The 251,329-nt window shown below is 47.1% G+C and overlaps 1 protein-coding gene across 2 annotated transcripts; it reads right to left on the bottom strand.

Moving 5' to 3' along the window:
* Positions 1-51,667: 51,667 nt before the first annotated feature.
* CRB1 (crumbs cell polarity complex component 1) lies at positions 51,668-197,673 on the bottom strand. 2 transcript variants are annotated; one of them, XM_075322187.1, is made up of 12 exons: positions 197,418-197,673; positions 157,479-158,012; positions 153,071-153,266; positions 152,848-152,987; positions 151,928-152,095; positions 131,896-132,819; positions 119,755-120,299; positions 103,493-103,628; positions 99,009-99,909; positions 93,571-93,699; positions 89,051-89,177; positions 51,668-54,724 (listed from the first exon to the last, which is right to left on the bottom strand). In XM_075322187.1, the coding sequence occupies exons 1-12, from the start codon at positions 197,488-197,490 to the stop codon at positions 54,509-54,511; spliced, it is 4,089 nt and encodes a 1,362-aa protein (XP_075178302.1). In that variant the 5' UTR covers positions 197,491-197,673; the 3' UTR covers positions 51,668-54,508. The 2 variants fall into 2 exon arrangements, with proteins under 2 accessions (XP_075178302.1, XP_075178303.1); XM_075322188.1 differs by lacking the exon at positions 51,668-54,724 and adding an exon at positions 87,433-87,771.
* Between the last annotated feature and the right edge of the window lie 53,656 nt (positions 197,674-251,329).

Consider the following 251,329-nt stretch of genomic DNA (forward strand, 5'->3'; position numbering starts at 1 on the left):
TGAGTTCATCTGCCAAGGGGACAACAAGGGGACGCCACCGGTTTTAATGACAGCGAGGACTCAACCTGCCCCGTGGTAGTCCCTTCCTGCGACAGTCCAGTCCCAACGTCCCGGATCCCAACAACCCCCCACCCAAACAACCTGTTCCTTCTGGAAACCTAAGGTGGGTCCTTGACCGGGTTAAGGTCCCGGGATGTTTCAGACGACTCTTGTGGGCACAGGGGGTGCAATTATGTACAAGACACAAGCTTGTATTGGTCACACCAGTCATGTGACCGTGGTCCATTTTTACTTAACCATTAAAACAACGAAGTCCTTGTACCGGTTGTACACTTGTAGAAAATCTAGAGGAAAATCAGGTTACTTTTCCGTTCAAATTAAAACTGTTTCATTAAAGCACTCATTTTCTAGCAATTTCTGTATGAAAAATAACAAACTGTGAAAAACAACAAAAGAAAGCACCGATACCTAACAATTCTATGGCATCGTTAACTTTACCCTGAGCAGCCTATCAGCCGTTGCCCTTTGCACCGTCCCCCACCGGGGCCTCCTGGTGACATCTGCCAGCATGCACCTCTCAAGGCCCTGATGACCTCTTCCCTAAAACAAAGAGCGGGAAAGAAGTTCAACAAGGAGGGCGCAGTCTACTTGCAGGAAATTCGGTTGCCACCTTCCATCAGGGCCCCTGTTGTTGGCCCCCGACAGCCTCCTCATTTGAACACTGAGGACGTTCAACAAAAGTGGCAGTCCATGTAACTTTATGCATACAGGTTCCGGCCCCTTTAATGCTGGGCAACTCCTGGACACATCCTTGCATAGTGCCCCGATAAACCACAGCGACGGCAGACTGGTGACACTTCAACTTCCATGTCGCCAGCGGAGATCTCTTCATCTGAAGTGGACTCTACTTCCATTTCCAGGATCTCTAACGCCATCTGGGCTCGTGACGACAACCTCATTCTGCGGCCATTTCCTCCATAACGGGGCACCCATGCCGCTTCTGGGGTACTGGAACCTGAATCTCCTTCAATTATCTCTTCCGGTTCTGAGTCCACGGCAACCGGGTCAATCTGGTCAGCAATCTCGGACTGGTCATCCCATTCAGTGGCCACAGGATCCGCTGCCGGTGGCATAGGTAGCGTCCCAGGTCAGCCAGGGTAGGGGGCAGAGGTGGAGGCAGACTAGTGCTTGCCATGAGCGGGGCCGGCCCGGATCCCTCAGCCGCATCTGCCGGATCAGTGAAATCAGCAGGGACTGGGTGACCGCTTACCCACTCCACATGTGGGTCTTCAGTCTCACGGGTTCGCACTGTCGCGGCCACTCAGTGCATCCCTCTCCGCTTAGCTACCATGGGCGCTGGATCCTCTATTGCGCAGTTACGCTTCTCCGCCATCTTGCCTCTGCGTTGTCCAGGAACAGTATCACAGAGTCCTGGCGTCCCTGCTTCTCTTCCGCTTTCTCTGCATTCAGGCACGCCCCCTCGGTTTTCTCCCAGCACTCTTTCGCGCGCTGTGGCCCTCTGCGAACTTCCGGTTCCTGTTTCAGGCTGAGGACGAAGGGAGGGGCTTCGGCTTAGCGCTTTCCAAGGAAGATGGTGTTTTGGCGCGAAAACAGCGGAAAAATGGCGGACATCGCGGGAAAAAGGACTTGGACTCCCGGACTTCACTTTTCAAGGCACACGTCACCCAGGTAAGTGGGTCCTGCTTGCATCCTGTTCGTGACGCCAAGATTTTTGAGGTGTGCCGCCCCCGCGACAGCAGACGGGCTGCTCGGATCCGGATCCGCAGTGGCTCGAGGGGTCTCCGGACCCGAGGCGGGGTCGCGCGGCCACTCGAAATGAAAAAGGGGGAAAATATTTACAAAGGGGGTGGAAAAATTGAGTACTATTCGTGACGTCACCCACGGGTCGTGGTAAAAGGGGATACCACCGCTGCTGCGTATGGGAGAGAGCCCCTGGGAGCGATGGGATGGAAGCTTGTGATGTTAACCCCTTCATGAGCAGGGGGAAGGTGTCCCGGGGCTCGGTGTTGGAAGGCTGGGGACCCGTCGGGAGTAAAGGGTCACAACGTACTCACACAGTCCAGAGATGCTGACACTGACAACGGGTAAACCAAAGTCCTGAATGCCCTGTAGCCTTTGTTTGAACACGCTGGGTCCCTGCACTTTTGGCGTTGCTGGTTGGTCTGAAGCCTTGTCCCTTGGCACTGTGTTTACTCTTTGTGGATCCCTTTCACCTGAAACTACTTGGGTCCCGCTCACCCGCATGGCTAGCGGAGTGAGCTTGTTCTCAGGGTTTACGCTTGGGATTTTCTGGACGGTTTTGGGAAGTCCTATCCCCCTCGTTGTGCTAGTACCCCTATTTTGGAGCGGGTGGAGAATGGCTCGTGAAGACTCCGTCCTCATCGGGTGAATTACTGGGCTGCATAAAGCTACTTCCCAGCCTAGGGTCTGCGTACCCCATCATGCCCTGGCCCCTGCCCGGTTGTAGCACAAGGCAGCCGAACTGCCCTCTGTGGCAGTACCGTGCCTCCTGTCACTACCCCCTTCGACTGGGGTTCCAGCTCCTTCCAGGCCAGGCCAACGTCTGGCACCTGGGACGGGTACAGAAGCCCGGCTCCGCAGCGTGACCGTTTCCTGTCACTGCTGCACTCAAACTGACTACTCTCCAACTACTCCTTGACACTTCTGGCCCTCCTTCTACCATCCTCCTTAGCTTCCTCCAACCATAACTCGGTATTTATACCTGTTGATAAAAAACCGGCCATACCTTCCAAAAATTAACAATTACCAGCAGTATAGAAACAGGTGATGTACCTCCTTAGCTTCCTCCATCATCTGTTTCTATACTGCTGGTAATTGTTCCCTCCTTCTACCATCCCTCCATCTGGGCGGCCCTATTCCCCTCAGGCTGCCCAATGGGTGTCTGGTGGGTGTGGTGCAGAGTGTTCCTCACAATTTGTGTATACCTGTTCTTAGCAACACCAAAGGGACAGGACCCATAACCAAGGAGAAGCGGGTACCATGCAGAAGGGCAGATTGCACGGCACCCTTGTGACGACCTGATAGGCCAGGGCGTCACATTCCCCCTTGGTTAAACATAGCTCATCTGCGAGCTACAGGACACCAAGCATTTATTATACTTGAAAGAGAAAAAGGGTTAAAATTAATAACATTTATTAACAGGTTCATCCCACATTAGGGAGGCACTTTTGCTTGAATGTTACAAAATTTTTGAGTTCATGTGCCAACAGGGGGACGCCACCGGTTTTAATGACAGCGAGGACTCAACCTGCCCTGTGGTAGCAACACCAAAGAGACAGGACCCGTAACCAAGGAGGAGCGTGTACCATGCAGAAGGGCAGATTGCACGGCACCCTTGTGACGATCTGATAGGCCAGGGCGTCACACTAGTAAAAACAAGGAAAAGTGTGCAAAAAAAATAAAAAAATAATAAAAAATTAACAAAAAAACCCCTGTAAAAGTTAAAATCACCCCCCTTTTGTCTCATTGAAAATAAAACAATTAGAAAAATAAAATTATAAACATATGTATCGCCGAGTTCAGAAATGGCCGATGAATCAAAATATAAAATAAATTAATTTGATCAGTAAAGGGAATAACAAGAAAAAAACTCAAAACACAAGAATTACGTATTTTTGGTCACCACAACATTGCAATAAAATGCAGTAAGAGGCGATCAAAACCTTGCATCTACTCAAAAATTGTATAATTAAAAACATCAGCTCAGAGCATAAAAAACAAGCCGTCACTGAGCCTCAGATCCTGAAAAATAAGAATGTTACTGGTCTTGGAAAATGGAGACAAAAGGGCAATTCTTTTTTTTACAAACTTCTGAATTTGTTTTCACCACTTAAATAAAAATAAAACAATCCATGTTTGGTAACTGAGAACACACACTGAGCTAGGTAGGGAATTGTAATGGCAGTTTAGTTTTACCATACAGTGAAAATAGTTAAAGAAGTTGTCCAGTTACCAAAACTGATTTTTTTTTTTCTGATAAATCTTGCTAATATGTGCCCCTCAACACATCTATTATGTTTTTTTCAGCAAAATTACCTTTTATTGTGCTCTAGCAGCACATCCTCATTGCTGGCTCCAGCTCTGATGGGGTTAATCTCTCTTCTGACTTCCTGGGTTCAGTTCCTACAAGTCCCAGAATTCTTTGTGGCTCTAGGGCGGTGTCTAGCTTATCTAACACACCCACTGTGTCTAACACCCCCACTCTCCTCTCCACCCAAAGCCTCCTCCCTGCCTCTTCCCTGTGTGGATGCACTGAGAGAAATCACACAGAGACAGCAGCAGCAGCTCCCAGCTCTGCACAACCAGGGGAAGAAAGTGTGTGTCTGTGTGTGTACAGAAATTATGATTATTAGCAGGCATAACATGTGAAAAAAATAATTGGGGAAAAAAATAGTGAATGGGTCATTAGATTGCTTTTTTTCCCCTCTTGCCTAGTCTGTGTGTCGTCCGTATCATCCGCAAACCGCATATGACCGGATCCTGTGGATTAAATGTGCAGCGCATGCAACCGTTATTTTACCGGATCCTTCTGCAGCGGGACACAGAATTTATCGGCCGGCGCTGGAGTCAGCTGACTCCTGATCTCACAGCCCGCACACGCTGCAATGGCTGCAGGTGGGCTCATTCACATGACCGTTCCGTTTGTCCTGGTCAGTTCCTGTTTTTTTGCGACCCCACAGACAGGACCATCTTTTCAATGTCTTTTCTGTAGGATCGGATGGCACACGGTAGCACTTCCATGTGCATCCAACCCTACAAAAAAAAACCACATTGGATGCCGTATGTCCGCTCCGTTATTATGGAACATGTCCTATTCTGTTCCATAATAACGAACCGTGACTCAATACAAGTCAATGGGTCCGCAAAATTCCCGGAAGCAACACGGAAGCACTTCCGTGTGACTTCCGTCGGGTGCTCGTGCAGTCAGTGCCCCGCTCCAGCCCCAGCCCCGCGGCTGCCCGCTCAGCAGTGTCAGCAGCCGCGGGGATGACAAGCGCTACTGTCAGGAGGTTAGTAAGTTCATTACCTACGGTGATGAAGTCCTGCCCTCCTGACGTCAGCAGTCGTCACTGCCTTCTCTGCCCGCCGCTTGTCACATCACCTCTCGCTGACGACCCGAGACTGTGACTAGTGTTGACGTCACGGGCCGCTCGCGATACTTGGTTTGTGAAGGCGGCGGTTATTGAACTCGGTGACAGCGCTGCTGTCAGGAGTTCAGCGATCATCGCAGGTAATATACCTCGCTAACCTCCTGATAGCAGCACTCGTCATGCCCTGCAGTGACCTAGGCTGACCTATTGATGTTAGCTCAGGTCACTGCACGGCTCTCCTAGCAAATAGGGAACATTCTGTTCTTCATTGACTGGGACATTGACTATGGTATGGATTGTCGTGGGACCCCCTTGTATTACACCAGACCTGGATTTGTTTTTCTTTCTAATAAATTGGTGAAAGAGGGAATGTGTTGGGGAGTGTTTTTCCAAATAAAAATGTGTTTGTTGTCTTTTTTTTTTTTATTACTGCCTGGGTTGGTGATGTCGGGTATCTGATACACGCCTGACATCACTAACCCCAGGGCTTGATGCCAGGTGACATTACACATCTGGTATTAACCCCATATATTACCCCGTTTGCCACCGCACCAGGGCGAAGGGATGAGCTGGGAAAAAGCACCAGGACTGGCACATCTAATGGATGCGCTACTTCTGGGGCGGCTGCAGCCTGCTATTTTTAGGCTGGGGAGAGTCCAATACCGGTGAACCTCCCTCGTCTGAGAATACCAGACCACAGCTGTCCGCTTTACCTTGTCTGGTGATCCAATTTCGGGGGACCCCGTGTTTTTTGTTTTAAATTATTTATTTAAAATAACAGAGTGGGGTGCCCTCTGTTTTGGATTACCAGCCAAGGTGAAGCTGCCAGCTGTGGTTTGCAGGCTGCAGCCGTTTGCTTTACCCTAGCTGGCTACAAAAGATAGGGGGACCGCATGTCTTTTTTTATTATTTATTTATTTTTTGGCTAAATACAAGACTAAGCAGCTTATTGCCACATGAAAGTCACAAAAGGGTGCCAGCTTAGAATATGCAGGGAGGTGGGACATGATATATGTCTTTCTCATCTATCTATTTATCTATCTATCTATCTATCTATCCATCCCTCCATTCATTCATTCATTCATTCATTCATCCCTCTATCTCTCTATCTCTATATCTATCTATCTATACATCTCTATATCTACTCATCTATTTATCTTTCTTGCTGCATCCATTTTTTGCGGTCCGCAAAAAAAACGTAAGCCACGCAGATGTCACACGGATGCCACACGGATGCATCCGTGAAAAAAAAGGACCGTTTTTTGCGGCCCGCAAAAACGGAACGGTCATGTGAATGTAGCCTTAACAGCAGTCACTGCCTGCTGCCGATCACATGTGACTGTGTGCGGGCTGTGTGTGCGGGCTGTGTGTACAGGAGTTCAGCTGAGTTCAGATCAGCTGACTCAAGTGTCGGCCGATCAGGCTGGGGCCACACGGAGATTACTGCGATCCCCTCGCATTACACTCGGCTCACGCTCAGTACAGCAGAGCTGAGTGTCATGCGTGTGTCCCTGCGACTGAGGTCCGACTGTGCGAGCAGACCTCAGCTGTGGGGGGCGGTCCGGCACTCCAGGGGTGGGCCAGCACTGAGGAGGGGTGGGAGGGATTTCTCTCCCTCTCTCCTCCGTAATCCACCGATGTACCGCAAGTGCAGTGCGATTTTTCTCTCACCCCATACACTTGAATGGGTAAAAGAGAGAGTCTTGCATTACAATTGCAGCATGCTGCGATTGTTTTCTCGGACCAATTAGGGCTGAGAAAATAATCGCTCATGTGTGCTGACACACAGGCTAATATTGGCCCGAGTGGAATGCGATGTTTTATCGCACTGCACTTGCACTGTTTTTCTCGCCGTGTGGCTTAGACCTTATTTGTTTTGTGTCCCCCTGCATCCATCACAGCGTGTGCGGGCTGGAGTTCAGCTGAGTTCAGATCAGCTGACTCCAGTGCTGGACTGAACTCCGCTGACCTCACAGCCTGTACACGCTGCAATGGATGCAGGGGGACACAGAACAAGTAATCGGCCGACACTGGAGTCATCTGATTACTTGGGATGAATGAGCAGTAAAATGCTCTGGTGCTCGATGGGCGAAGCCCATGTCGATTTTTTTTTTAAAAAAATTCATTAAAAATAAAAAAAAACAAAAAATCACATGGTTTGTGGGCTCCCACTGCATTTTCTATTGCTAAGGGTAACCCAAGCAGCTACTGGCTGCTAACCCCCGCTGCTTGGCGTTACTTTCACTGGCAATAGAAATCCAGGGAAGCATTTTTTTTTTATAAAGGTTTTTGCCTGAAAACGTTTTTAAAAAAATTACGTGGGCTTCACCATATTTTTTGTACACTAGCCAGGTACAGCAGGCAGGTATGGCTGCCCCCAACCGCCAGCAGCCTATTTGTACCCGGCTGGGAACCAAAAATATAGGGAAGCCCTTTTTTTTTATTTCATGAATTTCATGAAATAATTAAAAAAAAAATGACGTGGGCTTTGCTGAATTTTTGAGTCCAGCCAGGTACAACTAGGCAGCTGGGGATTGGAATCCGCAGTGCAGGGTGCCCAAACTTTCTGGGGCCCCCGCTGTGAATTGCAGTCCACAGCCACCTCAGAAAATGGAGCTTTCATAGAAGCACCATCTTCTGGCGCTGTATCCAACTCTTCCAGTGGCCCTGGTGGCAGGTAGCTTGCTGGGTAATAAGGGGTTAATACCAGCTATGTTTTACCAGCTGGTATAAAGCCCGAGATTCTTAATGTCAGGCCAAGTTTGACCTGGCCAATAAGAAGCTCCAATAAAGGGTTTAAATAAAAAAAAGACACCACACAGAGAAAAATACTTTATTAGAAATAAATACACAGACACAGTAGTGACTCCATGTTTATTACTCCCTCTCACCCCTCCACAATGGAGAGATTTCTGTACTGACCATGCCAGGAGAGAGCGAGGGGGGGGAGGAAAGGAGAGCGAGGGGGGGGAGGAAAAGAGAGCGAGGGGGGAAAGAGAGCGAGGGGGGGGAGAAGAGAGAGAGGGGGGGAGGAAAAGAGAGCGAGGGGGGGAGGAAAAGAGAGCGAGGGGGGGAGGAAAAGAGAGTGAGGGGGGGAGGAAAGAGAGCGAGGGGGGAGGAAAGAGAGCGAGGGGGGGAGGAAAGAGAGCGAGGGGGGAGGAAAAGAGAGCGAGGGGGGGAGGAAAAGAGAGCGAGGGGGGAGGAAAAGAGAGCGAGGGGGGAGGAAAAGAGAGCGAGGGGGGGAAGAGAGCGAGGGGGGAGGAAAAGAGAGCGAGGGGGGAAAAGAGAGGGAGGGGGGAAAGAGAGCGAGGGGGGGAAAGAGAGCGAGGGGGGAAAGAGAGCGAGAAGGGGGAAAAGAGAGCGAGGGGGGGAAGAGAGCGAGGGGGGGAAGAGAGCGAGGGGGGAAAGAGAGCGAGGGGGGGATGAAAGGAGAGCGAGGGGGGGCAGGAAAAGAGAGCGAGGGGGGAGGAAAAGAGAGCGAGGGGGGAGGAAAAGAGAGCGAGGGGGGGAGGAAAAGAGCGAGGGGGGGAGGAAAAGAGAGCGGGGGGAAGAGAGCGAGGGGGGGAAGAGCGAGGGGGGGAAAGAGCGAGGGGGGGAAAGAGCGAGGGGGGAAAGAGCGAGGGGGGGAAAGAGCGAGGGGGGGAGAGCGAGGGGGGAGAGAGCAAGGGGGGGAAAGAGCGAGGTGGGGGGAGCGAGGGGGGGAGAGCGAGGGGGGGGAGCGAGGGGGGGAGAGCGAGGGGGGAGGAGAGAGCGAGGGGGGGAGAAGAGAGGGGGTAAAGAGAGCGGGAAAAGAGGGGGTAAAGAGAGGGAAAAGAGAGCGAGAGGGAAGAGAGAGCGAGAGGGAAGAGAGAGCGAGAGGGAAGAGCGATTGAGAGGGAAAAGAGGAGGAAGAGGAGAGAGGGATAAGAGGGGGGGCAGAGAAGAGGGGGAAGAGGGGAGGGGGAGAAGAGTGGGGGGGGAGAAGAGAGTGGGGAAAGAAGAGAAGGGGGGCAGAGGTGCTCTGTCTCCACTCTGTGACTTGTGGTGCAGGTGACAGAGTGCAGACAGTTGGTCCCATGCAGCAGGACAGGTGGCAGAGCACAGCGGTGACATGCCTGTCAGTGTCTTGCTGCGTCCTGTAGTGCTGCTGGGAGGAGCACATGATCACACTGCCCGACACCGGCCGCTCTCCTGACATCGCAGCAGAGCGGGCGGGTGGAGAGTGTGATCAGATACTTGCGTGCAGGGAGGGATTTCAGCTGCAGAACCCCCCTGTATTCCACCCTGGCGCCCCGTGCCTCACCATCTGCAGGACGCTAGCCGGCTCCACACTGACGTCCTCCAGCTCCTCCCCTCGATGCTGGGCTGTGACGTGCGGTAGTCATTGCCCACAGCCCTGTCACTCAACCTGAGTGGTGCCAGCCTCCTCTGACGTACCCGTCAAGTTTGAGAGCCCGGAACTTGCCGGGACGTCAGAGGATACCGGCGGCCACAGCTCCAGGGGGTCATGTGACAGGCACTGAGCGTGCAGGATAGCACCGCTCAGTGCCAGAGATGGAAACAGAAGCCAATGGAGAAAACGCCTAGAATGGTAAGTAGAACTCATACAGAAAATAAAAAAAATGGGTGAACCACCCCTTTAATAAAAACAAACAAAAAACAATTGTGGAATTGCACTTTTTTCCAATATCACTACACTTGGATTTTTTTCCCATTTTTCAATACAATATGTGGCAGAAAGAATGGTGTCATTCAAATATATAACTCATCCTGCAAAAGCCCTCATATAGCTATATTAACAGAAAAATAAAAAAGTTATTGCTCTAGGAAGAATGGGAGGAAAAAACAAAAAAACGGAAAATTGCCGGATATTGAAGCGGTTAAAATGTGCAAAGCGTGCGGTAAGTGAGGGGAAAGCGGCCATCCCACAGATGGGGGTGCACACAGAGGCCATGGCAAACTGGGCCTGCTGTGGGAGCAGACAAAACACATGCATCATGCAAACCTAGCTTCCAGTCCCACTATTGAAGCCGACAGTTGAAGCATCGGTGTGAGCAGGTTGTGGGTTGGATGGCAGATAATGCTTACATTCTATTTATCAGCACAACCTTGTCTTCCACACAGTCCAGTCCCACTAGACAAGAGTCTGGAACACATAATCCTCAACCTGATCCTCCTTCCTCTCACCATGGCGAGTTCCAGGAGACAAGTGGCCCACACTTGGACACTCCAAGGAGGTCTTTACCTTTTAATTTATGGCTTCTTCTGGCCATGTACCATGTACGTTTCAAGAGACACATGAGGAGATTCTATGTGGTGATGCCCAAATATTTAGCACCCATGGTCAGAAGAAGCCAGTGGTGGGGAACAGCAATTACTCTCTCAATAGGTGGCTGATGATGAGACATGTGACGCCCCTGACTCTATCAGGGTGTCACAGGGAACTGCACTCCTTTCTCTTATGGTGCAGAACTCATCCTCCATGGTTCTGAGATCCTAGCTCTGGTATTGCTTCCATCAGCACTCAAATCCTAACCACACCTCACACCACACCCTGTCAGGTGGGTGGTCTAGCTGGAAAAGGGACACTCACCTAGGGGTCAGGCAGACTGGTGGGAGGGACATAGTGAGTCTTAGAGTAGCCCTTAGAGAGTGAGGAGCTGAGGGAATTGTAGCTCCCTGTGTGACCTTAGTTAGGTTGCAGATGGTAGTCGGGGACCGGAGAAGTCGGAGACCCGGTCGCAGGGTATTGGAGAAGGGTTCTCAGACTTAGTTTTGGAGAACAGTCGGCACTGGAAAGTCCAGTAACTGGACCGGTACCGAGCACGGCGGGGTGCAGGTCCCTAGATCAGGGAGTAGCTTCACGCAACCTGGTAATTCACCTGTGGAGGACAGTCTCTTTATGAACTTTGCCCAAGAACTCAGAGATCAAAGGCACCAACAGAACAAGGGGGATAGGGCTTTCCAACTTATGCGGCCCACTGAAATCTTAAGTGTCAGCCATCGAGAGCACAGCTTCCCTGTTTAAATATAGGGAGTGGGACCCTGACAGCTTCAGGTCGAGGGGTCACTCAGAAACATCTATCCACATGTGCATGGAGGCAGGCTCCGGACCACTAAGCAATACCAACGGGGACGGATTCCCGGACAAGCTCCCCAGAGTGGAAGCGGCACCCAGAGACTTGGTTTACTTCTGTGTCAGAATCTACTTAATGGTTGCACCAACATCCACACAGTCTGAGTGAGTACACTGCTCTCCCTGCGTCCTGCCTGCCCACACAGCCTGCACCACGCTTTGCTTCACCTATTCTCTAGAGTCCGGGGGTCTCCCCTACCCGTGAAGGGAACATCATCTGGCTGCCCCGCTCTGTCGTGAATACATTTTCCAGTTTGGGGCTCCCTCTTGTGGTCAGTGCTGGCAGTGCAGTTGATTTGTGGAATGAAAGCCACACACCTGTGGACAACTGGCAATCTGGGTCAGATTGGGCTAATTAACTAAGTAGTTTTCTCTTGTTACTTGCTAGTGCTCAATGGTCTCCTGTGTGTTAAGGACATTCTGTAACCAGCTCTGCTCACTACCAGAACTCCTCTCAGATAAGTGGTCTTTGTACCTCTTCTGTTTGTTTTCCACTTTCTTGTTGTTTTTTTCTGCTTTGATACTAATGCTTGATTCCTATTTTGTCTGTGTGGAGTTCTTGGTGGAATGGAATCATTCCCTCCTGGGAGTGTCTGAATACTTAGCTCCATGATTCTGCAAGGTATTGTGTTTGTCATGCTTGGTATTAATTCAATCCCTTATCAATATTAGTGTTTTTGGATCCCAGTGACATCAGAGTGCTGATACCGTGGGGGAGAGGTTGTGTGACCTCAGGATTTTTCCATATCAGAAGTGCTGGTATACATTAGGGTTTTTTATGGTTGCAGATAGTGCTCCTTCCTATCCTTGCCTATAAAGATAGTTTGGGCCTCCCCTTTGCTGAATCTGTCTTTTCTACCTTTGAATTGTGTTTGTCTATATCACCGTAGCCTTTACATGTGGGGGGCTATCTATCTATATTTGGGGACTTCTCCAAGACAGATTATCTTTCTTATATCTCTATCTGTGAGAATATTTAGTTCTCTGGCTATGTCGAGACGACTAGGTCATTGTAGGCTCATCCCACGGCTACTTCTAGTTGTGTGTCAGGATTAGGTCTGCAATCCGTTAAGGTTCCAGCCACTCCGTAACCATTTGGGATTCTGCATTTTTTGATTCTCCTCGGTCCCTGAATCATAACTGTAGCACGGGCCTCACCTAAATTCCAAGGTACTCAAAAGAAGGAAAAAAAAATGTCAGAATTTTGCTTTTTCTTGTGTGTTTTTTCCTCTTTATCTCTGGGTGCTGTGAAGGATCTTGTGCTGTTATGGATGTCACACAATTAGCTGGGTGATTCGATCAGCTTGCTTCTCAAGTTAAGGATATATCCGATTATCTGGCTCAGACACCTACTTTAGAACCTAAGATCCCTGTCCCTGATTTGTTTCTGGGGATCTATCTAAATTTTTGAACTTTTGTAAGTTATTCTTTGCCTTGAAACCAAAGTCCTCAGGGTCTTCCAGGCAGCAAGTTCAGATTATTATCTCTCTGCTGCGTGGTGACCCCCAGGATTGGGCCTTTTCCCTGGCGTCTGAAGATCCTGCTCTTGCTGATGTGGATTTCTTTTTTCAGGCTCTAGGGTTGTTATATGATGAACCTAATGCTACTGATCAAGCGGAGAAAACTTTATTGGCTTTGATCCAGGGTCAGGAACCTGCAGAGATATACTGTCAGAAATTTCGTAAGTGGGCGGTCCTTACTGAGTGGAATGATGCGGCACTTGCAGCTCTCTTTCGGAAGGGGTTGGCAGAGCCTGTAAAGGATGTTATGGTGGGCTTTCCTGTCCCCTCTGGTCTCGATGCCTCTATGTCATTGGCCATTCAGATTGATAAACATTTACGTGAACGTACAACAATGCATGCAGAGGTGTCACTCTCAGAGTGGTCTCTGGAGCCTATGCAGTGTGATAGGGTCCATTCTAGGGTGGAACGGCAGGATTTTAGATGGCGTACTAAGCTATGTTTCTTCTGTGGAGACGCCTCCCAGACTATTTCTGTCTGCCCTAAGTGCGAGAAACGATTTGCTTGTTCATTTACTTTGGGTGGTTTACAATTTAAGTTTCTTTTGTCGGTTTCTTTGATCTGTTCCCTATCATCATTTTCGGCTATGGCTTTTATTGATTCAGGAGCTGCCCTGAACTTGATGGATTTTGGGTTTGCTGAGCGTTGTGGTTTTCCTATGGTGTCTTTGCATGCTCCTATCCCTTTGAGGCGTATTGATGCTACTCCTTTAGCTGAAAATAAGCCCCAGTTTTGGACCCAGGTGACAATGTGGGTCGTGCCTGACCATCAGGAGGTTTGTAAGTTTTTGGTCTTGTATAATTTGCATGACATTTTGGTACTGAGATTCCTTTGGTTGCAAGCCCATAATCCAGTTCTTGATTGGACTTCTTTATCTGTGACTAGTTGGGGCTGCCAATGTATGCATAGTGATACTCCTGTTTTGTCTATTTCTTCTCAGACATGGGAGGTCCCTGACTATTTGGCGGATTTCATGGATGTGTTTAATGAGACCAAGGCTGCGTCTTTACCTGCGCATAGGGACTGTGATTGTGCTATTGAATTGGTACCTGGTTGTAAATTTCCTAAGTTACGGCTTTTCAATTTATCAGTGCCTGAACATGTTGCTATGCAGACTTACATTAAGGACTCTTCGGAGAAGGGTCACATTAGACCATCATCTTCACCTTTGGGCGCCGTTTTTTTTTTTGTGGCCAAGAAGGATGGCTCATTGCGGCCCTGTATTGATTATCGTCTCCTTAATAAAATCACGGTTAAATATCAGTATCCATTGCCTCTGATTTCCGACCCTGTTTTCTAGAGTGAAAGGTGCTAGTTGGTTTACTAAACTCAATCTTCAGGGAGCAAATAATCTCATTCGTATTAAGCAGGGTGATAAATGGAAGATGGCGTTTAATACCCCTGAGGGGAATTTTGAGTACCTAGTGATGCCCTTTATGCTCACTAATGCCCCTTCCGTCTTTCAATCTTTCATGAATGATATTTTCCGGGACGTTGTGGACAGGTTTTTGATTGTCTATTTGGATGACATTTTGATTTTCTCTCACGACTGGGATTCTCATGTTGAACAGGTTCGGACAGTATTTCAGGTTCTCAGGGACAATGCATTATATGTCAAGGGATCGAAATGTCTGTTTGGCGTACAAAAGGTCTCTTTTTTGGGGTTTATTTTGTCCCCATCTGCTATTGAGATGGATTCGATCAAGGTCCAGGCCATTCATGATTGAGTACAGCCTGCTTCTTTGAAAAGTCTTCAGAAATTTTAGGGTTTTGCTAATTTCTATCGTAAATTCATAGGTAATTTTTCCAGTATTGTTAAGCCATTGACTGATTTGACCAAGAAGGGAGCTGATGTTGTGAATTGGTCTTCAGAGGCAGTCTTGGTTTTTCAGGAGCTGAAAAGGAGGCTTACTTTTGCTCCGGTCTTGCGGCAGCCTGATGTGTGTCTTCCTTTTCAGGTGGAGATTGATGCCTCGGAGATCGGAGCTGGGGCTGTCTTGTGTCAAAGAGACCCTGTAACTTCTAAAATTAGACCCTGTGCTTTTTTTTTCCTGGAAATTTTCACCACCGGAACGAAATTATGATGTGGGGAATCGGGAATTATTGGCTTTGAAGTGGGCTTTTGAAAAATGGCGACATTGGCTGGAGAGGGCGAGACATCAAATTGTAATACTTACTGATCATAAGAATTTGTTCTATCTTCAATCTACCAGGAGGTTGAATCCTAGGCAGGCTAGATGGGCCTCGTTTTTCACGCGCTTTAATTTTGTGGTACTAAGAATATTAAGGCAGATGCCCTTTCTAGGAGTTTCTTTGCTGATTCTCTGGATGCGACTGAGCCTGCTACCATCCTGCATGAGGGAGTGATTCTTTCTGTGATTTCACCCGATTTGAGACTTGCTCTTGAGGAATTTCAGGAGCACAAACCTGAAAGATATCCTGGGGGGAAATTGAATGTTCCTGACCAATGGAGGAGTAGAGTGATGTCTGAAGTTCATTGTTCTGTGTTGGCTGGTCATCCTGGGATTTTTGGCACCAGGGATTTGGCGAGTAGGTCCTTTTCGTGGCCTTCTCTGTCTCGTGATGTGAGGAGTTTTGTGCAGTCCTGTGAGATCTGTTCTAGATCCAAGTCTTCTTGTTCTCGTTCTAGTGGACTATTATTGCCATCGCTAGTGCCTAAGAGACCATGGACTCACATCTCTATAGATTTTATTTCTGATCTCCCTGTTTCTCAGGGGATGACAGTTATTTGGGTAATCTGTGATAGATTTTCCAAAATGATTAGTTGCCATCAGCATCGGAGTTGGTACCTTTGTTTCTTCATCAGGTGGTTCGTTTGCATGGTATTCCTGAGAATGTTGTGTCCAATAGGGGAGTCCTGTTTGTGTCTAGATTTTGGAGAGCTTTTTGTTCTAGGCTTGGAGTTGAGTTGTCCTTCTCCTCTGCGTTTCATCCTCAGGGGCACTTTGCACACTACGACATCGCAGCTGCGATGTCGGTGGGGTCAAATAGAAAGTGACGCACATCCGGCGTCGCAGTCGATATCATAGTGTGTAAATCTTTTTTGATACGATTAAGGAGCGCAAAAATGTCCAAATCGTATCATCGGTGTAGCGTCAGTCATTTCCATAATTTCGGAAGGACCGATGTTACGATGTTGTTCCTCGTTCCTGCGGCAGCACACATCGCTGTGTGTGAAGCCGCAAGAGCGAGGAACATCACCTTACCTGCGTCCTGCGGCCGCCGGCTATGCAGAAGGACGGAGGTGGGCGGGATGTTTACGTCCTGCTCATCTCCGCCCCTCCGCTTCTATTGACCACCTGCCGTGTGACGTCGCTATGACACCGCACGACCCGCCCCCTTAATAAGGAGGCGGTTCACCGGCTAGGGCAGGTGAGTGCATGTGAAGCTGCCGTAGCGTTAATGTTCGCTATGGCAGCTATCACCATGATATCGCAGCTGCGACGGGGGCGGGGACTATCGCGCTCGGCATCGCAAGCATCAGCTTGCGATGTCGTAGTGTGAAAAGTGCCCCTCAGACCAATGGACAGACTGAAAGGACAAATCAGACTTTGGAAACCTATTTGCGATGTTTTGTGTCGGCTGATCAGGACGACTGGGTTTCTTTTTTGTCCTTGGCTGAGTTTGCTCTTAATAATAGAACTAGTTCTGCCACTTTGATGTCTCCTTTTTTTTGAAATTTCGGGTTTCATCCTCGGTTTTCTTTGGGGAAGATGGAGGCTTCCGCCTGCCCGGGTGTTGATTCGGCAGTGGAGAAAATGCAGCATATTTGGGATCAAGTGGTGGGTAAATTGTCCCACTCCCAGGAAAATGCCCAACGGTTTGCCAACCAAAGTAGGACTGTGGGTCCCCAGTTTAAGGTAGGGGACTTGGTCTCATTGTCTTCCAGACATGTTCCTATGAAAGTTTCTTCTCTGAAATTTAAGCCAAGGTTTATTGTACCTTATAGAATTTTGAGGATAATTAATCCTGTTTCTTTCCTTTTGGCTCTTCCAGAGACTTTCAAGATTCACAATGTCTTTCATAAGTCTTTGTTGAAAAAATATGTTGAACCGGTAGTGCCCATGACTGCGCCTCCTGATCCTGTGTTGGTCGAAGGGGATTTGGAATATGTAGTGGAAAAAAATTTGGATTCCCGTATTGCTAGACAGAAGCTCCAGTATCTGGTCAAGTGGAAACGTTATGGTCAGGAGAATAATTCTTGGGTGGTTGCTTCCTACATACATGCTGATCACTTGATCCGTGCTTTTCATCGAGCCCATCCTGACAAACCTGGGAGTTCCGGTGAGGGTTCGGTGAAACCTCCTCAAGGGGGGGGGGGGTACTGTTGTGAATACATTTTCCAGTTTGGGGCTCCCTCTTGTAGTCAGTTCTGTTAGTGCAGTTGATTTGTGGAATGAAAGCCACACACCTGTGGAGGACTGGCAATCTGGGTCAGATTGGGCTATTTAACTAAGTAGTTTTCTCTTGTTACTTGCCGGTGCTCAATGGTCTGCTGTGTGTTAAGGACATTCTGTCTGACCAGAACTCCTCTCAGATAAGTGGTGTTTGTATCTCTGCTGTTTGTTTTCTACTTTCTTGTTGTTTTTCTGCTTTGATACTAATGCTTGATTCCTATTTTGTCTATGTGGAGTTCTTGGTGGAATGGAATCATTCCCTGCTGGGTGTGTCTGTATACTTAGCTCCATGATTCTGCAAGGTATTGTGTTTGTCATGCTTGGTATTAATTCAATCCCTTATCAGTATTAGTGTTTTTGGATCCCAGTAACATCAGAGTGCTGATACTGTGGGGGAGAGGTTGTGTGACCTCAGGATTTTTCCATATCAGAAGTTCTGGTATATATTAGGGTTTATTACGGTTGCAGACAGTGCTCCTTCCTATCCTTGCCTATAAAGATAGTTTGGGCCTCACCTTTGCTGAACCTGTCTTGTCTAGCTTTGTATTGTGTTTTTCTATAGCACCGTAGCCTTTACATGTGGTGGGCTATCTATCTATCTTCGGGGGACTGCTCCGAGGCAGATTAGCTTTCTTTTATCTCTATCTGTGAGAATATTTAGTTCTCCGGCTGTGTCGAGATGACTAGGTCATCGTAGGCTCGTCCGATGGCTACTTCTAGTTGTGTGTCAGGATTAGGTCTGCTATCCGTTAAGGTTCCAGCCACTCTGTTACTATTTAAGATTCTACATTTTTTGATCCTCCTTGGTCCCTGAATCATAACACCGCTCCATCTCCCCCGGCTACTCCCATCGGCGGTACCTCCTTACCGTAAAGCACGGGTGGCGTCACGAACACTAAACCCCCCTGTAAATAGTTCCTCCCCCTTTTATTTTCGAGTGGCCGTAAGCCCCCGAGTCCGGAGACCCTCGAGCCACAGCAACCCCGGATCTGAGCAGTCCGACTTCTGCAGGGGCGGTACACATGCAAGCTCTAAGCACACTGCAAGGAGACCTGAGCTGCGTGCACAGGCCCCAGGAGGAGGAGAAAGCAGGAGCACATGTGGACAGCCACATGGCAGCGGGAGAGGAAGGAACTCAGCTGGGGTGGTGAATAAGTCGGCGTCCCTGTAGGGATGCCGGCTCTACATATACATTTGTATTTTGTCTCTTAATATCAGAAACCATGATGCTTTGCCAAATTTATCATCCAAGATATCCAGATAACTCCCCAAGAAACCCATGGACTAATCTAGTACTGATGTCGCCAGTGCTGTGTCTGTCCCATGAGACAGAAAGGCAGGGGAGGTGTAGTTTAGACTTTCCACAGCGGCCCCGGACGACTAGGTCATCATAGGCTCATCCCACGGCTACTTCTAGTTGTGTGGCAGGATTAGGTCTACAATCCGTTAAGGTTCCAGCCACTCTGTTACCATTTGAGATTCCGCATTTTTTGATCCTCCTCGGTCCCTGAATCATAACACCGCTCCATCTCCTCCGGGTACTCCCATCAGCAGCGGCGGTACTCCCCTTACTGCGAACCACGAGTGGCGTCACGAACTCTCCCTTGTAAATATTCCCCCCCTTTACATTTAGAAGTGGCCGCAAGCCCCTGGGTCCGGAGACCCTCGAGACACAGCCCTGATCTGAGTAGTTTGACTGCTGCAGGGGCGGCACATACACAGTTGTCAATTGTCAACAAGTCATGTTAAGTCAACAAGTCAGGAGGAGGACCAGAGTGAGGAAGTGGAAGACAAGGTGTTTGATAGATATCAGGAAACAATGGACTTGTTCCACGCTGCTGATAATCCCAAACAGTATCACACAAGGTGAGGAATGGATGACTTGCAGTTTATTTACAGTCTAGGCATTTCAAAATCTTCTGGCTCCTTCATCGGGAGAAAACCACCAATGATGAAGGAACCAGAAGGTTTTGAAATATGTAGACTGCAAATAAACTGCATGTCATCCATTCTTTACCTGGTGTGATACTGTTTTGGATTATTAGCAATGTGGAACGTGTCAATTTTTTTTCCTAATATCTTTCAACTTGCACTGCAGGACCAGTGGCAGCTGTTTTAATGGAGTTGTGCCCAGAACCTTCCAAGTTGAGCATATTTGCCTTTGTTTTTAATATATCTACAGATATAAAACTCTATTGTGCTTTCATGTATTTCCAGCCTTTTTACACACCATTGAAAATGAGGTGGTGAATGACGAAGTCACTGACCGAACCTGGCAAGGAGGCAAAGACAGCAAGCACAGCACTGCAGAGTGGGAGGGATCTGCAGCACCACAAGAGGCAGGAACTGGCAGTGTGGTGGCCAAAGGGAGAAGGCGGGCAACAGTTACCCAGAGCACTCACACTCAACCTGATCGTAGGCTAAGGCTTAGGTGTTCCACAGTCTGGTGCTTTTTTACGGAAAGTGCAGGAGACAAGAAAACGGTAATTTGAAACCTGTGCTGTACCAAGCTCAGCAGAGTCCGGACCACCAGCAGCCTGACCCACGCCAGCATACTCAGGCACATGTCATCCAAGCATCGGACTAGATAGGCTGATAGCCTGAGTCCACAGTTAGTGTTTGGGGGTGAAACCACTGCCTCTTCACCTGTGTTATGTACTAAGCAATCCCCTGTCAAGGATGCAGGTGCAGATTCCTCCGACTTGCAACTGTCGTTGCACCCACGTTCACTTTGTTGTACCAGCTGTTTCTACCCCAGACCTGGGAACATAAGCAGGGAAACCCAGTCACCCACCCACATGCCCAAACACTAAATGTGCACATATATAAACTACTTCCCCGAAAATGTTGGTGTTTAAGCTTTTGGACACTGAGGATTTCTGCTACCTGATTGCAGTGGCTGTCCCTTGGTACTTGGTCCCCAGCCACCACTATTTCTCCTGATGTGCCGTCCCCGCCTTACACAAGCACATGTCCCATAACATCACCCGTGCCCTGACCAATGCAGTTATTGGAAAGGTCCACTTAACCACAACACGTGGACAAGTGCTTGTGGCCAGGGACACTACATTTATGTGATGGCATACTGGGTGAATGTGGCGCCCCTGACCTGGTCAGGCGCCACTGAGTACTGCACCCACACTGGGTGAGTGCAAACAGGTATTCCTGATTGCTGGAATAGGGTGTGGACACACAGACACATAGAGACCAGGTCTCACAGACATCTTAGAGGGGACCCCTGGCCAGACCCAGGAGTGGGCGTGGCCTCCATATCTCAGCTAGTGGTGGGTGGAGAAGCTGGTTGCTAGGTTGCAGTGGCAGGCACAAAGGGCAGGCAGTAGTGAACCAGTCTGAAGTGAGGAAGCGCAGTGTGCAGTCGCAGAAGGAGGACATGCGCGGTGTTACTAGTCAGACCCTGCACGTGTGGTGGCTGTCGGCAGGGGAGTTCGGTTACCACACAGTCAGCCTGAAAGACACCTCAGGAAGGAGTGAGGTGATTGAGTATGGGGACTCCTGGTAGACAAGGCCCGCACGGGGAAACAGGTCCCTAGAGCAGGAACGCAGTGAATCGGTCTGCTAAACCTGCTGGTGAGGGTGCTGGATGTACCTCACCAACCAACACAGAGTCTGCAGCATCAGCAGCAACGAGGGGCCCATAAGTGAGATAGGGCAAGAAGCCATCTTTACTTGGTCCACGCTGCCAGCAAACGGGCCAGAAAGGGGAGAAAAGGCAGTTGCGACTTCCCTGGGTGATTCCTGCAATACTTCAAGTCAGGGGTCATCTCAAACAAGAAGGGCTAGGAAGGCGAGTTGACAGTTACCCCTGGACCAGCCTGAAGGATACCTGGTTCTCCCTGCAGTTTGTCTCAGCATAGCCCGGGTTACCTCACAGTGAACAACTGAACGTGAGTAAAAACCCTGAAAGACATTTCTGGACTGTGTGTGAGTTCTTCTGCGACCTGTGGTACTATGCACATACACCCGAGTCCCTGGGGCCAGCCTCACTCACGGGAGGCCATCCCATCCGACTGCAGACCCCATCAGCCCCAGACGCTCGTTAAACAGCAATGGAGGTCATCCCTCATCCTTACCGCAAAACCGAGAGTGGCGTCACAACTCCTATACAAGTGAACCTGACATACCTGTTGCCAGAAGGGTCCCCGCAGTGTCCCGCAGGTGACCGCTGCAGCGCTGTGGTGGGCAACTCATGAACATTGTGGAAGCCGCAACTAAGTCTTACCCTGTAGCACACAAGTGCTACCGACACCTAGAATTGTGGGCCCTAGTTTCATTAGGGTTTCCCCCACCTCCTACAGCAGTTGCTGCATCTCCTCCTCCTCATCCTCCATCTCCAAAATTGTTCCTATCAGTTGCAAGCTGGAAGCATTACAGCACTACCTGAGTTAAACAGCAACAGGCTCTGCTGAAATGCATATCTTTAGGTGATAAACAGCACATCACCGCAGAATTGTTGAAAGCTCTAACAGACCAGAAAGATCTGTGGCTCTCACCGCTGAATTTCCAACTATGCATGCTTGTATGTGATAGTGTGTCACCCTGGGCAAGCCAGGGGACACAGGTCACACACCACCACACCCTACATCCCAGGTAGGAACAACAAAGCTAACCAGAAATCCTTGTTGCCTTCCTCCAGGAGTCTGATGATGCACACCAGGGGGTAGGCCAGGCGGTTGGCTCCGCCCACCGAGGAGCTCACAGCTCTGGAGGCAGGAAGTACCAGGCAGTCCAGTGAGGGACATGAGAGAGTAAACAGCAGATTAGCCCAGGCAGGGCTTGTGTGAGGAGCTAAGTAGAGGAGTTAAGAAAGTGAAAGTAAAAGTAGAAAAGTGGAAAAGGAGGAAAGCAAGTGAGGTGACAAGAAGGAAGGAAAGCCTGAAGGGTCCAGCTTTGTGTAGGGCCAGGTCAGCAAGGTCAGCAACGGCGGTGACTGTCTGGAGGGGGACCGTTTGGAAGTTCCTGGAAGGACCCCGTTGGCTATGTGCCCGGTGGTCTGGAGCAGTGTTCCGAAGGACAGTCAGCACCAGGGCAGGGGCCTCTCGGACCCCGGCCAGGCTAGGAGTCGCCAAATTTGCCGAATCCGTCAGTGAAGGGGACGTAGATCCCCCAACAACAAAGTCCCGATTGAAGGCAACAGCCCAGCCAGTATAGAAGAGACACCGACACCGCCAAGGCACCCGTTTCTTAGGGCCAGCGCCTGCGGGCAAAGAGTAGAGCTCCCCCGGTCCAGCTTGAAGCCGGGGAGCGGGTTACCGGTGGGGACCCATCGCAACCAACCAGTACATCAAGGTGCAAGGAAAAGGGACATCACCGTCAACTACCGGGAGAGCAAGTGCAGCCGTCCGTGGGACCGTCTATCCAGCCGTTTGGTTTACCGTAAAAACTGTGTCACGTCTCAGGCTGAGTGAGTACCACAGTGCCGCAAGGCACAGCGCTGCCCCCGCGTCCCTGCGCCCACCAGGCCCTGCACCTCCCTCACCATCACCGGGCCCCGGGATCACCAACCCCTACCCACGGAGGGGCAACACAACACCTGGCTGCTCCGCATCACCATCCCCGGGAGCCCCGTATAGAGCAGCGGTGGTGAAATCACCACAACCGTGGGTGGCGTCACGGACAATAATCATCCCCACACCCAACAAAACCCCCTTTCACTCACGGGCGAGGAGTGTCGCTCGAGAAACCCCGGGATCCGGCCCACAGCTCGAGCCACCACTGAGCAGCTGCCGGACCCGAGCAGAAGGGGTGAGCGTATTGTGCCGACACCCTCCTCCCCGCCCGCGACAACTTGGCGTCACGAACAGGATCTTACCGCTCTGCCGTCTGGTAGAGGTGTGCCTTGTTACCGCCGGAGGTATCCGGCAGAAAAATTTCAGAAGCCGCCATCTTTGGCGCGAAAAGTTGCCGCTCGAGCGTCTTCTCGAGCAGTAGAGGCGCGAAGGCCAAAACCCCGCCCCGAAAGAGGAGGGGCCGGAAAGAGCTAAGGGGGACGAAAACAAGATGTCTGCGCCCGACGGAGCCGCTGGAGGAGCGGTGGTCGCAGCCGCAGCGGCACCCGCGGATGGGAATGGGCCTGCTCAAGTCCCGGCTGTACCGGCGGGAGGTGCCGCGGCCCCCGCGCTCGCTCAGGTCATGCCGTTCTCCTTGCCCTATGCGCCCGGAGCTGCCTGGCTACCGCAGTATGATGGGAAACCGGATGCCCTACAGGCCTTCCGGAAAAAGCTTAACCCGTTGCTGGAGCTGTACCCCCTGACTGATAAGCAACGTGCAGCGATAGTGCTAGGCCAGCTAACCGGTGCGGCGGAGCAGGAAGCGGAGACCTGGGTCGAGGGGGACCGGCTCTCTGTAGCCACCATCTTTGAGAAGCTACAGACTGCCTTCGAGACCCGGACTGAAGCTGAGCTGAGGATGCAGTTTTACCAGTGCCGGCAACGAGCTGGGGATAGTATTCGGGACTATGCTCTACGCTTGCAGACCACCCTCCGCACGCTGAAGCGGGTGAACTCCATTAATGAGGCGGATAGCAACAAGATGTTAGTGGAGCAATTTGCGCAGGGGATGAGGTCCCCTGAGGATCGTAAACAACTCCGGCTGTGGGCCCTGGAACACCCTGATGTGGACTTTGCTGTGTTAAAGGAGCGGGCTATCAAAGCACTACAGCCCCCAGCTGCCGAAGTTCTGGAGCCCGTCCCGTGGCCCGCTAGCATGTTGTCTGAGTGAGTTTTTAGTGACGCAGGAGGCATAATAATTGATAGGCGCATTCGACAGGCTGACTCTTATCGAAATGAACCAAGCGTGGATTATCTCAGATTTCTCAACATCACCGGATGACAACTAAAGGCAATGGTAATGTTTCCTTTATTGTGGAGTATTCCTATGCATCACTTCCCACCCAAACAAGGGTATACAGTCCTTGTTTCCTTCTTTTTTTTGTATCCTCCTCCTCCATATCAACAGGGTTATAATGCAACCCACGCTCTTAATTTTTTTCAACGTGTACATGACGCCCTAATACTTAATTTTTAGAGGCCTACCTCTACAATGCTCTTACATATGCATTGAATTAGGCCAGAATTGGGCCGGAATTGACCGGAAGGTAACTGGATACATAGTCACAGTAAACAATGTTCGTGTGTCTCTTAACTTTCACCTCTATAATACTACACTTTTTACTGCCCCCTCTGATCTCTACACCCAGTAATGAACTTTTCATCTCTCCCTTCATCCTCCCCACCCATCTCACCTTCCCCTCAGACATTTTCCTCCACATTACACCCAGTGTCTCCAGACACACACGGCCACCTCATGGCCTCTCCTGCTCCCACCTACTAACACTCTCACTGCTTCCCCTCACTGCTGGGAAAATCTCTCCAAATCCTGGTCCTCCTCACCACATCCATATTGTCACTTCAAACCCTCATCCACAACCTAACACAAATTTCCGCACCCTCTCAAACCTCATACACATTCACCCGACCCCCGCTCCCCCAGTCCCACTAACAGGAGCTCTATGGAACGCTCGCTCTGTCTGCAACAAACTATCCTACATTCATGATCTTTTCATCACTAATAAACTTTCCTTCCTTGGCATCACAGAAACTTGGCTCACCCCCTCTGACACAGCCTCTCCTGCTGCACTTTCTTAAAGAAGTTGTCCAGTTACCAAAACTGATTTTTTTTTTTCTGATAAATCTTGCTAATATGTGCCCCTCAACACATTATGTTTTTTCAGCAAAATTACCTTTTATTGTGCTCTAGCAGCACATGCTCATTGCTGGCTCCAGCTCTGATGGGGTTAATCTCTTCTCTGACTTCCTGTGTTCAGTTCCTACAAGTCCCAGAATTCTTTCTGGCTCTAGGGCAGTGTCTAGCTTATCTAACACACCCACTGTGTCTAACACCCCCACTCTGCTCTCCGACCAAACCCTCCTCCCTGCCTCTTCCCAGTGGATGTGCACTGAGAGCAATCACACAGAGACAGCAGCAGCTCTACACAGCCAGGGGAAGTGTGTGTTCGCGTATATACAGTGTATGTGTATGTGTGTGCCTATATACAGTGTGTGTGTATATACAGTGTGTGTGCGTATATACAGTGTGTGTGTATATACAGTGTGTGTGTGAGTGTGTATGTGTATGTGTGTGTGTATGTCATACTCACCTGTCTGCAGGGTCCCGGTGCCATGCCTGCTTCCAGCCCCTGTCTCGGTACCGCCGCTCCGGCTGTGTGCAGTCTCCCCGGGGCACGTACGAAGCTTGCAGGACCTGGCGGTGGATCACCTGATGCAGTCACCTGACGCATCAGCTGATCGATTGTCGCGGTGTCGCCGACTTTTTCGCGCCCAGCCGGCTATCAGCTGATCCTGCCGTCAGGGGACTTCATCAGCTGATTACCGGCAGCTCATGCAGTGATGGGCCAGGATCAGACTCCGCTGCAGGAGCTGCCGGTAATCAGCACATAAGTGAGTATGTATTTATTTATTTATTTATTTTCTACTGATGCATCAGCTGATTGTATAATCGGCTTTTATACAATCAGCTGATGTATGATGTGATTCACATCCTTTAACCTGACACATCATCTGATCGCTTTGCCTTCCAGCAAACCGATCAGATGATATTGGATCCGGATTGGACAGCGCGGGACCCTAACCCAGGATTACTGCGGAGGGGGGTTTATTTCAATAAAGATGGAGTCACTAATTGTGTTGTGTTTTATTTCTAATAAAAATATTTTTCTGTGTGTTGTTTTTTTTTTTATCATTACTAGAAATTCATGGTGGCCATGTCTAATATTGGCGTGACACCATGAATTTCGGGCTTAGGGCTAGCTGATAATATACAGCTAGCCCTAACTCCATTATTACCCAGGTAGCCACCCGGCATAAGGGCAGCTGGAAGAGTTGGATACAGCGCCAGAAGATGGCGCTTCTATGAAAGCGCCATTTTCTGGGGTGGCTGTGGACTGCAATTCGCAGTGGGGGTGCCCAGAAAGCTTGGGCACCCTTCACTGTGGATTCCAATCCCCAGCTGCCTAGTTGTACCTGGCTGGACACCAAAATTAGGCAAAGCTCATGAAATAATTAAAAAAAAAGGGCTTCTCTATATTTTTGGTTCCCAGCCGGGTACAAATAGGCAGCTGGGGGTTGGGGGCAGCCCGTACCTGCCTGCTGTACCCGGCTAGCATACAAAAATATGGCGAAGCCCATGTCATTTTTTTTTCTTTTTGGGTAAAAAACTGCATACAGTCCTGGATGGAGGATGCTGAGCCTTGTAGTTCTGCAGCTTCTGTCTGCTCTCCTGCATACACTAGTGAATGGAGGATGCTGAGCCTTGTAGTCCTGCAGCTGCTGTCTGCTCTCCTGCATACACTAGTGAATGGAGGATGCTGAGCCAAGTAGTTCTGCAGCTGCTGTCTGCTCTCCTGCATACACTAGTGAATGGAGGATGCTGAGCCTTGTAGTTCTGCAGCTGCTGTCTGCTCTCCTGCATACACTAGTGAATGGAGGATGCTGAGCCTTGTAGTTCTGCTGTACCCGGCTAGCATACAAAAATATGGCGAAGCCCATGTCATATTTTTTTTCTTTTTGGGTAAAAAACTGCATACAGTCCTGGATGGAGGATGCTGAGCCTTGTAGTTCTGCAGCTGCTGTCTGCTCTCCTGCATACAATGAACATTTTGAATAAGGAAATGACATCAGAACTTTTTTTTTTTTCATCAACAATCTTTAATGGCATTGTGCACTGATTAAAAACGCAGTGAGCAAAAACGCAGCAAAAAACGCACCAAATCGCGGCAAAAATGTGACATGCAGCACCGCAGATGACAGAGCAGAGCAAGTTGGTGACATGCTCTGCTCTGACACATAGTGTGCTGCATGTCACTGTATCCACTCTGGGACTTGTTGTGCAGGTGACCGGATGATACATGTCACTAACTTGCTCCACTCTGTGAATTCTGCTGCATAGTACCAACTGTATACACTCTCACCTGCACAACAAGTCCCATAGTGGAGACAGTTAGTGACATGTAGCATCCGGTCACCTGCACAACAAGTCCCAGAGTGGAGAAAGATAGTGACATGCAGCACACTATGTGTCAGAGCAGAGCATGTCACTGTCTCCACTCTGGGACTTGTTGTGCAGGTGACCGGATGCTACATGTCACTAACTGTCTCCACTCTGGGACTTGTTGTGCAGGTGACCGGATGATACATGCCACTAACTGTCTCCACTCTGGGACTTGTGCAGGTGAGAGTGTATACAGTTGGTACTATGCAGCAGAAGTCACAGAGTGGGGCAGTTAGTGACATGTATCATCCGGTCACCTGCACAACAAGTCCCAGAGTGGAGACAGATAGTGACATGCAGCACACTATGTGTCAGAGCAGAGCATGTCACTGTCTCCACTCTGGGACTTGTTGTGTAGGTGACAGAGTGGAGCAGATTGGTCCCATGCAGCGTCCGGTCACCTGTGCTGCTGGGGGGAGTATATGATCACACTGCCGACACCGCCCGCTCTCCTGACAGCTGAGCACAGCGGGCGGGTGGACAGTGTGATCACATACTTGCGTGACAGGGGGGATTTCAGTGGAGGAAACCCCCCCTGTACTCCACACTGGAGCCCGTACCTTCCACAGCTGATGGAGGGTAAGAGCGCGCTCTGCCTTCACCGCTCCACACTGGCGTCCTCCGGATCTTCCCATCGATGCTGGGCTGTGACGTGCGGTAGTCACCACCCACAGCCCTGTCAATCAGTGTGAGTGGCGCCGGCATCCTCTGACGTACCCGTCTAGTTTGAGAGCCCGGAAATGCCGGGACGTCAGAGGATGCTTGCGGCCACAGCTCCAGGGGGTCATGTGACAGGCACTGAGCGTGCAGGATAGCGCCGCTCAGTGCCAGAACTGGAAACAGAAGCCAATGGAGAAGATACATACAATGGTAAGTGACAATCATTGGGGAAAAAAAAAAAATGGGTGAACCACCCCTTTAAGTCGGTCTCCAACTCTCTCACACCCCCTGCCCCAGCAACAAGCATGGTGGAGGAGTTGGTTTGCTCCTGTCCGACCAATGCTCCTTTACACCAATTCCACTATCACCCTCTGTTACTCTCACATCTTTTGAGGTGCACTGCGTACGCATCTACGCCCCCTCCAACCTTCAACTGGCTGTCATTTACTGCCCTCCAGGGCCAGCCACTGCCTTTTTTGATCATTTCACCACCTGGCTACTACATTTCCTTTCCACCGACATCCCCACCATCATCATGGGTGATTTCAATATCCCCGTTGACACTTCCCACTCATCTGTCTCCAAACTTCTAACACTCGCTTCCTCCTTCGGCCTCACCCAATGGTCTTCTGCAGCTACTCACAAAGATGGCCACACGCTGGACCTCATCCTCACTCGCCTCTGTTCCCTATCTAACCTCTCTAACTCACCTCTCCCCCTGTCTGACCACAACCTACTCACATTCTCTTCCCTCTCTTCTCCAAGTACGCAACCCCCCTCCACAAACTTTCACACCCTCGCAGAAATATAAAACACCTTGATTTACACGCCCTTTCTCAGTCCCTTCTCCCTCTCACAGACATTGCATTTCTACACGATGCAGATGCTGCTGCAACTTTATACAACACTACAATCTCTGCAGCTCTCGAATCAGCCGCCCCCCTCACACACACCAAAACCCGCACAATCAACAGGCAACCCTGGCACACGAGGCAGACTAAAGAACTAAGACGGGTTTCCAGAATTGCTGAGCGCAGATGGAAGAGGTCTCATTCCACTGAGCACTTCATTGCATATAAAGAGTCCCTGACCACTTTCAAGTCCACACTCACTGCTGCAAAACAAACCTACTTCTCATCCCTCATATCCTCTCTCTCTCACAACCCTAAACAGCTATTCAACACTTTTAATTCTCTCCTCCGTCCTCCAGCACCACCTCCCTCTCCTCTCCTCTCAGCTGAAGACTTTGCCTCTTTCTTCAAGCAGAAGATTGACAACATCAGAGCAAGATTTGGCCCACAATCAACACAGCCCCTCATCATAGCTACTCAGCCTTCTTCCTCCAAATCCAGCTTCTCCACCATGACAGAAAACAATCTTTCCACTCTACTCTCAAGATCACATCTAACAACCTGTGCACTGGACCCGCTCCCATCGCACCTCATCCCCAACATCACCACAGTCCTCATCCCAGCCCTAACCCATCTCTTCAACCTATCACTAACAACTGGTGTATTCCCTTCATACTTTAAACATGCCTCTATTACACCCATCCTCAAAAAGCCCTCCCTTGACCCATCCTCTGTGTCAAACTATCGCCCCATATCCCTTCTCCTCTATGCCTCAAAACTACTAGAACAGCATGTCCATCTTGAACTGTCCTCATACCTCTCCTCCTGCTCCCTCTTTGACCAGCTACAATCTGGCTTCCGACTGCATCATTCCACTGAAACTGCCCTAACTAAAGTCACTAATGACCTACTAACCGCCAAAGCCAAGCGACACTACTCTATCCTCCTCCTCCTGGACCTGTCCTCTGCCTTCAACACAGTAGACCATTCCCTCCTACTACAGATTCTCTCATCTCTGGGCATCACAGACTTGGCCCTATCTTGGATTTCTTCATACCTAACCGACCGAACTTTCAGCATCTCCCATTCTCACACCACTTCCTCATCTTGCCCCCTATCTGTCGATGTCCCCCAAGGCTCAGTTCTTGGACCCCTGCTGTTCTCCATCTACACCTTCGGCCTGGGACAGCTCATAGAGTCCCACGGCTTCCAGTATCATCTCTATGCCGATGACACACAGATCTACCTCTCTGGACCTGACATTACCTCTCTACTAACCAAAATTCCACAATGTCTGTCTGCTATTTCATCCTTCTTCTCTGCGCGATTCCTAAAACTTAACATGGACAAAACAGAGCTCATTGTCTTTCCTCCTCCTCACTCATCTCCTCCAACAAGCCTTTCCATCAAACTCGATGATTGCTTACTCTCCCCAGTCTCACAAGCTCGTTACCTTGGAGTGACCCTTGACTCTGCTCTATCCTTCAAGCCACATATCCAAGCCCTCTTCAACTCATGCCGATTACAACTCAAAAACATCTCCCGGATCCGTGCTTTCCTTAACCAAGAATCAGCAAAAACATTAGTGCATGCCCTCATCATCTCCCGCCTCGACTACTGCAACCTCCTGCTCTCTGGCCTCCCTTCCAACACTCTTGCACCCCTCCAATCTATCCTAAACTCTGCGGCCCACTTAATCCACCTCTCCCCTCGCTACTCCCCAGCGTCGCCACTCTGCCAATCCCTTCACTGGCTTCCCATCACCCAACGACTCCAGTTCAAAACACTAACCATGACTTACAAAGCCATGCACAACCTGTCTCCTCCCTACAACTGTGACCTAGTCTCCCGGTACCTACCTGCACACAACCTCAGATCCTCACAAGATCTCTTTCTCTGCTCCTCTCTTATCTCCTCTTCCCACAATCGCGTACAAGATTTCTCCCGTGCATCCCCCATACTCTGGAATGCTCTACCTCAGCACATCAGACTCTCCCCTACCGTGGAAAGCTTCAAGAGGAACCTCAAGACCCACCTCTTCCAACAAGCCTACAACCTACAATAGCCCTCAGTCCAGTAGACCACTGCGCAACCAGCTCTTTCCTCACCTATTGTACCATCACCCATTCCCTGTAGACTGTGAGCCCTCGCGGGCAGGGTCCTCTCTCCTCCTATACCAGTCGTACGTATACCCTCTTTCACTTGTAACGTGCCATGGAATAAATGGCGCTATAATAATAAATAATAATAATAAAATATATATGTATACCCCCAGTGGTAAATGTTTTTCCGTCCTTGCACTTAGTGCATCTGCTTTACCTGTGTAGGAGTTCTACTCTAGGGTAAAATAAATTCTGTATTGCAATCCCTCTTTCTAATTTTTGGCAGCCCATGCACGTATTGCTTTGGCTTTACCAGTCTACGAGTTCAACTCCTTCCATATGGGGCAAAGATTTTTTCTTGCATGCTCCTCTACATCTCTTGCTGCATGTATTGCAAGCCCTCCTTCAAATTTAAAGGGAACCTGTCATCAGGAATTTGGCTTTCAACCTAAACGTTTCCCCCTCTGCAGCTCGTGGGCTGCATTCTAGGAAGGTTTTTGTACTTTTTGTGCCCCCTTTTTAAACCAAAATAAACACTTTATAAACTTGTACCTTTCTGTTTGAAAATCTTGTTAATTTTCCATGGGGGCGGGCCGTGTGGCGTCCGTTGCTGTATCTTACGCCGTCCCCCATGCTCCAAATCATCCCTCAGGGCGCCGCCCACTGCGCCGAGGTCCCGTGCACGCCGGGACACCTAGTGACGTGGTCGCAGGCACGAGAGTATGGGCGGCGCTGTGAATGCATCGCAAGTGCGCGCCCATACTCTCGTGTGCGCGCTCTCTCCCACTGCCTCCAGCGTTCTGCGCCGGCCCGACGTCACCTCCTTCCCATCGTACCCTGCAGCAGGAAATAGATGGGAGGAGCGGAGCACAGGAGAAGCAGAGGATCTGAGCGACGTACAGAGGGGAGAGCGCGCACACGAGAGTATGGGCGCGCACTTGCGATGCAATCACAGCGCCGCCCATACTCTCGTGCATGCGACCACGTCACTAGGTGTCCCGGCGTGCACGGGACCTCGGCGCAGTGGGCGGCGTTATGAGGCATGATTTGGAGCATGGGGGACGGCGTAAGCTACAGCAACGGACGCCACACGGCCCGCCCCCATGGAAAATTAACAAGATTTTCAAACAGAAAGGTACAAGTTTATAAAGTGTTTATTTTGGTTTAAAAAGGGGCACAAAAAGTACAAAAACCTTCCTAGAATGCAGCCCAGGAGCTGCAGAGGGGGAAACGTTTAGGTTGAAAGCCAAATTCCTGATGACAGGTTCCCTTTAATCTAGGGTTTGCACTGAGTGCATAGGATTTACCAGGGTAAAAGAATGTTTTTAAAATTGTTTCAAAATGTATTCGGAGGCCCGCCTCCATGTCTCTTGCTGCGTGTATTGCAATCCCTACTTAGAATTCTTGGTAGGCCTTGCACTGAGTGAATAGACTGTAACAAATAGGAGTCAGAATTTGATTTAAATTGCCCTTAAATGTATTCAGGGGCCCTCCTCTATGTGTTTTGCTGCATGTATTGCAATCCCTCCTTGGAATTCTTGCTAAGCCTTGCAATGATTGCATAGGCTTTAGCAGGCTAGGAGTCCCACTCCTTAAAAATGGTAAAAAAAAAATGTTGTCTGAGACAAAGGCCTTCTTCTGTGTATCTTCCAGGGGGTATTGCAGTCTTTCCTTCTAATTGTGGCAGCCCTTGCACTTAATGCATAGGCTTATGTGTGAAGAAGTACACTACCTACCAATTTTAACAGAATGTGTATGGCGCCCTTGTTTATGTCTAATACAGGTTGTATCAGAGTACATTTTCCTTATAATTTTTCGCAGTTCATGCATTGTCTGTGTCATGCTCCCCGGGTCCCCTGCCCTGCTCCCCGGCTCACCTGCCACGCTCCCCGGCTTCTCTGCCTCTCTCCCCGGTCGCCAGCCTTCATTGCCCGCGGTCCCCAGGCGTCCCGGTCCCCGCTCCCGGCGCCCGTCGGCTACACAGCTCCAGCCCGGCTCTACTGCTTCTTCCTCACCGCTTCCTGTCCAGGCTTCTGGCACCCAGGCCGCGCGCATGCGCATTAGGGCGCGCGCGCGGTCATTGACCCTTTCTTAAAGGGCCAGCGTCCATTGACAGGAAATTAAGCGCACAGGTACAGGGTATAAAGGGGTTTAGTGTCCAAGTGGGCGGGGCCTGTTCTTCGTGTTTCCCAAGCTAGGAGTCAGGTCTCCTTGTGTTCCTGTGAGATACTCACCTCTCTCTCTTCTAGAGCCGTTCCTGCCTCGCCATCCGGTCCTGCTGAATCCCGAACCCCGAACGCTGTCTCTCTGCCATCCTGACAGTCCGTTCCATCTCTGATCCCTGCGGTGACCCGTCATCTCGCTCCATCGGTTCCGGACTCCGCCTGACAACATCTCGGCTTCCGAACCTGAGCTCCGTCACCCGGACTACCATCAGCGACTCCGTGGTCCCAGGGACTTCTCCATTCTACCCTTGTGCACGGACTGTCCTGCTACTTATAGTGCTCCAGCTACCGGACCCCTTACCATCATCAAGGAGTTCGGCCCAGTGGATCCACCTCCTGGGTCTGCCCGTCCGCCTGGCCCTAACAGTAAGAACAGGCCATGGATCCCGCTGAAGCACTAGCAGCCTTGCAGGAGGAACTCACACGCCAGCGTGAGACTCAGACCCGCATGCTCCAATTCATGTCTTCTGTGGACGCCCGCCTGAACACGCTACAAGCGTCAGTTACATCTTCAGCATCTCGGGCTTCCACTAGACAATCCACGGCTCCAGCTCCCGTGGCAGCCTCTTCGGATGCTTCCAGGCTTCGTTTGGCCTCACCACCCCGGTACGCCGGAGATCCCAAGACCTGCAGGGGATTCATAAACCAATGCTCCCTCCATTTCACACAGCTGCCGCATTTGTTTGCCTCCGACCAAGCCAAGGTCGCGTTCATCATGTCCCATCTAGAGGGTGAGGCACTGGCATGGATGAACCCCTTGTGGGAGAAGGAGGATCCTGTGACCACGAACATCCAGGAGTTCCTGCAGGCATTTCGTGGCACCTTTGACGAGCCCGGACGCGCCTCCGCGTCTGCCTCATCTCTTCTCCGGTTACGTCAGGGGACTCTGACGGTGGGTCAATACGCCATCCGTTTTCGCACCTTGGCTTCGGAACTCGGGTGGAACAATGAGGCTCTAACCGCCGCCTTCTGGGAAGGACTCTCGGGTCGAATTAAAGATGAGCTGGCTGGTCGTGACGTACCGACCACCTTGGACGCCCTGATTACCCTAGCGACTCGAGTGGACATTCGCTTTCAGGAGCGATCCAAAGAAGTGTCCCGTGAGAGACGTCCGGTACGGCATTCCTCTCCTCCGCAGAAGCCCGCCATACTTCAGGCAACGGCATCTGGTGTCTCCGTCCACGAGCCCATGCAGATCGACCGTGTGCGGCAGTCTGAACAACGCCGAGCAGAATGGCTCGCCAAGGGCCTCTGCTTCTACTGCGGAGAGGACACACACCTGCTACGCTCCTGTCCAGAGAGGCCGGGAAACTCCAAAGCCTAGGGTTGGTAGGAGAGGCCACCCTAGGTGCTGGGACTCTCTCAGACCCGGTTACGTGGACTGTGCAAGTGACAACGGGAGAGACACGGTTCACAGCTGAGGCGTACCTCGATTCTGGGGCAGCAGGCAATTTCATCCAGCAGGCCACGGTGGACAAGTACCAGGTGCCTGTTACTCCACTCGACAAACCCCTCGTGATTGCCTCTGTGGATGGGAGACCCCTCTCTGACACCATCTCCTGGATCACCAAGCCGGTCGAACTGCGTATCGGTGCCCTGCACACCGAGAACATCGCCCTCTATGTCCTTCCACACATGTCCCATCAAATCCTGCTGGGACTTCCCTGGTTACGGACACATGAACCATCAGTCAGCTGGGGCACTGGTGAAATCACCCGATGGGGCTCTTCTTGCCATGAGAACTGTCTGAAGACCATACAACCCATCCGACGACCTCCGGTTCCAGAGTGCCCTCAGCCTATTGGTCCTTCGCGGATGTCTTCGACAAAAAGGAGTCAGAGGTACTGCCGCCACATCGTCCTTACGATTGTGCCATCGACCTGCTCCCGGGAACTACACCACCTCGAGGATGGATATATCCGCTGTCTCCAGCCGAAACAAGGGCCATGTCTACTTACATCACAGAGAGCCTGGCAAGGGGATTCATTCGGAGATCCTCCTCTCCTGCTGGAACAGGCTTCTTCTTCGTTAAGAAGAAAGAGGGCGACCTGCGCCCATGCATAGACTACCGGGGATTAAACCAAATCACCGTGAAAAATAAGTACCCCCTGCCGCTCATCCCCGAATTGTTTGACCGGCTTAGAGGAGCTCGTGTGTTCACCAAGTTGGATCTTCGGGGTGCCTACAACCTGGTCCGCATCCGCTCTGGGGAAGAATGGAAGACCGCGTTCAATACTCGCGATGGGCACTATGAATACTGTGTGATGCCCTTCGGCCTGTGTAACGCACCAGCAGTTTTTCAGGAATTGGTGAACGACGTGTTCCGGGACCTTCTTTACATCTGTGTGGTGGTGTATCTTGATGACATCCTGGTCTTTTCTCCGGACCTCCAGACCCACAGAGAGAACGTGCAGCTGGTACTACGACGACTGAGGGAGAATCGTCTGTACGCCAAGTACGAGAAGTGTGTCTTCGAGCAGTCTTCTCTTCCCTTCCTGGGTTACGTCATTTCCGATACCGGACTGCAGATGGATCCGAAGAAGGTCTCTTCCATTCTCAACTGGCCTCCTCCTTCTGGACTGAAGGCAATCCAACGCTTTCTGGGATTCGCCAACTATTACCGCCAGTTTATCCCTCACTTCTCTGCTCTGACTGCTCCTCTCTCCGCCTTGACCAAGAAGGGGGCTAATCCAAAGGACTGGTCACCTGCGGCCGACGCCGCGTTTGGCTCTCTGAAGCGGGCATTTGCCTCCTCTCCTGTGCTCCACCGTCCGGAGTTAAACCGACAGTTCACCTTGGAGGTCGATGCCTCCTCCTCGGGAGCCGGAGCAGTGCTCATGCAGAAGTCCTCCTCCGGGAAGATGGTGACGTGCGGTTTCTTCTCCAAGAGTTTCTCAGCGCCTGAACGCAACTACACCATCGGTGACCGAGAGCTATTGGCAGTCAAACTGGCTCTGGAGGAATGGCGCTACCTTCTGGAAGGAGCAGTGTACCCCGTTATTATTTATACGGACCACAAGAACCTGGAATACCTGCGGTCTGCTCAGCGACTGAACCCACGGCAAGCCAGGTGGTCCTTGTTCTTTGCCAGATTCGATTTCCAGCTCCATTTCCGACCCGCGGACAAGAATGTACGCGCAGATGCCTTGTCCAGGTCTTTCATGCCCATGGAGCAGGAGGAGGAGACATCCCAGCCCATCATCTGCCCTAGTAAAATCATTCCGGTGACTCCTGTCACCCTGGCCCAGATACCGCCCGGGAAGACCTATGTCTCTGAGACCGACAGGCAAAAAGTGTTGCACTGGGGCCATGCCTCGAAAATAGCCGGTCATGCTGGTCAGAAGAGAACATGGAGTACGATTGTACGTCATTACTGGTGGCCATCCCTTCGCACGGACGTCTCTTCTTTTGTCTCAGCCTGCTCCTCTTGTGCCAGGAACAAGACGCCCAAACATCTGCCATATGGCCGTCTTCTGGCTCTGCCTATACCCTCAGTACCGTGGCAACACATTGCGATGGACTTTATCACGGACTTGCCATTGTCCTCCGGACACACAGTCATATGGGTCGTGGTGGATCGGTTCTCCAAAATGGCTCATTTCATCCCTATGGCTGGACTACCCTCTGCCCAGGAACTCGCTGACGCCTATGTAAAACACATCTTCCGGTTGCATGGCTTTCCATCACACATTGTGTCTGACAGAGGAACTCAGTTCACCTCCCGCTTCTGGAGGGCTCTCTGCAAACATCTGGGAGTGACTCTGGACTTTTCTTCAGCCTACCATCCTCAGTCGAACGGCCAAGTGGAACGGGTCAATCAGATCTTGACCTCCTTCTTACGCTACTACGTCAACACCCATCATGACGACTGGTCCACGCTTCTTCCTTGGGCTGAATTCTCCCATAACCACCACGTCAGTGAGTCCTCCTCCAGCTCTCCGTTCCATGTCGTTTACGGACTTCAGCCTTCCGTCCCTTTACCTGTATCCTCTTCCTCGGATGTCCCTGCTGCTGATGCTGTAGCCCGTGACTTTGCAACCATTTGGGACTCTGTTAAGGCGTCCCTTGAACATGCTTCCCTGCGGATGAAGAGACACACAGACAAGAGACGTCTAGACCCTCCGTGTTTCTCTCCAGGAGATCTCGTCTGGCTTGCTTCCAAGTACGTCCGATTGAAGCTACCATCCTACAAGCTGGGTCCTCGCTACATCGGGCCGTTTAAAGTCCTCAGCAAGATCAACGAGGTCTCCTACAAGCTGCAGCTCCCGGTCACGATTAGGATACCCAACTCCTTCCACGTCTCCCTGCTCAAGCCGGTTGTCCTTGGTCCCTTCTCCGCTGCTGCCAGTTCGGCTCCTCCTCCAATTGCCGATGATGACATCTATGCGGTAAGGGATATCGTGGCCATGAAAACCGTACGGGGCCGACAGTTCTTCCTGGTAGACTGGGCATGGTATGGTCCTGAGGATAGGTCCTGGGAGCCCCGGGAGAATGTGGGTACTCCTCTGATCCGTGCCTTCCTGTCCCGGTTGCGGGGAGGGGGGCGTGGGGGGGGGTACTGTCACGCTCCCCGGGTCCCCTGCCCTGCTCCCCGGCTCACCTGCCACGCTCCCCGGCTTCTCTGCCTCTCTCCCCGGTCGCCAGCCTTCATTGCCCGCGGTCCCCAGGCGTCCCGATCCCCGCTCCCGGCGCCCGTCGGCTACACAGCTCCAGCCCGGCTCTCCTGCTTCTTCCTCACCGCTTCCTGCCCTGGCTTCTGGCACCCGGGCCGCGCGCATGCGCATTAGGGCGCGCGCGCGGTCATTGACCCTTTCTTAAAGGGCCAGCGTCCATTGACAGGAAATTAAGCGCACAGGTACAGGGTATAAAGGGGTTTAGTGTCCAAGTGGGCGGGGCCTGTTCTTCGTGTTTCCCAAGCTAGGAGTCAGGTCTCCTTGTGTTCCTGTGAGATACTCACCTCTCTCTCTTCTAGAGCCGTTCCTGCCTCGCCATCCGGTCCTGCCGAATCCCGAACCCCGAACGCTGTCTCTCTGCCATCCTGACAGTCCGTTCCATCTCTGATCCCTGCGGTGACCCGTCATCTCGCTCCATCGGTTCCGGACTCCGCCTGACAACATCTCGGCTTCCGAACCTGAGCTCCGTCACCCGGACTACCATCAGCGACTCCGTGGTCCCAGGGACTTCTCCATTCTACCCTTGTGCACGGACTGTCCTGCTACTTGTAGTGCTCCAGCTACCGGACCCCTTACCATCATCAAGGAGTTCGGCCCAGTGGATCCACCTCCTGGGTCTGCCCGTCCGCCTGGCCCTAACAGTCTGTATAGACTTTGTAAGTTTCAGAGTTCCTCCTTCATAAATTGTACAGGATATGTCTGATGATGTCACACTCACACCACATGCCCAGGTAAGGCAGTAAAATTTTAAAATTACATTTACCGGTGTTTTTTTCACCATGGAAAGTAATGAGATAGTACAAGAGCACTACGTGTGAACATAGCCTAAGGGGTAGAAGAGGTGGTTTTTACCCTCTTTTTTAACTTATATATAGAAGTTATTATAAGGGAAAGAATGTTTCCTAACATTTTTTCCTATAAAATCCATTTTATGCTGTTCCGCTGTTTTGTATGTTTTATTGTCAGTCTGTAAAAGTGGAGTAATACTCTGATAACATTGTTCCCAGTGGCAGCCTGGGAGTCAGAGATGCGTCCAGCTTAGTGATGAGCGAGCATGCTTGTAACTACTCAGTACTCGCACGAGTATCGCTGTACTCGGGCTGCTCGGCGGGGACCGAGTAATCTCGCGATACTCGTGCTGTACTCGTGGTCTTCATTTCTGCATGTTGGCGCTCTTTTGAGAGCCAGCCCTCATGCGGGGATTGGCTGGCAGACCACTGCAATGCCACAGCCCTGTTAGTTGTGGAATTGCAGTGATTGGCCGGCCTGCACAGCGTGACCGAGCCTTTATATCGGCCGGCGCGCTGTGCTCTGCTCACAGCTATCCAGACTGTCAGTGCAGGGAGAGTGTCGCTGATTCAGGGAAAGCTTTGCGGCCCTTTATAGCTTTTTCAGTTGCAGGGCTGCAAACAGTGTGACCAAAAGTCCTTCTCAGGACTATTCTAGTTGTATACAGGCAGGCAGGGTATAGCCAGGTCGGAGTACAGTAGCAGAGTCCTTCTCAGGACTATTGTTGCTATATACAGGCAGGGTATAGCCAGGTCTGAATACAGGCTAGTGACCAAAAGAGTCCTTGTCAGAACTATTGTACCAGTATACAGGCAGGCAGGCAGGCAGGGTAGTGGTGACCGTATACCAGCCTTCATCATATCTGGGGCTGGTGTACACAGTGTAAAACAGTCCAGATAGTGTCTGACTTGTCTGTAATTGTCGCTCCCCAAAAAAACCTGTTAGGTTCTTATTGCGTCCGTGCTTGGTTTTTAAAACCGCACGTGTGTGCCTGTTGGTGGCAGCGTACAGGTGCACTTGTGTGCAATTTCCAGAAACTTTGATATAACGCACAAGTAGTGAATATACACGTCAGCAATGCACAGCATTGCAAAATGCGCAAGGGCATTGGCAAGGAACAAGGAAGTGGACGTGATGGTGGTGCAGGCAGAGGCCGAGGTCGTGGGCAAGCTCTAATTTCGCCACAACAAAGGGCCACATCTAGTCGCTCGCACGTCCTGTCCCAAATTCTTGGGGACCGCAGCAGTACACCGCTCTTGAACCAAGACCAGTGTCAACAGGTTGTTAGTTGGATAGCAGATAATGCTTCCAGTCAGATTGGCACCACCACAAACACTCTGTCTTCCACACGGTCAAGTGTCAGTAGCCGTGATACTGCACCGCACATTTCTGAACCTGATCCTCCTTCCTACCACCAGGCTGAGTACACGTCCTCCTCGGACATTAATGATCCCACACTTGGACACTCGGAAGAGCTGTTCACGTTTCCATTCACACATTCTGGCCTCTCGCCAGCTCATATTGAAGTGGGTCATGAGGAGATCGTCTGTACAGATGGCCAAATATTTGAGCAGCCACGTTCTCACGAAGTTGGCAACGTGTCTCAACAAGTGGTGGACGATGATGAGACACAATTGTCAGGAAGTCAGGAGGAGGAGCAGGGTGCGGAAGAGGAAGACGACGTGGTGGATGATCCAGTAACTGACCCAACCTGGCAGGAGGATATGCAGAGCGAGGACAGCAGTGCACAGGGGGAGGGAGGCGTAGCATCACAACAGGCAGTAAGAAGCAGGGTGGTGGCCCCAGGCAGAAGTCAGGCAACCGTTCCCCGGAACAACACGACGACACAAGGTGCCTGTACAAATGTTAGGTCTTCCCGAGTCTGGCAGTTTTTTAAGTTGGATCCAGATGATTCAAAAAAGGCCATTTGCAACACCTGCCGTGCCAGCATCAGCAGGGGTACCAAAACTAGCAGCCTGACCACCACCAGCATGATCAGGCACATGTCAGCCAAGCACCCGACTTTGTGGGAAGTACAACAGAGTCGAGGAGCAGTGCTTGCTGATGTCACTGCTACGTCTTCGCTGGTTGTGCATGCGAGCCAATCCCCTGTCCATGCTGCCTGCGAACAAGCCTCCTCCACTCCTGCACCTGCAGTTGCCTACGCAGAAAGAACACCATCATCAAGCACGTCCTTGTCCCAGCGCAGCGTTCAGTTATCCATTCAGCAAACCTTTGAACGCAGGCGCAAATACACTGCCAACACCCCACATGCCACAGTTCTAAATGCTAACATTTCGCGACTGCTTGCGCTGGAAATGTTGCCTTTTAGGCTGGTGGAGACAGAAGCATTCCGTGACCTGATGGCGGCAGCTGTCCCACGTTACTCGGTCCCCAGCCGCCACTATTTCTCCCGGTGTGCCGTCCCCGCGTTGCATAACCACGTGTCACAAAACATCACACGTGCCCTGAACAACGCTGTTTCACCCAAGGTCCACCTAACCACAGACACGTGGACAAGTGCTTGTGGGCAAGGCCGCTACATCTCGTTGACGGCACACTGGGTTAATATTGTGGAAGCTGGGACCCAGTCTGAGTGAGGGACGGAACACGTCCTTCCCACACCAAGGTTTGCAGGCCCTACCTCAGTCAGTGTTTCACCCACACTCTACAGCTCCGGAATGTCATGCTCTTCAGCCTCCTCCTCCTCCTGCGCATCCTCATCCACTGTACCCTCCACACCAGTCACAAGCTGGAAGCACTGCAGCACTGCCTCGGCGAAGCGGCAACAGGCTGTGCTGAAGCTAATCTGCATAGGTGACAAACCCCACAATGCAGAAGAGCTGTGGACAGCTCTGAAACAGCAGGCAGATCACTGGCTCACACCTCTGAACCTAAAGCCAGGAAAGGTCGTGTGTGACAATGGCCGGAACCTGGTGGCGGCTTTCAGGCGAGGCCAGCTGACACATGTTCCATGCGTGGCCCATGTGCTCAACCTCGTGGTTCAGCGGTTTCTAAAGTCATACCCAGAGCTGTCTGATCTGCTGGTAAAAGTTCGCCGCCTGTCTGCACATTTTCGAAAGTCACCTACTGCTTCAGCCGGCCTTGCCGGCTTTCAGTGCAGTTTGCATCTTCCGGCTCACAGACTGGTGTGTGATATCCCCACGCGTTGGAATTCAACTCTGCACATGTTGGTCAGGATATGTGAGCAGAAGAGGGCAGTTGTTGAGTACCTGCATCACCTAAGCCGTCGGGAAATGGGTCAAACTCCACACATAACACCTGAGGAGTGGAGATGGATGTCAGACCTATGTACCATCCTCCAAAACTTTGAGGACTCCACCAAGATGGTGAGTGGTGATGACGCCATTATTAGCGTCACCATACCGCTACTCTGCCTTCTAAAACGGTCTCTGCTGAAAAACAAACATGATGCATTGCAGGCGGAGCGCGATGAGTTGCAGCAAGAAACAGTAGTGGGTGTGGGTGATAACACACAGCCCAGCCTCGTCTCATCACAACGTGCAGTGGAGGACTATGACGAGGAGGAGGATGAAGACATGGAGCAACTCTCCGGCCAAATTGAGGATATGACATGCACACCAGTCATATCCTCGGTTCAGCGTGGCTGGCCAGAGGACAGGGTAGATGAGGAGGAGGAGGAGGAGGAGGAGGACAGCATGTTCAGTCATCTTGTTGGTCAGGCTACTGAAGTCCTGGCTGTTAAGAGTCTGGCGCACATGGCTGACTTTATGGTAAGCTGCCTGTCTCGTGACCCTCGCGTTAAGAACATCTTGGCCGACAATCATTACTGGTTGGTAACACTATTAGACCCACGTTACAAGGAGAACTTTTTGTCTCTTATTCCCGTGGAGGAGAGGTCAACCAAAATGCAGCAGTTCCGGAAGGCCATACTCACGGAAGTAGGCAAAGCATTCCCCTCACAAAACGCTAGCGGCATAGGTCAGGAATCAGTGGACAACCGAGGCGTACAGCCGAGAGAGTCACAAGTCCAATCCGCCAGAGGTAGGGGAACAGTCTTTAAGATGTGGGACAGTTTTCTCAGCCCCTCACGTACCACAGCCCCTGAGGTGCGGGGTAGTGCCACAAGATATCCTAAGTTTGCCCAGATGCTGAAGGAGTACCTTGCAGATCGAACAACTGTACTCCGACATTCCTCTGTGCCTTACAATTATTGGGTATCCAAGCTGGACACGTGGCATGAATTGGCTCTCTACGCCTTGGAAGTCCTGGCCTGCCCTGCTGCTAGCGTTTTGTCAGAGCGTGTTTTTAGTGCCGCAGGTGGAATCATTACAGATAAACGCACCCGCCTGTCAACTGAAAATGCTGACAGGCTGACTCTGATCAAGATGAACAAGGGTTGGATTGGGCCAGACTTCACCACACCACCAGCAAATGAGAGCGGAATTTAAAGTTTGCCATGTACCTCCACTCACCCATGGGTACACACTTCTGGACTTTGGATAATCGCTGGACTGCTCCTCCTTCTCCTCATGCGCCACCATGATGATGACCGTTACAAATTGCAATACTTAGGCCTTTGTTTCAGGTATACCCCCAGTGGTAAATTTTTTCGCCCATTCTTTGCAGAATGGACATTACAACGACAGGAGACCCGCTCCTTTGCAATGGGAACAATGTTTTGAGGCCCTCATGCACGTCTCTACCCAGGGACAACGTGGAGCCTCCCAATTTTTGGCTGCCCTGCCTAAGGGCTATACTATAATACACCCACTTCCTTAAAATGGACACTTAATGTTTTGAGGCCCTCATGCACGTCTCTACCCAGGGACAACGTGGAGCCTCCCAATTTTTGGCTGCCCTGCCTAAGGGCTATACTATAATACACCCACTTCCTTAAAATGGACACTTAATGTTTTGAGGCCCTCATGCACGTCTCTACCCAGGGACAACGTGGAGCCTCCCAATTTTTGGCTGCCCTGCCTAAGGGCTATACTATAATACACCCACTTCCTTAAAATGGACACTTAATGTTTTGAGGCCCTCATGCACGTCTCTACCCAGGGACAACGTGGAGCCTCCCAATTTTTGGCTGCCCTGCCTAAGGGCTATACTATAATACACCCACTTCCTTAAAATGGACACTTAATGTTTTGAGGCCCTCATGCACGTCTCTACCCAGGGACAACGTGGAGCCTCCCAATTTTTGGCTGCCCTGGCAAAGGGCTATACTACAATAGACCCACTTCCTTCCAATGGGCACTTCAGGTTTACAGGCCATCATGCACGTCTCTATCCAGGGACAACGTGGAGCCTCCCAATTTTTGGCTGCCCTGCCAAAGGGCTATACTACAAAAGACCCACTTCCTTCCAATGGGCACTTCAGGTTTACAGGCCCTCATGCACGTCTCTATCCAGGGACAACGTGGAGCCTCCCAATTTTTGGCCGCCCTGGCAAAGGGCTATACTACAATAGACCCACTTCCTTCCAATGGGCACTTCAGGTTTACAGGCCATCATGCACGTCTCTATCCAGGGACAATGTGGAGCCTCCCAATTTTTGGCTGCCCTGCCTAAGGGCTATACTATAATACACCCACTTCCTGACAATGGGCACTTCAGGTTTACAGGCCATCATGCACGTCTCTATCCAGGGACAATGTGGAGCCTCCCAATTTTTGGCTGCCCTGCCTAAGGGCTATACTACAATAGACCCACTTCCTTACAATGGGCACTTCAGGTTTACAGGCCCTCATGCACGTCTGTATGCAGGGGCATTGGTGAACCTCACAATTTTGGACTGCCCTGGCAAAGGAAAATACTACAAAGACTCACTTCCTCAAAATGGGCACATTAGACTCAAGAGGCCTTCATGTACGTCTCTTCTCAGGGACATCGGAGTGCCACACAATGTTTTCACGTAAAATCTTTCATGTATTAATCTCAAAAAGTAACATACACCAGCTCTATCTCACTATTGGGTATGTGCCCTTAACATTTCTGCCATGAAAAATCATTTTGGGGTCATTTTGGAAGGTTTTCTGGTGAGTCCGTAAAAATGGCGTGAAACGCGGACAAAATTGTTCACAGCTGTGACTTTTGAGTGATAAATGCTTCAAGGGGTCTTCCCCATGCTGTTGCCATGTCATTTGAGCACTCTTCTGAGACTTTTGTGACATTTTTAGGGTTTCTACATGCTGCCGGGGGGTCATTTCACAAAAATACTCGGGTCTCCCATAGGATAACATTGGGCTCGTTGCTCGGCCCGAGTACACGAGTATCTTGGGAGGCTTGGCCCGAGCTTCGAGCACCCGAGCTTTTTAGTACTCGCTCATCACTAGTCCAGATGTCTTCACAATGCTGTACCCATTCCATTTGAGGTCTGTTTCCATCCATTTCAGCACTTTTCAAGTCCCTCCCCAGACGTCCTGGTAGGGTCTTCTTAAAATGCTCAATTTACCATTGACTTCCATTATACTCGTTACTTGAAACGAGCACCTGAACAGTCAGATTTACTCAAGTTGAGTACCGAGCACCCGAGCATCACTAATAATCCCACAAAGAGATCCAGAAAGTATTAATCTGTCACCCCACGTGTGATGCTATTAATCCACATACAAACACAGTCTAAAATATGATAGTGTCAGCTCACCTGGGTGTCCATGTTTCGAGTCCCATAATCGAATGGAGTGCACCTTGGAAAGGTGTGAAACAAATGAAAAATAAGAATTGTCCCAGTAATATAGAGGACTAAACGATCATTGAGAAGATGCATTACATAAAACCTCCAGTTTATTTCTCGATTAAAAATAGTAATGCAAACAGACAGCGTGAAAGAAACACTGAACTGAACACTGAACATTGAACTGCTGTGAATTTCCGCTGTTGACCCGCAGCCGCTCACACACTACTGTGTGACCCACTGCAATGCCCAAGGGTGACCTCATAAGGTCATCTCAGTTCACTTCAGTGATTCTCACACAGCACAGTGTGTGAGCCTGCAATGACTGCTCTCCCTGACAATGAGGAACAATTGTTTAATTATCTTGCACCTGATTGAGGGTTGGACGTTCATTGGTTGATCCTATTTAATGTTCAAATCGTGATCTTAATATGTTATATATGACTAAGGATCCTGCATGATCTGAAACGTGTCATCTTCATGGACTTTTAAAGTATTTTTTCATTTGATCTTTGTGGAATTTAAATAGTGAAATAAAGCTACTTTTTTTTTTTACATTTTTTGGATTTCTGAACACCTTCTTTCGTCATGACCTATTTTTCTCCGACAGACAGAGCTCATTCCTGTGCAATCCTTCTCTCCTTGCCTGGATCGGGGTATGGATGGTGGACTGGCTGATCAGTACTGTTTCCTATATGCATTATACTATATCCACGACAATTGGGGCTGCATTATACTATATGGAAGAATATGGGGGCTGCATTATACTATATGGAGTAATATTGGGGCTGCATAATACTATGTGGAGGAATATGAGGTGAATTATACTATATGGAGGAATATGGCGCTGCATTATACTATATGGCGGACTATGGGTAGTGTATTATAATACATGGAGGACTATGGGGTGCATTAAACTATATGAAGGACTATCGAATGCATTATTATGGAGGACTATGGGGTACATTATATCATATAAAGGACTATAGGATGCATTTTAATATATGGAGGACTATGGGGAATGTATTATAATATATGGAGGACTATGTGAGGGTCACTGTTGGAGATCATACTGTGTCGGGGTCACCATACTTTGCCAGGGTAGTTGAAGGGGGGTACAGTAGGGTCATCATACTGTACATGTGGAGGGTACTGTGGAGGAATTCAATGTAGGGGGTATCATACAGTGCCTGTGAGACACTTTTGTTGTCATCATACTTTATGGCTGCAATAAAAGGGGAATCTAGGGGCTTTAATAGGAGAAAAATTACTTTGTAAGGGCTGAAACTGAATTATATATTTTTTTTGGGGGGAAGCCAATTAGAAATTCCGTTATGGGGCCTCATGATTTTTATGTACACCCCTGTCTGTCCACCTTTATCTTTAACAAATTTCTCACTAACAAATTAATTATAATGTTGCAATGTGCAAGCAACATTTCAATCAGACATTACAACCAAGGAAGGCCACAAATAGACACATATAGCATATACCTAACAGATTATTGAAAAATCATGTTTTGCTCTTTTTTTAAGGAGAATCTGTCATCAGGTTTTTGCTACCTCATCTGAGAGCAGCATAATGTAGGTGGCTCGCCCACCCCAGGGCGATGGGACACCCGGTGCTGGGCCGGACTAGTCCGGGGGTAGTCAGTGGTGGCGGGGCCCGACTCCGTGGCCCTGGTGGGTGTCAGTTATATATGGCTGGTGACTTGGGGTTTGTGTTCGTGACGCCACCTGTGGTATGCGTCTATTAAGCCGCCGCTGCTGTGTAAGGCCTCCGGGGTGATGATATGGCAGCAGTGGTGGTACTGCTCCCCACAGGTGGAGCGGTGCCCCGGGGACACTGTTGGTGCTCGTGAGAGTCTATGGTGTTGTGTGGATAACACGGTGCAGGGCCGACAGGCAATGAAAGAAACAGGCACAAACAACAGTCTCTTTACCTTCTCCTCTTTTACTTCACAAACGGTTAGTCCTGGGAGACCGTTACAGGTGGTAGAGGGCTCCGTCCGGCCTGGAAGTAACTGAGATGTCGTTTTGGCCAGCTGAGTATGAGGCCTACTCCTGTTCTTTTCCTTACTGTGATAGGACCCTGCTCTGTGAATTTAGCAATGGCCCTCTTGCTGCTGGGACCGGTGGTACGTCCCTTTCCCTCTGTGGTAGGCTGCACAGGCCCTCTCTGGTGCTTCTCTGCTGGAGTCCACACCGGGCCTTGATGATGCAGCTGTACCTTCGGGCTGTTTATGGGCCAGGTGCTTGCAGCTCTCCTGCCCTTTGGATTCGGCTACCAGGGAGTATTTTAGGCCCTGGTGGCCACAGACTCCGATGTCCGAGTCTCTTCTGTGCCTCTCTGCTCCTCCTGCCTCACTGGGCCAAGCTACTCCAGCTCTAGGCCCCAGTTCCACAGGACAGCACTACTCTGCGTCTGCTTGCTATGACTTCTCTCTACAGACTGACCACTAACTCCTCCCTCAGGCCAGACTTAAGGAATGCTCCCTGGAACTCCAGGTTCAGAGCTCCCCCTGCTGGTCTGAGGGAGAACTGCGTTGGATATTAAACTTACTGGCCAATAGACCTCCCAATTACCTCCAGGCTCAGCATTAACCCTTTGGAGGGGCAATGCTGTTGTGGCGACCAGGTCCTGGGGCGCCACATAGGCAAAGAGATTCTGATTCCAACAATGTATATCTTAGTTTACGGGATACAGGAGTTGTGACATAATCAGAGTTCTTAAATGTAGCAGAGGTCAGAAAGCTTACCCTGTCTACACCACAGCTCTCTGTGTATATTGTCTATCAACAGTGAACTGCTTATCAGAGAAGGGGACATGGATGTACCAGGGCAGGCCTGGCAGTGATAATATTTTGATGATAAAACCTTTATTGTTTGGAACCACAGCACAAAGCCCATAAGTGACACATCCCTAAAGTCAGAGTTTTCACCCTTAAAGAATGCAGTGCACAGATTACATAGCTAAAACCTGCTGACAGATTCCCTTTAAAGCTGGTCATCTTGCAAAATGCATTTTGGAAAATGTTGAGCCAGGAGGAAAGGTAAAGAAGGACAAATGTATACTAGACCTCAGGTATGGCATGTCTGCCAGTGGCTAAGGGGGGGGTTTCTGCAGTCACATATACATTTTCAGGCTTTGAACCAACTAATGCGGGCGTCACACGGTACTATCTATCGTGTGATTGCACGAGCAATCGCACCCGCCCCCGTCGTTTGTGCATCACGGGCAATTAGTTGCCCGTGGCGCACAAAGTCGTTAATCCTCCGTCACACGCACTTACCTGCTGAGCGACCTCACTGTGGGCGGTGAACATCCACTTCCTGAAGGGGGTGGGACGTTTGGCGTCACAGCGACGTCACACACCGGCCAGCCAATAGAAGTGGAGGGGCGGAGATGAGCGGGACATAAACACCCCGCCCACCTCCTTCCTTCAGCATTGCCGGCGGGAGCCGCGGGACGCAGGTAAGCTGTGTTCATCGTTCCCAGGAGCGATGTGTGCTACCCCGGGTACGATGAACAACCAGCTCAAAGAAGAATAAACAATTTTTTAAAAATGAGCGACGTGTCAACGATACACGATTTGCACACGATTTGCAAACGTTCAGAGTCGCTTGTAGCTGTCACATGGGATGACGTCGCAACCGATGCCGGATGTGCGTCACAAAACCCGTGACCCCGACATTGTATCGCACGATAGATCGTCTCGTGTGACGCGCGCATTATGCTTTAGTTATCTTTACAGTAATTGCCAGTATGAGTTTACCCCACTGTGAAGAGAACATTAATGAAATAAACGCAGAGACAATATATTTATCAAATATGTTTATTCTACTATGACAAATTTTCACGTAATATGACTAAACAATGGTAACATGAAAAGTAATGGCACATATAATAGTAGAACACCACACACTGGTGAGGTCTATGTATAATGGCACATATAATAGAACGGACTGAACTAGCAAGGTCTATGAATTCATATCATGTATTGAGAACAGTTCAGCATTTTATTGTGGGATATTCTATCATGTTGTTCATTTTTTGGCATTTTCTATGAGCACTTAAAGCCTTATGATGACATTTGCATTAACAGTCGATGCACCACCAGACATATGACTGTCCATCTTATTTTTGGCATCTTGAAGTTATGTTACTTATGACGTCATACTTAATATCACATTTCATTAAAGTTTTTGGCAGGTCTTGGTCTATGAGGACAATGAAGGTCTCCTGTTTTGCAGGATGGACAAACCCTATAAATGTCTATATCAAATCTGCCAAATATTAAGGAGTAGAAGGCCAGCTCTAAAATATAGTCCATCATTTATAAAGAGTAAATGTAACTATGTCTATACTTAGCTAAATTTTCAGCAATAATTACTAATTCCGTGGCATCTGATGTGTGTTGTATTATTGCACTAGTCTCCAACCTGCGGCTCTCCAGCTGTTGAGAAACTCCAATTCTCAGCATGACCTGATGTCTGTGGCTGCCTGAAGAGCCGCAGGCTAAAGAGATCACTGTATTGTGCAGACGCTGCCATCCAGTAGCTTTGGCTGCTAGGTTTTGGCTTCCAGTTGAGAATTCAGGTGAAGATTCACAAATCATGGGACACAGACACTGAAAACTTGGTCAACATGGTTTTAAACTGCATTACATTTATCATTGAGTCATCAGGATGATAAATCTGGTATCAGACTGTCTAATTTAACTTTATACCACCTATTAGATGACTTAAGGGTACTTTACACGCTGCGATATCGGTATTGATATCGCTAGTGAGCATACCCGCCCCCGTCGGTTGTGCGTCACGGGCAAATCGCTGCCCATGGCGCACAACATCGCTTACACCCGTCACACGGACTTACCTTCCCTGCGACATCGCTGTGGACGGTGAACCGCCTCCTTTCTAAGGGGGCGGTTTGTGCGGCGTCACAGCGTAGTCACACAGCAGCCGTCCAATAATAGAGGAGGGGTGGAGATGAGCGGCCGTAACATGCTGCCCACCTTCTTCCTTCCTCATTGTCGGCAGCCGCAGGTAAGGAGATGTTCGTCGCTCCTGCAGTGTCACACATAGCGATGTGTGATGCCGCAGAAACGAGGAACAACCAGCGGCAAGCCCCACCAACGATATTTGGTAAAGGAGCAACGGGTCAATGATCCACGATTTTTGACGTTTTTGCGATCGTTGAACGTCACTCATTGGTGTCACACGCTGCAATGTCGCTAACGGCGCCAGATGTGAGTCACTAACGACGTGACCCCAACAATATATCGTTAGCGATGTCGCAGCGTGTAAATGGCCCTTAACTTACAGACCACTTCTTAAGGCGGCGTTACACGCAACGATATATCTAACGATATGTCGTCGGGGTCACGGAATTCGTGATGCACATCTGGCATCGTTAGAGATGTAGCATGTGACAGCTCCGAACGACTGTTAACGAGCAAAAATACTCACCTTATCGTTGCTCGTTGACACGTCGTTTATTTTTATAATGTCGTTCCTCCTTCTGCGCGCTGGTTGTTCATCGTTCCTGAGGCAGCACACATCGCTACGTGTGACACCCCGCGAACACAGCTTACCTGCGTCCCACCGGCAATGCGGAAGGAAGGAGGTGGGTGGGATGTTCCGGCTGCTCATCTCCGCCCCTCCGCTTCTATTGGGCGGCCGCTGTGTGACGACGCTGTGATGCCGAACGTCCCTCCCCCTTCAGGAAGAGGATGTTTGCCGCCCACAGCGACGTCGTTAAGGAGGTATGTGTGATGGGGGTTAATGACATTGTGCACAATGGGCAACGAATTGCCCGTGACGCACAAACGACAGGGGCGAGTGCGATCGCTCATGCGATCGCACAATATATTGTAGCGTGTAGCGGGGCCTTTAGTAAATCTTCTTAACTGTCTTGACCTTCTGGAATTAGCAGAAGGGGATAGGATAATATAGGTTAGGTTATAGGTTAGACTTTTCTCACTCTTTTACCACCTGAATAAAATCACACTACTATGGCAATCACCTCGAGGGAAAACACTAAAAAAAATACAGCAGTATTACTGATTTCGCTGAGTGCTCACCTGGTTGGGGTTGTGTACCCACAAACCAAGAATACGCTCTAAGGTATGGCTGCTGCGGCGCCTTGGATAGCAGAAATGGATAACAGAAGATGAAGGGTTAAAAATATCCACGCTGCCGATGGACAAGATGCACAGGATGTCAAGGGGATAAGCCAGGTAAGTATAATCCAAGTAGTTTATTGGGTCTTTGCACTTCAAAGTATAAAGTTTCTTCTTCAGGACAAGAAAGTTATAGTAATTTTTTTCTTGAAGAAATGTTATGCTCCGAAATGCGTAGACCTGATGAAGTAGTTAGATTATACTTACCTAGCTTGTCACCTTCACTTCATGTGTTTCTTGTCCATCTGCAGAGTGGATATTTAACCCTTCATCTCCTGTTATCCATGACAATCACCTCAGTAAAATGATTGATTGCTCTCATCTAATCACCTCAGCATACACTTTATTGTGTGGAAAGTCATTAACGTCAGATAAAATTCTTCCTTCAGAATTAGGTTATTCTCAGGTCAAAGAATATAATATCACGCCACTGACGGGTGCTGTAAAAATATTCATCTTAGATTCATAAATTGAATCCTATTGGGGCTATGTATACTGTAATGCTGTAACGTGTAGAGGTAGCGAGCGGGATTAGTGGACCCTCTGGACCGCAGGTGAGACACAGGCTTACCCTTTAGTGATAGGGGTTTAACTAAATGCCTACTGTGAGACGGATGCCAGGTACTAGTCTCAGGGCAGTGACTGGGATTGTGGCAGTAACCCCCAGGACAGGTGACAAACTCAGGTACAGGCAGATACAACCGGGATGACTGAGGCAGGCAGACAGGGGGGCATGGACAGGTATGGTGGGAGCGGCAGGGACAAATAGGTATGGGAAGATAGGTACAGGAGATTTACACAGGGATAATGGGACTTGACAACCAGCTAGCAGACAGAATGACTAACTAGAGACAATGCACAGGCACCTCTCCTAATGGGAGGGTGCCTTAAATACCATACACTGAGAGTCATTTCCGGGAAATGGTGCTTTGGCCCTTTAAGAGGAGGACAGGTGTGCGCGCGCGTGCTCTAAGCACACTCCAAGGAGACCTGAGCTGCGTGTGTGATGCCCTGGACTAGCCAGGTAGTCACAGACAGGCCCTTGCACAAACACCCGTCCCCCTAAAAAGGTAACAGCAGCCAACCTTAAACTCTAGTCACCTCCCTCAGTGCTTAATGAACACACTAGGGGGCGGAGCCAGGTGGTTGGCCACGCCCACCGAGGAGTTCAGAGGGCCTGAGGCAGGAAACTGTCAGTTCAGTTCAGTTAGTTGAGAAGTCAAGTTCAGAGAGTGGAGTAGGAGAGTTGAAGTGCGGTAGACCTGTACCCAGGTCTGCCGCAGACTGACAATAGGTGTCTGGGTCGGAGCCCAGTCACCTCTGGCTAGGAGGCAGACGGTGGTCGCTGCCTGCAGGAGCCGGGAAGAAAGCCTGGTGGAACCGTAAGGGACCGGGACAGGGTAGTGGCCCGCCGGTACCGAACCGGGGAACCGACTGGAAACCGGAGCACACAGGGGGGTACTCAGACCCTGAAACGAGGTCCTGAATCTACCGGACTAAGTTAATTCACTTTTTGAGGTCTGGACCTTAGGTCCTTTCCCAACCAAGTCCCGACTGAAGACAACAGCCCAACTAGGGGGGATAGAAAGCCACCGCTCAGGCAGAGAGATCCCACGGGCCAGCGTCTGCGGGCAAATGGGCTCTCCCGACACACACACAGCCTGTGGGAGCGGACTCCTGTCGCTGAAGCGCAGACAGTCCACAGCTACAAAACAAGGTGCAGCAGAAAGGCGGGGACCACCAAACCGGGTGGGGGACCAGACGCAGCCAGCTGCGGGCACCGACCACCATCTTTTTGGTTTACCAGAGACTCCGGTGTATCTGTCAGAGGGAGTACTACTGTGCCTTCGGGCCGTGCACCACCCCGCACCACACCAATCCGCCCGCACCCTCACAACCGGGCCCCGGGACCATCACCCTCTACCCACGGAGGGGTCAACACCTGGCTGTGCAACACCATCCCCGGGGGCCTAGTAAACAGCAGCGGTGGTGTCTACATTCACCACAGCCCATGAGTGGCATCATGAACTTAACTCAAACCACAGCCCCGGCCATAAACCTACCTACCAACCCCCTACGTACCGCCAGCATCCTTTCAGAGTGACGTGACCCCGGGTCCAGAGGCGCTCGAGCCACCCACCGACGAGCCCGGATCCGAGAGGCTCGGCTGCAGCCGAGCGCGGGGCGGTACACGTGCACAGGGCCCGGGAGGAGGAGGAAGCAGGAGCACATGTGGACAGCCACAAGGCAGCGGGAGAGGAAGCAAGTCGGCTGAGGTGGTAAGTAAGTCGGCGTCCCTGTAGGGATGCCGGCTCTACATATACATTTGCATTTTGGCTCTTAATAATATCAGAAACGATGATGCTTTGCCAAATTTATCATCCAAGATATCCAGATAACACCCCAAGAACCCTATGGACTAATCTAGTCCTGAAGTCACCAGTGCTGTGTCCGTCCCATGGGACAGAAAGGCAGCGGAGGTGTAGTTTAGATTTTCCACAGCGGCCCCCATGCCAATGTAGTGAACACTATGGAAATTAAGAAATTGGGATCCCTATCTAACAGTCACAGGCAGCGGTAGCAGAATGGAGGTCACTTGATATAGTGTCATACACTAGAGATGTGGTCACATTTAATGTCAGGGCTAAAGGGTTTTTATGGGTTACTGCAGAGCTCCATGTAAACCTCCATTTACCCCTCAACATCAATGTGGTGCATTTTTCATCCATTTTCATATGTTTTGTCAATAAAAGTTGTTTTAATAAGAATAATTATTCCAGTGAAATCTTGAGTTTCCTCCAGGGTAACTAACCAGTGTAATAACAGTCCGGACCGCCTTGTCCACACAGGTCAGTTCAGTAATTGTTTTCTGCATTAAAGGCACAAAACTTGTCACTAAGAAGGCGAGGCACAGTTTGGGGTTGCCTCTTTTTCCTTTGAGATTCTTTTTAACTGTGAGGAAATTCTATACTTTCTATGCTATCATCTGCCAATGGATAAAGAATTTTTCATATGATTCATGTAATGAAATGTAGACGATTCCTGAGATGTAATGACGTCCTTGAAGATTGAGAAGAAGGTTGTTATTATTAAATGAGTCTCTCCAATGGCGGCGGCTGAACGATATTCCACATCTCTACCCGAGATCCTTCTTTCTCCTGTCTGCTTGGGCTGTAGGTTCCTTGACTTGATCTCATGCCGGCAATTGCAATGAAAATACAAAGCCCGGCACACACAGCAAAAAACAATGCCAGAACGGCAGAGGCCACAGCGGTAAATACTCCCGGAGGCAGAAAGTCGGAGAGCTGGAAAAATGACATATAATGGTACATATTAATACATATTATGTTATAAATAAATAGTAAATACATAATAAAATATATTAATATCCATGAATATTAGGTATTCATGGATACGACAACAAGCAACTAACTAACTGTGACTATATGAGTCGTCGTAACCATGGATATATAAGCTGCAATGCCCTGCACATGAGGTAAGAGATATAGCTAATCAGGAGAACTATATTACATTTCTAATCATAGGTATTTACTAATATTACTATTATTATTATTACACCTACTACATAATAGGATAGGATCTTGGAGATGGTAATACCCCTTTAAGCATTTTTGCCACCATCAGTGCACATATCTGGACTGGTTGAAGAAAGAAACATGTCCAACACCAAGATTTCTTACCGTTGACTCTGCAAAAACTCTTAAAGCCGCTTTACACACAACGATATCGCTAGCGATCTCATTAGCGATGTGACACGCCCAGATCATTGCAACGATTTGCCAAGATCGCTCATAGGTCGTTTTGTAACGGTCACACATACCCATCTCACAAATGACGCTACATTGTTCAGCGATATATTGTTTTCAATTTGTTATTGTAGATCATTTTCCTCTCCAACCGCTTCACTGATGCCTCTGCTCTGTGCCAGTCATTGCACTGGTTGCCCATCCGCTACAGAATCCAACATAAACTTATCACATCACCTCCCTCATCTTTGTCTATCACCCCACTCGTGCCCTCCGTTCTGCTAATGACCTAATACTGACATCTTCAACAATTCAAACCTCCCACTCCTGTCTTCAAGATTTCTCACGAGCTGCGCCTATGCTCTGGAACATTTTACCAAGAACAATTCGATTAATTCCCAACATCCACACCTTTAAGCGGGCCCTAAAAACACATATATTTAAAACCTCCCTGATCTAATCTAGTCCCATTCTGCCTTTAATAAAATTTACTGCCAATTCTTGTCCCCTGTATCTTCTGGCTCCTTCCTCTTCATGCATGTTTTACACTCTGTATGTATAAATTCTGGCTGGCGACCGGTCCACGCAGCTGGTTTTGAATCCCCTATTAAATCAATGGCTGGACCATATATGACAAGATTCTCTCCCCCCCATTCACCTTTTGTATCTCCCCTATTTCCTCATAGACTGTAAGCTTAGGAGCAGGGCCCTCACTCCTCTTGGTATCTGATATTTGTTATTTTGTATTGTCTCATATTGTCTTACACATCCCCTCTGAATTGTAAAGCGCTGCAGAATATGTTGGCGCTATAGAAATAAAAATTATTATTATTATGATTATTAAGTTGCCTAAATAGTGTAAATCATTTCTGTCTGGTTGTTCTGCATTAGTTGTTATCTCACTTTCTACCACTGGAGGGCAGTATGTGATGCAGATATCTATTTTTACCCATAAATGTTACTATGAAGCAGTGCAGGCTGTATATTTGCCTCTGATTTGGCCATATATTAGATAACTCCATTTTATGTGAGATATTAATCTCCCATCACTAGAACACTCCAGCTTTAAAAACGGGTAGAGCAAAACAAATTCTCATTTTCATTGACTGTTATCCCTGCTACTCCTGGGTCTGGAGTACAGTGTAAGGATATGTGCATACAGTATATCGGTCCAGGAAACAGCACGTGTCATGGCAGACGTCTGCGTTCCCTAGCCACGTGTACATGGGTCCCTGGATGTGGGCACATCAGCTGGGTTCCTTCATTCATTCTCATTCTGCTCACAATCTTGGGACTAGTTGGACCCCTTCCGTTGATAAAACTGTTTCTTGTTTACTCATTGTTAAAACATTGTGCAAAAGGTAGCAGGTTGAACACTTCCAATCCTCATTTAGCAAATATGTTAGAGGCACATTCATCATGGTTACAGGTGGCAGATTACTTATGTAATAACTAGTGATAAGCGGACCCGGACTGTAAAAGTCCGGATTTGCGCGGTTTCAAAAGTATCCAGCTGCTGGGCCCAGAGATCTCAGGGACTCTGGCTAATGATCCGGATCTGGCAACTTGGGAAATAAAAAAAAAATATATAAAGAAAATAAGCAGGTGCGCTATACTTACAGTCTCAGGCCCAACTGTGACTGCTTCCGGGCCACTCACTCTTCTTCCAGGGACACTTATTAGCCTCATTCATGTTCACTGCCTCACCCACCAGCAGTCCTGCCATCTGTGATTGCAGTCATATAGCGCCCGCATCTTGAGCAGCAGCGTGTCTGCTTGCAATCACAAACCTGGTCTGCGGTTAACTGTAGATTGGAGTAACAATAAATAAAGAAAAACATTGGCGTAGAACACCTTATGATACCCAGCACAGACAAAGCATATGGCTACAGGCTGCAGCCCCCAGCCGTGCCCCCAGCCAAGTGTATCAAAGTAAGAGAGATCGATTGCGTTTTTTGTTTTTTTTTAATATTTAACTAAATCATTTTTTAAAATGAGATGCAGTCCCCCAATATTGATACACAGCCATGATAAAGCCTGACAGGGGGGGGCTGATAATTTCAGGCTAGGGAGACCCTTGGTTGTTGAGCCCCTGCAGCTGCCCAGGATTGTCACATCCATTGGATGTGACAATCCCGGAACTTTACCCGGCTCTTCCTGATTGCCCTCATGCAGTGACAATCTGAGTAATAAGGGGTTAATAACAGCTCCCAGCTGCCACTGAGTCCTAGATTACTAATGAGAGGTGTCTATGAGAACCCCCCATTACTAATCTGTAAGTGAAAAAAAATAAACTCAAACACCAAAAAAATCCTTTATTTGAAAAAAAATCTAAAAAATCCCACCCGCTTTGACCCCTTTATCTGTTGCACAGCTTCTAGCTTCTAGCTTCTCAGTTGCAGAACAAACTCTTTACTTCTGGGACATGAGGTAATGATAAGCACAGCCACACAGCATTGCATCAGGAAGAGAAAGCGAAACCCAAAAGAACACAAGAGATTTTCTACAACACAGTAAGAAAAACTACACAACATCGCTGTCTACTGTTAAATCAGCATAAAGTCCTCCTTCACACGTATAAAGAAGTCCTTGTTTGTTGCATATACCAACACCCTTTCTCAACAGTAAGGACTTATTAATTTCAGCCCAATTTCTTCATTAGTCTCTGATGTCTTTCAGTATTCAATGCCTTTGTGAAAATATCTACTGTCATATCTTCGGCTGGACAATATTCTAATTTCAGGATTCCTTTTTCCTGGTGATCCCTCAAGAAATGATACTTCACATTTCCCAAGTCTTTGATCTTGAAATGTTGATTCAGAATTCTTAGTATGTCCTCTTTGTTCCTTTCATTTTCAAAACAAACTAAAATATCATCAACATATATGAGTACATAGATCCATCTGTCATCAGTCTTTTTGTATATAGGCAAGGATCAGCTTGGCTTCTTTGAAATTTTTCAATTGTGAGCACGTCTGTGATTTTAACATTCCACGCTTTAGCAGCTTGTTTTAAACCGTAGATACTTTTCTGTAGTTTACAAACCATGTTCGGGTTACTTTTATCTTTGAATCCTGGAGGTTGTTCCATGTAAATATCTTCTGTTAAATCTCCATTCAAAAATGCTGTCTTTACGTCCAGATGCTTCAACTGCATTTGTTTCATTGCTGCAACTGCAAACAAAGTTCTTATTGTAGTATATTTCACAACTGGAGCAAATGTTTCATCATAGTCTTCATATTTTTGCTTTAGCTACGAGTCTTGCTCAGGTTTGTTCAGCTGTGCCATCTGTTTGGTATTTTACTTTAAAAACCCATTTACATCCTAAAGCTTTTCTTCCTTCTGGTAATTCTGTCAGTGTCCATGTCTTTGAGTCATGCATGCATTTTATTTCTGTTTCTGTTGCTTTTATCCATTTATTAGCTTCTTCTTCAGGAAGTCAAGATATGTCTTCTCAAGAGGTAGGTTCATAAATTTTGCTTGTACTTGCCTTGTATGAAAGACGTATTGGTGGTTTTTCTTTGTTTTCTGTTATTGAACGTCTTGGTTCTGCATCTGTTTGTAGTTGTATCTCTTCACTTTTTCATCAATTTCAACTTCTGTTTCATTAGATGTTCTTTCAGTTATATCACTGCTCTTTTTCTCAATTTTTGTTTCTAATGAAATCATAGTGTCCTCATTAAGATCCTCAATGAATGTCACACTGTTACTCACCGTAACTCTGTTTTGGGATCTAGGATTCTATATCCTTTGCAATTTTCACTATATCCAACAATATTTCTTCTACAGATCTGTTTTGAAGTTTGGAATGTTTTTCTGTTGGAATAAATACAAAAACGTTACATCCAAAAACTCTTAAATGATTCACACTTGGTTTCTTACCCTGCCACAGTTCATATGGGTTTTTTTTCAGTTTTCTGGAAAAAAGTCAGTTTTGTAGGTAAGTAGCTGTCATTGCTGCTTCACCCTAATATTTCTCTGGTAGTTTGGAATCTGTTAGCCTACATCTTATCATTTCAGTCAGAGTTCTGTTTTTCCTTTCTGCTTCCCCATTTTGTTCAGGTGTGTATCTTACAGTCTTTTGATGCTCTATACCGTTTTGTCTTAAGTAGTTTTCTATTTAGTGTCCTGTGAATTCACCTCCATTATCACTTCTAACAATTAGCTTCCTCTGAAACTTGTTATTCGACTTTGTCACGTAGTCTACTAATTTATTGAAAACTTCACTTTGTTCTTGATCAAGTATGTGACTGTGTATCTTGAGTAGTCATCTATAAAAGTCACTATATATCTATTGCCTCCTTATGTAGTCACTTTCATGGGTCCACATACATCAGTATGCACCAAATCAAGTGGTCTTGTGTTTTTCGTCTCACTTTCTTTAGGTATCGATATTCTTGTAGCTTTAGATTTTATACAACATTCACATCTTATGGTAATTGAGCAATCAGATATCAATAGATCCTTTGTCAATTCTTTCTTTTGTAGCTTTATTATACTTTCAGGATGTCTGTGTCCTAGACGTCTGTGCCATATGTGAATACAATTCTTGTGATCGTGTGTACACAACTTCATCTGTTCCTTTAATGTGTCTAGATGATATAATTGTTCATCTGCCTTGACATTGGTTATTATCTTATTTCCCGCTAGGATTGTACATTCATCATCTTTGAATTTTACTGTAAGTTCTTTAGATGTTAGGCACTTTACAGATAACAATCCTCCTTCTAATCCTGAAATATATAACACATCCTGTACAAGTATTTTTAAATCATGCCTAAACTTATTAGAACACTTTAGCATTCCTTGTCCAATACCTTCCGCAGTTATTTTGCTCCCATCTTCAAGATAAATGGCTTCCTTCTTATTTAAATCAAGTTCAATAAAGAAACTTGTATTACTTGTCATATGACTTGTTGCTCCTGAGTCAATAAACCAACCTGATGACGATTTCTTATCGGTTACTTTAAATGTGCCATTCCAATTATTTACACATGAATCAGACATTGTGTTTTTCACCTTCTGTGTATTCTCTTTATTGTGTAATTTCTGTTGTTCTGCTTTCCATATAGTACAGTCTTTCTTTAAATGTCCGTTTTTCTTACATCTGAAACATTCTCTTGACTCTTTATTATGGGGTCTCTTTGATTCTGTAGCTTTAAGAGCATTTCCATCATCTTTTTCAGTAGAATAATTTGTTTGCTCTTTCCTTCTTTGTTATTCATCTATGAGTCTGGTCTTCACAAACTCTAATATGTCTGTTTCAGATCTTGTCTCTAGTGCATTTATTAAAGCAGTGTATGAATCTGGTAAACTGCACAATAATATTGCTGTTAAATGGCTATCCTAAATATCTTCACCTATTGATCTCAGCTGTGATATCACTTCCCTCATAGCGAATATATGCTCCTGCATGTCATTGTCTGCCCTCAGTCTCATACTGTAAAGCTTTCTTAGCAGAAATAACTTGTGATTTAAGCTGGGTCTTTCATGTAGCTTTCTTAATGCCTCCCACATTCCATGTGCTGTATCCTCATTCCTTATGTGTATTAATTGAGAATCTTCCACTAATAGGCTGATAGTGGCTCTTGCTTGTCTATTTTTCTTATCCCATTTCTGATTATTATCATTGGGTTTATCTGTGGTGCTTACTTCCCATAAATCATCTTTAGAAAATAACATCTCCACTTTGAACTTCCATAACTGATAGTTCTCATTATTCAGCTTAACTACTGTGAGTTTTAGCTCTGTGCTACTCATCATTATTAACTTGTCTTACTTGTTTGGAGAGAATTGTTCTGAATATTTCTTCTGAATTCACCAGGGTCTTCCTGAGTCTTCTGGTGTCCTGGGTGTCTGGGATCTTTAGTGTCTGGGATCTTTGTTGTCTGGGATCTTTGATTGTCTGGAATTTTTGGATCTTGGGAATCTTGGGGTGCCTGGGATCTTTGGTTGCCTGAGATCATTGGTGTCTGGGCCCATAACTTGTTGCACAGCTTCTAGCTTCCCAGTTGCAGAACAAAGTTCACAGAGCAGATTACATGGGATAACAAACTCTTTACTTATGGGACATGAGGTAATGATAAGCACAGCCATACAGCATTGCATCAGGAAGAGAAAGCGAAACCCAAAACAAGAGACTTTCTACAACACAGTAAGGAAAACTATACAACATCGCCATCTACTGTTAGATCAGCATAAAGTCCTCCTTCACACATATAAATAAGTCCTTGTCTGTTGCATATACCAAGATTATCAACCTCAAAATCACCCAGGTCTGACGTAATCCAAACAAGATCATATGATAATTCCAGGTCTGCTACATCTGAAGTCACTGCGAGCGGCCATAGAACATGACTGCCCGTTGGGAGCTTCAGGCAGAGACTGAGTGAACTGTACAATCAGCGGTGACATCACTTAGGTTATTTACTGTCACAGCTGGAGGTACCCAGGTTCCTCCATCTGTGATCGCCGGTAACATCATCTGAGGTGACCTCATTAAACAGATCACTTTCTCCCACCCATCTCAGTTGCCTTCTCCTTTTCCTATGCTAGTAATCTCGGAGAGTTCACAGACCAATGGTGTGACCATACCACTGGTCTGAATTGTCAGTCTTCAGGAGTGCATCACCCACTGAAGATGGACAATGCAGAATGGAATGTGCACATTGTAGAACCACAGTTAAATAATCAAAACCACAAAAGAGCACATATGAAAACAAAGAGTAAACAAACACAAGTGAAACACCTAGAATTTTTATTAAACATTATATTTCATAAAATCCCAGTCTTTTACTCTGACAGCATTACACCCCCTTAGTATTCTTTCAAGCAGCTTCATCAGGTAGTCACCTGGAATGCTTTTCGACACTATAGGAGTCCCCACAGATGGTGAGCACTCGGCTGTTTTGCCATCACTTTGTGGTCCAACGCATCCCAAACCATCTCATTTAGGTTTAGGTCGGGTGATTGTGAGGTCATGTCATCTGACTCAGCACTCCATCTCTCTCCTTCTTGGTCACATAACCATTAGATAGCCTGGAGGTGTTTGGGGGCATTGTTCAATTACAACATAAATGATGACCCTACTAAATAAAAACCAGACCGGATGGCATGTCATTGGAGAACGTGTTTCGCGTCAGCTGCTTCAGGTATTGTGCGGCGTTCTTCAGAAGCTGACAGAAAACGTGCGTTGGAGTGGGTGGAGGAGGAATAATCCTAATCATGCAGTTTGGGCTGTATCATGTTTACACCTTATTTGTTTTGACGTCTCTTTTGCACTTTAATTGACATCATTAAATCAATTTCATTATTGTCTACAATGTACACAATATGGGCTTTATACAATATTTTGATCTAAATCTAAATGATCAAAGTCCATTTTTTTTTTTTTGCACGCTGTAAATCATGACATTGCACATTCTTCCATTAATCATGTACTCTATGCATACACCTTGATTATTTGTACAGACTCCCCTGCTTTCCTATATAACATATCTTGCAAACTATTCAAATGATATATATTATTCATCCTACATCCCTGTTTTTTAACCTGAATATTGTCATTTGTGTTTTTATTATGGCTTTTTGTATAACAATGTCATTTTATTCTTTATTTAGTGTTTACAGTTTTAAATTTGGAATACTTTTTCAGATTTATTAGTTTGTTGGTATTCCTCGGCCTACACAGTTTTATATTTCCTTCTAATTTTGGTTTCATTTTTTAGTGGCCAAATTTTTTGACTGTTATTGTATTCCCTAAATACCAGCACTTTGATTCCTTAAAGAATTTCTCAGAAATACAAACAAATAAAAAACTGAAAGAAATATCATTAATTTCATATCAAAGAAAGCTTCATTGCTTTGTCTCAAAGTTACCTATACCTTAGGCTGGTTTCAGACGTCCGTGTTTTAGGTACGTGTGACATCCGTTTTTAACACAGATGTCACACGTACCCATGTTTTTCTCTGATGTGCCTCACGGACCATGTGACTTTTCATGACCCCGCACGCACACACGCAGGCATCTCCGCAGCACGGATGTCACACGGATCGCACACTGATGTGATCCGGAACATCGCGGGGACAGCATCGGGGACTCATCACAGTTCCCAATAAACTCTGATGAACCCGTGAAGCTGTAGCGCGGGTGTCGCAGGGGTCATCAGGATGTCATCAGAGTTCATTGGGAACTCCGATGACCTCCTGGATGTCACTATGCTTTGTGAATACTTACCTGTCCCTGCGGTGCTGTCCTCGGCGGTGCTGTATCCCTCGCTGTACCCATGATGCTCCGGCTTCCAGGTCCTGAGTGCGGTGAATAATCGATGAATATAATGAGTGGGGGTCAGGAATGGGAGACAGCAGAGACGGAGACAGAAGGTAAATATGGAAAATCTTTTTATTTCACAGACCCGTGTTTTCTCCGGTACCTGTCACACGCATGCAAACACGGATGCCACACGTGTGCCACACGTGAGACACACGTGAGGCACACGTATGACACACGTATGACACACGTGTGACCATAACCATGCATGTGACTGGTACCTGATTAAACACGGACGACTGAAACCAGCCTTATAGTGTACTTCAGACAAACAGGGTGGACAGCAATGTGAGCAGCCTCTTCCTACCGCCACTTCTTTTGTAACCTCAGTGTTACAGTATATCAGAAAGACATGGTGGATAGCAGTGTGAGCAGCCTTTTCTTACCTCATCACTCTTGGTACCTCCAGTATCTCAGTATACAGGGTGGAAAGCAGTGTGGGCAATCACTTCTTACCTCAACACTAGAGATGAGCGAACCTTTGCAGGTTCGGTTCTCTGGTAGTAAACGAGCCTAACTCTACAGTCTCAAGCGTGACTCGAACCCTGGATCCAGTCACTGATTGGCAGTTTGAGTCTCCGCCCATATACAGGTAGCCATAAGCAGATCACTTCCGGGGAATGGTGGACGAGCTTTTTCAAACTGTTTTTGGACGCACACTACATATGATCATGCTGTTGTTACCGCCAGTGTGCACCGTTCAAACAATGCAAGTGGCTTGCACAGAGCACCAAGCGTACCTGAGCATAGTTTTGTTCGCATGTAAAGCATCCGAACACCAAACCCGAACTCTGATTATTAAATTCGGAGTTTGGTTCAAAAACCAAACCTCAGGTTCGCTCATCTCTACTCAACACCCCTGATATCTCTAGTATTATAAAAAGACATGGTGGACAGCAGTGTGAACAGCCTCTTCTTACCTAAGCATTCTTTGTATCTCCAATATTTAATCAGATAGAGTGGGCAGCATTGTGCGGGGTCTCTGCTTACATCTATACTCCTGGAATCTCCAGAATTAGATTAGATAGATTGGACTCCAGTGTAGTTAGCAGTGTGGACAGCCTTTGCTTATCTTACCACTCCTTGTATCTCCAGTATTTGGTTAGGTAGTCACAATGAACAGCAGTGTGAGCAGGCTCTTGATACATCAGGATTACTGGTATCTTTACTATTAGATCAGAAAGACAGGGCGGAGAGCAATGTGGGCAGCTTCAGCACTCTAGGTATCTTCAATGATAGCTAAAGAGGACTGGGTGGACAGCAGTGTCAGCAGCCTCTTCCCCAGCACATTGGGTATCTGCAATATTACATTAGAATATGCATTGGAAGCACATATTACTTCACATGTTGTGGGTGGAGCTTCCTACTGAATATGTTTAAAAGGTGAATCCAGCGACCCATACTCTAAACTATCTAACTGGTGACAGTTGAAGATGCTGTGGAGATACAGTACATATGCTAAAAATGTAAATCTTTATGGATTCAGTATATTAGGCTGCATAAGCCATGTGCCAAAATGAGATTGATTCAGAAGCTCAACTTAGTTCAACACATTGTATTGCAGTGTTTCACGCCGTACTAGTGGGGGCACTGAAGCTAGCTGGAGACACAGCTTCAGAATGCAGTAAACAGACAAACCCACTTGAGGGTGATAGAATAGTCAGCAAGCCGGGTCAGTAACAGGATGTCTCGTCAATACCTTAGGAAGAAGCAAATCGTGGTCAGGTGGAAGCCAAGAGGTGAGAAGCCAGGTCTCGTAAGTGACAGAAGGGAGAAACGGAGCCGAAGTCAAGAACAGTAATACAGGTCAGGAGCCGGGAGGTCAAAACTACATGCATGAGAGAAAGTCACAGGATTGGACCGGGGTAAGCCAGACAGGTCAGAGGACACACTAGACAGAATCAGAAAGTCAAGGGAACAGGACGGACAAGCGGTACAGGTAGGGCACAGGTCAGGACAAGGTAGCTGGGAGATGGATCAGAGTAAACTGACAAGAGCCAGACACGCACGCTGCAGAGCAGGAACTATTACTGGCGGCGTTCCGGAGGTAGTAGCACAAAGATATAGCGGTGTGACCTCCGGAATGAGGCAGGATGTAAAGCCCCTCCCATGACCTGTAACCCTGTAGAGGGGATATATGCAATGGCTGAGCGGCAACTGAGCCAAGCATAGATCATTACACAGTGTTCCTTAAGAAGAAGGCCTAATTCATACTTCAGGTTTTTATAATCCACCAAGACCAGAAGTGTGTCCAAAACACTCCATTAAGCTCCTGATTTTGACCTAAAAAAAGACTGAAAAGTACTGTTCTGCCTGTGAAGGAGGTTGCAAGCATGTCATGTCATCAGTAACTTCAGTGTGAAAAGCTCCTGCGATTGCTTATTGATTGATATCAATTGATTAATTGATTTTATTGTATGCATGCGTTGAAGGTTTTTCATTGAACTCTAGTGCTGGACCTTTTTATGTTATTGTTAATTGTACCTAATTTTTAGAAAGCCATGGAACCCATAGGGTGGAGGGGTGACATGACTAGAGGGAAGGGAAGGAGTGATGGGGTTAATAGGAACAGGAATTGCAGGATTTGTAGGAGGCAGAAGGATGGGATTGGTGGGAAGGAGTCCTAGGAGAAAGAGGGGAAGTACATGAAGGTTGATAAGAGAAGGGGTTTGTCATACCTTCTCTTGCAACTTCCGGACAAAGACTGATCGACATGGCGGACCTGCGTTCCCTGGAAGAGATGATCAGAGCAGCGATGGCGGCGCATGGGCCAGTGCAGTCACACATCCGGGCTGCCGGGGCCCACCCGTCAGCACCATCCCCTCGCCCCCCTTCCAGTCGTGGGCGGCGGTTCAGGCCTCCATGCAGGTACTCTCCAGGAGTGGGGGGATGAGGAGGCAAAGCGAGAGCCCCCCCTAGGGACCCTCTGCGGCGGGGGCGGGCATCTGCACCAGCAGGGGCCTGCTCCGATTGCCGGGAGGAATCTCATCCGTGGCCACTGTGGCCAAGAAGAGGGCGGGACCAGCCCAAGGCCTGCTTCCAGTTTGGGACCCCGGGCTGGAGTTCGAGGCTTAGCGGCGGTTCCCGGCCGGGAGCGCACCCGGCATGAGGCGGAGGCTAGCGATACCCCCGGTGGTCGGTGGCGTGGCCATGGGGCTGCAGCCAGCGGGGATATCCATGCTAGTGCAGGAGCACAAGTGTCGGGAGATCTGCAGACCCAGGAGGCGGCGATGAGCAGGAGTCATGCAAGGTCGCCTGTGATTCCTGACAGGTGGCTTCGTTCTGCATTTCCGTGCCCGGCAGCAGCGGTCTCCCCTCAGAGGGTGAGGGCTGAGCATGAGGAGGCTTTTGTCGACACCGTGGGGTAGGAGAATGCGGCGGCTTAGTGATGGAGCCGGACTCGGCGGGACACGGCAGATGGGACCCCTTGTGGTTAACGGGGGGAACATGCCAGAAAAGAGCATGGTCCATGGCGACAGCCCGCGGGGGAAGACGGCCTGGCGGGGTTTCACCTAATGGGAAGCGACGGGCCTTGGTAGGCAGCGCCCCCACGGTTGCTCAGGAGAGCGGCAATGATGAGGGGTGTGCCTCGGCTGCGGCTTCTTCATCCGGTTTGGAGAAAGACGGTCCCAGTGAAGAAGAGGGAGCCCTGATTTCTGGAGAAGAATCGGATGAGCAGATGGTGGAGGACGGCGCGGTTCCTATTCGGAAGTCTACTGAGTCGGGTGAGATACCTGTGGTGTCAGTGTTATTGGCGCCAGCGGCGGCGCGGAGCGATAATGTGGTGGGGGAGGCTGCGGGTACTGCAGCGCCAGAGGGGACGGTAGTTTTGAGTCAGTTATTGGAGTTAGTGCAGGGTTTAGTGGTGGTTAGCACGGTTGCGGGGGGGGTGCGAGCTCCGGCGGCTGCGTGTACAGGAGCGGCAACAGAGGGCGCAGTAGCGGCAAGCGCTGAAGGGGCGCTTCAGGTTGCAGCGTCGGGTGAGATGGTGGCGGCGGCAGTGGGTGAAAGGAGAAGGAAAAGGATGATAAGGTGGTGCGTCTTTACGATAGGGCCAAGAGCGAGGTCTATGTTTCCTTTGAGGGTCCGTTCAAATCTCAAAAAGGCGCATCTCAAAAAGGAAGTGAGGGATAAGATTTGGAAAGGGGAGTACGTGGAAATTTTTTCGTCGCTGCCTCTAGAAAAGTTTAATTTGGATAAAGTTAGGCCGAGTGATTCCAAAAAGGAGAAGGAGGAAAAGCGCCATTATAGGCTTATTCCTCGGACATTTGCAAATTGGCTGCAGGCATTTGCAATTCTAGCCAGTGTTATTGGGGAGAAGGAACCAGAGCATTGTTCGGCATTGTTTGGGTATATGGATGCAATTGGGGAGGCTCATAGGACTTATGGTGGTTTAGCCTGGCTGCGGTATGATGAGCAGTTTTGGCAGAGGAAGGCTTTGAGGGCAGGCATGCAGTGGGATCATAAGGACATATCCTTATGGATGAGGTTGATGGCGGCTTCTAGTCAGCCCTTTCGTGGGGGAGACGGGGGATTGGGTTTTGGGGCCTTGGCAACTCAGAAGAAAGGGTTTTGTTGGCAATTTAATGAAGGGCAATGCAAATTTGGAGCGGCATGTCAGTTCAAGCATGAGTGTTCAGGTTGTGGAGGGGGACATAGTTTGGCCAAGTGTGTCAAAAAGGGAAAGGAAAAGCTGGGGACGGGGCTGGAAAAAGGGGAGATGCCGGTGAAGGTAGAGGTGATGGTGCCTTTTCAAATAGGTACCCGGATGTGGAAGCGGCAAACCTTTTGTTATCTGGTTTTGCCCACGCTTTTTGAATGCCGTCGGTTGCTGGTTCTTCTATGCCGCCTTATCGGAATTTACGCTCTGCGAGCGAGCACCCTGACATTGTCGGTGATAAATTGGGAAAAGAAGTAGAATTGGGCAGGATGGGCAGTTTGTTTAAGGTTCTGCCATGCTCAGGTTTGGTGGTTTCCCTGTTAGGGGTCGTGCCAAAAAAAGGAGCCGAATAAATATAGGCTCATACATCATCTGTCCTACCCAGAGGGTTCATCGGTGAATGACGGCATTCCACCTAAATTGTCGGCGGTGTATTATGTCTCTTTTGACAGGGGTTTGGATTTGGTTAGGGCGGCTGGCTGGGGAGCGTTGATGGTAAAGGCTGATGTGAAGGCGGCGTTTAGGTTGTTGCCGGTGCACCTAGATAGTCAACATTTGTTAGGTAGTGTATGGAAAGGGGAATATTTTGTTGATCGTTGTTTGCCTGTGGGTTGTTCAATTTCTTGTTCGTATTTTGAAGCTTTTAGTTCGTTTGTTGAGTGGGCCGTGCGGGACGTGTCTTGGTTGTTGTCTATCATTCATTATTTGGATGATTTCTTCTGTGTCGGGCCGGCGGGCTCAATAATTTGTGCAGGTCTGTTGTTTTCTTTACAGAAAGTGGTGGAATGTTTTGGTATCCCTTTGACAAGACGGAGGGTCTGGCGTCGGTGATGCTGTTTTTTGGGATCGAAATTGATTCCATTGTGATGGAATGTAGGCTTTCAGTGGAAAAGATTGTGGATTTGAGGGCCACGGTCACGGCGGTAAGGTCGGCAAAGAAAGTGGTGCAGTCTTTGTTGGGGAAGCTGAATTTTGCTTGCAGAATCATGCCGATGGGGAGTGTGTTTGCGAGGCGGTTGGCAACTTCTACGGCGGGCGTGAAGTCACTTGCTCACTTTGTGCGGGTCACGAAGGGGGTTAAGGAGGATCTCTTGGTGTGGGACGTGTTTTTGCAGCAATTCAATGTTCGTGCTTTATGGATGGATAAGGTTGTGCCCAATGGGGCACTACAGCTGCATACGAATGGAGCTGGGTCAGTGGGCTTTGGTTCATTTTGCAAGAGCCATTGATGTGCGGGTAGTTGGCCCAAAGAGTGGCGTCAGGATAGTTTTGTAAGGAACTTGGTATTGTTGGAGCCATGAACCCATAGGGTGGAGGGGCGACATGAATAGATGGAAGGGAAGGAGTGATGGTGTTAATAGGGACAGGAATTGGAGGATTTGTAGGAGGCAGAAGGATGGGATTGGTGGGAAGGAGGAGCCCTAGGAGGAAGAAGGGGAATATATGAAGGTTGATAAGAGAAGGGGTTTGTCATACCTTCTCTTGCGACTTCCAGACGAAGACTGATCCCCGCCCACCCTCCCTAGTGCTTGAGTACAATGTGGTGGATATAAAAAAAAAAAAAAAAAGGGGAGCAAAAGATATGTGGTGAGATGGGTGAGTGCTGAGACAGAGGTGTCTTGTCGTTGTTTGTTGTGAAGTGGGAATATCCGGTTGGGTTGATTTCTTTTGTGACAGCAGCGGGGGGTAGGTCTGATCCAGAGGCGGTTTGAAGGGAATGGTAACTGGACCGAGAGACACTGTCTTGGTATGGTGGCACCGGGTTCCAGGATGTTGCAAAATTTGGGGGTATTAATCCGTGGGTGATTAATACCTCACCTCTGGGTTGGTGTGTTGTGGCCAGGGATATTGGGGCAAGAAGTGGTTCCTGGACTGGGCCTACCCAGGGTTATATATACTGTATTGGTACTACTGTGTTACCTATTGTTATTTGTTGGGGTCGCCCGTTGGACGGCGCCCCCTTGTGTTAGAATGTAAATAATCTGTAATAAAGGCTGCTGTGGCCAATTTGAACCAAGTCGCATGCAGTCCGTGTATTATTTACAGGTGGTTAATGGTGGGGTAACACAGACATCACGACTGGAGAATCCTTCCTCAATGGCCATGAATGTGAAAACAAATAAAAAAAAGGATATATTAAGTAATGAAATCTATTATTGCAATTATTCAGCAATTTATTTTTCAAAATAGGGCAGGTGTACATTGTGACATATCCTCGACTTTTGAGGAAAAAGGAACAAATTTGAAAATATTTTGGTACAGATTATTGCATCTAATTTTAGGCCTATTTATTATGTGTTTAATGGGAACATGTTGGGTCATTCATGCTTCCCAGACCTCGAGCAGGCTGAATCGTGGGTTGGCTGCATGATTGTAGCGAGGTATATATCTCCAAAATGCTGACACGCTCTGTTTCAAGATGCAGCTGGGGATCATAGCCAGAGTAAAATCAATTCCAACAAGTACAATGTATACGGGATTACATAAATGGGGTTAACAGAAAATTCAGAAAAATCCCTTAAAATCCTAAGTTTATTATTATCAATTAAAACAACCCAAGTAGACAAAACCCCATAGCAAACAGTAACCCATCCAAGAGGGTAAAGATATACAGAGACTACAGGCAGGGCTAAGGATATAATAAACAGTGGGTGGTAGTAGACGCAAAATAAACAAACACAGACCCCTGATTGGGGCTGTGGACAAAGGTAGCCCTATTGATACTGTAGCGCTCCTGAAGCCATCAGGGAGCTACAAGGTTCTGCATCCTCACCAGGATGCAGGGCCTACCCCTTAGGGCCCCAGAAGACCAGTGCCGGTCACACACAAACACTCCACAAAATCCCGCTTTTTCCCCATCAATCCCCCATAGAATGGTACAAGGCTAGGGTCGGACCAATGGATGGCCGTCTAGGGGTGGAGCCAGTCCAGTCCACTAGTTGACCAGGTGGGAGGGGCAGAGAATGGATATACAGTCAGAGGAGAGAGAAGGTAGACGTGAGGAAATGCACTGACTTGAAGTGAACAGGGTTCACGCTACCATGATACGGACTGCAGTGGAAAAACCACTAGATGGGGACCCCCAGTTGCTCTACGCCACAGGAACCCACCAACCAGAGACAGGTGCAGAGGAAGAAGGCACCAGATTACTACACTGGCACTGGGACAAAGGGGACCTGAAGGCGAAACCAGCTGACCTTGGGTGACCGGTTACCACCAGAAAGTAAGTAAAGAACCAGTTGCACTAAACCCCTTGTGTGGACTACCTTCTTCCGGCGCCCGTCACTTCACCTAACCTCTAGGGCCCGGCCCTGCTTGTAGAGGGCCTAACATCCAGGCTGCCATTAACACTAGCCCCAGTAGTGGACACTGTGCAGCGGCAGCTTCGTCTGCATAGCCGCAACACCGCAAGAGGCGTCACGTGTGAACACTATTCTAATCCCCTGTAAATATTCCCCTTTTCAAAAAGGCCCCAGGGGACGGAACTGGGCAACGGCCACCAAAGTTACATTCCTCAGAAATTCACTGCCCGGGACCGAGTACCACATAACTCTGGGCGTCACAATACCCTAGGGCTTGCTCCAACCTTACAACGGAGGGTATGACACCCTAACTTAGCTTGGCGCCCCCGTTCCATGTCAACTCACCCTATTTCGCCCTGGTGTAGCCCTATATAAAGTATGGAATAGTGCACTAAGTCCCAAGAGCCACAAAGGGCAAAGGGGGGGAGGAAAAAAAAATAAAGGATTCTCTCAACCCTTATGTACCGCCCCCGTGTCAGCGGCCGAGCCATTCGGGTCCAGAACCTCGTGGCTCAAGGGGTCTCCGGACCCGGGGGGGGGGCGCACGGACACTCAAATTTAAAGGGGGATTATGTACAGGGGATGGTATAGACAGTTCGTGACGCGCCACCCGTGGTGTGTGGTAAGGGTGAAGTACCACTGCTGCGGCTGGGAGTACCCAGTGGCGATGGCATGGGCAGCCAGGTGTTTAACCCCTTCACGGGTAGGGGGAATGGCCCGGGACTCTGTGATGGAAGGGGGAGCCGTGGGCTGTAGGCCTGGGAGACAGGGAGCAGAGAAACTCACAGTTAGTAGTCATGGTGCTGGATGAGGCTGTGCTGATTTGGAAGGTCAGTTAACACACAGACTGTGATTAAACCAAACGTCCTGCAGTGCCGCTGCCGCTGAGGGGGAGAAGGTCCCGGTGACCGTTCCCTGTGATGTTTCCTGGTGTGTTCCAGTCTATTCCGACCCTCTGGGAGCCTCTACCCTCAGCCCCTCACTCTCTGAGGGCTGCTCTCTCACACAGTTCTGGGAGCTCCAACTCCCCAGCCTGCTCTCCCCCTAAGAGCTACTTGAGAGCCACTACTCTCCTTGCTCCCCTGCCGACGACTGACTAGTCACTTCCCACCCAGTCTGCTTAACCCTTCGGTGGGCGGCCCTTTCCTCACTGGACCTACCCACTGGTGTGTGTGTGTGTGTGTGTGGGATTTGCATGCTGGTCTTAGCAACATCACTGGGTGGCACCTGGAACCAAGGAGGAGATGGGTACTGCACGGAAAGGAAAATTGCACAATACCCTGTGACGACCTGATAGGCCAGGGCATCACATTCCTCCTTGGTTAAACGTAGCTCGTCTCCGAGCTACAGGACACATCAGGTTTTATTTAAAACTGCTCCTGTAAGGAGAAATAAAGGGATAACATGGTATAAACAGTTTCCATCCCTCGCAGGGAAGGCACACTTCGCAAACACTGCAAAAAGACTCAGAGTCCACACTCCCAATGTCCCAGATGACTTTAACCCGCCACCCAAACAACCTGACCCTCTGCATACCTATTGTGGGTCCGTGACCAGGCTTAGATCCCGGGTTTTGTAACAGACGACTCTGATAACAGTCCTGAGCAACCTGGTAGCCGTTGCCCCTTGCGCCGCCCCATTGGGGCCCCCTGGTGCCGTCTACCAGTAATGCACCACACAAGGACCTGATGGCCTTTTCCCTAGAACAAAGGGTGGGAGAAAGGTTCAACAAGGAGGGCGCAGTCTATTTAAAACTTTGAAGCTTACAGGTTCCGGTCCCCTTTTTAATGCTGGTTACCTTCTGGGCACACTCTTGCAAAGTGCTCTGGTAAACCACAGCGACGGCAGATAAGCACCTCTTCCGTTGCATCAATTGAGATCTCCTCATCTGAAGTAGACTCTGTTTCCATTTCTATGATCTCCAATGCCAACTGTGTCCATGACAACAGTATCATCCTGCGGCCGTATCCTCCATAATGTAGTACTGTCACGCTCCCCGGGTCCTCACCCCCGTTCCCCGGCTCACCTGCCACGCTCTCCGCTCCCCAGTCACCGGATTCCGTCCGTCCCAGGGCTCCGGGCCCCCGATCCCGGCGCCCGACAGCTTCCCTGGACCTGGCCGGCTCCCCTGCGTCCTCCTCGCAGCCTCCTTCCCTGGCTTCTGGCACCCGGGCGGCGCGCATGCGCATTAGGGCGCGCGCGCGGTCACTGACCCTTTCTTAAAGGGCCAGCGTCCATTAACAGGAAATGAGGTTGCACAGGTACAGGGTATATAGGGGGTCATTGTCCAAGGGGGCGGGGCCTGATCTTCGTGTTCCCTGAGCTAGGAGTCAGGTCTCTTGGTGTTTATGTGCCTGTACTCACCTATCTGTCTTTGTAGAGCCGTACCTGCCTCGCCATCCAGTCTGCCGTGTCCTGATCCCCGCACGCTGTCCGTCTGCCATCTGACAGTCCGTACCATCCCGGATCCCTGCGGTGACCCGTCATCTTGCTCCAGAGGTTCCGGACCCCGCCTGATATCACCTCGGCCTCCGAACCTGAGCTACGTCACCAAGACCACCTTCTGTGACTCCGTGGTCCCTGGGACTCCTCCGCTGCCTTCACTTGCACGGACTGTTCTACTGCCCATCAGTGCTTCAGCTGCCGGACTCCCTACCACCATCTCAGAGAGTTCGGTCCAGTGGATCCACCTCCTGGGTCTGCCCGACCGCCCGGCCGTGACAGTAAGATCAGGCCATGGATCCCGCTGCAGCACTCATGGCTCTGCAAGAGGAACTCCAACGCCAGCGTGAAGTCCAGACCCGCATGCTGCAATTCATGACCTCCGTGGACACCCGCCTGTACACATTACAAGCATCAATGACGCCTGCGGCACCCAGGTCCCCCGCCAGGCAAGCCATGGCCCCCGCACCAGTGGCAACCTCGTCAGATGCTTCCCGACTCCGTTTGGCGTCACCTCCTCGTTATGCTGGAGATCCCAAGACCTGCAGGGGCTTCATAAATCAATGTTCCCTTCATTTCACGCAGCTGCCACATCTGTTCGCCTCCGACCAAGCCAAGGTCGCCTTTATAATGTCCCACCTAGAGGGCGAGGCGCTGGCGTGGATGAACCCCTTGTGGGAGAAGGAGGACCCCATGACCAAGGATCTTCAACAGTTCCTGCAGGCATTCCGCAGCACCTTTGACGAGCCGGGACGCGCTTCTGCCTCTGCTTCATCACTCCTCCGCCTACGTCAAGGAACACTGACGGTGGGCCAATACGCCATCCGTTTTCGCACTTTGGCTTCAGAACTCGGGTGGAATAATGAGGCCCTAACAGCCGCCTTCTGGGAGGGACTCTCGAGTCGCATCAAGGATGAGTTGGCGGGTCGGGACGTGCCCTCCACCCTAGATGCCCTGATTGCCCTAGCAACTCGTGTGGACATACGTTTTCAGGAGCGCTCCAAAGAGCTATCTCGTGAGAGACGCCCGTTACGGCATTCATCTCCTCCTCAGAAGCCCTCCGTACCTCAGTCATCAACAGCTGGGAGTCCCGTCCACGAGCCCATGCAGATTGACCGAGTGCGTCAGTCTGCACAACGTAGAGCTGAGCGGCTTGCCCAGGGTCTCTGCTTTTACTGCGGTGAGGGCACACACCTCCTCCGTTCCTGTCCGGAAAGGCCGGGAAACTCCAAAGCCTAGGGTTGGTAGGAGAGGCCACCCTAGGTGCTGGGACTCTCTCTGATCCGGTCACATGGACCGTGCAAGTGACAACGGGAGAGACGCGGTTCACGGCTGAGGCCTATCTTGATTCCGGGGCAGCAGGCAATTTCATCCAGCAAGCCACCGTGGACAAATACCAGGTGCCTGTTATCCCACTCAACAAGCCCCTGGTGATTGCCTCTGTGGATGGGAGACCCCTTTCTGACACCATCTCCTGGACCACCAGGCCGGTTGAACTGCGCATCGGTGCTCTTCACACCGAGAACATCGCCTTCTACGTCCTTCCGCACATGTCCCATCAGATCCTGCTGGGCCTTCCATGGTTACGGACTCACGAACCATCAGTCAGCTGGGGCACTGGCGAAATCACCCGCTGGGGTGCTTCGTGTCATGAGAGATGCCTAAAATCCACACAACCCATCCGACGACCTCCGGTTCCTGAGAACCTACCGGGGCTGCCCTCGGCTTATTGGTCCTTTGCTGATGTCTTTGATAAAAAAGAATCCGAGGTACTGCCGCCACATCGCCCCTACGATTGTGCCATCGACCTGCTCCCTGGAACAACGCCACCACGAGGACGGATATATCCTTTATCTCCAGCCGAAACAAGGGCTATGTCGACTTACATCTCAGAGAGCCTGGCTAGGGGATTCATTCGGAGATCCTCCTCTCCTGCTGGAGCAGGTTTCTTCTTTGTCAAGAAAAAAGAGGGCGATTTACGTCCCTGCATCGACTACCGGGGTCTGAATCAGATCACTGTTAAGAACAAGTACCCTCTGCCGCTCATCCCCGAATTGTTTGACCGGCTTAGAGGAGCTCGTCTGTTCACCAAGCTGGATCTTCGGGGTGCTTACAATCTGGTGCGCATCCGCTCTGGTGACGAATGGAAGACCGCGTTTAATACGCGCGATGGACATTATGAGTACTGCGTGATGCCCTTCGGCCTGTGTAACGCCCCTGCCGTCTTCCAAGAACTGGTGAACGACGTGTTCCGAGACCTCCTCTACACCTGTGTGGTAGTATATCTAGATGACATCCTTGTCTTCTCTCCGGACCTCCCAACCCACAGAGAGCACGTACAGCTGGTTCTACGACGACTAAGAGAGAACCGTCTGTACGCAAAGTATGAGAAGTGTGTCTTTGAGCAGTCTTCTCTCCCCTTTCTGGGGTACATCATCTCTGAGACTGGACTGCAGATGGATCCCAAGAAGGTCTCCGCCATTCTCAACTGGCCTCCCCCTTCTGGACTGAAGGCAATCCAACGCTTCCTGGGATTCGCCAACTACTACCGCCAATTCGTCCCTCACTTCTCTGCTCTGACTGCTCCACTTTCCGCTTTGACTAAGAAAGAGGCAAATCCAAAGGACTGGTCGCCTGCGGCCGACGCCGCGTTTGGCTCTTTGAAGCGGGCTTTTGCTTCCTCGCCTGTACTTCACCGTCCGGAGTTGAACCGCCAGTTCACCTTGGAGGTGGATGCCTCCTCCTCAGGAGCCGGAGCAGTGCTCATGCAGAAGTCCTCCTCCGGGAAGATGGTGACTTGCGGATTCTTCTCCAAGGGCTTCTCAGCGCCTGAACGCAACTATACCATCGGGGACCGAGAGCTCTTGGCAGTCAAACTGGCACTGGAGGAATGGCGCTACCTCCTGGAAGGTGCAGTGTATCCCGTGATCATCTACACGGACCACAAGAACCTAGAATACCTGCGGTCCGCTCAGCGACTGAACCCACGGCAAGCCAGGTGGTCCTTATTCTTTGCCAGGTTCGACTTTCAGCTTCACTTCCGACCCGCGGACAAGAATGTACGCGCTGATGCCTTGTCCAGGTCTTTCATGCCCATGGAGCAGGAGGAAGAGACTACCCAACCCATCATCTGTCCTAGCAACATCATTCCGGTGGCCCCTGTTACCCTAGCCCAGATACCGCCCGGGAAGACCTATGTCTCCGATACCGACAGGCAAAAAGTGTTACACTGGGGTCATGCCTCAAAAACAGCCGGGCATGCTGGTCAGAGGAGAACATGGGGTGCGATTGTACGCCATTACTGGTGGCCATCCCTTCGCACGGACGTCGCTGCTTTTGTCTCTGCCTGCTCCTCCTGTGCCAGGAACAAGACGCCCAAACACTTGCCCCATGGCCGTCTTCTGCCTTTACCGATACCCTCAGTCCCGTGGCAACACATAGCAATGGACTTTATTACGGACTTGCCATTATCCTCCGGGCACACAGTCATATGGGTCGTGGTTGATCGATTCTCCAAAATGGCCCACTTCGTTCCTATGGCCGGACTGCCCTCTGCTCAGGAACTCGCGGAAGCCTATATACAGCACATCTTCCGCTTGCATGGCTTTCCATCCCACATAGTGTCCGACAGAGGAACTCAGTTCACCTCCCGCTTCTGGAGGGCTCTATGCAAACATCTGGGAGTGACTCTGGACTTTTCTTCTTCTTACCATCCTCAGTCTAACGGCCAAGTGGAGAGGGTCAATCAAATCGTGACCTCATACCTACGTCACTATGTCAACGCCCATCACGACGACTGGTCCTCGCTTCTGCCTTGGGCTGAATTCTCCCATAACCACCACGTCAGTGAGTCATCCTCCGAATCTCCCTTCCATGTTGTTTACGGACTCCAGCCCGCCGTCCCATTGCCTATATCCCCTTCATCGGATGTCCCGGCTGCTGATACTGCAGTTCGTGACTTTGCTACCATTTGAGACTCTGTCAAAGCGTCCCTTGGGCGCGCTTCCCAGCGGATGAAGAAACACGCTGACAAGAGACGTCTGGATCCTCCGTGTTTCTCTCCTGGTGACCTGGTCTGGCTTGCTTCCCAGTACATCCGATTGAAGATACCTTCCTACAAGCTGGGTCCTCGCTACATCGGGCCGTTTAAGGTCCTCAGCAAGATCAATGAGGTATCCTACAAGCTACAGCTCCCGGCCACGATGAGGATACCCAACTCCTTCCACGTCTCTCTGCTCAAGCCGGTTGTCCTTGGTCCCTTCTCCGCTGCTGCCAGTCCGGCCCCTCCTCCTATTGCCGATGATGACATCTATGCGGTAAGGGATATCGTGGCCATGAAGACCGTACGAGGTCGACAGTTCTTCCTGGTGGACTGGGAAGGGTATGGTCCTGAGGATAGGTCTTGGGAGCCCAGGGAGAACGTGGGCACTCCTCTTATCCATGCCTTCATGTCCCGGTTGCGGGGAGGGGGGCGTGGGGGGGGGGGGTACTGTCACGCTCCCCGGGTCCTCACCCCCGTTCCCCGGCTCACCTGCCACGCTCTCCGCTCCCCAGTCACCGGATTCCGTCCGTCCCAGGGCTCCGGGCCCCCGATCCCGGCGCCCGACAGCTTCCCTGGACCTGGCCGGCTCCCCTGCGTCCTCCTCGCAGCCTCCTTCCCTGGCTTCTGGCACCCGGGCGGCGCGCATGCGCATTAGGGCGCGCGCGCGGTCACTGACCCTTTCTTAAAGGGCCAGCGTCCATTAACAGGAAATGAGGTTGCACAGGTACAGGGTATATAGGGGGTCATTGTCCAAGGGGGCGGGGCCTGATCTTCGTGTTCCCTGAGCTAGGAGTCAGGTCTCTTGGTGTTTATGTGCCTGTACTCACCTATCTGTCTTTGTAGAGCCGTACCTGCCTCGCCATCCAGTCTGCCGTGTCCTGATCCCCGCACGCTGTCCGTCTGCCATCTGACAGTCCGTACCATCCCGGATCCCTGCGGTGACCCGTCATCTTGCTCCAGAGGTTCCGGACCCCGCCTGATATCACCTCGGCCTCCGAACCTGAGCTACGTCACCAAGACCACCTTCTGTGACTCCGTGGTCCCTGGGACTCCTCCGCTGCCTTCACTTGCACGGACTGTTCTACTGCCCATCAGTGCTTCAGCTGCCGGACTCCCTACCACCATCTCAGAGAGTTCGGTCCAGTGGATCCACCTCCTGGGTCTGCCCGACCGCCCGGCCGTGACAAGTACCCATGCTGCTTCTGGGGTACTGGAACCTGAATCACCTTCTTCCATTGCTTCCGGCTCCGAGTCCACAGTAACCGGGTCAATTTGGTCAGATGCTTCAGACTGCAATAATTAGTTCAGTTATTCCAAATATACAAATTTTTATTAGAATGTAAGAAAATACACCACCAACGTGCAAATAGGTACAGGTAAAATGACCAAACCGGTCACTTACATATAGAAAAAAAGACACACATGTACAATAAACATATACACTTGTCCAAAGTGAGGGTTCACATCAAAGGGATAAAGTAGGAGCCCGAACTTATCTTTGGGACCACAAATAATGGTTCAGGCAGCGCCACATAGTATGGAGGGAAGATTCAGTCCATATACATCCAAAGAGAAATGTAGAGGTGCTCTCCAAATAATCCCTTGTTATTGATGATAGTGAGCCGTCAACTTCATTCATAAAGAGATTATCTCCACCCCAAGGGGGTGGCGCTGCCTGAACCATTATTTGTGGTCCCAAAGATAAGTTCGGGCTCCTACTTTATCCCTTTGATGTGAACCCTCTCTTTGGACAAGTGTAAATGTTTATTGTACATGTGTGTCTTTTTTTCTATATGTAAGCGACCGGTTTGGTCATTTTATCTGTACCTATTTGCACGTTGGTGGTATATTTTCTTACATTCTAATAAAAATGTGTATATTTGGAATAACTGAACTAATTATTGATTGATAATATTCCTGGGACCTTGGGCCCAATTACTTTACAGATGCTTCAGACTGCTCATCTTCTTCGAGAATTGCGATATCCGCTGCCGATAGTGCGGGCAGCGCCTCAGGGTCAGTCGCAGCGGAGGATGGAGGCGACAGCGACTGAGTGCTGGCCTGGAGCGGGGGCGGCTCAGATCCCACAACCGCATCAGTCGGATTAAGGAAATCATCTGGGACTGGGTAACCGCTTACCCGCTCCTCCCGTGGAACTTCAGTTTCACTGGTTTGCACTGCCACGGCCATCCTCCGCGTCTCCATCTGCGGAGCTGCTCCGGGTGTCTCGGCTGAACAGCTGCGCCTTTCTGCCATCTTGACTCTGCGTTGTCCAGGAACGTTATGGCAGAGTCCTGGCATCCCTGCTTCTCCTCCGCTGTTGTTACATTCCGGCACGCCCCCTCGGTCTTTTCTCAGCATTCTTTCTCGCGCTGTGACCCTCTGAAAACTTCGTTCCGGCCTCACACGCAAGATGAAGGGTGTGGCTTAGGATTCGCGCGCTTTCTCAGGCAAGACAGCATTTTGGCGCGAAAAGATGGTGGAAAATGGCGGAATTGTCAGGAAAAGGACTCTTGACTCGCGTTTTTCTGTTTTCAAGGTGCACGTCACCCAGGTAAGTGGGTCCTGCTCGTATCCTGTTCTTGACGCCAGGTTTTTTGAGGTGTACTGCCCCCGTGTCAGCGGCCGAGCCGCTCGGATCCGGAACCGCGGTGGCTCGAGGGGTCTCCGGACCCAGGGGGGTCACACAGACACTCGAATTTAAAAGGGGATTATGTACAGGGAATGGTATAGACAGTTCGTAATGCCACACGTGGTGTGAGGTAAGGATGAAGTACCACCGCTGTGGCTGGAAGTACCCGGTGGCGATGGTGTGGGCAGCCAAGTGTTTAACCCCTCCACGGGTAGGGGGAATGCTCTGAGACTCTGTGATGGAAGGGGGAGCCGTGGGCTGTAGGCCTGGGAGACAGGGAGCAGAGAAACTCACAGTTGGTAGTCGTGGTGCTGGATGAGGCTGTGCTGATTTGGTAGGTCAGTAACCACACAGACTGTGATTAAACCAAACATCCTGCAGTACCGCTGTCGCTGAGGGGACCGTTCCCTGTGATATTTCCTGGTGTGTTCCAGTCTATTCCGACCCTCTGGGAGCCTCTACCCTCAGCCCCTCACTCTCTGAGGGCTGCTCTCTCACGCAGTTCTGGGAGCTCCAACTCCCCAGATTGCTCTCCCCCTGAGAGCTACTTGAGAGCTACCACTCTCCTTGCTTCCCTGCCGACGACTGACTAGTCACCTCCCACCCAGTCTGCTTAACCATTCGGTGGGCGGCCCTTTCCTCACTGGACCTACCCACTGGTGTGTGTGTGTGTGTGTGTGTGTGTGTGGGATTTGCATGCTGGTCTTAGCAACATCACTGGGTGGCACCTGGAACCAAGGAGGAGATGAGTACTGCACGGAAAGGAAAATTGCGCAATAGCCTGTGACGACCTGATAGGCCAGGGTGTCACACTTACACCCTAAATGCGACATAGATTGATTATACAATAAGCTGTCCTGTGCACTACCTCATACACCAAGCCCTTCCGATTTTTATTTACTGAACAGACAAAGAATAAAAGGGGGGCAGGGCATGATGAAGTCCTCAATCAAAAGCAGGATTTAGCAAATTGTGCATAATAATAATAATAATAATAATAATAATAATAATAATAATAAACAATCACCAAATGCAATTCTGCTATGCATATACACTTCCCTTTATTGTCGGTGCGGATATGCACGGCCTCAGCGCGTTTCCCCGCCCACAACGGATTATCAGGAGGCCCAGGGGAAAAGGAAGAAAAGGTCCAGGTATCCCCAATGGTTGTACAACGAATCTATCCAAAATGAATTTTGAAAGATTTGCACTTCTCTACTGGAATATGATCTACATCTTTGGTCACATCTTCCTACATCAACTGTCATTTTGAAAACAGGAGCTGTGTGCAGTCTGGGAAGAAGGCTGCGCCAACAAGCTGATGGGAGCTTTCAAAGATGGACTACATATAATATTTATATATGAAGATACAGTGACCGACCCCTTTAAAAGATAGATATAAAAACTTACAATATATGCACTTTGCAGGTTATGTGCATTGTATTATTAATCCATTTAATATGGCTGTACGCAAGAACCAAAAATTAAGATATTTATTATATCTAATATATAGTTTAAGACAAGACATGTACACTAGTTATGTACAGTTGAAACCAGACGTTTACATACACTATCTTAAAAGACTCATATACATGTTTTTCTCAGTATCTGACATGAAATCAGAATAAACCTTTCCTGTTTTAGGTCAATTAGGAACCAAAATTATTTATATTTGCCAAATGCCAGAATAATGAGAAAGAGAGAATGTTCTAAAGGCCCCGTCACACGCTCCGATATATCGTGTGATCGTATAAGCGATCACACCCGACCCCGTCGGTTGTGCGTCACGGGCAATTCATTGTTCGTGGCGCACAATGTCGTTAACCCCCATCACACGTACTTACCTCCCTAATGACGTCGCTGTGGGCGGCGAACATCCTCTTCCTGAAGTGGGAGGGATATTCGGTGTCACAGCGACATCACACAGAAGCCGCCCAATAAAAGCGGAGGGGTGGAGATGAGCGGCCGGAACATCCCGCCCACTGTCTTCCTTCCCCATTGCCGGCGGGACGCAGGTAAGCTGTGTTCGTCGTTCCCGGGGTCTCACACGTAGCGATGTGTGCTGCCTCGGCAACGACGAACAACCGGCGCACAGAAGGAGGAACGACATTATGAAAATGAACGTGTCAACGAGCAATGATAAGGTGAGTATTTTTGCTCGTTAACAGTCGTTTGGACGTATCACCGGCTACGACATCTCTAACGATGCCGGATGTGCGTCACAAATTTCATGACCCCGACGACATATCGCTAGATATATCGTAGCGTGTGACAGGGCCTTAAGGCATTTTTATTACTTTTTGCAAAGTAAAAAGTTTACATACAGTAAGGGGTACTTTGCAAACTACGAAATCGCAGCTGCGATGTCGGTGGGGTCAAATCGATAGTGACGTACATCCGGCGTCGTTGTCGACATCGGAGTATGTGAATCGTTTTTAATACAGTTAATGAGCGCAAAAGTGTCGAAATTGTATGATCGGTGCAGTGTCGGGCATTTCCATAATGTCGCTGCAGCGACAGGTACGATGTTGTTCCTCGTTCCTGAGGCAGCACACATCGCTGTATATGAAGCCGCAGGAGCGAGGAACATCTAATTACCTGCATCCTGGCTGCAATGAGGAAGGAAGGAGGTGGGCGGGATGTTTACGTCCCGCTCATCTCCGCCCCTCTGCTTCTATTGGCCGCCTGCCGTGTGACGTCGCTGTGACACCGCACGACCCGCCCCCTTAGGAAGGAGGCGGTTCGCTGGCCAGAGCGACGTTGCAGGGCAGGTAAGTGCATGTGAAGCTGCCGCAGCGATAATGTTCGCTACGGCAGCTATCACAAGAGATCGCATGTGCGACGGGGAAGGGGAATATCGCGCTCGGCATCGCTACAATCGGCTTGCGATGTCGTAGTGTGCAAAGTACCCCTAAGAGTACTATGTCTTTAAACAATATGGGACAGCCCATATGATGATGTGATGTCTTTGGAAGGTTCTGATTATTTTTCTGATTATTATTGGCAACATCTGAGTTAATTAGTGACACACCTGTGGATGTATTTTAATGCACACCTGAAACACACTGCTTCTTTGTGTAGCATCATGGGAAAGTCAAAAGGAATCAGCCAAGATCTCAGGAAGAGAATTCTGGACTTGCACAAGTCTGGTTAATCCTTGGGTGCAATCTCCAGATGCCTGAAGGGGCCTCATTAATTTGTACAACCAATTATAGGCAAGTACAAACAAGATGGGAATGTCGAGCCATCATATTTCTCAGAAAGTAGATGGGTTTTGTGTACCAGAGATTAACGTGCTTTGGTCAGACATGAGCATATCAACCCAAGAACAAAAGCAAAAGCCCTTGTGAAGATGCTGGCGGAAGCTAGTAGGATTGTGTCATTATCCACAGTGCAATGAGTACTGTATCAATATGGGTTGAAAGGCCATTACTCCAAAAGAAACATAAAAACCCTAGATTGATATTTGAAAATGCGCACAGGAATAAAGACCTTAATTTTTAAAGACATGTCCTGTGGTCTGAGAAAACTAAAATTGAACTGTTTGGCCATAATGATCATTATTACGTATGGAAGAAAACCCAACTGTGAAACATGGGGGTGGCAGCATCATTTTGTGGGGTTGTTTTGCTGCAGGGACTGGAGCACTTTGAAAAATAGATGGCATCATAATGAAAGAAGAGTATGTGTCAATGCTGAAGCAACATCTTAAGACATCAGCCAGGAACTTAAAGCTTGGGCGGAAATGGGTCTTCCAAATGGACAATGACCCAAAGCATACTGGCAAACTGGTTACAAAGTGGCTTAAGGATAACAAAATCAATGTTTTGGAGTGGCCATCACAAAACCCTGATCTTAATCCTATTGAACATTTAAGAGCAAGTTGAAAAGGCCGGTGAGAGCAAGGCGACCTACAAACATAGCTCAGTTGCACCAGTTCTGTCAGGAGGAATAAGCCCAAATTCCTACCAACTATTAGAAGCTTGTGGAAGGAGATCCAAAACGTTTGACCCAAGTCATACAGTTTAAGGCCAATGGGACCAAACACTAATGATATGTATGTAAACTTTTGACTTTGCAGAAAGTAATAAAAATGCCTCTCACTCTCTCTCTCAGTCTGGCATTTGTCAAATATAAATAATTTGGGTTCCTTATTGGCCTTTAAACTAGAAAGGTTTATTCTGATTTCATGTCAGATAGTAAGAAAAACATGCAGTTGTGTCTTTTAGATAGTGTATGTTAACTTCTGGTTTCAACTGTATATATTGTATTTAAAAAAAATTGTGAACACACCCCACACATTTTTGAAAATATCTTATATCTTTTCATTGGACAATACTGTAAATATGACTTTTTGATACAATGTAAAGTAGTCAGTGTACAGCTTATGTAACAGTGTACATTTGCTGTGCCCTCTAAATATCTTAATACACAGCTATTAATGTCTAAACCTCTGGCAACAAAAGTGAGTACACCCCTTAAGTGAAAATGGCCAAATTGTGCCCAAAGTGTCAATATTTTGTGTGGCCACCATTATGTCAAGCACTGTCTTAGGCCCTGTGCGCACTAGAAAATGGAGTTTTCTTAAGAAAATTCCGCACACTCTGAAAACCGCAGCAAACTGCACCCAAAAACCATATGCGGTTTTACCGCAGTTTGCCACGATCTTGCCGTGGCTTTGCCGCGGTATTGCCACGGTTTTTCCATAGGTTGGTACCTGTCTTTTTATGCCTTCAATGCAATAAAGCACGTTGAAAAAAAAAATGTGTGTTGTCATTTCTTTCTTCTTTTATATAGATAGATAGATAATGGATGAATAGATAGATATACATAGATAGATAGATAATGGATAGATAGATAGACAGATAGATAGATAATGGATGGATAGATATAGGGATAGATAGATAGATAGATAGATAGATAGATAATGGATGGATAGATAGAGGGATAGATAGATATATAGATAGATAGATAGATAGATAGATAGATGATGGAAAGGTTGATAGATATTACAGCTTTTTTTTCTGATGTATGTGTTCCCCCCAACAGTATTTCTCATACAGCAGTGACCCTGCGGGACCTTGAGTCTGAGTTCTCGCAGGGTCACTGCCATTCGGTGACATCACTCTATTACCGCTTGTGAGGCCCTGAAGTTCTCGCGAGCGGTAATGTATTGACATCACCGACCGTGAGAAATGACCTGGAGTTACCCCTGCAGCCTTGTTCACGGAACGATGCGACACTAGTACTAGCTCACAGACGCCGCTGGAGCAGTATTCAAGCGTCGTGGGACCTCGTGAGGATTACGCCGGACCTGGAGTGGTATTTGGCAATTAATAAAGGGTGAAAGAGGGTGGGTTTTTTTATCTTTTATTCCAAATAAAGCATTTTTCGGTGTTTGTGTTTATTTAATTTCACTTACAGGTTAATCATGGGGGGATGTCTCAGACGCCTGCCATGATTAACCTAGGACTTGGTGGCAGCTATGGGCTGCCATTAACTCCTTATTACCCCGATTGCCACCGGATCACGCAATCGGGATGAGCCGGGTAGAGTCCTGGGTCTGTCGCATCTAATGGATGCGGCAATTCCGGGTGGATGCTGGCTGATATTTTTAGGCTGGGGGGCTCACCATAACGTGGGGATCCCCATCCAGAGAATACCAGCCCTCAGCCGTGTGGCTTTATCTTGGCTGGTATCAAAATTGGGAGGGACCACACGCCGGTTATTTAAAATTATTTATTTATTTGTTTTACTGCACGATAAAGACCCACCCACCGGTGTCTGTGATTGGTTGCAGTGTGACAGCTGTCACTCAGTGTGGGGCGTGTCTGCCTGCAATCAATCACAGCCACTGGTGTGCGGGGGAAGCAGTGAATATGAGATGGAATAATGAATGGCTGGCATTTTCAAAACCAGGAGAAGCCGTCAGAGCAGTGTGACAGCCACCCGGTGATCGGTAAGTATGAAGCGCTTGTTTCTACCCCTTTGCGCCCGATTCTAGTCCCCGTAGACTTTAAATGGGGAGCAGTATCTGGCCAAATACCAGCCTTCTGAACGTATGTTGCTGTTTTCTATGTGTCTGTGCATTATACATGTATGTGTCTGTGTGTGAGTGTGATGTATGTATTTTCTCTCTGCTCTGTTTCCTCTTCCTCTCCTAGTGACATCACTTCCTTGCAAAACGCAAGGTAGTAATGAACGTTATGTCCTGCAAAAAGCACAATAGCGCGGGAATAACGCAGGAAAATGCAATGAAACGCACATAGTTTGCTACCTGCGTTATTCCCTGCGGTATTTCATGATTATATTACAGTCAAAGGGGTAAAATACCGCAGGTACCTGTTGGTGAAAAAAACGCAGTGTGCGCCCAGCATTTTTTTTACCATAGGTTTTGCTGGCGAAGGACTGCAGCAAGGTTATGAACATTTTCTGCAGCAAAATACGCAGAAAAACTGCGGCAAAACTGCGGTAAAAAATGCAGCGTGCACACAGGGCCTTAAGGTTTTTGTAGAATGACCCGAAGTAGTGATCTTGTCAAGACATTAAAAAATGCATGTAAAGTAGAAGCTTTTTTTTTTTTTCTGGAAGAGTAATGAAAAAGAAATAAAGATACAGGTGAATCTGGAAGAATGATGATGATGATTACGATGATGATTACGATAATGATGATGATGATTATGATTACGATGATGATCAATAAATTGGCAATGAACAAATGATTAAAAAGTCAGCACACAATTAAAGGAAACAAAGAGTATAGATTTTAATATGCAGAAGAAACAAAAACACAAAAACAATACATAGTACAAACAGTGATGAAAACACGATGAGATGAAGAGAAGATTTTGACAAGAAAACAATAATCCATGAAGACATCTTAAAGATTTACTGACGTAGGAAAATATATGATAGTTTACACAGTAGCTAGCCATATTGCAATGTTGAATAATTTTCAATAAATCACAGGAAAATGATGGTGTACAACGAATCATATTTCATTTAGGCCTAGACACTAGAAACTATTAAACTAAAGTTGTTCAGACAGCATTCTTATTTCTTTGGGTGCATGAAAAAAATGCTCACACCGTGTGCTGAGAAATATCCAAGTCAATAGAGAAGTCTCTAGTGCTGCAAATTAAAATCTTCTTTATTCACTCATCAAATAGCCCAAAAACCTATCAGAAAATAGAGTACAGGTAAAACTCTGTGTTTCCGATAGCCCGCCATACACATTAGACAGCTGTTGGCCAAACATTGGTTTGGCCGATGGTTCAGACAACAACTATCTTACCCAACACTCCCATGTGTACTATTGATTTATAAAATACATATTAAAGGGAACCTGTCACCAGGTTTTTCCCTTATTAGCTGTGCCCACCACCAAGGACCCGTTCTGATAGGTGTTGCTGCTCTCGGTCCGGAGCCTCCTCCATCTTGCATGAATGGCATCCTCCTTCTTCTGAGGTCCCCATGGATGATGCATCCTACATCATACACACAGGCTGAGATTGCGGTCCTGTGCATGCTCACTTTGATCTGCCCCATTGTAGTGCGCATGGATGGGCGGTCTCTGACCTTGCCTCGCGCCTGCGCATTACAGTACTTTGATCTGTCCTCACTGGGGCATATCAAAGTGTGGCTGCGCAGGACCGCAATCCCGGCCTGTCTGGATGACGTAGGATGGGTCATTCACAGGGGCCTCAGAACGAGTACAGCGTTCATGTAAGATGGAATGAGGCGTTGGTTCTAGAGCAGCGATACTCATTGGACCGGACCCCCCCAGTTGAGTATTATAAAGATGTTTTTTATGCTATTCAGCGTGGCCTGGGCTTTTATATACAGTATTCTGGAATGCTGTATATAAGGGCGGGTGGTAGTTGCAGCTTATAAGGGAAAACAGCGGTTACTTTTTAAAGCTTTAAGGAAAATGACAGTTAAAGTTTAATGCACCATATTAAAATACATTGTAGTATGGAAAAGGGTTCCGTAAAAGACAGTTAAACCATATCTATTTGATGTGCTGATCAGTTGGAATCCAACTGTTGGGAAATCTACTGATTCAAGGACCTGTGGCACCCAATCCCATTCAGTGCAGTGCTAGCTAGACTTGTGTGGCCACTCTGCACTCTATATTCCATGTCTAAGAAAAATATGGAAAAAAGTGTATTTGTATGCCACTATCAAAGCATTAGATTGTGGTACGGCCCGCACGTCCGTGGTTCCACAGGTGCTGCTCTTTGGTAAATAGCATATTACAGTTTAAGTCCTTACTCATGTGTAGGTTTTGGTGCCATCTAGCTGTGTTTGAAAAATATAATCTACTTGCTATTCCTCATAATCCTGCTCACCCCACTCCACTGCCGGCTCATCCTCCATGCGCAAGATCAAGTAGGACAATAATTGGAAAAGATTTTGCCACAATAGCATGGACACATAGAATGACAGGTCGCTTACATCAATTTCGCAGATCTCCCCAGCATAATTCATATCACAAATGCAATGGAAGTGGTTGGGCAGGTTCTGGCAGATGCCCCCATTCAGGCAGGGGTTTGATGCACACTCGTCAATGTCAATCTCACACCTGAAATGCCAAGAAAGGGTATCATTACAGTTTCATCACATCACTATCTCCTTACAAACCCTATATTATGTGAGTTACGTCTTCTGTGGTATAAAACTAAAAAGTATCATCATCTTAATCATCATGGTTATATAGTTAGGTTTAGAAATATTTGGAGAGTTTGGGCTCTGGATGCCGCTATTTAACTGAGATGCAATTGAAGGGTAGACTTTCAGGTTTAATTAAGGGGTTAAACAAAAGCATCCTGTGAAACATTTAGGAATTGCAACCATTTTTCTTCTACAAAGACTCATTATTTCTAAGACTCAAAAGTAATAGGACAAATTTACTTGATTGTTAATTTTTAATACTTTGTAGAGAAGCCTTTGCTGGCAATGACTGCCTGAAGTCTGGAAGCCTTGGGCGTTACCAAACTCTGGGTTTCCTCTTTTAAGATGCTTTGCCGGGCCTTTACTGAGAGATTATATCACTTGTTCCTTATGTGTGGGTCTCTCTGCCATACGTTTTGTCTTAAGCATGGGAAATACAGCTCAATGGGGTTGAAATCAGGTAATTGACTCGGCCATTGCAAAAAATTCCACTTCTTTGCCTTAAAAGAAAATCTCCTGGGTAGCTTTTGCAGTATGTTTTTGGGCATTGTCCATCTGTAATGTAAACCAGCCAATTAACCTTCTTGTATTTGGTTGAATTTGAACAGAAAGCATTGCCCTGTACACTTCAGAATTCATCCACCTGCTTCTGTCTTCAGTCACATCAGCAATAAACACTAGTTACCCATTGTCATTCATGCCTGGCCATCACACTGCCTCCACCATGTTTTACTGAGGATGTGGTGTGCTTTGGATCATGAGATGTTCCAAGCCTTCTCCATACTTACTTCTTCCCATCATTTTGGTGCTAGTTGATCTTAATTTCATCTGTCTACAGAATGCTTTTTCAGAAGTAGGCTGGCTTCCTTGGATGTTTTTTGGCACAGTTAATCTGGCTTTTCTATTTTTAAGGCTGATTAATGGTTTGCACCTTGTGGTGAACCCTCTGTATTTCCTCTTATGAAGTCTTCTGTTTATGGTTGACTTAGATACTGAAACAACTATTTCCTGGAGAGTGTTCTTCACTCAGGTGGATGTTGTGAAGGGGTTTTTGTTTGCCATGCAAGGATTCTGTGGCCATCCACCACTGTGATTTTTTCGTAGACATCTAGGCTATTTTGAGTTCCCAAGCTCACCAGTATGCTCTTTTTTTGCAGAATGTAACAAAATGTTTATTTGGCCACCACTAATATTTTTGCTCTCTCTAATGCATTTCTTCTTTTTTTGAAGACTAATGATGATCTGTTTCTCTTCTATTCTTTGACCACATGTTGTAGGTTCAAAGCAACAGCTTCTAAATGCAAATACCACACCTGGAATCAGCTCCAGACCTTTTATCTGCATAATTGATGATTGATTACTGAGGGGATAGCATATGCAGCTCATTAAAGGGCTTTTAAGATAACTGTCCAATTACTTTTAGTCGCTTGAAAACGAGGCAGCTACATATTAAAGAGCTGTAATTCCTAAACTGATACTCCTACTAGGATGTGAATACCCTCAAATTAAAGCTGAGAGTCTGTACTTTATGCACATATTAATTATATAACTGTATCCTGTATATGTTTTGGTAAATAACTAAAATGCCAAAGCAAATGTCACTGTCCAAGTACTTCAGGACCTAACTGTATCATCTATAATAGCTCTATTTGTAGACTCCAAGGATGATATAACCAAATAGATGAAGATAGACACTTTTAGTTTTATTAACCCTTTCATGAGCAGAAATGTTTCAGTTTTTGAGTTTTCATTTTTTAACTCTCCTTTTCCAATAGCCATGACTTTTTCAATCCTCCATTAAAATAGCCATATGAGGACTTGTTTTTTGTGGAATGAGATATAGTTTGTAAAGACACCATTCACTTAACCATGTAACATGCTGAAAAATGGGAGTGTGATAAAATGGTGAAACCCCCACAATACTGCTATTGTCTTTTGCTTTTTGCACCTTTCATTATCTGGTAAAAAAAATACCTGGCAGTATGATTCTGTCATTATGAGTATGGTGCTACCAAACATATAAAGTTTTTTTCACATTTTAGTGATGAAAACAAATCAGAATTTTGAATAAAAAAATGTTTTGTATTGCCATTGTCTGAGAGGGGTAACTTTTTTATTTTTCAATCAGTGGGTGTGTCAGATTTGTTTTTTTTTCTTACGTATGCACTGAGCTTACATTTTTATGGATACCATTTTATCATACATGCGACACTGTGATGCTGTTTGTTGCTTTTTGTGTGAGGAGTGCTTCAATATAAAAAAATGTTTGTGCCGTGATTTCAACTTTTTCATATTTTTCTATTTTCTTAAAAACTTTATTTAATTTTTCCTTTATTTCCTTATCTGACTTGAACCACATGATCACTTATACTATATTGAGTATTGCTCTATTGAGATAAATTGTGGTTTCCCAAGAAGACACACAGAATGGGCTTCATAGAAGGACCACCATTGCAGCCATTGGAGACTTCAGCAGACCCCTGGCTACCACCTTGTGATCAAGTGGTGTGGTGGCTGAAGAGTGAACGTAGCCATTTTAATGCCGCTATCAGTAATTGACAGCAGTATTAAATAATTAGGCTATGTTCACATGCGGCATCTTTTTGTCAGTCCATCTTGAGTGCATCTTGACTGCATCAAAAATGCACCAAAAATGCTCCGCGGCAAAAACACAAGAAAAACGCACTGTGTTGTTACCGCATTTTTACCGCGTTTTGCCCAATGCGTTTTTAAGTCAAATCTATTGACTGGAAGGGCTCAAAAACACTGGAAAAATGCAGAAATAATTGACATGCTGCATCTTCAAAAACGCAGTCAAGATGCAGCCAACAAAAGATGCCCAGTGTGGACAGCAAAATAGAAATCTCATAGACTTTGATGGGAGAAGGAAATGCATGCATTTAGGTGCCTCTTTGTGACCTCAAAAACGCACTAAAAGCGCAATAAAAGATGCCCTGTGTTAACTTAGCCTTAGGCCTCTTTCACACGTCAGTGATTCTGGTACGTTTGTGCTTTTTTTTCTACGTACCAGAATCACTGACATACGCAGACCCATTATAATGAATGGGTCTGCTCACACGTCAGTGATTTTTCACTGCACGTGTCTCCGTGCAGCGTACCCGCGTGTCCGTGATTGCCGCACGGAGACATGTCCATTTTTTTCTTGCATCACTGATGTCCCACGGACCACACAGTGGTGTGATCCGTGAAACACGTGCCAGAAAAAAACGTGCATATAAAATAAAAATCATTTTTACTCACCCGGCTTCAGCGGCGCTCTCTCCAGCCTGTTCTGCCGGCTGCTTCTGAGCCGGCTCATTACTGTCATGCATATTCATGAATGCACGACACAGCCGACCCGGAAGCAGCTGCTGCGGGGGTCAGCGCTGGCCGGATGCTGCACCGCGGGAGCGTTCAGCACCATGGACAGCGGGAGTGGGCGCAGGTGAGTTAATCTCTATGTGCAATCACGGGCCACGGAGAACGGAGCCCGGATTGCACTTAGACAACCCACGTGTGCCGTGAATCACGGCACACGGAGGGACTTGTGCGCGTTTTACACGTCAGTGAAGAACGTCTGTGTTTTTCACTGACATGTGAAACGGACCTTAAACAGTAGTGATCAGAAATGGCTCTGGTTGCTGCTGTTACAGGCAGATGCCGGATGTGTAACACAGCTGTCATCTGCCAGGTATGGTGTGGGTTAAGTTTCTGAATCTGCTCCATAGGCTGGACTCACACGAGCGTATCACTCGCATGAGTATCAGAACGCATCACCCGGCGCGGCTGGCTTCTCTGCTGACAGGAGTGGATCAGCTGCGTGTGTTTCTATGCGGCTGACATGCTCCTGTCCAGAGAGTGTGCGGCCGCACCGAGTGATGCGCTCTGATACTCATACGAGTTATATGCTCGTGTGAGGGCACCCATACACTCACTGTGACCTTATAACATACTTTCACGTAATGTGGTCACAAAGGGGTTAAAGAGTGTTGCTCCTACTTGTTTCAGAGATCGATCACCAAGTTGGCTCTATCCAGGGGTAGGTCTTAGGGGATTGTATCAAAGAGTTTCCTTTCACACTCTGTTGGACATTAGAATTTTAATGCGTGACATTATGGAGAAAAGGATCGGGCTGTTGATTTTCAACATGCCCAATCCTTTTTTTCCCTAGGTAAATTAGCAGGTTTTAGAGGTGTTTGGCATCGGCTTACTCCCCTCTCCATATTACGACACAATACATTATAATGATGTGCTAATATATGATATGAGTAAAATCCATATTGGGTGGCTATGGTGTGACTTACCGATCTCCTGCATATCCAGGTTGGCAGGAACATCCTAGCACTCCTAGTTCCTGAGTGCAGTTACTGTGGTTATAACAGGTTATGTTTTTCTTTTCATCTCCACAGAAGATGGAAGGCATTATATTATAGCTGCAATAATTAAAGATAAAGAGTGTCAAGCTTGGAGGGACAGTTCTACACGGAACACAAAAAGGTAGAAATTATAAAGGGCTAAAGTATATGGTGACTTGCACCAAACAGCAAAACACCCAGCGCAGAATGGAAGTGAGCGATCACAAGGTCACAAAATCCCAAATTCACAAAATCCGGTTAGGAAACACAAATCTATAAAACTCTTATGCGTCTATCTACTTCTTGTCTACTGCTTTCAAACGCTGTGGAGAAATCACCAAGATCAGGATGCTAACATCTACTGCAAAATCTGAGCAACATGTACAGTATATAACAAAAGTGAGTACACCCTTTACATTTTTGAAAATATTTTATTATAAATTTTCATAGGACAACATTGAAAATCTGATGCTTAGATACAATGTAGAGTAGTCAGTATACAACTTGTATAAGTGTAGGTTTGGTGTGCCCTCTAAATATCGCTACATGCAGTCATTAATGTCAAGACCGCTGGCAAGAAAAGAAAGTACACCCCTGAGGGAAAATGGTCAAATCGTGCCCAAAGCGTCAACAGTTTGTTGAAAAGAAACTGAGGAGCAGAAAGCACAATAGGGTGTTATCTAGAAAATACGTGGCAGGTGTATGGATTATTTGCTCACCTTGTATAGTTGTGTACACACAACATTGAAGAGGTGCTAAAAATGTCAGCTGCTGCAGAGACGACAGGATCTGTAGTTGGGGAAGGAAGAAATTTTAACATGTCTGTGCTCCTGCAGAATGACACGAAGAGGCCAGAACACATAGATCCGTATATGATCGGTTTTATCGATACGTTTCAGTTACCCTACTTCTTCATCAGGATATAACCAAGTTACAATATAATAATAATAATTGGCTTTTCAAGGAAAAAAGCCGCTAAAATGTAGGCGTCAAACAATCATGTGACAATGTCAAAGGTCAAAAGTCTGAAGAACATGAACTCCCCGTGACTCTCTTGGTCATGGAGTTCATTAAAGCTTCACAGGAATCATTGAAATCACATTCAAACCTCCATGATGGCATCACAGAGCTGGTAAATATTACAGACCTTGCGCTTCTCCATCATCAGTGTGAGGATGCCCCACAGATGCTCAATAGGGATTAGGTCTGGAGACATGCTTGGCCAGTCCAGCTGCTTTACCCTCCGTTTCTTTAGCAAGGGCAGTGGTTGTCTTGGAAGTGTGTTTGGGGTTGTTCTGTTGGGATACTGCATTGCGGCCCAGTTTCGGAAGGGAGGTAATCATGCTCTGCTTCAGTATGTCACAGTACATGTTGGCATTTATGGTTCCTTCAACAACTGTAGCTCCCTACAGCCGGCAGCACTCATGCAGCCCCAAACCATGACACTCCCACCACCATGCTTGACTGTAGGTAGGATACACTTCTCATTGTCCTCCTCACCTGATTGCCGCCACACATGCTCACACCATCTGAACCAAGTACATAAATCTCGATCTTATTAGACCACAGGACATGATTCCAGTAATCCATATCCTTAGTCTCCTTGTCTTCAGCAAACTGCTTGCAGGCTTTCTTGTGCATAATCTTTAGAAGATGCTTCCTTCTGGGACAACAGCCCTGCAGACCAATTTGATGCAGTGTGTGGCGTATGGTCTGAGCACTGACATGCTGATCTCCTATCCCTTTAACCTTTGCAGCAATGCTGGCAGCACTTATACGTCTATTTTGAAAAGACAATCTCTGGATATGACGCTGAGCATATGCACTCAACTTCTTTGGTTGACCATAGCAAGGTATGTTCTGAGTGAAACCTGTCTGGTTAAACCGCTGTATTGACTTGGCCTCCGTGTGTCATTTCAGTTTCAGGGTATTGGCAATCTTTTTATAACCTAGGCCATCTTTATGTAGAGCAACAAATCTTTTTTTCCAGATCCCCACAGAATGATTTGCCATGAGGAGCCATGTTGAACTTCCAATGACCAGAATGAGAGAGTGTGTAAGCGATACCACTAAGATTAACACACACGCTCCCCAGTCCTTGTAACACTGAGTCACATGACACCAGGGAGGGAAAATGGCTAATTGGGTACAATTTGACCATTTTCACTTAAGGGTGTACATACTTTTGTTGCTAGTGGTTTAGACATTAATGACTGTGCGTTGAGTTATTTAGAGGGCACCACATTTACACTGTTATTCAAGCTGCACACTGACTACTGTATATTGTATCAAAATGTCATATCTTCAGTGTTGTGCCATTAAAAGATATAATAAAATATTTACAAAAATGTGAGGGGTGTACTCACTTTTAAGATATACTGTATATAACACATGCATGGGGAAAGATTAATTTCAGTGCAATTCTAAAACCACACTGTGCAACTTCTTTAAATTGCCCTTTTAAACATTATGAGCAGGTTCAATTCCCACATCTGCAATAGTGGCTGCAGAGCTGAGTAAAACATATTTTTTATCTTTTAATTTATTTCTTTCTGTTGTGGAGATATTAGCTTGTAAATTTAGGCTATAATTTTTCCTGAGACCACAGGGGGCATTTCTTCTTTGGGGGGTGTGTGCTTTTTTCCCCTGCAGGACATTGTCCAATCATAAACACATGCCAAGAAATGTCAGACTCCATTACACAGCCCTCCTCTCCTCACTGATCTAACTATCGGGATCTACTGTGATTACAAGTGGAGAAAAGGAGTAGAGCAGAGCTGTGTATCATTACAAACTCTTCTTGCAGCTCTCATCCCATGGCACTGTCAGTGTGGGGGGAGGGGGAGTACAGCAAAGCTGTGATATTACACATACTTTTTGCATATCTAATTATATGGCACCATCAGTTTGGGGAGAGTAGAGCAGAAAGTCATTACAAACATCTCTGCATCTGCAGCTCTCATCCCACTGCACTGTCAGTGTGTTGAGAGGGGAAGTACAACAGAGCTATATATCATTACAAACACTTCTTGCAGCTCTCATCTCATCTGACAGCCCTGTGAGATGACAGTTGCAAGAGTGTTTGTAATGACACGCCGACCTGTAATCCACACTGCTAACATCCACTATGAATACAAGAAATGTTTTATATAGCTCTGCAGCCACTATTCGATGATATGGTCAGTTTCCAGGCTAAAACTGGTGAAGGGCCCTCTTTAGGTGAACTTTGAATATCACTGTACACTGTATATATTATTATAGAAAAGTGACATCCATTTTCCTAAAAATATGTATAGAGCAATACACGTAATTCAAGATCTCTTAAAGATCTTAAAGATCAAATGCATGATATAACTCTACAAAATACATTTTAAATATATATCCTAGTGAAGAACCATTAACAACTGCATAAATAAAGCTTCTATAAATGATCCTGTAAATGACCACCATATTGTGTCATCCAGATATTAGCACAAGGAACAGCAAGGAAGAACTTTTCTAAGCTGTAAATATTTCTGATAATTTTTAATTTATTTTTTATTGTGATAATTAACATACAGTAAACTACTTAAATATTAAACTGACCCAACACAAGGAAAGAAAGAAAATCCTTTTATTGAGCAGATCAAATAGTCCATCCCTTTCCCAGAGGTAATGCCTGAGATAGGAAAATTCTACAGCAGGAGCCAAAATGGATTTCTTTGAATTCATTGTCTCCTCAGGGCCTGAATTACATTTTTGAAAGGTCTATCCCCCATATGTTTTCGGAGAATACTGAAGAAGCATGCCAGCTTTCTTCTAAAAACAGTGCCATACCTGTCCATGGTTTGTGTTGGTATTGCAACTTCACTTTCTTGATGTAAATGGGGTTCAGCATCAAAATATCACACAAGTTCACAAGTGGCACTGTTTTTAAAAGAAATATATTTTTTTCTAAATCTATTTGCACTCTGATTATTTCATGGAGTTTTTGGAGCAAAAACAGCTGAAACAGAGCAGGAGCTCTCAAAATCCTACTCCAAATCACAAAAAAAAACTCTGAAACCGCAGCAAAATGACTGTGTGTTCATAGAATAAGGGTATGCGTACATAGAGTAGGTTTTGAAGCAGAAAGACGAAAGGAAGAGTTTTTGTTTTTTGGAGCACTTTGGCTATTTACACACATCATCTTTAAAGAAGCACTCCCATCAATGTTGTTATCCTCTTAATATATTGCAATCATTATATTAATTGACACTGTGTACTTACAATTGTTACATTTTGCCTTTCTACACATTCATTTTTCTCTTTCCTTTGTTCTATGTAGAAACAGGAAGACTCTTTTCCATGCATGAGTCATCCCCTCTACAACTCCTGTTTCAACTGCTGCCTCCTCCCCCTTGCCATTGATTTTTGCAGTGATGACTTATGTAGGGAAAAGAGACTTCCTGTTTCCACATAGAGCGCTAGTTAGTTTTTAATCACTTGATGTCATAGACCTAATGAAAAAGAGAGGAATTAACTGGGTGGAAAGGCAAAATGAGCAATTGTAAGTACACAATGCCATGTCATATGATGACTGCAATATATTAGAAGGATCAAAACTTTGATGGGAGTGCTTACTTAAGAAGCTGGAGGATTCGCCAAGTTTTCCAAGCAAAGCCACCTCAGAAAAAAATCTGGCGTTTTTGTCCTGCATCTTGCCGGTGATTTAGCTGCCATTTTTGCTGTGGCTCTGGCCACTGTTTATCCAGTCATTTTGTTGGACAGTGCCTAGTTTAGAATAGATTGCAACAGGAGCCTCGTTTCAAAGAAATAAAATGAGGCTTCCCCCCCCCCCCGGCCAATTTTCAGAAACTGATAGTGAGAAAAGAGGTTGCAAAAGGTTGAATATACAAACAACAACCTGGTCCTACAATAGAAATGAATAGTAAGACTCATTCAAGAATTTAAACAATTTTTCAGGCGTTTTTGTGTAGTGGACCCGCTCCAAAAAGCTTCTCCAAAATTGTGTGTGCACTTCATCGAAAGGTTCCCATAAACATGAGACTTATTCAGGTGGCATCTTTTTCTCCTAACTCAAGAGAACTGACAATGGTGACTTAATCTAACTGTAATCGAATGTGTCTAGCGGCCGTGCTGCAGCAGGGAAACAGCTATGGGAGCTAAATCACATACACACATCATTTAGAGTTAGATGATACATACATTCTTACCAAACTCAGAGATGATTTTGCAGATGATGAGGACAAACTGTGAAGAACATAAAAATGAAGGTGCAGTTATGGAATTACATGTAGATGGACAGACTTCAGATTCTACGACTACCCACATCACAGCACAGAATGGACACCATAAACTGTCTCTGAATACAAGAACATCCGTGATGAGATTGGCTTAGTTCTCACCTGCAATGCTTCCCTGTGACATTAGCTGGGCACAGACAAAAAAATCCATCTGCTCTCATAACGCAGGTGGCCCCTTTAGGACAAGGACGACCGTGACAGCTAAAGAAGTCACAATTACGTCCAGTGTATCCAGGCTTACACTCACATTTGTAACCTTCTGCTTTGATAATACAGTTGCCATGTGCACAAGGGTTAGGCAGGCACGCTGTGGTTATATTTTCACAGATATCTCCACTTCTTCCTTCAGGACAAATGCAGGCTGGGTGGGTGAATACATCATGGCAGATGCCTCCAAACAAACATGGGTTAGAGGAACAGGGATCCGACACTAAACATTTGATGTCAACAGTCTCAAGAGACGTTTTTACAAATTGTTCTACTTGTGGTTTAAGAACTGGGTAATCCCTATCGGCAAAGTATGGCAAGTGTATTCCTTCAATGAGCACCGTGCCGAGACATCCTGTAAAGTTCCTGTTCATTCCATCAATGTCCACACCCAAGAAAATTTCTGTGTCTTCCTTGAGAAAGTTCAGGTTTCCTGTTGCAAGTGAACTGAGGGTTTTCTCTGGTTTTCCATCTATTTCCATCTGCCATGTTGAGGACTGGGATCCAGGAGCTGTCATTGATAAGGTGACAGTGTGCCACTGGCTGTCACTCACTGACTCTTTACTCAGTAGATTCACTGCATTCAGGTCATTCCCACTTTGCAAATGAAAATGTAGAAATTTGTTCTGGATGTTAACCCTAATGATTTCTGGTTCTCGTTGTGCATGCAGGAGCGCAGACACAGAGTCTTTAGTGCGGAAGCCAATAGTCAGGTTGGTGAGGTCCCTCATTATTTTCCCATTACTTCTAAAACTGATGGCTTGTCCATTACCACTGAACAGTGCATTGGAAATACCTGTTATACAAAATGAAAATGAAAGCAGAAATGATCATCAGTCAATGTCTTACTGCATGGTATAAGAAAATATAGGATTGAGTTATAGTGTCATTGTGGGCATTTAACAGTTTATTATCAACCCAACCAGGTTTTCTGCCAGGAGGTCACTGAGCTCACAGATCTGCATCTCCTGGCAGAAAATTGTGGTTTTCTGCCAGGAGGTGCAAATTTGGTGCTGAAATGTCTGCACCAGATTTCAGCACCAAATTTGCACCTCCTGGCAGAAAACTGCACCGAGATGACGTTAAAACCGTTTATTCTTTTTTCATTTTTTTGCAATGAGATGCGAATTTGGTGCTGAAATGTATGCACAATATTCCTGAACCAAATCTGTACTTCCTGTAAAAAAAAAATGCATCAGACCGCCTGCGGTTTTGATGTGTTTTTTATGTGTTTTTTTTTTTTTGCCAGGAGGTGCAAATTTGGTGCAGGAATATGGTGTATATATTTCAGCACCAAATCTGCATCTGTAGCGCCCCACGGTGCCTTAGGGTACTCGTCACCGAGCCAGTAGTTTCTTGGGGTTGCTGTGACTGGCCTGACCCAGCTCCGTGGCCCCGTCGGCTACATGAAAAGTCAAACAAATGCGAGGGGGGATGGAGGAAAGGCGAAGGGTCCCTGGGAAGCATGTTGCCGGTTGCAATGATGACTGGGTCTCAGCCTTCTCTGCCACAGACCCTTCCTGCGACTGTTCCTCTCCCAGGAGCAGTGTTGGATGGGAATGGGAAATGCTTTCCAGTGCCACCTCTGGTGTGCGGCCATGGATTAGCTGCCACTGCAGAGTCTCTCTCCAGGGCAGGTGATGGGTGCAGCCAGCATGATATCGCTCCCCACAGGCGGAGCGGGACCCCGGGAGGTTGGTGAGAACGGGGCAGCAGTCCGCGATGGAGCGAGCGATGGAGCTCAGGGCGGCGGCATTTACTCACAGAGTCACCGGGTGCGGGTTCCAGATGCTTTTATTCTCTGTTTAAGGCCTCTGCCACACTCACGTGAATTTCACGCACGTGCCGAGAGACACGTATTTTCCCTGCGTGTTGCGTGCAGGTAAGTACGTGTCTCTGGTACGTGCGTGACACGTGTGTTCTACGTGTGCTATCCGCGATAGCACACGTAGAATCAGTAATTATTATACTCACCTGGTCCTCCCTGCTGTCCGCGCTGCTGTCCGTGGTGCTGATCCTCGGTCTCCAGCCCTCCCGTCTCCCCGCTGCTGCTGCTGCCAGGCAGTGAAGTGAATATTCTATGAGATTAATGAGCGGCGGTCGGCAGCAAGAGGCAGCAGCGGCAGAGACAGGAGGGCTGGAGAAGGTGAGTTAATGTTTTTTATTTTTTTCCCTGACATGTGTGTTTACTCCGGCGCGTGTCACACGGGACCGCATCCACACTACACCCGTGTGGTACGGGTGCGGGCCGTGTAACACCCGTGCTGCCGGAGAAAACACTGACATGTCAGCGCTTTGAAAATCGCACACACGTACAAACGCACACGGACACACGTTCCGTGTGGTTTTACGTGTGTGTGCCTGCTACCATAGGGTAGCATTGCTGTACATGTCTCCGTGCCGCCGGTACGTGTAAAAAATGCCAAACACGTGCCGGAGGCACGGATGTGTGGCAGAGGCCTAAGATGGTATCGCGCCCCAGGTGATGGTCCTCGCCGTCAGAGACTCCAGTCGATCCCGGACAGGTCAGAGGTTTGCTCCGGTCTGATAATCGGTGGGCTGTCTCCTCCGTGTAAAACTCTGTACTTGGTGGGTCCCCAAGGTCTGAAACATCTTGGGATCTCCTCCTGCTCTCTCTCACTCTCTGTCTTCGCCCTTATGGCAAGCACCTTGAAGCTCTGTTGGGTCGGACCTCTTTCCCCATTCACAGGTTCCCTCTTTGCTGCTGTGCCCTGGACACTAACGTCGGTAAGGTCCTTGATAGTCCCCTTACCGGGCAGATTATTATCAGGTAAGCTTAAAGCGTCCTCCTGAACTAGGGCTCTGTACCCTGCTTGTGCTCAGTCCCGTGAGAACTCACACCGTACTCTCCCTGGTGACTGTACTACTTTTGCCCATGATTACTGGTACCGGGTCCCATCCTTCCAGGTGTTACTAGCCCCGGTCTGCTGGCTCCCCTCTGCAGGAGACTCCTGCAGAGGTCGGTGCGGTGTTACATCCCAGACGGTTTTGTTCTGCCTCCTCGAGGGGTGCCTGGCAGCAACCCCTCAGGGAGCTGCTCCACAGCATGTGTGCTCTGTCTCTGTCTGACTGGTAGAGCTGTAGGGGGAAAAAGCGCAATAGGGTCTTACCCGGTATGAGGGTAGAGAGACAGAAAGAGGTACACTCACCTAGTAGGGTTGTGCAAGCCACAACTCCTTATGATCGCATGTGAGTGCCTTTTTGTGGTTTAGCAGCGGCCCCGGAATGCAGTATATAATATATATAGGTCAGGTAAAGAGAAAACCGGTTTGAATGCCGCACTAAAAACCACTGATGCTGTAGATGAAAAAGATTTTCTTTTTTTCAGAATTCTACGCGTTTCAGAGACATCTCCGTCTCCTTCCTCAGGAAAAGAAATCATATACTAATATAATATGATTTCTTTTCCTGAGGAAGGAGACAGAGATGTCTCTGAAACGCGTAGAATTATGAAATAAAAGAAATCTTTTTCATCTACAGCATCAGTGGTTTTTAGCGTGGCATTCAAACCGGTTTTCTCTTTACCTGACCTATATATTTGTCTGACTGGAACTGACCTTGACTTCCTGTCTGTTTTGTAACTTACTCCTACTCCTGCCCCCCACCTATGCAAGGATCCATATCGTTGTTATGGTGACCTGGAGTTCCCCTAGTGCCTGCGTCTGCTAGGAACTGGCTGAGTCACTTCTTCACTGTGTTTAGATGAGCTATGTGAGCTGTGTGTAAACTTACCGGGTTAACCTCTTCCTGCCCGGGAAGGATATAATTATATACCCTGTAGCGACCAGTCTCAGGGGCGTTACACATCTCTTGGCAAAAAAATGAACAAATGTTTGGGGAAGCAGTGCCTATGCATGAAAGATAATGAGCGGCCCCGGAAGTATTATCAGCAGCCCCGGAAGCAGTGTTATAGCTGCACAGGACACTTGTAAGTATGATGCGCCTGCTTTTCCCTTGTTTACTTTATTTTTCCTTTATTTTTTTATAACTATCCGAGTTGCTGGATCCGGATCAGTACCCAGAGTTCCCTGAGAACTCCAGGCCCGTGGCAGCGCTCGGGTACTTTTGAATCTGTGTGGATCCAGACGTTTACAGTCTGGGTCTGCCCATCACTAATCATAAGTAAACCTAACAAAGCTACTAAGTGCAGAAATATTTAGCTATTTAACTCTCTTTGCTGATAGGTACACTGGTGCTTCAAAGTTTGTGGACCCTTCAGGCTTTTCCATATTTTTTCATAAATTTAACCTAAAACTACATCAGAAGTTTGTGTTGTAGTTCCACATTTTGTTACTGGTTTCAGAGACCTTTATCTGTGACTCCATATGAATAAAGTGTTTTTTAAACATTGTACTTACATTCATATCCTCCAGGTACAAGTTGGCAGACAGACCCAGAAGGACATTGCGAGACCTGGCACCACTGATGGTTGACACATGAAGAACACAAGCAATCATTGCCATCACAAGTACTTCCATTCTGACAAAGGCTGGGCTAACAACAAGAGATAAGTTGTTCAGTCTTTTCTTTATGTATAAATATTAGAGATAAGTGCATTGTCCACTACTGTACATTAATTTTCCAAAACGGTAATCATTCTGATACCCAGCGAATTGATTCTGCTTTGTCTAGCCCACTTTTAAAAGGACTCTGTAGGCACAGAATGACTGTTTAAACCAAGCACAGGCACTACTTGCTTCATAGTGTGTGTTAATCATTTAAGTGCACCTTCCCACCTACTTGTTTTCCTTGTATTTCCACCCTTCTCTGGCTCTATGAAGACATAACTGTTGTCATCATTCATGCACAGCTCTGCTGTTCCCGAGCCGGTGCAAGTATCCTGTCTCCAGGAGGGGCCTGTTTGTTCTGGCCTCGTTCCAGGGGTCACGCCACCGTATCTTGGTGCTGCTGCCTTGAGGACACCGCCAAGGGCATTCCCGGCTCTGCTGTGCTGTGTTCCTGTGAGACGTTCTCTGGTTCTTGTCCTGCTACCTGGTACTGTTTGTCCTGACCTCCACTCCCCTTGCCTGACCTGACTTCTATCCCTCTTGCCTGACCTGGCCTCCGTCCCCCCCGACTTGATCTGATCTCCATTTCCCCGGCCTGTCCTTATGTCTGTTACTCCTGTCCGTTCGTATCTCCATCCCTTGTACCCTTCCGTTTGTCCATACCTCCCTGTCCTCCGGTCTCCTGTCCTGTGCTGTGTTCCCCATGTCCTCCCCTGTGCTTACTAGCTCTGTTCTTTTAGTTTGGCTTGTTTTCTCCTTAGTGCTGACGTGACATCCCTGCTTAGACCCTATCTGATCAACTATCCCCGCTCTTGTTAGCGACCTCTAGTGGACTTCTATCTAATTACACTCAGGAGTTCTTTTCCTTCCGGAGTACCTACGCCCCCTAGTGGTAGCTTGACAGCTGTCAATCAAAGAAAAGGGGAGGATAGAGATAGAGGGAAAACATTTAGGTGAGAATGTGTATTTAAATCATTGGCTACACCATGATGCACTGAGCATCTGTACTTGGTTTGAACAGTCATTCTGTTTTGCTCAAGATCCCTTAATCATAGAGGTATTTTTTTAGTAAAAAAAAAAAAATTGTATTCTTCATGACATATCAGTTCTGGAACATCTTTTATGAGAACTCAATTTCTGCCATTCCTCTATAATTACTTTTAGAGGTTTTTTTAAAAAGTTGACAACTAGATGTCATCCCACCAGTGTGTATCTCTACACACTATGACATTGTTCATTCAGCTCTCCCAGAACCAGTGCTCACTCTGTAGAGGAAGATTGTAGCACCCAATTGTCAATTTACAAGTTTACAATTCACAAGTACTGTATTAAGGCGTAAGAAAAGAGGAAAGGCATTAGAGAGCACTGTAAGTAGTCCAAGTCATCACTAATACAAATATGTCAGGACTGATAATATACAAGTGCATCTCAATAAATTAGAATATCCTCAAAAAGTTAATTTACTTCAATAATTGAATACAAAAAGGGAAACGCATACATCATAAAAATTCATTACACACAGAGAGATCTATTTCAAGTGTTTATTTCTGTTAATGTTGATGATTATGGCTTACAGCCCATGAAAACCCAAAAGTTATCTCAGAAAATTAGAATAATTACCACAAAACACCTGCAAAGGCTTCGTAAGCATTTAAAATGGTCCCATAGTCTGGTTCAGTAGGCTACACAATCATGGGGAAGACTGCTGACTTTACAGATGTCCAAAAGGTAGTCATTGGCACACTCCACAAGGTGGGAAAGATACAAAAGTTCATGGCTAAAGAAGCTGGATTTTCACAAAGTGCTGTATCCAAGCATATTAATGGAATGTTGAATGGAAGGAAAAAGTGTGCTAGAAAAAGGTGCACAAGCAACCGAGATAACCGCAGCCTTGATAGGATTGTTACGTAAAGGCCATTCAAAAATTTGGGGGAGATTCACAAGCAATGGACTGCTGCTGGAGTCAGTGCTTCAAGAGTCACCACACACAGATGTATCCAGGACATGGGCTACAACTGTCACATTCCTTGTGTCAAACCACTCATGACCAAAAGACAACGGCAGAAGCATCTTAACTGGGCAAAAGAGAAAAGGAACTGTGGTCCAAGGTGTTGTTTTCAGATGAAAGTAAATTTTATATTTCATTTGGAAATCAAGGTCCCAGAGTCTGGAGGGAGAGTGGAGAGGCCACAATCCAAGCTGCTTGAGGTCTAGTGTGACGTTTCCACAATTAGTAATGATTTGGGGAGCCATGTCCCCTGCTGGTATAGGTCCACTGTATTTTATCAAGACCAAAGTCAGCTTAGCCGTCTACCAGGAAATTTTAGAGCACTTCATGCTTCCCTCTGCCTCCAAGCTTTTTGGAGATGGAAATGTCATTTTCCAGCAGGACATGGCAAATGTCCACACTACCAAAAGTACCAATGCCTGGTTGAATAAACACACTATCACTGTGCCTGATTGGCCAGCAAACTCACCTGACCTAAACCCCATAGAGAATCTAAGGGATATTGTCAAGAGGAAGATCAAAGCAACCTGGGCTTCCATAACACCTCAGCAGTGCCACAGGCTGATCACCTCTATATCACGCTGCATTGATGCAGTAATTCATGCAAAAGGAGTCCCGACCAAGTATTGAGGCATTTACTGTACAGATGTTTCAGTAGGCGCCAACATTTCTGAGTTTAAAATCATTTTTTCAGTTGGTCTCATATAATATTCTAATTTTCTGAGATAATGACTTTTGGGTTTTCATTGGCTGTAAGCCATAATCATCAACATTAATAAAAATAAACACGTGAAATAGATCACTCTGTGCGAAATGACTCTATATAATATACTGTATGTGTTTCCATTTTTGTATTGAATTACTGAAATAAATTAACTTTTTGATTACTTTCTAATTTATGAAGATGCACCTGTATTGTCTTTAACCTTACTTACTTCTTTATATATAGAGGGTTTCTCCAGGATTCAAAAACAATAAATAGCTAAAGGAAACATATAAATCAATTATTAAATACCTTTAGTTAGCCAATCATACTTGTTTTGTCTAAGAAGGTAATCTTATAGAATGAAAACAGCCGCCATTTTTTCACACTGACAGAAACCTGTCCTAGAATGTAGAAAGATGGTCCCTGAGTGTATATTCTGATCTAATACTTGAGATACCAGAGATGCTGAGGTAAGAAAAGACTGCTCACACTGCTGGCCACTGTCTTTCTCATGTAATAAAGCAATTACAAGTGGCTCTGAAGTAGGAAGAGCTGTTCATACTGCTGTCCACCCTGTATTGCTTATCTAAAATTAGATAAGCAAGTGGTGCTGAGGAAAGAAGGTGCTGCTAATACTTTATAATCTAATAAATCTTAAGCAAAGGAAGAAAAAAGGAACGGCACTCACCGGTAATTGCTGTGAAGTGTTCAGATTTATTTCGTGGTCAGAGGATACATGCTTCGGCGTTACAGGGAGGGAATGAGGATGGTTAGCACAAAAAGACTACGGCCGTTTCGCCCCTGTAGGTGGGGCGACCCGTTGAAGCCCCACCTACAGGGGCGAAACGGCCGTAGTCTTTTTGTGCTAACCATCCTCATTCCCTCCCTGTAACGCCGAAGCATGTATCCTCTGACCATGAAATAAATCTGAACACTTCACAGCAATTACCGGTGAGTGCCGTTCCTGTTTTTCTTCCTTTGCTTAATGTTCTATGCTCTGATGCTTTTGGAACAAGCACCCCGCAGCTGTATTCAGTATAGTCCGACCTGGAAGTCTCCTCTGGTCGCAGCAGAGATCAATAGCACCGTGTGTGCTTTCCACAACTAGCTGCTGATTGTTTGATGTGGACAGTCCTCAGTGAAAGTAGTGCCCCGCAAATCCTTCTTGCTACTACTGCATAAATCTAATAAATCTAATAGTAGAGATACCAGAAGTGCTCTAGTAAGAAGAGACTGCTCACACTGCTGTCAACCATCTTTCCCATCTAATACTGAAGATACCAGTGGTTCTGAGGTAGGAAGAGGATGCTCACACTGCTGTCTACCCTGTCTTTCTGACCTAATCCTGGAGATTCAGGTGGTCCTAGGGTAAGAAGGTGCTGCTAATACTGTATGTATGATTTAATAGTGGAGATACCAGAACTAATAATAATAATAATAAAGTTTATTTATATAGCACCAACATATTCCACAGCACTTTACAAGAACTGCTGAAGTAAGAAGAGGCTGCTCACACTGCTAGCCACAATGTCTATCTGATCTAATTCTGGAGATACCAGTGGCATAGATGTAAGAACAAGCTGCTCACACTGCTGACCACCTTGTATTTCTTATTTAATACTTGCCATAACAGGGTTGCTGAGGTAAGAAAAGACTGCCCACACATTCAACATGTCTTTCTGAATGCTGATCTGCTGCTGTGACTTTAGAGATGACCTATGTATGTGGGATAGTGCTGCTATATCCTTTTGTTTGCACACTGATGAGCAAAAAGGTATCAATGTTTTGAGCTTTTGACTTTCAGGCTTCATATCTCAGCATGTAGTACAGCTTTGTTGGCTAGACAACCTTCATTTCATAGACAATCATCTTGGCTATCTCATACATGAATTTGACTTTCAACTATTTATTATATGACTAGTTATGCAGATTCTTCTCATATAACTGCATTGATACTGTTTTGCTCCTAAAAATCTAAATTTTAATTTCAATTATTTTGTATTTTTGTAAATTCACCTTTGGTTTTCAACACGGCCTGAATCCTTCTCTGGATGCTCTCTATCAGAATGAAGCATATCTGAACCAAAATCTGATTCCAGCTTCTTCACACAAGGAAATAATGCCTCCCATAAAGATAAGAAAATGTTTATTGTTGCGCAGCATTCAAAAATTTTTCATGTCATAACACCACTGTATTTTTGTTTCTGTTCCAGCCTGAGGACGTGCTGGGATTTGCTCTGGGGGAGTCTGGTGCCCTTGAGGCTTCAGTCACCATAATGGTCCTGCATCTCAGCCAGAGGTGTAGTATCCCATTCCTGGGTAAGTAGGGGGTCACAAACCAGTATACACAAAAGGCCGGGGCATGACACTCGGCTCAGGCTGGCAGCACAACGGGAGCCGAGTGTCATGTTAGTGTTACTGTGACTGAGGTCCGATCATGCGATTGGACCTCAGCTACTGGGGGTGGGCCGGCACTGAGGAGGGGCGCCCGGCTTAGAGGAGGGGCAGGCCGGCTCTGAGGAGGGCCGGGCCAGCACTACGGAGGGGAGGAAGGGATTTATCTCCCTCTCTTCTCCGTAGCCGGCTATTGACATTCTTGCCCTGCACTTGCAGTACACCAGTGTACTGCGAGTGCAGTGCGATTTTTCTCTCGGCCCATAGACTTGAATGGGTCCGATTAGGGCTGAGAAAATAATCGCTCATGGGTGCGAACACCTAGACTAATATTGGTCCGCGTGGAATGCAATGTTTTATCGCATTCCATTCGCTCCGATTTTCATGCCATGTGTCTTAGGCCAAACACAGACACTATCACTCAGCAACCCATCATCAGACCATGGTAAGGGCTTAGTGACAGTCCGAGGCCAGGCTGGGGGGTGGAGTCTAGTTATTGGGAGCAGCCTGTAGAAAGTTGGTCAGTCAAGTAAGAGCAGTGGAGGAGAGAAGACCTGTGGTCTGGAGCTGTTGCAGCTCGGCCCAGGCGCAAGACAGAAAGGGTCCTAGAGCCCACGGGAGCGACCATACTCTTGTGGCCTCGTTCCACATACAAAATACTGGAGTGGAGGGACTTGGCTGCAGTAGGGGACCAGCCCCTCAACTAGTGGAGAACTTCGAGACTCAGCTAGCTAACCGGAGGTTACTTCAAGTGCCGTAGCCAAATCCACACACATCCAGTGAAAAGGTGACCACATAGGGCAAAAGGAATAGAGCTTCAAGCCGCCAGAGGGCCCGTGGAGACCGGATCGGGGCTCTGTGTTTGCAGGCGTGGGACAGGCAGGAGAGGTCAGCGCAGGAAGACGACCAGGAAAGGAGCACAGAAAGGTGTACCGGGTTGTGCCTCCAAACTATCCGGGATCGGCTAAAGCCCACTACAGCAGGATGCAGCACTCCAAAGGCAACATTTGTCTGGACGTGCTAACCTGGAACTCTGAACTGTGAGTAAAGATCTTGATTGCATCCCTGTGTCGTCCGATTATTCCCTGTACCTCCGGGCATGCACCCCGCCATTACCGACTACTACTCCCAACAGCCCTGGAGCCCACCTCTACCTGTGGAGAGCTATTCCAACTCTGCTGCATCACCACCGACCGCCAGGAGAACTGAACAGCAATGGCGGCACCTATCTTGCCACATACCACAGGTGGCGTCACAACATCTCCCTTGTAAATAATCCCCACCACCATCTTTATTTGAGTGACACCACCGGGGACATGGAACCGGGTCTTGCCACCGCAGCATCCCAGAAACAGAACCCGGACCCGGTAACGAGTAACCCCCAGGCCCCGGTGTGGGTGTGTCAGATGGATGGAAATCATTTTCCATTCTTCCAACTGTTATGGCCTCACATGATGCAGTTTGGCAATTTTCTTGGCCAAGAAACCACTAACGATGAGCTGGATAATACTGTTTCTCTTATCTTTGGATATCTTCTTCATTGCTGCTCCTCTATTCGAGCCAGTGTCCTTATCACTTGGGAGTTGACCTATTAACACACTGGGCTATTAGGGAATGTGAGAACAGGTTGTAATTTTCACTTTACAGCAAGAAAACAATTTTTTAACCACCAGGAGCAAAACAGTAACAATGCAGTGACATGACAAGAATCTGCATAACGAATTATATGTTGAATATTTGCCAGTCAAATTAATGTGTGAGAAAGCCAAGATAATTGTCTATAAAATGAAGGTAGCCTCATGCCCAAAACTAGTGGATGGTGAGATATGGAGCCTGAAAGCCAAAAGTTCAAAACATTATTACCTTTTTGCTTGTCACTGAATATAATGCAGTCATAGGAGCTTGTACTTGTTCACACTTGCTTTATTCTGTTAGGTCAGTTTTTTTAGTATACAATTGGAGGTGATATTTGTTTTTTTGCATTATGCCAGATAGTGTTAAGCTGCCTCTGGGTCACAGCAATAGAGGTTCCTTCTGTACATGCTCAAATGCACTTTTCTTAATACCATTCTAGGACAGGTTTCTGTCAGTGTAACAAATGGGGTTTTTTTTTAATTAATTAAGAAATAACGTCTGGAACACCAATTCTGAGTCTGAACTGGGTGCAAAAACCTAAAAAATCTACACTATATGGAGAGAAGGTATGCACACCAGTGACTATGTAAGGGGAATATACGAAAAGCAGAAACTGCTGTGTGAATACTGACATGAAAAATCCAATAGCTATATGTAAGAATGAAAATATGAAAATGGAATCTGCATTACTGCCATGAACATATGAATAAAGAGAAATGTAGCTATTGAATTGATCAATGCAATAGAGCCCCAACACTACGTCAAAGTATTTCTCTATGTTGGGGTCCCTAGCTAGTGTGTGTCCTCTCATGCAGTTAAAAAATTTTTACCGTGTATGGGAAGCTGAGACCCAGGCTATATATGTGTCGCAGGCGGCGGGGTGCTGCGCTCACCACGCTCGGGTCCGGTGCTGCCGCTAGCTCGAGCGGTGGGCCGGATCCGGGGACTCGAGCGGCGCTCCTCGCCCGTGAGTGAAAGGGGTGTTTTGTTGGTGTTTGGGATGTCAGTTTGTGACGCCACCCATGGTGTGTGGTGAGGTTGGGGCACCACCGCTGCTCTGTATGGGGATCCCGGGAGCGATGACGGGGAGCAGCTGGGATGTTTCTCTCCCCTCCGTGGGTAGGGGGATTTTGGTAGTCCCGGGGCCCGGAGTTGTTGTCTGTTTGGTGGATTGCGGGGCTTGGCCAGGTGCAGGGTCGCGGGGCAGCGCAGTGCCAGATGGCACGGTGGTACTTACTCAGCCAGTAACGCACACGGAGTCTCTGGTAAAACAAACGGCTGGATGGACGAGTCCCACAGACGGCTGCGACGGTCACTCCCGGTAGGTTGGCGGTAACTGTCTCTCCCTGCACCGGTGTTATGTTCTCGGCCCCGATGGCTTCCCACCGGTAACCCGCTCCCCAGCGGTATATTTGCCGGAGGAGCCCCTTTTGCCCGCAGGCGCTGGCCCTGGGAACTCTAGCTGTGGCGGTAGCTGTATTTCCCTTCACGGTTGAGCGGTTGCCTTCAGTCGGGTCTTTATTGCTGGGAAACCCCGGAGGTTCCTGTCGCTGACGGATTTGACCGGTTTAACGGCGACTCCTAGCCTGGTCGGGGTCCGTAGGCCCTGCCGGATGGTGCTGGCTTCTCTTCGCTCCCCGATCCGGTAACCGGCGGGCCACCGCCCGTCCCCGGTCCTTACGGTTGTGCGTCAATCGGCCTCTCCTGCAGACGGTCACCACCGTCTGCCAACCTTGCTGTTTCTGTGCCCGGGCAACGTACCCGGACACGGCCAGTCAGTTCCTCTACTACCACTTCCCTAACTCACACTCTAAACTCAACTGCCTTCCTTTTCCCGCCTCCAGGACTGTGAACTCCTCGGTGGGAGGAGCCAACTGCCTGGCTCCGCCCCACCTGGTGTGGACATCAGCCCCTGGAGGGAGGCAACAAGGATTTGTGTCTGACTTTGATGTTCCTAACCGGGATGTGGGGTGTGTTGTTGCAGTACCTGTGACGTCCTGGCTTGTCCAGGGCGCCACATTCCCCCTTGGTTAAACGCAGACCGTCCGCGGGCTACTCGTCCATCACCGGTTTTATTTTCACAACTGAAAAAGTAGAAAAGTAGAAAACATGTAAAAACACAAACATTTTATAAACTTCCCATAACGGGAGGCACGGTGCTTTAACGTTACCAACATTTTTATTAACGGTACGGCTTCCGCATTCCCCCCCGCCCAAACAACCTGGCCCTGATGCTGCCCCTAAGAAGTGGGCAGCACCCCTTGCCCCAGTCCAGAACCAAATTGCCCGAGCGGGTACGGTCTCTTTCAGGGGACCCGCGTCCATGGGGACCCCTGAACCCCCGGAGGATCGCCACCGGTTACGGTAGTGGCGGGCCTGGGCCATCCCTTTCCTCCAGGCCCATCTTCCCAAATCAGACTCTCCGGAGGCGGTCACGGTAACAAGCCAACATTTTTATTTACATGCCACCATGTCCTCGGGCTTGTCCGTAAGCAGTTCCTTACGCACGGTGCAAGGGGTCCCAATGGGGACTAGTTGCCTGCAACGGCCGGTTAAATCTCGGTGCTAATCTGGTCACAGTTTGGTTGATTACTTCTTCTTATCATTCGGTTACATTCAACAACATCAAGAACATCACACCCCTAAATGTTAGTCTCCCAGTACCTAAGCGGGGGTCGACCTAGGTTGGGACGTGTGGACCTACGGGGGCCAAGGTTGGTGGTGGTAGGCAGTGAAGCAGAGGACACAGCTAGTTCCTCCCCCCGGCTATCATGTGGGGCAGGCAGAGGCAAAGGGGAGCTGGGTACAGGCACATCCCTGGGCGCTGGGGCATTAACGGCCACTTCCATCTCTTTTTCCTCCACGGGTTGTGGGAACAGTATTACGGGAAGAATCACTGCGCCGTTCTGTGTCGGCCAATCGGCCGGGAAATCGCCCATCATGGTGTGGATTACCCCTTTCTCCTTCTCCTCAGCCGGTTCGGTGGCCGGGGCTTCAGTTGCCGTCCTCAATGGTGGGGGATACCTCTTCAGGTGATCTCGGGAAACTGTGGCCAAAGTTTTCCCCTGGTCACGGCTGATCTGGTAGGCCTTTCCATTCTCCCAATTGGTGGGTTGTATTACATACGGGGCCTCCTCCCATTGGTCGTCTAGCTTATGGGTCCTTCGCTTTCGCTTCAAGACGACATCTCCGGGCAGAAAGGGACCTGCAGCCGCCTTTTTGTTGAAGCACTGCTCCTGCTGCTTCCGACTCCGGCACAAATTCTTTTCTACATAGTCCTGGACCTGTTGGTACTGTGCTCTTCGTTGAATGTCCCACCCCGCAGTCGAAGGGAGCGCTTCCGGGGCCTCCAACCCCATCTCTAGGTCCACTGGCAGTCGACCGGGCCGAGCTCTCATCAGGTACGCCGGTGTGCACTTCGTAGAGCTGGAAGGAATGTTGTTGTACATATCGACCAGTTAAGGTAGTTTCTCTGGCCATAGGTTCCGCTCCTCCAGCGGCAACGTCTTGAGGAGGTTCAGGACCAAGTGGTTCATCTTTTCGCACATGCCATTGGTTTGGGCGTGGTAAGGCGTGGTCCGAATTTTCTTGCAATCGTACAGCTGGCAGAATTCTTGGAACACCTCCGCTTCAAAGGCCGGGCCCTGGTCGGTAAGCACCTTTGCTGGGTATCCATGCGGCCGACAGAAATAGGCCTGGAATGCTCTAGCGGCGGTACGGCCGGTCAGGTCCTTGACTGGGACAACCACCATAAATCTTAAATAGTGGTCCACAATGGTCAGGGCATAAGTATACCCACTTCGGCTAGGGGTGAGCTTCACATGGTCGAGGGCCACCAGCTCCAGCGGTTGATGCGTAACGATTGGGCGTAGCGGGGCCTTCTGGCTGGCCTCATCCCTTCTTCTCAGTGTGCAGGGGCCACATTCTCGGCACCAGGCCTCCACAGATTCCCGCATTCCACTCCAATAGAACCGCTCCCTTAACAGCATTTCCAGCTTTTTCCACCCGAAGTGTCCGGCACCGTCATGGTATGCCTGTAGGACAGTGGGCACGTTAGCTTGAGGAATCACCAGCTGGTGAATCTTCTCGTGGGTCTTCGGATTGATTAACTCCCGATACAGCTTCCCTTGATGCAGACATAGCCGGGTTCGTTCCCGCAACAAGCGTTGGGCCTCGGCAGGGGCAGTAGGGTCCATTCCAGCCGAGCCCTGTTCCACCAAGGTTTTGACCAAACGGACAGCGGGTGCCTGATCCTTGGCTTCTTGCCACCCCTTACTGGGCAGCGGGTCCAGGTTCACCTGTTGTTGATGGACATGCAACCTCTCGACTGGCGGCCGGTGAAACGCAGGCAACTCGATCTCTTCGAGGTCATCATCATCCAGCCCCTCTTCCGACAGGTGGGGCATCCGGGAGAGGGCATCGGCATTAGCATTTGTACGGCCGGCCCGGTATTTGATGGTAAATTCGTAATTGGCCAGCCTGGCCACCCACCGCTGCTCCAATGCACCCAGCTTGGCTGTATCCAGATGGGTTAGTGGGTTATTGTCCGTGTAAGCGGTGAACTTGGCCGATGCTAGGTAATGGCGGAACCGCTCGGTGATAGCCCACACCAGTGCTAGAAGCTCGAGCTTGAAGGAGCTGTAATTCTCAGGATTCCTTTCTGTAGGTCGGAGTTTTCGGATGGCATAAGCGATCACCCTTTCCCTGCCGTCTTGATTCTGGGCCAATACCCAAGCCCACATTGCTGGCATCGGTATAAAGGATGAATGGGAGGCTGTAGTCGGGGTACGCTAGGATTTCTTCCCCGGTCAACGCCGCCTTCAGTTGGCGGAAGGACTCATCGTGCTTATCCTCCCACACTAACGGAGTCCCAGTAGGCCTACCACCCTTGGTCTGTCCCACGAGAAGGTCTTGCATGGGGGCAGCCATTTTCGTGTACCCTTTTATGAAGCGGCGGTAGTAGCCCACCAGGCCCAGGAACTGTCTCACCTCCCTCACCGTAGTCGGCCTCGGCCAGTCCTGTATGGCAGTGATCTTTTCCGGGTCCGGGGCGACGCCTTCCGCGCCCACCACGTGTCCGAGGTACTGTACCCTGGGCTTCAACAGGTGACACTTGGAGGGTTTCAGTTTCATCCCATACTTGACAAGGGACGCGAACACCTCAGCTAGGTGCTCCAGGTGAGCTTCGTACGTCTGTGAGTACACGATTACATCGTCTAGGTACAGCAAGACAGTCTCAAAATTCAGGTGTCCCAGACAGCATTCCATTAGCCGTTGGAAGGTTCCAGGGGCGTTGCACAGCCCAAACGGCATGCTGTTGAACTCACAGAGCCCCATGGGGGTAGCGAAGATGGTCTTTTCACGGTCTTCAGGTGCCATGGCCTCCTGCCAGTATCCGCTGGTGAGGTCAAGGGTAGAGAAGTAGTTAGCGGTCCTCAGCGTGGCTAGAGATTCTTCAATACGGGGAAGAGGATAGGCATCTTTATGCGTTATCTGGTTGATCTTCCGGTAATCCACACACATCCTCATTGTGCCATCCTTTTTCTTGACCAGCACCAGCGAAGCTGACCAGGGACTGCAGCTATCCTGAATAACCCCCGCCTCTTTCATGTTTTTCAACATGTCTTTGGCGCATTGATAATGTGCGAGCGGGATAGGTCTATACCTCTCTTTAATAGGGGGGTGCCTGCCGGTGGGTATGTAGTGTTGGACCCCTTTAATCTGACCAAAGTCTAGCGGGTGTTTGCTGAAAACTTGCTTGTATTCCTGTACTACCATACCCCCCGTCCCTGTGATGTGTGGGGGTATCGTCAGTGCCTACATGCAGCTCTCAACACCACTCACCTAACTGTGCAGGGGGCACGTGGCGACTGGTGGAGGGTGAGGAGGCCGGGGAGACTGCCTCTTGGATGGTGTGGGGGTCCAGGGTTAGTAGCTTGGCGAGGGTGGCGTACCATGGAAGCCTAACCTCCTCCTCCCCACAATTTAACACTCTCACGGGCACCCTCCCCTTCTTAACGTCTACCACTCCCCTGGCGGCCATTACGGTGGGCCAGTGTTCTGAGGGCATGGGCTCTACCATGGCTGGGTAATCACGTCCCTGGGGACCTACCGCTGCCCTACACCAGATCATCATTTCGCTCCGGAGAGGCACAGTTAAAGGGGCCACATCCATCACTCTCACTCCCCCAATCTCTCCTCCCGCAGAGTTCACTTGCTGCCGGTACATCAAGGCCCGAATCTCTCGCTGCACCGCCCTCTGTCGACCTCACGCTGCGGTGGCGGCCAGCTGTTGTAGTAGGGTCAGCACCTCACTCATGCAATGCTCCATTACATTCGTTCCTAGTACCACCTTTGGATCATGATCGCTGGGGTCATTCCTTATCACCACCATCCCTTGGTGTTGTAGCTCGGTCCGCCCCACAGTCATAGCCACATGTTTGTACCCCACTTGGGTCAAGGGGAGGTCATCAGCGGCAATCAATGACATGCTGCTATCTGGAGGGGCAAGTTTAGCCTCCCCCCAATACCGTTGATACAGTGTATATGGCATCGTGGTTACCTGAGATCCAGTGTCCAGGAGTGCCATCAGCGGGACGCCGTCCACAGCCAGAGGGATGATGGGGCGGGCTCCGATGAACCGGTCCCGCCAGTCGGGGGGGCCACTGGGTTCTACTCCTGAGGATTGGCCTTTGGCCCCAGGGGTTGTTAGTTTAACGGACACCGTCGGGAGTAGTGACCGGGCTTGCTGCACTTGTAACAGATTGGGGGTCCATACCGTGGGTCAGTAGCCCTTCGCTGCATCCAGGGGACATCTTCTGGGCGGTCGGTGAGCTGTAATCCCCCCAGGGGCCTGGACCTCATTGGAGGCTGCAGTGCGGCGAGGATCTTGGCGAGGTCTCCATCCATTCGACGGACTTGGGCAGCCAGTTCCTCCATCATTCCGCCAGAATTCGCAGGCGCTGCAGGAGTTGGGGGAGAAGGAGCTACCACGATGGGAGCTGTCTCAGCCGGCCACGGGGCCGCTCCAGGGACTTCGGATGCCAGGGGCTGCAGAGCCTTACTGGCCCGTTCTTTCAACACGGCAAAGTCCACATCAGGGTGCTCTAAGGCCCACAGCCGCAGCTGTTTGCGGTCCTCCGGGGATCTCATCCCCTGCACGAACTGCTCTACCAGCATTTTCTTACTGTCAGCATCATTGATGGTATCTACCCACTTCAGCGTCCGGAGAGAAATTTGTAGACGCAGGGTATAGTCTCTGATACTGTCGGTAGGTCGCTGTCGGCATTGGTAAAACTGCATTCGCAGCTCAGCCCCGGTGCGAGTTTCAAAGGCAATCTGTAGCTTTTCGAAGATAGTGGCCACGGAGGACCGGTCCCCCTCGGCCCAGGTCTCCGTCTCCTGCTCAGCTGCGCCGGTTAGCTGCCCCAGCACCACCGCTGCACGCTGCTTCTCAGTCAGGGGGTACAGTTCTAAAAGCGGGCTAAGCTTCTTCCGGAAGACCTGCAAGGTGTCAGGTTTCCCGTCGTACTGCACCAGCCAGGTAGCTCCGGGCACATAGGGCAAGGAGAACGGCATCACCTGAGCAAGGGCGGGGGCCGCGGCCCCTCCCGCTCCTGCGGCCAGAGCACGGCCGGGCCCCACTGCTCGGGAAGACGCTCGAGCGGGGACTTTTCGCGCCCAATATGGCGGTTTCCGAAAATTTTCGTCCGGACACCTCCGGTGGGACACAAGGCGCACTTCTACCAGGCAGTAGAACGGTAGGATCCTGTTTGTGATGCCAAGTTGTCGCGGGCAGCGGGGCGCTGCGCTCACCACGCTCGGGTCCGGTGCTGCTGCTGCTAGCTCGAGCGGTGGGCCGGATCCGGGGACTCGAGCGGCGCTCCTCGCCCGTGAGTGAAAGGGGTGTTTTGTTGGTGTTTGGGATGTCAGTTTGTGACGCCACCCACGGTGTGTGGTAAGGTTGGGGCACCACCGCTGCTCTGTACGGGGATCCCGGGAGCGATGACGGGGAGCAGCTGGGATGTTTCTCTCCCCTCCGTGGGTAGGGGGATTTTGGTAGTCCCGGGGCCCGGAGTTGCTGTCTGTTTGGTGGATTGCGGGGCTTGGCCAGATGCAGGGTCGCGGGGCAGCGCAGTGCCAGACGGCACGGTGGTACTTACTCAGCCAGTAACGCACACGGAGTCTCTGGTAAAACAAACGGCTGGATGGATGAGTCCCACAGACGGCTGCGACGGTCACTCCCGGTAGGTTGGCGGTAACTGTCTCTCCCTGCACCGGTGTTATGTTCTCGGCCCCGATGGCTTCCCACCGGTAACCCGCTCCCCAGCGGTATATTTGCCGGAGGAGCCCCTTTTGCCCGCAGGCGCTGGCCCTGGGAACTCTAGCTGTGGCGGTAGCTGTATTTCCCTTCACGGTAGAGCGGTTGCCTTCAGTCGGGTCTTTATTGCTGGGAAACCCCGGAGGTTCCCGTCGCTGACGGATTTGACCGGTTTAACGGCGACTCCTAGCCTGGTCGGGGTCCGTAGGCCCTGCTGGATGGTGCTGGCTTCTCTTCGCTCCCCGATCTGGTACCGGCGGGCCACCGCCCATCCCCGGTCCTTACGGTTGTGCGTCAATCGGCCTTTCCTGCAGACGGTCACCACCGTCTGCCAACCTTGCTGTTTCTGTGCCTGGGCCACGTACCCGGACACGGCCAGTCAGTTCCTCTACTACCACTTCCCTAACTCACACTCTAAACTCAACTGCCTTCCTTTTCCCGCCTCCAGGACTGTGAACTCCTCGGTGGGAGGAGCCAACTGCCTGGCTCCGCCCCACCTAGTGTGGACATCACCCCTGGAGGGAGGCAACAAGGATTTGTGTCTGACTTTGATGTTCCTAACCAGGGTGTGGGGTGTGTTGTTGCAGTACCTGTGACATCCTGGCTTGTCCAGGGTGCCACATTTGCGTATAATGTGGACTGGCAATAGGTGTGGTGGGGCCGAGTTCACAAACGAAAAACTACAAATCAATTAAGAAATAACGTCTGGAACACGAATTCTGAGTCTGAACTGGGTGCTGTTCATGGCAGTAATGCAGATTCCATTTTCATATTTTCATTCTTACATATAGCTATTGGATTTTTCTGCTTTTCATATATTCCCCTTACATAGTCACTGGTGTGCATATCTTCTCTCCATATAGTGTAACAAATGGTGACCTTTTTAATAATTTCCTAAACAGCATAAGAAAGATTTCCTACTTAAAGGTATTTAGAAAATGATTTACTATTACAGTTCATTGAGTTATTATATTTTTCTAACATAAACCCTTTTAATCTAACCATGCAATCCATCCTTATTGGAGCGTTCTCCACTTTTTTTCGCTCACCTTGCAGTTTATAGCATCTAAGCAGCCTCTTGTTAAATTAACCAAAGTTGAACTCTCTGGATGTTGTAAGTCCGAACTGGTGAAGAACTCAAGAGCAGTGCTGTCAATCCTCAGATCTTGAATACAACCAGTAAAATAGCCTCCTCCCTTATTTGTCTCCAAGTGATCACCCAATCCTCCAACGTAAAGAGAACCTATATGATTTCTCTTGATATCCAAAGATACAACATCCAGTGGTTGTGAAGAGGTAAACAGATCCAGTTTGCTTTCTGTCAATCTTATAGTAACCAGATGAGCCTGACCATCATTAATAATATGTTCTCCCTTAGCTGTAATGCTCTTTTCAGTTCTTGCTGTCAATTTACCAGATTCCAGGGCTATTATAATATTATAGTGAGTGGAGTTTCCCAAAGCAAACAAGAACCCTGAATCACGCTTCGTTGTGACAAATGCGGACAAAACAACGTCATCATTGTGTTGAATCCTTGTTTGGAACACCGCATAAGATGACACATTTCCATAACCAAATCCGGCAGCTTCATATTCTAATGGCAAGAAAAAGGAAATTGACATTAGGGTTAAAATAATGGAACAGTCAGCAGGAATATAGAGCATATATTCACATTCACTTCAGGAAAATGGTTTTTAACATTTATAAGACTAGGGAAAAAAACACAGTCATATATTTTATAGACTGGAGGTGTAATATTGATATTGTTTTTGTGAATTTATAGTGCCTTGCAAAAGTATTAGCCCCCTTAGCTTTTTACCTGTTCTGTAACATTATAACCTGTATTTTTGTAAAGCAATTTGTGTGTGATGCATCAGCCCTAAGTAATCTAAGTTGGGAAAGAAAGCGAGAAAAATATAGGCAAAAATTAAATAAAAATTGCCTATTATTATTATTGTTATTAAAGCGCCATTTATTCCATGGCGTTTTACATGAGAAAAGAGGAATACATAATAGGGACAAGTACACTAATCATAAACAATACAAGATACGGACAGGTACAGGAAGAAAGAAGTCCCTGCCTGCCAGGGCTCACAGTCTACAAGCAATGTGTACATGTATTTACTCCCTTCCTATGAAGCCCCAAAAAGTTTCTGGTGCGAGCAATTACCTTCATAAGTCACATACTTAGTAAAAAAAAGTCCATCTATGTGGAATATAAGAGCGCCATGGTCTGTCAGTATATACACACCTTCTCTGAAAAGCCACAGAGGCTGCAACACGATTAAGCAAGAGGCACCACTAACTAAACACCATGAAGACCAAGGAGATCTCCAAACAAGTCAGAAACAAAGTTGTTGAGAAGTACAAATCAAGATAGGGTTCCACCACAGGTCCTTCATATGTTCCACCGCAGGTCATTGCGCTCCACAGCATTGCATCCCAGGTTCCCCTGCCGGCCAGAAGCAATCGGCATTGCTGGATGTGGTGAGTGTCTGTGTGTGCAATCTGATGTGTGTGTGATCTGATGTGTGTGTGCGCGATCTAATGTGTGTGTGTGCGCGATCTAATGTGTGTGTGTGCGCGATCTAATGTGTGTGTGTGCGCGATCTGATGTGTGTGTGATCTGATGTGTGTATGTGTGTGTGATCTGATGTGTGTATGTGTGTGCGATCTGATGTGTGTGTGATCTGATGTTTGTGTGCACAATCTGATGTGCGTGCATTCTGATGTGTGTGCGATCTGATGTGTGTGTGTGCGATCTGATGTGTGTGTGCGCGATCTGATGTGTGTGTGCTCGATCTGATGTGTGTGTGTGCAATCTGATGTGTGTGTGCAATCTGATGTGTGTGTGCAATCTGATGTGTGTGCGATCTGATGTGTGTGTGTGCGATCTGATGTGTGCGCGATCTGATGTGTGTGTGCGATCTGATGTGTGTGATCTGATGTGTGTGTGTGTGCACGATCTGATGTGTGTATGTGTGTGCGATCTGATGTTTGTGTGCACAATCTGATGTGCGTGCGATCTGATGTGTGTGCGATCTGATGTGTGTGCAATCTGATGTGTGTGTGCGATCTGATGTGTGTGCGATCTGATGTGTGTGCGATCTGATGTGTGTGTGCGATCTGATGTGTGTGTGCGATCTGATGTGTGTGTGCGATCTGATGTGTGTGCGCGATCTGATATGTGTGCGCGATCTGATGTGTGTGTGCGATCTGATGTGTGTGTGTGCGATCTGATGTGTGTGTGCGATCTGATGTGTGTGTGATCTGATGTGTGTGTGTGCGATCTGATGTGTGTGTGTGTGCGCGATCTGATGTGTGTGTGCGCGCGATCTGATGTGTGTGTGATCTGATGTGTGTATGTGTGTGCGATCAGATGTGTGTGTGATCTGATGTTTGTGTGCATGATCTGATGTGTGTATCTGTGTGCGATCTGATGTTTGTGTGCACAATCTGATGTGAGTGTGATCTGATGTGTGTGCAATCTGATGTGTGTGTGCGATCTGATGTGTGTGTGTGATCTGATGTGTGTATGCGATCTGACGTATGTGTGTGCAATCTGATGTGTGTGCAATCTGATGTGTGTGCGCAATCTGATGTGTGTGTGTGTGTGTGCGATCTGATGTGTGTGTGATCTGATGTGTGTGTGCGATCTGATGTGTGTGTGTGCAATGTGTGTGATCTGATGTGTGTATGTGTATGCGATCAGATGTGTGTGTGATCTGATGTGTGTGTGCGCGATCTGATGTGTGCGTGATCTGATGTGTGTATGTGTGTGCGATCAGATGTGTGTGTGATCTGATGTTTGTGTGCACGATCTGATGTGTGTATGTGTGTGCGATCTAATGTTTGTGTGCACAATCTGATGTGTGTGCGATCTGATGTGTGTGCAATCTGATGTGTGTGTGTGCGATCTGATGTGTGTGTGCGATCTGATGTGTGTGTGATCTGATGTGTGTGTGCGATCTGATGTGTGTGTGTGTGCGATCTGATGTGTGTGCAATCTGATGTGTGTGTGTGTGCGCAATGTGATGTGTGTGTGCGCAATCTGATGTGTGTGTGCAATCTGATATGTGTGTGTGCGATCTGATGTGTGTGTGTGCGATCTGATGTGTGTGTGTGCAATCTGATGTGTGTGTGCGATCTGATGTGTGTGTGCGATCTGATGTGTGTGTGCGCGATCTCATGTGTGTGTGTGCGCAATCTGATGTGTGTGTGATCTGATGTGTGTATGTGTGTGCGATCAGATGTGTGTGTGATCTGATGTTTGTGTGCACGATCTGGTTTGTATGTGTGTGCGATCTGATGTTTGTGTGCACAATCTGATGTGTGTGCGATCTGATGTGTGTGCAATCTGATGTGTGTGTGCAATCTGATGTGTGTGTGCAATCTGATGTGTGTGTGTGCGATCTGATGTGTGTGTGTGCGATCTGATGTATGTGTGCAATCTGATGTGTGCGTGCGCGCGATCTGATGTGTGTGTGCGCGATCTGATGTGTGTGTGATCTGATGTGTGTATGTGTGTGTGATCTGATGTGTGTATGTGTGTGTGATCTGATGTTTGTGTGCACAATCTGATGTGCGTGCATTCTGATGTGTGTGCGATCTGATGTGTGTGTGTGTGATCTGATGTGTGTGTGCGCGATCTGATGTGTGTGTGCGCGATCTGATGTGTGTGTGTGCAATCTGATGTGTGTGTGCAATCAGATGTGTGTGTGCAATCTGATGTGTGTGCGATCTGATGTGTGTGTGTGCGATCTGATGTGTGCGCGATCTGATGTGTGTGTGCGATCTGATGTGTGTGATCTGATGTGTGTGCGCGATCTGATGTGTGTGTGTGTGCACGATCTGATGTGTGTATGTGTGTGCGATCTGATGTTTGTGTGCACAATCTGATGTGCGTACGATCTGATGTGTGTGCAATCTGATGTGTGTGTGCGATCTGATGTGTGTGCGATCTGATGTGTGTGTGCGATCTGATGTGTGTGTGCGATCTGATGTGTGTGCGCGATCTGATGTGTGTGCGCGATCTGATGTGTGTGTGCGATCTGATGTGTGTGTGCGATCTGATGTGTGTGTGATCTGATGTGTGTGCGATCTGATGTGTGTGTGATCTGATGTGTGTGTGCGCGATCTGATGTGTGTGTGTGCGCGATCTGATGTGTGTGTGTGCGCGATCTGATGTGTGTGTGCGCGCGATCTGATGTGTGTGTGATCTGATGTGTGTATGTGTGTGCGATCAGATGTGTGTGTGATCTGATGTTTGTGTGCATGATCTGATGTGTGTATCTGTGTGCGATCTGATGTTTGTGTGCACAATCTGATGTGCGTGTGATCTGATGTGTGTATGCGATCTGATGTATGTGTGTGCAATCTGATGTGTGTGCAATCTGATGTGTGTGCGCAATCTGATGTGTGTGTGTGTGTGCGATCTGATGTGTGTGTGATCTGATGTGTGTGTGTGTGCGATCTGATGTGTGTGTGTGTGCAATGTGTGTGATCTGATGTGTGTATGTGTATGCGATCAGATGTGTGTGTGATCTGATGTGTGTGTACGCGATCTGATGTGTGTGTGATCTGATGTGTGTATGTGTGTGCGATCAGATGTGTGTGTGATCTGATGTTTGTGTGCACGATCTGATGTGTGTATGTGTGTGCGATCTGATGTTTGTGTGCACAATCTGATGTGTGTGCGATCTGATGTGTGTGCGATCTCATGTGTGTGTGTGCGCAATCTGATGTGTGTGTGATCTGATGTGTGTATGTGTGTGCGATCAGATGTGTGTGCGATCTGATGTTTGTGTGCACAATCTGATGTGTGTGCGATCTGATGTGTGTGCAATCTGATGTGTGTGTGCAATCTGATGTGTGTGTGCAATCTGATGTGTGTGTGTGCGATCTGATGTATGTGTGCAATCTGATGTGTGTATTTGTGTGCGATCAGATGTGTGTGTGATCTGATCTTTGTGTGCATGATCTGATGTGTGTATGTGTGTGCAATCTGATGTTTGTGTGCACAATCTGATGTGTGTGCGATCTGATGTGTGTGTGCGATCTGATGTGTGTGTGCGATCTGATGTGTGTGCAATCTGATGTGTGTGTGCGATCTGATGTGTGTGTGTTCGCAATGTGATGTGATGTGTGTGTGCACAATGTGATGTGTGTGTGCGCAATCTGATGTGTGTGTGCAATCTGATGTGTGTGTGCGCAATCTGATGTGTGTGTGTGCGCGATCTGATGTGTGTGTGTTCGCGATCTGGTGTGTGTGCGCGTGATCTGATGTGTGTGTGTGCGATCTGATGTGTGTGTGTGTGCGATCTGATGTGTGTGTGCGATCTGATGTGTATGTGTGCGATCTCATGTGTGTGCGTGATCTCATGTGTGTGTCTGTGCACAATTTAATGTGTGTGTGATCTGATGTTTGTGTGCACGATCTGATGTTTGTATGTGTGTGCGATCTGATGTTTGTGTGCACAATCTGATGTGCGTGCGATCTGATGTGTGTGCAATCTGATGTGTGTGTGCGATCTGATGTGTGTGCGATCTGATGTATGTGCGATCTGATGTATGTATGCAATCTGATGTGTGTGTGTGCGATCTGATGTATGTGTGTGCGATCTGATGTGTGTGTGCAATCTGTGTGTGCGATCTGATGTGTGTGTGCGATCTGATGTGTGTGCGTGATCTCATGTGTGTGTGTGCGCGATCTGATGTGTGTGTGCAATCTGATATTTGTGTGTGCAATCTGATGTGTGTGCAGAATCTGATGTGTGTGTGCGATCTGATGTGTGTGTGCGATCTGATGTGTGTAGGCGATCTGATGTGTGTGTGCGATCTGATGTGTGTGTACGATCTGATGTGTGTGTGCGATCTGATGTGTGTGCAATCTGATGTGTGTGTGTGCGATCTGATGTGTGTGTGCGATCTGATGTGTGTGTGCGATCTGATGTGTGTGTGTTCGCAATGTGATGTGATGTGTGTGTGCACAATGTGATGTGTGTGTGCGCAATCTGATGTGTGTGTGCGCAATCTGATGTGTGTGTGTGCGTGATCTGATGTGTGTGTGTGCGATCTGATGTGTGTGTGTGTGCGATCTGATGTGTGTGTGCGATCTGATGTGTATGTGTGCGATCTCATGTGTGTGCGTGATCTCATGTGTGTGTCTGTGCGCAATCTAATGTGTGTGTGATCTGATGTTTGTGTGCACGATCTGATGTTTGTATGTGTGTGCGATCTGATGTTTGTGTGCACAATCTGATGTGCGTGCGATCTGATGTGTGTGCAATCTGATGTGTGTGTGCGATCTGATGTGTGTGCGATCTGATGTATGTGCGATCTGATGTATGTGTGCAATCTGATGTGTGTGTGTGCGATCTGATGTATGTGTGTGCGATCTGATGTGTGTGTGCAATCTGATGTGTGTGTGCAATCTATGTGTGCGATCTGATGTGTGTGTGCGATCTCATGTGTGTGCGTGATCTCATGTGTGTGTGTGCGCGATCTGATGTGTGTGTGCAATCTGATGTGTGTGTGTGATCTGATGTGTGTGTGCGATCTGATATTTGTGTGTGCAATCTGATGTGTGTGCAGAATCTGATGTGTGTGTGCGATCTGATGTGTGTGTGCGATCTGACGTGTGTGTGCGATCTGATGTGTGTGTGCAATCTGATGTGTGTGTACGATCTGATGTGTGTGTGCGATCTGATGTGTGTGTGTGCGCGATCTGATGTGTGTGTGCAATCTGATGTGTGTGTGTGATCTGATGTGTGTGTGCGATCTGATATTTGTGTGTGCAATCTGATGTGTGTGTGCAGAATCTGATGTGTGTGTGCGAACTGATGTGTGTGTGTGTGTGTGCATGTTCTGATGTGTGGGGGTGTGCGATCTGATGTGTGTGGGTGTGTGCGCGATCTGATGTGTGTGGGTGTGTGTGCGCGATCTGATGTGTGTGCAATCTGATGTGTGTGTGCGATCTGATGTGTGTGCGATCTGATGTATGTGCGATCTGATGTATGTGTGCAATCTGATGTGTGTGTGTGCGATCTGATGTATGTGTGTGCGATCTGATGTGTGTGTGCAATCTGTGTGTGCGATCTGATGTGTGTGTGCGATCTCATGTGTGTGCGTGATCTCATGTGTGTGTGTGCGCGATCTGATGTGTGTGTGCAATCTGATGTGTGTGTGTGATCTGATGTGTGTGTGCGATCTGATATTTGTGTGTGCAATCTGATGTGTGTGCAGAATCTGATGTGTGTGTGCGATCTGATGTGTGTGTGCGATCTGATGTGTGTGTGCGATCTGATGTGTGTGTGCAATCTGATGTGTGTGTACGATCTGATGTGTGTGTGCGATCTGATGTGTGTGTGCGATCTGATGTGTGTGTGTGCGCGATCTGATGTGTGTGTGTGTGCAATCTGATGTGTGTGTGTGATCTGATGTGTGTGTGCGATCTGATATTTGTGTGTGCAATCTGATGTGTGTGTGCAGAATCTGATGTGTGTGTGCAAACTGATGTGTGTGTGTGTGTGTGTGTGTGTGCATGTTCTGATGTGTGTGGGTGTGTGATCTGATGTGTGTGGGTGTGCGTTCCACTGCAGGTCCTCCCATTCGGCGTCTGATGAGTATGATTGCTCGGTCTGTCTTCTCTGTTTTGGGGGTGTCTGCTTTCTATAATGAAGTCTCCTGCAGTATTCTTAAACTTTTTAGCTGCATGGACACTTCATTATTGAACCGCGACTAGGGCTTATTTTCGGGGTAGGACATATTTTAACCTTTACTCTGAAAATGCTAAAAATTCCTGCTAGAACTGCTTGTCGGGCTGGGGCTTATTTTTGGAAAAACACAATAGCCCTAATTAGGAAACCCTGCTCTCTCCCTGAGTGCGCCCTGATGCGTTTCTTCCCATAGGATTTTTCAGGGGACTTAGTGCACGAGAAGGGGAAAAAAAAATCTTAATACACAGGTAAAGTCACTCCTGTCTATGGTGTCCTTTTTCCAGACAGCATAGACAGGAGTGATTCTACCTGTGTATTTTAGGATTATTTAGTGGGGAGCCTTTATTCTTTTTGGTGGGCTATTTGATGGTGATGTTGGGGGCTATTATACAGTGTGAAGAGGTGTGGGTGCCACTATACTGTATGTAGGCCCATTATACTGCATGGAGGGCTGTGTGGGGGTACCAGTTCAGGATCATACTGTGTTGGGGTAACCATACTTTGCCATTGTAGTTGAAGGGGGTATATTAGGGTCATCATACTGTGTGTGTGAAGGTGACTGTGAAATAATTATATTATTAAATAATAATATATTAATTAAATAATAATAATAATCACTGTCGGTGTATCATACAATGTTTGTTGGTGCCATACTTTATGGGTGCAATGAAAGGGGAGTCTAGGGCCTTCAATAAGAGGAATTGGGGGCCCAATTAGAACTTCTGCTTTGAGGTTCCATGATTTCTATGTACCTACCTGAAGAAGAGCTAATCCTTCTAAACAATTATAATTGTTTCTAAAAGTTTCTTCTAAATTCTTCTCTTCTAAAAGGTAATTTCCTTTTCTGCTACCTACAATTGCGAAATGCCCTTCAGACCTTGCTTCCTCAATTAAGCAAGACCTCCCTTTGTCCCAGGTACTACTGGATCCCCTTGGATTTGAGCTTAAATCCCATTTACATGCCTTTTTGGTGGCAGGGAGCACAGAACCATTAGATGGCCTGGTGAGAAGCTAGTGGGAAACAGATGTAGAACCGATAAGTGATGAGCATTGGGAGAGCTTCTTGGAAGCCCCTAAACATGTTTCCCTTAACTATAATGAAAGAGCCATACAGTTATATACTACATCCAGAATGCACAGGGTACAACCTCAATTTCCTGATGAGTGCCCCAAATGTCACAGGGGCCCAGGAATGTTTAGAGATTAGAGATTAGAGCACACTGGACACAAGAGCTTTAGTTCCTAAACCAACACATGTGAATCCCCATCACAAACGACCCTAAAGGTCCCGTTACACATAGCGACGTACCAGCGATCCGACCTGGCAGGGATCGCTGGAATGTCGCTACATGGTCGCTGTTGAGCTGTCACTCAGACAGACCTCCACATCGACCAGCCATCAGCCACCAGCGACCCGTGTAACAACGGCTCCCTGCACACTCAGAACCGTTGCTCGTTGATCTCCTGCCATCAAACACGCCGATGCGTGCTGCACAGTGGGAGACCAATGAGCAAAAAATGGTCCTGATCGTTTTGTCACGATCAGCGACCTCGTAGTCGGGGCCCGCTTGCTGCTGCTTGCCACACACAGCAATATTGCTGGCGAGGTCGCTGATACATCACAAAACCTGTGAAGTTTCAGTGATCTCGGTAGCGATCTTGCTATGTGTGACGGGGGTTTAAGACTTGTCTACTATTCGTTGAGCCTGAACAATAGCAAAGGACTGTAGATAGATTATTCCTGAGTGGAGTTTTATTTATAACCATGTGTGTGACTACACATTGGATGTTCTCAAGAGTACCAACTACCTCACAGTGGAATCGGCAGTAAACCACTCCCTCACATTAAAATACTATCTATATACATAGGAGAAGCCTGAAAAAGTTCAAAACAAATTGGGATAGATGGAATGAATGCGCCATGACCGCTTAACTAATGGTGTGTGAATAACAGCGAGATTGCGACTGGCTGGGGGGAGGGGGAAATAGTCTTCAAGTTATGCCTTTTTCTAGAGGGCCTTGGGTGATCTTGCACTTTATCAACTTAGATCACCAGATAATGGTGTACAAGCAGCAATGACTATTGTTTGAATATGTGTATTATAAAGGATGATTTTTGTTAAAAAGGAACTTGTCACCGGATGTTCATAATACTTACCTAACGGTCGGTGCGGAGCAGACGGGTTGGATGGGCATCTCCGTTCTCCGGGTCCCGCGCCTCCTCTTTCGTCCATCTTTGTCCTCCTTCTGAAGCTAGTGTGGATGACGCATTCTATGTCATCTACACTAGCCGACAGTGAGGTCTTGCGTAGGCGCACTTTGCAAAGGACCTCACTGTAGGCTAGTTTCTTTTCATGCCATTCAATGTGCAGTAAAAAATGACCTGGGAACTTGATTGTCCTGATCAGTGCAATTCCAGCAATATCAAACTTGTTGGATGGTCAAAAAGTAGAATATTGCAAAAAAATAAATAAATAAATAAATAATATTTTTTTCTTTCTGTCACCTTTGCCTAAGGGGTACTTTGCACACAGAGATAAATCTTTGGCAGATCTGTGGTTGCAGTGAAATCATGGACATATTGTTCCATTTGTACACAGGCACAAACCTGGCACTGATTGTCCACAATGTCACTGCAACCACAGATCTGCCGCAGATTTATCTCTGTGTGCAGAGTACCCCTAAGACTAAAATCCTAAGCCCCCTCCACATGTGTGGACCCTTGTCCAGGATATTAATTCAAATCTTAATGTAAAAAGGGGATAAAGGGTTCAGGGAGGCAAAAAAAAATGATACTTCCTAGATTGGAGTTGCTGTTCTGAACTAAGGCGGGCTTTGCACACTATGACATCGCAGCTGCGATGTCGGTAGGGTCAAATCGAAAGTGACGCACATCCAGCATTAATCAATTATCAATCCTTTTTGCTACAATTAACGAGTGCAAAATCGTCGAAATCGTATCATCGGTGTAGCGTCGGTCATTTCCATAATTTCAGAAGGACCGATGTTACGATGTTGTTCCTCGTTCCTGCGGCAGCACCATCGCTGTGTGTGAAGCCACAGGAGCGAGGAACATCACCTTACCTGCGTCCTGCGGCTCATGTCGGCTGTGCGGAAGGACGGAGGTGGGCGGGATGTTTACGTCCCACTTATCTCCGCCCCTCCACTTCTATTGGCCGCCTGCCGTGTGACGTCGCTATGACGCCGCATGACCCGCCCCTTTAATAAGGAGGCGGTTTGCTGGCCAGAGCGACGTCGCAGGGCAGGTGAGAGCATGTGAAGCTGCCGTAGCGATAATGTTTGCTACGGCAGCTATCACCATGATATCGCAGCTGCGACGGGGGCGGGGACTATCGTGCTCGGCATCGCAAGCATCAGCTTGCGATGTCGCACTGTGCAAAGTGCCCCTAAGAACAGCACTCCCATTCATTGCCTGATATCAACATCCTGTGGGGACATCACAAAGACACTGCAGGCAATCATTGGCTGCAACGTTCACATCTCCAGCTAAAGAGACACTGTTTTTTCTATTGGGCCAATTAATAAAGGTTTGTCCAGCTGTAGGGTCAGTCAGGGGATCAGCCAAGGCCAGGGGTTGTAGTTGTGTACCCAGCCAACACGCTACATGAAATAGGGTTTGGGTGTATGGTGGAGACTGTGGGTGCATACTCTTAGGGGCTGCTGATCTATTACCCTTGCTGTAGGTTTTCGTCCCACAAAATCAGAAACAGATGCAGGGCTTCCATCCAACAATTGAGTTTTACTGCATATAACATTTTAGTATAAACCTTCTTCTCCATAGGAGAGGCACCACTTCATTACCGGACAGGTTACATATTTCAAAATCACTTCTCCTAGAACAGCTGTCACAGAGTCCCACCAGCTTCCTGGAGCACCGGCCCTTCTCATTGCGGGTTTAGGCATTCTGGCTGCACTAGGTTTCACCTCATGGGGTTCCCAGAATTTGTAGCCATGATGGCTTTCTCTAAGACTAGGCCCCACGCCTCGCTTCCGTGCATGTCACGCCTGCCAACTTTGCCGCCGAGGCACTTTTTTAGTTGCATCCAGGAATTGCTCTGTCTCGATCTTCCCACCTCTTCTTCTTCACCCAACTACTCCCGTCCTTTTTCTACAACTGTGGGCCGGGCTTATCACACTTGTCCTTGCAGCCCCACCAATGTACCACTCTATCTGAAGCTCCTGGCCAAACTTGGGGAGCTCAGCGCCATCTAGCAGTAGCTTGTGCGACTCTGACATAACCCACCAACATTCAAATTAACTGTTCCACAACAAGTGAAGTGACATAACATTAAAATGAACAACACAATACAAGGTCACAAGTCTTCAGGGAGGTTTGTAGGGATCAGGTCACCCCTACACAACAATTGAACAAGTTACGTCTATGGCTATATATGTAGCTGTATACAATATTTTGTTTCTATTTCTATAATTATTCGGTTGTAATAGTATTACCTGTGGAACAGTTGCTTCCTCTGTAAGGACGATGACATTCACAGTAATAGCTCAGCCATAAATTAATGCATTCACCTCTGTTACCACATGGCTGACTCTCACAGTGATCATGTCTCTGGCAACCAACGTCAATGTCGGCTAATATCTCATCTTCCTCTGTAATAACAATGGAGCCCACTGTAATATCCCGTATGCAGCCTACAAATCCTGTCTGCATTTCAATTACTTCAGTAATGGTTTCTTGCTTCCTCTGTGCTGATGGTTCACCTCCAAATAATATGTTCCGGAACTCAATATTTGATGCATCTTCTAGGAGAGACTGGATCACACATGTACTTCCACAAGAGGGGTCAAGCAATTTGAAAACAATATTGTCTTGGAAAATTATTTCAACTGTATGCCAGAGATCATCGCAGACATTGTGAGGCAAATGTAAAACAGTGGGCAACTGACTGCGGAGGTGAAAAGACAAGAACAGGAAGCCATTTTGAAGATATAGCCTCCAGGCTGCTGCCTGGTCTCCGAGATGTAATATGGCAGCAGATGTCTGCACAGTCCGGAATGTAAAAGATACATTGAATGGTTCCCCTCTTTGTGGCTGTAAAGTAAGAGGGAGGATAGTTCTTCCATTGAATGAGAACGCAGTCTGTGTCTCACAGTGAGGGCCTGCATATCCTGCCACACACAAGCAGGTATGGTAATGATTACTGTCCATTAAATAAGGTATGCAGGAGCCACCATGTTGGCAGATGTGCTCCTCACAGCCAGTAAGAACCTGCGTACAGTCTGAACCCCCATAGTAGCGTCCTTCCAAAATGTATCTAGGACAATGACAAATATAACTTCCAAGAAGATTCTCACAAGTGCCTCCATTTTGACAAGGATTTGACTCACACTCATTGATGTCTTGTTCACAGTGGACACCTAAAAGGAGGAGACAAAAAACAGATTATCTTCTATAGTGTCTACATTTAGTGTACAAATCATGTGCTTTAGATGGGATAATAACAAATGAGATGAGAATAATACATATAATGGGGGTGACATCTTGGTAGATTTGCCATTATCTAGGTATCACAGTTCTTACTTGAATGGTGACTTAAAATGAAGAGCTGAAAAACAGACGTTCCAGATGAGAGAGACCTTACCCAAATGTATGAGGACTGATGAGACGGAGAGCCATATTACTGAATTGAGCATTCTCAGAGATGTCCCTTGTACTGATTAGGAGTTGTGCATCTTGATTCTGTCACTGGATTACGCTTCTGCACAGACTGTTTTTTTAATCTCTTAAAACCAGATTAGTCTAATTCTTCTTATTAGCGTTTATGCAATGAGTTGGGTGAGAAAACTCTATGGGGATCTACTTTTAACGTCAAGAGCCATTATTAGCCCTAATAAAGATTGTCTAGGGATGTCAAGCTGGGGAATAGATAAAATAAGGACGGAGTTATAGAATTCATGACATGTCTCCCCAAAGAAAGTAATTATTTAATGGGATATTCCCATGTCCAAGATCCTATTCTAATATGTATTTTATATTATTATTATTATTATAATATCAAATTCCTCCAATTAGAAATGTAGCATGGTTCTCCTGATTCACTATGTTTCTTACCTCGTGTGTAGGGCATTGCAGGACCTTGGGTATCCATGGTTACAACCACGCATATAGTTAGTTAGTTAGTTGCTAGTGGTCATAATCATGGATACCTAAGATCCTGCAATACCCTGAACATCAGGTAAGCAACATAGTAAATCAAAAGAACTAAACTACATTTCTAATTGGAGGCATTTCCTAATATTATTATTACACCCCCCCCCCTTAAGGGAGGTGCATGGGCAAGAGTTCTATATGTTGCTAGTTCTCAGGTCCATTGTGCTGCTTTTGCTGTCATTGTGCTGTGTGCAGTTGCTGATTCCTATCTGTATTTCAGTGTATTACAAATCCGCTGCTGCCGCAACTATCCGCGCCAGCCGCTTCCATTTGATATCTGCTGTTGCTTCTGCAAGCATCCACTCAAGCCACCTAGCACGGTATCCGCAGCTGCAAGTATCCATATCGGCCACTGTTGCCGCATCCATCCATCCACCCTAGCCGAATACACGACACTGGCTGCTGCTGCCATTTCTACAACCAGAAACTGTATTGTATCCATAGCGCCAGCTGCCGAGGTACCATTGATCCCCTGGGGCTGCCCTCTCCCAGCTGCCTACAGTGTGTATGCCTATCTCCACTTCTGGTGGCGGTAGTGAAGACTAGACAGCTGATCCAGTTCACTTTTCTAGGCCAGAGGAGCCACCAACCCCATGCTCGCCCTGCAAGCATAACACTGGTCCTAGCACCAAGGCAACATTTTCTCTTGAACCATATACTCTACTGCAGGGGTGGGCAATTAATTTTCCCATGGGGCCGCATGAGAAATTGGGAAGGTTTTAGAGGGCCGGACTAATATAATTACCTTAGTTCTACCCAATACTGTATATAGTATATATACTATCCCTTCATAAACAAACAATAATACAAACAATACAAAGATTCAATGATAATATGGAGGACCTAATTACATCATTATTAAATGTTAAGATGATGAACTTTAATGATCTTGTGATTCTTCACTTTAGAAAATTGTCCACTTTTACAGTGTTGAAAAAAACTGACATCACATTTTGACCTAAAATAGCAAGTTTTTCAAAGACCGGCATATGATCAGACCTGGGTACGACTTGTATATAACCACCCTGTATCCACACTGAATGCGATCTACATACTTATATGCTCATTAAACCACTTCAAAAGGAGCCTTAGGAAAAGATATCTCTGAATCTCTGAGGTCACGGATCCCAGCATATACTGCTACACAGCAGGTATGTGGGGACCAGCTGCAGCATCTCTCTCGCGCCTGTTCTCAGCAGCAGGGGCGGACACTGACAGCTTGGGGCCCCTGTGCAAGGAATTGTACCTGCCCCCCCCACCCTTCTATGGCGACAAAGCTGCATATATATATATATATATATATATAAATCACTAAATCCCTATAGACTGCATCTGTAACATACTTCATACCCATATACCACATCACTGCACCCCCCATATGCTACACCTGTGATATACTATATCATTACATCCCCATATACTACACTTGTAATAACCTACATAGCTGCATCCCCATATCCTACACCTGTAAAGCTACATCACTATACCCCCATATACTACACCCCTCTATACTACACCTGTAATATACTACATCACTACACCACCCCATATAATACACCTGTAATAAACTACACCCCCCATATACTACATCACTACACGCCCCCATATACTACACCTGTAATAAACTACATCACTACACCCACCATATACTACACTCCTATATACTACACCACAATATACTACACCTGTAATATACTACATCACTACATCTCCATATACTACACCTGTAAAACTACATCACTACACCCCTATATACATCACTACACCTCCATATACTACACCTGTAATAAACGACATCACTATATATTACACCTGTAATAAACTACAGCACTACACCCCCATATACTACACCTGTAATAAACTATACCACTATATACTACAGCTCTAATATACTACACCACTACACCCCTATATACAACACCTGTAATAAACTACATCGCTATATACTACACCTGTAATAAACTACACCCCTACACCACTATATACTACACCTGTAATATACTACATCACTATATATTACACCTGCAATAAACTACACCACTACACCTCCATATACTACACCTGTAGTAAACTACACCACTATATACTACACCTGTAATATACTACATCCCTACACCCCTATATACTACACCTGTAATAAACTACACCACTACACCCCCATATACACCACTACATCCCCATATACTACACCTGTAATAAACTACACCACTATATACTACACCTGTAATATACTACATCACTACACCCCTATATACTACACCTGTCATAAACTACACCACTACACCCCCATATACACCACTACACCCCTATACTCTACACCTGTAAAGAACTACACCACTATATACTACACCTGTAATAAACTACATCACTATATACTACACCTGTAATAAACTACACTACTACACCCCTATATACTACACCTGTAATAAACTATATACACCTGTAATATACTACACCACTGCATACTACACCTGTAAAACTACATCACTACATTCCCATATACTACATCACTATACCCCCAAGTTACCCCCCATTGTCCCCTCCTCAGGTTCTCCTACTGACCGGGCAGGAACTTTTCAAATGACACACGCGCGCCTTATTGACAACATCAGGGTGCGAGTATGTCACAGAGAAAGTGCCGGGCAGGAAACAGAGGACAGATTCCTGCATTCCACTGCCTACACTGTGCGGAGCTTCAGGATCGCTCCCTGCCCAGCATGCATGAATCTGTCCTCTGATCCCTGCCCGGCATCATTATCTGTGACACACACGCGCCCTGGTGTCATCAGTATGTAGCGCCCTGAGCCACTCAGGGCAGTATTAGGAACTGCATCCTCACGGGGATGCAGGGCCTTCCCCCCAGGGACCTGGAACACCAGTGCCAGCAACATCTAGACACACCAAAATCCTAGTTACCACTCCACACCAGGAGTAATTGGTAGCCAGACACAAGGGGATGGCCACCTAGAGGGCGGAGCCAGACCATGGGACTAAACAACCTGGTGGAAGGGAACAGCAGTCAGTCTACAGAAGTCTAGAGTAGTGAGTGAAAGTGGAAAGACGTGCCTAGAGCTGGGTCGTGTAATGGTGACCCGGGGGCACAGGAAAGTGGTCGTCAGGGCAGGTACATCTGAGTACTGCTGGGACTAAAGCACCGACGGGGCACAGGGCTCTAGGTCAGGTGACAGTTTCATACAGCCTGGCAAATACCTGCACAGTGAGGGGACCTTCACGGACCTCAGTGACCCACAGATCTGGGGGCACCAGCAGTAAAGCAATGATCAGGGTTCGGGACACAGACCAGCCCTACAGGATCCACACTGTCTGCCGTACGGACAAGGAGACTGCCACAAAAAGGGACAGTCGGGCCCCAAACTGCTCCACGCTACGGGGATCCAACCACACTGATGGTGTCAGGGACAGAACAACCAAGTCATCAACTAGCACTGGAAATACAGGGACCTGAACCAGCCATCCAAATGTCAAGAGTGAGTAGAGACTGTTAACTACAACCCACGGTGTGGCCTCCCTTATTACTCCATCATACATCTCCCAGGCTCAGCCCTACCTGCGGAGGGCCTACCACCACAGCTGCCATTACCACCAGCCATGGCGGATTATCAACTCAGCAATGGCGGTTCCACAATCTTAACTGCAACCCGCAGGTGGTGTCACACCAATGACTTTAATCTCCCCTGTAAATAATCTAAATTAAAAAAGCACCCAGGGCACAGGACTGGGCAACGGCCACCAAAGTGACATTCCCCAGCTATACACTGCCTGGGACCGAGTACCCCATTCCCTGGGCGACACAAGTACGGCGGACGTGTGTCATTTGAAAAGTTCCCGGCCGGCAGAAGAAGCGGCACCATGCCTCCAACTCTGACCTAAGACAGGCGGGCCGGTCACAGACAGTAGGCGGGCTGGATGTGGCCCGCAGGCTGCCCCATTCCCAGGTCTGCTCTACTGCTTACCTCTTGTTCTCCTTCCCGCATGTGTCACTCCCCCCTTAACCCTTTTTCCTACTCTGCTGCCATCTCAATCCCAACCACTAGGTGGCGCCTACTAGCAAGAGTGCTGGCTCATAGGGTTTGTGACTTTCACAACCTGATAAGGTGAGTGTATCTTGCCCCTTACGGGATCTGAATTCCTTACCGGGTAAGACCCTATTGTGCTTCCTTTTTCCACAGTATAACTACTTGAATCTCATGACCTACATTGAGAGCTTGTGACATATCTTCTGTCTTCCAGTCGACCAGTCAGAAGTTGAGGTGACAAGATGGTGCCGTGTGAGCGGAGCAGTGCAAATAAAAAGTGAGTATAAGAATGGGATCAGGGAACTTAGATTAAAAGCATCACTCCACAAAATGCTGCACTGGTGCTTTAACTCTTTCACAACATGCGCTGTACATGTATGGAGCAAGTCAAAAATGGGTGTATGGAGCAACCTCGCAGGGTAAACTCACCCCATATTCAGCAGGTAATGGCTGTGTGTTACAGCCAGGACCTGCTGCTAACAATCATTGGTGGAATGGAGTTCTGCTAAAAAGTATTAACCTCTTAAATCATATTGTCAAACTCTAATAGCATTTAATATGCCCCGGCATGGGTGCGCGCCATACTAAGTGACCATGGCGTGCCCATGACGTGGTTGCGGGTTGCTTTGACTGCAGGGGGTCGGATGAAGACCTCCATGCTTGTCATTACAGTGCTCCTTTGAAACCCAACCTGCTGCGGGGCTTCAAAGGAGTCTGTGATTTTCACTATATGCAGCAATGGTATGGTATTGCTGTATATAGCACAAGCAATCAAACAATCTCAGCTTCAAGTCCCCTAAAGGAACAGTTAAAAACAGTGAAAAGGAAAAAAAATTATTTAAAATCTGAACAAAAAAACCTAAAAAAACCCCCATGAAAGTCAAATCACTCTCCTTTTGCCAAATTAAAAATAAAGACAATAAGCCCAATCCATCACAATATAAAAATAATAAACTCGATTGGTAAACACTTTAAATAAAAAAATTTCAAGAACGACAAAATTACTTTTTTTACTTGCTGCAATACCACAAAAAATGCTGAAACAAGGGATCAAAATATCTATCCCAAAATGGTATCAATAATAACATCGTCTCACCCGGCAAAAAATAAGCTTTCACACAGCTCGATCGACAGAAAAATGAAAACGTTACAAGCTTTGGAAAATGGTAACACAGCCTGAAATTTTTTTTGCAAATGTTTCCACTGAAATAATTTAAAAAAAAATGGACATACTGTACTTGGTATCGCCAAAATCGCACTTATGAGAAGATTTATATTGCGAGGTCAATTATTCCCTATTTAGATTTTTTCACAATTTTACAGTACACTATGTGGTAAAATGAAGGTGACATTCAAAAGTACAATTCATCTCACAAAAACAAGCCCTCATGTCTATGTTGACAGAAAAATAAAAATTGTATGGCTCTGGGAAGAAGGGAAGGAAAAAATGAAAATGCCTAAATGAAAATTTCCTGTTTTAATGGTTTTAAGGGGTATTTCCATTTCAAAGATCCTATCCCAGTATGTAGTAGGTGTAATGATAAGAATATTAGCAAATACCTTCAAATTAGAAATGTAGTATAGTTCTCCTGATATAGCCATGTCTCTTACCTCATGTGCAGGGCATTACAGTTTAGGTATCCATGGTTACATCTACTAGCAATTATCTAACACACTGTCCCTATATGCAAGGCCATAACCATGGATACCTAAATTACTGCAATGAGGTAAGTTACAAAGCTAATCAGGAGAACTATACTACATTTCTAATTGGAGGTATTTGATAATATTATTATTATTTCACATACCATATATTAGGATAGGAGGTTGGAGATGGGAATACCCCTGCAAGGGTATATTACAGTGTAACTGATCTATTAAAGAAAGTTAATTACAAAATTGGCACCAAACCATGAAGATCTGCTATAGGTTTCGCACTATCCAATGCAAAGCGGGAAACCCGTAGTGAAAATCTAAATCTAGATTGTGGAATAAAATTCTGCTCAGTGGATTACTTAAACTGCTTTTTACAAATGTTTTGTGGAGAGGTTTGGTAAAATGTCATCCATAGATGCTACTGTACTACACTATAGACGTCAGAGGTGGATCAGCAGCATATTGGGAATAACAGCGCCTAAGGCCACACACACACACACGCACACACACACACACACACACACGCACACGCACACGCACACACACATACACACACACACTGAGTGTTTGGTGAGTTTTTTACCTCAGTAATTGTAGCCAAAACCAGAGGTTGAACAGTCAGGGTACTTTTACACTTGCGTTCAGCGGAGTCCGTCACTATGGAGAATAGCACAGTCCGTTAACGCACTGCGCTATTCTCCATAGACTTGTATGGATGACTCACTGTAACGCAAGTGTCAGCGTTGCATCCGCCAGACGACGCAGCATCGTTATTATGACGCTGCGTCGGGCAGGAGGAACGCAGCATGTAACTTTTTTTGAGCAGCGGAATCCTTTGGATTTCACTGCGCATGCTCTCTCTGGCTCCCTCCACACGTAACCAGGGTACACATCGGGTAACCAAGGAACCCTGGTTACGTGTGCCGGGAGCCCGACACTTCCCCGCTCGGTAAGTATACACACACACACACACACACACAATCGCACACACACAATCGCACACACACACACCCTCACACTCACTCATCTGTCCCCCAGTGATGCAGTCCCCGCGGCACTGACATCCTCTGCCATGGCCCCGCTTGGCTCCACCCACTTCGCACTCCGCCGCCCGCTCCCGCCCCCTGCACACATTGTCGGCGACCGAACGATCAGCTGATCACCCGGCGGCCGGCTACTGTGAATGATCAGCTGATCACCCGGCGGCCGGCTACTGGGAGTGATCAGCTGATCACCCGGCGGCCGGCTACTGTGAGTGATCAGCTGATCACCCGGTGGCCGGCTACTGGGAGTGATCAGCTGATCACCCGGCGGCCGACTACTGTGAGTGATCGGCTGATCACCCGGCGGCCGGCTACTGTGAGCAATCAGCTGATCGTTCGCAATAGTCTGCCGACGGTAAAACTGTAAAAAAAACAAAACGGATTGCGTTGTTTTGCAGCATCCGTTGCATCCGTTGTGCCACTATATGCAAAACATCCGTTGCATCCGTCACACAACGCAATGCAATGGATACCGTTCAACGCAAGTGTGACAGTAGCCTCAGAGGAAAAGTATAATAGAAACACAGGCACCACTTTTTTTTACCCACTCCTGGTTTTGGCTTACAAGTGGAAAAAGAAAGGCAATCCAGTAATCCCAAGGTTAAAATCCATAGAAATGCATTAATCCATTTAATGCATGATAAACATGGTATGGTAGAAAACAAAAAGAAAAACTGATGAAACATTACATCGCATAATAAATTGGATGGTGGGTAAGCAGCCCCAATCAAGTTCCAAAGAAATTCACCTGTCCTGCAAGTTCAGAGTGCATCAGTGTCTGCGCAAACTATCCGTTGACATTTCAAATCAAATGAAACGGTATGGCAGGAGACCCAGGAGGACCCCACTGCTGAGACAGAGATAAAAAGCTAGACTACAGTTTGCCAAAATGTATGTAAGTAAGCCAAAATCCTTTTTGGAGAGCGTATTTTGGACAGATGAGACCAAGATAGAGCTTTTTGGTAAAGCACCTCCTACTGTTTACTGGAAATGGAGTGAGGCCTATAAAAAAAGAATAGAATACCTACAGTTAAATATGGTGGAGATATGATGGAGGTTAAAAGATTTTTGGGAGTTGTTTCGCTGCCTCTGGCACTGGGTGCCTTGACTGTGTGCAAGGCATCATGAAATCTGAAGATTACCAAAGGATTTTGTGTCACAGTGTAGTGTCCAGTGTCAGAAATCTGGGTTTGCATCCAGCTTCCAGCAGGACAATGGCTCCAAATATATTAAAAGAAGCCCCCAGAAATGGATGGAAACAAAGTGCGGGAGAGTTCTGTAGTGGCAGCAATGAGTCTGGATCTAAATCCCATTGAATTCCTGTGGAGAGATCTTAAAATGGCTGTTGGGAGAAGGCTCCTTCAAATATGAGAGACCTGGAGCAGTTTGTAAAAGAAGAGTCCAAAATTCCACTTGAGAGGTGTAAGAAGCTTGTTGATGGTTATAGGACGTGATTAATTGCAGTTATTCATTCCAAAGGGTGTGCAACCAAATATTAAGTTGAGGGTGCCAATAATTTTGTCTGCCCCATTTGTGGAGTTTTATGTGAATTATGTCTAATTTGCCTTTTTGTTGTTTTTTTTGTTGTTGCAATACAGGAAAAGAAAATGAACATGTGTATAACAAAACATGTGTAATTGCAATAATTTCCAGGGAGAAATACTTCATTTTTTGGGATAATTTCAAAGACTTGTGCTCATGCCGGCAAAATACTACTGAAGATCCTACAAAGACGGCTACAGCCTTACTTTAACAAAGAGCTGCAAGAGGAACAAGCAGGATTCAGAAAAGGCAGAAGAACAAGAGATGTAATTGCTAACATTAGATAGATAATGAAAAAGGCCAAAGAATACAACAAAGAAATCTATTTTTGCTTGCTCGACTACAACAAAGCCTTTGACTGTGTTGAGCACCATAAATTTTGGAATACCATGAAAGATATGAATGTGCCAAACATTCTCATCAGTCTCAACAGGAACCTTTTCATTGACCAAGAAGCAACAGTCTGAGCGGAACACGGTCACATTGCATGGTTCAAAATAAAGCAAAGCATCAGATAAGACTACAGTGTGTCCACCCATATCCTGTCCACCGCCATTAACATGAGAACGGCGGCGGCTATAGGCATAGAAGTGCTGTCTAGGTATAGTAAAGTATCCATGCACTACGCAATGAAACCACCTATAGCGCCACCTGTTGGAAAACAACGGAGTTAGCATTTTTATCTCAAAAACAGAACGAGAGAGAGAAAAAAATTGAATTACAAAGTTGTAGGGCATCATCAATTCAATACGCATCAACACCTTGCATACAGAAATGCTATGATATGAAACCCGGTACTTCCCAAATTACCGTACACCACGGGTGGCGTCACGAACTATATAACAACTCCCCTGTATATGTCCCCCTTACATTTGAGTGGCCGCACGACCCCCGGGTCTGGAGACCCTCGAGCCACAGCGAACCCAGATCGAAGCAGCTCGGCTGCTTCCACGGGAGCGGCACACCTCAAATTCCTGGAGTCACGAACAGGAAACGAGCAGGACCCACTTACCTGGGTGATGTGTGCCTTGAAAATCCAAACCGCCAGTCAAGAATCCCGTTTCCCGCCATTTCCGCCATCTTCCGCCATCTTTTGGCGCCAAAACGCTGTCTTCTCGACCAAAAGTGAGCGAAGCCGAAGCCCCGCCCTTCGTCCTGAGAGTCAGCCCTGAACCGGAAGTTCCCAGAGGGCTACAGCACAGCAGTGAGTGGTGGGCGAAAACAAAGGGGGAGAACGAGAATGTACGCGTCAGACGATGGAAGCGTGGCGGCGCTACCTCCACCCGACCAGGGTAATGCAGGTGCGGCGGCATCGGGGGCCGAGGCGGTTGTGCCTATCATGCCTATCCCCTTGCCCTACGTGCCTGGTGCCGCCTGGCTCCCACAGTATGATGGCCGACCCGATGCACTACAGGGGTTCAAGCGGAAGATCTGCAACGTCCTTGACATGTACGCCCTAACCGGATGACAACGGACGTCCGTAGTACTCGGCCAGCTGACAGGCGCTGCTGAGTTAGAAGTGGAGACATGGACTGAGGAGGACCGGGTCTCGGTACCCGCCATCTTTAAACGGTTGGGAGCTGCATTTGAGACCGGCACCGAAGCCGAGCTAAGGATGAGATTCTACAGCTGTAAACAGGACAGCATTAGTGATTATGCCCTGAGACTGCAAGCGGCGTTACGGACTCTGAAACTGATCAACAACATCGATGAGCCAGAAGGGAACAAGATGCTTGTGGAGGCGGAAGACTGTAAGCAGCCCCGGCCCAGGAACATCCACCCTTAAGGCCACTTTACACGCTGCGATCTCGCTAGCGAGATACCCGCCCCCATCGTTTGTGCGTCACGGGCATATCGCTGCCCGTGGCACACAAAATCGCGCGGACCGGTCACACATACTTACCTGCATAGCGACATAGCTGTGACAGGCGAACCGCCTCCTTTCTAAGGGGGCGGTTCGTTCGACATCACAGCGACGTCACTAAGCGGCCGCCCAATCAAAGCGGAGGGGCGGAGATGAGCGGGATGAACATCCCGCCCACCTCCTTGCTTCCTCATTGCTGGTGGGACGCAGGTAAGGTGAGGTTCCTCGTTCCTGCGGTGCCACATGTAGCGATGTGTGCTGCCGCAGGAACGCCGAACAACATCGTAACTGCAGTAGCAATGATAATTGAGATTAGGGGGGATGTCACCGACGTTGCAACGATTCAAAATCGCTAATAGGTGTCACACACAACAACATCACTAACGCGGCCGGATGTGCGTCACAAAATCCGTGACCCCAACGACATCGCTTTAGCGATGTCGTAGCGTGTAAAGCGGCCTTTAGACTTTGCTATCCTGAAGAATGGGTGATCAAAGCCCTGCAGCTCCCGGTGGCTCCTGACTCTCCACTTCCGTTCTGGCAAGCCGGCACCTCTCCGTTGCATGTAAAGCCCCAACCTTAGCACTGCCGGAGCCAACTTCCCCGATAGTGCCCTGGGGTGGAACAAGCGATTTGTCTTCACAGGTACAGCAGCTCAGTAGCGACTTCGCAAGGATCTTAGAGGCGATACAACTCAAGTCAAAGACCACCCCGTCGAGTGAGATCCAACTGGCCAACTGCCCAGAGGACGTCCCCTGGATGAGGAAAAGGACCCTGAAGTATAAAGGGCGGAACAGCGACCGGTATGGACAACCTGTTTATTATAAGTGTAATAAGACCGGCTATTACTCACGGAGCTGTCCTTTAAACGGGCAACCCCTGGGGCCAAGGGCCAATTCCCAGGAAGAAACGCTCAAGGCCCAGCAGACTGGCGAGACCGGTATGTGAGGAGATGGCCCATTGTTTCCATCACCCTGCATGGAATCCCGACCTCTGCACTCCTTGATACCGGCTCCCAGGTAACAACTATTCCCTATGTACTGTATAAGAAGTTTTGCCTGGATGATGAACTCAACCCACCAGATGACAGCATTACCATCTACAATGTCAACGGGTTACCAGTGACTAAACTCGGGTTCAAGGAGGTGACCATTAAGGTGGGCCGGGTAGAATTGCCAAGACAAGGTCTCATAGTCATGCAGACTGACCTTAGTGATCGGAACCCTAAGATCATTTTAGGTACAAATGTTATTGAAAACTGTATGGGAGCAGTGTTGTTCTTGCTTCAACAGCTATCTGAGACTGCAGGAGCAGGCTGGCAGAGAGTGCTGCAACGTCAAATCTGAGCTCTCCTGCAGCGGCAACAGGTAGATGTTTCCGGAGATGAAATAGGGGGTGTACGGGTTATGGATGTGGCCCCTCTCATAGTGCCCCCGCAGAGTGAGATGATGATATGGTGAAGGGCAGCTGTAGGCTCCCGTGGACAAGATTACCAGACAGTGGTAGAACCCCAACCCTCAGAGCATTGTACAATGGTGTTAACGGCCAGGGTTGTAGTCGATGTCCGGAAGGGGAGGGTGTCTGTGCGAGTGTTAAATTGCGGGGAAGAGGAGGTTGCATTGCCCAGGTATGCCACCATGCCAAGCTGTTTACTGTAAACTCAGATTCCCTCCATACAGTAAGCTCCCCAAGCCCAGCAGATCAGTCCCCTAGTGACAGCCCCCAGGAACCGTTAGAGCGGTGTTACTAAGCGGTGTGCGCTGGTAACTAAGGTAAATATCGGGTTGGTTACCCAATATTTACCTTAGTTACCAAGCGCAGCATGCTTCCACGCATCGCTGCTGGCTGGGGGCTGGTCACTGGTTGCTGGTGAGATCTGCCTGTGTGACAGCTCACCAGCAACCCATGTAGCGACGCTCCAGCGATCCTTACCAGATCAGGTTGCTGGTGGGATCGCTGGAGCGTCGCTTAGTGTGATGGTACCTTTATAAGAATGATCAGTTAAGATGCAGCAACAACACTGGAAGTCAATGGGAGAATAGCTATGGGCAAATCAACAATGAAGTCACTGGACAAGGTCATCAAATTGAGGAGGAACATTTCACTGGTGATGAAGACATAGCTCGTTCATAGTCTGGTCTTTTCTGTAGTAAAATATTGATGGAATAGCCTGGACGATAAAGAAACAAGATAGAAGAAAAATCAATGCCTTCAAAATGTGGTGCTAGAGAGGATGTTATCAATACCATTGATGGCAAGAAGAACAAAGACGTAAATTTTGGCACAAATCAAGCCAGACATGTCACTCGAAGCAAGGATCACCAAGCTAAGACTGGTCTACTTTGGACACATCATATGAAGATAGTAATCACAGGAAAAGGACATATTGGTTGGAGTAATAGAAGGAACAAGTCAAATAGGAAGACCAGCAACCCCATGGCTTGATACAGTCAAGATAATGGCAGAGAAGATTATGGTGGAGTTATCTAGGCTTGCACAAAATTGATCTTCCTACAGAGCATTCATCCATCAAGTCTCCATGGCTCAAGATTGAGCTGAAGTACACTAAAATAAATATAATACTTTTGATTCCTTGAAAAAGTGGTGGTTACATATTAAATAGCTGTAATTCCTAAACTCTTACTACAATTAGGATCTGGATATCATCAAATTGAGGCCTCGGTCCTATTTGTGTTTTACACGGATGAGTGCAATCCAATAAAACATTGGATTGTACTCGCACCAGTGTTAAACAATGGGGCAGTGTCCATCTGCTATTTTTTTCTCATGCCATATTGGCATGATAAAAGAATTGTACCATGCTGCATTTGGCAGCAAGTCTCGCATCACTTGCACCCATACAGGTCTATGGGTGCGTGTGAAACAATGTACTGCACTCGGATGTCATCCAAGTACAGTGTGATATATGCACAGACAGGCAGCAGAGGAGATGGAGGGATCACTCTCTCCCTCTTCTCCGCAGCTGGATCCGATCACAAGACATTAATGACTGGTTGTTGTTATTTAGAGGACACCAAATTTACACTGTTATACAAGCTGTACACTGATTACCTTACATTGTGTCAAAGTGTCATATCTCCAGTGTTGTCCCGAGAAAAGATATAAGATAATATTTGCAAAAACGTGAAGGGTGTACTTACTTTTATGATATACTATATAGGTAAATGATATATACATTTACATGACATGTTAATGATTTGCAAATGTGAAACGTAAACAGTATTTTCTTTTTTTTTTTTTTAAATCAATAATATTTTATTGAACATGTTCAACAGAAATAAACAGTACCGCAAAACACTGTGGACAATATCAACTATTGTTTCCTTTCTTAAAAAAAAAACAAACAGAAAACAATTAGTAGTAATACAGAAAAGAAAGTACATTAAGTAGTTATTAGAGAAATTCTACTGCAGGAGGAAGGGGCTTCAGACCTTATACATCATGGGTACAAGAGGGAAGGAATACACAAACCCGGGGAAGGACTAACCTTGGAGGAACTCCCGCTACCCTCCAATGATCTGCCAAACTCATACATGACGCTATTAAGATATGAGAAATTATAGGTCTAAAGTCCCTGGGGAGAGCATCTAGGCCAATCCCCAATACCGCCAAAGGTCCGTTCAGTTGTAAAGGCAGCCCAGTTACCGACTTGATAATGTTCGACACCACATTCCAGAAGGGCCGGATATACGGGCAATCCCACCAAACATGCCCCATAGAGCCTATAGCTGAACAGCCTTTCCAGCAAAGTTGGGAGTAGGATTTATGGAATCAAGAGATTTTTAGTGGGGTATAGTACCAGTCAAAGTGTACCTTCTTGAGTTGCTCTAAATGATTAATACACAAGGTATATTTTAATACACTACCCGAACCTAACCACCATTGTTCAGGGGACGAAGAAAAAGCGAGTGCTGCCTCCCACCTTATCATATACGCCTGGAAACAATATTTTCAAAACATCTTAATTTATTGAGTATCAAGTATAAGCAACACACACAGAAATACATTTCTCACACATCTTAGCATGCTATCAATGAGATTAGTAATTTTTGTCTGTGGAATGTTCTGCTACGGTGAATCCACCTGGGCATGCAAATCATCAAGATCCACTTATGCCAGCTCCCTTTGAAATTGCCAACAATTGACAGCCCAGATGTGCTTAAGGAGAGACAAATTTGAAGACATTGTAAGCCATGGATGCACATGTAGGCCACGCAGGATGCTCATAGTAACACAAGCTACATGTGGCCAGGGGTTGTCATCGTGAAAAATTGGCTCTTGGAACAAATTGGAGAAATGACCATATGACTGGTTCCACGGCCATATCTAAAACTATATCAATGTAATGTCGAGGGGTTTGACTACTGTACCTTATAGCATCCCACACCATCATCCAGGGAGTATGTTCAGTGGCTCTTGAAGGATTATTCATGAGATTTTTGAAGGTATCTCCAGATCAATCTCTGGTTTTATTGTATCCAAGACAAAAGTGGAACTTGTACTGAAGAGGATAAACCTCAATTCCAGCCTCTATTGCCATGTTGCTCTGCACCATGATAGTCTTTGAGAGAGATGACATTATGACAATAGAACACTTGTAGCTGGACATCGGCTCTGTCATGTAAATACCTTCCGATGGTTTGTGTAGTCACTATCTGACTTAGGCTTGTTATATTACAATGTCACTTGCAGTAAAAAATGGATTAACCGTGGAACCAGTGGTACGTTCATTTTTCCAAAGTCTCTGAGAGCTATTGTTTGCTACAATATCGCAAGGCCATGTATAGAGCAGGTGAGATTAGTATTGAAAATGTCACCGATTTTCTAACTAAATATCTAAAGGTGCTATTGACATGAATTTCTCATGAGATGTTGGTAGAAACTAAAGCTTAGGGTTCATTGAAGGAGCCAACAGAACCTTCAGGATCAAGTGTTTGTTTTTTTATGTGGGTTAAAACATAGTATGAAATGAAACAGAAACCTCTGCATAGTACAGTGCAGCCTTGGTTTACGAAAACAATCCATTCTGGGAGTGTGCTTGTACCAAGTTACTCGTCTAGCAAAGCAAGATTTCCCATAGGAAATCATTGTAATACAGACAATTTATTCCACAACTTGTTCAATGTCACATCCTAGTCCCCTATTGTGCTATTCCACACATACACAAACACACACAAACACACACAAACACATATTATGCTCACCTTACCTTCCATTCCCTCGCCGGCATCTTGGTTCTTGTAGTTTGCCGGTACAGTGTATATCAGGTAACCATCGCGACAATGGAGGAACTTCTGCTGCCAGGAGCTGCTTGCCTCTGATTGATCAGCGCGCTGCCTTTGAGAAGCAGCTGACAGCGGAAGTTCCTCCCTCGTCGCAATGGTTACCCAATATACATCCTGTAGCGGCGAACTACAAGAACTGGGAGGCCAGTGATGGAACGGAAGGTAAGATGAGCATAATATGTGTGTGTGCGTCTGTGTTTGGGCGCGTTTGTGCGTGTTTGTGTGTGTTTGTGTGTGTTTGTGCGGACTGCAAGAGCGGGTTATAGAGAGGTGAAAGTACGGAATCGGAATTGTGTGCCGTGAGTATTTGCTCGTACAGCAAAGCTTGCTCGTAAACTGAGTTACAAATTTACACCAAGCTTTGCTCGTATAGCAAAATACTTGCAAACTGGGTTACTCGTTAACCGAGGTTCCACTGTAGGTTTAAAACTAGGTGAGCAACAAACAAACTCTGCTACAAAGGTGAGGCCGTGGAAGACAATTTCATGTCACAACACAGAGACCATGGGAAAACTTAGCAAGGCTACAAGCGCAAGGTAGTTATACTGTATCTGCAAGATCTTTCCCAGGCCAAAAATGTAAAAGCAGACTGAGGGTTCAAGTTGTGCAAGTTGTGCTGTTGAATATCTTTTCAAATAGGACCAAGATGAGACATTGTTGAAAACCGTAGACACATTGGTTTACCAAAGATACTTAGCGCAGCAGATGAAAGTCACATCATGCATATGTGACGCCCTGGACTAGCCAGGTAGTCACAGACATTACACATTACACACCCCTTCCACTGGACAGTAACACCAGTCAAGCAAAAACCCTTATTGCCTCCCTCTAGAGTCTGATGTCCACACCAGGAGGGGCGGAGCCAGGTGGTTGGCCCCACCCACCGAGGAGTTCACAGGTCTGGAGGCGGGAAAAGTGACACATTCGTTTTTGAGGTGAAAGTGTGAGGAGTAGAAACTGCAAGTGTCTGGGTCGGAGCCCAGGCACTGACAGCAAAGTTGGCAGACGGTGGTGGCCGTCTGCAGGAGTTAGTGGACCTCTGCAGAACCGTAGGACCGGGGTCGGGCGGTGGTCCGCTGGTACCGAACCGGGGAGTGGAGTGAAGCTAAGCACACAGGCAGGGCCATTGGACCCCGACTAGGCTTGGAGCCACCGACAACGGTCAAATCCGAGTGTGACCGGAACCCCAGGGGTTTCCTAACAACAAAGATCCGACAGAAGGCAACAGTCCACACCGTGAGGATATACAGCCACCGCCATAGGCTAGAGATCCAAGGGCCAGCGCCTGCGGGCAAAACGGGCTCCTTCAGTGCCTATACGCCGGGGAGCGGACTACCGGTGGGCAACCACAGGAGTCAGAACATTCTAATCAGGTGCAGGGAAAGACAGCCACCATCACACTGTCCAGGGAGAGAGCACAAACACTGTAGCTGGCTGCAGGACCCGTCCATCTAGCCGTTTGGTTTACCAGAGACTCTGTCATTGACTGCCTGAGTGAGTACACCAGTGCCATCCGGCACCGCGCCGCGCCGCCCCTGCAACCCTGCACCCCAGCCATCCAGCCTCCCCGTTACACCAGCGGGCCCCGGGATCACTAACCCCTTCCTACGGAGGGGACAACATCCTAGCTGCTCACTACCATCTCTCCCGGGATCCCCGTCACCAGCAGCGGTGGTGCCTATAATCACCACGACCCGTGGGTGGTGTCACGAACTATCTCCCTAAACAAACCACCCCCTTTTCACTCGTGGGCGAGGAGCACTGCTCGAGTCCCCGGGTCCGGCCCACCGCTTGAGCCACCGAGCAGCAGCAGAAGCCCGGGACCCATGCGTGGCGAGCGCGTCCCCTCCGCCCGCGACACATACCTCCCTTCAAAATTGAAAGATTTCCGGCACTACTATCAGTTCAGAACCAGCAACAATGAGTGGGATCCAGCAACACCCATCTACTGTTTGGAGAATTATGGTCAGAAGTGTTTTTCATGGAAGAATTGCCACCAACATATGTTCAAAATGACACAAGGCCAAATAACCCAACTATGCAAAAAAAACATAAGAAATGGGGTGTAGAAAAATGGTAGCAAGTGCTCTGGACCGACGATAAGTCAAAATGTGAAATATTTGGCTGTAAAATAAGGCAGTTTGTTTATGAAGAGCTGGAGAATAGTATAATAAAGTGAAGCATGGTGGAGGTTCTTTGGAAGTGTGGGGCTGCTTTTCAGCAAATGGAATTAAGGGTTTGGTCAGGAATAATGGTGTCCTCAATACTGAGAGATAAAGAAAGATACTTATCCATCATGCAATATCATCAGTGAGGTATCTGATTGATTCCAAATTTATTCAGCAGCAGAACAAAAACTCTAAACATACAGCCAATGTCATTCATAACTATCCTCAACCTAAAGAAGAACAAAAAGTCTTACAAGGGAGTCCTGATCTCAACATCATTGTCTGCCTAGGATTGCATTAAGAAACAAAAGGATTTACATAAGTTTACAACCACTGAAGTTCTGTGGTTGGTTCTCCAAGATGTTTAGAACAACATTTCTGCCGAGTTCCTTTAAAAACTGTGTGCAAGTGTAGCTAGAAGAATTGAGGCTGTTTTGAAGGCAAAGGGCGATTGCACCAAATATTCATTTGGTCTAAATATTTGTTCAGAGACAGAAGTTTTTGACAGAAGATTCCATGGTTCAGTTAATCTACCCCTCTTTTATTTTTCAATTAGAAGAGAAGTATGTTTTTACAAGGGATGTTTAAATGTATTTACTGTTAATTTTTCCTTCCACATCTACATGTCCTACGTTTTCGATAAAGTTTACATTTCCTGTAATCATAGAGAGGTGTAGATACATGCTAAATAGTACATACCAATGAGTCCGCTCCCACATTTGCAGATGTAACTTTTGGATTCATCTCGAGTGTTACCTTCTCCTTGAGGCATATTGAAGCATGTCAGGTCTACGCACTCTGCACCGTACATACAAGGCTGGCTTTTGCACATTGGGATTCGGATCTCACATAAAGCGCCTGTGTAGCCTGTAATAATAGTACATTTTTCAGAATCTCATAAAGAATATTCATACGGCTTGAGGACCCCTGTCTTTTAGTACAAGGAATAGCTACACATGGGTTCTCTGCACGCATCCAGTAGCTGTCTCAATAATACAGCATGCAAAGGAGAATTTATCAATCAGTTAATCAATTGGAAATCAGACAAATACGGAAGTATGGACTCATAGTAGATTATAGACTATATTATAGATTCAGATTATATCCATGTACAGATAAATCCGCCCTTTAGATTTTTTTAAATTGCATTACATCACACATTTTATTGTACCAAATCTATACAATCTCTTGACATTCAGTAAAAACGTTACATTAGGTGAATACATTTTTTTAACATAGGAGTTCCGGACATCCCACGCCATACATCAATGGATGTGTCCAGTTTAGAGAAATCTGAAGAAGAATAAATGTGTATAAGGATTTAGGAATTCATAGCAATGGGTAGCTACATTCTAACATGTTTTATATTTTTACTGTAGGGTATTAGGTATGATAATTCCTAAACCCTTATAAAAGTGAAGAACAGGGCATTTGTGTCTACGTGAATTCCCATATTTATGGCATGCACAGTAGTCAATTGCTTTAGTATTCTGTTCACTGATGCAGTTTGCCTTAAGATGTGGGGTTTTTTTTAGAAAGCGCATTTAATAAAAATGTCATCTCAGATAATCCAAAAAGTCACTGATTTAGTCTACAGCAGATTCAAAATAACAAATTACCCGGCCAGCAGAGACATTGGAATCCCGCAGAATCCTCCAAGCAGGTGGCATTGTTCTGACATGGCCGTGACCAGCACAGAGGTGCAGAAGTCTCACAGTTCACACCAGTAAATCCCACCATACTGCAGTTACAGATATACCTGCAAAACGGCAAAAGAAAACATAAAACTCTGACAGCATGAAATTATAAAAAAGACCACGTACTGTGTGAGCCACTACTCACCGACCGATCTTATCCTCACAGCGACCACCATTAAGGCATGGAGAGCTAGCACAGTCATTTATGTTCACATCACAAAGGTCCCCATGGAATCCTTCGGCACATTCACAAGAGATAGACCCTGAATTGTTGAGGCATGTGGCACCGTTCAGACAAGGCTCTGATGTGCACCCATTAAACTCCATCTCACAATCTCTGCCTAGAAGGAACATCAGTGTATAACAATTTTAGGGAAAACTTTATTAATGCTGATTATATCAGTCTTCATAAGAATTTCCATTGTAAGTATACACTCAATTACATATTTACTGTATTTTATAAACTGATATAATTCAAAAAAACATAAATCTCTTATTAAAAATTATAACTCCAAAAATATTCCAAAGTTGGTGTCACCTTACTTATAGTTACAGTAAATAAATTGCAAGCAAGCTTAGGCTTTAAGCAAATCTATCTGTATGAGAGATTCACTAGCTCTAACTTAATTATGTTACAAGTCCCCACTGAGCTAATTCACTAGTTAGGTATTTAATCTCATGGTACCGTACGACTGAGCGGGAAGTGACGGCCTGTCTCACTTGGATGTTGGCCTGGGGAAAATGTCTGTTGTTCCTTCTCTCTGATACTCTGTATCCTGGCTTCGGTGCTTGACCGCGTAGTCTGATTCTCTTCCGATAATGATATTTGGTGTTCAGTCTTCAGGTTCCTTGACAATAGAATGGGGTATTCGGTCTTTTGGGTTTTCGATGGTGGAATGGGGTTTTTGGTCTTCGGGTTCCTCAATGGCGCAATGGAGTATTTGATCTTTGAGTTCAATGGTGATGGAATGGGGTACTGAGTCTTCGAGATCCTCTAATGTGACGACATGGACACCCAATGCCTCTCATGGGTTAAAGTTTCTTAACATTCACCCAGACGTATTGTTCTTATGTGTGCTAAGTCATGTTTGCTTAGCTATTGTTTCTCCAGACCCTTCCAGTAATCATTGTATTGTAGCTGTGTATTGCTAATGTAATTACCTTAGTAGTCATTGTCTAGTCTGTGCATTCCAGACTACATTTATACCCTCAGTCTTTCTGTGGACATCATTTGGATGAACATTGTCCATGCAGCTTGAGATTCATCCAATGGGAGAGGCGATCTTGTCCAACCAATCGATCAGTGTGCCCAGAGGGAGGGCTGTGGCTATAAGAGAGGACTTTTTTAAGCCACCAGGTTGTTGATGGATGCTGATGGATCCAGTCTAAGCTCTTAGGAGCTGACTAGAGAATCAGGATACCTTATGGTTTCAATCTAGGGACTCCGGTTCTGGTTGGAGACCATATCCACAGTCTAGGGATTTCGACTCCGGCTGCCAGGATTGTATCATCATACCAGGACTACCTAAGGAGGACGCTCAGGTTGGGACAGTTCAGTCACCTGTTACAGACTTTCCTGACCTCAGACAGCTTCCTAAATCTGGCATTATTTCTTTCTCGGTGGGTGCCCGCCAAAAGCGGGGTGCTGCTGGATTGGAGTAAATAGCCCTGGAACCTCTGAGGCATGGACATTCTAAATCCCTGGTGAGCCAGCGGAAGGGTAAGACTCTGTTGCCTGTTACATGTGTGTTTTGCTGGTTATGTGTTATGTGCCGTTAATTGTTTGGAAATCCAATAAAGTCTAATTATTGCGGTTCCCTCACCCTGTGTTGTCTGAGTAGTGTTACGCCCACGGTTAAGGAGGCCGGCGTTCAGTTGGGATGAGCCCTGAGCCACGCTGTCTTTCTAAAGGCGGCGGGTTTTAGTGGACGAGAGCACCCACTGAGCCCCGTGTCTCCACAATATTTGGTGTTCAGTCTTCGGGTTCCTTGACAATAGAATGGGGTATTCGGTCTTCGGGTTCCTCAATGGCGCAATGGAGTATTTGATCTTTGAGTTCAATGGTGATGGAATAGGGTACTGAATCTTCGAGATCCTCTGAGAACCATGGGACTTATGTCTTCTTTGGTCTTAGGGTACTTCCAGATGTTTCTACTGAAGATGATATGGGCTCGCTTTGTAGCATGTGTGTCCTTTCCTCATCTCAGACTCCCTGCTGCTGGTTGGGCCTTTTATATTTCACAACTTTGCCACAGTTGTTAGCTGACCTGGCGCTCCCTGTTAATCCTTTCTTCGGGGAAACAAGCTCCTTACTAACTGATTCCTCTCTGTTCTGGCTTACTAGCAGGGGGCAATGCGAGCCTCCCAATTTAGTAGAGCACGTACTATTGATGTCTTCTACTGGCCACCCCCTGCCCATTTTAAAAATGTGGTTGCCAAGCTACAGAGAATGAGACGTTTGATAGGTCCTGGATATATGAGACTAATATGTACACACCAAAAGCAGCTTTATTTGATACAGTGTTATGGTAGAGAAAGGCCCCCAAATCACGTTTGTCTACAAGTTTTAAGTTAAAGAACAGGAATGTATATTAAATTACTAAAAATACTGTCAACTGTGCTTGTGGTCTGTGTGTCACATTGCAGCCATCTCATAAACTCCTTGATTTATTTTATTACTATATTTATACACTTTGATAGCAATTCATTAAAGTTTTTACGCCACAACAGTGGTATAATAGCTTTAAAAAGTCACAACATTTTTGCGCAATGAGGATTTGCTAAAAAAAATTTGTGACTTTGAGTTTTCATGCCACTTTGGATCAGCTCCAAAAAGGGACATACCATGTAGAAGAGGTATCAAACTCATTAAGTGGCATGCTTAAAGGGAACCTGTCAGGCCCAATATGCACAGAGAACCACGAGCAGTTCTGGGTGCATTTTGCTATTCCCTGCCTAACTGTCCCTGTATACACTAGTATAGATAAAAAGATCTTTAGAAAAGTATTTCTAAAGATCTTTTACCGTATGCTAATGAGCACGGGGACTAGTCCCCTGGGCATTGCATCCCTTGCTAGTCAGCATTATTAGCATGTTAGCACGCCCCTGTGGGCGTACTAACATGCTAATGAATGCGCAGTGTCACAGGATGATCTCACTCACCTTTCTGCCGCCATCGCCTCCCGACACTGGATTTCGGCTCAGTGCGCATGATCCCCGGAATTTCGGTCACGCACACTATGACGCCGAGTGTACGCATCCTGGCTTCAAACTGAAGTAGTGCGCATGACCGAAAGTCCAGTCGGAGCAAACTGGGAATCAGTGTAGGGTCATCAGCCCCTTGGGGCCCCCAGCATCTACAGCAGGAACTATGGGTATTGAAAAATGGTGACAGAACCCCCCCCAAAATATCACCACTAAAAAAATGAAAAAACTGGACATGTGTGGTATTGCCATAATTGTACTGGTGAGCAGAATCATATTTTGAGGTCATTTTTACCACAAAGTGTACACCGTAAAAACAATTCCTCCAAAAAATTGTTTTTTTTACAATTTCTACACATTTGGAATTTTATTCTCCTTGTTCTTCTACACTGTATGGTAAAATGAATAAAGTCCTTCAAAAGTACAACTCATCCCGCAAACAATAGGACCTGACATGATTATGTGGATGGAAAAATAAAAAAGTTATAACTCTGGAAAGAAGGAGCAGAAAAAACAAAAACGCAAAAATGGAAATTGGTAGCATCATGAGGACATCAGAATGTATGGGCTTCTGATAGGTATAGATGTGTCTGTATGCATGTGCTCTTTGTGTGCATGGTGCTCTGTGTACATATGTGTGTGTGTACTCGGTGTACACATGTGCATGTACTATGTGTGTGTAATATCCATTGTGTGCACCACATACTGTGTGTATGTAGCATCCATTTAAAAAATCCAGGATGCACAAATAAAGAGTTGATAGGTGTAAACATATTGGCAATCGCCCAAAAAAAACAAGCAAAATGCTGCTCATCCATCAGGTGATTGGATAGTTTATGGCGGAACAAAAATGATTGTTCTCAGCAGCATATCGCCCGGTGCAAACTGCAGATGTGCTTCTGAATAATATGATAGTGTAGTAGTAATCATTCTGTGCCCATCATTCTTCATCAACCTGTGTAAAGAAGCCGGGAAACAAGTGATGAACGCCTTCTTGAATATTGTCGATGGCGCTTATTTAATGGTCTGCACTCAGCACATGTAAATGTAACCTACATTTTTGAGTTTGATGGTGCAATATGTGAGCATATAGGGCCCCATTTTAAGCTTTTGTCTAGGGCCCCACTTTGTGTAAAACTGGCCTTGCCCCCGTGTATATAAGTTACACTGCACATATTATTCATACATTATTTTTTGTGGACAAGTAAGTGATACTATGCAAATGATGACATAAATCCATCATGCCTGAACCCTTGTACGTGAATAGGATCTTGGTTGGTTATTGAAGTCGACATGAATGATTTGAGTACAATATTTTACATAAGAGTACAAGAATCAAGAGTTATTACCTGTATACTCAGGTGGACACACACAGCCGTAACTCCCAATTTGGTTTAGACAAGTACCTTCATGTTGGCAAGGCTGGGAAATACATTCATTGACTTCAATGTCACATAAAGCTCCCTGAAATCCAGGAACACAGTAACATGCTTGTCCGTTCCCCCTTTCCCTACAGACCGCTCCATTTTGGCAAGGGTTCCAAAGGCACTCATCTTCCAAAGTCTCACAAAATTTCCCCTTGTAGCCTACAGCACAAAAGCATGTGGATCCTCTGTCAGTCATGTAACACTGTCCTCCATGTCTACACAAATTTCTAAAGCATCTTTTCATTGGTATTTCACAGTTTCTCCCCTTGAATCCTGCAGGACAGCGGCATTCGTAAGTCTCTGTATCGAGTATAACCTGGCAAGTGGCATTCAGAGGGCATGGATTTAACAGACAGGGATCAGATAAGCTCCCACAGCCTTTTAAGGAGAAACATGGTACATCTTCCTTGCAAACATGAGAGGAACAATGTGTTGTGTTCCTGGAGCCAACAGTATCTGGAAAAAAAGAAGCCATGTTACTGCACAAATTCATATAGTAATAAAATATCATGATAATTAATGAAACATACTCTCAGTGGGTCACATTTAAATGTGGGGTATCACAGGGGTCAGTATTGGGCCCTTTTGTTTTCATATGTTTATTAATGACCTCGTGGAAGTCATACAGAGTAAAATGTCAATAATTTCAGATAATAGTAAACTCTGCAAGCTAATGAACAGCGAGGACAATGGTTTATTACAACAAGGTATTTAGGAAAGCTTGAGGCTTTAACCAAGAAATGACAATTGAGATGATGATATTTCTGAAAAGTGTTCAGCCCAGTATTCGTATCATCATAATCATCACAGACAGATTTTATTACCACATATTACCTCTATACATGGTAGATAACACAGGACCTTCCATTCACAATAGGTCCTTACAGTTTACTTTCTCCAATTCTCTTCACAATCACCTTTGCTCAGATTACAACATGCTCAGAAAAGGCTTCATTGTTAACAAATAGCAGCTGATTCGTCAAGTCTGGAGTAGATCACGTTTGAGCTATGCCAAACGTTTAGGTGTAGAAGGAGCTGAATTCATTAAGAGGTGCACGCCACCTTATGAATTTGGCACCTCTTCTAGGTGTTGTCTGCCTACAGGCACCACACCAGAAATTCTACTCCAATCAGATTCAAAGACTGGAGTAGCATTTCTAGTGTACATGAAATTGACGGATGTCTTGTCCCAGCTCCTCCGTAACTCCATCCAAAATTCACAGCATTTGTGCACATCTTTTTGTTGTTCAAAAATTTTGCAACTTTTCTATGCCAATTTTTCTTGCAAAAAAGCTTTAATTAATCAGCTCTGTGCTGCTACTAATGACCACTTATCTAAGAGGAAGAAGGAGTCTATTAAAAGCCTAAAGTCCAGTGTGAAACTTGCAAGATTTTTTTTTAACCAGTTAAGGACTAGGCCATTTACCCCTGTTCCTAACCATATATATTTTTTTTTTCCATACATTCGGTTAACCCCTTAACGACCCATGACATACTGGGTACGTCATGGATCGTGTATGGTTAATCCCTGCCCCCTGCCGTGGGCAGTTCGCGGCGATCCGCGCACATATCAGCTGTTTTCAACAGTTGACATGTGTACCTGCTAGTCGCGGTTGGAATCGCTTCCACCTTCGATTATTAACCCCTTACATTTCACTGCCAAAATCTGGCAGCGAGATGTATATGCACGCCGCCATTACAGTGACTTACCCCGTCCCCATCGGAAGTCACATGACATGATCACATGACTTTCCGGTGGTTGCCATGGTAGGACAGGGTCATGTGATAATGCCTGTAGCTAACATGAGTCACTTCCTCTCAATGCTGGAATACAGCCGGCATTGAAAGTAAAGCACCATATCTGCAGTTCTCAGCTGTGTAGCTGTGATCAGCAGATAGGGCAGAGCGATCGGATTGCTGAGTGCTATAGCCCCCTAGGGGCACTAGTAAAATAAAAAAAAAAAGTTAAAAAAAGTTTTAAAAAATTAAAAAAAAATAAAGAAACCCTAAAACTTCAAATCACCCCCCTTTCGCCCCATTGAAAATTAAAGGGTTAAAAAAATAAAAAATATACACATATTTGGTATCACCGCGTTCAGAAATGCCCGATCTATCAAAATATAAAATGAATTAATCTGATTGGTAAACGGCGTAGCGGCAAAAAATTCTAAACACCAAAATTATGATTTTTGGTCGCCGCACATTTTGCGCAAAATGCAATAACAGGCGATCAAAACGTAGCATCTAAGCAAAAAACGTCAGCTCGAGACACAAAAAATAAGCCATTACTGAGCCATAGATCAAGAAAAATGAGAACGCTATGGGTTTTAGAAAATGGCGCAAAACGTGCGCCACTTTTTTTTGGACATGCTTGTGAAATTTTTTTTAACCCCTTAAGTAAACCTATTCATGTTTGGTGTCTACAAACTCGCACCGACCTCAGGCATCACAATGATACATCAGTTTTACCATATTGTGAACACGGTGAATAAAATATCCCAAAAACTATTATGCGATCACACTTTTTTTGCACTTTTTCCGCACTTGGAATTTTTTTGCCGTTTTCCAGTACACTATATGGTAAGACTTATGGTTTCATATAAAAGTACAACTCGTCCCGCAAAAAAACAAGCTCTTATATGGCAAGATTGGCGGAAAAATAAAAAAGTTATGGCTCTCGCAAGAAGGGGAGGAAAAAAACAAAACGGAAAAACGCAAAATGCCCAAGGGCTGAAGGGGTTAAAGAGCTGTTTTGTGTTATGGGGGCAGGGCTAGTAATGATGATTTGGAGAGACAGTGGATTTTTATTAATGTTTTACAAGCTTTTAATTTATTTATTTGTATTTCACATATTGTGCTGCACATAAGCTCATGAATGACTTTTGGAGGGCATTTGAACATTTAACCCCTTCATGACTTATCGATTTTGCGCTTTCTGTTTTTTTTCGACATTCTTCTTTCAAGAGACATAACTGTTTTATTTTTCAGTCAATATGGTCATGTAACGGCTTGTTGTCTTGCGGAACAAGCTGTACTTTTAAAGGAAACCATGAGTTTTACCATATAGTGTACTAGAAAACGGCAAAAAAATTCCAAATGCGAAAAAATTGCAAAAAAAAATTTGCAAAAGAAAATCGCACTATAGTTTTTGAGATATTTTATTCACTGTGTTCACTATATGGTAAACTGATGTGTCACTGTGATGTCTGAGGTCAGTGCAAGTTCATAGACACCAAACATGAATAGGTTTACTTTTATCTAATGGGTTAAAAAAATCTAAAGGTTGTCCAAAAAAAGTGGTGTACATTTTGCGCCATATTCCGCAACCCATAGTGTTCTCATTTTTCGGGATCTATGGTTCAGTGATGGCCACTCCAGAACCTTCACTTTGTTCTGCTGTAGCCAATGACAGGCCAATTTGGCCTCGTCTTTTGGATCGTTGTCATGTTGGAACGTCCAAGTACATTCCATGCGCAGCTTCAGTGCTGATGAGTGCAAATTTGCCTCCAGTATTTGCTGATAGTGTGCTGCATTCATCTTTCCTTCAACATTGACCAAGTTTCTTGTGCCTTTGTAGCTCACACATCCCCACATCATCAGCAATCCACCTCCATGCTTTACAGTAGGAATGGTGTTCCTTTCATCCTAGGCCTTGTTGACACCTCTCCAAATTTAACATTTATGGTTGTGGCCAAGAAGTTCAATTTTGGTCTCATCACCCCAAATTACCTTGTCCCAGAAGTTTGGAGGCTTGTCTCTGTGCTGTTTGGTCTATTGTAAGAGAGATACTTTGTGGAATTTGTGCAGTAATAGCTTTCTCCTGGTGACTCGACCATGCAGACCATTTTTTTTCAAGTGCCTCCTTATTGTGCATCTTGAAACAGCCACACCGCTAGTTTTCAGTGAGTCCTGTATTTCAGCTGATGTTATTTGTGGGTTTTTCTTTACATCCCAAACAATTATTTTGGCAGTTGTGGCTGAGATTTTTACCGGTCTACCTGATCATGGCTTGTTTTTTAAAGGCCTCTGATTTTCCATTTGTTAATCACAGTTTGAACACTGCTGACTGGCATTATCAATTCCTTAGATATCTATTTGTATCCCTTTCCTGTTTTATACCATTCAACTATCTTTTCCCGTAGATCTGTTGACAATTCTTTTGCTTTCTCATGACTCACAATCCAGAAACGTCAGTGGCTGGATGAAAGATGCAAGAGTCTGTCTGGATCCTAGAAACTCACTCAGCTTTTATGCACATACACTGATTACAAGCACACAGGTCACAGGTCAGGATGTTACCTTTATTAGCCATTCAAACCCATTTGTGTCAACTTCTGTGCATGTTATCAGGCCAAAATCACCAGGGTATGTGAACTTTTGAGCAGAGTCATTTGGATGATTTTGGTTGTCATTATGATGTAAAAAGAGAAAACACAGTAGTCTGACAATAAATGGCTTCACCCAACCACTAACCATGAATGGAAAAAAAGATTTTGTGTTATCATTCACATTCTCTGAAAAAAGGCCAAGAAAGCAAAAAATCTGCTTGGGTGTGTAAAGTTTTGAGCACAAGTGTAACTTTTGCAGCACTCAATCACACTCAGGTCTGCTGTGCATCAGCACATGTCATCATTCTGCAGTGAAGAGAGCAGACTGTTTGTCACTATATGTCTCACTCTGAGCCCGTTTTGAGACTTGTAGGAATGTGTTCTTCTTTCCCCAGTGTGTTTCTGCCTGGTTACAATTGGTCTTCATCAAAAACAGAAAAAAAGTACATGCCCTGTGAAATCTTTCTGGTAATGCCCACTTGGACTTTAAAAAAAATGAACAGTTTAGGCGATACATACTTTGCTAATATCTCCGCAGTGGAGAGGTGAAATAAAAAAGTCATTTTATTCCGCTTTGCAGCGCATATTACATGTCCATTTCAACATGAAAAATTTGGTGAATTGTCCTCTTTAAACTTTATGGGTGCTCCATAAGAAGTTAACATAGCTAATTAATGGAAAGAAAAACAGTATAAAAGAGTCAAAAAAATAAAAATAAATTTCACCTACAATCCTGTTTAAACAAAAGATTATTTTCTGATGGCACATTCCCTTTAAAAGGCATAAAAATATATAACATCTGTTATTCCATGCTTCCAAAATATCAACATGTGTTACACAAACGTAATGTTCTGGCATCAAAGCTATAACATTGTTAGTGAATTCAGCGTTCAATTAGTTGCCATAGCAACCTGTTGATACCCATCAAAAACATCTCCATGACAACTGAAGACACAAAAGGAGGACATCAGCCTGTTTTATCTTTGGGTACCAATCCTGCGTCTCTTTCACCTAAACATCCAAAGAGAACAAAGCTTTGACGCTTATACATAAAAGGGATTCATATCATGTACAACAAATAGAAGACGAGCAATAAATAACACAGCGGATACCTAGATGCGCTGACCACAAAAGGGTAAAACTTAGAAAAAAAAGTACAGCTCATAAAATAAAGGCTCAAGGATGGGCATTATTAAGCCTATTAATTACAGTAATAAAGGCTTGATAATATTGTGTCCACAAGGTAAAATCTGCTGCACCTTGTGCCATTACATACAGAGAGTCCGGGGATTAATTGTCGGCATCCTGTGAAGCTGCTCCTCTCAGCAGGCGCTGACAACATTTAAAGAAAAGAAATTCAAATTTGAACTGACATGGCAGAAAATCCAGTTGCTCAAGCAGAAGATAAGAAGCAGAACAAATTAGTAGAAATTAGAGAAATTAGAGTCATTAATTTGAAGCATTAAGCATAAATCTACCAAATATTCAGCTTCTGGAATCAGAATCCAGGAGAATGATTTTCAATTGCAACAGAAAGTGACAATAAGGGCGGCTTTGCACGTTGCGACATTGCACGTGCGATGTCGATGGGGTCAAATCGAAAGTGACGCACATCCGGCGTCGCAGTCGATATCGCAACGTGCAAATCCTTTTTGATACGATGAACGAGCGCAAAAGCGTCATTATCGTATCATCGCTGCAGCCTCCGACATTTCCATAATGCCGGTGCAGCGACAGGTGCGATGTTGTTCCTCGCTCCTGCGGCAGCACACATCGCTGTGTGTGATGCCGCAGGAGCGAGGAACCTCACCTTACCTGCCGCCGGCTGCAATGAGAAGGATGGAGGTGGGCGGGATGTTTACATCCTGCTCATCTCCGCCCCTCCACTTCAATTGGCCGCCTGCCGTGTGACGCCGCACGACCCGCCCCCTTAGGAAGGAGGCGGGTCGCCGGCCAGAGGGACGTCGCACGACAGGTATGTGCGTGTGAAACTGCCGTAGCGATAATAATCGCTACGGCAGCTTTCACTAGATATTGCACGTGCGACGGGGCGGGACTATTGCTGCAGCATCGGTAACACATTGTTACCGATGTCGCAGCGTGCAAAGCCCGCCTAAATGTAAATGTGTTTTTAAGGTATAAACATGATGCATAACTGTTCACTTAGGGTTGGGGTGTCCCACATCCTGTGTGGGCTAACACTTGTACTTACTGTGACATCACTGTGCATAGTATCCCTGTACTGTGACATCACTGTGTGTATTATCCCTGTACTGTGACATCACTGAGCATATTATCCCTGTACTGTGACACCACTGTGTGTATTATCCCTGTCCTGTGACATCACTGTGTATTATCCCTGTACTGTGACATCACTGTGCATATTATCCCTGTACTGTGACATCACTGTGTATATTATCCCTGTACTGTGACATCACTGCATATATTATCCCTGTACTGTGACACCACTGTGTGTATTATCCCTGTACTGTGACACCACTGTGTGTATTATCCCTGTACTGTGACATCACTGTGTATTATCCCTGTACTGTGACATCACTGTGTGTATTACCCCTGTACTGTGACATCACTGTGTGTATTATCCCTGTACTGTGACATCACTGCATATATTATCCCTGTACTGTGACATCACTGTGTGTATTATCCCTGTGCTGTGATATCACTGTGTCTATTATCCTTGTACTGTGATATCACTGTGTCCATTATCCCTGTACTGTGACATCCCTGTGTCTATTATCCCTCTACTGTGACATCACTGTGTGTATTATACCTGTACTGTGACATCACTGCATATATTATCCCTGTACTGTGACATCACTGTGTGTACTATCTCTGTACTGTGACATCACTGTATGTATTATCCCTGTGCTGTGATATCACTGTGTCTATTATCCTTGTACTGTGATATCACTGTGTCCATTATCCCTGTACTGTGACATCACTGTGTGTATTATCCCTGTACTGTTACATCACTGTGTGTATTATCCCTGTACTATGACATCACTGTGGGTATTATCCCTGTACTGTGACATCACTGTGGGTATTATCCCTGTACTGTGACATCACTGTGGGTATTATCCCTGTACTGTGATATCACTGTGTCCATTATCTCTGTACTGTGACATCACTGTGGGTATTATCCCTGTACTGTGATATCACTGTGTCCATTATCTCTGTACTGTGACATCACTGTGTGTATTATCCCTGTACTATGACATCACTGTGGGTATTATCCCTGTACTGTGACATCACTGTGGGTATTATCCCTGTACTGTGACATCACTGTGGGTATTATCCCTGTACTGTGATATCACTGTGTCCATTATCTCTGTACTGTGACATCACTGTGGGTATTATCCCTGTACTGTGATATCACTGTGTCCATTATCTCTGTACTGTGACATCACTGTGTGTATTATCCCTGTACTATGACATCACTGTGGGTATTATCCCTGTACTGTGACATCACTGTGTGTATTATCCCTGTACTGTGATATCACTGTGTCCATTATCTCTGTACTGTGACATCACTGTGGGTATTATCCCTGTACTGTGATATCACTGTGTCTATTATCACTGTACTGTGACATCACTGTGTGTATTGGCCTTGTACTGTGATATCACTGTGTCCATTAACTCTGTACTGTGATATCACTGTGTCTATTATCACTGTACTGTGACATCACTCTGTGTATTATCCCTTTACTGTGATATCGCTGTGTATATTTTCCCTTTACTGTGATATCATTGTGTGTATTATCCCTATACTGTGACATCAGTGTGTGTATTATCCCTTTACTGTGATATCGCTGTGTATATTTTCCCTTTACTGTGATATCACTGTGTGTATTATCCCTATACTGTGACATCTCTGTGTCCATTACCTCTGTACTGTGACATCACTGCGTGTGTTATCCCTGTACTGTGACAGTACTGTGTTCATTATCCCTGTGTACGCCACTCGTGTGGCACTCCAGATTCACACAGAAGTGTACGCCACTCGTATGGCACTGGTGATTTATACAGAGGTGTACGCTACTCGTCTGCGACTACTGATTCATATAGAGGTGTACGCCACTTCATGAATCAAGAGCGTCTGACTCTGGCCCATCTCCTCATCAAGACCAATGTGAATAACGCCATCTAGATGCCTTTTATCCTTCATTGTAAAGAACTGTTCATATAGCTCCCCTGAGCATTTAGGAGCTACAAGGAACTGCATCCTGTTAAAGATGCAGGGCCTACCCCCAGGAACCAGAAGATCAGTGCCAGTAACAGTAAAAACATTCATACAATCCCTGTTTTCTCCCCCTCAAAACTAGTGATGGTCTAGGGTTGGACCCAATGGATGGCCACTTGGGGGTGCAACCGATCCAATCCACTAGACAACAACCAGGGAGGAGGGGTCAGACAGTTAGTATGTGGAAGTGAAAGGAGACGGACATAACGGTACTGACGGGAGAGTGTAGCAGTGACCTGTCAGGTTCAGGCGTGTGGTTGCCGAAGGAGTACGGTGGAGAACTCTCGGAACCATAGCACCGGCGGGGTGCAGAGCCCTACGTCAGGAAAACCTTCCAGGCAGACCTGATAAAATCTGCACGGTGAGGGGACCATCCAGGATCTCACCGACCTAAAAGTTCGGGGCACAGTAATGACGGGAGAACCGGGAACGAGACAGAGATCTGGACCAACAGGGTTCAAGTTACTTGCCGTACAGACTAAGACTGAAAGACAACCAGGAGGGGACCCCCAGATGCTCCAAGCCACGGGGACCCACCAACCAGAGACAGGTGCAGGGGAAGAAAGCCACCAGGTCACCACACTGGCCCTGGAACTAAGGGGACGAGTGGTGAGGACCAGCCACCATCGGGTTGCCAGCAACAACAACGCTGTGAGTAAAAAGCAACCAGTTACACTGCAATCCCCTGTGTGGCCTACCTTCTTTCCGCGCCCAGTATTATCAGCAGACCCCAGCAACAAACACCATCATCTATCCCCAGGGGCCTGGCCCTACTTGCAGAGGGCCCAACATCCAGGCTGCCATTAACATCAGCCCCAGCAGTGAGAGACTGTGCAGCGGCGGCTCCATCTAAATATCCGCAACCCGCAAGTGGCGTCACGACAAAAACTTTATTATCATTCCCATGTATATAACCCCTTTTAAGTGACCCCCAGGCTCACGGAACCGGGCAGCGGCCACCCAGTGAACCGTCCCAGTAAATATACTGCCCAGGACCGAGTACCCCAAAGTCCTGGGGTGCGTCATTCATATGTTCAAAGCGGACCAACCCGCACGATTTTCATAAATAAATTAAAGCCAGTGCTACTCCGGCGCTATCATGCTGATTCTATACATACCTTTAGTTGTGAGATCGGATGTACTGTATACTTTCTGAAATATAGGCAAGTAAAATTTGTGAAATGCACTGTTATTTGATTGATAGGTGCAACAGAATATCTAATAGATGGCTTGGGTTTTGCTAGTTATTCCCTCCCCAGTCTGCCTGCCTGTCCTTCCTCCCCCTGTCCTTCCTCCCTCCTTCCTCCCCTTTTACTAACAGACAGGGGGAGGAAGGACAGGCAGTAGATAAGGGCAAGAATAACTAGCAAAACCTGACCCTCCTGATAGATATTCTACAGCACCTATAAATCAAGTGACAGTGCATTTCACAAACTTTACTTGCCTGTATTTCAAAAACTATACATCCAGTCTCACTACTAAAGGCATGGTTAGAATTAGCATGATAGTGCCAGTACAGCACTGGCTTTAGTTTATATAAGAAAATCCTGCTGGTTGGTCCTCTTCAAACTTGTAATGAGTTATTCCCATCTGAGTGTTTAAAGATGATTATACTGTATATATGTTTTACTGGACACAAGATTCAATGGTAATTCATTTGTTGAGCCGCTGTGTGGTGGGTGATTTGCATGTCCGTAGGACACCCATTAAAAACAGTTGTATTTTGCCAAGCACTGGCTCAAATAAGTAATTGGAAAGCAGATGGTGCGCGGAACAGAATAATCATTCCTGCTTTATAGTAATAGAGCTAGAGCAGCCTCAACTGCGGTATGGAACAGCTTGCACATCTCAGTGATGGCAGCTGCAAAAGTGGCAGTGGGTCGGATCAGGGAAATCTGTTGAGGCTTTACGAAAGACATTGAAGGGAGCTTAGGTGGGTTGGGTGATGTTAGATTTAACCTAGTCGGAGGCTGCAGCTAAAACACCTGGAACTTTGGGGTTTTGTGACTTAACACCAGAACGCATACCTGGGGCCTCGCAGGCATGCTAGGTTACTTGTTTTCTATTGTAGATTTCTATGGTTGTGCGTCCTAGGGTTAAAGCAGCCAGGGACCATTGAGTAGTGGAATTCTTGATATTTTGAGGTGTGTGGTCTGGTTGGTTCAGTCCTGTGACACCGTTTATTGTGGTGTGTTAGCAGTCGTAGCTTGAAGATAGACTCACATAAATAGGGCTGGGTGTGTTTATAACCCTCCATTCATCTAATACAAGAATGGTGTTACATAATTGAATTGTGAGTTGGCATTTAGTGAAGTAAAGCAAAAGCTTCAAAACCCAATTGTTTGCAGCATTGTGTCAATATCAGAGACGTTACAAGCATCAAGTTCTTGTCACGATGTGACTGCAGGATAGCAAGGGTCAGTGGGCTCATATACTGTACATCATGCTAGGGGACCCTAGGCTATCCCTAACCTCAGAGTAACTCCTAATGGTGGAGATTCCCGTGCCTGGCTATTCTCCTGACCAGAACGTATCTGTTCTCCACCCCCAAGGGACAGGAGTATGATGGCAATACAGATAAAGACATACAGGGAAAAAAACAAAAAACTTAGACACACTGCAAACTCATATATAGGAGCAAACAGTAAGAAACTAAAAGAAAAAAGCAAGAGAAGTAAGGCAGCAACAAAAGGACACATGGGGTAAACACCACAATCGCTCACAGCAATAAAGTACTACAACAACCAGTAAGTCTGGATCACACCACCTCTCCAGACCAGTATAGAAAAGCTAAAGCTGGCATTGATAGAAGTGTCCAGCCAGCAAATATAGGAGGGGAGCTGACTGGCTCCCCCACAGCATGTGATCAAAGGAGATTAACAAGCAGCCCAGCAGAGATTAATTCTTGCTAGCCTGCCTATGAACTACAAGTCTGTGGGTTGATGCCCGAGTTTCCCTGTGCTGATCGCACATATCAGAGAAGTTAGACGGCAGAGTGCAAGAATCTGTAGTCTCCACATATCCTGACCCTGCTATGACAGTTTGCGATGCTTGCAAAAACCTCCTTGTGACACTTCTTGCTTGGTGCCCTGTGTGACGACATGGACTCTCATGGGTTAAAGTTTCTTAACATTCAGCCAGATGTATTGTTCTTTTGTGTATTACCTCATGTTTGCTTAGCTATTGTTTCTCCAGACCCTTCCAGTAATCATTGTAATGTAGTTGTGCATTGCTAATGTGATTACCTTAGTAGCCATTGTCTAGTCTGTGACTTGCAGACTCCATGTAGATAACCTCAGTCTTCCTACCCACATCATTTAAATGAACATTATCCATGCAGCTTGAAATTCCTCCAACAGGAGAAGCAATCTTGTCCAACCAATCCGATGAGGCCGCAGTGTGCCCAAAGGGAAGGCTGTGGCTATAAAAGGGATTTCTTTAAGTCACCAGTTGTTGATGGATGTGCATGATCCAGTCTAAGCTCTTAGGAGCTGGCTAGAGGATCAGGATACCTTGTGGCTTCAATCTAGGGACTTCAGTTCCGATTGGAGACCATATCCACAGTCTAGGGATTTCGACTCCGGCTGCCAGGATTATATCATCAAACTAAGGACTACTTAAGGAAGAAACCCAGGTTGGGACAATTTGGTCACCTGGCTACAGACTTTGCAGACCTCACACAGCTTCCTAAATCCGGCGCTATTCCTTTCTCGGTGGGTGCCCGCCAAAAGCGGGGTGCTGCTGGATTTGGAGTAAGTGGCCCTGGAAGCTCTGAGGCACGGACATTCTAATCCCTGGTGAGCCAGCGGAAGGGTGAGACTCTGTTGTCTGTTACATTTGTGTTTTGCTGGTTATGTGTTATGTGCCGTTAATATTTTGGGGATCCAATAAAGTCTAATTATTGTGGTTCCCTCACCCTGTGTTGTCTGAGTAGTGTTCCACCCACGGTTAAGGAGGTCGTGCGTTCAGTTGGGATGATCCCTGAGCCACGCTGTCTTTCTAAGGGCAGCGGGGTCAGCGGATGAGAGCAACCACTGAGCCCCGTGTCTCCACACCCTGTATCTCCATTGACCATTGCATTGAGTGTGTTAGCATCACCATGACGCCAACTAGGCTTAATCCCATGAAAGAACAGTGAGACACAAGCTGCTGGCTCTATCACTGCTGGTTTCCTAGGCTGAATAGTGCTGGAGGCTGCAGCCTGGGCAGTGCAATTATGTAATTTTACATCACACTACTGCCTCCGCAGGCCCGCTAAAGAAGAAGAGATGAAGGCTAAAGTGCACATATATATTTATATATATATATATATATATATATATGACCAAAAGTTTGGACACACCTTCTCATTCAAAGAGCTTTATTTATTTTCATAACTCTGAAAATTGTAGATTCACATTGAAGGCATCAAAACTACGAATTAACACATGTGGAGTGAAATACTTAACAAAAAAGTGTGAAACAACTTAAAATATGTCTTATATTCTAGATTCTTCAAAGTGCAATAGAAAATACAATACAGGTGCAATATGAGAGGCACCCGTGGATATATTTCTGGGTATATTAAAATATTATCTGCTCACCTTTCCAGGTTGTGCGCCCCCGCATAACCAGAGTGGTTTGTGAAATTGCAGGGATTCCTCCTCTGCTCTAATAGCTGTGATCGCGCTTGTTGTGTCCAGGTCTGGTATCGCTTAGGGCTCCTGGTATCCCCCGGCACCTTGGATCTCAGGTTTCCTTTGCGATCCTCCGTCCTCCAGCTGGATTCTCAGATTAGATTGGCAGGTCCTTAGCTGCTATTACCGAATTCCCAGGTAGGGAGTGAACATATAGGAAAAGGTATTTTCGGTCTGATATAGCGCTTATGAACCATATGCCAGTAATTGTAATAATGTACTTTTATTGTTTAGACTCCTATTATCACAACGCGTTTCAGCAATCAAAGTTGCTTTCATCAGGTATCATACCTGATGAAAGCAACTTTGATTGCTGACACGTGTTGTGATAATAGGAGTCTAAACAATAAAAGTATATTATTACAATTACTGGCATATAGTTCATAAGCGCTATATCAGACCAAAAATACCTTTTCCTATAGGTTCTTCAAATTAGCCACCTCTTGCTTTGATTACTGCTTTGCACGCTCTTGGTATTCTCTTGATGAGCTTCAAGAGGTAGTCACCGGAAATGGTTTCCACTTCACAGGTGTGCCCTGTCAGGTTTAATAAGTTGGATTTCTTGCCTTATAAATAGGGTTGGGACCATCAGTTGCATTGTGCAGAAGTTTGGTGGATACAGCGCTAATAGTCCTACTGAATAGACTGTTAGAATTTGTATTATGGAAAGAAAAAAGCAGCTAAGTAAAGAAAAACGAGTGGCCATCATTACTTTAAGAAATGAAGTTCAGTCAGTCCAAAAAATTAGGAAAACTTTGAAAGTGTCCCCATGTGCAGTGGCAAAAACCATCAAACGCTACAAAGAAACTGGCTCACATGAGGACCGCCCCAGGAAATGAAGACCATGAGTCACCATTGCTGCAGAGGATACGTTTATCCGAGTCACCAGACTCAGAAATCGCAGGTTAACAGCAGGTCAGATTAGAGACCAGGTCAATGCCACACAGAGTTCTAGCAGCAGACACATCTCTAGAACAACTGTTAAGAGGAGACTTTGAGCAGCAGGCCTTCATGGTAAAATAGCTGCTAGGAAACCACTGCTAAGGACAGGCAACAAGCAGAAAAGACTTGTTTGGGCTAAAGAACACAAAAAATGGGCATTAGATCAGTGGAAATCTGTGCATTGGTCTAATGAGTCCAAATTTGAGATCTTTGGATCCAATGTCTTTGTGCGACGCAGAAAAAGTGAATGGATGGACTCTACATGCCTGGTTCCCACCGTGAAGCATGGCGGAGGAGGTGTGATGGTGTGGGGGTGCTTTGCTGGTGACACTGTTGGGGATTTATTCAAAATTGAAGGCATACTGAACCAGCATGGCTACCACAGCATCTTGCAGTGGCATGCTATGCCATCCGGTTTGCATTTAGTTGGACCATCATTTATTTTTCAACAGGACAATGACCCCAAACACACCTCCAGGCTGTGTAAGGGCTATTTGACTAAGAAGGAGAGTGATGGGGTGCTACGCCAGATGACCTGGCCTCCACAGTCACCAGACCTGAACCCAATCAAGATGGTTTGGGGTGAGCTGGACCGCAGAGTGAAGGCAAAAGGGCCAACAAGTGCTAAGCATGTCTGGGAACTCCTTCAAGACTGTTGTAAGACCATTTCCGGTGACTACCTCTTGAAGCTCATCAAGAGAATGCCAAGAGTGTGCAAAGCAGTACTCAAAGCAAAAGGTGGCTACTTTGAAGAACCTAGAATATAACATATTTTCAGTTGTTTCACACTTTTTTGTTACGTATTTCATTCCACATGTGTTAATTCATAGTTTTGATGCCTTCAATGTGAATCTACAATTTTCAGAGTCATGAAAATAAACAAAACTCTTTGAATGAGAAGGTGTGTCCAAACTTTTGGTCTGTACTGTATATATGGGCTATTGTGGGGGCCATTATATTGATAGATAGGGGCCATTACATATAAAATCTCAGGAAGAGTATTGTGGACTTGCAGAAATCTGGTTCATCCTAAAGGTGCTTTGTTCATCTGTATAAACAATTATACGCAAGTACAATCAAGATGGGAATGTCCAGCCATCTTACAAGGCAGGGGGGTTCTGTGTACCAGAGATGAACATGCTTTGGTCAGACATGTGCATATCAACCCAAGATCAAAAGCAAAATACCTTATGAAGATGTTGGTGGAAGCTGGTAAGATTGTGTCATTAACCACAGTGAAATGAGTACTGTAGCAACATGAGATGAAAGGCCACTCTGCCAGGAAGAAGCCATTACTCCAAAAGAAACCTAGAAAAGCCAGATTAATGTTCACACATGCACACAGGCACAAGGGTCTTAATTTTTAGAGACATGTCCTTTGGGCTGATGAAACTAAAATTGAAATTGAACTGTTTGCCCATAATGACCATCGTTATGTTTGGAGGAAAAGGGAAAAGTTTTGAAGCCTAAGAACACCATCCCAACTGTACAACTGTGAAACACATGGGTGGCAGCATCATGTTGTGGGGTTGTTTTGTTGCAGGAGGAGCACTTCACAGAATAGATGGCATCATGAGGAAAGAAGATTATGGGGCAATACTGAAGCAACATCTTAAGACATCACCCAGGAACTTAAAACTTGGGCAGAAATGGGTATTTTAAATGCATAATGACCCAAGATATACGGCCAAACTGGTTACAAAGTGGATTAATGTTAACAAAGTCAATGTTTGGAGTGGCCATGACAAACTCTGATCTCAATCCTATTGAAAATTTATGGGCAAAGCTGAAAAGGCCGGTGCGAGCAAGGTGACCTACAAACACGGCTTAGTTACACCAGTTCTGTCAAGAGGAATGGGTCCAAAATCCTACCAACTATTGTGACGAGGTTGCGGAAGGATATCCAAAACGTTTCACCCAAGTCATACAGTTTAAGGGCAATGGTACCAAATACTAATGAAATGTACGTAAACTTTTGATTTTGCAGAAAGTAATAAAAATGCCTTAAAATATTCTCTCTCTTCATTCTTATTCTGGCATTTGGCAAATATAAATAATTTTGGTTCCTAATTGACCTAAAACGGGAAAGGTTTATTCTGATTTCATGTCAGATAGTGAGAAAAACATGCAGATGTGTCTTTTTAGACAGTGTATGTAAACTTCTGGTTTCAAATGTATATTGGGAGTAATCAAATTTATATTTGGGGGAATTGTGGGGGCCATCATATACTTTGTCTGATTAAAGGGGTTATCCAAGGCAATTTTATTTTTTTATTATGGACTTAAGAACTAACTGGCTGGTAGTTGATAACTACCTGCTTGCTCAGCGTGCCACCAATCTCTGATGGCATTGGGCGGTCACAGACCCCTCCTGCTAGCAATTTCTCGGATTCTGCTGATGTCACATTGACAGAGCAACTGCTTGTCTTTCATTCTGCTCTGTTGACGGAGCATTACTGCCAAGGACATGCTAATTGACATCCGGCTGCACACTGTCTAACTGCAGAAACCAGCTGTCAGTCAGCGTGATGTAGGCAGTGATGACAGAGCAGCTTGAAAGAGAAAGAGCTGTTTGACCGCTCTTGACTTTTGCTGGGTAGAACAGGCAAGTAGTTTGCTTGTTAGTTCTTAAACCCATAGTAACAAAAATAAGGCGGGCGTGCTCCTCTTAATGAATCAAGAGCATTACACTCCATCCCACCCCCTCATAAAGACCGGTATGAAATGCTTCGGTCTTAATTAATTGGCCCCACAGTGTGTTGTTCTGTACTTTAAAATAATGGTGCATTACTCTGGTCCTATGTCATCATAATGTCCACTATGTTTTATTGTGACATTATCTTGTCTGTTCTTGCACTGTAACATCAGTGATAGTTACATAGTTACATAGTTACTTAGGTTGAAAAAAGACCTAGGTCCATCTAGTTCAACCTTCCTCCACCAGTTCTACATTTAGTCACTAAGTCATTTATAACCAACAATGTTTTGTGTACTGAGGAAATCATCCAGCCCTTTTTTAAAAGCTGTTATAGTATCTGCCATTACTACCTCTTGTGGTAGTGTATTCCACAGTCTGACCGCTCTAACTGTAAAGAACTCTTTCCTATTTAGCTGTTGGAATAGCTTTTCTTCCACTCGCAGTGAGTGCCCCCTGGTCCTTAGTACTGTCTTTGGAAGAAATAAGTCATGTGCCAGTCCTTTATATTGACCACACATGTATTTATACATATAAATGAGATCTCCTCTGAGACGTCTTTTTTCTAAGCTAAACATATCTAACTTTTTCAACCTGTCATCATATTGGAGGCCTTCCATTCCTTGTAGTAGTCTAGTTGCCCGCCTTTGAACTGACTCTAACTTCTGAATGTCCTTTTTAAAATGTGGAGCCCAAAACTGGATCCCGTATTCCAGATGTGGCCTTACAAGTGATTTATAGAGGGGTAACAATACGTTGGGATCACGGGATCTAATCTCTCTTTTTATACACCCTAAAATCTTGTTTGCTTTAGCAGCTGCTGCTTGACATTGAGTGCTGCTGCTCAGCTTATTTGTAATGAGAATACCCAAGTCCTTCTCCTGTTCTGTAGTCCCGAGTTTACTTCCATTTAATGTATACGCAGCTATAGGATTACTCCGTCCTAGGTGCATTACTTTACATTTATCAACATTAAATCTCATTTGCCAAGTATCTGCCCATTCTGACATCTTATCCAGATCTTTTTGTAATATTGTACTATCCAGGTCAGTTTTTAATATCCTACATAGTTTGGTGTCATCGGCAAAGACTGACACTGTACTATCAATCCCATCCACAAGGTCATTAATAAAGAGAGTAAAAAGAATCGGTCCAAGCACAGATCCCTGCGGCACCCCACTGCTGACTATAGCCCATTTAGAGAATGTACCATTTATGACTACTCTTTGTTTCCTATCTTTTAGCCAATTCCTTACCCAGTTGCATATTGTGTCCCCTAGTCCTTGCTTCTGGAGCTTTAGTATAAGGCTATTATGTGGTACAGTATCAAATGCCTTTGCCAAGTCCAAATAAATCACATCAGCTGCATTACCAAAATCCAGGTTTGAACTTACCCCCTCATAGAACCCCAACAGGTTGGTTAGACACGACTTATCTTTCATGAATCCATGCTGTTTGTCAGTTATCATATTATTTTCTGCAATATATTTTTGCATGTCATCCCTTAAAATGCCCTCAAAAACTTTGCATACTACTGATGTCAGGCTTACTGGACGGTAGTTGCCTGGATCTACCCTCTTACCTTTCTTAAATATCGGTACCACATCAGCAATCCTCCAATCCTGAGGCACCAAGCCTGTTACAAGTGAGTCTAAAAAGATGAGATACAGCGGTCTGTCGATTACGGAGCTCAATTCCCTCAATATTCGTGGATGAATGCCATCTGGCCCTGGGGATTTGTCAATGTTTAATTTACTCAGACGTAGGCGTACTTCATCTTGTGTTAAATTAATTATATCGGGTGGTGGACTTTGATTTTTCACTTGTTGAATGATCCCTGGTACAGTCAGTTCCTTGGTGAATACAGATGAGAAGTGCCTATTTAATATCTCAGTCTTTTGTTTGTCCTCTATAACAAACTTGTTATTATATTTTAAGGGGCCGATACTATCCTTTGTTTTCCTTTTGGCATTAATGTATTTATAAAAGATTTTGGGATTTATTTTAATGTCATTGGCGATTTTTGTTTCAGTAGCTAATTTTGCTTGTTTGATTTCTTTTTTACATTTCCTATTGATATCTTTATACTCCTGCAATGCTATTTCTGTATTCTCAGCCTTTAAGATTTTAAATGCCCTTTGTTTTTGTTTTATTATACTTTGTACAGTCTTATTCATCCATAGTGGTTTCTTTTTATTCCTGGACATTTTATTACCAGAGGGTATACGTTTTTTACAGGACTCTAGTAGTATATGCTTAAACTTACCCCATTTATGTTCGGTATCCCCAGTTATCATGACTTTGTCCCAATCTACACATTTAAGCTCTTCCCTTAATTTGTTGAAATCAGCTTTCCTAAAATTCCAGGTTTTAGCATTCCCCCTTTGAAATGTTCTATTGAATATTATGTTGAAGCTTACCATATTATGATCGCTGGTGCCCAAGTGCTCCCGGACCTGTAGATCTGAAATTGTATCCGGTCTATTTGACAGGACCAGATCTAGCAAATTATCTCCCCTCGTCGGTTCATCTACCATCTGAGAGAGGAAATGGTCTTGAATGGTAGATAAGAACTTACAGCTTTTAGCAGAACCAGAAGATTCTATGTCCCACTGAATGTCTGGATAGTTGAAATCCCCCATAATAAGAACCCGATTATTATTATTAGCTGCCTTTTCAATTTGTTCCAGCATTTCACCCTCTATTTGTTCAGGTATGTTAGGAGGCTTATAGCAAACTCCAATTAGCATGTTTCCATTATTCCCCTCCCCATGTACATTTACCCATACTGACTCTACATTGTTGCTGTTCCCCTCAATGTCATCATACAACACAGGTTTTAGGTTAGATTTAATAAATATACACACCCCACCACCTTTTTGGCCTTTTCTGTCCTTCCTAAATGTACTATAACCCTGTATGTTTGTCACCCAGTCATGGCTTTCATCCAGCCAGGTTTCCGTAATGCCCACCACATCATAATCCATGGTTGACATAAGAGTCTCCAATTCATTCATTTTGTTTGCAAGACTTCTTGCATTTGCCAGTAGACATTTAATCCTATTAACACCTTTATTACTCCTAGCCTCCCTACATTCCTTGTATGTCCCATCCCCCCCTAATCCTTCATTGACCCCTACCGTCTCCCTGTCTCTATCTGCTCTATCTCTCCCCTTATTTGCTCCACTACCCTCCCTCCCCCCCGATCCTAGTTTAAAAGCTTCTCCATCCGTCTGACCATTTTCTCCCCCAGCACAGCTGCACCTTCCCCATTGAGGTGCAGCCCGTCCCTACCGTAGAGCCTGTAGCCGACTGAGAAGTCGGCCCAGTTCTCCATGAACCCGAACCCTTCCTTCCTGCACCAATTTCTAAGCCACGTATTTATCTCCCTAAGCTCCCGCTGTCTTTCTAGTGACGCTCGTGGCACTGGTAGTATTTCTGAAAACACCACCTTGGAGGTCCTGGACTTCAGCTTCTCTCCTAGTTCCCTGATCATTATTTATATATCGTAAAATTCCTATGTCTATTACTTGTGACATCTCCATCTATATATAAAGTGTCGAATAAGTATTGAACAAGTCACTTACCAGGTTAGTAATGTAGGGGTCTGATAGACGCCTATCCATTATTAACACCAGAGCTTGATGCCAGCTGACATTACATATCTGACATCAGACCCCAAAAATATTTCCTGATTGCTACCGTACCATCTAATGTGAAGCGCCAATTCTGGGGCAGCTGAGAGGCCAAATAACCAAGGGCCTTCCCATCCTGATTATACCAACCCACAACTGTCTGCTTTACCTTGGCTGGTTATCAAATATAGGGGGGACCCCAAGCACTTTTTTTTAATTATTTATTTATTAGGTTAAACAAGGCTAAAAAGGCTAAAACATCCTTTAGTGCCACATGAAAGGCACTAATGGATGCAAGTATGAAAACCCTGCTCTAATCTAAGCACTCCCTCCTACATCAACTCTCCTTGAACTTCTTCTAGAGAGTGCTGAGCATAGTGCCCTCAGGTCTCATATAAGACCCGATAACTTGATGTTGCTGGTCAATCACAGTAATTCTGGTAGCCAACATGGCTACAATATTACAGTGTATGACAGGCAATCCCCTAACAGCCAAGAAACATGTGGGACTCGAGTATGGCGCTTGAGTATCGAGCAGAGAAGCTGCCATCACCAGCAAAGGCTTTTCTACAAAGTATTACATGAATTTCAGTTAGCGTGGTTAATACTTTTTTCATGTGTCCTTTCTCATTATTACAAATAATTTATGGACATCTATGGTTTGATTTCTTTAAGCCCGCTTTACACGCTACAATATATCTTACGATGTGTTGGCAGGGTCACGTCGTAAGTGACGCACATCCGGCATCGTAAGGTACATTGTAGTGTGTGACAGGTACGTGCGAATGCGATTGAACGTTAAAACGTTTATCGCATGCACGTCGTTCAATTCCTAAAAATTGCACGTCAGATTGTTCATCGTACCCGGAGTAGCACACCCCGGGTGTGACACCCCGGGAACGATGAACAGATCTTACCTACGTCCTGCGGCCAGCAATGTGGAAGGAAGGAGGTGGGCGGGATGTTTACGTCCCGCTCATCTCTGCCCCTCCGCTTCTATTGGCCAGCTGCCGCGTGACGTCGATGTGACGCCGAACGTCCCTCCCACACCAGGAAGTGGACGTTCGCCGCCCACATCGAGGTCGTATGGACGGGTAAGTACGTGTGATGGGCGTTAATCGTTTGTGCGGCACATTCAATAAATTGAACGTGCTGCACATACGATGGGGGCGGTTACGATCGTATACGATATCGTATGCTAAATCGTAACATGTAAAGCAGGCTTTACCTTTGTGAATTGGATGGGCTGTTACCGACATCTGGTGGTAAATTCATGCCAATAGCACCTTTAGAAATATATTGACATAGACAATTGTTAAGGTGTCTAATACTTATTTCATTTGCAGTATAACATCATATTATAGCATGTAATACTTTCTTAGGTGCTTGTCGTATTTTTTTTTTTACATACCGTACATCACCATGTGTGATTAACAATAGAAAACATAGACTGCAGCGCTGTAGTTAATCATCTCAGATACAGTATTACAAAACAAATCTCTGATGAGAAACAAAACCAGGCAAATCTCTGTAAAATGGAATGGCAGTAAAAAGGGATTACATCTGAAAACACTGAAGGATTACACTATATACTCCGCTTCTACGCCTTCCTTTCTATATCTGGTGACTACAGTGCACTCACTGCTTGGTGCCATTTATTTCAACAAAGTAAATTTATCCTAAAGCAATTCATGTGTTTTGTAACTATCTGGTAAATATATTCATTTTAACAGGTATAAAATGTAAAATGTTTGTAAATTAAGGAATAGTGACAGACGGTGACCCAGATTATATGAGCCCTTTTAGAGTTTCTTTGTCCTGGGTTTAACTCAATGATTGCCTGAAAAATAATGGAATAAGGCTCAAATCAGAACAGAAGGCTTTCATACTGAAGATTATGAAATGTGCGAGAATCATTGATTTTCTTGGTGAAGTTTGTAAGAGACTGAGACTTTATAGAGCAATATGTTAAAAAGATTTTTACAACAGTTCATCATTTTTAAGATGTCTATCATGTTAATATTACAGGGGTTGTCCATTACTTTTATATTGATGGTCTATCCTTAGGATACGTCTGATCGACCAGGGTCCGACACCCCACACTTCCGCCAATCAGATGCTCTTTGTCCTGGCAGCGGCGGCAGGCTAGGGAAATGCTCAGTTCCGGCACTGCTCCGTCTTCTGATAGTGGCTGCGGCAGGGTACTACAGATCCGCCTCCCATTCTAATCAATAGGAGGCGGATGTGCAGGACCCGACCTTGGCCGCTACCAGAAGATGGTACAGCTCCGGAACTGAGCATTTCCGGCTGCCTGCTGCCGTCGCCAGAGACCGTGAACAGCTAATTGGTGGGGGTGCAGGGAATTGGACCCTGGCCAATCAGACGTTGATGACCTATCCTAAGGATAGAACATCAATGTAAAAGTAGTGAAGACATGAAGAATACAAATAACAGCAGAAAGGTTTGGATCTGTCATATTCTGTGAAGTCTGACTTTTTAACATTTTTGTCAACAAAGCTGTGTCACACCTTATTTTCAATGGTACAATTTTTGGGATATATATCACTTTTCTATTGCTTTTTATTGTTCCTTTAGGGGGCAGAAAGAACAAAAAGAAACAGCAATTATGCCATTGTTTTTTTCATTTTTCTTTATAATGTTCACCATGCAGAATAAATGACATTTTAACTTTGCTCTGTATGAGCATGGTGCTACCAAAGTAATGTACAGTAAATATATTATATTGAACTACTTTTACACAATTATAGAACTTCAAACAAACAAAATATATTGCTGCTTCAATCCCCTTCAAAGCTTTGTTTTTGGGAGTGCAGTGGCCAAAAAATGGCAAATCTGACATCTTGATTTTTTTTGTTGCTTTTTTGGAATCACCTTAAGGCCCCGTCACATGCTACGATATATCTAACGATATGTCGGTGGGGTCACGGAGTTTGTGACGCACATCCGGCATCGTTAGAGATGTCGTAGCGTGTGACACCTCCGAACGACTGTGAACGAGCAAAAATACTCACCTTATTGTTGCTCGTTGACATGTCGTTCATTTTCATAATGTCGTTCCTCCTTCTGTGTGCTGGTTGTTCATCGTTCCCGAGACAGCACACATCGCTACGTGTGACACCCCAGAAACGACGAACACAGCTTACCTGCGGCAATCCAGAAGGAAGGAGGTGGGTGGGATGTTACGTCCCGCTCATCTCCGCCCCTCCGCTTCTATTGGGCGGCCGCTGTGACGCAGAACGTCCCTCCCCTTTCAGGAAGAGGATGTTCGCCGCCCACACCGACGTCTAGGGAGGTAAGTACATGTGCTGCGGATTAACGACATTGTGCGCCACGGGCAACGAATTGCCCGTGACGCACAAATGACGGGGGCGGGTGCGATCGCTCATGCGATCGCACGATATATCGTACTGTGTGACGCCGCCTTTAGAGATTAAATAATTGCATATATTTGATAGATGAGACTTTCAGGGATTTGGCGATAGGAAGGAAATATATACTATTTACTTTACTTTCAAATTAGGAAAAGTAGGAGGTGAGTTAAATATTTAGGGCCTAATTCATTTTGTCAACTAGTCTTAATGAAGGCACTCCTGGACTCAGATGCACCTAATTCATTAGTTTCTTAATGACATCTGCTGCACATGTACAGCACAAGATACACAAGATGGGAGTGGGCATATGGAAAAGACTCATGGGGAGGAGGTCAGAGCTCCATCCATGACTGTTAACCTGTTAAATGCCACAGTCAGTCACTGACAGGTACATTAACAATCCACTGGTATGGGGGCGTGCTATTCTATGTTCCCATCAGTGCACCGGTGATGTGGTCATGAGATGCTGATTGTTTGCTATGACAGTTCGGTGTCTGTTGGAGACCTCTATACCTGTCATCATGGAGCTCCATTGCGGGAGACCATTATTCTGTGATTTCTATGATTCTATGAGGGGAGTCAGAGAGTGGAACAGGCGACCATGGGAGGTGGTGAGCTCTTCATCAATGGAAATCTTCAAGCAGAAGCTGGATAAACACATAGCTGGGATGATTTAGGACAGGGGTCCCCAACTCCAGTCCTCAAGGGCCACCAAGAGTGCATGTTTTCAGGGTCTCCTTAGTATTCTACAGGTGATAATTTAATCCTAAACCTAAACAGGTGATGATTCCAACACCCATGCAATGCTAAGGAAATTCTGAAAACATACACTGTTGGTGGCCCTTGAGGACTGGAGTTGGGCACCCCGATTTAGGAAAACCTGCACTCACGGGGGGTTGGACCCAATGGCCCTAGAGGTCCCTTCCAACTCTACCATTCTATGATTCTATGATTTTTGCTATAGAAATAAATATTGTAGTATTACTTTATACAGTAGAAGAGATCAGATAATCGCAATTTAAATACCATAAAAAAGTTTAAAAAAAGTTAAAAAACATTATTGAATCACCCCCCTTTTTCCCCATTAAAAATAAAGATAAAAAAATAATACACACATGTGGTATTGCCACGTTCATAAAATTATAATTAATATAATATTATTAATATAATAATATTGAAATAATTAACCTGATCGTTAAAAAATGTAAACAGAAAAAAATTAAGAATGGCCAAATTGCGTTTTTTTGGGTAGTCGCAAAACACTGTAAAATATGCTGTAATAAGCGATCAGGTGTCCTATCTATCGTAAAATAATATCAAGAAAAACATTGTCCCACCCTGGAAAAAATAAACCCTGACACAGCTCCATCTATCCAAAAATTAAAATGTTATTCATGTCAGAAAATGTCAATACAATAAAAAAAAATCATTTTTCCAATTTTTTTTTAACCAGTAAAATAAACTGGACATGTTTGGCTATTATTGTACCGATGAGGAAAATCATATTGCCAGGTCATTTTTACCATATAATGTACATTGTAAAGACACCTCAGTCATAAATTGTCAGAAATGGAGGAAAAAATTAAAACGCAAAAATGTAAATTGGCTGCAGCGTGAAGGGTTAAGAAGAGGCACACATCTGTAAGAGATGTTATAAGTTTATTTCTGATGTCATTTACGCTACTAAAGTGGTGTAAATTTTGCTGAATTTTCCAGGGGGGCCTCAACACTCTCCATCATCCTCTTGCTGCACCTTTCTTTGGCGCAGCTTGCAAACACTGCTATCTAATTTACATGGTTTCCTGTGGTGGGATTTCCGTTCAACACTGTAGATGGGGTTTCGGGTTTTCAGATGATATGAGTTTATTCATCATTTGTGACTGTTTGCACATTTGTAGAAAATGTACTTTGATCCCCCTACGGAGTTATTTTATATATGCTGTATTCTTTTTGTGGTAATTTTGCACTATTTTCTGCTGAAAAGATACACTTAAGGTTAAAGGGGTTGTCCACTACTAGGACAACCGCATCTTATTCTACATGTTTCCCCAGGTAAAATAATAAAGCCTATACTCACCTCCTGTACCAGCGCTGTTACAGCGTTGCTGCGTTCTTGAGGTGTACATGTCGTTGTGACTTCACACGAATCCTGCATCCAATCAACACTGGCTTCTGTCTCCCTGCCTTCAGACCAAACAAGCAATCAACAGTAAGTGAGTGTACCTGCAACGCTTACTTTATGTTGATTAACTTGTTTGGTTAACATGATCATCATTAACATGAGGCTCGCATGACGACAATATGTCACATGAGCCCCGGGAACGTGAATCGTGGCACTGCTGGAACAGTGCCGGTATGGGAGGAGAGGATATACCTTATTATTTTACCTGGGGGAAACATATGGAATTGTCGCGGGCGGAGGAGGGGACGCTGTGCTCTCCCACTGCTCGGGTCCGGTTGCTGCTGCTCGGTGGTGGCTCGAGCGGTGGGCCGGATCCCGGGGACTCGAGCGGCGTTCCTCGCCCGTGAGTGAAAGGGTTTAGGGATATTGTCCGTGACGCCACCCATGGTTGTGGTGAGATTGGTGACACCACCGCTGCTCTGGATGGGGATCCCGGGAGCGATGACAGGGAGCAGCTTGGATGTTGGTTCTCCCCTCAGTGGGTAGGGGGGTTGGTTGTCCCGGGGCCCGGTGAGGTGGGTAGGGATGGTTGGCAGGCGGGTTACGGGGCCTGGTGAGGTGCAGGGTCGCGGGGGCAGCGCTGTGCCGCACGGCACGGTGGTACTCACTCAGCCAGTAACGAAAACACAGTCTCCGGTAAAACAAACAGCTGGATGGACGGGTCCCACAGATGGCTGCGGTGTTTCTCCTCCCGGCAGGTTGATGGTGACTGCCTTTCCCTGCATGTAGTGTGTACGGTTCCAATGGGTTCCCACCGGTAACCCGCTCCCCAGCTTGGATGGGTGCTGAAGGAGCCCCTTTTGCCCACAGGCTCTGGCCCTAGGAACTGTAGCCTTGGCGGTGACTGTGTTTCCCTCTAACGGTTGGACTGTTGCCTTCTATCAGGACTTGGCTGCTGGGAAACCCCGGAGGTTCCCTTCGCTAACGGATTTAACAGTTTCAGCGGCGACTCCTAGCCTTGTCGGGGTCCGTAAGCCCTGCCGGTTGGTGCTGGCTTCTCTTTGCGTACCGGTCCGGTACCGCCGGGCTACCGCCCGTCCACGGTCCTTACGGCTAGCTCCAATAGGCCTCTCCTGCAGACGGTCACCACCGTCTGCCAACCTTGCTGTTCCGTCTGGGCCACACACCCGGACCACTTTCTGTTTGCTCCTTTACCACTTCACTCCTCTCACTTCCACTTCCAAACTAATCTCTCTAAAAAACTCACTCTTTTTCCCGCCTCCAGGACTGTGAACTCCTCGGTGGGCGGGACCAACCGCCTGGCTCACCCCCTGGTGTGAACATCAGCCCCTGGAGGGAGGCAACAAGGATTTTGTGTTTTGGCTTTGGTGTGCCTGACCGGGGTGTGGGGTGTGTGGGTGTAGTACCTGTGACGACCTGGCTTCTCCAGGGCGCCACATTCCACCTTAGTAAAATGCAGACCGTCCGCGGGCTGCCCGTCCATCACCGGTTTTATTTTCACAACTGAAAAGAGATAAAACGGTAACATAAAATACAAGTATATTAACTCTTCCCACATCGGGAGGCATATTTCTTAAACGTTGCTAACGGTAACGGCTTCCGCTCTCTCCCACCCAAGCAACCTGGCCCTGATGCTGCCCCTAAGCAAATGGGCAGCACCCCTTGACCCCAGTCCAGCACAAGTTACCCGAGCGGGTTCTATCCTTTTCAGGGGACCCACGTCCATGGGGAACCCCTGAAACCCCCGGAGGATTGCCACCGGTTGCGGTAGTGGCGGGCCTGGGCCATCCCTTTCCTCCAGGCCCATCCTCCCAAATCAGCCTCTCCGGAGGCGGTAACGGTTTCAAGCCATAAAAACATATTTATTTACACACCACAAGTTCGTGGTTGCCCTGCCAGTTCTCGGGTTTGTCCGTAGCAGTTTCTACGCATAACTTGCAAACAGTCCCCACGGGGACAACAGTGCTTCGTAGCCAACGGGCTACCACAACCAAAACTGTAGGGTCCTACGGAGACTTGCCGTAGGGTCCCAACGGGGACTGGTAGCTGTGTCCCAGGGGCCATCCACAACACCTGGATATGGTACAGCTTCCTCCTGCAGCTTTCCCACAGTCCACCATCGAACAGCACGAGTCCCCAACGCCACCCTCACACAAGGGTGACACTGTCTCACAGGACTCCATTTTCAGCTGCCGATGATGCGGGTACGACTGCTCCTCCAACCGGACTCCTTAGCCTTGAGGGCCGTCTGGAACGTCAGCAGAGTCCCAATGGGGACCGACAGCAAGGTAACCGGGAACCGCTACCATGCTTTAACTTTTCTTACTTCAAGGCCGGCCATTTGCAGGGCACTGACCTGCAAAATGCCCCCACTGCCGGCAGTACCTGCTGTGTGCCATGCACGTGTCTCCGAAGGCGCGAATGACGAGCGGGGCCTCACCTTCCGACAGGGACTCCGTATCTTTCCCCGAGCTACTTCCATCTGTCGTCTCCTGTCCCGAGCTGGCGCCCCCTGGATCTTCTGCGCCGGCCGCCACTCCTGTCACGGTCGGGCGGACCGCTGGGGAAGACATCCTCCCTGCAGCAGGCGGGCCGCTGTCAGCTGCCGCGTGGGGAATTACTGCCGTATTCTCGGGGCCCGCTGCTCCGGCGACCAGAGTAGGGGCTGCAGCCATCTCACCTTCCTCTGCCCCCGTGGGCGCCGCCGCTCCATCAGTCGGCGCGGGGCTAGCATCAAACTCGGCAGCCGACATCTTCCATCCCATTCCCCCTTAGTCTTATTCCGGCTCCTCCTCTACCGGGGCGGGGCTTTGATTTTCGCGCCTCCACTGCTCGAGGAGACGCTCGAGCGGGGACTTTTCGTGCCCAAGATGGCGGCTTCTCCAAATTTTCGGCCGGACACCTCCGACGGTCACAAGGCGCACCTTTACCAGACGGAACAGCGGTAAGATCCTGTTCGTGACGCCAAGTTGTCGCGGGCGGAGGAGGGGACACTGCGCTCTCCCACTGCTCGGGTCCGGCTGCTGCTGCTGCTGCTCGGTGGTGGCTCGAGCTGTGGGCCGGATCCCGGGGACTCGAGCGGCATTCCTCGCCCGTGAGTGAAAGGGGGTGGTTTGGGTTTAGGGATATTGTCCGTGACGCCACCCACGGTTGTGGTGAGATTGGTGACCCACCGCTGCTCTGGATGGGGATCCCGGGAGCGATGACAGGGAGCAGCTTGGATGTTGGTTCTCCCCTCCGTGGGTAGGGGGGGTTGGTTGTCCCGGGGCCCGGTGAGGTGGGTAGGGATGGTTGGCAGGCGGGTTACGGGGCCTGGTGAGGTGCAGGGTCGCGGGGGCAGCGCTGTGCCGCACGGCACGGTGGTACTCACTCAGCCAGTAACGAATACACAGTCTCTGGTAAAACAAACAGCTGGATGGACAGGTCCCACAGATGGCTGCGGTGTTTCTCCTCCCGGCAGGTTGATGGTGACTGCCTTTCCCTGCACCTATGTAGTGTGTACGGTTCCAATGGGTTCCCACCGGTAACCCGCTCCCCAGCTTGGATGGGTGCTGAAGGAGCCCCTTTTGCCTGCAGGCTCTGGCCCTAGGAACTGTAGCCTTGGCGGTGACTGTGTTTCCCTCTAACGGTTGGACTGTTGCCTTCTATCGGGACTTGGCTGCTGGGAAACTCCGGAGGTTCCCTTCGCTAACGGATTTGACAGTTTCAACGGCAACTCCTAGCCTTGTCGGGGTCCGTAAGCCCTGCCGGTTGGTGCTGGCTTCTCTTTGCGTACCGGTCCAGTACCGCCGGGCCACCGCCCATCCACGGTCCTTACGGCTAGCTCCAATAGGCCTCTCCTGCAGATGGTCACCACCGTCTGCCAACCTTGCTGTTCCGTCCGGGCCACACACCCAGACCACTTTCTGTCTGCTCCTTTACCACTTCACTCCTCTCACTTCCACTTCCAAACTAATCTCACTAAAAACTCACTCTTTTTCCCGCCTCCAGGACTGTGAACTCCTTGGTGGGCGGGACCAACTGCCTGGCCCACCCCCTGGTGTGAACATCAGCCCCTGGAGGGAGGCAACAAGGATTTTGTGTTTTGGCTTTGGTGTGCCTGACTGGGGTGTGGGGTGTGTTGGTGTAGTAGTACCTGTGACGATCTGGCTTGTCCAGGGCGCCACAGAATCAGAAGGGGTCGTTCTAGTAGTGGACAAAAAAAAGACAAAAATTAAAAATACAAACTATTTTTTAATTTGCTCAAATTTCTTGAACCATGCACACCATTTTGAAGAATTTGGCACAAAAATGGGAATAATGCAAGCCAAAAAAAAAACGAAAAATGACTTTAAAAATCGCAAAAGATGAATCGTGGTCTTAGTTTTATAAAAAAAATAAATAAATAAACTCTTTTTCACATAATCTTTTCTATCATCCTATGAGATTTGCTCCTAGCATAGATTCACGTCCCATAAGCGTTAGTCCCCTGAGGATACCAAATTAGTGGTGACGTAGCCTTCATTAGACCATTGGCTGCTATGGTAATCATCTGCATAGCAGTAGATGAGGCCTAAGAGATTAGTGTTTTCTCTATGCATTAGTTTCTACATTCAGACAATTTATACATTCAGCCCCGCGTCACACATTATGTAATAAGTTCCTAAGATTCCGATAGAGGTGGCAGGCAGAATTTTATGGCTTTATGGCTATGTATGGGGGAGGAAGATTGGACCTCGGTATTACAAAATCAGAGCTCGAACAGCAAAAAAAGTGTAAATTATCTTACTGGTGCCTGGTAAAAAAGTGTTCATTCCCTAGATAAAAGAGTCATAAATCTAACATTTCTTCTGTGATGCCAATAAGCCTTTGTGTGAATCCATATTCTGTCTATTTTGGGTTTTTTGGGGGTTTTTTTTTGGGGGGGGGGGTTAACAATGGAAGAAAGCAGTATAAGGCTAGGGCCCACTTTGCGTTTCCACCTGCGTTTTTGGTGCTTTTTAGGTCCGTTGTGAGAAGCACCTTTTTCATGCCAAAAGGCATGCGTTTTGATTTCCCAGCAAACTCTATGGAAAATGGGGATTTCTAGACCCTACTTTGCGTTTTAAAACGCTGCGTTTAATTTGCATATTTTGTGGCAAAAAACATGCGTTCAAAGACGCAGCATGTCAATTGTTTTTGCCATTTTGGGTGCGTTTTGCTAACATTGAAGTCTATGAGAAACGTCAAAAACCAAGATTCCAGCAAATTCCTGCGTTTTACCTGCTTTTCCAGTGCAGAAAACATGCGTTTTGGACTTCAAAATAATGATTTCATATGTCCCTTTACACACACACATAGTCCGACAATTAAAAATAAGAATTTTAATAAATTATTGCTATTTTTCCATTAAATATCATATTTCCGCTATAATTTCATTAAATTAATCTATTTTCATTATTTTTCACACAAAAAAGATTTGTTTCTTTTTTTCAAATTTTTTCATTGAGTTTGACTATTTAAACTTTATTTAGCAGTGTCTTGATGTTCAAAAGGCATCTATCAAAACGCAGGTGGAAAAGCAGGTAAAAAGCACTGAAAATGCATCTAAAATGCGGTAAATACGCATGCGTTTTCAGCGCTAAATTTCTGAAAAAGGCAACTTTGGTCAAATCAATTAAGCCAAAAATGTGCGTTTAGAACTGCAAGTAGATGAACGCAAAGTGGGGCCCTAGCCTTAGACAGAAAAAATGTTGATGCAAGCCCAAGGATCAGGAGCACAGGTCCAATTAACAAATTTAAAAAAATGGAGATGGAGACAGAGCTTCAAAAAAGATCAGGCCTTTGGTTATTACCCAAGCAATATTCCGGCTGTACTGGCCTATTCAACCTCGATAAAAACTCATACAGCTGGAATGTTGCATGGGTAATGCATGAAGGTTTGATCTTTTGTGAGGCGCTACATCCATCTCAACGTCTATGCTCTTTTAGTTATGTACGCAGGGCAGCCATATCCTCACAAATTTATCTTTAGCATATGAACGGCCAGATGGAATAGATCTGGGCCATAATGTTAATTACAGAGTCGACCATATTTGATTATATAAATGAGGGAACCACTAAGTGGTTGGAAAACAAGAAATGATCAGCTTTGTGTTACTAAGAAAGCAGTTATTCATCAGTAATGTAGAAATAGTCCTTTAGTCCAACAACTAATATATTATCTCAGTCAATTATTGCTTTTTTGTGCATCTACCATGTCAGCATCGTTGAACCTTCAAACTTATGAGTTGATCTGAAATAGATTTCTAGAGTGTGTTATTCAGATACAAATGTCAGATCTTAATTTATTTATTACTTATTAATTTCATTGGAGAGTGATCTAGACTCATTTATCTACATTCACAACAAAATGGAAAATCAAGATGAGAAATGTCATGGAGTGTGATGGGATAACCAGGGACCGGGGCTCCTAAACTGGCCCTCAGGCTATAAGGGCCATTGCTGTCCCTGATTCCAGAGATACTTCCGATGGTGACGATGTCTGGGCTGCCTTCTTTGCCCTGCTCCTGTACAGCCCTGATCTAATACTCCCTCTCCCTCACCTCAGGGGAGGGCTGGGACAGGAGTGGTAATACCCACAGTGGTGGACAAACAGGGGAAACAAAAACTCGTTCACTCAGCACGCTCACATAGATGGGAAATGTCATGGAGTGTGATGGGATATCCGAGGACTGGGGAAAACCAAACCTTTTGGCCCTTGTTGGCTGCTGGCAGTGTTTTCTCAGGCTGGTCTCCCCGAGATCAATGATTGTTTTGTCTTGTTGGTCTACTAGGCATTGCTCCCACCTGGCTAGAATCCTACTCCACGCTGATGAGGGGCAATACCCCAAAACAGCTGTCTGTGGATGGATACCTGGCCTTGGTAATTCCCTTGTCATATCTATAAACTTGTCAAAGAGTTGGATATTGAATGAAAGGGCCACTTAATATGGTGGTTATGGTGGTTTCCTAAAAAGAGCCACTTCTTGGCTAGGTCCTTCCGGGAGAGATATCTGGCTAGTTTCTGTGTTGAGACTCCTAACAGAGGCTCCACGGACTTTTTTTGATCTGCATATTTCCCAGGGGGCAATGCACCTACGATTTCACTGTCTTGAGCGCCCTCGCTGGCTGCTGGCAGTGTTTTCTCTGGCTGGTCTCCCCAAGATCAGTGATTGTTTTGTCACATATATTATATGTGAGATATTAGACAACATATGATAAGGAGGAAAATAAGAACAGGGAGAAAACAAGAGAACTAGACAAGAAATCCATTCACAAAGCACTACAATCTCCAGCAGGATTAGATACAACAGCGTAGACCAGAGTAGCAAAACCTATCGTCGGCATGGGAAGACGGATTCCTCCATCTTAATAAAGGCAGGGAGTAGCTGTGACAGGTCTTCCCAAAATATCAGAGGTAAGCAGCAGGCCAATATAAATTAACTCCTGCCAGCCTGATCACAAATGAACACACAGCTGGTTGATGCCCGAGCCTGACTGCAACTCAGAAGCACCAGAGAAAACACAGTGTGGCATGATAGAGTCTGACATGGGAACAGCATCTGATGCCGCCATGACACCTGGCGAGTTATCAGTAAAACCCCATGTGACAGGAATATGGACAATTTTGTATGTGATATGGCATCCTAGCTACTAAAACCCTATCAGGCTTCTAAAGTTATATGTCTGTCTATGTCATAAAGGTTAGTTAAGGGTAGGTTTACAGTGAATTTATGAAGATTTTCCTAGCAGAAAAATCTGCCATGGAAAACGTAAGAGATTTTATTGTGGTGCATTGTTTATGCTGTTTTAATGATGTTTATTGGGTGTTTTCTGCACTTAAGGAGAACAAACCACCAGGATTTTTCAATATGAAATAAAGGCAGTGCCATACAGACACTAATATGCTGAATCCAGGAACACCTGTTATAGACAGATCCGATGCTTGGTTGATTAAATACTTTTAGTCAACGTTAAAATGTCGGAGGACCATCTCCGGCGCCATTTTATCGAGGATACTGCGGAGTGGAGACTATAAGCAGCAGGGGCACATACGCAGATGTAAAAAAAAATCTGTACACGCGCCAATGCATATCATAGTCTTAACCGCAGTGTCTTTAATAAAATGGCGCCAGAGATCACAATGCGCGCATGCGCAAACTCCAGAGGCATATTAATGAAGACAGAATTACTGTGGCAATGTGCACGCACCGCCAACAACAGTAATGGTGCGCAGCACGATATTCAAATAAAGAAAAGAGGGAAAGCCAGAGGGACGTCAGAGGAGGAATAAACACTGAGGACCCGACTCACAAAGGCCAGTCCATTGCACCTGTCAATCAAAGTGCAGTGCATTTCTTCAACTTTGATGAAATATATTTCATCAACCAAGCATCCGATTTTTCTACAACAGGTATGCCTGCAATCAGCATCTTACTGCCTGTATGGCACTGCCTTTACTTTATATTGAAAAATCCTGGTGGCTGGTTCCCTTTAATACATTAATTTGACAAATTCGACACTATTTTTCTATAAATTAAAATACTTCAAGAATTGAAATGTTGCTTCAAGGCTGAAAAAGAACAAATGCAAAAAGCAGAACTTTGGGTACCATTGAAATCAATAGCAAGAATATTTCATGACTGTTTTAGCTTTTTGTGATCTTTATCGGTCCCCACAGGAGTCTTGCAGTCTTGGCATTAGTATCCAGCTCCAGTAGCATCAGGCTGTAGGCATACAGTGTAGATGATGCCAAGGTCATTACCATTCAGTGCGCAAGCACCCGACACCACTAATGCTTGATGGTAATTCCAGGACGTCATGACTCCGGTACAGAATTTTGTCATTCATGCTCAAAGACATTTTTTCAAAAAGTTGCATCTTCAGAAAGCTATTACCATCGAGTATTGATGACATGATCCGTTTAATCAATGATCTATTAGCACAGTTGACAGATAAGGTGTGTGTGTGTGTATATATATATATATGTAGATAGATAGATATATGTATATATACAGTCAGGGCCAGAAATATTTGGACAGTGACACAAGTTTTGTTATTTTAGCTGTTTACAAAAACATGTTCAGAAATACAATTATATATATAATATGGGCTGAAAGTGCACACTCCCAGCTGCAATATGAGAGTTTTCACATCCAAATCGGAGAAAGGGTTTAGGAATCATAGCTCTGTAATGCATAGCCTCCTCTTTTTCAAGGGACCAAAAGTAATTGGACAAGGGACTCTAAGGGCTGCAATTAACTCTGAAGGCATCTCCCTCGTTAACCTGTAATCAATGAAGTAGTTAAAAGGTCTGGGGTTGATTACAGGTGTGTGGTTTTGCATTTGGAAGCTGTTGGTGTGACCAGACAACATGCGGTCTAAGGAACTCTCAATTGAGGTGAAGCAGAACATCCTGAGGCTGAAAAAAAAGAAAAAATCCATCAGAGAGATAGCAGACATGCTTGGAGTAGCAAAATCAACAGTCGGGTACATTCTGAGAAAAAAGGAATTGACTGGTGAGCTTGGGAACTCAAAAAGGCCTGGGCGTCCACGGATGACAACAGTGGTGGATGATCGCCGCATACTTTCTTTGGTGACGAAGAACCCGTTCACAACATCAACTGAAGTCCAGAACACTCTCAGTGAAGTAGGTGTATCTGTCTCTAAGTCAACAGTAAAGAGAAGACTCCATGAAAGTAAATACAAAGGGTTCACATCTAGATGCAAACCATTCATCAATTCCAAAAATAGACAGGCCAGAGTTAAATTTGCTGAAAAACACCTCATGAAGCCAGCTCAGTTCTGGAAAAGTATTCTATGGACAGATGAGACAAAGATCAACCTGTACCAGAATGATGGAAAGAAAAAAGTTTGGAGAAGAAAGGGAACGGCACATGATCCAAGGCACACCACATCCTCTGTAAAACATGGTGGAGGCAACGTGATGGCATGGGCATGCATGGCTTTCAATGGCACTGGGTCACTTGTGTTTATTGATGACATAACAGCAGACAAGAGTAGCCGGATGAATTCTGAAGTGTACCGGGATATACTTTCAGCCCAGATTCAGCCAAATGCCACAAAGTTGATCGGACGGCGCTTCATAGTACAGATGGACAATGACCCCAAGCATACAGCCAAAGCTACCCAGGAGTTCATGAGTGCAAAAAAGTGGAACATTCTGCAATGGCCAAGTCAATGACCAGATCTTAACCCAATTGAGCATGCATTTCACTTGCTCAAATCCAGACTTAAGACGGAAAGACCCACAAACAAGCAAGACCTGAAGGCTGCGGCTGTAAAGGCCTGGCAAAGCATTAAGAAGGAGGAAACCCAGCGTTTGGTGATGTCCATGGGTTCCAGACTTAAGGCAGTGATTGTCTCCAAAGGATTCGCAACAAAATATTGAAAATAAAATTTTTTAGATTGGGTTTGGTTTATTTGTCCAATTACTTTTGACCTCCTAAAATGTGGAGTGTTTGTAAAGAAATGTGTACAATTCCTACAATTTCTATGAGATATTTTTGTTCAAACCTTCAAATTAAACGTTACAATCTGCACTTGAATTCTGTTGTAGAGGTTTCATTTCAAATCCAATGTGGTGGCATGCAGAGCCCAACTCGCGAAAATTGTGTCACTGTCCAAATATTTCTGGACCTAACTGTATATATATATATATATATATATATATATATATATATATATATACAATTTTGGAATATGAAACTGAACACAGACAGTACAGTAGCACAGTGGTCAGCACTACTATTTTTTTGCAGACTTGGAGTCCTGGGTTCAAATTTGTCCAAGGCCAATATCTACAGGAAGTTTGTATGTTCTCCCCATGTTTGCGTGGTTTTCCTCCGGGATCTCCAGGTTTCTCCCCCACTCCTAAGACATACAGATAGGGAATTTATATTGTGAGCCCCAATGGGGACTGTGAAGATGTCTGTAAAGGGCTGTGGAATTAATGGAGCTATAGAAGTAGAATAAAACACATGTTCTTCTAACAAGGAACCAAGTTTATATTTAAACAGAGTTAAACATAATTCTTTGACAATGATGCTTTAAGACAAAGTAATTGTTGGTATACAATATTCTTAAAAGGAATCTGGCACCAGAATTTTGTATCTGTCACGCTCCCCGGGTCCTCGGCTCCCCTCCCCGGGTCCTCTGCTCCGCTCCCCGGGTCCTCAGCTCCGCTCCCCGGCTCACCTGCCCCGCTCCCCGCTCTCCAGCCTCCGGTGCCCGTCCTTCCCAGGCCCCCTGGTCTCCGATCCCGGCGTCCGACGGCTTCCCAGGTCCTGGCCGGCTCCCCTGCGTCCTCCTCTCAGCTTCCTTCCCTGGCTTCTGGCACCCGGGCCGCGCGCATGCGCATTAGGGCGCGCGCGCGGTCACTGACCCTTTCTTAAAGGGCCAGCGTCCATTAACAGGAAATGATGCAGAACAGGTACAGGGTATAAAGGGGTTATTGTCCAAGGGGGCGGGGCCTGATCTTCGTGTTTTCCCAAGCTAGGAGTCAGGTCTCCTTGTGTTTTGTGAGATACTTACCTCTCTATCTTCTAGAGCCGATCCTGCATCGCCATCCGGTCCTGCGGTACCTCGAACCCCAAACGCTGCCCATCTGCCATCCTGACAGTCCGTACCATCTCGGATCCCTGCGGTGACCCGTCATCTCGCTCCAACGGTTCCGGACCCCGCCTGACACCATCACGGCTTCCGAACCTGAGATCCGTCACCCGGACCACCATCAGTGACCTCGTGGTTCCAGGGACTTCTCCGTATTCTCCCAGTGCACGGACTGTCCTGCTACCTACAGTGCTCCGGCTGCCGGACTCCTTTCCCTCATCCGGGAGTTCAGCCCAGTGGATCCACCTCCAGGGTCTACCCGTCCATCTGGCCCTAACAGTATCCAACAAGATATAAGGGCAGGGACTCTGATTCCAGTCATGTGTCACTTACTGGGCTGATTGCTGCAGTTTTAATAAAATAGCTGTTTTATCCACTGCAGATATACAAGTTCTCTAAATGCTGAGCTCTGTATAACTCTGCCCACACTACTGATTGTCAGCTTTCTGTCTATGCACATTGTACACAGAATGCTGCCAATCAGTGGTGGGGGCATGTTATACAGAGCTCATGAATATGGAGGACTACCAGGTTTACTAGTCCTCTAGTGATAATCTCCTGGTGATAGAATGATTGAACAGTATCAAAACTACAGCAAACAGCCCAGTACGTTACCCATGGCTGGAATCAAGATCTCTGTCTCTACAATATGCTGCTCTCAGGTAAGATTACATTATAAAACACATATTGCTGCTCTAACGGGTGCTTTACACGATGCAACATCGCTAACGATATATCGTCAGAGTTACGGTGTTTGTGACGCACATCCGGCGTCGTTAGCGACATCGCAGCGTGTGACAGCTAGGAGTGACGATCAACGATCGCAAAAACGGCAAAAATCATTGATTGTTGACACGTCGCTCCAAATCATAATGTCGTTGGTGTTTCAATCCGCAGGTTGTTCGTCATTCCTGCGGCACCACACATCGCTGTGTATGACACCGCAGGAACGACGAACATCATCCTACTGCGTCCATCGGAAAGGAGGAAGGAAGGAGGTGGGCGGGATGTTCCGGCGGCTCATCTCCTCCCCTCCTCTTCTATTGGGTGGCCATTTTGTGACGCCACTGTGACGCCGAACGAACCGCCCCCTTGAAGGAGGGATTGTTCGGCAGCAACAGCGACGTCGCTGAACAGGTATGTGCGTGTGACGCTGCCGTAGCGATATTGTTTGCTACAGCAGCCATCACCACATGTCGCACGAACGACGGGGGCGGGTGCTATTGCTTGTGACAACGCTAGCAATCGCTAGCAATGTCACAGCGTGTAAAGTACCCTTTAGATCAGGTGGCAAAATACCTGGTGAAAGATTCCCTTTAAGGCTATGTACGGACGCTGAGTATTTGGTTGCAGACATTTCTGCACCAAATCTGCGTCCCTTGGCAGAAAAAAGGCATGATTTTGCCTCGCGTTTTTGTCGCGATTTTCTATGTGTATGTGAGTTGTTTTTTGCATGCATTTTCTATGCATTCTGGGGTGACAAAACGCTGCAAAAACACTGAAAAAATTAACATGCTGCCTCAAATCTGCAGGGGAAAAATAAGCAACTTGTACAAAACTTCAGGATTCTCTTTGACTTTGTTGGCATAAGGATTTGCATGCAATTTTGTGACAAAACTGCACTAAAAACCACATAAAAAAATGTGATGAAAATGCACTGTGTGCACATACCCTAATAAATATGAATAAGAATTAATATTTAGCATATATATGTCTTATAATATATCATATAGAGAACAGTTCAAATTCCAATCACTTTTCTGCCGGTATTGACCTGAAGCCTCTGGGGATGCCTCCGTAACTTTCCTCACACGGCCATGCACAGACTACAAGTGGAGACTCGATAGAGGGCTTCATTGCCTGGTACCATATGGTATTTACACCCAATAATACTTCAGCCTGCTGCTAGAAAATTATTCATGCAGAGCGAAAATTGGCCTGAAAAGGCCTTTCATATGTAATGATGCATACAAAAGAAGTCTGTCATTGTCATTAACGTAGAGACTTACAAAATAATGATGGAGAAAAACAGCGGCTTCAGAAAAAATAAAGTATAAAATAACTTCTGCCACAAATATGTTCGTCGCACCTAATGTATAAAGCAATTATGGAATAATTAATTGTTAATGGAGCATAATTAGGAATAAATGTAACTTACACGTGACTTGTAAATACATCAGTACAGCTAAGCAGAGGCTATGAGTCCACGACACCCGTGACTGTTCCATCATCCGGATCTGCTCTATGGTTCTGTCCACATCACTCCATTAAGGCAGGATGCTGGGAACCATGCCTCGTCCATATGCACAAAGCATCAATCCGGCATCATGTATGCGCTGACAAAGTCTGCTCTCATTGACAGCCAAGATGCTGAACAAGTGGCATGGGTGATGGGGAAAACCTGGCGCAGATAATTGCAGATGCATGGAGGGGATGAAGGGGAGGGAATCTGCCTGCGGAGACTGGGATCCACTAATATCATGCTGGATTATCTGCTCTCAAATCTTTATCTGAATTTTAGTCCGCAGTCAAATACTGTGTCAATGATTATAATAGTAGAGGGATATTTACAGATGTCTTTCTGGCATAAAAGAAATGTAGATATATCCAAGCTGTCTGTGACATAATCAGATTTTCCAAAACCAAAAATGATGATATCACATGTAATTATTCCCACATGGACGGGGTCTTCTATGCCTTTGATTTCTTTCTTGGTACATGTTTCGTCTCTGTCCAGTCATACAGATCTGTAAACCACCTACGGTATAGGACTGGACTTAGTGATTCCCCTAACACGTTTCCCATCTTGCTTGTCATCATAAAATAGGAACATTCTTATTTCTATTCGGTGAAAGGTCTAAATTGTGAGATCTAAACAACTGGGTCACACATTTCTAAAGGGAGATGGAGTGTGGCTCACATGCAATAGTTACTAAAAATGGTCAAGAAGCACCCATGACTCATTACTGGGTCTCCTCAATTAGAACTTACCAGACTTAAACTGGTTCTCTAAGATTAGACAAACAAGGCTACTTACTTTCAGAAGCAGCATCACCCTTGACCATAAATCATGTGTATTACTGCAGCTCAGTTCGGTCCACAATAGGGCTGAGTTGCAATACCAGTCACAGCCTATACTCGGGGGTGGCGCTGCTGCAGAAAAAAAGCAGCCATGCTTTTTTTTTTATCCTAGAAACTAATTTAAAGGGAACCTGTCTTGTTGATATGGCAGTCTGAGTAGCCCTTTATAGAAATTATAACTTTTGTATATGTATAGACATACTGTACTGTATATATATATATATATATATATATATATATATATATATATTCACATTGAAGGCATCAAAACTATGAAGCAACACATGTGTAATGAAATACTTAACAAAAAAGTGTGAAACATCTGAAAATATGTCTTATATTCTAGGTTCTTCAAAGTAGCCACCTTTTGCTTTGATTATTGCTTTACACACTCTTGACATTCTCTTGATGAGCTTCAAGAGGTAGTCACCGGAAATGGTTTTCACTTCACAGGTGTGCCCTGCCATGTTTAATAAGTGGGTTTCTTGCCTTGTAAATAAGGTTGGGACCATCAGTTGTGTTGTGCAGAAGTCTGGTGGATACTCAGCTGATAGTCCTACTGAATACACTGTTAGAATTTGTATTATGGCAAGAAAAAAGCAGCTAAGTAAAGAAAAACGAGTGGCCATCATTACTTTAAGAAATGAAGGTCAGTCAGTCCGAAAAATTGGGAAAACTTTGAAAGTGTTCCCAAGTGCAGTGGCAAAAACCATCAAATGCTACAAAGAAACTGGCTCACATGAGGACCAATCCAGGAAAGGAAGACCAAGAGTCACCTTTGCAGCGGTAGATAAGTTTATCCGAGTCACCAGCCTCAGAAATCGCAGGTTAACAGCAGCTCAAATTAGAGACCAGGTCAATGCCACACAGAGTTCTAGCAGCAGACACATCTCTAGAACAACTGTTAAGAGGAGACTTTTTGCAGCAGGCCTTCATGGTAAAATAGCTGCTAGGAAACCACTGCTAAGGACAGGCAACAAGCAGAAGAGACTTGTTTGGGCTAAAGAACACAAGCAATGGACATTAGACCAGTGGAAATCTGTATTTTGGTCTGATGAGTCCAAATTTGAGATCTTTGGATCCAACCACCGTGTCTTTGTAGAAAAGGTGAATGGATGGACTCTACATGCCTGGTTCCCAAAGTGAAGCATGCAAGAGGAGGTGTAATGGTGTGGGGGTGCTTTGCTGATGACACTGTTGGGGATTTATTAAAAATTGAAGGCATACTAAACCAGCATGGCTGCCACAGCATCTTGCAGTGGCATGCTATTCCATCCGGTTTGCGTTTAGTTGGACCATCATTTATTGCTCAACAAGACAATGACCCCAAACACACCTCCAGGCTGTGTAAGGGCTATTTGACTAAGAAGGAGAGTAATGGGGTGCTACACCAGATGACCTGGCCTCCACAGTCACCAGACCTGAACCCAATTGAGATGGTTTGGGGTGAGCTGGACCGCAGAGTGAAGGCAAAAGGGCCAACAAGTGCTAAGCATCTCTGGAAACTCCTTCAAAACTGTTGGAAAGCCATTTCCGGTGACTACCTCTTGAAGCTCATCAAGAGAATGCCAAGAGTGTGCAAAGCAGTAATCCAAGCAAAAGGTGGCTAATTTGAAGAACCTAGAATATAAGACATATTTTCAGTTGTTTCACACTTTTTCTTAAGTATTTCATTCCACATGTTTTCATTCATAGTTTTGATGTCTCTCTCTCTCTCTCTCTATATATATATATATATATATATATATACACACACACACAGTACAGTCCAAAAGTTTGGACACACCTCATTCAAAGCGTTTATATATCTATATGTACATACAAGTGCATATCAATAACTTAAATTACCTTTTTGATGATACTCTATTTCAGTAATTCAATACAAAAAGGGAAACACATACAGTATATTATATAGAGTCATTACACACAGAGTGATCTATTCCTATATGTTATATAGAGTCATTACAAATAGAGTAATCTATTCCTATATATTATATAGAGTCATTACACATAGAGTGATCTATTTCACCTGTTTATTTCTGTTACTGTTGATGATTATGGCTTACAGCCAATGAAAACCCAAAAGTCATTATCTCAGAAAATTAGAATATTGTATAAGACCAACTGAAAAAATAATGTTAAACTCAGAAATGGTATCTACTGAAAAGTCTGTACAGTAAATGCCTCAATACATGGTCGGGGCTCCTTTTGCATGAATTACTGCATCAATGCAGCGTGGCATGGAGGTGATCAGCCTGTGGCACTACTGAGGTGTTATAGAAGCCCAGGTAGCTTTGATAGCAGCCTTCAGCTCATCTGCATTGTTGGGTCTGGTGTTTCATTTTCCACCGAGTTTCCTGGCCAATCAAGCACAGTGATACTGTGAATATTAAACCAGGTATTGGTTCTGTTGGCAGTGTGGACAGGTGCCAAGTCCTGCTGGAAACTTAAATTTCCATCTTCAAAAACTTGTCGGCAGAGGGAAGCATGAAGTGCTCTAAAATTTCCTGGTAGACGGCTGTGCTGACTTTGTTCTTGATAAAACACAGTGGACCTACACCAGCAGATGACATGGCTCCCCAAACCATCACTGATTGTGGACACTTCACACTAGACCTCAAGCAGCTTGGATTGTGGCCTCTCCACTCTTCCTCCAGACTCTGGGACCCTGATTTCCAAATGAAATGCAAAATTTACTTTCATCTGAAAACAATACCTTGGACCACTGAACAACAATCCAGTTCTTTTTCTCCTTGGCCCAGGTAAGACACTTCTAGCGTTGTCTATTGGTCATGAGTAGCTTGACACAAGGAATGTGACAGTTGTAGCCCATGTCCTGGATACGTCTGTGTGTAGGGGCTCTTGAAGCACTGATTCCAGCAGCAGTCCACTTCTTGTGAATCTCCTCAAAAATTTTGACTGGCCTTTTTATTAATTTTCCATTAATATTTTTGGACACTGCACTGTGTGAACAGCCAGCTTCTTTAGCAATGACCTTGTGTGGCTTACCCTCCTTGTGGAGTGTGTTAATGATTGCCTTCTGGACATCTGTCAAGTCAGCAGTTTTCACCAGGATTGTGTAGCCTACTTAGGCTGCTTTCACACATCAGTTTTTTGGCATCAGTCACGATCCGGCAAAAAAACTGATGCGACGGATCCGGCAAAAAAAAACGGATCAGTTGCATTAGTTTTTTCCATCAGTTCCTTCAGTTTTTTGACAGATCCGGTGTGATTCTGAGCATGCTCAGTTCAAAAAACGGATCCGACATCCGGATCCATTTTTGCCGCATTACGCCGGATCCGGCGTCCATAGGCTTTTATTATAAAACACGCCGTACGGCGCCAGATCCAGCACGATACGTTTTTTTGCTGGACACAAAAACGTTCACTTCAACGTTTCATCCGGCCGCCGGACGAGTAAATTTTGCCGGATCCGGCAAACAAACGGATGAAACGCAAGGCCATCCAACACAATCCAGCGCTAATGAAAGTCTATGGGGGAAAAACGAATCCGGCGGCAACAGACTGTGCCTGATGGGAAAAAACATATGTGTGCAGCCTAAACAAGACTAATGGACCATTGTAAATGCTTAGAAAGCCTTTGCGGGGGGCGTGGCCGGAGCTTCATGGAGCAGGACGTTTGAGGACTGAGCTCCTTCACCCGGGAGTAAAATAAGCCCACTTACACTAGCTTGGAGTGCCCAGGATGGGGAAGAGAAAGCCCCTTAAGGTTGCCAGAGACCCGGGAACCCCAGCGCCGCTCACCCTGGACTCCTATCTACTTAAGGAGCTGCCAGGGGAGCAAGAACAGGAGGACGCCCGGATGGCGGGAGCGCCGCATCCCCTGCTTCCACAGACTGCTGCGGCTCCGGGAAGTATGGGAGACAGCGGACGGAGAGAGCCGGTGCATGCCGCAGATGGAGGAAGAGATGAGGAGACTAGAGAGGTCGGCGGCGCAGACGGAGGAAGAGTTGAGGATCCCGCGGACGCCGGCAGGAGGGGAGCTGACCTCGTGGTTAAGATGGCGGCGGAGGAGAAGCGCGGTGACTCACCTGCTCGCGGACGGGATCAGGACTGCGGTGAGCAGGCTGAGATCGCGCGCCCATGGACTGCAGGACCGGGTAGGAGGTATACGTTCTCCCTAGAGGCGAGCTCCGGCGGTCACACGGAGATGGGGGAAATGCCGCTCCTCCCCCCACTAGAGATCCTGGAAAGTGGTGGCGGCTGGAGTCCGTCGGCTCTAACAGCAAATCCACAGGGGGAGACCGGTGACTTAGCCTGGGGCAATGGAGCTGAGGACTGGGGGAGCTCCGGTAGTGGGATAGCGGATGGCTTAGTGGGGGACGGGGGAGAGGCACAGGAGGAGGCTCGTGAGGCCAGGAATGAGACCCGGCAGCCTGCAATAATTCCCCAGCCTGTGTGGGACGACCCAGAATCTCATAAAGATGCCCCCCTGTCCTCCCCACTGGGACCACCAATATTACAGAGTGAGACTCTCACCCCAATGCCCCAAAGGCACCAGAAATCATCTGGGGAGGCAGGGCCAAGGAGCCCAGTCCCTGTAACACAATATAAAGAGACCTCTAAGATCCCACTGAGCCTGCCTGGCAGAGTAGCTTCCAAGAGGGGGCCACCAGGAAACCTGACTGCTGGACCCGTGCCTCCGCAGCCTGCATGCCCTCCAGCAGATTGGTGGGAATTTGTACGTCAGCTCCCTACAAAAACGGATTTCCAAGCACTTATTTCTGAAGTAAAAGATACCTGCAGGTCTGAAATAGCGGCGGTCCGACAGGATGTAGTATCTATCTCTAAAAGAATAAACCAGCTGGAGACTGATCACAATGATGCTAGAACAACCATTCGCCACCTCCAGTCCCATACCTCCTCCCAAGCCGACGCCATAAGAGAATTACAGCGTCATATCGAAGATCTTGACAACAGAGGCAGACGCCACAATATAAGGGTCAGAGGTGTTCCTGAGGCCCAAATAAAGGAGGACGTTACAAAAATTCTGCAGACCATATTTAATTCCCTCCTTCAGCGCCCTCCTGATAGCCCAATTCCTATGGACAGAGCACACAGGGCTTTGCGCCCCAAAAATTTGACAGGGAACCCGAGAGACATTATTTGTCATATTGTGGACTTCCAACTTAAAGAGGAAATAATGTTCAGAGCACGACCGCCAAAACAAGCGATGTACCAAGATGCTAGGATTCAACTGTTTCAGGATCTCTCATGGTTGACACTACAGCAGCGGAGGGCCCTCCGCCCATTACTGTCATCCCTAAAGGCCAATAATATCCTCTATAGATGGGGGTTCCCGTTCAGTCTATCTGCACGGCGAGGGAAAAGACGTCGGCCAGCCTTCGGACCCCTGCAGATCTGGAGTCATTTTGCCGGGCATTCGACCTTCCTGTCCCGGATCTGCCAGATTGGACTCTGCCCCAACAGATACAGCAGCTTCCTCAGACCTGGCAGCCGGCCACAGCAGCACGTAAACGGCGATCTAGAGGCCCAAGAGCAGGAGGACCTACCTGATTGCTTTTTCCCGTGACTTTATAGTCATTTTTTGATCTCGTATGGGAATTCCAGGGGGTCAACTGGCTTGCTTATATTGCTTCCCATTTTCCTGGGACATCCTCCTTTATACAAAACCCCGGGGGGGGGAGGTTTGGATCCCTAGTCCATTTTGTGAGGTTCCGCCACTAACCCTTCTGCAGAGTCGTACCAATTGATTCGCTCTTTGGTTTATAGTGCAGGTTATATTTAGTGAGGTATCTTTAACTTTTTATAAAAGTAAGTCGACTCTGCTGGTGGGGTAGTGGACGGTCGGGGTTGATTCCATACCCTTATTGCATAATTGAAGAGTTTCTATTTTTTGGTAGAACGTAGGTATGTTTTGGTTTATTCTTTCTTGTTCTGGTTGTACTCACAGGTATGCAACTCACTATAGTAGAGGCGCTCTGTTTCGGAAGGGCCCAGGGAGTATATCTACCATACACATCAAGCGACAGTCTCAAACACTAGTCCTGACATTACCTTACATTAAGACACCGGGATGGCTACGTTGATGAGCCTTAACGTGAAGGGGTTGAATTCCGATGTTAAAAGGAGGCTGGCTCTTCAGGAGATGCGAAAATCACTGGCGGATGTGGTGTTTCTGCAAGAGACACACTTCACGGAAAAAAGCTCTTTTAACTTTGCCCGCCATTGGTTTCCTCAATCCTTTTCGGCTACAAATACAAAAAAGAAAGGTGGGGTGGCTATACTAATTTCTCGCACTTGCCCACTCCAAGTGAGTAAGTGGGAAGCAGATCCCTCAGGTCGCTACCTGATCATCCAGGGCACGCTGAATGGGATGAAATTAGTCCTATGTAACTTCTATGCTCCAAACTCTAATCAGAATAGATTTGTTTCTTCGGTCCTCTCACGCCTCCCGTCAGATCGGGGGGTCATTCACATTATAGGAGGGGACTTCAATATGGTGTTTTCACACAGAGCCGATAAAATGCTAGCACCCTCGCAATCCACAAACCTAAGTAAGTCATCTAATTTGTCTACGGGATTTCGCAAATTGATCCATAAATACCAACTATTTGTTCTGTGGAGAATTGATAACCCGACAGCAAGACAATACACTTTCTTCTCACATCCTCATAATTCCCATAGCCGAATCGATTATTTCTTTGGTAATGTTCTCACTCTTAGAACACTCCGACAAGCACAAATAGGCAGTATCACGTGGTCAGATCATGCCCCTTTACTACTACACCTTAATTTAACAAATGTTCCCTCAAAAAGAACCCACTGGAGACTAAATAAATCCCTACTCACTAACCCTACTTCTCGAGAATCTATCCGTAAGGCCATACAGAATTACTTTGCGGAGAATTCTCAGACCCCTCCATCTTTCCCAGTGATATGGGAAGCCCACAAGGCGGTTATTAGAGGGGAGTGCATAGCTATTTCTTCCAAGCTCAAAAAGGACTCACAGCACCTTTATCATCAATGTGAAACAGACCTCCGAGCAGCAGAGGAACGCCTTCGCACCCACCCCTCTAAGACTCGCCTGAAAGCGGTAATAGATCTCAGAACTAAATTAAAAGAGATATCACACGGGAAAATAGAAAAGCTATTACGTTACTCACGCCAGAAGTATTATGAGTATGGAAATAAACCACATACGATGCTGGCCAGAAGGCTCCGGGACCAAACGATAACTTCCGCTCCTTGCGCCATAAAGGATACTTTGGGTACCCCTCATTATGATCCCACAAAAATCGCACAACTCTTTCACGCATATTACACATCCCTGTACTCTATCCCTCCGTCACTACCAATGTCCCACCCATAGATAGATAGAACAGCAATATTGAATGATTATTTGGCTGACTGTCACCTTCCAAAACTGTCCCAGGAGGCTCTGGAAGATCTTAATCGAGAAATAGCCCCGGATGAGATCCATCAGACCGTTAAAGACCTCCCAAACCACAAGGCTCCGGGCCCAGATGGGTTTACTTACCTATATTATAAAACCTTCCTGGGAGAATTGTCGCCTCATTTGACTCACCTTTTCAATCTTTTTATGAAGGGTGAGGACATCCCAAATACTTTTTTACACTCTTACATAACTGTCATACCTAAAGTGGGTAGGGACCCCATGGAATGTGCGAGCTATCGCCCTATCAGCCTCTTAAACTCTGATCTTAAAATATTCACCAAACTGTTGGCGGACCGTCTAAATAATTGGATTCCACAGCTGGTTCATAAAGACCAAGTAGTTTTCGTTCGCTATCGACAGGTGGGGGACAACACCCGAAGGATCTTAGATCTGGTGGAAGTGGTGAATAGGGAAGGAGTGGAAGCACTTCTTCTGGGACTAGACGCGGAGAAGGCTTTCGATAGGCTGGATTGGTCCTTCATGTTTTCTGTGTTGGACCACTTCGGCCTGTCAGGACCATTTGTCTCAGCCCTGCGGGGCTTGTATTCCCTCCCCGCGGCGACAATTCGCCTCCCTCATGCACACTACAATCCCCTGCCCATTCGAAATGGAACTAGGCAGGGCTGTCCTCTGTCCCCTTTGCTATATGTCCTAAGCATTGAACCACTGGCAGCACATATTCGACTTAATCCGGACATTATGGGGGTCAAGGTTCGGGATAAATCCTTTAAAGTGGCCCTATTTGCAGACGACGTCCTGTTGTCCCTGACTAATCCCGTCATTTCCCTACCAAACTTACACGCAGTACTAACTCAATACGCTAGACTCTCGGGTTATAAACTTAACTCCGACAAAACAGAGGCCTTGCCTCTTAACATCCCAGAAACTAAATTACAGATCCTTAAACAAAATTTTAAGTACTCTTGGCGTTCAGATTCCCTACGATATTTAGGAGTCAAAATAACCCCCAGTTATAAAACATTATACCAAGCCAATTTCCCGCCCCTGATACGCGAAGTGGAAAATAGCCTGAAAAAATGGTCATCACTTCAGATCTCTTTTTTGGGTAAAATCGCTACACTTAAAATGTCAGTTATCCCTAAATTTCTGTATCTGTTTGAAACACTCCCGGTGCGGGTTCCCCTGGGGGTATTGAAAAAAGTCCAATCAAAACTCTTGCAATTTATATGGCACTCAGGAAGGCACCGCATCCCAGATTCAGTACTATGCGCACCACGTACAAAAGGGGGCTTGTCGTGTCCGAATCTTAAGCTTTATTACTATGCCGCACACCTGCGCAGCCTGGCGTCATGGACGACTCTGCCAGCTTTTAACAGGTGGACGGAGATAGAGAAGCTTTGGATGGCACCTTTCCACCCCAGCTCTCTAATATGGGGACGCCCTAGTGAAACCCCATCCAGAGAACTCCTGGGTCCGATGGCATTTACAAGAGAGGTGTGGCGACAGTGTAGAATGAAGTTCCAGCTGGCCTCACAGTCTTCCCTGCTGACCCCTTTCTTGTTCACACCACATCTGACAAAGGGCATGAACCCGGGGGTGACGGGGCAGTGGGCGAAGGCGGGCCTCTACTGCTTTCGGGACCTGGTCAACCCGGTTACGCTGAAATTGAAGCCATTTTCGGATTTACGATATCAATACAACCTACCCCTTCACCTATATTCCTCATATCAACAGGTATCACATTTTTTCACAGACATTATGGGACGGGCGGGGGCACGGCGTCCCACAGCATTCGAAATCCTTTGTTCAGGCAGGACTTCAACCAGGGGACTGATCTCGGCCATTTATAACATTCTGATAATCGGGGACCCGCCGGAAGCACTGAAGCATTCATACATGAAGAGATGGGAGGGATGGGTTGGACGCCCCCTTTCAGATGCACTCTGGTCAGTTATATGGGCTAGGACATTTAGGTCCTCGATTAGCACTCTTTATAAGGAAAACCAAGTAAAGATCCTCATGACATGGTACCACACACCAGAACTCCTACACAAATTTAACCGTACCTACCCAGATGTGTGTTGGAGATGTGGCCTTGGGGGAGCATCCCAATACTATATATTCTGGACATGCCCGATCATTGATGGCTTCTGGGAGGAGGTGGAATCCTTGATTGGCAGATTGGTGGGGGGTAGTGTGACCAGAGATCCGGTAGTGTACCTGCTGAATGCCCTCCCATCATCTCTTAGCAAACCTGAACTAAAGCTTTTACTCCATGTCCTTACTGCGGCCAAGTGTCTAATTTCACTGTTCTGGAGAAGGGTAGCCCCGCCCTCTGTCTCAGATCTATATGCCAGAATAAAAGATGTCAGGAATATGGAAAAGCTCACAGCACAGCTCCATAATACAATGGATAAGTTCACAGTGACATGGTCTCTTTGGGATGCCCTAGTGGACACATACCAGATTTAGGGTCGGATATAGGAATGAAGTGACGGACACTCGGGGTTTAGACCGGTATCAGGGGACACCTTCCATCTTCTATTTGACACTTGGAGTGTTGGTGATATAGTCCATTAATGAGCATACTTGTGAAATGGTACATCTATTCGTGTAACTGCATATCTGTGTATTATTCTTTTCTTTTTTGTTGTACAATATGTTTTAAAAACCTTTTTCAAAATAAAAAGTTGAATAAAAAAAGAAAGCCTTTGCAGGAGTTTTGTGGTAATTATTCTAATTTTCTGAGATAATGACTTTTGGGTTTTCATTGCCTGTAAGCCATAATGATTAACATTAACAGAAATAAACACTTGAAATAGATCACACTGTGTGTAATGGCTCTATATAATATATGTGTTTCCCTTTTTGTATTAAATTACTGAAAGAAATTACATTTTTGATGATATTATTATTTATTTAGAAGCACTTGTTTATAGCCACAGAATATAACAATAATATTGTTACAACATATTTATAGTGTCATTCTAATTAGCACCGCTACTCCAAAAAAGGATTTTTTTTTCCCTTGTACAATGCAATCAGGTTGTCTGGCAGAAAAGTCCAGTCCAGTATACTGTACATCTTGAGGTTCAAATCAGAAGAGCATGTACAGAAGATAAGGCCCACAATGAATTTTACTTGCATTTTTAACCCTGTGTATTTTCCCTGCATCAAAGCGTTTTACAGTTCCATTAAGGTGGATGGATTAATAGATATCTCATTTCCAATGTGCTTCTTCTTTACACTGCGTAACCTCAGCTGCAGTGCATTTTTCCAATTCGCAGCATGTCAATTTCTCTTGCAGGTACACTTAAAGCCGCTTTACATTAAGATGTCGTTGGGGTCACGGATTCCGTGACGCACATCTGGCCTCGTTAGCGACGTCGTTGCGTGTGAAACGCATGAACGACCGTTAACAATCAAAATTACTTACCTTATCGTTGATCGTTGACACGTCGTTCTATTCCCAATTATCATTGCTGTTGCAGGACGCAGGTTATTCGTCGTTCCTGCGGCAGCACACATCACTATGTGTGACACCACAGGAACGAGAACCATGACCGTACCTGCATCCTCCAGCAATGAGGAAGGAAGGAGGTGGGCGGGATGTTCCGCCAGCTCATCTCCGCCCCTACACTTCTATTGGGCGGCCACTTAGTGACGTCTCTGTGACGCCGCACGAACCGCACCCTTAGAAAGGAGGCGGTTCGACAGCCACAGCGACCTCACTAGGCAGGTAAGTATGTGTGACCGTTCTTAGCGATGTTGTACACCACGGGCAGCGATTTGCCCGTGACGCACAACCGACGAGGGCGCGTGCTTTCACCAGCGAGATCGCTAGCGATGTTGCTGTGTGTAAAGTGCCCTTTAGTCTTCTGTGCAGATTTTCAGCACAGACTTGCATTAGATATGGAAATTCCGCAGGTAAAAAAAAATGCACGTTTTTTTTGTGCAATTATGCGGCAAAAACGCATCAAAATGTAATATACACCTAATGACGTCAATGCCTATTTAAAGAATGACAGACCAAATAGAGGCAACGAAGGTAGCATCAAAAACTAGATAAAAACGCAATGAAAAAAATGGAAGAAACTATGTTGCAGAGATGGTGCAGAAAATATTCCGTGTCCAATACTCAATGGACACTGATCGTAGTAATGTAGCCTAAGGGTGGCTTTACATGCTACGATATCAGTACCGATATCGCTAGCATGCGACCCGCCCCCATTGTTTGTGCGAAACGGGCATATCGCTGCTCGTCGCGCACAAAATCGCGCACCCGCGTCACACATACTTACCTGCATAGCGACGTTGCTGTGACCGGCGTACCGCCTCCTTTCTAAGGGGGCGGTCCGCTCGGCGTCACAGCGACATCACTGAGCAGCCGCCCAATGAAAGCGGAGGGGCGGAGATGAGCGAGACGAACATCCCGGCCACCTCCTTCCTTCCGCATTATGGCCGGCGGCAGGTAGGAGATGTTCCTCGTTCCTACGGGGGTCACACACAGCGATGTGCAGTGCCACAGGAACGAGGAACAACAACGGGAAAGCGATAGTATCGATAATTGGGAGCGGACCCCCATGTCAACGAGGAGCGATTTTGGACGTTTTTGCAACGATCCAAAATCGCTCCTTGGAGCCACACACTACGAGATCGCTACAGCGACCGGATGTGCGTCACAAATTCCGTGACCCCAACGAGATCGCTGTAGCAAAATCATAGCGTGTAAAGCCCGCTTAAGAGAAAGCACTTCACAAGCAATAGTCTGTCTATCTTTTCTGCAATCATGTGTCTGCATAGAAGTAAAATGTCTTCTCCCATTTTTACATACTCTAAAGGGTCTTGTACTTTTGTGAAGAATATGTGTTGTTGAAGTAAGGTACTGGCCCCAGGCTGCCAGGGCGTCACACTCCTTCACTAAGGAGCCACTCTGTGCAGATGGAACCGTAGGTGTGGTGCACAACACTTACTGGTTTCTTCAGACTGATGTCAGTCACACCATTTGTGATCATCATCATGTGTTCAGAAATGCCTACAATCTACAATGAACTCGCTGCCGCCCGACCACCGTGCGGAGCTGACGCCCGACCACCGTGCGGAGCTGCCGCCTGACCTACACCCCACCTATTGTCTCCTCCCCATAATCCTATAGAATGTAAGCCCGCAAGGGTAGGGCCCTCTTCCCTCTGTGCTAGTCTGTCTATTGTAACTTGTATATGTGTTCTGTATGTAACCCCCTTGTCATCTACAGCACCATGGAATTAATGGTGCTCTATAAATAAATAAATAATAATAATAATAATCATCATTGTAGATGTACCGCCCCAGTGTTAGTCGGGCTGCTCGGATCCGGGATTGTGGCTCGAGGGGGGTCCGGACACAGCTTGGCGGACACTTTGATCCGTATAAAGGGGGTATTTACAGGGGATAACTTCATGACACCACCTGCGGATTGTGGTAATGGGAGTACCGCCGCGTTCTTCGAACACACCCGGGCAAAGTGTCCTGGCAGGCCGCAGCAGCGACATATTGGTACCAGGACCTCAAGGGTGTCAGCCGGAGGTTGCTCATCTGATGCAGACTCTTCCTCATTCTCTATCACCAGCATCTCCGGCACTGAACGTACTGACAGGAAGACTTGATAGCCGTTCTCTCCAAAGCGTGGGACCCAGGCTGCCTCCGGGGTGCTGGAGCCTGAATCGGTCTCCTCTGATGCCGAATTAGTGGGGACAGAGACAACTTGGTCATCTGCGGCTGATTCCTCCGGGCCTGGACAGCTCACTGTCAGGTGCGCCGCATCAGGGTATGGGCCCGGTGATGCGGCCGGGTCTGATATGGCCGGGATTGTGAACGCCTCGTTGTCCTTTCCCAGTGGGGAAGGTGATGGGGCTGCTTCTGGCCTTGCGGTGGAAGGAGTACCGGGGCAGATGGCGTTAAGCAGCCAGATGTCAGTCCCTCCGCAGGTAGGGAAGGCCCCGGACTCAGGGTGCTGGTAGTTATTTAGGAGAGCAGGGTGCAGGGGACCAGGGTACTCACTGTGGGTAGTCGTGGTGCTGGATGAGGTTTATAAAGGAGACACACACGCTGTAGGTAAACCAAGTCTCTGTGTACAGCTGCCGCTGCCGGGAGCCTATCCAAGTATCCGGTCCCACCAATGTCACTTAGTGATCCAGGAGTCCTTGAAGATCCTCTCCCTTTCAAGTGAATTGCCAGGACGTTGAATTGGCTCTTGACCTAGGGTCCTTTTCCCCGTCGTGCTCAGTACCGGTCAGTTCTTTTGGGCCTTCTGGTGCCGACAGTCCTCCAAGAGTACGTCCGTCACACCGTTGTCCAATGTCACCGCTACCGGTCCCCGACTCCTCTGGACCTGGATCATCGCTTGCGACCCAACCAGTCCTCCCTAGCTCCCCAGGAGCTGACTCTCCCAGCTCTTCTCTCTTTGGAGCCTACTTCTCAACTCCCTTCCTCTCACAGTCTGCTCAGTCTCGCAGTGGCTGGCCCATTTCCAGTCAGTCCAACCCTCCTGGTGTTTCTGGCAGTGTCTGATGTGAGGTGATTGGGTTTTGTGGTGCAGATGGGAGTGACATTGGTTTCTTGGGGACCTGGAACTATGGGGGGTAGGCCCTGTCCCTGTGCAAGGATGCAGTTCCCTGTGGCACCCTGATGTATTCAGGGGCGCCACATTCCCCCTTGGTTATACGTAGCTCGTCCGAGAGCTACAGCGCACACAGAGTTTTATTGAACTGGAAGTAAAAGATAACATATAAATATTCTTCCCACGCAGGGGAGGCACATTTCTTATAACGTTGCAAACATAGAGAGTCTAACACTGGAACAGCTGGGAATGCTACCGGTTATAGTGGTAGCTGGGGACTCAGCCTACTCCACTGCAGCCCCTTCCTTCGACAGTCCATTCCCATTGTCCCTTTCCCTTCAACCCGTCACCCAAAACACCTGAACCCCTGGTGCCACCTCTAATCAGGGTGCATGGAGTCGCACCACCCCGAGTTCCTTGCATTGTCCGTGGTGGCGGAATTGAAGTCCATATGGTTCAGAGGACTATTATCATTGGCTTACTCCTACGGAACGTACCCATTCCCTGTAGACTGTGAGCCCTCGCGGGCAGGTTCCTCTCTCCTCCTATACCAGTCTGTTGTGTACTGTTAATGATTGTTGTACGTATACCCTCTTTCACTTGTAAAGCGCCATGGAATAAATGGCGCTATAATAATAAATAATAATAATAACTGGTGCAGCCATTTTCAGCCATTATGCGACACTCTTCAACACTTTTGCATTCTCAGTAAACCACTTGGGTAATCTGGTAGTCATTACCCTTGTGCCACCCTCCAGCTAGGGTCTCTGGTACCACCTCCTAGTGGCGCACCACCCAGGACCCTGATGGACTTCTTATCTTTAATGGAGCAATATATAAAGGTTCAACAAGGATGGCACAATACACATTTTAACCAGTAACTTCTTTGCTGCCCTCCACCGGGCACCCCTGGGACCATCTTGCATCACCCAAATCCTTGGTCCTTGGTGGCCTTTTTACTATAACTAAACACATTAAAAAGGTTCAACAAGGGCGTCTAGACAAAGATTAAACATTTCAACCTTAAACTTATTAACGACTTGATGGTAGCGATCCAGGTTAGGCTACCCCTGCTGCTCATGAGAACTGGTTCCGGCTCCCTGGTGTCAGGCGTTCTTCGAACACACCCGGGCAAAGTGTCCTGGCAGGCCGCAGCAGCGACATATTGGTACCAGGACCTCAAGGGTGTCAGCCGGAGGTTGCTCATCTGATGCAGACTCTTCCTCATTCTCTATCACCAGCATCTCCGGCACTGAACGTACTGACAGGAAGACTTGATAGCCGTTCTCTCCAAAGCGCGGGACCCAGGCTGCCTCCGGGGTGCTGGAGCCTGAATCGGTCTCCTCTGATGCCGAATTAGTGGGGACAGAGACAACTTGGTCATCTGCGGCTGATTCCTCCGGGCCTGGACAGCTCACTGTCAGGTGCGCCGCATCAGGGTACGGGCCCGGTGATGCGGCCGGGTCTGATATGGCCGGGATTGTGAACGCCTCGTTGTCCTTTCCCAGAGGGGAAGGTGATGGGGCCGCTTCTGGCCTTGCGGTGGAAAGAGGTGACATCGCGGCCCGGTCAGCGGCCTGGGGCATGGATTCCGCAGCTGGGAGTAGTGCACCTACGCTCCCATCATCTGGCGCCGACATCTTTCTGCTCCCACTTGGTTTTTGTCACCAACCTCTCTGGAACAGGGGATCACTGGGAACTTCCGAGTCCAGCCACTACCGGTTTCCGGCCGCGCTTTCAGGAAGAGGGGCGGGGCTCCGGCTTGGCGCCCTTTTACGGGGATGATGACACAGTTGTTGTTTTTAGGCGCCAAAATGGTGGGGAAATAATGGCGGCAATTCAAATGGACAGTCACAGCACAGTTTTGAACAGTTCTGTAAGGCGCACATCACCCGGTTTAATGGGTCCAGTCCTTATCCTGTTCATGACGCCAGGTAAGATTCAACGTGTACTGCCCCGGTGTTAGTCTGGTTGCTCGGATCCGGGATCGTGGCTCGAGGGGGGTTGGGACCCGGATTGTTGGACACTTTGATCTGTATAAAGGGGGTGTTTACAGGGGATAAGTTTGTGACGCCACCTGCGGGTTGCAGTAATGGGAGTACCGCCACTGCTGGAAGGAGTACCGGGGCACATGGTGTTAAGCAGTCAGATGTCAATCTTTTCCAGGTAGGGAAGGTCCCGGAATTAGGGTGCTGGTAGTTATTTAGGGGAGCAGGGTGCAGGGGACCAGGGTACTCACTGTGGGTAGTCGTGGTGCTGGATGAGGTTTATAAAGGAGACACACACGCTGTAGGCAAACCAAAGTCTCTGTGTACAGCTACCTCTGCCGGGAGCCCGTCCAGGTATCCGGTCCCACCGATGTCACTTAGTGATACGGAGCCTGTCTCCGTGCACAATTTATTGTCCGTTGGTGGTCCCCGTGGCTTGAAGCTGTTGGGGGCCCTGCTCACTAGGCGTGGTGTAGCCGTGCTCTTGAAGGCTTGGGTTACTTGTCTGGATACACCCCTATCCCCCTCGTTGTGCTGATTCCCTCAACCTCTGAGCTTGTAGGGAAGTCCTTGAAGATCCTCTCCCTTTCAGGTGAATTGCCAAGACGTTGAATCGGCTCCTGACCCAGGGTCTTGTACCCCGTCGTGCTCGGTACCGGTCAGTTCTTTTGGGCCTTTTGGTGCCGACAGTCCTCCAAGACTACGTCTGTCACACCCTTGTCCAATGTCACCACTACCGGTCCCCGACTCCTCTGGACCCGGATCAACACTTTTGACCCAACCAGTCCTCCCTAGCTCCCCAGGAGCTCATTGTCCCAGCTCCTCTCTCTTTGGAGCCTACTTTTCAACTCCCTTCATCTCACAGTCTGCTCAGTCTCCCAGTGGCCGGCCCATTTCCAGTTAGTCCAACCCCCCTGGTGTGTCTGGCAGTGTCTGATGTGAGGTGATTGGGTTTTGTGGTGCAGATGGGAGTGACATCAGTTTCTTGGGCACCTGGAACCATGGGGGGTAGGCCCTGCCCCTGGGCTAGGATGCAGTTCCCTGTGGCACCCTGATGTATTCAGGGGTGCCACATAGACGCTTAGTAACACTCAAGACCCCAGTGCTCACTTGGCCAACCAGAAAGTCCACTTTATTCTTCACACTGTTATGACAGACATGGCCTTCATTTGCTTCCTTCATTTCAATGTAGAGTACTACCTCTCAACTTGTCCCCCTCTGCTATCTTGGATATTGTTCTCAGACTCCTGGGTCTGACTCTTTCCCCCTGACTCCACTCACCTTCGTTTGATTCTGGTACCCAGCGGCTACCTAGTCGGAAGACTCTCTAAGCCCATTGGGGTGAACCGTAGGCTCCGACATTTTGAGGTTACCTCAGGGTTCTCTGACTGGCCTTAGCACAGAGGCCCTGTTTTCTCACACTTGAAACTTATTGTAGACTGGCTCCTCTTGAGACCTCCCAACCAACCTCTTTCCCGCATCTGTCACTTCCCCTTTAACCCTATCTTTTCCATCTTGCGTTTATCAGCCCAACCAATAGGTGGCACCTTTGGTAACAGTCACGCTCTACTGTCAAACATTGAGTTATTACTGACCAGTGAAGTCTATCTATTCATTAATCACTCGGTTTCCCAGCCGAGTCATGCCACTTACCTCAGACTGCATTGGGAAGTATTGAACAAATCATCATGCATCAAGTGGCTTTCATGGTTACTGTTGTTATTTAAAGCACCTACGATTCTTCCCCTGTTGTGTACTGTGTAATGGCTGTGTCTGACCATACAGGGACATGGTCTGATCATACCACATCTGCTTGGCCAGGGAGAAGTAAAAAAATATACAGACACGACAGCATGGGATTACAAATTGTTCTTTCAATGAGGTAAAACCATTTTCAAAAACAGACAGGGTAATACTTTACCTCACAAAAAGAATCAGCTAAAATCCCGTGCTTTAATGTTTATATACTCTATTTTACTTCCCCCCCAGCCCAGGAGATGTGGTATGATTAGACCATGTCCCTGAATGGTCAGACACAGCCATTACACAGCACACAGCAGGGGCACATATATAACATTATCTCAGCACAGGAACATTTTTTAAACACATTCAATTGTGGAAACTATTATTCCAAGATCTATTCATTAAAATCAACTATAAAGTTATATTTTTCTTGTCAAAGCCCGGATTCACTGGCTCCCGAGATCGTTTCCCTGTCGGCATTAGCCTCTTTAGCTTGATTGAGAGCTTACTGCCTGTGTGATGTCAGTGGCAAGGCAAGAAATTCAGATAGTGAGTTATCAATCAGGCTAAAGAGGCATGTTCTGGGCTGAGAAAAAAACCTCAGTAGTAGCTTGTTAAAGGGGTTGTCCACTTGCAGGAAAGTGGACCCCATACTGTGTAAAATACATAAACTAGCAACTTCAGCAGGTACTCACCCCCAAACAACCACAGGAGGTACTCACAAGGTACTCTCCCTCCCTGGATCCAGTGTTGCCTCTCCATCGCTACTCCAGCCCTGGTGTTTTGACTTCAACCAGTCTATGAGTTCAGTGCTTGTACACTAAGATTGATGGCACTTGACGATGAGCTCAGTGACCGGCTAAAGCGGTGACACACACTATTGTCGTGCAGTCAAAACACAAGGACAGAAGCAGCGGTGGGGAGATAATACTGGACCTAGGGAGAGTGAGGACCTTTTGGGTTTGTTATTTTATTTACTTTACACGTTAGGGTCCACTTACCTTTAATTTTTAACCTTAACCTTTTTTGTGATTATTTTTTTTTTTTTTGTGTAAAAAAATCAAATGCTCAAATTGATAAATTTGTGATAAAAATTTCACACGTACAAAAATTACTCCAAAAGGGGCTGGATTACATTTGTGCAAAAATGTATAAATTCACTGAAAATGTCTGGAAACCCCAATCCCCACATACAATGGCAAACATGAAAAAAACAGTGGAAGACATATAAAATAATCTTTTAAAAAAGGCATAAATTAAAAATTGAAAAACACCAATAACTAGACAAAAAGTTGTGCAAATGCAATACTGAATTTTACCCCTTAGTGTTAATTTTGTTTAAGTGGCACATCACAGAGTTAAAAAAAATTAAAGTGGCTTGGATACTGTGGGTGCTGACAACAGAATTGGGACATACCAGATTAACATGTTAACGCTATTAAATATATCCTGCCTTGTCTGGCAATGAATGGATTAATATATTGCTCGGCCGTGTAACCATAGAGATGGCCCTCTTTCTGTGATAGCTCTTCTGCCACTTGAATTTTGAATTATCTCAAGGTCTTATCAGAAATGGTCTTCAGATTCTTCGCCCCTGCTACTATAGGTGAATAGACAGGCTATGGAAAAGGGAAAATAAAAATCTGTATTTCTAACACATTAGATTGTCTATTGCAGTATTAGGATTTTAAACCAACATATCATGCATGTTACATATTATTAATTCTTATTTATTATTTTTAATATTAGTACCCAAATGTAAATAGGAAATACTTTATATTAAAATGGATAAATTGTCAAATGCAATTGGCAAAAATATTTTTATAAAATCTGTAAGTAAAGCAGGGTAATCTAAAAGCTCCAAATTCATTGCAGTTTTCAGGTTTCCAACAAAAATAAATACACTGACCCTCTGCTATCGACCCATAAAAATCTCCACAAACATGCACCATGTACAAAAGTACTGTCCCCACCAAACAATTACTTTTACTTGGGAAATGTCTTTATGCTTTGTTCTAATGGAATCCTATTCTGTTCTTGGCACAAAATGTTTAATGTTAATAGTGTCCTTCTGAATGAAGCCTTAAATGAGTTGTCCTTCTTTCTCCATAAAACTTATAAAGCAAATGTTACATTGTGGAAGTTGATGTAGGTAAACAACTTACTTTCTGACATTCTGTCCCTAACAAACATATCATGTAGCAAAGATGGCACGTTTAAGTGAATTTCAAACAACTACCGTCCATTGATTAAAAAGTTTGATGTTCATATGGAAGCATTTGTTGATCAGTATGGAGAGTACAACTAAAGAAATTGGATATAGTGCTGGACGATGAACCCCTAGGCTGGAAGGCACTCAACAAGATACTGGGGAAGAGCCAATGGTCAACTTGAGTATGAGCAATCCTCATGATGCCCCATGTTCAAAGCCGTAAGGAAGTCTTAATGCTCCTATCAATTGGTCGAAAAGGGAAGATAAAAAGCTGTAAAGATATCATAAAGTTCGGAACTTGGAATGTACGAACCATGAACCAAGGCAAGTCAAAATGGACAGAAAAGGGGTCAACTTACTCGCAATTAGCAAACTAAAATGGACATTATCTAGACATTTCCAGTCAAACAACATTGGGTCTACTATTCCACCAATGATAACCAGACGAGAAACGGTGTCACTTTTATTGTCAACCGAAAATTGGTCACCAGTGTCCTGAAGTACAATGTATTCATTGGTAGAGTCATCTTGATACCGGCCTCAACTGTGCACTCAGGTGAAGGCTCTGACAGCTCTCAGCTGAGTCTGTGTGAGCAGACTTGTGTTTGTCTCCTCGCACAGATGTAGCAGAGCTGAAGATACTCTCCTGCCTTTGGACTACGTCGGAGGTTTTTTTTTTGGATAATAAAGATGGAGTCCTAAATGTCTTCTGCTTTTTTTTCTAATAAAATATTTTTTCTCTGTGTTGTTGTTTTAATTTACTGTTAAAATAACAGACAATCACAGATGCTGTAACAGATTGGGCGTCTGTGATTGGATGCTGCAGTAACCTGAAACCAACCCATACATTCTAACATCTAGAATGTATGGGCAGATTTCAGGTTACTCCAACAGCCAATCACAGATGCCCATTCTGCATGACAGCATCTCTGATTGGCTGTTGGGTCCCTCACACATATAGTAGTGTAAAAATAGATAAATAATTTTAAAAAATGATGTAACGATCCACGGTACTTTTGTTTCTCAGCGCAGATAAAGCGGATGGCTACGGGCTGCCAGCCCGTTCTGCCTGGCTTTACCTTGGCTGGCAATCAAAATACAGGGAAGCCGATTAGTTTTTTTTAAAAGTATTTAAAAAAAATTGAAAAAAAAAAATGTGTGGGCTCCCGCTGTATTTTGATCACCAGTCAGGTAAAACCAGGCAGCTGGGGGCTAGGATTCTCAGACACAAGACACAAGCGTTCTGGGCCCCCCACGCTAAAAACCGCAGCTCCTAGCCACCCCTGGAAATAGCGCATAGTTTCTTAGCACCATTTCCTGGCACTTTACCTGGCTTTATAACCCAAAAATGAGAAGAAAATACCAAAATATACTTTTACTCAAAAACTCCCAGGATATACCTCAAAGATTTACCAAACTTGACATCACAATAAATACGAGTGTTGGAATGTGTGGCAGGGGAGCAGTGTCATAGTCTGTAGACCATGGCTTCAGGTTTGTTTATGTATTGATAATGGTGGGGTGAATTTCACTGATGATGCTATGCACAATTGTTATTTATTTGAATGATATAATGGAATTGGTTGCATCATCTGTGTAATGGTAATATACAGGGGCGTTATTACTGTGGTCGCAGCGGTTGCCATTGCAACCGGGCCCGCAGGGTTAGGGGCACGCCCTGCAGATCAGCAGCCGGCACATCTCTGTAAGAGAGAAGCTGCGCTGATCAATGGCAGACTACGCTGTCGGTATGCACCCGTGAGTCAGGGGGGTCCCGGTGTCAGTGGTGGCGAAGAGAACGGGGCCCCCTCACCCGTCATCGCATACAGCAATCATGAAAATGGAGAGGAGCGCATCGTTCCATTTTTCTTCATTCTCCCCTTGTGCCTGCGCTCGCAGAGCGTGGTGATATCATCACTGCACACTGCTGAGCGGAAACAGCAGAGCACAGGATGGGAGGAAGCAGACTGGAGCAACGCGGGAACAAGGAGTGGTGAGAAGACAGTGCAGTGGCTGACAGCTTGTGCAATTATTTTACCGGGGCACAGAGGGGAGGGGACCCTGGCAACTAAAGGAGGGCCATACACGTAAAAAGTATTATATATGTCTGGGGTCCGACCCACTTACCAGGAAACTGCTGAGTGCTGATCAGCCCCGGAACCAGTAAGAGACTCTGCTATGTTCCAGTGCAGATCTGCAGGACACTCTGCCCCTCCCCCTGCTAAGAGCCAGCGGAGAAGATGGAGGCCGCAGCTAAAGAGGACAGCTGATTTCTAAAGGAGTGGACATCAGAGCTGAGGGAACAGCATGAAGATGGAGGCCGCTCCACATCCACAGCAGGAGAGGAAGAGCAAGAAAACCCCACAGGTCATCAGCAACTTATGAAGAAAAAGAGGTGAGTATATACTTATTGGATCTGTCTGTTTGCTTTTACACACATACAAATGTTGCTTGTACTGTATATACAGTGGAACCTCGCTTAACGAGTAACCAACTTAACGAGAATTTCGCTTAACTAGCAAAGCTTTCTGTAAATTTGTAACCCAATTACGAGAAAGCTTTGCTGTGCGAGCAAAATCCTCACCTCACACACTTCCGGTTCCGCCATCCACCGCGCTCTGACCCGCACTTGCAGTCCACACAAACACACAGATGCACGCACAAACACACACGAACGCACACACATACAATATTATGCTCACCTTACCTTCTGTTCCACCGCCAGTCTCATGGTTCTTGTAGTTCCCGGGTACATCGCGACGTGCTCGCAGCGAACTACAAGTACCATGAGGCCGGCGGTGGAACGGAAGGTAAGGTGAGCATATAATATGTGTACCTTCCGTTTCATTGCCGGCCTCCTGGATCCTGTAGTTCGCCGCTCCGCTCCACTTCAGGCTGTGCATCGGCATCCATAGTGACGAAGCAGAAACTTCCTGGTTCCTGTCACCGCTACTCAAAGGCAGCGCGCTGGCCAATCAGAGTCAATTGGCTCTGCCTTTGACGTCAGCGCTCTGGCAGTTAGTTCCTCCCTCGTCGTTATGGTAACCCGATACACAGCCCACACTGGAAAACAGCAAGTCCCAGGAGACCGGCGATGGAACGGAAGGTAAGGTGAGCATATAATATGTGCGTTTGCGTGTGTACTTGTGTGTTTGTGTGTGTTTGCGTGCGTTTGTACATGTGTGGAATGATAGAATAGGGGACCAGGATGGGACATTTAACTAGTTGTGGAACGAATTGTCAGCATTGCAATGATTTCCTATGGGAAATCTTGCTCTGCTGAACAAGTAACTTGGTTAACAAGCACACTCCAAGAACGGATTGTTCTCGTTAAGCAAGGTTCCACTGTATTATAATTGTGCATGTGTGTGTGTGTGATGTATATTTGTGAATGCGTGCATACAGTATATGTATCTCTGTGCATAAATATTATGTGTATATGTGCTTGTGTGTGTATATATATACAATACAGACCAAAAGTTTGGACACACCTTCTCATCTTTAGAACAACTATTAAGAGGAGACTTTGTGCAGCAGGCCTTCATGGTAAAATAGCTGCTAGGAAACCACTGCTAAGGACAGGCAACAAGCAGAAGAGACTTGTTTGGGCTAAAGAACACAAGTAATTGGCATTAGACCAGTGGAAATCTGTGCTTTGGTCTGATGAGTCGAAAGTTGAGATCTTTGGAAACAACCACCGTGTCTTTGTAGAAAAGGTGAACGTATGGACTCTAAATGCCTGGTTCCCAGCGTGAAGCATAGAGGAGGAGGTGTGATGGTGTGGTGGTGCTTTGCTGGTTACACTGTTGGGGATTTATTCAAAATTGAAGGCATACAGAACCAGCATGGCTTCCACAGCATCTTGCAGCGGCATGCTATTCCATCCGGTTTGCGTTTAGTTGGACCATCATTTATTTTTCAACAGGACAATGACCCCAAACACACCTCCAGGCTGTGTAAGGGCTATTTGACTAAGAAAGAAAGTGATGGGATGCTATGCCATGTGACCTGGTCTCCACAGTTACCAGACCTGAACCCATTCAAGATGGTGTGGGGTGAGCTGGACCGCAGAGTGAAGGCAAAAGGGCCAACAAGTACTAAGCATTTCTGGGAACTCCTTCAACACTGTTGGAAAACCATTTCCGGTGACTACCTCTTGAAGCTCATCAAGAGAATGCCAAGAGTGTGCAAAGCAGTAATCAAAGCAAAAGAACCTAGAATATAAGACATATTTTCAGTTGTTTCACACTTTTTTAAGTATTTCATTCCACTTGTTTTCATTCATAGTTTTGATGTCTTCAATGTGAATCTACAATTTTTAGAATAATGAAAATAAAGAAAACTCTTTAAATGAGGTGTGTCCAAACTTTCGGTCTGTACTGTGTGTATATATATATATATATATATATATATATATACATATATATATATAGAGAGAGAGTATATATATATGTGTGTGTGTGTGTGTGGCGCCCCTGACCTGGTCAGGCACCACTGAGTACTGCACCCATGCTGGGACAGTACTTCCAGGTAATCCTGAAGGCTGGAATAGGGTGTGTACGCAGAGACACATAGTGACCAGGTCTCCCACACCTTGAGAGGGGACCCTTGGGCAGACCCTAAAGGGGGCTTGCCTCCACATCTCATCAAGGGGTGGAGCGGAGCGGCTGGGAGCTAAGGTTGCAGAGGCTGTCAGGAAAGTAGGAGGAGAGCCAGTCTGGCAGCAGTGAGCTCGGTTGCTAGGAGACGCAGTCACGTGGACACTAGTCAGACCCTGCACATGAAGTAGCCGTTAGCGGGGGAGAACGGTTACCAGCCAGTCAGTCAGAAAGATGCTGAGGGAGTCAGTCGGTCGAGTACGGGGACTCCTGGTGACTAGGCACACACGGGGAACATGTCCCTAGAGTAGACATCCATTTATTGATCTGCTAAACCTGCCGGTGAGGGGAACTACAAGTCACTCACCAACCATCTAGAGTCTGAGCCTCAACAGCAACGAGGGGGCCCATAAGGAGGATTGAGCCTGGAGCCATCTTTCTTGGTCCACGCTGCCGGCAAACGGGCCAAAAAGGGAAGAAAAGGCAGTGGCGACTTCCCTGGATCAATCCCACGGTACTTCAAGTCAGGGGTTATCCGAAACAAGAAGTGCTAGGAAGGCGAGTTAACGGCTACCCTTAGACCAGCCTAAAGGATACCTGGTTTCTCCTGGTTTAATCTCATCATCGTCCGAGTACCTCACAAAACCATCCAAAAGTGAGTAAAAGCAAGTTGAAAGACTTTCCGGACTGAGACTGAGTTATTCTGGAACCTGTTGTTCTGCACACCTGAGCCCCTGGGGCCAGCCTCACTCACAGCAGGCCATACCATCTGACTGCAGACTCCATCAGCCCCAGACGCTCGTTAAACCTGCAGTGGCGGTCACCCATAACCTTGACCGCAAACCGTGAGTGGCGTCACGACTCCTATACATACAAAACCGACATACCTGTTGCCAGAAATACCCAAATAAAGACCCTGTAGCGTCCCCGAAGGTGGAGTGGTGTCCCTGCGGCGACTGCTGCAGGTGAGCTACACATCTGGCGTCCCAAACAGGATCAAGGACTAGACCTGTTTAGACAGGTGACAGTGCGCATCAGCGGTCCGATCGAAAAATTTGAACCGCCGCCATTTTGTCATCATTAAAAGCGCGCGATTTTAAAAGCTGCAGCCCGCGCAGAAGAAATGGTAACCACCCACAAAGAGGAGTGGCTGACCCAGCATGGGAAGAGCACTCTGACATAGTGAAAGGAGAAGATGGGGGCGGATCTGTCCCCGGACTGCGGGGACGTCCCAGTCCTGTGGGAGGAGGACAACCAAAAACGAAACTAAGACTAAAGTGTGATCAGAACCTGATGAGCCACGACAGAGATAAGATGGCGTCGGCAGGATGTGACCAGGAAGAGCAGGGTTGGACAAGGCCCATGACTGCAGAGGAGCTGGAGGCAGAAGTGGGAAGAATTGCCGACGGTGTGGAAGAGCAGAGCAGGCGGGAGATAGCCGCTTGGAAGAAGAACATGATAATGGCAATTAGAAACCTGTGGTTGTCGGTGCAGCAAGGCCCGCCTGGAGGCACCGCCCACGCTCAACTGGAGTCATTGTCAGCAATAGCGACCCTGCTACGGGATGTCTCCAGCATGAATCTGAGTGAGTGCAAAACCGCCCCTGTTCAACCTGGTATACTGACCCCACCGGCATTGTCATCAGACGCCAGTGCGATGCCTGATTTGATGTCCGGTGCGATGTCCAGTACGACACCCGATGCAACACATGGCGTGACGCCCGCGGTCAGACCAGACCAGGCCGCAACGCCTTCTGTCCCAGTTGCCCGACCAGAGACACAGTACCCCAGTCGCTGACTGGGGATCCAGCTTCTACACCCAGACCAGAGGTGGTCACAGTGCCCCAGTCGCTGACTGGAAAACCAGCACCTGCGCTCCAAACTGAAGCGGACAAAGAACTGGCTCGGCTAAAGAGAGAACTGGGTGCTCGGTTCCCAGCACACCTGGTGGAGAGGTACCTGATCCCCAAGTTGCCATCCTGACCTGAAGCGGTCACAGCACCCTCTCTGCTGGAGAGGGATTCACCATCCTGCCTGGCAGATGAAAGCTTATCCCCAGAGCTGCTCCTTGCCCGACCGGAGGAGGTCGCAGCACCCTTTGAGAGAAAGGGAGGCCATGAAGACGCGCTGCTGTTCCCCCAAAGACCGGAAGAGGTCGCAGCACCCTCCACCAGGGATGGAGAAGAGGTCCAGCCACCATCACTGCTGTTCCCCAACCGACCAGAGGAGGTCGCAGCACCCTCTGAGAGAGAGGGAGGCCAGGAGGCCGCGCTGCTGTTCCCCCAACGACTGGAAGAGGTCACAGCACCCCCTGCCAGGGAGGAAGAGCTGATAGCATATAGTCCCAGCATGTCTGTTACCTGGTTGCCTGCAGATGACCAGGTGATGGTAATGCAGAGACCAGCCTGCAGAGAGCAGCGTCGTGTGAAAGCCAGACACCCCCTTGAGCAGCCTACCCCAGAGAGAGAGCAAGTGGAGGCCAGGGACCTGCAGGAAAAGCAGTCCCTGCGGTGGGCCAGACACCAGGCCAGAGGTCTCCTCCACCGTGGGGTAGTGGAGGAATTCAACTGTCGCACAGGGTGAGGCTTTATAGTGGAGACCGGAGTGAAGGAGGGTATCTTTGTCTCCAGACGAGACGTGCAGTCCCACCTACAGCGGGGTCACCCTGGTCGTGATCTCTATGTAGGGGATGTAGTTGAGTTCACAAGGCATATGGGAGAGAGAGGCTGGTTTGCCTTGGCTGGAATAGGGTGTGTACGCACAGACACATAGTGACCAGGTCTCCCACACCTTGAGAGGGGACCCTTGGGCAGACCCAAGAGGGGGCTTGCCTCCACATCTCATCAAGGGGTGGAGCGGAGAGGCTGGGAGCTAAGGTTGCAGAGGCTGTCAGGAAAGTAGGAGAGCCAGTCTGGTAGCAGTGAGCGTGGTTGCTAGGAGACGCAGTCACGTGGACACTCTAGTCAGACCCTGCACGTGAAGTAGCCGTTAGCGGGGGAGAAAGGTTACCAGCCAGTCAGTCAGAAAGATGCTGAGGGAGTCAATTGGTCAAGTACGATGACTCCTGTGACTAGAAACACACGGGGAACAGGTCCCTAGAGTAGACATCCATTTATTGATCTGCTAAACCTGCCGGTGAGGAGAACTGCAAGTCCCTCACCAACCATCTAGAGTCTGAGCCTCAGCAGCAACAAGGGGGCCCATAAGGAGGATCGAGTTTGGAGACATCTTCCTTGGAACACGCTGCCAGCAAACGGGCCAAAAAGGGGAGAAAAGGCAGTAGCGACTTCCCTGGATGAATCCCACGGTACTTCAAGTCAGGGGTTATCCGAAACAAGAAGTGCTAGGAAGGCGAGTTAACGGCTACCCTTAGACTGGCCTAAAGGATACCTGGTTTCACCTGGTTTAATCTCGGCATACCTCACAAAACCATCCAAAAGTGAGTAAAAGCAAGTTGAAAGACTTTCCGGACTGAGACTGAGTTATTCTGGAACCTGTTGTTCTGCACACCCGAGCCCCTGGGGACAGCCTCACTCACGGGAGGCCATACTATCCGACTGCAGACTCCATCAGCCGCAGACGCTTGTTAAACCTGCAGTGGCAGTCACCCATAACCCTGAAAGCAAACCGTGAGTGGCGTCACGACTCCTATACATACAAAACCGACATACCTGTTGCCAGAAATACCCAAATAAAGACCCTGTGGCGTCCCCGAAGGTGGAGTGGTGTCCCTGGGGCGACTGCTGCAGGTGGTCTAGATATATGTTTATCATCAGAACCAGCAATTCCTCTTTGCTACTGCTATGGTCTATGTTTGCAGCAGTGATGTCATGACTAAAACATGTGACTGCTGGAGCCAATCACTGAGCTCAGCCGTCACAGCATGGTAGATGGTTTCAGTTGCGGAGCCCTGTAATTATAGCTAAAGAGGTCACGTGTGACATTATTACTGCAGCCTGTAAACATAGACGGAGCAGCACAGAGACCTCACTGGACCAGGTGAGAAGGAGTAATGATGATTTTATTTTTTCCAAGTACTAGATGATCAGCACAACAAAACTTAAAACGTTAAAATGGAAGACCCCAAGAGGCAGGGGGAGGTGTGGGAAGGGTTCAGGAGGGTGGCATGGTCAATTCTTGCACAGGGGCGCTTTGCTCTCAGTGTCCGCGTCCACCCCTGGAGGGTTTGTTGTTTTTTTTTTAATCTGTGAGTACACGGTGGCCAGAGGCCTATGGGGGTGCATTACACGGTATGGGGGCTCTATAGTACACTATGAAAGACACCTTATACATACTTTGGAGATGCATTATACTACTTGGAAGTATATGTAGTGCATTAAATGGTATTGGGGCTGTATAAGAAAATATGAAGGACTATGGGGTACATTATAAAACATTCAGGACTATGGAGCTGCATTATAATATATAGAGGACTATGGGTGTGCATTAAACGGTATGTGGACTGCATAATACAATAATGGAGGACTATGGGGCTGTCTTAGAAAATATGGAGGACAATGGGGCTGCATTATAATGTATGGAGGCCTATGGGTGTGCATTATAGTACATGGAGGCCTATAGAGTGGATTAAATGGTATGGGGGCTGCATACTAAAATATGAAGGACTATGGGGTGCATTCATTCAGGTCTATGGAGCCGCATTATAATACATGGAGGACTATGGTGGGTGCATTATAAAACATGCAGGACTATGGGGGCTGCATTATAATATATGGAGGACTATGGGGTGCAGTATAATATATGGAGGACTATCGGATGAATTATAATACATGGAGGACTATGGGGGTGCATTCTAATATATGAAGTATTAGGTGGGACCCATTATACTATATGGAAGGCTATGTGGGGGCCATTATAGTATTTGGAGAGCTATATACGAAGGGGGACTAAGCTACAAGCATGGGATGGGAAAATTTTGATGCTCTTCCCTTCAGCACCCAGCTTTCCCATGCTCTGATATCATGGGAAAGATGGGTGCTGAGAGAAAGATGTATAGCAGAGCATGGGGAAGGTGGGTGCTGAGGATAAGATATCAGAACACAGGAGAGCTGGGTGCTGATAGAAAAAGGGATTTCAGATCATGGGAAACCTGGGTGCCGAGGAAAAGAACCCAGTGTCAGCCATACTATCCCGTACCCTGAGTGTCAGCGTCATTATCCCGTACCCCGAGTGTCAGTGTACAGTTGAGGGGCCAAGATGCAAACTTTGCACCATGGCCCATCGAACTCTAGTTTATATGGTAATATTTTCATTGATATATTATCACTATTGAAAAAAGGTTTTGTAACGCCCTACACATATTTGGTTATAACCCTATGGAAAATTAGAGTATGACCTGCTCTCCACACCCAGTGTTTTTAATAATTTTATTTTTTGTCCTTTGTGTGATTTATGTTTTTAATCTGCTAGCAATAAAGACTCTGTTTTGATGAGTTATATTGTATTTATTGGGATATCAACTTTACTTAGCTCATCCAGCGGCCCTGATAGCGGTGGCACGTTGGGTAATAAAGGGGTTAATACCAGCTTTGTATTTTCAGCTGGTACTAAGCCCGAACTTCATGCTGTCACATCAAATCAGACATGGCCATCATAAATTTCTAGTAAACAGTAAAAAGAAAAACACAACACATAGAAACATTTTTTTATTAGAAATAAAACAAAAAAATTGAGAGACTCCATCTTTATTATAAAAAAAGTCCTTAGTGTAACATAGTCCACAGGGAGGGCAATGTCAGCTCTGCTTCATCGCGCTGTACAGACAAGCGTCTATACAGAGCGAGAAGCAGGGAGAGCAATGCCAGCTCTGCTTCATCCTTCTGTACAGAAAAACGTCTATACAGAGCAAAAAGCAGGGTGACACTGACTGTGACAGTCAAAGTTCAATCGACTCCATAGCTAAGCCATGGACTTGGGTGAACCCTGACATCACCGCGAACACGGCGGAAACAGCCGAAGACTGCCGAGTGATGAGCAGTGCAGTGAATACCCTCAGAAGTTAATGATCGGACCGGAAGCAGAAGCAGTCGGGAGACAGAGTCTGTAGGACGAGTTGCAGGACCTGTAAGTATAATGACAATGTTTATTACTAACTATATTGTTTATTCTACAGCCACCCCTGCCCTATCCCATAACTGTAAAGTCCAAGCTCGGGGTTCAGACGCAAGTTCGCGTTATCTCCAACCCCAAACACGGACTTTACAAAAAGTTTGGGCAAGTCTCCTGATCCCGAACGTCGGGGAAGTTTGCCCATCACTACTGGTAAATAGTCCAAGGACTGGATAAGGACGGTGTTTATTTCTTTTACGAAGAAGGGAGATGCTACCAACTGGAGAAAGTTTCAGAGCATTGCACTTAAACCTCATGCCAGCAAAATACTACTAAAGATCATACAAAGACGGCTACAGACCTAATTTGAGAAGCTGCCTGAATAAAAAGCAGGATTTAGAAAAGGCCGAGGAACAAGAGATCTTATTGCTAATATTAGACAGTTAGTGGAAAAGGCCAAAGGATATAACAAGGAGCTCTATTTTTGGTTCATCGATTACAGCAAAGCCTTTTGAATACCATGAAAGATATGAGTGTGCCGACCCATCTGATCAGCTTCATTAGTAACCTTTACATCGACCAAGGAGCAACTGGTCAAACGGAACATTGGGACACGGCATGGTTCAAAATAGACCAAGGTGTCAGACGAGGCTGCATTCTGTCACCTTTTCTTTTCAATTTATATACAGAAGCTATTTTCAGGCAGGCTGGTCCTGCCAAAAAAGAAGTAGGAATAAAAAAAATTGCTGGATGTATCCTTCATCAACAATCTTAAACACGCAGACGACACAATACTGATAGCAAGAAGAGTAAATGGAATGAAGGACTTATTACAGAGTCTCATGATGGAAAGCTTGAACATGGGACTCCTACTCAATACAAAGAAGACAAAGATATTGACTACTGGCAAGTATGACTGGGACACATTTGAGATGGATGGTGACAAAGTGGAAGTTATAAAGGACTTCAACCTACTCGGCTCAATGATCAGTCAAAAGGCAGCAATGACAGCAGAAGTCAATAGGAAATAGCTTTGGGAATATCAACAATGAAGCTTTTGGACAAGGTCTTCATATCAAGGAACATTTCACTGGTGATGAAGACACAGCTCATACGTTAGTCTGGTCTTTTCTGTGGTAACATATGGATGCAAAACCTCAATGATAATGGAACAAGACAGAAGAAGTATCAAAGCCTTTGCATTGTGGAGCTGGAGAAACATGTTATCATTACCATGAATGGCAAGAAGTCCAAATAAATCAATTTTAGAAAAAATCAAGCCAGACATGTCACTCGAAGCAAGGATCCTCAAGATACAACTTGCCTACTTTGGACACATCATACGAAAAGAGCAATGACTGGAAAAGGACATCATGGTTTGGAAAATACAAGGAATAAGGCGAAGAAGAAGACCAGTAAATCAATAGCTGATACTATCAAGAAAAAGGCAGAGAAGACCTTTGTGGACCTATCTAGGCTTGAGCAAGATCATTCTATTTACAGAGCGTTCATCCATGAAGTCGCCATGACTCGGGATCGAGCTGAAGGTTGTTAAATAATAATAGTAATGTACACTCATAGCTATGCCAACCTGTAAAAGGGTACTGTTTGTCCAATATTTAATATTCTTAGATATTAATTGAAAGAAGACGTTTTTTTTCAGAGAGCTTATAAGGCAGCTCCCTTTACAGTTATTTGACAACTTGAAGGTGAAGGGAATATCCAGGGCTTCTCCCAATTTTAGCATGAATAGAGAGTTTACTTTGGATTTTATTTCCTAGAACTGTGTATGCGTGATAGAATACCCAATCCTAGAATGTACAATTTATTTTGTATTTGTTTTTCACCATGTAGGAGATAATATATACAAAAGCAGCAGATCGTGTAAATTGTGCTTTGGCACAATTATCCTCCATTAAAGAGATTATCCACTCCTGAGCAACCTCTTTCTAAAGGCTAAAGGCCCCGTCACATTAAGCAACATCGCTAGCAACATCGCTGCTAACGAACAACTTTTGTGACGTTGCTAGCGATGTTGCTGTGTGTGACATCCAGCAACAACCTGGCCCCTGCTGTGAGGTCGTTGGTTGTTGCTGAATGTCCTGGGCCATTTTTTAGTTGTTGCTGTCCCGCTGTGAAGCACAGATCGCTGTGTGTGACAGCGAGACAGCAACAACTAAATGTGCAGGCAGCAGGAGCCGGCTTCTGCAGAGGCTGGTAACTAATGTAAACATCGGGTAACCAAGAAGCCCTGTCCTTGGTTACCCGATATTTACCTTTGATACCAGCCTCCTCCGCTCTCACTGTCAGTGCCGGCTCCTGCTCTGTGCACATGTAGCTGCAGCACACATCAGGTAATTAACCCGATGTGTGCTGTAACTAGGAGAGCAAGGAGCCAGCACTAAGCAGTGTGCGCTGCTCCCTGCTCTGTGCACATTTAGCTGCAGCACACATCAGGTAATTAACCCGATGTGTGCTGTAACTAGGAGAGCAAGGAGCCAGCACTAAGCAGTGTGCGCTGCTCCCTGCTCTGTGCACATTTAGCTGCAGCACACATCAGGTAATTAACCCGATGTGTGCTGTAACTAGGAGAGCAGGGAGCCAGCACTAAGCAGTGTGCGCTGCTCCCTGCTCTGTGCACATGTAGCTGCAGCACACATCAGGTAATTAACCCGATGTGTGCTGTAACTAGGAGAGCAAGGAGCCAGCACTAAGCAGTGTGCGCTGCTCCCTGCTCTGTGCACATTTAGCTGCAGGACACATCAGGCAATTAACCCGATGTGTGCTGTAACTAGGAGAGCAAGGAGCCAGCGCTCAGTGTGCGCTGCTCCCTGCTCTGTGCACATTTAGCTGCAGCACACATCGGGTTAATTAACCTTATGTGTGCTGTAACTAGGAGACTGGGGGCTGGTCACTGGTTGCTGGTGAGCTCACCAGCAACTCGTGTAGCCACGCTCCAGCGATCCCTGCCAGGTCAGGTTGCTGGTGGGATCGCTGGAGCGTCGCAGTGTGACATCTCACCAGCAACCTCCTAGCAACTTACCAGCGATCCCTATCGTTGTTGGGATCGCTGGTAAGTTGCTTAGTGTGACTGGACCTTAAAGTGGCCTCAATAAAATTAAAGAGCACATACCTCCCAGACCATTTTTAAAGCACGCTTAAGTGCACAAGTGATAAATACTGAAAAATAAGGTTTTACCTAAGACCACAACAAGTGACCCGCCTGATTCTTTTACAGACTAGTACTCCCAGATGTCCAGTTCCTAATAGCCCCTGCAGAGACTGAAACCACACTAACCGTATAATTCAGATGACCACTCGAACCAGTTGCTCCCTAAGTGGCTATCGAGGGTTCAACGTACCTCCTTAAAAAAAACAAGGGAAGGTGCAAAGTAAAACAAGGTAAGCCAAAACTAATAATAAACAAGAAAAAGCACAAATCCAATAAGCTATAATTCTGAGCAGCGTCCACTTTAGAAATATCAACAGCAGTGAATCTAAGCCCAGGGAGGGTTTAAATAGTTTAGTTACACCCATCGGGTGATAGAGCAGCTCAAATTAAATAATAGAAGACACACGTTGGCAGAAAGGCCATGAATACAACATGAGTAACACACAAAGACAAATTGTTCAGTACTCAGACAGTGACCGAACCTGACTGTGGTCCAGTGGAGAGCGAAATGGACCACAGCACAGGCGGCAGCCAGACCAAATCGGATGCTTGACACCGATGTTCCAGCGCTTCTTGCACTGTCCCTGACAGTCATGTAACATAATTATTATGTCACATGAGAGCTACAATCAATCAGTGATGATGACTGGTTGCAGACTTCATAAGTCTGTCAGATGATACTGTGAAGATTGCAGCCCATCAGTGGACGATGATAGGCTGCAGCGCTCACATGACTTAGCAATATCATATAAATGCTGGGAGACACAGTGCAAACATTGGTTGAGAGGTAAATATGTGCTTTTCTATTTTGTTAAGGCCGCTTTAGAATTTAGAAGCGGCTGTCCAGAAGTTAACAACCCCTTTTAGACTTATTATTGTCATGAGGGAAAGTTTTTGTTTTTAACAATTATTTAGGTAGATAGTATTTTCCACATGAATGTAAGATTCCACAATTCTTTAAATAACCTAATAAATAATTATTTGGTCATGCGCTAATCTAAACAAGGGCACTTCAGCAATGAGGTGAGATAAGCATCTCACGTAAGGCGGGCTTTGCACATTACGACATCGCAGGTGCGATGTCGGTGGGGTCAAATTGAAAGTGACGCACATCCGGCATCGAATGCGACATCGTAGTGTGTAAAGCCTAGATGATACGATTAACGAGCGCAAAAGCGTCATAATCGTATCATCGGTGCAGCGTCGGCGTAATCCATAATTACGCTGACACGATGGTCCGATGTTGTTCCTCGCTCCTGCGGCAGCACACATCGCTGTGTGTAAAGTCGCAGGAGCGAGGAACATCTCCTACCGGCGTCACCGCAGCTTCCGTATGATATGCGCAAGGAAGGAGGTGGGCGGGACGTTTACATCCCGCTCATCTCCGCCCCTCCGCTCCTATTGGCCGCCCGCCGTGTGACATCGCAGTGACGCCGCACGACCCGCCCCCTTAATAAGGAGGCGGGTTGTCAGCCAGAGCGACGTCGCAGGGCGGGTGAGTCCATGTGAAGCTGCCGTAGCGATAATGTTCGCTACGGCAGCTATCACAAGGATATCGCAGCTGCGACGGGGGCGGGGACTATCGCGCTCAGCATCGCAGCATCGGCTTGCGATGTAGCAGCGTGCAAAGTACCCCTAAGACAGCGGTCTGAGATGTCTTCCTGGGGGCAACATTTTGAGCAGACATGAGAGATGGCAACCTGGATGATGTGGCCCTGCGCCCCAATGTGCGTTTCACCCTGCTTCATCAGGGGGCATGTATGGGAAAGAGAAGTATCATGTCGTCTTTTATAGAGGCAGAAAGAGTAAAGACAGTAATAAAATAATCTAGTCACCTGTACAGTATATAGTTTGAATGCCTTAATCACAATGTTGGCACCTATCATGGCGGCAACTCAAAGATGGCGAAATGTCCTCCTCCTGTTTCTGGGCTGTGGAATGCAGGGCAAGCGTAGACATTACAGCAAAGTTGTGCTGTGGAATCGGTGCATGTGCTCCACTGTGCCGTACTGCACGAAGGGGATACTCTGAGTGCCAGAAGTGTAGGCACACTGTTAAGGGCAGGGATGCAAAGTTGATGGGCGGATAGTAGAGGAGAGTATCAATCCTATTGGAAGGCATGAACTGTTACAATCTGAGAGCACATTCATTCATGACAGTGTGAGAAGGTAAGATAATGTGCGGGTTATAAAAGTGTGAAGGAGGCCCTGACTATTAGGTATTGCATAAGGAAGTCAGAAAGTATATCCACAAATAGAATTATCTGTGATATAATGCTTACCTGCTCATGTGAATATGACACGAGGCTATTAGAATGTTTTCTAATTATTTTTTAAAGATCTAATAAAAAATAATTTTTAGATTGTGTGGAATTTGTTGCACCTCTCACTCTCATTCTGTCAGGTATTGCCACCTGAGGGATATGCTTACACATTTTTCCAGTAGGTGTTTCCCTCTGTTATTGTATTCAGGTCAACATTGAGGATTTGTTGCTCATATAGTTCACAAAGGTGCAGTGTGGAGGTAATAGTTCTTAAGGGTTGATAGTATGGCAGTTATATTTCATAAGGGTGGACAGTATGGTGGTTATAGCTAAAAAGGCAAAAAGAATGGAGTTTTAGTTCATAAGGGTGGACAGTATGGTGGTTATAGTTCAGAAGGGCAACAGATTTGAAGTTATAGCTTATAAAGGGGGAGAGTATAGTAGTCAAAGTTCTTAAAGGAGAAGTATATGGTGGCTATGGTTCATAAAGGAAAAAGACCGGTGGTTATAGTTCACTAGAAGGTGGCCTCTAACGTATCGGGTAGTCTAGAATGTGTATGTAGGTTAGCAGGTTGAATAATAAGGTAATGAATAGACTGAATGGGTTAGGTTTAATTTAGTATTATTAGTAGTCCATGGCTTGTAATGAAAGAAGGCCATGAACAGTGTAAAGTTAAGTAAAAACTTATTGATGCACTGTGGTTTATTCCATTTCCACTCCCTTATACCCCTATCCTAGCTATTTACTTGTCCACCATTGAGTGCAGGTTCATTCAATCCCCTACCTCTTTTATCCTATTGACCTTTTCTACTATGTAATTATGTGTGGCGTTTTGTAAGGCAACGTGTTTGAGACCTTTTTCTGACTATAATAAAAATGACTAATTTTTATTATACAATAGGTCTTTTTTGGTCTTTTTCTGATTTTTGTTAAATGCATACAACCGTGCACACATTCTTTGGTAGCTGCATATAAAAACTCACTTCCGGTTGATTACAAATGAAGCTGACAGGAGCGGCAGTAGAACATGACCGTTCTCTATCAGCTCCACGGAGCAACTGAAGTGAGCCGCGCGATCAGCTGTGCCCTCAGTCAGGTGACCCGCCGCCACCGCTCTCCGGTGGAGGACTGCAGCTGTGGCCGCGGGTCACCTGAGTGACAGCACAGCTGATCGCGCGGCTCACTGCAGTCACTCAGGGGATTTGCGGCTATCTCTCTCTCTACTCCCGACCGCAAATCTCCTTTTCCCGGTGAAACATTTAAAAAAAAAACAAAAACGCAAAACGTTCTTTTACAGGAATCCATTACTTTATTAGCACACTAATTGCAACGCATCCGTAACATGCGTCACACAACGCACTGTGACGAATGTCTCACAATGCAAGTGTGAAAGCAGCCTAATGTATGCGGGGGGGCGGAGTGCGGGGTGGGTGGAGCCAAGCAGGCCCATGGCGCTGAGGACGTCAGTGCCGGGGACTGCATGGCTGGGGACAGGTGACTATCCAGGTGTGTGTGTGTGTGTGTCCAGTGTATACATGCGGAAGGCGGAGTGCGGGGGGGGGGTGGAGCTGAACGGGAAAGTGTCGGGCGTCGTCCTGTCGGCCCGTAGTTCGGGCTGTTCAGTTAGGCTCCTTGCACAAGTAGCCAGGGTAAATATCGGGTAGCTAAGCAAAGAGCTTTGCTTGGTTACTCAATATTTACCTTGGTTACCAGCGTACACCGCTTAGCGCTGGCTCCTTGCACACGTAGCCAGGGTAAATATCGGGTAACTAAGCAAAGCGCTTTGCTTAGTAACCCAATGTGTACCCTGGTTACGTGTGCAGGGAGCCTTAGCTGAACCGTTGGTAGCAGGCTCTTTAGCGCACGCGCTGTGGCGACGGTTGTCACTGTAATGACTTAATTTTGGAGCAAGACAGACAGAATAAGGCAATTATATATATAAATAAGGGGAAAGGTGTTGAGACCATGTATCTTAAAGGGGACAGTGTGGGGGATCATTTTTTGTGAAGGGAACATATTGGGGACAATTTTTTATTCAGTAGCAAAGTGTAGCATAGACAGCAACACACAGCCTACTACATAATACATTGCTGGAATATTGGTCTCTTTCTTAATATCAGGCTACGCTCAGATTACATAGCAAAAACCTGTTAACACATTTCCTTTAATAATAGAAAGTGCTCAGGTATCCAAATTCTCTGAAAGGGACAATCCCTTTAAAGGGGTTGTCTACTACTTGGACAACCCCTTCTCATTCCTCTTATACGCCCGCATAAAAATAAATAAGCCTTTACTCATCTGCGGTGCGGCCGTAGTTCCAACAATGTCTGAAGCTGCATTCCTGGGGCCCATGTGACATTGTTATGACATGTGAGCCCCACGACCAATCAGCTCCTAGCATCTATCTTGCTGCCTTTGGATATTTGAGCAGGAAGTCAGCGCATTGTTCACATCCTGCTCAAATGTCCAAAGGCGGGGAGACAGATATTGGATGCTGATTAGTCGCAGGCCCGCGTGTCATAACAATGTAGCATGGGGTCCAAGAACGTGACTTCCGACATCACTGGAACTGCAGCTGCACCTGAGGTGAGAATAGGCTTATTTATTTTTATGGGGGCCAACAAGGGAAATGAGTAGTGGGGTTGTCTAAGTAGTGGACATCCTCTTTAAGCTTGGTGCTGTATTCATGTACTGACGATGATTTTGGTGCTGTATTCATTTACTGATAATGGTTTTGGTGCTGTATTGATGATGGTTGTGGTGCTGTATTGATGATGCTTCTGATTATGTATTGGTGTAGTTATGATGGTTCTAATGCTGGGTTCCATCACTAAAAATGAAGAAATTAAAAAAATTTAAAATATTTGGTATGACTGCATTCATAACAGTGTGACTGCATTCATAACAGAACATCTATCAAAATTATCAAAGTATAAAAATAATTACTTACCCATATGGTTAGGAGGGAAAAAAATGAAACACCAGAACTATTGGTATTAGTAAATATGATATGATATTAAAATACTTAGCTCACCAAGCAAAAAAAAAGCCCACCCACAGCTCCATGGACGGAACAGTAAAATATGTAACGGGTCTTATAAAATGGCATAATAAACTATAAGAAGGAACAATCTATGAAGGTTTGGTAGTGCTGTAATCACACTGACCTTGAGAATAATGCTTACAAATCAATTTTACCAGACAATGAATACAGTGAAGGAAATAATTATTTGATCCCTTGCTGATTTTGTTAGTTTGCCCACTGACAAAGACATGAACAGTCTCTAATTTTAAATAGTAGGTTAATCTTAACAGTGAGAGATAGAATATCCAAAATAAAATCCAGAAAATCACATTGTATAAATTATATAAATTTGCAGTTTGCAGAGAGAAATAAAGTATTTGATCCCTCTGGCAAACAACACTTAATACTTGGTGGCAAATCCCTTGTTGGCAAGCACAGCAGTCAGACGTTTTTTTTTAGTTGATGATGAGGTTTGCGCACATGTCAGGTGGAATTTTAGTCTACTCCTCTTTGCAGACCATCTATAAATTATTAAGATTTTGAGGCTGTCACTTGACAACTCGGAGCTTCAGCTCCCTCCATAAGTTTTCAATGGGATTAAGGTGTGGAGACTGGCTAGACCACTCCATGACCTTAATGTGCTTCTTTTTGAGCCACTCCTTTGTTGCCTTGCCTGTATGTTTGGATCATTGTCATGCTGGAAGTCCCAGCCACGACCCATGTTTAATGTCCTGGCAAAGGGAAGGAGGTTGTCACTCCGGATTTTATAGTACATGGCTCCATCCATTGTCCCATTGACACAGTAAAGTAGTCCTGTGCCTTTAGCAGAGAAACACCCCCAAAACATAATGTTTCCACCTCCATGCTTGACAGTGAGGACGGTGTTCTTTGGGTCATAGGCAGCATTTCTCTTCTTCCAAACATGACAAGTTGAGTTAATGTGAAAGAGCTCAATTTTTGTCTCATCTGACCACAGCATCTTCTCCCAATCACTCTCAGAATCATCCAGGTGTTCATTGGCAAACTTGTTCCTTCTTGAGCAGAGGGACTTTGCAGGCACTGCAAAATTTTAAGCCATTATGGTGTAATGTGTTACCAATGGTTTTCTTGGTGACAGTGGTCCCAGCTGCCTTGAGATCATTAACAAGTTACCCCTATGTAGTTTTAGGCTGATCTCTCACCTTCCTCGTGATCCTGGATACCCCACAAGGTGAGATTTTGCATGGAACCCCAGATCGATGTCGATTGACACTCATATTGTATTTTTTCCATTTTCTTATTATTGCACCAACAGTTGTCTGCTGCTCACAGTGTCTCACTAATGGTTTTGTAGCCCATTCCAGCCTTGTGCAGGTCTATGATCTTGTCCCTGACATCCTTAGGAAGCTCTTTGGTCTTGCCCATGTTATAGAGGATAGAGTCCTACTAATTAATGGAGGCTGTGGACAGGAGTCTTTTATACAGGTGACAATTTAAGACAGCTGTCTTTAATGCAGGTAATTAGTTGATTAGGAGCGTCTAAGTGGTCTGTAGGAGCCAGAACTCTTTATAGTTGGTACGGGATCAAATACTTATTTATCTCTGCAAAATGCAAATTTACTGTATATAATGCGATTTTCTGGATTTTATTTTGGATATTCTATCTCTCACTGTTAAAATTAACCTACCTTTAAAATTATAGCCTGTTCATGTCTTTGTCAGCTGACAAACTTATAAAATCAGCAAGGGATCAAATAATTATTTCCTTCACTGTACCTTAAAAGTAAAACCCAAAAAACAATTATGAAATTGTATTTATTCACGGCAGGTTTATATCGTCTCGTACTGCGGGAAAAGGCACCATTTCAATTATCACCTCAGGCAGCAATAGCTAAAATTGACCCTGATATAAAAAAAAATGAAAAAAAATAAAATATATATATATATTACATACATATACACAGTATTTATATATTATATATAATAAAAAAATAAAAAAGCATACATTTTTCAATGTTTTAATAGGATTTTGTTTGTATGTTAGTTTATTGTTCTGAAATCTTTAGTTGCATTAGTTTTCTGGATTCATGGTCCAGAAAGGCTGCAAACCGGATTCAGCTTTAGAGGCTTTTCAATTTTAGGACTGGAACAGAATGCAGAGGTTAGACCATCTCTTTATGAAATAGGAGTACACCTTTAAAATGTAGCAGTAATTGACAAAAGTCTAATTTCAGGTATTTGTTTGTCACAGGGATAATTCCCATTTGTGGAACAGGCAGAAACTCTAGGTCGGGTTTCTTACTACACTTGTGTTCTCACTCCTTGACAGAGTACATGGATTTCCATAGTTGGGAGTTTCATGGCTTTGTAAAGGTTAAAAACAAGCTGTGCTGGACTGTCCGACAGCAAAATTGTGTAGTTTCAGCATGTAATGAGGTAACAGCATGGGTACTTCTAATAACTACATGCTGGGTTCATTCGAAGCATCAAAATGACACATCACATGTTTCTGGTGAGAAGTAAAACACATGATTTCCCCTATTACAGTAATCGGAAATTGCAGAGAACACAAGATAATTTAGCATAACTAACATCTCATCAAAGGTGGCTGATCAGTAACCTAGGTCTGCTGGAGTTGTTGCTTTTTTTGTTAGGAAAATTATTAAAAAAGCCGAAGTGACAACTAAATGTAAGCTCTCCCCCCTTCCCCTTGTCCCCCTTTTTCAATATCCAACCGGGTGACATATATCACATCTTTCTTGCATCCCTTCAACTGCAGCTACTCAAGAGACGTTCCTTTCCTCTACATAATTACTCTATGAATTGCATACCTGCCATGAATATTAGGAAAAAGGAGATATTTAGCAATCGCATTGATCAATGTAACTGAGCCCCAAAACCTCGTCAAGGCATATCTCTATATTGGGGTCCCTAGCTCTATGACCCTAACTGTGTGTCATCTCATTGCAATTAAAAACTGCTGTGGGTGGAGAGGGGTAACCAAGGACTTTCTTATATAGGAGATGGAAAAAACATGTCCGAAAGGGGCGGAGCTGTGCTCACTTCAGTTATCCTAATTAGTATGAACTTTTTCCTAATATTCATGGCAGGTATGCAATTCATTATTAACATGTTCAAGTTAGCAAGTAGCATTTTTCATTGTATTTTCCAATATTTTTCCATATGCTTGAGGCATTATATTATTATCTAAGTTTGATGTGCAGCCTTATCCTTATATAGTATGTATTTTTTGGCTTGCACTCATAATATATATATTAGTGCTCACTTCAGTTATCCTATTCAGTTATATGTAGTTTTTTTTCTGAATATGAACACAGCTCCGCCCCTTTTGGCCATGTTTTTTCCATCTCCTATATAAAAAAGTACTTGGTTACCCCTCTCCACACACAGCAGTTTTTAATTGCAATGAGATGACACACAGTTAAGCCCGCTACACACGCTTCAATATATCTCACAATCCGTCGTTGGGGTCAAGTTGTAAGTGCCGCACATCCGGCATCGTTTGTGAGGTATCTGCGCGTGACATCTACGTGCGATCAGGATTGAACGCAAAACCGTTGATCGCAAACACATCGTATCTTTGTCTAGAATTGAGCGTTTTGTTGCACGAACCTAGTCAATTGTAACGTGTGACATCCCTCATACGATTTTGGTGTCTGATGCTATGTGCGCAGGTGTGCACTCTGCACCGCAGCTTAAAAAAGGTCCGCTTCAGAGCGCAGCTGAAAAGCTGCGTTCTGAAGCGCCTCACAATGTCTGTCATTCACTAATCTCTGTCAGTCGGTCACTATCTCTGTCCCTCACTCTCTGTCCATGTCAGTCTATCCTCCTCTCTCATATACTCACCGATCCCCGATCCCCGGCGCTGCACGGCGTTCACACTGCTCCGGCGGCTTTTACTGTTTTGAAAAAGCCGGCCGCCCATTAAACAATCTCTTATTCCCTGCTATCCCCGCCCAGCGGCGCCTGATTGGTTACAGTGAGACACGCCCCCACGCTGAGTGACAGGTGTCACACTGCACCCAATCACAGCAGCCGGTGGGCGTGTCTATACTGTGTAGTGAAATAAATAATTAAATAATTAAAAAAACCGGCGTGCGGTCCCCCCCAATTTTAAAACCAGCCAGATAAAGCCATACGGCTGAAGGCTGGTATTCTCAGGATGGGGAGCTCCACGTTATGGGGAGCCCCCCAGCCTAACAATATCAGCCAACAGCCGCCCAGAATTGCCGCATACATTAGATGCGACAGTTCTGGGACTGTACCCGGCTCTTCCCGATTTGCCCTGGTGCGTTGGCAAATCGGGGTAATAAGGAGTTATTGGCAGCCCATAGCTGCCAATAAGTCCTAGATTAATCATGTCAGGCGTCTCCCTGAGATTCCTTCCATGATTAATCTGTAAATTACAGTAAATACACACACCCGAAAAAATCCTTTATTAGAAATAAAAAACACAAACATATACCCTGGTTAACCACTTTAATCAGCCCCAAAAAGCCCTCCATGTCCGGCGTAATCCAGGATGCTCCAGCGTCGCTTCCAGCGCTGCTGCATGGAGGTGACCGGAGCTGCAGAATACACCGCCGCTCCTGTCACCTCCACGCAGCAAGTGCAGACAGCCGCGCGATCAGCTGAGCTGTCACTGAGGTTACCAGCTGTCACTGGATACAGCGGTGGCCGCGGGTAACCTCAGTGACAGCTCAGCTGATCGCGCATTATGCATAGTGCTCGATTGTGGTCTACAACATTGACTGCTATTGTATAATTCATACCAGTCAGTATGTTATATATTTTGGACTAACTAGGAGATCCAATTCTGTGGCACCCCATATCATTGACTTTCATGTGGTCGTATCTGTGTTAGATTAATGCAATAAGAATATATATATATATATATATATATATATATATATATATATATATATATATATATATATACACTTTCTACATCATTGTATTATGGTATTCGTTTGTGCCTGACATATTCACAGGACATTGTCCAGTCAGCATCCAGAAATTGGCTTGTCGCTTTTTCAACCTTCTCTACTCTAATATTACATGGTGGCATAGGGTTATTCAGCACAATTACTATTTGTGTCATATATTATCCATTATATGCTTCAGGGATCTTATTTCTGCTCAGGGTGAACTGACCTCCCCCTCTTCTCTGCTTTTTTTAAATGTTTTATGCACGTTTTTGATACATTAATAAAGGTGTGTTTTTTATTAGTATATATTGGAGTGCATCTGTTCCATGTGCAGTAGCTTTTTCCGTGTGCTGTCTCATGTCCCCTCACTGCACCAGATAGCACCCTTAGGCCAGAGTCACACTTGTGAGAGACTCGTGCAAGTCTTGCTTCACATCACCCGACATGGCATGCAGCTCTCTGGACAGGAGCGTCTCAGCTGCAAAGAAATACATGCAGCTGACCCACTCCTGTCAGGAGAGTGTGTGGCCATGCCGGGTGATGTGAAGCAAGATTTGCACAAGTCTCTCGCAAGTGTGACTCCAGCCTTAGGCTACATGCGCACGCTGCTTTTTTTGCTGCTTTTTTGGCTACAGTTTTGTCAGCAGAACTTTCTGACATTTGACTTCCCAGCCAAATCTATGAGAAGTCAGATTTGTCATGCGCACGTTGCAGTTTGTCAGCGTTTTATTTGTCAAAGGTTTGTGACAAATAAAATGCAGCATGTTCATTCTTCCTGCATTTTTGTCAACATTTGTCACAAAAACGCAGCAAAAACGCAGGGTGTGAAAAACGCACCAAAAACGCACCTAAAATTACATGCGTTTTTTTGAGACATTTCCAGGCTCTCTCTGACAAGGAGCAGTTTTGGGTGCAGTTTGTGAACACAAAAAGATGCAGCGTGCGCATGTAGCTTTATGCTTATAGCCCGTCCCCTCATTTTCTCATGATTGTGGTGCGCTCCTATCTTTTGCTCTACTGCATAACAAGATGCTTAGACAGCATTGATTATAGCACAGGTGTGCCTTAGGCTGGCCACAATAAAAGGCCACTCTAAAATGTGCAGTTTTACAGTATTTAAAGGGGACGTTGTCAGAAAACCAGTCACTATCTGGTGTGACCACCATGTGCCTCACACAGTGTTAAACATAGAGTTGATCAGGTTGTTGATCGTGGCCTGTGTAATGTTGGTCCACTCCTCTTCAATGGCTGCAAAATTGCTGGATATTGGCAGGCACTTGAACACTGTTGTATACCCTCATCTAGAGCACCAACACATGCTCAATGGGTGACATATCCAGTGAATATCCTGCCCATGCAAGAACTGGGATGTTTCAGCTTCCAGGAATTGTGTACAGATCCTTACAACATGGGGCCGTGTATTATCATGCTGCACCATGAGGTGGTGGCCGTGGTTAAATGGCACAAAAATGGATCTCAAGATCTCATCACAGGATCTCTGTGCATTCAATATAGCATCAATATAATACACCGATGTTCAGTGTCCATAACATACACCTGCCCATACCAAAGCCCCAACACCACCATGGGCCACTCAATTACCAATGTTGACATCAGCAAACTGCTCACCCACACAACGCCATACCCAGCTTATGGGTTCTTTTCCACTTGCATATAGCTTCCAATGTGATATGCTAATGACCGTATGCTGTGAGCTTCAGACGAGGGTCACACGACTGTGATGTGATCTTGCGATCGTATAACAGCCTCAGGGAAGACGGAGCACTTTCTCCCATCTCCTCCGCTGTCTGTCTCTGCGTATATCACACTGCACCTGGATTACATGCGAGTGCAATGCGATGTTTCACACACTCCCATAGGCTTGTATGGGGATGCATGAGCCAAGACTCGGTGCAAAACGCAGCATGCTGCGATTACACTGAAAGAACGATTCATGTCCAGAGAAATAAAAGGCAAGAGGACACTGCCTCATTAACACTGGTGCGAGTGCGATCCGATGTTTTATCAGATCACACTCACACATGGAAATCACAAGTGGAAAAGAGCCCTGTGGTAGAGAAATGAACATTCAATTCACAGGCAATAGTTCTGGTGGACATTCCTGCAGTCTGTATGTCAACTGCACGATCCCTCAGAACTAGTGACATTGTGCTGTGTGATAAAACTGCTAATTTTAGCATAGCCTTTTATTGTGGCCAGCCTAAGGCACACCTGTGCAATATTCATGCTAATTAGCATCCTGATATATCACACCTGTGAGGCGGATGGATTATCTCGGCAAAGGAGAAATGCTAATACATTTAGACAATTGTTTTAACAATATTTGAGAAAAAGGCGCCTTGTGTACAAAAAGTCTCAGATCTTTGAGTTCAGCTTCATAAAAAATGGGAGCAGAACAAAAAAGTGATGTGTTGATATTTTTGCTCAGTATACACCAGTGCAAAATTGTCTACGCCGAGGTTACTCCTGTGAGATCCGTCATATGCAACTTCAGTCACCTCAGCTCTGACTGCTGACATGGGAGGATGGCGTTCACAGGGGCCGCGGGGCGGCAGTGCTCCGAACAGGGAAAGCACCCTGCTCCGCACAGAGGCGGCTCCGCTCTGCACAGGGCAAGTGCTCCGAACTGTACAGGGGAGTCCGCTTTGCCAAAAGGACGCTCCACTGTGCGAATTCGTTTCGCAGGCTCCACTCTGCACAGGGGTAGCCCTGGTCTGTACGGGGGCTGCTCCGCTCTGCACAGGGGTAGCCCTGCTCTGTACGGGGGCTGCTCCGCTCTGCACAGGGGTAGCCCTGCTCTGTACGGGGGCTGCTCCGCTCTGCACAGGGGTAGCCCTGCTCTGTACAGGGGTAGCCCTGCTCTGTACGGGGGATGCTCCGCTCTGCACAGGGGTAGCCCTGCTCTGTACGGGGGCTGCTCCGCTCTGCACAGGGGTAGCCCAGCTCTGTACAGGGGCTGCTCCGCTCTGCACAGGGGTAGCCCTGCTCTGCACGGGGGCTGCTCCGCTCTGCACAGGGGTAGACCTGCTCTGCACAGGGGCTGCTCCGCTCTGCACAGGGGTAGCCCTGCTCTGCACAGGGGTAGTCCTGCTCTGTACGGGGGCTGCTCCGCTCTGCACAGGGGTAGCCCTGCTCTGTACGGGGGCTGCTTCGCTCTGCACAGGGGTAGCCCTGCTCTGTACGGGGGCTGCTCCGCTCTGCACAGGGGTAGCCCTGCTCTGCACGGGGGCTGCTCCGCTCTGCACAGGGGTAGCCCTGCTCTGTACGGGGGCTGCTCCGCTCTGCACAGGGGTAGCCCTGCTCTGTACGGGGGCTGCTCCGCTCTGCACAGGGGTAGCCCTGCTCTGTACGGGGGCTGCTCCGCTCTGCACAGGGGTAGCCCTGCTCTGCACGGGGGCTGCTCCGCTCTGCACAGGGGTAGCCCTGCTCTGCACGGGGGCTGCTCCGCTCTGCACAGGGGTAGCTCTGCTCTGTACGGGGGGCTGCTCCGCTCTGCACAGGGGTAGCCCTGCTCTGTACAAGGGCATGCTCCGCTCTGCACAGGGGTAGCCCTGCTCTGTACGGGGGCTGCTTCGCTCTGCACAGGGGTAGCCCTGCTCTGCACGGGGGCTGCTCCGCTCTGCACAGGGGTAGCCCTGGTCTGTACGGGGGCTGCTCCACTCTGCACAGGGGTAGCCCTGGTCTGTACGGGGGCTGCTCCACTCTGCACAGGGGTAGCCCTGCTCTGTACGGGGGCTGCTTCGCTCTGCACAGGGGTAGCCCTGCTCTGTACGGGGGCTGCTCCGCTCTGCACAGGGGTAGCCCTGCTCTGTACGGGGGCTGCTCCGCTCTGCACAGGGGTAGCCCTGCTCTGCACGGGGGCTGCTCCGCTCTGCACAGGGGTAGCCCTGCTCTGCACGGGGGCTGCTCCGCTCTGCACAGGGGTAGCCCTGCTCTGTACGGGGGCTGCTCCGCTCTGCACAGGGGTAGCCCTGCTCTGTACAAGGGCATGCTCCGCTCTGCACAGGGGTAGCCCTGCTCTGTACGGGGGCTGCTTCGCTCTGCACAGGGGTAGCCCTGCTCTGCACGGGGGCTGCTCCGCTCTGCACAGGGGTAGCCCTGGTCTGTACGGGGGCTGCTCCGCTCTGCACAGGGGTAGCCCTGGTCTGTACGGGGGCTGCTCCACTCTGCACAGGGGTAGCCCTGCTCTGTACGGGGGCTGCTTCGCTCTGCACAGGGGTAGCCCTGCTCTGTACGGGGGCTGCTCCGCTCTGCACAGGGGTAGCCCTGCTCTGTACGGGGGCTGCTCCGCTCTGCACAGGGGTAGCCCTGCTCTGCACGGGGGCTGCTCCGCTCTGCACAGGGGTAGCCCTGCTCTGCACGGGGGCTGCTCCGCTCTGCACAGGGGTAGCTCTGCTCTGTACGGGGGCTGCTCCGCTCTGCACAGGGGTAGCCCTGCTCTGTACAAGGGCATGCTCCGCTCTGCACAGGGGTAGCCCTGCTCTGTACGGGGGCTGCTTCGCTCTGCACAGGGGTAGCCCTGCTCTGTCCGGGGGCTGCTTCGCTCTGCACAGGGGTAGCCCTGCTCTGTACAAGGGCATGCTCCGCTCTGCACAGGGGTAGCCCTGCTCTGTACGGGGGCTGCTTCGCTCTGCACAGGGGTAGCCCTGCTCTGCACAGGGGTAGCCCTGCTCTGCACGGGGGCTGCTTCGCTCTGCACAGGGGTAGCCCTGCTCTGTACGGGGGCTGCTTCGCTCTGCACAGGGGTAGCCCTGCTCTGTACGGGGGCTGCTTCGCTCTGCACAGGGGTAGCCCTGCTCTGTACGGGGGCTGCTTCGCTCTGCACAGGGGTAGCCCTGCTCTGTACGGGGGCTGCTCCGCTCTGCACAGGGGTAGCTCCGCTCTGTACGGGGGGCTACTCCGCTCTCCACAGGGGTAGCCCCGCTCTGTCCGGGGGCAGCTTCGCTCTGCACAGGGGTAGCTCCGCCCTGCTCTGTCCGGGGGCTGCTCCGCTCTCCACAGGGGTAGCCCTGCTCTGTCCGGGGGCTGCTCCCCTATGCACAGGGGTAGCCCTGCTCTGTCCGGGGGCTGCTTCGCTCTGCACAGGGGTAGCCCTGCTCTGTACGGGGGCTGCTTCGCTCTGCACAGGGGTAGCCCTGCTCTGTCCGGGGGCTGCTCCGCTCTGCACAGGGGTAGCCCTGCTCTGTACGGGGGCTGCTTCGCTCTGCACAGGGGTAGCCCTGCTCTGTCCGGGGGCTGCTTCGCTCTGCACAGGGGTAGCCCTGCTCTGTCCGGGGGCTGCTCCGCTCTGCACAGGGGTAGCCCTGCTCTGTACGGGGGCTGCTCCGCTCTGCACAGGGGTAGCCCTGCTCTGTACGGGGGCTGCTCCGCTCTGCACAGGGGTAGCCCTGCTCTGTACGGGGGCTGCTCCGCTCTGCACAGGGGTAGCCCTGCTCTGTACGGGGGCTGCTCCGCTCTGCACAGGGGTAGCCCTGCTCTGTACAGGGGCTGCTCCGCTCTGCACAGGGGTAGCCCTGCTCTGTACAAGGGCATGCTCCGCTCTGCACAGGGGTAGCCCTGCTCTGTACGGAGGCTGCTTCGCTCTGCACAGGGGTAGCCCTGCTCTGTACGGAGGCTGCTTCGCTCTGCACAGGGGTAGCCCTGCTCTGTACGGGGGCTGCTCCGCTCTGCACAGGGGTAGCCCTGCTCTGTACGGGGGCTGCTCCGCTCTGCACAGGGGTAGCCCTGCTCTGTACGGGGGCTGCTTCGCTCTGCACAGGGGTAGCCCTGCTCTGTACGGGGGCTGCTTCGCTCTGCACAGGGGTAGCCCTGCTCTGTACGGGGGCTGCTTCGCTCTGCACAGGGGTAGCCCTGCTCTGTACGGGGGCTGCTTCGCTCTGCACAGGGGTAGCCCTGCTCTGTACGGGGGCTGCTTCGCTCTGCACAGGGGTAGCCCTGCTCTGTACGGGGGCTGCTTCGCTCTGCACAGGGGTAGCCCTGCTCTGTACGGGGGCTGCTTCGCTCTGCACAGGGGTAGCCCTGCTCTGTACGGGGGCTGCTCCGCTCTGCACAGGGGTAGCTCCGCTCTGTACGGGGGCTGCTTCACTCTGCACAGGGGTAGCTCTGCTCTGTATGGGGGCTGCTCCGCTCTGCACAGGGGTAGCCCTGCTCTGTACGGGGGCTGCTCCGCTCTGCACAGGGGTAGCTCCGCTCTGTACGGAGGCTGCTTCGCTCTGCACAGGGGTAGCCCTGCTCTGTACGGAGGCTGCTTCGCTCTGCACAGGGGTAGCCCTGCTCTGTACGGGGGCTGCTCCGCTCTGCACAGGGGTAGCCCTGCTCTGTACGGGGGCTGCTTCGCTCTGCACAGGGGTAGCCCTGCTCTGTACGGGGGCTGCTTCGCTCTGCACAGGGGTAGCCCTGCTCTGTACGGGGGCTGCTTCGCTCTGCACAGGGGTAGCCCTGCTCTGTACGGGGGCTGCTCCGCTCTGCACAGGGGTAGCTCCGCTCTGTACGGGGGCTGCTTCGCTCTGCACCGGGGTAGCCCTGCTCTGTACGGGGGCTGCTCCGCTCTAAACAGGGGTAGCTCCGCTCTGTACGGGGGCTGCTTCGCTCTGCACAGGGGTAGCCCTGCTCTGTACGGGGGCTGCTCCGCTCTCCACAGGGGTAGCCCCGCTCTGTCCGGGGGCAGCTTCGCTCTGCACAGGGGTAGCTCCGCCCTGCTCTGTCCGGGGGCTGCTCCGCTCTCCACAGGGGTAGCCCTGCTCTGTCCGGGGGCTGCTTCGCTCTGCACAGGGGTAGCCCTGCTCTGTACGGGGGCTGGTCCGCTCTGCACAGGGGTAGCCCTGCTCTGTACGGGGGCTGCTTCGCTCTGCACAGGGGTAGCCCTGCTCTGTACGGGGGCTGCTTCGCTCTGCACAGGGGTAGCCCTGCTCTGTACGGGGGCTGCTTCGCTCTGCACAGGGGTAGCCCTGCTCTGTACGGGGGCTGCTTCGCTCTGCACAGGGGTAGCCCTGCTCTGTACGGGGGCTGCTTCGCTCTGCACAGGGGTAGCCCTGCTCTGTACGGGGGCTGCTTCGCTCTGCACAGGGGTAGCCCTGCTCTGTACGGGGGCTGCTTCGCTCTGCACAGGGGTAGCCCTGCTCTGTACGGGGGCTGCTTCGCTCTGCACAGGGGTAGCCCTGCTCTGTACGGGGGCTGCTCCGCTCTGCACAGGGGTAGCTCCGCTCTGTACGGGGGCTGCTTCACTCTGCACAGGGGTAGCTCTGCTCTGTACGGGGGCTGCTCCGCTCTGCACAGGGGTAGCTCTGCTCTGTACGGGGGCTGCTCCGCTCTGCACAGGGGTAGCCCTGCTCTGTACGGGGGCTGCTCCGCTCTGCACAGGGGTAGCTCCGCTCTGTACGGAGGCTGCTTCGCTCTGCACAGGGGTAGCCCTGCTCTGTACGGGGGCTGCTCCGCTCTGCACAGGGGTAGCCCTGCTCTGTACGGGGGCTGCTCCGCTCTGCACAGGGGTAGCCCTGCTCTGTACGGGGGCTGCTTCGCTCTGCACAGGGGTAGCCCTGCTCTGTACGGGGGCTGCTTCGCTCTGCACAGGGGTAGCCCTGCTCTGTACGGGGGCTGCTTCGCTCTGCACAGGGGTAGCCCTGCTCTGTACGGGGGCTGCTTCGCTCTGCACAGGGGTAGCCCTGCTCTGTACGGAGGCTGCTCCGCTCTGCACAGGGGTAGCCCTGCTCTGTACGGAGGCTGCTCCGCTCTGCACAGGGGTAGCCCTGCTCTGTACGGGGGCTGCTTCGCTCTGCACAGGGGTAGCCCTGCTCTGTACGGGGGCTGCTTCGCTCTGCACAGGGGTAGCCCTGCTCTGTACGGGGGCTGCTCCGCTCTGCACAGGGGTAGCCCTGCTCTGTACGGGGGCTGCTCCGCTCTGCACAGGGGTAGCCCTGCTCTGTACGGGGGCTGCTCCCCTCTGCACAGGGGTAGCTCTGCTCTGTACGGGGGCTGCTCCCCTCTGCACAGGGGTAGCTCTGCTCTGTACGGGGGCTGCTCCCCTCTGCACAGGGGTAGCTCTGCTCTGTACGGGGGCTGCTCCGCTCTGCACAGGGGTAGCTCCGCTCTGCACCGGGGTAGCCCTGCTCTGTACGGGGGCTGCTCCGCTCTAAACAGGGGTAGCTCCGCTCTGTACGGGGGCTGCTTCGCTCTGCACAGGGGTAGCCCTGCTCTGTACGGGGGCTGCTTCGCTCTGCACAGGGGTAGCCCTGCTCTGTACGGGGGCTGCTTCGCTCTGCACAGGGGTAGCCCTGCTCTGTACGGGGGCTGCTTCGCTCTGCACAGGGGTAGCCCTGCTCTGTACGGAGGCTGCTCCGCTCTGCACAGGGGTAGCCCTGCTCTGTACGGAGGCTGCTCCGCTCTGCACAGGGGTAGCCCTGCTCTGTACGGGGGCTGCTTCGCTCTGCACAGGGGTAGCCCTGCTCTGTACGGGGGCTGCTTCGCTCTGCACAGGGGTAGCCCTGCTCTGTACGGGGGCTGCTCCGCTCTGCACAGGGGTAGCCCTGCTCTGTACGGGGGCTGCTCCGCTCTGCACAGGGGTAGCCCTGCTCTGTACGGGGGCTGCTCCCCTCTGCACAGGGGTAGCTCTGCTCTGTACGGGGGCTGCTCCCCTCTGCACAGGGGTAGCTCTGCTCTGTACGGGGGCTGCTCCCCTCTGCACAGGGGTAGCTCTGCTCTGTACGGGGGCTGCTCCGCTCTAAACAGGGGTAGCTCCGCTCTGCACCGGGGTAGCCCTGCTCTGTACGGGGGCTGCTCCGCTCTAAACAGGGGTAGCTCCGCTCTGTACGGGGGCTGCTTCGCTCTGCACAGGGGTAGCCCTGCTCTGTACGGGGGCTGCTCCGCTCTGCACAGGGGTAGCCCTGCTCTGTACGGGGGCTGCTCCCCTCTGCACAGGGGTAGCTCTGCTCTGTACGGGGGCTGCTCCCCTCTGCACAGGGGTAGCTCTGCTCT

This window comes from Anomaloglossus baeobatrachus, chromosome 8 (genome assembly GCF_048569485.1).
Source record: "Anomaloglossus baeobatrachus isolate aAnoBae1 chromosome 8, aAnoBae1.hap1, whole genome shotgun sequence".
Taxonomy (NCBI): Eukaryota; Metazoa; Chordata; class Amphibia; order Anura; family Aromobatidae; genus Anomaloglossus; species Anomaloglossus baeobatrachus.

What these genes read in the sequence shown, in the direction of transcription:
- CRB1 (XM_075322187.1), bottom strand. Translation starts at nt 197,490, where the DNA reads ATGATGGAACAGTCACGGGTGTCGTGGACTCATAGCCTCTGCTTAGCT. An exon ending in CCAATGTCTCTGCTGGCCGG is followed by an intron (nt 152,096 to 152,847) that starts GTAATTTGTTAT and finishes CTATTATTACAG; the next exon opens with GCTACACAGGCGCTTTATGT. An exon ending in GTCACAGGGAAGCATTGCAG is followed by an intron (nt 93,700 to 99,008) that starts GTGAGAACTAAG and finishes TAATTATTGCAG; the next exon opens with CTATAATATAATGCCTTCCA.